This window comes from Anastrepha obliqua, chromosome 2 (assembly GCF_027943255.1).
Source record: "Anastrepha obliqua isolate idAnaObli1 chromosome 2, idAnaObli1_1.0, whole genome shotgun sequence".
Classification (NCBI taxonomy): domain Eukaryota; kingdom Metazoa; phylum Arthropoda; class Insecta; order Diptera; family Tephritidae; genus Anastrepha; species Anastrepha obliqua.
Window position 1 is genome coordinate 45,847,839 of NC_072893.1, and position 288,358 is coordinate 46,136,196.

The 288,358-nt window shown below is 36.8% G+C and overlaps 8 protein-coding genes across 13 annotated transcripts; 4 read left to right on the forward strand and 4 right to left on the reverse strand.

Annotated features, from left to right (window-relative positions):
* The first annotated feature begins 28,208 nt into the window (after nucleotides 1-28,208).
* Nucleotides 28,209-54,921, forward strand: LOC129239674 (uncharacterized). The gene is made up of 3 exons (XM_054875369.1): nucleotides 28,209-28,433; nucleotides 54,052-54,181; nucleotides 54,267-54,921. Exons 1-3 carry the CDS (start codon nucleotides 28,340-28,342, stop codon nucleotides 54,613-54,615), a joined length of 573 nt encoding a protein of 190 aa, XP_054731344.1. The 5' UTR covers nucleotides 28,209-28,339; the 3' UTR covers nucleotides 54,616-54,921.
* Nucleotides 54,922-54,966: 45 nt separating this feature from the next.
* On the reverse strand, nucleotides 54,967-101,995 carry LOC129239672 (CAD protein). Its single transcript, XM_054875367.1, has 8 exons — nucleotides 101,879-101,995; nucleotides 92,968-93,969; nucleotides 89,910-92,905; nucleotides 89,735-89,839; nucleotides 64,468-64,607; nucleotides 60,148-62,017; nucleotides 59,694-60,077; nucleotides 54,967-55,375 (listed from the first exon to the last, which is right to left on the reverse strand). The coding sequence occupies exons 2-8, from the start codon at nucleotides 93,947-93,949 to the stop codon at nucleotides 55,175-55,177; spliced, it is 6,678 nt and encodes a 2,225-aa protein (XP_054731342.1). The 5' UTR covers nucleotides 93,950-93,969; nucleotides 101,879-101,995; the 3' UTR covers nucleotides 54,967-55,174.
* On the forward strand, nucleotides 72,936-86,324 carry LOC129239673 (uncharacterized). Its single transcript, XM_054875368.1, has 4 exons — nucleotides 72,936-73,339; nucleotides 75,838-75,969; nucleotides 80,255-82,040; nucleotides 85,227-86,324. Exons 1-4 carry the CDS (start codon nucleotides 72,936-72,938, stop codon nucleotides 86,322-86,324), a joined length of 3,420 nt encoding a protein of 1,139 aa, XP_054731343.1.
* Nucleotides 101,996-108,181: 6,186 nt separating the features above from the next.
* On the reverse strand, nucleotides 108,182-213,591 carry LOC129237406 (uncharacterized). Of its 5 annotated transcripts, none has more exons than XM_054872132.1 (11): nucleotides 213,427-213,591; nucleotides 134,945-135,785; nucleotides 134,686-134,805; nucleotides 130,977-131,057; nucleotides 123,951-124,059; nucleotides 123,738-123,861; nucleotides 117,238-117,373; nucleotides 115,749-115,805; nucleotides 110,165-110,429; nucleotides 108,858-109,318; nucleotides 108,182-108,787 (listed from the first exon to the last, which is right to left on the reverse strand). In XM_054872132.1, exons 2-11 carry the CDS (start codon nucleotides 135,558-135,560, stop codon nucleotides 108,669-108,671), a joined length of 2,088 nt encoding a protein of 695 aa, XP_054728107.1. In that variant the 5' UTR covers nucleotides 135,561-135,785; nucleotides 213,427-213,591; the 3' UTR covers nucleotides 108,182-108,668. The 5 variants fall into 5 exon arrangements, with proteins under 5 accessions (XP_054728107.1, XP_054728108.1, XP_054728110.1 ...); XM_054872133.1 differs by lacking the exon at nucleotides 213,427-213,591 and adding an exon at nucleotides 177,913-177,981; XM_054872135.1 differs by lacking the exon at nucleotides 130,977-131,057 and having other exon boundaries at nucleotides 108,186-108,787.
* Nucleotides 163,561-164,139, reverse strand: LOC129238112 (protein GVQW3-like). Its single transcript, XM_054873152.1, has one exon. It carries the CDS (start codon nucleotides 164,137-164,139, stop codon nucleotides 163,561-163,563), a length of 579 nt encoding a protein of 192 aa, XP_054729127.1.
* A 32,192-nt stretch (nucleotides 213,592-245,783) lies between the features above and the next one.
* LOC129237931 (serine protease snake) lies at nucleotides 245,784-256,914 on the forward strand. The gene is made up of 8 exons (XM_054872926.1): nucleotides 245,784-246,007; nucleotides 248,503-248,778; nucleotides 255,524-255,603; nucleotides 255,710-255,825; nucleotides 255,887-256,039; nucleotides 256,108-256,190; nucleotides 256,275-256,435; nucleotides 256,499-256,914. The coding sequence occupies exons 1-8, from the start codon at nucleotides 245,953-245,955 to the stop codon at nucleotides 256,694-256,696; spliced, it is 1,122 nt and encodes a 373-aa protein (XP_054728901.1). The 5' UTR covers nucleotides 245,784-245,952; the 3' UTR covers nucleotides 256,697-256,914.
* Nucleotides 256,915-267,058: 10,144 nt separating this feature from the next.
* On the reverse strand, nucleotides 267,059-275,918 carry LOC129239608 (non-canonical poly(A) RNA polymerase protein Trf4-1). Of its 2 annotated transcripts, none has more exons than XM_054875230.1 (6): nucleotides 275,305-275,918; nucleotides 272,489-273,493; nucleotides 271,278-271,958; nucleotides 270,893-271,197; nucleotides 269,560-270,373; nucleotides 267,059-268,656 (listed from the first exon to the last, which is right to left on the reverse strand). In XM_054875230.1, the coding sequence occupies exons 2-6, from the start codon at nucleotides 273,240-273,242 to the stop codon at nucleotides 268,577-268,579; spliced, it is 2,634 nt and encodes an 877-aa protein (XP_054731205.1). In that variant the 5' UTR covers nucleotides 273,243-273,493; nucleotides 275,305-275,918; the 3' UTR covers nucleotides 267,059-268,576. The 2 variants fall into 2 exon arrangements, with proteins under 2 accessions (XP_054731205.1, XP_054731203.1); XM_054875228.1 differs by having other exon boundaries at nucleotides 269,560-270,385.
* Nucleotides 275,919-284,604: 8,686 nt separating this feature from the next.
* LOC129238892 (serine-rich adhesin for platelets) lies at nucleotides 284,605-287,567 on the forward strand. Its single transcript, XM_054874118.1, has 2 exons — nucleotides 284,605-284,715; nucleotides 284,776-287,567. The coding sequence occupies exons 1-2, from the start codon at nucleotides 284,693-284,695 to the stop codon at nucleotides 287,450-287,452; spliced, it is 2,700 nt and encodes an 899-aa protein (XP_054730093.1). The 5' UTR covers nucleotides 284,605-284,692; the 3' UTR covers nucleotides 287,453-287,567.
* Nucleotides 287,568-288,358: the final 791 nt, after the last annotated feature.

Sequence of the window (288,358 nt, forward strand, 5' to 3'; positions counted from 1 at the left end):
TTTTTGAGGAGTTGAAAAATTAAAAAAAAAATTAATTCGAGCGAACTATGCAAATACTTATAAAAAGTGAACCGTTCAGATTCACGAGGTTGTAACTTCGAATAATTAAAAAAAAAGTGTATGCAAATCGGTCAAATAGTTTTTGATAAATAATGATCACCGCGACGGTAATTTTCAAAAAACACGACTTCGAGATAATCGAGAGATCTTTATGATTTTTTGAATTTTAATTTTTAAGATGATGTACTTTTAGAATATGCCATAAAAAATTTCGATTTTTTAGTCCAACACAAGGTATATAACCCCAAAACCGAATATTAAAAGCCCCATACACGAACTGCAGCCGAATCATCAAACCGCATGACGATCATTCAGAAGGGCATAGGTCGAATCTCCGGGAATGAAACAGCAAAATGATAGAAAACATTTTTTTTTAATAGCGGCCGCTTCTCAGCAGGTAATGGCAAAGCTTCAAATGTATTGCTGCTATAAAAAAAACTCCTCACAAAAAAATCACTTTCCGTGCAGAGGCGGCATAAAACTGTAGCTCCCTCCATTTGTGGAAAAGATGCATACCATAAATAGGTGAAGGGGCTAAGCTAAATGGTCAATTAGAGGTATCGGATTTTAAATTGAAATATAAAAATGAATATTAAAATTTATTGGGCAAACTTTATTATACCTGTATAGAACCATTCATGACATTTATTTTTTAAATATAATCCTTTTCAAATGTTGACCGCAACTGCGCCGTAATTCGACCATTTGTTAACATCAATTTTGAATGATTCGCTGGCGGACTTCGGTAGGTATCTCGTGAATAACTTTAGTGACGTCGACTTCCAATGACTCAATCGAAGCTGGTTTATCCACAACTCATTTAGACTTTACATACCCCCACAAATAAAAGTTCAAAGGCGGTATAACACACGATCTTGGTGGCCAATTCACTGATCCGAGACGCGAGATAAATTGCTCACCGAAACGACGACGGAGTAATTCAATTGTTTCACGGGCTGTATGGCAAGTAGCGCTGTCTTGTTGGAATCAAATGTTGTGGGGATCATGGGCCTCAATTTTCGGCATCAAAAAGTCGTTTATCATGCCGCGATAACGTTCGCCATACACTGGCATTGGCGCCAGTCTTGTCTCTAAAGAAATATGGGCTGATGATTCCTCCAACTCATAGAATGCACCAAATGGTTGTTTTTGATGAATATAAAGGCTGTTACTGAGTGGCTTCGGGCTCCTCTTCAGCCCCAATAAGGCAATTTTGCTCATTGACGTAGCCATTGAGACAAAAATGAGCTCATCGCTGAGCTCTCATCGTTGGCCTGAGCGCGCGATGAACTCATTTCACAGAGCGTCGATTTTCGCAATACAATTTGCGATTTGTAAACGTAGGCGTGAAATGTCAATGAATACTGAAAAAATATGTATTTAGTCTGACAGTAGTCATCCGTGATCTGTCACAAAACCCCTTTATACATAATATTAAGAAAAATAATCATAAGAAAAATGGTTTGTTTTTAGTCATTAAGAAACGAACATTAAGAAAAATAATCATAAGAAAAATGGTTTGTTTTCAGTCAATAAGAAACGTCTCACGGCTCTCAATTAACGTAAAGTACATAACTTAGGAATCTAAAACCTTCAGGTCTCTATACTATCTAAGTATAGTGAAAGTTAGGTTAACTACCTTCTCTTGAAATAGATTTACGTCAGGGGTTTTTTCAATTGACTTTTGCAGGTGGATTTTACGAATAATCTGCAAAGCGCGCAGAGTCTTATTTCATTTATCTCCTCGAATCGTGGGCCGACAAAACATTGAACACAACTGCTTTAGCGTACTAAAAGAGGTGATATTTAAAAACAATTATAAATTATACAACTAATCGCAAACGCTTCAAGGGTTCAGATAACACCGCCTCTCATTTTCAACAAATACTAATGACATTCCATAGTTACCAAGGTCTACAGGCGTACGTACATAAGTATGTTGTGCTTCATTGGACGACGTTTGGTACCCTTCTAAGTGGACTATTTTAGAAATGACGTTAATCATTGTTTTTATTTGTTAGTTTCATTTATCAATACGTGCGTACATAGAGAAAGCACATATGTCTATATGTATGAGTGTATGTATGTATGCAAGTGTGCATGCGCTTGAGCAACATACTTAAGCACGAAAAGAATTCTAATCATAATTGAGACTAAATAATTGATTGGCTCTCAGGCGCATACGCGTCGAAGAAAAGTGAATAAATTTGTATTAGTGTGCTGATGTGCGCTTATGACTTTAAAGAAGTGCCACTTGAATTATTTATCTCTAGTTAATGGAGCGGCTGACTCATTACTACTTGATAAGTGGTGTAAAATATGAAGAGATGAAAATTCATCATACATGCGTATACACATATGGTCATTAAAAAAAGTACTCCCCACTTTCATACGGAAAATGAAATTTCATGAATTAATTTACCAATTTTAAATAACAATTCATCTTAAGGAGGTATTCTGGTCTATACGCCTTAATTTTAGGTATTTAAAAAAAAAAATTATTAGCTAAATTTTGAGACCTCGTACAACTCTTTCCGTTGAAATGAACTTTTTTGGTATAGGTTATTAGAATGAATTTAATGAATTTTGATTACATTTTTAGCCATATTAAATGAGCCATCTTGAATTTCGTTTTTGGCCACTCTGTATTGAAAAGTAGATAAAAAGAGCTAAATTTTAAGCCCTATTAGAACTCTCTAGGTCAAAAACATTTTTGGACAGATAGGGGTCTCCCGTTGAGAAAGAATGCCCCATATATAAGTATAAAAAAAATTAATAAAAAAAAAAACAAATCGTGGAATTACAGGCCGGCGGAGTGGAGGATACATAAACAACGGTGCTCCATGGTTGACATGATTCCAACCCTTGCAGTGATCTAAAACAAACTAATTTAAAAAATTCTTCATTGGTTAGGATTCCGCTATCGGATTACGCCAAGTCAAAGAAAAAAAAAATTCACAAAATGGCGTTAACTTGAAAAAAATGTTACCCTCTTTTTTTTACCTTTTTAAATTTTTTAAAAATACTTCAAACTTAAATTTTTCAAAATCCGTGGCAGGTGCGATAGACAGATGTATAGCATAACAAAAACTTCTTATCAAACTTCAAAGCGTTCGGGCAAGTAGAACTTGAGATATCATGACGACCATCTCAAAAAGTAGTTTTGAGAAAATCGCGTTTGAAGTTTAAGCAGCAATTTCAATAGAATAACTTAGATCTACTACTCTTAGATTTACTACTCACTCTGGATTAATCGGCGATATAATATAAAAAAGGGTTTTGTAGGATACAAAAGATTTTCTGGAAAGTGCGAGTCCTCAAGTCGCCCGGTAACATCTGCCGTTCATTGTGCGATTTGCTCCACTCGGCCGGCTTAGACGCTACGCCACAAAATCCGCTGTATCTCCGAAAATAATTTGAATTTTGAAAAATCCGTTGAAGGGCATATTTTTGAAGGACTAAACTTTGAAAATATGCAAAAAAAAATCGATTTTTTCAAATTTCTAGACCAGAATACCCACTTAAACTAGTGACAATGGGAACAAAAAGGAAATATTCATGTTCAGATATGGATACGATAATCACGAAAAAACACTTAGTGATTTGATAAAAATTCTGTTTAAATTATTGAAATTTAAGCAATAACCACTGTGCCCACTATGATTTTAATGACTTTTTGTATTCGATTTGGCATACAATTGACAAGTTCCACTACGACAGGTTTCTGTGAGAGTCGAATACTATAGTTCTTTGATTTTGTGCCATAAAACTTGCTTATTTTTGAATGTTTCCTTCAAGATTCGCTTCTTCAAATCTCCATAAAGATTTTCAAAGGGCCTTAGGTCGGCTAACTAGTTTGGCCAATCCATAACTTTAACATTATTTTGTAAAACTCATTCACGTACTAACACTAAGGAGTGTGTTGGGTCAATATATATGTTGTATATGTAAGTTTCAATGTTCCTAATAGATTAATTCACTCTTATAATTGAAGTTTTATCTCTCACTCATTTTATATTGAAGTTTTCAGATCAAATTATCTCAATTTCGCCTCTCTTGCAAGAGGACTTTAAGAGTTTAATCGGCTTTCTAGAAGTTTTTATCTTGATTTTACGAAGCTAAGGTCTATGTTCCAGTCGCTTATTGCGTCTTATTATTCATCAAATTAAGTATATATTTAATTTAGTTATTGTTTAGTAAAACCATTAACTTAAATAAATAAAAATAAATACAGTTACTCTAAAAGAAACACACGTCGATAATTTGAGAATAACCAACCGTCCCTTATTGGGTCATTATGGAATAGAACTGAGAGCGAAAAGGGGAAATAGAAATGAACGGTGGCAATGTGAGAAAGTTCGTACCAACTGTTCATGCAGAAAAAGTCAACGTAAATGGGTATTTGTGACGAATAAAAATACTTTCCGAAACAAAATGTAAAACGTTGAATACATAAAACTCATTAATGGATTACTCCAATAAATATAAGATTTTGAAGAAAATAACTGTGTAGCAAGAGGGAGGATTTTTTCACCAGCAGTTTGAAATTAATTTGATCGAGCTATTTATATTCATATAGTATTTGATTTTATCACACGCATTCAACCCAAATATGTATTAGGTGCGCAACTAAGTTATCGCTGTTTTTTTTTCATGAAAATACATCTTTATTCTGAAAAAAATGGCTACAAGTGAATCATTGAAAGTATTGCCCATCGCTGGCTGGGAAAAAGTAGCCATCTTTCTGATAGATCTCGTATACCGTCGCGGTAAAACTGTACATATTTTGAGGCTATACACGGATCGAGCCATTTTTTGATGTCTTCATATGAATGGAACTGCTGGTCAGCTAGATCATGTGCCATCGATCGGAACAGGATTTCCCATTTCAGTGTTACAAGATAGGTTTTAATGGGTTTGGCAACGTGAGGCCGAGCGTTGCCAGGTTGAAGAATCGCTTTTTCATGCCTCTCCGCGTATTCTGACCGCTTCTCGCGTAGTGCTCAGCTCAATCGCATCAATTGAAATCGATACCGATCCCCAGTGATGGTTTCGCTTGGTTTTAACAGTTCATAATAAATAACACCAACTTAGTCCCACCAAATACATAGCATAATCTTCGCAGTGTGAATATTCGGCCAAGGCGACGACGTAGAAGCATGACGGGATAGTCCCCATGACTTTCTTTTCTTTGGATTGCTGTAATGATTCCATTTTTCATCACCCGTCATGGTGCGATGAAGAAAACCCTTCCTTTTTTGCCGCCGGAGCAGTTGTTCACAGGCGAAAAAATGACGTTCAACATCCCTTGGTTTTAACTCATAAGGAACCCAGGTCCCCTGTTTCTGAATCATTCCCAAAGCATGCAATCGCTTGGAAATGGATTAGCGGGTAACTCCTAATACTGAAGGAAGCTCTTCTTGCGTTTGACACGGATCCTCGTTGAGCAATGCCTCCAATTCAGCGTCTTTGAAGGTTTTTGGCCTTCCTTCACGCGGACGTTCGTCAACATTAAAATCATCGTCTTTGAAGCGATGGAACCAATCTCGGTACGTTGTTTCACTTAAAGCAGCATCTCCATAAACTTTTTGTAGCTCTCGATGCGCTTCAGCCATCGTTTCTTTCGAATAAAAGAGAGAAATCAACACTTCCCGGAAATGACGATTATTCGGCACAAAATCAGACATGTTCACCAATCAAAAGTATATGATACCAAAACAAAATCACTAATGTGTCGAAGCAGTTTGTTTACCATATGTCTAAGCTTGTTTATGACGTTTAGGTTATGTTAGAATCGACTAGCACACACTGCTGGCGGCATCTATTGACAAACAGCGGGAACTTAGTTGCGCACCTAGTAGCTTTAAAATTTTCCGAGCTTTGAGTGGTTGATTAGCAAAATTATCATAATTAACTGATTGTATGTAATGCCCAAAAACTATTTGATTGTTTCAATAATTAAAATTTCATATTTATCTTGAAACAATTAAAATATTGTGCCACTGTATTTAAGTATTCCATAAGATAATCATTTTTATAATATTTGTATTAAAAGCCGGGCAAAATATTCTTTGTTGGCATTAGAAGTAAATTCTTCTTCTTCTTAATTGGCGCAACAATCGCTTACGCGATTTTGGCCAAGTTTAACAAAGCGCCCTGTCGTTTCTTTCTCGCGCTAACCGGCGCCAGTTGGACAAGTAGAAGTAAAATAATATTAAAAAAAAGACAATAAATGAATATAAAACGTAATATAATTACAAATTTCGCAATTTTTTTCCTTTAAAATTAATAAAAATCTTAATTTTTCTTTTTTATAGCAGATTTTCCCTGTGAAATGACAAAGAAATCGCATTCGGGAAATAAGGGTCTAATGGTCAAATGCTGTACATTTAGTACAGAAACATCTTGACAGACAATGCAGAACTAGTTGGCGTTTACTTCCAGTCCCAAACCCCTGATCAAACCTTTAACAATTTGGCTCGGTTTCCCTTGCTCTTTCCCTGCCTGCAGTAATAACGTAAAGGTAGTAATGTAGACTAATAATTTGACCTTCAGAAATACTTAGCGACAGTCAGATAGAACCAGATTGCCAATGTTTCCGATATCATTAACCGTTTCTGACGTGACCGGTGACTCGGGCATAAATACGAGTAATCTAAATGTTTTTTTCGCGCATCTTGAAAACGCGTAACCACTCAAATAAACGTGCAAGCGATAAAAGTTCATTAATTCTTTCAATAAATTATATAAATAAGAAGTGGGGTTTTCCAAGTTTCGTGTGATATATATATTTACCACAAAAATTTAATAGGGCAACTAAATATTTTTATAATTAACATATTTTTTTTGGCGCATATCTTTAATACGAAGGAAGCCTACAGCTACATTGATTTAGGCAAGATGAATTCCATTCGAAAGAAAAGCTGCACTCAACGTGAATTCATACAAGGTGGTAGGATGTAGGAGAACAGCTAATTTTTCTTGACCTTAAGTGGTTTGAATGGGTTGGCGGCCGCCGTAGCCGAATAGGTGGGTGCGTGACTACCATTCGGAATTCACAGAGAGAACGTTGGTTCGAATCTCGGGGAAACATCAAAATTAAGAAAAACAGTTTTTAATAGCGGTCGCCCCTCGGCAGGCAATGGCAAACCTCCTAGTATATTTCTGTCATGTAAAAGCTCCTCATAAAATATATCTGCCATTTGGAGTCGGCTTAAAACTGTAGGTCCCTCCATTTGAGGAACAACATCAAGACGCACACACCACAAATAGGAGAAGGAGCTCGGCCAAACCCCCAAAAAGGGTGTACGCGCCAATTATATATATATTATATATGGGACGTTCCACGTCAACCGGTACACTAGCCGGTCCAAAATTCTATGGGACCGATTTTGAAGTCCAAGGTCTCAAAATGATCCTCTGAATGTGCACTATTGAAAGCCGTCTGGCCCATTGAGAAATTCAATATGGCGTCCAAATTATGGCATCTAAGCTGACTAAAAATTAGAGTTTATTTAAAATCTTGTGTGCTCCTAAGAAAACCAGGAGCAATGAAAAAAAAGTAATACTGATTCTTTATGTTCTTAGGGTCGCAAATTACGATTTCGGAAGCAGATTTCCAAAATTCAAAATGGCGGATCAAATATGGCGGCCGAAAATATTAATTTATTTCGATTTGTTTAAAATGTATTTCTAAGGGGTTTTTGGGGTCGCTGATTACGAATCTGAAGTCAGATGGGTTGAGTTGGGTGGTTTTGATTAAATCTCTTTTCCTATTGGTATTTATAATTATGTCGACTTGTAACTCGATTGTGATAAATTTAAAAATAAATCTCATGGTGATAGATGTGTGAATCCATTACAGGTTGATGGCCACGTTAGTAAAGGTCTGAGGAAAATTTCCAAAAAATTGTTTGAAAAATTTCCAGACTTACCAATCAATGCAAAAATATGCAAAACCTGTAGAGCTATGTGCTTTAAAGAAATTGATTCTAGGGCTGAAGATACAGAATTTTCTGAAGAACTGAAAGACTCAGATATAGAGGAAGAAGTGAGCCCGAACAAGAAAAAATGTTTGTCTAGAGAAGATGAATTAGAAGTAATGTTGACTGGACTTAAAGAAAAATTTTATAGTCTGCCAGAAAATGATCCTCCTCGGTTGTCTATTTGTCTAATTTTTAGTCAACTTAGACGTCATAATTTGGACGCCATATTGAATTTCTCTATGGGCCAGACGACTTTCAATAGTGCACATTCAGACGATCATTTTGAGACCTTGGACTTCAAAATCGGTCCCATAGAATTTTGGACCGGCTAGTGTACCGGTTGACGTGGAACGTCCCATATATATAAGTGGTTTGAATGTTAAAGTGATCTGGTTTTTGTTTGTTGCTTCGTTTGGTTGTTTACATCCGTTATTAACCCTTTTGCATTATTCGACGGAATAATCCGCGAACAAAAACTCTCTCTTATCACCAAGAACAGAATAATCTGTAATAAATTATTGTTTTGTTAAAGTGTGAGGAAAATAAATAACTTTGCTAATCTTATAACATTGTTTTTATTAGACCAGATAGTAAAAGTCTTGCCGTCGCAAAGTATTCTGGACGTATGATATTTTGAGTAAATCGCGCATTGCGAGCGGTGATGCAAAAGAGTTAATCTGAGTCATCAGCTCATCTTGGCAACAGGAACGACCATAAAGAAGCCGGAAGAGTTTTCATTTATGTTTTATTGTCGTACTAGCATGGAAGTCTTGCGAAGAGAGATATAATAGTTGGATTAGAAGAGCATGACATTTACTGTCGTGTCGCTATTTTCTACTCGGACCGTAAAAATGTATGCTGGGGTCATGCAAACTTCTTAACAGGCCGTACCAAAATCTTCAGCTGGGCTCCAAGGTGAGGCTCTTCACCTTCCGATAGAATACTCGTAATGTAGGCAAGGGAAGTCGGCAAATTGGATAAGTAACTTCGGGATAAGGATTGGCTCTGAAGATTGACATAGTTGGGCTTGAAAGGGAAGCCATAATACCAAGGTTTATATACTCGTTCTGGGTAAATAGAGAATTACGATTCTTGCTCCCCGAATAGTAGTTACGTAGCAAATTGTGAAACTTTCTTGCTAGTATAAATTCACCTTAGCTTCACCTCTTAATGATGCGGACAAAATTTCAATACCGCGGAGATTTCTTGAGAATCTTGCAGTAGCTTGGAAAGAAATGTGTAATTGGCTCGATTTTCAAATGAGGGGTAGCAAAAAATATACGTATATACTTTTTATACGAGTATTTATATATGGTGCATTGTGTGTTTTCTTCTGCATACAAATTCTGAGCATTCGTTACACGAGTATGAAGAGAATGCACAGGACTGCCTGCAAAAAAAAAAATTCTAAAATCAATACTATTTTTGAGCTACTTGAAACTATAAAATTGAATACTCGAAATTTTTCTAAAAATTCTGGTTAAAAAGTGTGAAATTTTGATGAAAATTTGTGGTATTTTTTTCAAACCTGCACAAAGTGTGGACACGAAAAATATTAGTCGGGCTAAAATTATTATAACATAAAATTTGTATAAGCTATCAAAAGAGTTTTTATTTTATTTTCTTTTTAATTAAGCGTACTTTGTTAATAAAAAAAACTCATATCAATTCTCTTTGTTGTAAACAAATGGCCCAATTTAGATTTGACTCCTCTCATTAGGTGATGGGCATCAGCCTTTGTTACGGTACCTGCTGCTCTCTGCCACTTCATTTTAAACTGCTACTCATTTTAAATTTCTTTTTGTTATATTTAGCAATTTTCTTTAAATATTTGCCCAATATCTTTCAATGGGTCGCAATTGTGAACAGTTTGGTGAGTTGTGATCCTTTTGAGCCATATTAACCCCGTGGTTTTCATACCAGTTCTTGGCCAGACGGCTTTAATTACACGATGATAAATCGGGCCGGAACAGAACTGAGCCTGTATGTTGTTTTATGAAGCGCAGCAAACGTTTTTGCAAACACTCTTTCATACAAATTTCTTGATTTATAGTGTCTGTGGTAATGCAACGTCTTGCTTTTCATACCACACTGGAAATGGAAACTCAGCGCCCTGAACCTACTTAAAGTTTACTTTGACGTATGTTTCATCGTCCATAACCTCCCTTCTTCTGGCGCGATAACCGCTTAAGCGATTTTGGCTGAGTTTAACAAAGCGCGCCAGTCGTTTCTTTCTCGGCGCTATTTAGACACACCAAATGAAGCCAAGTCCTTCTCCACCTGATCTTTCCAACGCAGAGAAGGCCTTCCTCTTCCTCTGCTACCACCAACTGGTACCGCATCGAATACTTTCAGAGCCGGAGCGTTTGTATCCATTCGGACGACATGACCCAGCCAACGTAGCCGGTGGATCTTTATTCGCTGTGCTATGTCTATGTCGTCGTAAAGCTCATACAGCTCATCGTTCCATCGCCTGCGACATCGCCGTTGCCAACGTGCAAAGGTCCAAAAATCTTACGCAGAATCTTTCTCTCAAACACTCCAAAATGAAGGAAAGGTTTTTCCTAATGGCGGTCGCCCCTCAACAGGCAATGGCAAACCTCCGAGTGTATTTCTGCAATGAAAAAGCTCCCCATAAAAAATATTTGCCGTTCGGAGTCGGCTTGAAATTGTAGGTCCCTCCATTTGTGGAACAACATCAAGACGCACGCTAGAAATATTAGCTCGGACAAAAACCCAAAAAGGGTGTACGCGGCCATTATATGTATATAGAGTATATATAATTTGTTGATATAATTATTGTTTTTTATTTAAATAAAAGCCTTCGGTAGAAGCACTACGAACTTATTCCCCAACCCAACCCCAATACACATACACAGCTTCTTCTCAAATTTTTTCCAAACCAAAAAAAAAAACAAAAAATTTTAAATGATGGAAAACACCTTGTTCCTCTACTAAATGTCAAATTGATTACAAATCTAAACGTTTATTGATTGTGTTCACTTTTGGAACTATCTGTGTTTACGTAATAGATATTTTGCAACTCGCCAGCTGCAACCGAACGCAGCTGACCGAACCGGCTTTTTATTATCCCTATATGCACTCGTATGATGACAATTAGCAGCGTCATTTATTTACATATACTACTTATACATACACATATATGCATATATGTATATTTATATGCTGCGATAATGCCATCAGCTTGATTGGCCGAGTTGTTTCAATTGATACGCAATCCAATGGGAAATCGCAATGCATTGCACAAATATGAGTATCAAGTGAATTGGCCATGTAAAATAATGCGGGACAAAAAAAAAATTAAAAAAACAGTTGAAGAGCTTGCGCGTGCGCACCTTATCAGAGCTACGCCATGCTTGTGATGTGTGGGCAACAGCGACGCGCTACGCGCAACAGCAAAGACACACTCGTCTGTGACGTTGGACCCGTTGGCTGGCGCGAATGAAAGTTTTACTACATAAATATTTATAATCATACGCGTACTTAAGTACTACACAGGCAGGGAATTCAGGCGCGCTTACAACAAACATCCACACACGAAATATAAAAATAAATTTTCTCATTCAGCAAGCGATGTCCCACTTCGTGTTTCGTTGGCGCGACTTCCCATTCGTCGTGCATGTGTGTGGGTAGTCTAGCTTAGTCGGTCGTTTGGCCAAAGCTGGCTGTGGAATATAAGCGCCGATTTTAGTGATAGCGGTAACAGTCAAAGATCACACACTTGATCGAATCAGATCAGATCAGATCGGTTGAGATCAGATCAGCAGTGAAGATTAGATTAGAAAGTAATGAGTGTGCGCAAGTAAAAAGTACATATTTAGGAATTTTGGGGAAAAAATAAATAAATTTCTAAATTAAAATACACACACACACAAATATCTAAACACAAACACACGAAAGTGCCCGGTGTGCATACAAGTCTCGTACGTAAAGTTCTCTGAAAAACTGGTTAATGAGTAATTGAATAAAACGTAAGACCCGTCCGTCGCATTGCACCAATTTTCGATTTGATTGTGCATGAGTTCGAAGTTAATTAAGTTTTTAAAGTGGCGCGCAAAATTAGTCGATCGCAGTTATTCGATGATAACAGTTGTGTTTTTGTTTACTCACTCAAAAGCTTAAGACGTTCCGCAGCCAATAAATATAAATTACAGTTTAACTGAAATAGAGAGTGCATTATTGATGGCGGTGCAGGCGATACAAATTTAAGTGTTTAATGATTAAAAAGGCAAGTTAATTTGTAAAAAAAATACAAAATTTTCAAATACAAAGTTGCATCAAAAAACTTAAATGTGAAATATAAAAAAAAGAGAAACAAATTATAAAGTAAAGATACAAAAATAGTTTGAGCTGCAATAAAGTGCAAATTTCTTATATTTTCTTATATAAAAGATACATTTTTGTGTAGCGTAGATATATTTTTGTGCATTTCTTTTTTTTTTTTTTTTTGAAACTTTTTTCAAAAATCAAATGTGTTAAAAAGGAAACATTGTGCCGAAGGTCCAGTGAATGGGTTATTTGAAAATAATTTATTTAGAACATGCAATAAGTGAAAATAAAGCTAAGTATGCGATTTGCAATGAAATTAAAACTTAAAATAAGTTTGTTTTATTTTTGGCGCCTAAGTAAAAAAATTAATACTCAGCACAGAAATTCGTAAACTAAAAATTACTTTTAAATAATAAACGGATTAATAATTATAATATAATATATCATATATAACACGGCCGCCGTAGGCGAATGGGTTGGTGCGGAGTATGCAGCTTCGAGTGTCCGTGCATGAAACTCCCAATGATAGAAAGAGTTTTTTTCTAAAAGCGGTCGTCCCTCGGCGGGTAAAGGCAAACCTTCGAAGTCGTCTCCGAACGGCAGATATTTTTTATGAGGAACTTTTTCATGGCAGAAATACGAGTACACTCGGAGGTTTTCCATTGTCTGCCGAGGAGTGACCGCTATTAGAAAAACTTTTTCTTCATTTTGATGCTTCATCTTTGCTGTTATAATATAATAATTACCAACAAAAAATGAAAAAAAAAATTGTTCGGTATAACGCTCGTTTATTGGAACATATTATAATACCGTCTGGTACAGGCAAAAATCTACTTCTATTTTTAGTTAGGTGGTAATAGTGAGTTGTAAACTTTTTTTTAACTATTATTTCAATGGCGGTATGAAAATCCACAAAATGCCAGGATATTCCAATTTTTTTTTTGCATCATAAAGCTGTACCCGTCGGTTCCGTTATCCCTGATTTTCATTAAAATTATTTAAAATGAAGAAGTCAATATATTTATTTCAAAATTGTCATACAGTTTATTTATACATTAAAATAATATAAATCTTTTTTTTTATCATTTAAAATGGCGGATGTACACTCAATTCTTCCAAGAAGGTCGCAGAGGAGCTTCTCAATCGGCGAGCATTGTAGCATTGGTGTCAGTGACCTGAATACAAAAAACCAAAATTTTTTTTGTTTATTAATGTAATAATTTCTATATGAATTAAAAAGAAATGGAAAGCAAAATTCGCGGAATAAAATGCTTAAAAAAAATAAGTTTTGGGGCGAATTTACCTACTATCATATTTTTGCTTCGAAAAAATTATTATTTTTTTTTAATTTTCGAATTATACATTCATATAGAAAGTAATATCATAAAAAAGTTGTGTACAAAATTTCAGGGAGATCGGTCAATAACTTTTCGAGTTATCGTGTACGCCAATTCGATAAATATAGTTTTGAGAAAAGGGCGTCTAAAGTTTGAATACAACGTAACCATACCTCTCCTAGCGCTCGAACGCAATGAATAGAGCCGTCGCGGTTTGCGATGTATAATAAAAGAAATACTCAAATTTACGTTCTAAAAATTCTTTGGCATATTCTTAAAGGATTATATTAACATTTTATGAAAACAAATTTTTTTTTTTCGAAATTTCACAGGTATCTGTGCCCTTAAGCAAAACTCTGTCTCTATTTTTATTTAGGTGTTAATAGTGAGTTGTAAACTTTTTTTTTTAACTATTATTTAATTGGCGGTATAAAAATCCACAAAATGCCAGGATTTTCCACTTTTTTATTTTTTCATCATACAACTGTACCCGTCGGCCCCGTCATTACGGCAGCTTTTTCTTATACTTAAATATATTAAAAACGTCGGTCGGCACGTACGCCTTACCCGACTGTTGCTTTGCGACTGCGAATTGCAAACTTCTACCCTCCGTTAGACACCTTTTTTAAAACCTTCGGCCGGGCAACCGGGTCTGGCCCTTTTTCGTCCTGTTCGAGGTTCCTTTTCAAAAGGTTATATCCATAAACCGATAGAAAATTAAGTTTTGGGAAGCTATCTGGGAGCTCAAGTCGTTAGCTATAATAGAAATATGTATGCTAATTCTCGAATATGGAAATTATTTGATTATTCTTAAAGCCGCAGCCTTCCACAATAAAAGTCAGTATCTAAATACTAACGCTTTTCTTATACTGCCTCCTCACTTTCTCAAATATGCATTCATCCATAATTTTCCTTCACTGAGACCTGAATCCTTAGGACAAATAAACAAAATATTTTCAAATTAACACAACAATTTCTACTGCATTAAATAATTAATTAAATTAAAAAATTAAATATTTTATAATTCTATATATTATGTCGAGATTGGTGCTTACTTACAAACTCTCTTATGCGAAACACTTAAATCTGAAGCTTACTGACTCTCAAAGCGCTAACAATGCAACTTAACTTCAATTTATAATATCAATAATCCTCGAACCTGCTTTTCAAATAAACTAAAAATTTATGATGTCGAGCACACATGTCGAGCATGTTTTATAGAGTGCAAGTTCGGGGTGTCGACGATTCGATTCAGTTCAAAGACTTCTATGTTTCTTTATTACAAAAAATAATATATTTGCTGCCAAATACTCCGAATTATATTATATAATTCACATCGAAACATATTTCCTTCCGCAATATCTCCATACACTCCGAGCACATGCATATGCACTTTGCCTTGCGGTTTTTTATTCTGCCCAGTCACAGGCGTCCGCACGTCCTTGCAGAGGAGACTATACTCCTTGGCACTGATTGTGTAAAAAAAGTGGAAGGATATCTCACAAATGCTAATTATGGAGTCTCTTACTGCTCTTACTTCTGAGTTCTTGTCTGTATTCATAGCTTCGTTTTTAGACAATCTTTCGACTTTTCTGGTGTCTCCTGTTAAATCAGAATCAGACGTTTTGTATGCTAACATAGCACTTAAATTTATTAAATATTTCAGTGATGACTGTTTTTTGCCTACATTATTAACTTAAGTTTTCGTGCAAGTGGAAGTCTTTTTAACCCAAATGCGAGATCTTTTAGGATTTTACTTCCTACCGCCTGTAGAGTTTGTAACTTTTCTCATAGCTATTTGCCCAATTTGTAAAAATTTTCGTTTAGAGCATGAAATTCTAATATTATAAATACCTTAAATGGCTCTGACTAAAGAGCTTTGTATAAATATTTATCCTGCTATCTCAAATATGGGGAAATGATTTTAAATGAATTTGCTTAAGTACTCTTTTGAGTTTAAATAATATTTTGTGCATACTGAAGTTTTAGTTATTTTTGTATTTTATAATAAAACTTTTGAGCCTGAATCCCTTGAATTAAAAGTGAACAAAAATGCGCCGTCATTAATTATTTTATATCATTCCTCTACATTCTACCAATTATAAGTACTCGTTGTACCTATATATTTAATCCTGCCATAAGTTCTGTTACAAGTTAAGTCAGGTGGCGCAAAAGTAACCCTGCGATGTTTTTTTGTCTGTAATTTAAAAAAAAAAATGAAAAACTTTGATTCTTGTGGATTATTTTTATTTGGTCTTTTAATTTTTTTTACATCAAGTCGAGAATATGATGTCATGTAAATGGCCGCCGCCACAGTTGATTGTCATTTGAGCCCTTTTTATGGCATTTTCCATCACTCCGGCCAAAACTTCCGGCGATAGGTCCTCACATTCTTGACGGATATTGTCTTTAAGAGCTGCAAGAGTCTGAGGCTTGTTGACATAAAGCCGCGACTTCAAAAAGCCCCACAAAAAGAAGTCTGGAGCGGTCAAATCAGGCGATCTTGCTGGCCAGTGCAAATCGCCAAAACGGGAGATTAGGCGCCCGGGAAATGCATCCTTCAGCATATCGGTTGTGGCACGTGCAGTGTATGCCGTTGCACCGTCCTGTTGGAACCACATCTTTTCCAATCCCAATTCATTAAGTTGCGGCAAAAAGAACTCGGTGATCATTGCTCTGTAGCGCTCACCATTCACAGTAACCGTTCGGCCCGCGACGTCTTCGAAGAAAAAAGGTCCGATGCCTCCTCCAACACACCATACAGTGACTTTGAGCGGGTGTAATGGCTCTTCGTGGGTTACTCGCGGATTTTCAGTGCCCCAGAAGCGTAAATTTTGCTTATTTACGTACCCGCTAAGATGGAAATGGGCCTCATCACTCATGATTATTTTTGATGAAAAATCATCTTCCTCTTGGTGGTGATTAAGGATGGCTTGAGCGTATGTTAGACGCGATTGGCGGTCAGCAGCTAACAGCTGATGCACCGTCTGGACTTTGTACGGAAACATCTTCAAATCTTGTACCAAAATTCGCTGTAAAGACCGTTGACTGATACCCATTTGCGTGGCACGTCGTCTGGTCGATGTCGACGGCGCTTCCATGACATCCTCGGCTACAACAGCAATATTCTCTGCAGAACGGCTGCTCCGGGGTCTGCCACGCTTGGCAACATCTCGTGTTGTGCCAGTCTCTTCGAGGCGAGCGGCTAAACGTCGCAGTGTTTCACCAGTAGGCGTTGGGCGGCGAGGAAATCTGCGACGAAATTCACGTTGTGCGAAAGTCACCGACCGATTATTGGTCAAATAAATAGTCAGCAAATGGTCACCATTTGCTTTTACACAAACCTTCAAACGATTAGGCCATTCGGCTATTGCAGCACGCAGGGTTTCCATGGATATTGACGTCGCCACTCGAACCAAAGATTGTTTGAGACTCTCCAAATTTCTGTGAGGTCTTTTACAGGCCATGTTCTCCAACTCTGACCACAAATTGTAGTCTAATGGAATCAGATCTTGACGGTCAATCTTCTTAACCCCTTTCTTGCAGAATTAAGAGATGTAACGCCTCTACAAGACACTTCTCACCCAACCATTACAGAGGCTGGATGGTGGCCACACTGAACCATTGGAAAAACATTTTTTGCGTTTTTAGAAGTTTTAGCATAGATTTTGTCGTTTTGCTTATTAAAAATTTTTTCAACAGTAAACATTTTCTCATCTATGAAAAGAAAATTTTTTTAATGGCCGTTGACCACGTACCACGGAAGTAGCTGCTTGCATCAGTCGGGCCTAATTTTCTTCAAGCGCGTTGTCCAAAGATGACCAGTTGAGCGACGGAAGACTTTCATGTGGAGATCATCTCTAATTGGTCTTGACATGGATTTGGTCAACACATTCATTTCCCTGTAGATGATTTCCTGCTTTCTAAGGAGATTTCTGCGAACTCTTTATCGAACGACTTTTATGGCTGCACTGGTTCCAACCACGCCAGGAGGGGCATTTCTTTTTTTGTCTCTCACTTCAGATGTTTGGGAAAAACGATTGATCGTGCGGTAAACAAATATTCTCGAAATATTAAATTTTTTCAACAATTCATATATTTCACTTGCACTTTTTTCCCAGTTATGTAATGCAATCATTGCAATGCGATTTTCCATAGCTCCCCACTCCATTGTTGATAAGCGAAATTTGCCATGAAACTGAGTATAATTTATGAGTAGACAACGCATACGAACAAAAGCAAAAATACGGAACTTTTTTCTGCAAATTTATTCTCGCCGTATGGGTTGTCAAATTTGTTACAGAATTAATGGCAGGACTAAGTATATAATCATCTTTTTAAATTAAAGAACTTAAGAACTCTTATAGAATTGACGCTTACACCCTTATTGGGTGCTTGATCGCTTTCCTTCTCCAATTTGCGGTGTGCGTCTTAATGTTTTTCAGGGTCACAAAATCGAAATTTTTTTTCTTCACTCATCTTATAGTAAATCATTTCAAGAATGTTGTGTCAAAATTTTAAGTGGATCGGAGCAGAACTCTCAAAGTTATAGCCTTTGTAGGCACTCTACCTCGAATGCGGAGCATCGATAGTTTTTCAGAGTCATTTTTTCAAACGCGTTTTTCCCGAAACGACTTCTTAAAAGTCGGTGCCAATCACAACTCCGAAACTATTCAACCGATTCTTTTCAAATTTGGCACACGTTTTCTAAATCAAAAATACCTCCCCCCCCACTGTTTTTTTTTATTTTTTTTTTTTTAAGGTTGTTTTTCACTTACAAATATGGCGAAATTTTTCGCCAAAAATGCTCGTTTTACGTTTTTTGAAATTGAAATTTTTTGAAAAATTCGACGTTTTTAGTTTCAGATGATTCTACGACGAATGCCGATTGGCACCGCAGAGCACCTCTCGAAAAACATATCTCCAAAAAAACTCTTCCATGGGCTTATTTGTCAATATTTTATTATTAATATTTTTTAAAAACTTATTGAAAAGATGTACAATAACATGCAACTGATTTTATTAAAGTATCTTAAGCCATATTTCTGTAAAAAATTAAAAAAAAGTGTTTTTTTTTAGCGCTAAACCCGACCACCCCTTAATGCTAGTCCCTTTGACTGGCACTACTATCGTTAAATGCCTTACATCAGATTCAATTTAGCCTAGATTTTCCCTACATACGTCAGGCTAAGAATTCGTTGAAAGCCAAATTCTTTCAATAAATTTTCCGCCTTGCGGACAAATTTTACTTGTAGAATATTTGCAACAGGAGCATTTGTTATTTTATGCGGATCTATTTGATCTCGATGAAAGAAGTACAGTCTTTTCTTTGCCAAGGCACAAGATATGCTCTATGGTTTGACCATCCTTCAGGCAGAGTCTACAATCTGCCTTATTCCTAATGTGAACTTTTGAGAGATGGTAATTTAAGCAATAGTGACCTGATGTCTACTTTCTGCATGTTACGCAATTCCCTATTGTTGGTAAAAGGACCTATAAGTCTTTTGGCTGGACGAAGTTCATGTGTGTCTTCCCAGTAGTAATTATTTAGGTATTCTCCCATATACAGGGTGGTTGATGAATTTTGCTACATTAAGAAACTCAAATAACTTTTTTTTTAGTGTATGGAATTCATTTATTTTTTTTCAAGTTGAAGGTCATTAAATTTTATTAAATGTAGCTTAACTAGTTTTAAAAATAATTGAATTTAAATGCCCCCCATGCTCGTTGACACAGGTGCGGCATCTTAGTAAAAAGTTGTTCATTGCTGCTTTGAGAGTTGCGACAGGAATAGCCGCAATTGTTGCCCGAATGGATTGTTTTAGTTCATCCAAATTTGTTGGCTTTGTTTTATAAACTTCTTGTTTACATAAGCCCCACAAGAAAAAGTCAGGTGCAGTAAGGTCAGGCGACCTGGGGGGCCAACGAAATTCGGAGTTTCTTGAAATCAGTTTATTGGGAAATTTTCGTCGCAACTCTGTCATAACAGTCTGGGCTATGTGAGACGTTGCCCCATCTTGTTGAAACCACACAGAGTTGAAAGGAATTCTCTTTCGGCGTAGTTCTGGATAGAAAAATTCTTTCAGCATTTTCAAATAACGGTCTCCAGTAACCGTAACGGTGTGACCATTTTCTTCAAAAAAATAAGGCCCGACAATACAGCGTGAAGAAACCGCACACCACACTGTCACGCGAAGAGGATGCAATTCCGTTTCGTGGAGTATCTATGGGTTAGAAGTACTCCATATTCAGCAATTTTGTTTGTTCACATTGCCGTTTAAATCGAAATGGGCCTCATCAGACATGAAAAGGCAGTTTAACATGTTTTGGTCTTCTTCCACCATTTGCAGGATCTTCTGGCAAAATTCCAAGCGAATCGGCAAGTCTGCTGCATTCAGTTTGTTAACCATTTGAATTTTGTAGGGAAATAAGTCTAAATCTTTATGCATTATTGTTTGCAAAGACTGTCGGCTGACACCAAGTTGAGCAGATAAGCTTCTTGTTGAAACCCTTGGATTGCTTTGTATAGCTGCAGCTACAGCAGCGATCGTTTCCTCCGTCCAAACTGGTGGGTTTCGATGATAAGGCCTTCTTGCGACTGTTCCTTGCTCAGCAAAATTATTCACCAGTCTCATTATGGTCCATCTGCTCGGGGGATCGCCGCCAAACATCCGCCTGTACTCTCTCTGTACCAAAACTACGGACTCCAGTGCGTGATAGCGGCGGACTATCCAAATTCTTGTTTACGTGTCCCAGTTATCCATTTTAATAAATTTTAAAGATCAATCTGCAAATTAAAACAAAAATGGAAGAGATATGTAACTTAAAAAGAAAAGAAAGTTATTCAATTTTTTTTTTGGTAGCGGCTTTCATCAGCCACCCTGTTACTGACACTGCTTAGTTTTCAGTGAATTTGACAGAATAAGTTGTTGAGCTGGCGTCATTTAACAAGTTTCTTTACTATACTTTTACTTTCTTTGCTGTTTTTTACTTTCCGTATTTAATGTTCCAAACGAAATCATATCTGCCTCTCCTCTTCGATATTTAAATTATCCTAACCTAACCATTCATTTGAGTTTACAAAACTGCGCTATTTCCAAATTTTCAATCTTCAATCTGCATTTTCTATCATTTTTGGAACACCCTTTTGCAGTATATATGTATAGGTATTTGTAATATTTCAAGGTATCTCAGTCTACTGAAATCCGAGTAAGTTAGGTTAAGTTACGATAGTTCGCACTCCCCAGTGAGGACTCGTGGGAACTCTAATTACCAATCTGGTGAAACCACTTCGCCACTTCGATAAACGATAAAATACTGTGGCTGGCTGCCGATTCGAAGTCTGGTAGACATCCAAAGAAGTAAGAGTTTAGACATCCATTTGTTGTCTCAAGACTACCATAGCAGTGGTACATTTTGAAACGATTCCGGCTCGCCTATAGCTCCCCACAAATGTCGCAATGTCCCAATTGTTATTAGCAGAATTAATTTTGACGCGGCCTTTGGCGAATATCTAAACATGTTGCTCAACAGCTGTACAAATAATTTGATTAACCTGGCCATAATAACAAAGCCATAATAGTGCAAAATTGGAGCATTTTGCCAAATTTTAAAATCACCGCAAAATTGCTAGCATAAAATTAACGCTAGCAAGCGAAGACTTTACGTAACGTATATGCATACGAGTATTAAGGATTTCGTTTTCAACTCGCAAAACTGCTATGTAGTTGTATGTATGTATGCATCCATGTATTCCTACGTACATACCTACGTCTAGGCATGCACGTTAAATCATTCTAGAGATAACAAAGATTTATTAAAAAATGTGAGCGGCTGACTAAATTGTCGGAACGTTTAAGAATTTATTGCTTTGACACTAATTGCCCATTTCAGATTGCCAATTAAACTGATATTTGTATACTCGTAATATTCTTATTAAATTGTAATATAAACATTCAGTTTTCCGCAGTTATGCCATAGAGCAAAAATTATCTCATTCCAAATAAAAAATAACGGGTGAGAGCATTTCACCGAAAGCACCGTGCGCCAGTAAAAGTTATGCAGGATCAGTCTCATATGCACGTGAAATAATATACATATTTTATGTAGTAATGCTGCATACTCAGTTTTTAGTTTTTCCAAGAAAATAATTTTTTAAAGGACTTTAAAGTTTCAGAGAACTAAATTTTCAAAAAATTGTTTAAAATACTTACATCAACTATATCATTTTAATATGGATATCAAGCGAAAGGGGATCAGGTACTAAAAAAAAGTTTCTGCTTTTCGCCTAGACAAATATAGATCTTTTATACAAATGGGTTATAACGGAAGGGTTATAATAGCACTAAACTGGGGAGGGTGTAAAGGACTGCATGTATTGGCATCACCGGAGCATATATATTAGAATTTGCCTAGCGCTGTCCTGAATGTCGTTTTGCACTTACTTTCCATGGACTTTTCCATCGCTGCACAAAGTACAATCAGATTAAAGGAGGTTGGCCCCTGGAGGCGATCTCCTTTTTTGGCAGTTAACACTTCATTTAGATCTCTCTATCCGCCATGCTAGTAGCTCTGTCTTCACTGAGGCATTACCGAAGGGGTCGGGAGTTGGAGCTGGGGTTTCCTCTAAATCAGTCAATTTATCTATTTTCTTAAAATTGCCGAATACTGCTAGAGTTTTTTGGGCAAAAGTCTTTACGATCCGGCAGGCATGCAAAATGCGTAGGGAACGTGGGAGCGAGAGAGATATTAAAATTTGTTCCGATAGATAAGCCACGATCAAGGCTCTGACAATGCCATCGTGGAAATGTAAACTGGTTAACTCCTGTCAGGTGGAGATTAAATCTCTTGGGTGTGCAGGTAGCATTTCTCTGATCTGGGTTCTAGAAGATAGGAACATAGAGAGAAATAAAACTGCTGATGAGCTTGCCAGAAAGAGGACTGAATTGGTCTCGGAGACCTCCTAGCCGGTCATCGGCATCCCCTTGACTGTTGCTAAATGGGAATTTTACAACTTACTTCTCAGGAAAGCGCAGAAAAGATGGAACTCCATTTCTTGATGTGATATTTCGAAAATCCTTTGGCTCCAGTACAATATACGAAAAATCGCTAATTACCGATCATTGGACCACACGAGGAAAAGAGGGGGCAGCTTACCATTTAAACCCCATTGCGGAAGCTGTGGAGACCTTTCAGAGAAGGAGACTGTTGAGCACTTTCTCTGTAAAAGCCCGAGTTCGGGAGCTAGCCGATTAAGGTCACTGGGTGTTCTTTTCTTCGACAGCCTGGGGCGGTGCTCCAACCTAAATGCCATCAATCTTCTCCACTACATCAATAGCTCTGGCTGGCTGTAGATATCTGCCTGTTGGAGGTTTCAAAGAACTATCAAAACGGCGCTTTAGTGCTATTTGGGGAGTGCCAGAGTGGTACTTAAACTATTCCATCTACCTACCTACTTATATTACAAGGTGGCACAAAATAATCACTCTATCGAAGATTTATAATTTTTGCAAATGACTGCGTACGTCAATTATATTTGACACATGCGAATTAGAGAGTTGCCATATACAAACAGACAAACAATGGACGGCGTAAAGTTCGAAATAAAGATTTCCATCATTTCAAAATAATAACACTTTTATGTCCTCAAGAACGAAATTGTATTGTACAACGATAAAGAAGTAAGATTAATTCGCGTGAGTATCGCCGTTGCATTCAATCAAACTGTTGAGATGGAAACAGTGGAGGTTCTTTTACAAAAACTTCTCTTTCAATGAAATAAAGACGTGCAGCTCAGTTCTTTTCAAAGCCACACATAAATGCAAAAACCGTTATCTTGCTTTTCAACATCTTATACCATTTATTCAAGACAAGAGCCTAACAAAAGTGGCCACACAATAATCATTTTATTGAAAGAATAAATTAATTAACTATACAAAACCGTATGTGAATGGAATTTCACGCCATGCAGCTGTATTCATGTCTGGCCACTTGAACCCTATCTTGGTTTTATCATGAAGAAAATCAATACGGCGCACTGCATTAATCAATTCATTGTCGAAATCTCCTTTGCGTATAATAATAGCAGCTTTTAAATGGTTTTATTCCTTCCATCTTCGCAATTGTGAAGTTTTCGCAAGAAAAGGGAAGAATCTACAGTCAGCAGATCTTTACGATCAGCCGCAAGGAGGGAATTTTTACAACCATTTTTCATTTCACATGGAATAACTAATTAAGTGACAGACCGCCGTTCTGTTCCATTCTACCCCATTATTTCTTTTAAAATCTGCGAGTAAGTAAATCTCAAAAAAGCAACAATCCTCCAGTCCGTTCACCTAAGTAAGTTCACCAGACTCATCTAGGAAATTTTTGCATATACAATACCAATTGGAACTAATTAGAATCAGTTCGGTACCAACTGCACTGCGTTAAATAACTATAGCACACGGACTTATTGGAAATTTTAGACAACTTATTTTTTTGTGGTAGGTTTTATGACTTAATTTTAATATTTTTTTTATGATAAATTTTGTCGATTTATTTGCTTTCCATTTATTTAATTTTTTATGAAAATACAGTCCACTCTTCTACAAAAACCACATAAATACAAGTGGAAAACTTTGTAAAACTAAAAAAAATTCAAGAAATTTTCATCCAAATTGTGGTAAAATTAAGGGCAAGTTTATTTCGAATAAATCAGTAATTATCGAAGCAAACTGATTTTTGTTAATATTTTTTTTGAGTTCTTAAAAAGTAACCACTCCATGGAAGACCCTGTACATAATCACAAGAAGGCGCTGCGTACCTCGTGCCGCTGCCTAAACTCACCTAGCTGATTTCACCCATATAGAAACCGATTAGATTCCTAATTTGAACCAATTAGCCTTTGAAATAAGCTTAGAGAGTGTAATTAGCGGAATGAGCCAGAACTGTAGGGAAAAAAATCAGAAGATGTGGTCAATTGATATTTAATGATGATAGATACCGAGTTTGCTCGTTAGGTATGATGGAAAAAAAATTTTTGAGGTTAACTTTGGATCCTACGTCATTCGTTTTGTTTTTCCCTAAGATAAAGCTAAATTTTGTGAAACACAAAATGAATGACGTCGGCATATCTGTTAAATTCGCTCAGAGCCGAATAACAGTCTGCTAGGTAGTTCACCTCTAAAAATCTTTTCACCATGATTGATATTGACCATTAGCCAGCTCTTATCAAATTTGAAAGAATCAGCTGACTGGCTGACGTCAAAACTAAGATTGTTTTAGTGATATACGAAAAAAATCAACACGGTGTCACTTCGTTGCCGTCTGAACAACGACGAATGTGTGAATATAGTACATGTGAAATGATCGTGCGAAATTCGGCTACCGAATCTCCTAAGCGACGTGGCAGCTGAACTTTCCCTTACAATTTTCATTTTCACCATAATTATTGCCCAAACCTTGTAAATCTATCATCCTTTAGCCGAAGTTACTCTAATAATTGTGTAGTTGGCCAAACCAGGCAATTTATCATCCTTGTGAGGGTACTAAGTAAGCAGTAGCATATAGAAATTTTCAGTGGTGTAATCTCATTTTTAGACCAGTTGCTATTCAGCAAGCAGTCTTTGGCCTCTAGTTTCTAGGCTAAAGAAAATTTTCTATTGCGTCAGCGAACTTTTAGCAAGTCACAAAAAGACAAGACAAAAATATGGAAATGGAAAAATCACAAAAATATGCGATGTAAAGTTTTCTTGAATACAATGTTTAAAATCTATTTATATTCTAGAAATGCTTGGTCAATTTATTAGGTGTGAATGACCAATTTGTGCTGGAAGAAAATACTTCAAAGAGTTTTTTTTTTTATTTCCGAAATCATTGTGCTGGAAATCGAGGAATTCAGAAATCGAGATCGTGTGATAATTACACTCGAAAATTTAGAATTCTGTTTGAACTTCGGGTTAGTTAAATACTCACACACAGAAAGACTCACGCCTCTAAATAACTCAGCCATTTAAGTTTCTTTCAGTCCATACCTCCTTTTAAATGTTAGTTTCTCTGCAATGAGCCAATTCAGCGTTTCGAGAACTATTAGCTATATTTCCAAGTTAATAGTCGAGTATAAGCATAGCGAAACTAAATAGCTTTCAATCGCTTCTGAACAGTGCAACATCAGTAAATGGGAGTAGGTTGTACAGTAGAGCGCCGATTATCCGAAACAATTGGTGCAGAGGGTGTTCGGATAATCGATTTTTCGGATAAACGGACATTTGCGAAATTCCAGTTCTGTGTTGAGGGTAGGGTAATAAAACATGTCATTGGATTAGGAATACATATTATGTATATAATGCTTTTTAATGATACACTAGAGTACAGTACATATTATGAATAGTCACATTTAAGTAGGGATTGCACACACGGTACATAAATACATATGTCTAAACATTTTTTAATAGTACAAAACTAATCTAAAAAAAAAGTCGAGCATATTTGTTTGCTTAAGTTTTGAGACTTGTTTTTTTGCCGCCAAATCTCTTAGCCGTTTTAAAGACTGCACAGAATCGCATGTGTTCATCATGTTCCAAATATAACATGCTATCGATGAAGACACGGAAAATGCCAAAATCATGACGTTCCCTTGCGTCGCTCTCTGAGTCATTTCTATTAAACGTTTCTATTTCATTTGTACATACGTTTTTTATTCTTTATATCCGAAAAAGGTTAACCGACGTTTCGGATGACCGACTTTCGGATAATCGACGCTCTACTGTATATGCATATATGCAATGCAAAAATACATTCATCAGCCAAAATATCTGCCTTTTTCATATCAAATTTGGCGTTAAAGAGTAATAGGCGCTATTGACTACATCCATATTACTATAATTGCTCCAGCATCTTCAGCAGGAGTTGCGTCTCAAGAGTACATTAACCGCAAGGGATACTATTTATAAGTATAGTATTAATCGATGGCGGACTTTTTGACTTTTTACATTTTTTTGTAATAATCGTTTCACATAAAAAATTTACAAAACATAAATTTTTCAGTAATCATATTCCTTATTTTTTTAATTATTATAAGGAGTTAATTATTCAAATTTTTTACAATCCTTGTACAGCTCTAATTGTAGCGTACGCCAACTCTATCAGCTGACTGTCTTTATTGGTATTCACGACCAAATTTGGTGAATTCTTTGAGACTGCAAGTTGCTGATTACCCGAATCGGCTTATATACATTTATGTGTATAATTGGCGCGTATACCCTTTTTGGGGGTTTGACCGAGCTCCTCCTCCTATTTGTGGCGTGCGTCTTGATGTTGTTCCACAAATGAGTTTCAAGCTGACTCCGAACGGCGCTTTTTCATGACAGAAATGCACTCGGAGGGACGACCGCTATTAGAAAAAAAAAATTCTTAATTTTGGTGTTTCATCGAGATTCGAATCTACGTTCTCTCTGAATTCCGAATTGTAGTCACGCACCAACCCAATCGGCTACGGCGGCCATGTTCGCCTCCCGAGTCGGCTTAAGTCACAAAAATAGTCTCTAACTTAAGATCTCAATTTTAGTTACTTGATATATATGCATTTTCCCTTAACTCCTAGTGGAGTATAGGGCGTCAACTACTCCAGAATGCTGTCGGATACGGTTCTGCGCTACGACCTCCAATTCGCTCCTTGATGAGCCGAGAGTTGCCATTTCGGATTCGATTGATCATCACCAGGTCACGCCCTACTTGTTGAAACGGGTTCCGTCGCAACGCATATTTGGCCACGTTGTCGTCGTCGTTTCGAAGTGTGTGACTAATCCATTGACACTTCCTTCTTCGCACTTCACAGGCAAGCTCGACCTGACTGTTAAGCCTAAGCAACTTGTAGTTGACTTGAGTCAATTTGAGGCTGGCATAAATTACTGGGTACCTTATTTAATATGACCAAGAAAAGCGCTAAATTGAAAATATTTAGCTCAAATGGAACATTCAGTAGCACAAACCAATTTTTATCCCATCTAATATTCAGATCCTTAAAAAATTCTAGCTTATTTATATAAATAAGTATTTGTATAATAAATAAGTAATTTCATCAGACATTTATTTAAGATTCTGCAATAGTTTATAAAACTAATAAAAATATTTTCCTTAAAAAAGCAACCATACTCGTATATATAAATCATCATATTAATCACGTGAAAAAACATATTCACAGCAGCGGAACATTGGCATAAAAAAGTAATCGCTTGACACCTGTGTAAATAATTTCCATCATTCTAGTCCAAATTGCCGTCATTAGTTTTGTATAACTGTCAACAATTTTAGCATTCTAAATTAAATTGTTCAAAATAATACTAAAGCAAAAAAAAAATGTTTTATACTTTCAACAAACAAAGGTTTTCAATTGAGTAGCTTTTACTCAAACCCACAAAAAAAAATCATAAAATGCAAATGCGGCAACAATTTTCATTTTACATTTCATTTTCACTTTGCCTCTTTGTTTCCTCACAGCCAAATGACGCTAATTAAACATAAAATTGAACTGAATATCATTTTTTATTGCAGATCATTAACCTACGCTTCACAAAAAAATTATAATTTTTGCTTGTTGGAAAAGTGTGTGGTTTGCAGGGTAGCTAAAACTCTAAAAGCTTTACAAATAGTGTTGGTTCCCCACAATTTCGAAATTCGAAAACTTGTATGACGCACCAGCTGGAGACGTCCCTTAATAACGAGCAAATGGATCCGTATATGAAGTCAACACACACAAAGCGCTTTGTGGTGGAAGATTCAAGTGAGTAAAATTTTGAAAACTTTTGCCGCTCTTATTCTAAAACTAATATAGGGATTTCAATATAAATGTAGACTTCATGTGATCTTAAAGGTTTATAATAAGTGAAATGAAATATTATATTTTTACCGAGATGAATTTCATTAGCGGGGAACGTTTGGAAATAATTGAAATGCCATATTGCAATGTTAAGGCGATGGCCTTAACTTTAAGGTTCAGTTTGTCAGTGCAAATTTAACTTGGGCTTCAATAATCGGTGAATGTATAACTCGTTACTGAAATATTCACGCTTCGGGCTACGGTATACGTGAACTTACTTCATTTCGCATGCTTCGCGATTATGACATCCGTTCACGAAATTGAATTTAAGTGAATGCAAAAGTAAACAAATTTGAAAATTTATACAAATAAAATTGATTGTATACACAGGCGAATCTATTAAAAATGGTATTGGTAAAACAGCTGATTTGTTTTTTTTTTTTATTTCGCCGGGTCCATGTGGCTGTCAGCTCAGAATAAAACAAGGCGAATTCACTTTTTGTTTTCTTCTTTGCCAGTACTTTGCTTTGACAATAAAATGTACAAAAGATTGTTGTTGGTCTATTGCCACCACTTTTAATGAATGCGCCTTGGTTGTGTATAATAAATGGAGAAAATTTTAAGTTAGCTGAAATTATTTTAAATAAAAGAAAGTTTTAAATAAATTTTGCTTTTATAAGAGCTCCTCCAAAAACGCTTCTCATAAAAATATCTGCCGGAAGCGGCCAAAAACTGTAGGCCCCTCTATTTGTGCAGCAACAACAAATCGCGCGCCACAAATTGGAGGAGTAACTCGGCAAAAACATCCTAAAATGGTGTAAGCGCCAATTATAATAAATTGAACCCGAAGTAAAAGCAGTGTCAGAAAAACCGACATTATTTCACATACCTCTGCTATTTTAGCAAACGAAAACGTTTTAAAAATATGTAATGAATGGTTTATCCAAGGCGAATCTATTAAAGGTGATATCGGTAAATCAGCTGATTTGTTTTTTTATTTCGCCGTGTATATGTGGCTGTAAGCCCAGAATGAAAGAAGACAAATTCATTCTCTTTCTTCTATTTTGCCAATACTTTTTGTTTAGTTGTTGGTCTAGTACCACCAGCTTTACTGAATGCGACTTGAGCTTAACAATAAATTTTCTAAAATAAATTATAAAATGTTTACGCGATTGAGATTTCTCTGCTGCTTCCCTATTATTTTATATATCCTTTGCTATCACTTGCACTTAAATAGAAAAACAAAGTCGGGAAATGTGAGGTTTTGCTTGATTCAAGTAATTTTTTAAATTATTTAATTTAAATTATCAAAATGCCACATTTATTGTGAAACAAAAATCAAATCTAAAACACAGTAGAATTCAAATCTAATTGAGAATTGAAAAGACTTTACGATCCGTTTGCTTTCGTATGTCATCATCCCATTCACACAATTTTTTTTTGTACGATTGCTGATACGTTCACCGATGTGACGAGGTAGGTGAAATGGTTGAAGTACCAGATTGGCACTCTCCAATTGGCACTAAATCGCCTTTTTTAACCACTATGAAACCTCTAACGGGCAGATAACTACTGCTAACTAGAGCTGTTGTTGTAACGGAGAGGGTTGATCTGATTTAGGTTGGCGCACTGCCCCAGGTTGTCGAAGAAAGGAGCATCCAGTGACCTTAATCGTCTGGCTGCCAACTATTCAGCAGAGTAACACTATCACTGAAGGACTCAACTTTAGCCGTTTAAATCAGTTGGGAAAATCATTTCATCAGACAACCTATAACTCAAGTCCTCATATACGTTTTTGAATGTTTCTGTGGCACCGGTCTAAGTACCGAAAATATAGCAAACACAAACAAAAACAAAGCCCGTCGCGAAATGTCTAGGAATACTTTACATGCACACACATATATACCTTACATACTTGTATTAAATCATTTTAGAGATAACAAAGATTTATAAAGATTTGTGAGCGGCTGAGTCGGAATTGTCGGAACGTTTAAGAATTTATTACTTTGACACTAATTGACCATTTTAAATTGCCAATTAAACTGATATTTGTATACTCGTAATATTCTTATTAAATTATAATAAAAACATACATTTTTCCGTTCAAAATTTGGTATATGTCATTTCAAAAATGAAAAAATATGACAACCTTAAAATTAGCCAAAATACATAAGTCCATCAAATAAATAAGAACCCCCGTGTCTGCATTTTGACGAATTTTATATGAAGCTCTTAAAGGCATCCTCGCAAGCTCAAATTCTCTCAAGTAGTGAGGCCATTTGAACGGCTCCGATTCGGTTTTGCAATACTAAGTCACTATTTAAAAGTCTTATTTTTAACTTTAGCTTCCTTATAACTTTAGCTTCTGTCAAAATTAAAAAAAATATGTCACCAAAATTTGCCAACTATGTATTGAGAAGAATAAGGCCTTATTTTCTATGCGGGACAAAAGCAATTGATGATGCTAATTGACGATATCGCCATACGACGCCATTAGTCGTCATATTTTAGAGTTTTTATTTGTGCCATTTATACCTTCTCTTGACTTTAAAGTAAATAATTGAAAAAATCTTCCGACGTTCTGGAATATTTTTACAATTTCGAGTGATGTAGTGGTTCATGAACCAACTGGTTTCTGAAAATTAGCTAAACGACAAATTTTTTGTTCTCTGCAGATGACTTAAAACATTTTTCTTTCATAAAAGATCTTCATAAAAAGATCATAAATTTCAATCCGATATTGATGATTTGCATCTCTGGTGTACTAAGAATCAGCTTTCTTTGAATATTGAAATGAAAGAAATGCTTCAAAATCTCTTGCGAAAAAGTTCATAAGTTTGTTGACTCGGTACAGAATATCTCACACTTTGTTAGAAACTGTTGATGAAATAAAAGATCTTGGCGCTATTTTTTTCATCGAATTTCACATTTAAAAGTCATATAGGCCATATCGTTAGGAAGTCTTTTCCTATATTAGCCTTTGCTAGGCGGAACTGCGCGTAGTTCTTTGATCCATATACACTTAAATTGCTTTACATTTCTTTCGTATGTTCCAATTTGGAATATGCTACGTGCGTTTGGAGACTATGCCACAGTGATTCTGTTAAGCAGATTCGGAAGGTCTTTCTTAAATTTGCTTTGTGATATCTGAAGTTTGGCGAGCCTACGCTTTCTTATAATTCTCACTTGCTTCTAATAAGCCTTTAGAACTTAGCAGCTGGAAGAACTGCACTCTCACTGCCCTGCATATTTAATGGATCTTTGCATTGTTCTTTTTTATTAGATCGTGTCAATTTCAATATATTTCCCAAAAAAGGCTACGAGTACTACTCCCTTTTTATGTTGCTAATTGGAAAGTTGAGTATGCACGCAATGCCCCAATTGCACTTGCGTGTGCACTTAGTGATTGAAATAAGATCTCGAGTTCTAAATTAATTGATTTTTCTGTAGCGAAATATGAATTTACTAAAACTTTGAACTCTTTACTTTAAAACCCTTTTGTTGCTAAGTTTTTATGATTATTTATTTTTGGTGCTTTTAGTAATAAACTTTTTATTTGCCTATAGTCTTTAAGAAACTTGTATTTTTATAGACTGGATTTATATATGAATAAACTGAATAAACTATAGTTTAGTTTAGTGGCTATTCGTTTAGTTTAGGCTACTCGTGATAATACATCTGTCCTGCCTCCCTTTCAACTATATTTTACAATCACTTTGACAAGCCTTTTCCAATATTTTAGGAAAGTCTCAATTTGTGCTGAGTTTCATAGTACCACCCATCAATGTGACGGAAGCACCAGTATGGGAATTCCATTCTAGATTTTGCCTTGCGATTATGCTAGGAAGTGCGATATGAACCACAAAGCTACTTACTTAGCAACTGCCGCTAGCTAAATATTTACTTTGACGACACTTTATTAATAGTTAATTAGTGCAGGCACAAGCAGATATTCTAATTTCAATGAGTAGAATGCATATACATATCTGCTAACACATGACTAACATTGAAAAAGGCTTAGAATAGCTATCGGAAATATGCACATGAGCCAACATATACGCGTATATATAAATTACATCCCTGTAGGTAAAAATACTAGTTATGAACTAGAATATCCAGTCAGGCAGCGGCATTTTTAACACGGCGATCTTCTACGAAATGACCTCTTCCTACTAACATACCTCTTCTATGCGGATGCATGGCTTTGTGTAGAAGAAGGTTGAACTTACTCGGAATCGCTTTTCCGGACAGCTTCGCGGATGTTGCATATATAAAATTGGCTGGACTAACTGGATTTTTGTAATGTCCAAAGGATGGCTTAAAGAGGACCAAGTGGAGTAAGGATGAGTTAGTTCCAGTGCTATCACAAGGGGCTTCTATTTGGCCTGGGTCCGTTGTAAGACAACCACTTTACCTAACCTAAGCGAAAGAAATTATAGTTAATATGTTACAAAATAACCAATTTTAGGGAATTTAAAGTATAAAAGATAAGATAAGATAGCGGTCGCCCCTCGGCAGGCAATGGCAAACCTCCGAGTGTATTTCTGCAGTGAAAAAGCTCCTCATAAAAATATTTGCCGTTCGGTGTCGGCTTGAAACTGTAGGTCCCTCTATTTGTGGAACAGCATCAAGACGCACACCAAAAATAGGAGGAGGAGCTCGGCGAAACACCCATTATTTTAGTCAATAACGAACTGCCACGATTTATTCCATTAAGTAACAGTACCTGAACTACTTGAACTTGGCTTTTCCTGCAGGGCTACTACAACACATAAATACACACATATACACATGCGATTATCAATTCTCTGATTATTCCAACAGTTCACGTGAAAATCTCACAATGCATGTCGGAAATTGTTCCACGACTTGCTATTCGCGACCTTAAAATAAATATAATAAATATATGAACTGGTGTAAAAGCTTAGAAACTCACCTACATTACATACTAATGCAACGCACTTGAAACGCAACATGCAAAAAATATCGCATGAAAGTGTAACGGATAATTCCCGTTTGCAGGAAGTAAACGGAGATGAAAGGCGGCGAAATAGGTATAGAACACACGCAACTTGTAGGTTATGCTTAAAATAGATGATACGAATTTATTTGTGCTAACTGTGTTTGCGCAAACTTCGTGCGTTTTTCTATGGGCATCAAAGCGCTGCAAGTAATTTATTGTAGATATGATTTATAAATATTTGATTTTTTGCAAAACTCAGTACAATTTAGTAATTTGTGCAAGCTAGTTTGCACAGACCACTACGAGTTTGTGCAAACTAATTACTTTAAGGAGTCTCAGAATGCATTTTTGAATGAAATATGACGCCGGTTTTTTGTGCGCAATCAAATATGCTCAAGTTTGTTGATCATTAACTAAGCACACATCTACATACATACACATATTTACAAACATTCATGCATGCATAATGCACACCAATGTTAAGTAGACTGGTTTTATTATTTTATTACAACTCCATCTGCATATAATTTCCATTTTTGCAATTGCATCCATGACATTCTATTATCGCATCAATTTACTCACTTAACTTGTTGATGTTCATCTTCAGTCGCTTGAATCAAATGCCACGCTGTCTACACCATACACACACACACAATACATTTACCGACCATCCCAGCCAATGCGGAAAAGTGGTAAAACGTGTTAAACACGCATGCCTTTACTAGTGTTTTTGCGTTTGCATAATTGCGGGATTATAAAGAAGGTGTGAACGAGCAACTAATTTACACACACACATGGGAAATTATACCGCAGTAGTTAATTTTTTGTTGGTGTTGTTTTTTTATGTGTTTTCGAACGCAAAAATAATTGATACCTGCAAATGTAGGCATGCATGTTAAGAGGTTATAAGATTAAATGTTTTTAATAGTTGTTGTAAAAGTTCGTAAAGTATCGATGAATTGTGAAATCTGATTTGGTCTGTGGACTACTTTGGGAATTCTTTCGTTAATGCATCTGTCACGTGCTTGCTTTTGGCTTTGTTTTTCTCTTGATGAGGAAATTAATTTAGCTACCAACCATGGGTCAATTTCGGTTTTTCTTCAACAAAAAATAATTCAATTTTTTATTTAATTTTTATGTGTATGCATACCTTGGTAAGGGCACAGCTTCTTATATTGTAAGAATTTGCTACTGGGACGGTAGCCTAAGAATCACGAGTAAACGCCTCCTATACACTTTTACGTGGGTCGTTTGAAAAGTATGTGCCAAATCAGAGAGATGAAACTACAGGCCATGTTTAGTTAGTAGCATCTCTTGGAAGAACACTCACCAAGTTTCAGCCAAATTAATGGCGCGTTTCATATCGCCGTCTATTCTGCAGACTTGGATCCCTTAGATGAGTCGGACTACTATTTGAGCCCGAATTTGAACTGATAGAAGGCGGTAAAACTAGTTTATTCAAACGAAACGAGTGGCTATTTATCAGACTTAAAGAAATCCTATTATTTGGAAGGGATCAACAAATTAGAACAGCGTTGGTCGAAGTACACAAGCCTAAAGGGAGACTATGTCGAAAAATACAAAATGTTTATATTTATATATATAATTGGCGCGTACACCCTTTCTGGGTGTTTGGCCGAGCTCCTCCTCCTATTTGTGGCCTGCGTCCTGATGTTGTTCCACAAAATGGCTTACCCCAAACAGTTAAGTAGCTTTTATTTTTGCGCGAACCTTTCAAACAGACCTCGTATCACTTTGAGCTTTAAAGTGAGTTCTAGTAAAACGTAATCCATGCTGAACTCGATGGACTATGAACATAATTTGCACCCTATGAATGCCACAATCGGACACCAAATCGAGTAGTCACTCCTTCGAGTTTTGAGACCCACCTAACTTTGATTCAATTACGTTATCGATATTATAGACAGTTGAATTCATACTTAGAGAGAATAGATTCTGATATGTGAAGAAGCTCTGCACGATACTGGCAATCTCTGCACATGAGTCTCTTAAGCCAACATTGCTAACACCTCTTTCCCTTTGGACCGACACCGTCGACTTGTCATTGGATCCCCTCGAAGCCAAAGTTAGTATAACACTAAGCTATTAAGGGCTTTATAAAGACTTTAAATAAAAATATATATGGACATATATATCGGGTAAAACTGAGATCTGGACAAGAGCGGAGAGATACTCAAACCAAACCGTTGCTACATTGCGTGTAACGAATCTCTCTTGGCATATCATCTCGGAATCTCTTAAGTAGAGAAGAGAGTAGCAAACTCAAAGATCATGTAAAAGAGGGGAAATAAATTTTTACGCGATGGATCCGCTAGAAAAGAAAGTAGGCTTTATCGTTTTTTCAAAAGAATTAGAACTAGAATTATCTGTCCGACTTCCGGACTACTGCGGCGTCTACCGGGCATAAGTCTTAGCCATAAAGGAGGTAACTGTATACCTTAACACACACGCCGTAACAAAAACTACGATAAATATTTTCTCGGACGGCCAGACTGCCATCAAATCAATGGGGGTTGCTTAGGAATGCCTGGTAGCTCTAAATGATATTAGCACCATTTTCAAGGTCCGGAGAATTGCTCAACCTCCCAAGAGAGGACATCTGGAAGGTCGTGGCTTGTGTCACCGGTCATTTGCTGTTAGGTAGGAACTCTTCTAGGCTAGCAGTATTTTCTCATGAATACTGCAGAAATTGTAGAGACGAGGAAGAAACAGTTCTTTGTAATTGCCCAGCCTTAGTTAGGACTAGAGTAAGGTTATTACGAAAATACTCATTTGGCTCTCTTACGGAGTTATCCGGTGTTGGAATAAAACCTATCCTACGCTTCATAAGAGCGTCTAATCGATTCCATGATGAATAAATAAGTAGTGGTACTACAACGGATCAAAATGGTCTAAGTGATTTGGCTATTCTAAAGCGACTGCCACAAAAAACTAGTCTAACCTAAGCCTTGGTTGAGGTGCTCTGGCGTGTGAAATATACGAGCTTACTTCTTTTAGTTGACCGAAAACTGGGTGTCGGGTCAAGTACACTCGACTACTGAACTCTTTACTTTCCAGTCGAAGACATGTACAAATGAAATGAAATTAATTTGAGATTGCCAATTATTTACGACTATGCAAGAAAGTTCCTCATAAAAAACTATCTGTCATTCGAAGTCGACTTGAAGGTCCCTCCATTTGTGGAACAATGTCAAAACGCACGCCACATATAGGACCAGGAGTTCGGCCAAACACCCAAAACGGGTGTAAGCGTCAATTAGATATATATGTGTATATATGCAAGAGAAGAACCGTTCAATTCGCTGATGACTTCATGAAAATGGAACATGAAAAATTAATGAATAAGAAATAAAAAATTTTCGCATAGTATTCGTCCCGCTTTGATGGCTTGCTAATGCCTGTTCGAAAGTTGAATTTAATTATAAAAACCATAAAAATGTTAATTTTCAACAAATTTATAAAACAAACATTTTATAATACGAGCATTTAATTCATTTAATTATAAATTCACATAAAATCAATTAATAAAAGTTATTTGCTGCTTAATGAAATGATAATGAAAATACTCGGTGGTCCATTCAGCGTTTCGAATCTAATTTAATTCGACTATAAATAAAAGATGAATGAATATTTTTGAATGAAGTTTTTAATGGGAAAGCATAAACCTTGGAATTAAGCATCGGACACAATTTCATTCAAATGACTTCAATGGCTCGCAATATATTTCCGCGAGATTCGGCACTTATTTCAGGAATCACAACTTAGTTTGATGTTTAAACTCTCGTACGAGTAACAACCCTCGATGGTGGGTGGCGTAACATTTGCCCCACACAAAATAGTTTAATGTAGTCAAATCACTTCGTCTATGAGGTCAATTGAGATCACCTTTTCAGCTCGTTATGCGATTTCAATATTTTTCTACCTTTTCCAAGCGGAAGAGCGTTGCATTTTGCGTGCGTCTAACTATAAATTAAATCTCTGATACAAGACGTAAGTTATTTTAGCTGTTAAAGTTAAGAAAATCAGCAATTCAAGTTGCTAACGCTAGATGGATCACCCTGTATCTAATGCTTCTTTATGGTAAACAGTTGGGGAAATTGGCAAACGAGTTAAAGCGGCTGTTAGTTCAACATTAAAGGATTGAAAAAAGATACATACATACATATGTATGCATGTGTGTATGAATGTATGTATGTGTGAGCAATCTACACAATTTGAGACCGATTAAAATAATTTAAGGTAGAGCAGCTAAAAATGAATGGAAGCGGCATTTAAGTTTTGATAATAAACGAGAACGGATTCTGTATTTGTGCGGCGCATGTGGCCAACTCGTTAATTAAAATTTTATTTATAAGTTGGAAAGAAATTTACATTCACACCAACGCGCGCAATTTTAACCAGCCCGCAAAGGCAGGCTCTGATTGCGAACTACTTTCGGCGCGTTTTGTATTACGAGTTAGTTTTCTTGTAAGCCTTATAAGCGACTGGTGAGCTTTGCGCGAATATTTATTTTAGTTTTTTTTTTTGGAACTAGCAGAAAAGCAACCAATTTTGGTATAGTTTTTGCCGCTTTTTTCAAACGGGTCAACCCAATTCTCATCGAAACACGTGAAGTGTGTAATTAAAATAACAAATAACACTGCGCAGCAACCAAAATGACAACTGCCTTTACAAATTATCTTAATTCTAAAACTAATTTTAAAGGCTCAGCCCGCGTGCTTCCAACGTGACCGGAATTTTGCTGATTCCCATCGAAAACGCCATTCGCTGATCTAGAATTTCTTCAACAACTTTTTGGTTGCGCATATGGAATGTTACCATCGCCGTTTTGTTGAATTCTGTGAAGCTTATATGTAAAACTAAATTGGAAATAAATTAACGGCGTACTTTTGTTTCTTATCGCACACTGGTTTGGTCTGAGAAGGTCCCTACTAAAAATTTCCGTGGAATAATATTGCGGCGCATCTTAACCGTTCATCGGCCCCGAAAATTTAATATTTTTTTAAATTTAAGAATTAGCGTTCAAATTAGCCACACGGGTAAGAAATTTTGAGTTAAAATTTTACACAAAAATATGCTCCGTTAAATTTTATTAAACACTCTTCAATACAATATTATTAGTAAATTCAGTTTTAAACGAGTTTTCCCAAATAATTTTGATCAACTTGAGACCAAAAGAGGAATGCATCATAAAAAAAGTTGTAGTGTTAAAGTACCCGTAAATGGTCCAATATTCTAAAGCTCTTCTTCCTTCATAATTGCTATATCGCATTCTACGTTTTCCTTTCCAATTTTATCGCAGTTAAGTTAAAAATTTGAATTAAGAAATTTGAAGCTTCGTGCTTAAACTTTAATACACTCGAGTAGTCAAAGGAATTCGAAGGCACTACTATTTCAATCACGTGCAACAGGCTGAGAGATGTGTTAACAGACCAAATTTCGGTGCGATTAATACATTAGTCAGTAGTCGCTGGCAGCCAAATCTGGCGAATGAGGTGGATGTTTTTCCACTGTTTTGCCATCATCAACACGTTCTTGTTTTTGGTCAACAGTGAGCAAACGCAGCACCCACTGTGAATAGAACCTTCTCATAGTCAAATACTCATGCAATATAAAGCCGAGCATTCCAAGCGTTATGGCTTTCAGCTGCAAGATTTGTCCTCGCTCGGAATGTTTGCTATGAAGTTCCAGCTCAACACATTTCTCATTTTGGTAGGACTTCGTCATAAACTCACGTTTACGACGTCTGCCGTAAGATGGGTTTTAAGTATTGAAAACGTCGAAAAGATCATCAGCCCCAGCAGGGTTTGAATAATGCATTTTGGTACAGTTTTTTTAACAGTACTTTAGATGGGATGAATTATAATTCAGAATCCGATACATTCCATATAACCGCAAATTGACTTTATTTTTATGATTGGCGCGGACACCCTTTTTGGGTGTTTGGCCGAGCTCCTGCTCCTTTTTGTGGCGTGCGTCTTGATGCTGTTGAGGTACGTACAGTCTCAAGCCGACTCCGAACGGTAACTATTTTTTATGAGGAGATTTTTCATGACAGAAATACACTCGGAGGTTTGCCATTGCCTGCCGACCGCTATTAGAAAAAACTTTTTCTTAATTTTTGTGTTTCACCGAGATGCGAACCTCAAATTGACTACTCTGAAGCAAATTTAACTGCTTTGGAACTAAATTTTCATAATACTGCAGTTGTGAATAAAAAATGTCTTCCACCAGGAGGTCAATTCTCGTTGTGTGTAAACGTGAAGTAAAAAAAAGCACCTGAAGTGCCTTTTAGTTCCCCAACAAATATTTTAAGTAGTGATATTTTGAGCATTGCAAAAATACAATTTTTTCAAATAGTGGAAGATTCAATAATAAAATTTATTCATATTCATTTATTTTTGTTTTCACTCGTTTTTATCGAAAACATTTATTCATAAGCTACATTTCTTTAAAACTATTGTTTAAAGGTAATTAAAGGTAATTCTATTGTACCAAAATATTTAAGCTTAAAATAAAATACTTCAAATAAGCTCTTTTTCTTTGGTAAGAGATATTAATAATAAATATTAATTACACAATATTTGCTGCATTTTTCGTGTAAAATTGTTTTGTCCTTAATTTTTGAAGTTAATATATTAGTTGGCACCCGCTTAATAAACTACCAACAACATGCGCCCATACTCACAAACAACTTTCCTCACGTTAAAGTTACAACACAACCTGAAAAACTGTTCGGAAAAACTAGGCTTTCATAGCGATTTTGTAACCATAAAAACCTGAAAAACTGCTTTTGAAAATATCATAGTAGCGATGGCAGTTTTTCAACTACATATTATATAACTATATACATATATACATATAATTGGCGCGTATATCCTTTTTGGGTGTTTGGTCGAGCTCCTCCTCCTATTTGTGGTGTGCGTCTTGATGTTGTTCCACAAATGGAGGGCCGCCAACTAATTACAGAAAAATAATTTTAATTCAATTTTCGTAATGAACAAAAAGCTAGAAAAAAGTGAATTAAAAAATTAAAAAAAGCAGTTTAATTTAACAACTTAAAACTCAAATCGGAAACATAAGGAGATCAAGAATTCGACTTGTTATAGACCTGATATTGACTTTTATAAAAGTAGAGTGTATTCTATGATATAAGAATAAGCATATAAATCCTAGTTTTTTGCTGGTTAAAAAAACATCTCAAATTTTCTTCAAATTCTTAAATTTTTTAAACAAACTTTTTAGAAACTTTCCGGGTATATAAAGTTTTTTTACTCGCACATACCTCCCTCTCCATGTTTTCACACACAAATTGTCAGTGAAAAGAAAAGACATTTTTCATGTGAAAATATTTTTATGTTTTTTTTTTTCATTTTTACAAGGAACGCGAGTCGTAAGTGTAAAACTTTTCAATTCACGTTTACACAGAGCGAGAATTGACCTCCTGCTTATGTTTTTCCTGCAAGGCATGCTCGTATATGGTATGTGCGAAAATCAAATGCGTCATTATTCCCTTGGACTATTGAAACATTCTAAAGCGTTGGTTTTTCAACTATTCAATGCATAGCAGAATTTTCGTTTTTCATCAACCACGTTTTCTATAATAAAATGACGCAGCTTCGAAAGCACACGAAGTTCATTGAATTTATAATAGCAATTGTCACACATAATAAATACATGTACGAGTATGTATGCACATAGGTATGGAGGTAACTCTCACGAGTAGAAGTCACTTAGAGCAATGCAAGCATTGTTGTCTTTCTCGTTGACATCTTACGTACATACATTCGTGCTTGCATATATTATGAACATTTGTTGAAGTGCTTGCATGGAAGTAAGTGCGCATATATGTATATATACATAGCTACTTACATATGCATGCATGTATGTATTTGCATAACTATTGGTTTGATGCGAACATATGTATGTATGCACCCATTGGGGTGTCGAAAGTAAACAGCCATATGCCCGTCCCATTGTCAGTGTCATTGCCAGCTGCGTTCATTCACTATTCGTTGGGTTTGTAAATAGGAGACGGTATGTATGTATGTGCATATTTTGCCATTCACGATACGAGTACGTAAGTGCGGCATTACAATCACTTGAACTTCAAAAATAACTAGAAAGATGCATTTCAAAGCATTGGCAGTGATGAAGTTAAGAAATAATAACTGGTTTCGTTATGGATATACATACATATATACATACGTACATAGGTATAATGGGCATGCGTTCATAATTTTATTCAAAATGCATTGGAATTTTCAAATGAACCACTTAGCGCAAAAAACTGAACAAATTAATTTTCATATTTCAACAGAAAAATGTGCATGGAATGCATAGAATAAGAAAGGAATTTTAATTAGAGCAGGAGCTGGACATACTACAGTCTCGTTTGATATTACAAGGGTGGGGCTTTGACTGGTTTCTTTTTAATGATATGGTAGAATAAACACCATTTATTTTTTCCGTAATTTTTGTTTTAATATTAGAAAGAGTGGGCGTAAAATTGTAAGAGTTTTCACGGGACTTATATTAAAAAAATAACAGAGTAAAGTGTAAAGAAAAATTACTGTCCAACTACAAATTGCCTTCACAGAAAGAAGTGTATACTTTTACACAAGCGCTGAGTTATGACTTAATGCATTTTAATATAAAAAAAACTACTCTCAATGTAAAAATTGAAAGTTATTATTTTTCAATTAAATGCATCAATTGAAAGTTGGAGTGCGATAATGTAAGGCAAAATGTGTATATGTAAGTATGCATTTAATTCTTTAATTCTTTTCAGTGTCCACAATCAGTAAACGCACGCGCGAAAGGGCCCATTTTCTGCTCATTACGCTTGTACGTCGCATTTTTTATACCTGCAAATGTACATGTGCAAGGTGGCGCAAAATTAATCAGCCTATCAGAAGATTTCTATTTTTTGCAAGTGGCGAAGTACGTTAATCATATTTGGCACCTGCGAACTAGACAATGGCAGTATGCCAACCAACAAGCAATGAAGCGCGTAACGATAAAAATACAAATTTTCATAACTCAAAATCATTTTTTTTTTATTTAGTGAAAAAGTTATTCAAAAACCAAATTGGATGATTCATTTAATATATTTGATACAAAGATTTAAATTTTCCCAACTACGACAAAGGCTTTCAAATCCTATATGACAATTGTTCTTTTTTTTTTGTTTTATTTCATTGGTTGTTTTTTTTTAACCTTTTTCATTTTGGTCCCGTGAAAACACTTACTATTTTTTATTATAAAGTCATTCCCCCGTCACACAAAAAAGAAGTTAGTTTCGCTGTATACTGTGTGACGGATGCAGGAATTGTTGAAGTTTTATATTGAATTTCCCATGTGAAATCGGTATCTGCTAGTTCGCGCAACATCGACCGTCTGCAAGTATTTTTTGGCCGGCTGCGACCTCTGCTCCCTTGCGGGTTCCAGTCTAGTGGCATTCTCATGATGCTATCTGGAGCTATTCTACGTGTCACCTATCGATCACCACTTACTGCGTTTGATTTACCATAGGATGGGTTCCTCACTTGTTGATCCTTACAGCGCGACATTGCTGATGGTGTTCGGCCAGAATATTCTACAGATGATGCGGAGGCATTTGTTGACGAAAGGTTGTAGCCTCTATGAGATGGTGTTACAGATCAACCATGTTTCACTTCCGTCCAACAATACTGACTTGACGCATGCGCTGAATATTTGCAGGTTAGAGTGCTTGGAGATTTGCGAACTCGCAATTCGAGTTTGCCCCATTGTTAAAATAAAATATGATATTTGGAAATTTAAAAACTGCACACCGGCTTTCTTGCTTTGGTATCTTACATTTTTGCAGTGTGTAATTTCGCAATCCCGGGCTTGAAAGACCAAATGATAGACCAAATCTTTTTTAATAGCGGTCGCCCCTCGGCAGGCAGTGGCAAACCTCTCAAAAAAAGGTTCTCATTAGGCGGACACCTAAGCGACTGAAAAGTTTGTCCGCTTGTGAGAAAAGTTAAAAGAAAGGTAATAATATGTTATGGGAGGGATGTCTGCACAAGCGAGTTGTACGTTCGGAGAAAAAATACTGTAAATGCGTAACTAGTTTTTTCTTTTTATTAGTTTATAAAATTCAATTGGAATTGTATGGAAGGTGGTCAACAAAAAAATAATAATAATAATCACAATTTTTAATCTGGTAGCTAACGGGTGGGCCATATAGCGTTTGCTTTTTGAACCACCTATTTTTTTGAGAATGGTAACACAAATAACATGTCAAATTCATAATTCATAATTTACTTAAAGGTTTGACATTTACGAAATGGGACGCTATACGCTTGAACAAAATTGGGAAATATCGAAAACCGATTTCCAAAGTGGTGAGTCTCCTTCTTCTTCCGCGGTTACAGTAAATGGCGAGCGTTACCGTGACATGCTTAACGAGTTTTTGTTTCCAAAAATTGAAGAGGATGACATGAACGACATTTAGTTTCAACAAGACGGTGCAACTTGACACACTGCCAAAGTTACACTCGAACTTTTGGATACCGTTTTTGAATTCCGATATTAATTGGCCACCTCGGCGCTGTGATTTAAGCCCGTTGGACTATTTTTTGTGGGGAACCGTTAAGGACAAATGCTATGCGAACCATCCAGAGACGATTGATGCTTTAAAACACGAAATCGAAGTTGCCATTCATGAAATTGGAGCCCAAACAATCGAAAATGTACTTAAAAATTGTGTTGATCCAATGGTCTACTGTAAAGCCAGTCGTGGCAGTCATTTAAACGATATTATTTTTCATTCATAAATGACAATGTTCAATCTTCAAAATAAAAAAAAAGTTTAAAAAAATATTGATTTGATTTTTTTTATAGCCGATTCAAAAAGCAAATTTTACATGGCCCACCTTATATATTTCAATGGAGTTGGGCACCAGCAAAAGTCAAACGGCTTGTTTGTTTTCAATTTCTGAATTAATTCCAACCTTAAAAGCAACTGAGACTAGTATTTATGCATAATTGAACTGAAAAGTCTGGTTCGTCTAATGTTGAGTTGGATGTTGACATGGTATTATCGGGCTCAGAGCTCCGTTAGCCAACACTTGGACTTAACTTTCAGTTTAGAGGTTGATACTCATGGTAATGTGACTGCACCAGCCATATTTTCCATTGTCCATCTTCACACAGTTTTGTTTTGTTTAACTCTTTGCTTTGTCTATATCTTCGCTTTGACCAGTTTCCATATGTTTTACATTTCTATTTCAAAAATCTATTTTTTAATATTTTTCAAAATAAGTGAAAAAATCATACGGCAACATAATTCGCTCACGGATCTCAATTTACGTGGAATACATAACTTACGAATCTAAAACCTATGGCTCTCTATGTTTTCTAAGTTAAGTGGAGTTTAGTTTAACCAGAGACATCTGGTTATGCTGGTATGGTAGGTTGGCCTAAGTTACGCCTAATGCTGAAAACAGTGACCGACCTACGTAGTTCCCTTACCGCAGCCCCTAACGAGCACAAAACTGAGCAATACTCATCCCGTAGAGAACAACTGCGTTCTTTTAGTTACATATTTACATAATACATCGGTTCTCACACATCCACGTTATCAGTTACAATTTTTCATTGTTTAATAAACCAAAGCCAAAAACCAACAAATGCAAATAGTTTATTTTTCTGTAATTAAAATTCTGTTGAATAATTTTATGTTTTTAAGTTATTTTAATAAAAATTATAATTTTTCTAAGTTTATTTTGTAAATGATTTCTAATTGTACTGCTTGGCAACACTGTGTGGTGAGAGAGCAATCAGCTGACAGGGTTCTACGGGAATTTTCAAAAACCGTGAAATAAAATCTACGATACTACTATACGGAAGGAAGTAATTTTTCATTTACATGGGGTTCTCATTAGTTTGATCGTAACAACTGACAGGAGACGTTTACGTCGGTGACTGTTTCCAGCATAAGCCTTGGTTAAAGGGTTATATACAATTAGAAGGTCGAAAAAAAGCGAATTTTCCAGAATTTTTTCCGAGAAAATTTTTAAATTTATTGATCTACAAATTTGTACACACAGGTATTATGTTATCTTTTAACTGTGTTTTAAGACTTAGTATTAGTAAAAGTAGTAGTAGTAAAAATATTTATTAGGAAAGGAGCTACAGCTGATCTCCCTCTGAGCTCTGTCAAAAAAGACGTTTTCCGGTGGATCCTCTAAAATTAAAAAACCAAACAGATTTCGTTAAAGTAATGTTAAATCTAGTAATTAAACGAAGGAATAAGCAAAATAAATTTCTTTTTCACAAAATGACGGTTTCTCAAAAAATAAATCGATTTCTAACTAAAATTTCGGTCTTAAATTGTTTATAAAAAAAAATATTCATCGGTGAGAAAAAATCTTCGATTAATTACTAAAAAATATATTTAAGAAGCTCGTGTTAAAATTTGAGACTAATCGGTTAGCCGTTTTCGAGTAATGTTGGTCACCGACTTTGAAAACACCATTTTGAGAAAATCGCATTTAAAGTTTGAGAAGGTACTTTCAAGCACTCTGAAACGCCTTTTCAAAATTGCGTGTAACTTCAAAAATATTCACCGAAACGATATTAATATTTTTGTGTGTATTCTTAAATAGCTGTACATTGAAAGAATATAAAAAAATAAAGAAATACCGATTTTTGAAAATTCTAACTGTATATAACCCCTTAACAGAGCTCTTACACTATTCCCAATAGTATGAATATTTTTCGTTGAGCGCCACGAACGTTCACGAGGTTGGCTTATTTTGTCAGTTAAATTGCCAATTTTGCGAGGTTTATTCACACATTTGCGAATACAAGGGATGGTCGAGCGAAATTTCTCCTTATTCTTAAAAATACGCACTATTGTGGGAGTGCATCAGCTTTCTTGGAAGTATATTTTCAACATTTCAAAACGTATTTCACGGATAATATGATTCATTTTGCGTCGCAAAAATTATTGACAACAGCTTACAATTATTTTTGATTATAATTTTGAGTGTTTGTTTTTTTAATTTTCAACAGACTTAATCTACTTACGTAGAGTTTATTTTTAACTTGTTTATTACTAGTTTTGTAAAAACCCCTTATCGCGTGCTGTTTATTCGAGACTAATTGACTTCTAAAATTCAATTGAATTCTCCGCTTATCTGGCTATGACAAAAACAGCAGCTAGCGCTATATCTTATCACTCAACGGTGGAGTGAATACAGGAAAAATCCACGATTTTGAAAGATTATATCACTTACCGAATTGTTTTGGTAAAATGACTAAAGCTGATGTCGACATAAATCAGCCACGAAACGCTGAAACTCAATGAATGAATGAATGAAAGTGAAACGTCAATATAGCGAACATCATTCGAAGGAAAGAGTATTTAATGTAAGGAGTGTTGCCATGCACCTAGATATATTTATATAGATATATTATTTATTTCAGTCTACAGAGAAATGTCTTACAATTGAGCCCTTTTCTTTGAAAGTGGGGTAAGTCCATTTTGACAAAAAAATAGTTAATGATAAAAATTAATACAATTTACTATCATTTTTTATTTATAAACTGCAAAAAAATCTGTTAAAATTTTCATTGTTTTTTTATCACTAACTAATTTTTTGTCAAAATGCACTTACACCACTTTCAAAGAAAACGGCTCACTGTTTGACTTTTTGTTCACTTTGAAAGCGGTGTAAGTCCTTCTGAAGACATTAAAAGTATACATTTTTGTTATTCACACTTAAAAAATGATTGCATTATAAATTGAAATCAATTTAATATTTAAAAAACATAAAAGCAGTGCTTTAACATATTCCAATATTTTTCAAACCATTCAAATGCAAACCCTTAAATATCTCCATATAATATAAAATGGACTTACCCCACTTTCAAAAAAAAAACGGCACAATTAATGAAATTTTACAACACAGAAAGATTAAGTTTAAATTTCTTAATATTGAGAAAATATTGAGTATTTAAATTCTATTTTGGTCCAAAAGCTTCTAAATAAAAATCCTTTGAAAAATCCGAATAAAAATAAAAACTACTTAATTATTTTGGGTGAAGCTATTTTATTTTTGTTTTCATAATCCCTTTTTAGGGCTATACATTTCGTTGAACGCTGTTTTAGCTGGTTGGTCTCTTCCGAATGTTAGGTGTTGTCTAAGTCTGAAAAAAGCCACTTGTTTCTGTAGTCACTTCCTCCTTTGAATAAATTATTTTTTTTTCGCCAGCCATTTCTTCAAATTGGGGAACAAATACTAGTCGAAGGCATCCAAGCGAACCAAGTCTAGATAATAAGGGGGATGCGAAACGAGTTGAAACCGTATTTCCATTAATTCTGCGATCACAACTGCTGAGGCGTGCACTGGTGCATTGCCGTGAAGGAAAGGGAAAATCACTCGACTTCCTCCATTCAAACGAATGCCAATCACAAAGAAATACAACGATCTGGCTGAAACTTGTGTTCTTCATAGAGATACTACTAACTAAACATAGCCTCGATACGCGCCAGTAGTGCCATCTCTCTGACTTTGCACGGACATAGGTACATATTCTTATACCGAAAGCGTTGGTTGGTTGAAGTAATGATTCTCAAAGAATCCAATTAGCGCTTCGCTAAAGCGTACCAAACACAAAAATTCGGTGCTGTCCGCTTACCCTATGATCTGAAAGTACCGGGAATGCTTAAATAAAACAAAACAGAGTTAAATTTCAGGCAAATTTGTTTTATCTCCTACAAAATATGGCCCGTCTGAAGCAAAACACATGTGCCAACGTTTAATCCAGTCACCCCTGGTAGGCTGACGAAGGGATGGCCTTCAGCTCCTTCGTCGCATTCTCTTTGATCTCCTCTATCAACTGCAATCTTCTTCCACGAAGTGGTAACTTCAACTTGGGAAACAAAAAGAAGTCGCACAGGGCCATATCAGGTGGATACGGTACTTGCACGATGGTATTTACTTGGTGTTTGGTCAAATGATTCAGTACAATTTGGGATCGGTGCGATGGCGTGTTATCAGCATGCAAAATCCAAGAATTGTTTGCCCCCATTTCCGACCGGCCAGGCAGACACTAATGATCCGATGGTGCTAAAAAGTGGCAGATGTGTGTCTTACAGTCCAACCAACATAAAAAAAAAATATGGACCAGTTCCCACGTGCGCGGTTCGTTTAAATTAAACATTCCCGGTACTTTTTGATCATAGGGTACAAGAAATGCTCGCTTATGAAAGGTATTCACGATAAAAGCTTTTACGGTAATTGTAATTACGGCATGAAGAGTAATAAAATAAACAAATCATTGGTGTAAGACATTTTTTTGAAATTTCTTCAGATCTCGATATATTGTATAAAGGTCACAAAAGGCCATGAGGTCGAAGTGCAAACCTCCAATAAATCTTTATCAAAAATTTTTGTTGCTGTTTTTGACGATGTAGGAATATTATTTAGTATTTGTCCATCACATTCTTTGTATCGAGGTTTCACTGTAATTGTACTCTTTACTCATGCGATTAAAATCTCTCATGCCACACGAATTTTCAGGCTGATAATTGGTATTTATTGCTTTTCAAAAAGTTCACAATATAAAAAAAGTGTTTACATTGGGCTGACAGTTTTTGTTCGCTTATCAAAAGAAACTTTAAAGTGAATGGGGAGATCTACTTTTCATGAAAAAAATTTTATTTTTTCCGTAAACTTATAAACACGTGTACACTCGAACACTACCTCCGAACCCTCTATGACAACGATGAAGCGAGCATTTTTGAGTTGAACATCTTTATTTTTGAAAAAAAAAAATTATTTTCATCATAGTTCCATAATAAAAGGTTTTGTTTAAAGTTTGACAACTGATTTCGCGTACTACTTAACCCATTGTTGCAATTTGGAAGGGGAAGGGAAAAAGGGGCATAAGTTTACCACTTTCAGGAAAAGGTAGTAAAAATTTGAAAAAAAGGTCGATGTAAACCATAGAATAATTTTATGTTTATGTTTGTGAACACATCACTAATTTTTTATAAAAATTTAGTTCATAGTAATCTTTTAATGAATTGGAAGATCTCAGTACTGTGAAAATCAAGGATCTTTTAAAATTTTACAAAAGTGCGCACTGGTATTAGGAGAGATAAGGACAAGCTCCCCACGCGACATCACAATGGGCTATAAGCCTGTGTGTGGCTCACAGTGGACAACAGCTTCAACCTAACGTACGCTAACCTTAGTTCATAGTACAGGATGGGTCAAATAAAACCTACTAATGACTAAAGACTACTGCCTAGCAGTATGCGTAGTTGCTCCATCTTGTTGAAACCACAAATTAGGATACTGCTCCGCCATTGGCCGCAAAAAGTTTTCAATCAATGTTCTGTAAGAAGCTCCTGAAATCGATTCCGGCGTTTCATCCTCATTTTCGAAGAAATATGGACCGATAACTCTAGTGGCTCCGCACCAAACAGTACATTTAGATGGGTGCAACTGATGTTGGTGTGTTGCCCTTGGATTTTCAGAGCCCCACAATCTACCGTTCTGCTTGTTGACATAACCATTTAAATGGTATTGCGCTGGAATTAAAATGTTGCCTATATTTACGCTGCGTTAAAACAATTAATCGTTGACAAGAATAGAAAAACTTGATAATTTTAACACGTTGTGTTGTACTGTAGGGTTCCATAATAAATTTCTAACAATTCAATTACGAGTATAACCTACAAAAAGAGAAAAATAAATATGTCAAAAAATAAAAAAGTTATTTGTGTTTAACATTAGTAGGTCTTATTTGGCCCACCCTCTACAACAAAAACAATGAAATGCAAAGTTTCAAACTTTGTATACAATTGTTCGAAAATTTTCAAAATGACTTCAAAACTTTAAACTATTTAACCAATTTTTTTGAATTTTTCTGGTTATGCAGTTTTATAGCCCATTGAATTTTAGTGTAACAATTTTTGTTTTTTTTTTTATCGCTTAGGTATTACGCCTCGTTTCTTCAAAGTGCAGGCTCGTTTTTGTTTTTGGTTTTTATACAGAAAAAAAAACGCTTTCCCCACAGTTGTTTCTACGTTAACGGAACGATGAGGATTTATAACCAGTTAAGAAATTTCAAAAAATATATGGGAAATGTTTCATGCTGCTACAGCAACAATCACAACCACGTAAACAGTACTCGTATATCTCCTATGTCAGAAAAAAATTGTTCTATAATATTTGATTTATCTACCGTCAGCTTAGTAGCGGAAGTATTACGCACTCGCATACCGTTGCTCTACCGTTGCTATCTAAGCGATTAAGAACATGATTTATGTCACCGCTCTCTGAATCGGCACGCCAACATGGGGGTTGTACCCTACTCGATATATGCATAAATAATGATAGTAGTAATTAATTTAGAAAAAATACTACCATTTCTCTTTCTGAAAGGACAAGACGAAATTGAATTACTTTTACACTGCACAGCAGTTTCTACCAGCTTTGCAGGTCAGCAATCAAGTCGACTTTCAGAATAATTAATTACTTTACGGAAAGGAAATAGGCCGGCGGAGGCACCAGCTGCTTACGCGTATTAAAAACAAATTAGAAAATGTGTTAATTGTCACTAAAAATAGTAAATGTTTCACTTTCACTTTCAAACGCATATCCGTCATGCATTACACACACACACATATATATATATATATGTACAAACGCACATTTCCAAGCATTTGTCATCATGAAATGCATTTGATAGTAGATAGTTAACATAGGTTCATGGCTTGGCTGACCCGAAAAAGTTGCTTTGCTTCCGAATACGAATGCAGCTGCCGCAGCAGGAAATTTTTTTGTTGCAGAATGCAAAGTGATTTTATGCAAATTTTTAACCTCAAATTAGACACTTAAACGCCTCAAGTTATTAAATTGCACATCAATTTTTTATTGGCTCTTTGCCATTCTAGTTCCGATCAGTAACCTGATGTAATTTATATTGAATATGTCATAAAGCGACCCCATCAATGAATTAATGCATCATTTAGCTTCACATTTAATTCAAGACAAGCTAAACACGCCCTCATTCTAGGGTGTGTAGGTAAATTACCGAGCACTACTTTACATATGCATGTATGTACTCGTATAACTATGTAAATATTATACTCATTTTACATTATTCCCTTGCGATTTCCAGCCGCCCTATTAATTTACAACTAATCGACATTTGTCTCTCTCAGTGCCCATTAAACTCAATAGCACTCACATTTGCATTACCTGTTCGGCTCGTGGCTTTGCTAATTGACATGCACACACGCACATAGATAGATATGCATGTTAATCTAATGTGACCAAAGTTTTTTGACCTCTTCAGGTGTAGGCGTGCGTACAACTATAAAATGAATGAATGAAGCCTTCACGTCGAAACAAAATTTTGTATGCAAATATGTCACCAGCCATCCGATATGCTTTTATTTCCTTTATATTTAATTTATAACTCTTTGATTTCTAATTTAACAGAAATATAATATTATTTCATATTGTTTACCATTTGTTTTGGTTATTTGTATGTCCGTACATGGTTCGCTCGCAAAATTTTTTTTTAAACCTGTTATTGATTAAAACTAGTGTAAGGTTTGTTCTGCATTCTATAGCTAGAAAATGCGTTGTAGTATTTTCGGTTTATTATAGCCAAAATTAGTATCAAATTCATTTCCGTTGGTTGAGTCACTGTGCGCAGTTATAAGTACGAAGTAGTGAAGAGATTTGCCTATTTAAGAACCAAAACCAACACCATCAACTAAGAAGATCATTTAAAAAGTTCTTGACGTGATGTGAAGTCAGAGAGGTGGCCCTACTGTGCTTAGTTGGTAGCATTTCTTGGAAGAACACGCACCAAGTTTCAGCCAGATCGGTGTATTTCTTTGTGATTGACATTCGTTTGAATGGAGGAAGTCGAGTGATTTTCCCTTTCCTTCACGGCAATGCACCAGTTCACGCCTCAGTAGATGTGATCGCAGAATTAATGGAAATGGGGTTTCAACTCGGACTACTATTTATTCCAATTTGAAGCAAAAGCTGGCAGCAAAAAGTTTTTTTATAACATTCGCCAGTAATGCCACACAGGAAGAAGATTAGGTTAGGTTGACCTGGCTGGCTGAAAGCCATCACATACACTTATTGGTTCTTAGTGATTCCACATTTAGTTTGACGCTTACGTTTCCCTGTAGTAGGCGTCTTGTAAAAAGCCTGCGTCTTTTGCGAATCTAAGTAAGCTCTGAAGCTCTAACCTCGAGAGACATTCTAACCTCTCATTTTGTAGAGCTCCTAAACATTTCATTCGGGCTCTAGTTAGTGCAGCGCAAGAACATAGAAGGTATTCAAGAGTTTCTCTCTCTCCCTTCTAGTTCATTGCAAAATCTGCAGCTATCATTGTTCGCAATTCCCATCTTGTATGCGTGTGCCGCTAACAAATTGTGACCTGTTAGTATACCTACGATAGTTTTGCTTTCTTTTCTAGACAGAGCTAGTACGAATCGGATGGATTTATCTGCACTCTGTGTACACATGTTTTTCGCGGTTTTACAAGTGGTTAGATTATTCCACCTCCAGTCTATCCGTGTTTTCATGTCCGCAGCGATGCGTTTGTATACCGTATTTAAAGGTTTCGGTATGTCGTTTTCTTGTGTGAATTGTCTGTAAACAGCGCTTTCGGCAATCTCATCTACAATTTCGTTTCCTGCCCTTATGTCCGGATACTCAATAGATGTGTAACCGTCTGTCTGCCGCTAGTCTCTCTATATCTTCCCGGTCCTACAAACGTTTTTATATGAAATTTCATATTAGTTTATTGCCTTCATTGCGGCTTGACTTTCAACGTATATATTTATGTTGGACTTGCTCGATGCCTTGCTAGTACTTTTTCTGCAGCCTTTCCTACCGCAAAGATTTCTGCTTGAAAAATATTACAATGGTCAGGGAGCTTAATTAGCCGCCTGATGTCTAGCTCTGCGTAATTAATACCTGCACCTACTCCGTCCCTCCCGAAGAAACATTTAATGGGTATTTTTTAAACAAAAATAGGGAATTTTCAGTTTCCACCACCATTAAGCTTAGTATTTAGTGCGCGGTTGCCTAGTATTTAATTTAAATTATTACATTTGAATTGAATTTATTTTAAAACAAACAATTTAAATATTTAAATCACGACATTTTCCGATTAACGCAAAAACGAACTGTTTTCGTCAGTTATTTTTGGTGATTTACTTCATCAACCAAGGAAATGGCAATACTGTCAAGTATTGAAACGAGCTCTCATACGCTCTCTCAAATGAAAGAGTTTCGCATCTAATTATTTATGAACTGAACAACGATTGATTGGACGAGTGTGTGAATGCGTGTGAAACGAGCGCGCAGAATTCTGCTGCCGAGTCCCCGATGATGTGGCTGCTGAAGTTACTCGCACAATTGTATTTCTCACCATACCTGCGCTCCTCATTGCTTTGAGATACTTATGAGATTATACAAATTATTTTCTTCAGTTTATATTTTAAATTATATCAAAAATATTTTATAATAATTCAAAGCTAAAACTAAATTCACTTTCATATTCTTGTAATTTTAGTAACCAAAGTGACTTCCGATGGCGAGCCACATGAGATGATGACAATGATTGCCGGCCTCTCGGGCCTTTTTGCTGCCATGATAATTCTAGCTGTGCTAATATCCCTACTCAGTTGCAAGAGCGACAAGAAGTAAGAGCAATCAATACAAATGAAAATTTTCCCCTTAAACAAAAGTGTAACTGCTATTTTTGTACTATCTCTCTCCTCCTCATAGGGCGAAACATTGCAAAAATTGCCCGCGCACAAACAATTGTAAAGACAATTTTGCACGCAACTCTAGTTTGAATGAGAGCACCACACGCTCATCCATATCGACTACCTATACACGAGCTACAAGCCTCGAAGAAGGCAATTCAGTACCAGCAACGCCAATTTACAATCCAACCGTTTCGGTAATTTCTTCGGGCAATCTTTCGGGTAACCTGAACTCAGCTTTCATGAATAGCGAACTAAATTTGGCCAACACTTTGTCGAAACCAAAGAAGAAGAAAACACACTGGAGTGATGAGGTGGATGCGCAACTGCGTATGAAGGAAACCACTGTGGATATTGAGCGATTTTGAGGAAATCAATTAAGAAAGCATGAGGGATTTCAGCTATACGAATTTATGCGCATGCGCGGATTGATACAATATTTCGGCTGGGCTGCATGTTTGTTTCGCTGTTGTAATTGACAAAGCGAGGACGCGCTTGCTAAATGTGAAGACTGATTGGGGGAGGTTGTAGCAAAAGCCTCTTTCGTTTGTTTTGTTCTTACGAAAAGTTTATAGTAATTTTCAAAAAATTACGAGCATAAATATATAGAGCACACAATTACCTGATATATATAAATTTACTTTAGAATTTAGTGTTAAGCCCATTCAAGGTGTATATATAAATGCATTTTAGCTTAGAAAATATTTGCAAAAAATTGAAGAATTTGCAAAAATTATTTTAATCACAAACACTATTTTTGTTTTTTTTGTTCTTTTTTTTTGTTTTATTTCAACAAGTTGTAAGTTTATTAAAAAATAACTATACTTTTAGTTTATATAAGAATACACGAATCATAAAAAATATTGTAAAATCACATAAATAAATGTCTTTTTCTTTTGTAAATTGGAATAATATGGCTGCAGCTATTTAGTTTCTCGAACCAATCACCATGGCTAGCAGCGCCATGCGCACATACATACCGTACTCCGCTTGACGGAAGTAGGCAGCACGCGGATCCGAGTCGAACTCTTTGCTGATTTCAAAGACACGTGGCAATGGATGCATGACAATTGTGCGACGACTCGCGAGCGTCATTAGCTTCGGGGTGACAACAAAGTGGCCGCATGCCTAGAAGGAAATGCAAATATATTTAATTAAGTATGGAAAGCTATAATATTTAGTATGCCATATCTATTTGTAGATGTATAGGCAGATAATTTAGATTGAAATATCTCAATTTTGGGGTGAATAAAAAAAAAATGGAAAGGTGGACATACACTTTTTGACGTGATAACGTCTTATAATTCGATGTAGCCGGCTGCACGCACCAAAAAATGCGTCGTTAGCTTGCTTGAACTGCAAGCAAGAGCGCGGAACGAACGACAAAGAGGCACAATCGGCCCCGCGTTCGGCAACGTTCGACATCTGGCTCTCTCCTACTTAAGTGAGCATATATATGTATGTATATGCGCAAATGTATATAAACTCACATATTTGTATTAGGCAGAAGGCATATGCTTCCTGTGTGCATGGTAATGAACCATTTCTCTGTTGAGAATAGGACGATGATAGGAAAAGTAGGAAATGAAAGGGAGTGTTTCGAGTATAAAGTGTCTTGAAAAAGTAAAATCGATGATGATGCCTCTTAGTGTTGTTGACTTATTAACGTTTGATTCACAATCGAAATTGAACATATCTTTCATGAATTTGATAAATATTTCGTAATTTTTCACGTTTGTGTAAATGTAACTTGATCAATTGCATTTCGATTCCATTTACCTCCTTCTCTATATCCACACAAAATATCTATCAAACAAATTTAATTTTAAAAATGAAATTTGAAAAATTCAAACCTTCCATCAGTATTTTCTTATGACGTTGTCACGTTAAACTATCGTCAGTAAACCGACATTATATCCTGATGCAATACGTCGACAGTAGCATCTGCTTGTTACCACCCACTGTTTAGGTCATTTGACGAGAGAGCCACCCCTGTCATAACAGTACTCCCCCGGCCACCATGTCTCTGTCCATACCATAGAAAAGGTAAGTTTGTATGTCCGGTGTCGTCAGTTTGCCTTCATCCAAATAAATCAATCGAGAAAATGGTCCTACGGCACAACCGTAAGTTAATGCATCGCAAGAAAAGTGTAGACTATTAGACTACAGTACTTCAGCAGTTCTAGTGCCCCTGCTTTCGCTTTTTCGCCTTCTCTCCATTTGTCTCAAATCATTGAGTGCGAACGCTGACAATTTTTTTAATACAATCTCCTACCTCTTTAGATTGTGGAACAACATCGTCCTGTGTTATTGGTTCTGCTATTTTGTTTTCCAAAAACTCTCGTCCTTTACTCCATCTTTGGCAGTAAAAGATTATATGCTCCGCATTTTCAGTTGCCTTGGCTCAAAATGAACATATAACTCCATCATCATGGCCATACTTGTGGGGATATTCTCTGAAACAACCATGTCCTGTCAGAAACTGCATCAAATAAAAGTCGACCTTACCATCCATACACTTGAATGTCTGGATATGTAAATATTATAGCATCTGGCATACTAGGTTGTTCAATAAGTTTTGCGGTTCGATAAGAGAAACACAATTTTATGGTTTGAAATGCACTTTATCACTCAGTATAGTCTCCCTGAGCATCAATACACCTGTCTCAACGGGATTCCAATTTATGAATTCCATCCCTGAAGTGCGAATCTGGAAGGGCTTCAAAATACAGCTGTTATGTCCTTATCATTTGATGTAAAACCCTTTCCACGCATGAATTTTTTAAGCCTCGCAGCAGATGGAAGTCGTTAGGGGCCAAATCTAGTGAATGCGGTGGATGCTCCCACAATTCGCACTTTAATTCATGGATTTTAGCCATTGTCAAAATGCTCTTGTGGAACGGGTTCATTGTCCTGATGAAAAATAATTTTTTTTCTTTTGCAAACTCGGTCTTTTTCTCCGATTTTTCTCCTTCAGCTGGTCTGATTCTAAAAAACGAATGCTAACACCAGGTTCACACCACACTTTAGCCCCAAACGAGGTTTCAGACAGGGTGAATCGCTGTCGTGTGACTTCTTTAATCGCTCAGGCACAATTTTTTATAAGAGCGTACAATTGTTGGTGTATGCTGATGATGTTGACATCTTCATTCTTAACAACCACGCGGTTATTTCTGCCTTTTCCAGACTGGTGGTGAACGAAGACAAAACAGAGTACCTCCTGTTATCAAACAAACAATCGGCGCACTCGCGTATCGTCACTCATGTCACTATTGACACTTATGATTTTGAAGTAGTAAGGGACCTTTTTTTATTTAGGAACCAGCAACGTAGAATATATCTTGCCGATAAGTACTACTTTGGACTAAGTGGGCAATCTGGGAGTAAAGTCCTCTCTCTAAAAACTAATACTCTACAAGACTCTCATCATTCCCGTCCTAACGTATGGCGCAGAAGCGTGGACGATGACAACTTCCGATGAAGCGACGCTTGGAGGGTTTGAGAGAAAGATTCTGCGTAAGATTTTTGGACCTTTGCACGTTAGCAACGGCGAATATCACGGGCGATGGAACGATGAGCTGTCTGAGATGTATGAGCTTTACAACGCAATAGACATAGCGCAGCGAATAAAGATCCACAGGCTACGCTGGCTAGGTCATGTCGTCCGAATGGGTACAAACGCTCCGACTCTCCGTGTTCGATGCGGTACCAGCCGGTAGTAGCAGAGGAAGAGGAAGACCTCCTCTGCGTTGGAAAGATCAGGTGGAGAAGGACTTGGCTTCACTTTGTGTGTCCAACTGGGGTTGATATGAAAATGAATGTTGCGGAAGCTAATTTTTAAGGGTGATTTGCTATTCGACATATATGTATATACATAGTCGACTGATTTGTTGGGAGACTACAGTTCGTAAAGACACTGGTTTGAAACCTCGGGCATAAAACAGCAATTGATAGAAATTTTTTTCCAATAGCGGCCCCCTCTCGGCTGAGAGTGGCAAACCTCCGAAGTCTATTTTTGCCATGAAAAGCTCCTCATAAAAAACCATCTGCCGTTCGAAGACGACCTTAAATTGTAGGGCCCTCCATTTGGTAAAAAGGAGTAAGAGGCAATTATATACATACGAGGGTCATTTGAAACGTTTGTGAAAAAATAAAAACTATTTAATTGTTTTTGGGTAAACCCTTTCTTATTTTTCGACATTGTCTCCTTTTATGCTTATACATTTCGTCCAACGCTGTGCTAGTTCGTTGGTCCCTTCGGAAATAGGACTTGCCCAAGTCTGAAAAATAGCCACTCGTTTCTGCAATCTCCTCCTCGTTTGAGTAAAATCTTTTCCCCGCCAGCCACTTTTTCAAATCAGAAAGCCCCTTTGAGGCAAGATAACGATGTGTCCTGTTTCGCGATCTGTTAAATCTTTCTGCTTTCCTATTTTATTAGAATTAAGAAGTTTTAGACCAAACACAACGAATGCCTAGAAAAACTATCCATTTTCACAGCTTTAATGCTTTAATTGAAGTGAACCAATGAATCAATCCCAATATTACAACTGCTGAAATTTTACTGCTGCGAATTACCGTTAGATCTAATAATATTATATTTTGATGATTCTGCGGCAAAGTACAATCTTTACTTGAATTATCAGAAAACCTTGGATTACTAGATCAAATACATCTGCTTTAATAGCCGTTTTTATTTCATAAAAATTATTTCTTCTAATCAAGTGAACCAGACTGTATCTGTTTGGTAAAGTTTGGCAAATCATTATGAATCGTTTAACGTTTAAAAATAAAATAAAAAATCGGTTCGCGAAGTACAGCATAACGTCCATTTTACGTACGATTTACACGTTGGCGGCGTCAATGAGGAAGGAGCTGCCGTTACGGTGAATGGCGGGCGATATCGGGCCATGCTGACTGATATTTTGTTTCCAAAAATTAATCAGCTAAACATCGACGAAAACACCAATCGGTTTATTGCAATGTTCAAGCCACCATTGACGGCAAACGTCCAGATGTATTCGATAAAGCAGTCTTAAATTGGACTGATCGAATGGATCATGTAACGCGATTAAATAAATCCTTAAATTATTAAATTAAATTTTCCTAAAAATGTTTTTAGGCTACTTCTTATTGTTGGCGGGCCTGCAAATAAACCAATTCTTAGAAGAATTGATGGCAATGCCCAATGTTCGTTTGGGCTAAATATGGCTCTGTCCAAGAAAACTGAAAGAGTATCGGAATATTTTAGTGAATAAAATATTCGAGAGAAAAATGTATATGTATTATACATGGAAGTTTTCTTATGAGTAGTTTTTTTTTTTGTTAGCAATTTGAAGTGCAATAGATCGTACTTTATTCCACTTTCTGCATTCAACGAATTCAAACCTATACCGATCACTTTCTTCAGAATCAAACAGTGTTAACGATACACATCCCCCTCTCTTACCTTATTGTACTCCTCTTCGCTGGCGAAACGTTCCTTCTGTATGCGTGTCATATAGAGCACATCTGTGGTCGGCAAAGCATCCTCCATAGAGCTCATTGTCTTCTGTAGTACACTTTTTGAAGCTAAGTAGCGTACGATCTGCTCTGGCATTCCGAGACCCGGAGGACTGACATATTGCAATGTTACATTGTAGAGTGTTAGAAGACGTGCCAATGAGTGCACTGTCCGTCCATGCTTCAGATCGCCCACCATTGTAATAGTGAGACCATTTACGGTACCGATCTCCTCGCGTATAGTGAAGATATCTAGTAGCGCCTGAGATGGGTGCTCACCCACACCATCACCAGCATTTAGTATGGGTTTGCGTGAATGATTCGCCGCGCGCTGTGGGACAACAAAGGCAGGAGAAATTAAATGTGTACACTTTTTTCAAGAGCTATTTTACTTAACCTACCGTAACTGCACCCGGTTCGGGATGGCGCAGTACAACTACATCGGAATAGCTTGCCATTACTGCGATGCTGTCCTCCAAAGTTTCACCCTTTTTCACCGATGAACTCGTCTGATCCATGTAGATAACGCGTCCGCCCAATCGTTGCATGGCCGCAGCAAAACTACAACTGGTTCTTGTGCTCACTTCATAGAAAATGGATGCCATGATCTTGCCACGCAAGATGTCATCCAAAGGTCGGTCTTTAGCTACACGGCTTTTCAACAGCTGCGCCAAGTTGAAGATTTCATTTAGATGCTCCTTAGTGAACATATCAACGGAGAGTATGTGTTTGCCAAGTAAGCTGTGCACCACGGGACTGACTGGCGCAGTGGTGAGGTTGCTTTTAGGCAGTAGTTCACGCAACGTTGCATTATTGGCGGAGTCACAGCGTATGCGAGGCAATGGCGAGATGGGTCGCAGCAAACCGGGGTCGCCTGCAAAGTGTACCTTCGAAGGTGGTTCTGCCAAAAGCTTGGCGAACGCCTCGTTGGCCTGTGAGTCGGACAGAAAGTCGACACTGCGGTCTTGCGACTTGTCGAGACCATCAGTGGATGCGTGGATATCAAGCGATTCTACCGATTGTAGGAGGAGTGATTTGCGCGCATATTGGCCGCGCACATTTTGCCCGAAACCAGGTTGAACAAGCACCTCACCATCAACAAAAGCAACTTCACCACGCAACACAACACGATGCACTTTACCCTTCACTTTCATGCCATCAAATGGCGTCCATCGCGCCTTGGAGTGCATTTCTTCTTGGTTTATAGTCCATTCCTCATCCAAGTCCACCTCAATATAAGTGTTGGGCTGCTCGGGCAGACTGAAGATACGTTTTGGATTACGGTAGAATTTATTCTGTATGTCTTCCAGCGTCAGCAGTCCGTCGTCAACAGCTTTGAGCAACAATGGTAGTATGGTTTCCAAGCCGGGAAATCCTGGAGGGGGTTTCTCGGAGTTTTTCTCCTCCCACGTATGTGGCGCATGATCAGTAGCAAACACATCAATATAATTCATGTTGTCCCACAAAGCTTGCTGATCTTCGGGTGTGCACAACACTGGTCGCACCTCTGCACGCCCTTCGCCAATGGCTGGTACATCGTCGGTGGAGAGGAACAAGTGGTGCGGGCAAACTTCGCAAGTCACGCGAATGCCTTTTTCTTTTGCAGCGCGTATCAACATAATTTCCTCTTTGCGTGCGATGTGACAAATGTGTATGGGACGATCGAGTAGATGTGCCATTAGAATAACCGCACCCATAGTTTGCCTTTCAGCATGACACACAATCGGTGCACGCTTCGGCCAATTTTGCATGTGCTTCTCCCACACTGTCATATCGGTCATTTTCAGCGTGCTAAAAGTGTCGTTAAGATACATCTTCAGGCCGCAAGCCTGGGATGCTAACTCGCCAACGCTCTGCCAATTTGTGTCGGATGCGCCCACATAGAGCGCATAATCACAACGAGCGCCTGCCTTTGCCAAATCTTGGAAGAGCTGAAAGCTAGAACGATCGACGATCGAAGGATTCGTGTTGGGCATAGCGCAAATGAGTGTCACACCACCAGCCAATGCAGCTGCTGTACCGGTTGCAAAGTCTTCCTTATGTGTGGCACCTGGTTCGCGTAGATGCACATGCACGTCGATGAAGCCCGGCAGTTTGACAATGCGGCGTGAGGTCATACAATCGGTGTGAGTTTTCATGGCTGGACGACGACCTGTGATACGCATCGATTCGACTAAAAGTTTGGTGCATTTTACATCCGTCACCAATGGAATGGAGAAGTCGACAGCGAGACGGCGTGTGCGATAGCCGTGAGTCATGAAGGAAGACACTCTGTAAGAAAATATAAGCAGAGAAGAAGAAAAGTGCAAAGTGAACTCAATAAACAGTTAAATTACAAGAAATAGGTTAATTAAAATGGAATATATTGAATTAAGAGTAAATAAAAGGCGTACGATATACGGAATATATACCATACGATATATCAGGTAAGTCCATAAGTTCGTGCGTTTTTTAAAGGTGATTTTAAATTTAATAAAAAAGATGTTTAAAGTATTTATTAATCAATAATATATTTTCCTTCATTATTTACAATGTCTTCCCAACGTTTAGGCAAATTTTTAATTCCCTGCTCAACAAATTGTTTGTCCTTAGAGCCAAAATATGCTTCGATATCCCTTTCTATAGCTTCTTTTGAGGAGTAGTTCTTGTTACTCATATGGGATTGAAGTCCACGGAAAAGGTAATAATCAAAAGGTGCAATATCCGGAGAGTATGTTGGATGCTGCATTAGCTTCCATCCGAGCTCGTTCAGCTTGCCTAATGTTTGCCTTGCGGTATGAGGTATTGCGTTGTCGTGGTGAAACAAAACTTTGCGTCTGTTCACTAAAGACGGTCGGTTTTTGTTAAGTGCCTCATTCAGGTTTGATAGCTGATGGGAATGATAATCAGCAGTTAGCGTCTGGTTTGGTTCCAGAAGTTCATAATAAACAATACCGGCCATATCCCACCAAATAGACAGGATAATCTTCTTGGGGTGAAGTCCATCTCTAGGGGTCGGTTCTGGTGTTTCATCTTTATCTAACCATTGGCGTTTGCGAACAAGATTATTGTAAATGTCCCATTTTTTATCACCAGTAAAGATACGGTTCAAAAAACTTTCATTGTCAAGCCGTTCCAGCAGCTGAGAACACACATTCACTCTCTGCTGAAGGTTGACGACGGAAAGTCTATGCGGAACCCATTTTCCCAGCTTTCAAACCATTCCCAACTGAACCAGGTGCTTGTGAACTGTTCCATGTGATGAATTTAACCTCTGAGCTATCATATCGACTGTCAAATTTGGCTCAGCTTCCACGAGTTCGAGCAAGGCGTCGGAGTTAAAGACTTCAGGGCGACCAACGTCGGGGCATCCTCCACGTCGCAGTTACCGGTTCGGAATTTTGAAAACCACTTTTGCGCAGTCCTTACACTCACGGTATCCTATCCGTGAACAGTGTTTATTTCTGCAGCAGCAGTTGTTTCATTATAAAAAAGTACAAAATACGCGTTCGAAGATTCCATTTTATATTTTAACAACACGTGCTTCTATCCGCGATTAAAATCACTTGATGCACAATATGTTTTAAAGAAAAATATAAATAGTTCCGTTATATTCCGCGAATAATTTTTTGTATGCAAAAATCGTACAAAAGTGAAATTATGGGTAAAATACGCACGAACTTATGGACTGACCTGATACATACACGATACTCATAGACCGTTTTTAGGTCACTAAAAGCTACATCTAAGACCAAAACTAACTCCAAAGATAAAAGATCTGCGTTGGCAAGATTAGAAAGCTCTTCTGGCTGCGGGTGAATCGAAGGGGTTCGAGGGAGCTTATGTGGCTATCAAAAAGGCAACTCTCAATAGTAGAAACTCTCGTCACAAAGAGCACAAAAAGTAAAAAAGTTAACGAATGGAAAATTTGCCATCACTTGCAAAAATCGCTAGAAGAAGACATTTCAGCTGAATTTGTTTCGTAATTAATATATACTCATATTGAGTATATGATCTATTCTATTCTTGATGAATATATGATCTATAGTATTTCTTGACGTATAATTTTTGCTACCTAAAAATTTTCTCTGCACAAAATGGGCATCTTTCTCGCATCGAACTGTCGTTTTTTTTTCTCTCTACTTTTGAAAGATGCGTGATTTTTTGGCGTTTACAAACGGCTACTTGCAAAAATTAGGGAGATTAGTAGAAACAAGAATATTCCGTCCACTGGGGAGAAAACCTGGGTTGAATTTGCCAAAGCATAGCTTGACTTTTTTATTTTTTTATATTTTTTTAGCTTGACTGAAAGACTCATTTATTCTCTAGCGAATTCTAATATTTGCGAAAAATTCAGATAGATTAGGAAATTTTTATGTAATCGAATACGACCATTCGTCTTAAAATTGTGCCGGAAGCATTTTGTTTACTTGTTAAGAACTTATTAATTAGAAAATTGAAACAAACTCCTTTGAAACCTTTTACAAAACAAAAAAAAAAAAAAAATTATACAAATAATTGGTGCATACGCTTCTCCTAGAAAATGGAAGTACCTACAGTTTTAAGCCGACTCCGAACAGCAAATGGTTTTTATGAGGAGCTTTTTCATGGCAGAAATACATTCGGAGGTTTGCCATTGACTGCCGAGGAGCGACGGCTATTAGAAAAAACTTTTTCCACCATTTAATAAAAAAATACATTCCTAAAATATGTCACTGTGTATCCATAGCATAATTTCTTACCTTCTGGCGCCTCCACCATGCATAGGCAGATTTATGACCATATCGAATTGTTTATTAGCTAAGAACTCAGCTAAGTGACGCAGCTCACCATTGGGATCTTCGGGTGATTTCTTATCGAAAGTCCATTGCACGGATTCCACCTGTCAAAGATAAGAGTTTCTATAGTATAATTGTACTATAATTCTTTGACAAATATACAGGTATATCTAGATATATAGGCATATGATTACAACGGAATGATGCGGCGAGGTGAAGTCAAGGATGATATGTTACTAGGTTTACTATTTAGCTATAATGAAAAAGAAAATTGTGCGAGGAACTTTGATACGACGTCACTTGGGGATTCGGTAGCAGAATTCTGCACTGTCATTTCACATGCATTCACACACTCGTCAGTCGTTGTCCATGTGGCAACGAAGTGTCATTGGTTGAAATTCTTCGTATATCACCAACACAATCTCAGTTTTTCTGCAAACACTCTTCAAGTGACGTGAAGCTAAAGTGAGCTGATAGGCTGATTCTGTCAAATTCGTTCAGAGCCAAATAACGGTCTGTAAAATAGCGCACCTTTAAAATCTTTTCACCATAAGGTGAGGTGAGATGAGTTGCGTCGAGGTGAATTTAGGTAAACTGTGAAGTTGTGAGGTTTTTGATCTACCAAACAAACTAAAACTAAAAAAATACTCGTTCATTTAATGAAAAATATAAATCTCAAAAAAAAACAAAGATTATTTCTGATCGAAACAAATAAAACTCTGAAAATAGAGATTATTTTTATTTAAAAAGATTATTATCTCAGAAAAAAATTATTATGTCAGAGCGAAAAAAATAAAACTTGAAAAATTAGTTTTATATTTGACCAAAACAAGTAAGGAAGGCAAAATTCGGTACGATCCAAGCTTTATATACCCGCAAATATTACCCGCGTACACCCTTTTTGGGTTTTTGGCCGAGCTCCTCCTCCTATTTGTGGTGTGCGTCTTGATGTTGTTCTACAAATGGAGGGACCTACAGTTTCAAGCCGACTCCGAACGGCAGAGATTTTTATGAGGAGGTTTTTCATGGCAGAAATACACTCGTAGGTTTGTCTGCCGAGGGCGACCGCCATTAAAAAAATGTTTTTCTTCATTTTGGTGTTTCACCGTGATTCGAGCCTACGTTCTCTCTGAATTCCGAATGGTAGTCACGAACCAACTCATTCGTCTACAGCGGCCGCCGCGTATATTTTAGTAAAATTTAATTTTGGCCGGCTGTAAATTTTGGAACCCAAGAAACTCTCAGAAAAAGAGTGTTCTAACAACAGAGGTAGGGACGGAAATTTAGACTTAACGTATAAAAGGTGGGTCCGATCTCAATAATACTTTTCTCAATCATCTCAATAAATTTCGAAATAAGGTGAGGAGCAATATGTGCACCAAGTTTGGGCTGCTTTTATTATTTAAGTCGTTATCGAAATATCTGCATTTAGCAAAATTGAGGCGAGGCACCGCCCGTTTTTTTTTAATTTTACTTGCGTCGTATTTCTTTTCTTTGGTTCTTCATGTTGAAATTTTAGTAGTGTTTCATCACTTGTTGTTGCTTTGTTTTTTTGATAAGTGGCGAATCGAAGACGCTTAATATCAAATCGTTTAGTGCATTACTGGTATGGATAAACTTCTTCAAAAAGTCAACTGCCACTCTGGGCGGCATACAATTTACAATTTCTCCATTTGTATTATAAACTCGGCAAATGCTTATTTCAATGTGCGATACACAGTGCTGCTTATCAGTATTGAATAAATATTATATCAACATGAATTAAATTCCAGTATCAATGTATGTATGTACATATGTACAGTAAGCGCTGTCCTTGGTATATAAATGGAATGGCATTGACCTAAACTGAAGAGTAAAGAACAGTACAACCTTTATTTGGACAAAAGATTTATACCTATAGGCGTTCAGCGCTACGTACAAGTAAATATATGAGGACATATATGTATAATCGTCTGTAAGTAAGAAATATTTATATTCATTTTACAGCAGCTGAACGCCTTTATGCGTGACGACTCTTTGGTGAGTACCCGATACTATGCTTTGGTGAACATGAAACACCAAATGATATAGAAAGTTATTTCCTTTCACCCTTTGGTAAGCAGTGACACGCCCCAGAGTACATTTCTGCCATGGAAAAGTTTCTCTGCAAAAAACGTCTGTCACTCGGAAGCGGCACGAAACTGGAGGTCTCTCCATTTAAAGGACAACGACAATACACACTCCATAAATTGGTGCAGATTCGGGACCAAACACATAATAAAGTGCATATCGCGCAAATTATATATACATATTTGTATTGTACAGGGTGGCGCAAAATTAATAATCCAGTCTTTTTTTTAATAATTTTTTCCTAAACAAATAGAAAAATGATTTTGAGTGATGTACACCCTTATGTGGACTTCGAGCACTCCGTTGCTTTTCTGTTTGTATAATGCAGCTGTTTACATCGTTCACAAGTGTCAAATAGGATTGCCATACACCAGATTGACATACGCCATTTGCAAAAATAAGAACAGCTTCCACTTCTTCTTCTTCTTAATTGGCGCGATAACCGCTTACGCGATTTTGGCCGAGTTAAACAAAGCGCGCCTGTCGCTTCTTTCTCGTGATAACCGGCGCCAATTGAACACACCAAGTGAAGCCAAGTCCTTCTCCACCTGGTCTTTCCAACGCAGAGGAGGCCTTCCTCCACCACCAGCTGGTACCGCATCGAATACTCTCAAAGCCGGAGCGTTTGTATCTATTCGGACGACATGACCCAGCCAACGTAGCCGCTGGATCTTTATTCGCTGTGCTATGTCTATGTCGTCGTAAAGCTCATACAGCTCATCCTTCCATCGCCTGCGATATTCGCCGTTGCCAACGTGCAAAGATCCAAAAATCTTACGCAGAATCTTTCTCTCATACACTTCAAACGTCGCTTCATCGGATGTTGTCATCGTCCACGCTTCTGCGCCATACGTTAGGACGGGCATGATGACAGTCTTGTAGAGTGTTAGTTTTGTTCGTCGAGAGAGGACTTTACTACTCAGTTGCCTACTTAGTCCAAAGTAGCACTTGTTTGCAAGAGAGATTCTACGTTGGATTTCAAGGCTTGCATTGTTATCGGTGTTAATGCTGGTTCCCAAATACACGAAGTCTTTTACAACCTCGAAATTATAACTGTGAACAGGGACGTGGGTGCCGATACGCGAGTGCGCCGACTGTTTGTTTGAAGACAGGAGGTATTTCGTTTTGTCCTCGTTCACCTCCAGACCCATTCGCTTTGCCTCTTTATCCAGTTTGGAGAAGGCAGAACTAACAGCGCGGTTGTTAAGGCCGATGATGTCAATATCATCGGCATACGCCAGCAATTGTACGCTCTTATAAAAAATTGTGCCTGAGCGATTAAGTTCTGCGGCTGGTACGATGCTCTCCAACATCAGGTTAAAGAAGTCTCACGACAGCGAGTCACCTGTCAGAAACCTCGTTTGGTATCAAACGGCTCGGAGAGGTCCTTCCCAATTCTGACGGCGCTGCTGGTATTGAGCAACGTCATCTTCCATAGCCGTATTAGTTTTGTGGGGATACCAAATTCAGACATCGCGACATACAGATAACTCCTTTTCGTACTGTCGAATGCAGCTTTGAAATCGGCGAAAAGACAGTGTGTGTCGATTCTCCTTTCATGGGTCTTTTCCAAGATTTGGCGTATTGCTTCCACTACGGTGAGTAATTTTGCGCCATGCATATGTTTAATTATGAAAATTCTGTGAGTGCCAGTATTGAAGCACAGACAGGGCTATGCGCTGTAGACGCTGCAAGCTTGCGTGGAGAATAGAGCCATAGCCTGGGGTTTGAACGGACATCTAGAAACCTGTACTACGCGGATGATATATGCCTGATGGCGCACAAACACTTGCACATATCTTCAAAGTTGTAAGCGGTCAGCGCTTTTGCAGCTCAAATTAATATTACCAAAATAAAATTTATGTGCTTTAACACCAATGAAACGTAAGCTATTCTAATGCCGCCACTCCCTTACAAGTAGTAAAGTAAATGAATTATGTTATCTCGGCAGCATTATTAGAAAAAATGGCGAATCAGCAGTAGACTCTCGCAATGGCATATCGAAAGGACATTCTGCCTGTGGTACGCTGGATAAAGTCTGGAGATCGGCGCGCATATCCAGCCGTACAAAGTTACGGATTTTCAAAACCAACGTAAAATCGGTGGTCCTATATGCTTGTGAGACGGGGAACCTGAACACATGCGTTAATAGAGGGTTAAAGAGAAAAGAGTTCCCACACGTTTAAAAACGAAAAACAAATAACAAGGAAATTGAACAACCTCAAGTTAAGTGAAATGACAACAAATTTTATCAATTACATAGAGAAGCAAATCAAATCACAAGCAAATAAGTGAACATGTGCAAGAACGGCAATTAAGTTAACTCTTCCAGATACAGTATTGGTCGAAACTAAAGAACCCTCTTTTGACTTTTTTAACCTAAGGAGTTCAGCGCTTCATAAACAGAAAATTAAAATCAAGAAAATATTTTAAGCAGAAAATAATTTTTGGATTCAGTAACTTAATGGCAAATCCTTTCTTCTGAACGACACTTATTAACATTTTTCCGCGATATTACTTCCCCAATAGTGTTGGCGGCTTTAAATGGATCGTCTTTGGTTTCGTAATTTTCCCAGTGAATCTTCATGTTAACCTCCGCGCACATGTACTCAATGGTATTGAGCGCAGGGGATTGGCACTTCTATCTTATTCCTGTAAATTTCTTCTATTTCATTACTCAGGTTTACCACAGTTTAGAGACGCATTTTGGATTGTGATTATGCTCAAATCTGCTTGAACTTTTAATATTGTTTATCAACGTACAAGAAATGATCAATAGTTACCTTCACCCTATCAATTAATATTAATTCTGTGGTAACAGAGACGACCGCACATCATTATGCCGCCTCATCCTCTGCAGTTGTTTTGCAATACTTAGAGTTTAATGATTCTTCCTGTGGCCTGACCACCTATTTCATCTGCATTTTTCCGCTAGTACTAGCATTCGCTAGAGAATAAATGAGTCTTTCGGTTAAGCTTTGCTTTGGCAAACTCAACACAGGTTTTTTCGAGTTTGAACTGAATAATGTGGTTTCTATTGGTGTCTACTAATCGTTCTTTTTCTAATTTCGAAACCTAAATCTCAACGTGCCCTGCCAACCAAATGAATATCAAAGTTCTATCTGTTCGAATTTTCACATTCAAACTAGCAAAGGAATGCTGTGACGCCATTCAGCTTCTAGCAAGAGGTATCTATAGGGTGGGTCATGTAAAATTTGCTTTTTGAATCGGCTATAAAAAAAACTAATCAATATTTTTTCAAACCTTTTTTTTATTTTGAAGATTCGTTCAAATGACTGCCACGACTGGCTTTACAGCAGGCCATTCGATCAACCCAATTTTTAAGCACATTTTCGATTGTTTGGGCTCCAATTTCATGAATGGCAATTTCGATTTCGTGTTTTAAAGCATCAATCGTCTCTGGATGGTTCGCATATCATTTGTCCTTAACGGCTCCCCACAAAAAATAGTCCAACTGGCTCCGAGGCGGCCAATTGATATCGGAATTTCGGCTGATTATTCGGTTTTCAAAAACGGTAGCCAAAAGTTCGAGTGTAACTTTGGCAGCGTGACAAGTTGCACCGTCCTGTTGAAACCAAATGTCGTCCATGTCATCCTCTTAAATTTTTGGAAGCAACTCGTTGAGCATGTCACGGTAACGCTCGCCATTTACTGTAACCGCGGCTCCTTATTCATTTTCGAAAAAAAGCGTATAGCGTCCCATTTCGTAAATGTCAAACCTTTGACATGTCATTTGTGTTACCATTCTCAAAAACATAGGTGGTTCAAAAAGCAAACGCTATATGGCCCACCCTGTAGCTACGGGTTTCCAGGAAATGAGATTGCTAATGAACTGACAAGAGGATGGCATTTTGTGGTCTCGAAAATACTAAATATGTGGGTTTACTTAGAACTGGGATGTGCCTCCAAGAGGAAGGCGTTACACTGGTTGGGTAGAACCGACTTCAGACGGCTCAAAGGTTGCCGCCTTGATCATAGCCGACTGTAGTATGATCTGGAATGTCTACTGTGTTTGGAGGGTCATGAGGCAATACATTTCATGTGAATAGATCTCGATTTATTTTCTTCAAGATATAGCTGATCCTTTAATTATTAGGATTGAGGCTACTAAATAGCTTTTTGCCTTTATTATAGAGCCAGAATTTACCTCGCGTATGGAGGGTTAAAGATGATTGTTTAAGTTTAAAGTTTATCAATATTATAAGGTATTTTACAAGGGGGAAATTTCAAATAAAAAACAAAGTATCTCATCATAAATACAGGGTGCATACGGTAGTTGAGGACATACATATATGTGACCATGACTTCTCGAAACCTCTATTTTGCTCTTTTTCAGATAAGGCATGAAGGATTAAAACTGAACTCAAGAAATGAAGAGACATCCAGTTATCGTCGCTTTATGTGCAAATCACACCGATTTAGAAATGCCTATTTTTCTGAAGTGGGCCCATTCATTCGTTCAAAAAAGGTTTTGCGTGAATTGGAAGGACCAGGCGGCGATGCTGAATCTATTGGGAAACGCAAAAAAGACGAGAAACGTTCTGACACTATTCGATCTGCAGAATCTATTCAATAAGTGCAAGGGAACATTGGCGAGGACCCTTCATAATCAATGAGGATCTTTTCGAGGGAGTTTAATGTTTCTGAGTGTCTTATTCGTCGAGTTGTACGGGAAGATTTCCGGCATAAATCCTATGTTATGCGCAGAAGACAGAGCAAACACGGGAATAGCAAGATATTCGATCTAAACGTCTTCTAAACAACATTAAACACCCTAAAGCGTCTGATATGTTATGGTTTCTTCTGACGAAAAAAATGTGTATCAAGACCAACCGCAGAAATAATGGATGGTTATGTTCCAAGCCCCTGTTATGTTGTAGGGGTCGCGAGCAACAAAGGACATGACATGAAACCACACTTCTTTACTCAAAGATTCCGAGTGAGTTCTACTGCATAAATCGAGGTTCTAGAGACAGTAGTGAAACCCTGGATTGATAGTGTACGCCGAGACTGGCCATGCATCCTTCTGCAAGACTCTACTCCTTCACTCAAAATCATGGCGGCGCAAGACTGAATGGCTGAAAATTTCCATGACTGCAAAACACCGCATAACTCTTCAAACCTTAACGCCCTGATGGACTATGTCTGGGAACTACGAGTAAAATGTGAAAGCTGATGCAGCAAAAATACATATTCCAACCTTCACTATCGACACATTATTCCTCCGTTTCCGCGACAGTCGATTCTACGGTACCGAAACGACCCTGATTTATATCGGCCAAGGACTGTCACTCCAGCAGCATTCCCCGTATGTAAGTATGGGGAATGTTTATGCTGCTACAACAACAACAACACATTTTCCTCGAATGACATCCTTAAAACTATCAACCTTCATTCTTCCCACTTGAAAAAGGTTTAATGGTGTCAATTTAATCATCCATATACCCTTATAAACCCTGATTGTAAAAATCTCTATTCCAAACTTCTCTTTCCGAACAAAAAATCACAATTTTCAAACGTCTGAGACTCGGTCATACTAAACTAACACAGGAGCATCTTCTCCTTGGTTCTCCTTACCGGACTTGTCAGTTTTGTGGAGGGCATCTCTCAATCCAACACATTCTAGACCTCTGTCCAATACTAACCACCAAACTGACTACTACAGGTACATTTGGAACTGTGATACCTTCCACTCTATTAAATAATGTTACCTTTGACAATGTGATTAAATTATACAATTATATGTATGAAATGTATTAATATAACAGACCATATTTAAAATGTACAGTTAGAAATAAGTAATTTTTTAATCGTCATTAAGCAATGAAGGCTCTAGTAGCCAGTGTGCTAATTAAGTTAGGGTTATTGTTATAAAGCGGATATACCCCTATAAATAATAATAATAAAAGTTCGACTTCATACAAAAAATTCCCTACATAAAAAATATGTACTAAAGTGGGGCTTAAATTTTGGCCACTACTGTACGTCTACCCGCACGAATGCAACATGCCAGTGAAGTAAATAGATAGCAGGGAGATGCATTTATTTTCAAAGGGAGGCTAAAATAAACTTGAAACATATTTTGATCAAAGATTGCAGAAGTCGATATCTTGTCGATCAAATGCAATCTTTGCGAATTTTTTTACTTTAGTAGAAAATCGGCCGGCAGTGAGAGCGTACACAGATGTGCAACTACTAGAAATTATATATAGCATACAATTAATACGAAATTGTTTAAAGAAAAAATCGGTAAAAAACGTTTCATACTTCGCTTACATACACACAAAGAAAAAAGAAAAAAAATGGGTCGGTCCAGCTCTAAGTTGTTGGAAACCCCCAATAATCCCTTGCAAGAGCTTCAATTGGAGGAGCACAAGCGAGAACAACGTAAGCGCAAGCAGGAGAAACAACAAAAACAAATCGCTAAATTACAAAAGAAGCAAGCGAAAAAGATGAGATGTAAAGGAAAATCAAATAAAGGATCAAAGGACGCCGAAAAGCGGGCTTCAATTAAGGCGAAACGTACCAGTGGCGCGGCGCAGCGTACGAATAGCCTGAATTCGCAAAGCACCAGCTACGAAATAAATAAAGAAGAATTTAATCGACAAATTGAGCAGCAAATCCAAAATCATCTAGACAGTGATCTCTGTACATTCGTGATGAATCAAGTGTCGCTGACGCTGCAGTTTTTTGGAAACTATGAAGTGTAGGTAGCGAATGGAAGGTGCAAATGTCATACTTTGTACGACTGGTTAACAAAATAGTGGGGTTCGTCAGTTTGGCACTACGAAAGAGATAAATTCGAGTATTGCTTTTAGTGAGATTTTTTTAAGGTGCTACGTAGCATGAAAATAGATCTTTTGCTAAGACCATCGCGGCAAAAATAATTAATGGCTTTTGTGAGGCGGTTTTTCGTGTCATCGATTTAATGATGATAGTGCGTCGATGAGGAAAGTTATTCAAGAAAAAATCCTCGTACAGGCGTCCCTCGTATATCTCGGTTAGTTCGTACCTTGCTATATCGAAACCGTGTTATACGAAACCTTGAAATAATATAAATAAAGGCAATGTGAACCGTGTTATATCGAAACCAAATCTTAGGGTGTAAAATTTTATGATAGCAATTTTATGATGAAATACAAAAATTAAAAAATACATACAACAAAAAATATATTCAAAGACTAATAATAATAATTGCATAGGGGGTATTCCCCTTATTGAACGGAAAAAAGTTCAAATTTTAAATTCATATTTTTCAAAATCGTGTTATATTAATATCAATTCTTGTATCGCGTAATATCGAAACCGTGTTTTACAAGTACCGTGTTATACGAGGGACGCCTGTATACCATTTAAAACGGATTTTTTCTTTAATAAAAAGCACAAATAACCTATTTCAATATTTTAGAATTTTTTTATTCAAATAAAATACGTTTTTTCGACTCTGAATGAATGCTTTTTAGGCAAAACATGTGTCTTTGAGCCAAGCCAGCCTTCGATCAAATTCGAATTGCAATGATCGTCCATAAAATTTTTATTGTGTTGAATAGTTCAATATAAGATTATTTTCATTGTGACGGAATTATTGTAAAATTTTATAATTATCGGAGATATCATAAAGTCGGCCGCCGTAGCCGAAGGCTGCGTGACTACCATTCGATAGTGTCCGGTATCGAAGCCCATTGTGGACACGAAACAGCAAAATTATAAAAAGAAGTTTTTTTCATAAGAAACCATCTGCCGTTCGAAAGCGGCATAAAACAATAGATCGATTCATTTGTGGCAATCATCAAGGCGCACCCGACAAATAGAAGAAGGAGGTCGGCCAAACACTCAATAAGGGTGTAAGTACCAACCAGCTCTCTAACCTACAATGACGGGCATAGCCCGCATGCGACGGTCGGGCCAATCGTAAATATTACGGGCATAGCCCGCGTACGATGATCGGGTCAGAAGTGAATATTACGTATGCCATGGTGTGGCATAAAACTAGATGATTTAAAAAACTGCGCGAGCTTGTATACGATTTCCGCCCAACATCTTCGAATCCAAATCGTAGGTTAAAGGGCTAAATAGTCAACCCTACCCTACATTTTAGGCCCAAAAGCAAAAGCATTTTTGATTGCGGCAGGCTAATCACCTACCCTGTCAGAAATCAAATAGATTAACGAAACCAACGAAAGACAACGGTCGGTATCACTACAGGATACAACCCATGGGGTCAGCATATAGTATGACCACCATTGGAATCATTCAGAACCCAATGTGCCTGTCGTGCTTGGAGGAGGCGGATATCACTGAGCACTTTCTCTGTGAGTATCCTGCCTTTGCTAGAGCAAGGCTACGAGTTTTGGGTTCCGATGTCGTGAGAATGAGTAATATTCATTCTGTAAAACTGTAGGATATTTACAGATTTGCCAAAGAATCTGGAAAATTCTCACAGGACTATCTCTATCTCGGTCTCTATTCTTCCTATCTCTTTCTCTGATACTTTTTTCCTTCCCTCCTTGACTATCTACCCTCTTTCGAGAGCTTTAAATACAATGAGCTTTTTAGTCTGAGCGTTTTAGGAGCCACCAAGTCTCCTGGTGCTCCTTGGCTCGACCCTTTCAAATTTCAATTTCAACGCAAGACAAGTCTTGTCGAGCCCCTATGCTCCCGAGAGGAGTGAACAAGGAAAAAAAATGTAAAAAAATATAAAAAAAAATTGTTTATTCAATATCCCATAAAGCTATTTCGTTTAGTGTATAGCAGACTCATAAGCTGCATAAATGATTGCGTTACTCTCTAAATTTTAGTTGATAAAAATACACCTGCCTTAGCGCACCTAGCTAAGGAATTTACGGCTTACATTTTTTGTTGAATTTATTTATTTATTTTATTTATTATAAATTCCTCTCTCAAGTTAGCACTTCCTAATACTTAAACTATTTTTGAAAGCCCTTGAAATGTGAAGCACTCAACAAACCGGAAGCTCTCTTGAACTACTGCAACTTAATTAGCATTGATTATTAATTGCTTGAAATTATTGCAAAATTACCAACCCTTATCAACTGAAATGTTATCTATCATCAATGCGAATTATTTGTCTGATAAGTACTTATTGCACTTTTACTACATTTGTGTACATTTCCAGCTACATACTCGTACATATGGTATACCTATAACTAAAAATCTATGCGCGTGTATGTTTCTTTGTTTCAGTGAAATGTCAAACATTTCGGAGGAGTTGTTAGCCAAAGAGAATGAATTGAATCAAAATCTGGAGGAACATTCTATACTTTTACCTACGCCTCTAGATGCTGCCGTCGCAAAGTGGATACAACACAAGCCAATGTAAGTGAAAATAAGCAGAGTCCGTGGAGTGTTGCCATGCATTCCTGGGCGTTACTTTCAAATTGTTTAGAGCTGTAGTATCCGAAGGTTTGTCAAGAGAATCCCGTGTGCACTTAATAGGCTTCTGTCATTTAGTGTTAGATATTGATTACTAATCAGATGCAGACAAGTTCTTGGACGAAAAACATCGAAAACTTAAAGGACATCGACATTTGTGGCCAAATTTTAAACTATCGCCGCAAAGTGCAGAAAAAACTCCGACTAGTCCATTTGCGGAAAATATGACCTCTGACCTCTTTTCAATAAACAAAGATAATTGGGAAGAGTGTTGGCTTACCAAGGCCAAATCAGTTCAACTCATGAGTTGGTGCAAGCTTTCAGATACAAGAAGGGATTTTGGGTGTTTGGATTTTTTTTGAGTAAACTAAGATTTTGAAAAGTTTGTGGTGGTAAATTTGTACAAAGTAAATATTAGAGGCGTTTTGTTCAAAAGTAAAAAAAAAGGTACATACATCGATAGCGTCAGAAAGCTCTGAAACTTGTTCCTGTAGTTACCTACGAAAACCAGTTAGCCGTAAAATATAACTACATTAGTATTACAAAACCAGGTCAGAATCCAAGTTTTCCTAGATTTACCGCCGGATACTAAGGGAATTAAAAAAAACCCTGTAAGTACCACAATGGTTCACATTTCGCAAGAAATTCCAAAAAACCTGTACCAGGCCCGAGCATAAGAATAAAGGAATTGGATGTGACTCGCGAACTGCCCTATCTTTGGCGATTACTTTGAATTAAAGATCAAGCCGAGTTGAATCAGATTGCCAATATTTCGATAGAGGCCTACCACTTTTTAACGTGGAAGGGCGAATAAAGCATGAATCGTGCTCTCGGTTATTTTTAAGGCACTTAAGCCACTTTTTGAATTTTTTTGTTTAAAAATATCAGTTATATTGGGTATGGAAATAAGTTTCCGAGGTTTTGCTGCTGATACTATTTTTTGTGTTCGCTCTAGTAATATACTGGTGATTTGAAGGTATATATGTGAGGATTCCATTGCAATAGTTAACATTCGTTTGAAGCGTAAAGATCCTTTTTATCAGACGTCAAAAATGTCTACGTTCGTCCGAAAAAACAACATTTGCGGGAAGTCATTCATTATTACCTTTTAAAGAAAAGTGCAGCTGAAAAGTATCATATATTGATCAATATTAACGGTAATCACGCTCCATCAACTTGTAAATAGTGGTTTCGACGCTTCAAAAGTGGTAATTTCGACGGGAGTGATAAAGATCGCGAAGGGGCAATGAACAAATTCGAAGATACTCAACTACAACAATTATCGGATGAAGACACATGTCGAACCCTTGATAATATGTCTAAAGAGTTGGATATTGACAGAGTTGGATGTAAACGTTTGCAAGTGATGAAAATGGTCTAGAAAGCAGGTAACTGGGTGCCCCATCAATTGAAGGAGAGGGATATCGAGAGGCGTTTGGTGACGTGTGAGATGCTTCTTGAATAGCAGAAAATAAAAGGTTTTCTGCATCGCATCATCGCTGGCGATGAAAAATGGATCTTTATGATAACCCTAAGCATCGAAAATATTGAAGCCTGCCAGGTGAACCAAGTCCATCTACAACAAATAAAAGTATGCATGCTTCAAAGGTTATGTTACAACACATGCACATGCATCTGGTGGGATCAGAACGGTGTCATCTATTATGAACTCCTTAAACCATCTGAAACCATCACTGGCGATCGTTACCGACTGCAGCTAATGCATTTGAATCGAGCTCTCTAAGAAAAGCGGCCGGAGTGGGACGATAGAAGTGACCAACTGGTTTTGCTGCATGACAACTGACAACGCCAGACGACAAGCTGCTAAATCGGTCCACAAATATTTAGAGGGACTGAATTGGGGAATCTTGCCCTGCTCGTCGTATTCCCCAGACATTGCACCTTCGTATTACCATCTGTTTCGATCAAAGCAGTCAGCTCTTATTGGCGAGCGGGTCGCTTCTTACGAGAGCATCGCAAACTGGCTCAATGAATGGATCAAGTCAAAAGAACTCGAATTTTTCGTCAGAGGAATCCGTACGCCTCAAAGATGGAGTAAAGTTGTAGCTTCCACTGGCACATACTTCACATAATTTAATTGTTTAAATAATTCGCAACAAGGACGGAAACTTATTCCCATACCCAATACTTTCTTCTTCCGTTGAAAAAAAAAATTTAGCATTCGTTTTATGGAAGATATTTTATAACAACATCAGCAAAAAAATTATCAATTACAAGTACAAATACATAAAAATTCGAGCTGAACCCCATCGAAAATCTCTTAAGGTAAAAAGTAAAATTGTTTTTCTATTTAAGCCTGTTAAGGATAGTTTCAGATAATCGAACTCTATCCCAATATTGGTATTACCAATGCTGTAAAAAAAGCTTTAGCTTACTGAAGCACAACAAAATGATACGAAGATTGCCATTTGTATTTCTGGCATAACATTGGAAAAATAAGCATTGGTGGTTGAAAATGGTTTTATTATTTTTCAAAATGACCTCCTTGATGATCAACACACTTTTGCATTCGTTTGAACCACATCTTTTGTACCACTCGGTAATCACGCAAAATCTTATTGATGCTATTACAGGGTCCGGCACTAGAAGTGTAACCAATTTCAGACCGCTCGCGCAGCCCATGCACGGACATTAACTGTCTATTAGTTGGCTAAATGACAATTCAAAGTATTGGTTACAAGCGCGCGGAATCATTTTGCCGAGAGTAAGCGCGTAAAAAGAAAATCAGTAATGGATTTCAAACGTAAACGTGTGATTGCATTATATTGTATTTGGCTGGAAAATCGCAACCAGCGATTGTTCGTGACCTCGAGCACCTGAAAGAAAATAAAGTCTTGGTTTATCGCAGCATTACTAGTTACAATGATACTGGTAGCACCGCGAAAAGTCATGGAGGTGGTTATCAAAAGACTGCAACTTCACGTGAAATGGTTCAAAAAATGAAGAAGCGACTTGAGCGAAATCCCCGACGAAGTGCCAATCAAATGGCGAAAGAACTAAATTAAAGAAAATACCTGACCGTAGCATCCGCCGCATACTGAAAAATTATCCCAAAGTCAAGCCTTACAAGATCCAAACGGCGCATGATCTCACACCAAAGCAGCAGCAAGTCAGACTTGCCAGAGCGAAGGAGTTGCTTTGCTTGGCCGAAAGCGGTAAATTTCCGAACATTGTATTTTCTGACAAGAAAATGTTTCAAATTGAGCAATTCGTAAACTCCCAAAACGATAGGGTTTATTTTACCGACCGTTTATATGAAAATTTTAGTCACCGATTGGCCACCAGGAGGCCACACTCACGACAGGTAATGCTTTGGCCCGCTGTAGCTGCTGTAATCGCAGATGGGCGCTCTACAATCGATTTCATCGAGCCTGGCGTCAAGACAAATGTGAAATATTATCAGGAAAGTATTTTGGGGGTTGCTTTGAAGCTATGGGCAGACAAATATTTCGGTGGTAGAGCATTTCAACAGCATTTCAAAATAACGTTCCGAACTTCATAACGCCCACTTCGAGTGCTGGACCCTGTAATACTAATGCTCACTTCGCGCACAGTGTCCATATTATGAGACACATCAACTGATTTTGATGACTTTCCCGGAATTGGTTGACCATTAGACAATTCCTTGTACCAGTTCGTTACGGTGCTAAAGGATGCATGGTGCTTGCTGGTCGTATAATGGTTTTAATTTATCGCTAGGTTTTCATCTTATTAATTATTACGAACAATAATCGCACGAAAATGTTCACGGTTTAATTCCATTTTTTGCCGAGATGAACTGGTAAAGCCGCTTTAAGCAACACACATGGCTCAAACATTAGAACTTTTTGAGTGCGTTTATGGTAAAATATGACGAACTGAAACGAAAACTGACGGACGCGTGAGATGGCGCCTGACAACACTAGAAGTGCCCAGAAATATAAATAGTAACCCTCGTAAAAGAAAGTGAGCGTTACACCCTTCCGTAGGAAAGGGTGTAATTTTTGGAAAATAAAAGCCCATTCTACACATCGGATAGAACACTCCGCTTAACGAACGTTTTAGAAAGTTATACAGCTCTATAAATGGCACGAGCAACAGAAAAGAAAGCGTGGTCGAGTCACTCTGATATTAAGTTTGCTTAAACTTCGTTTTTTTCTTTCCTCTACTTAACTCTTGACGCCTTTTACCCTTTCACATAATTTTGTTTTTGTTCTCTCCCCCACAGTCACGGCCTCGAGAAACACAATCCTCAACCCCTTCAACCCTTGGCGATGTATGTGATTTTTGAAAATATTGACATAGCGCGTCCGAACGATGCGAATTACGATTCGATATCACCGCTTTGCAAAGTTGATTTAGATACAGATTTCTATAATACCACACCGTGCAATGAGGACCTTGTGGAAATGTTACGGGAAACGAAGTGGAAAGGTTACGTGCGTCTGAAATTACGTGAAGATCCACAGACACAACGTATGGCTGGCGCCGATGCTGAGGTCTATACGGACGTGAGTTCAGGGTACAGCACTACGAGTACTTATAGCCTGAAATCACCGAGTACGACGAGCAGCTACCGCGCAGAACCTGAATACGATTATGCATTTATAGCACACTTGAATACGCATCATCCCCTGTCCGAGTTGAAAATACAAAGTCTACGTGGCCACTATCAGTTGAATGCCAAAGTATTGCCCGATACGTGCGTGTCGACTTTGGCGCAGTTCGTTGAACCCTGCCACGAAGAGGACACCGATGATGAGGAAGATGACAGCGATACAGATCGAGAAAGCGATTCGAATGATTCCATTGATGAGGGCTACAATGGTGTGCAGCAGCGAGCAAATACGAAAAAACGCTACCGGGATTACGAGACTGTACAGGCCATACGTTTGTACAAATTGGAGCAGGAGCGCCGAAAGTTACTGCTACAGCAAGCATTTCTCAATTCCAAAGAGTTCATGCGTTATTTTGGTGAGTTAGTGCGTCAACAGCTTGCCGATCGCTTGCATATCTCACCGGAGGAGTTGGAGGAGGGCACATATCGTGGCTCATCTATCTACACTAAATACTATGAACTAATACCTGCCATTTACGTGGCGCATAACGCGCAACACTGGCCCGACTGTGCATTTCAATTTCGAATACGTGAGCGCCCTATCTCTACGAATCCACTCACTGGCCAGAAATTCCAATGGCCTACACGTTCAATGATCAGACGTATAGAAACTTTTGGATTTCATGTAATACCAGTCGGTTATGCGCCCAAACGGCAGCGTAATCCGTTTCGTGAGCTCGAATGGCGTATTGTTTTTCCAAAAGCCGAGCGCTATTTGGAGCAACATCTAACCAATACACAAGTCAAGGTCTTCATGATGACCAAAGCGTTGGTAAAAACATTTGTCGAACCACAAGAGAAACATAAGGCGCTCATGTTCACCATAGATCATCTGCGCATGCATCTCTTTTGGGAATGTGAACGCAATTTTACTGGTTGGCCAGAGGAATGCCTTGGGGAGGTGCTAATGCGTTTCATTGGCACTTTTATGCAGCGACTGCGTGAGAAATGTCTGAAAGATTTCTTCATTGAAGAGCGCAATCTTTTCGAGAGTATACCAGAATATTCACTAGTTACGCTATTTTCGATATTCTCAGACATTACTGCCAATCCGTTGATGCACCTCATGGTAGCCTTAAGAAATATAGAGTTTGCTGAAAATTTCTTTCCGAAGTTAAATTATAAAAAGGTTTTCGGAAATCTGTCCGAAAATAATATGTTGAAGTTAAAAATGCAGGCTAAAAACTCGCGTAGCCTATTGGGACTAGAGACAGTTGACGATGAACCGCTGCTGATGAAAGATGAGGATGCCCGAGGTTTGGTCGGCATGAAACAACATGTAAAGACGAGTGGTAAATTGAGGCGGAAAACACATCTGATGAGACATAACATTGAAATGAAGAAGAAGCAAGATTACGAGCGGCGGCGCTTATCTGAGGAGTCCATTGACGTTGAGGTAAGTGCAAAGAGGCATACTAATATTGTTTTAAAATTTGGCTTAGCTGAGTCGGATTAGACAACAGCGTGCGACGGATAGTAAAAGGAACTATTAACAATTCCAAAATTAAATTGTGGGCGTTCATTCTAAATAAGACGGGTTTTGCTTGCGCCCCGGTGCAGCGTTTTCTGGGAGAATAAACAAAAAATGTAGTATCAAGTTGATTTCATTTCAACAGGTTAAAAATATGTCATAACAAAACTGGACAGAAAAATTCGGCCCGAACCCGCACTGAAATTGAAATTTGAATAGATCGAACCAAGGAGCACCAAGAGATTTGATGGCTCCTAAAACACTCAAGCTAAAAGGCCCATTGTATTTAGAGCTCTGAAAAGGGGGTAGATAGTCAAGGAGGAAAGGAGAAAAGTATCAGAGAAATCTGTAAATATCCTTCAGTTTTAGAGAACGAATATTACTCATTATAACGCCATCGGAACCCAAAACTCGTAGCCAGTTCATGATTCCTGCGGAACTGATTCCGATTATTGGCTCTGGCCCTTGTGGGGGAACCGATAATCCACGGTGGGCCAATTCATCGGCAATTTCGTTTCCTTCAACACCGGAGTGTCCTGGAACGCATATAAGTACAAGCCTGTTCTGTCTTGCGACAGAATTAAGCATCTTCGTATATTCTTGAACAATCTTTGAGGTTTGCTTCGCGTTCTCCAGAGCCTTCAGCGCAGCCTGACTGTCACTAAAAACTCCAATCTGTTTTCCTCTCCATCTCCTCTCGATTATCCATTCGGCTACTTTCAGGATGGCGAAAATTTCCGTTTGGAGAACAGTTGCCATTTCCCCTATAGCATAGTGATACTTATTACTATCGTTTAAGTGCCATCCGGCTCCAGACCCTATTTCATTCTTGGACCCATCGGTAAGGAAAATATCCGTCGAACCTTCCGAATCCGCACACATTCTAGTAAACTTTAATTTGGGCTGACTGGAGTCAAACAAACACATAGAGAGTTAGAGCTTGTAACATCAGAGAGATCGACGAAAATTTAGTTTTAACGTATAAAAAGTGGGCGTGGTTATTGACCGATTTCACATAATATCAATATGCCTTGGACAAAGACTAAATTGTGTACCAATTTTCACTATAATAAATTAATTTTTACTCGAGTTATCATGCGCATGGCTAATATCGTCGGACGGAAGGACGGACAGACATGGCGTGCTCTCGAAGAAGCTGCTTTCATCTGTGGAGTCTAATTTTCTTCAAGCGCAAAAGATGATCAGTTGAGCGACGGAAGGTTTTCATGTGGAGATCATCTCCATTTAGTCATGACATGGATCTGGTCGATACATTCATTTACGTGGACATGATTTTCTGCTTTCTAAGACGGTTTCTACGAATTCTTTCTCGAATGGCTTTTATGGCTGCGCTGATTCGAACCCCACGACGACGACCACTTCTTTCTTTTTCTGTCTGTCAATTCGGACTTTTGGGAAAAACGATGATCGTACGGCAAACAAACATTCTCGAAATATTAAGTTTTCTCAGCAATTCGTAAATCTCAATTGCAATTTTACCACACTTTTGTAATGCAATCACTGCATTGCGATTTTCCTTAGCTCCCCACTCCATTAATAACAAGCGAAATTTACCACGAAACTGAATATAATTTATGAGTAGAACAAAAGCAAAAATAATGGGATTTTTTTCTGCGTATTTGTAAAATTTGTCACAGAATTTAAGGCGGACGAAAGTGCCTATTTGGTAACAGGTCATTCGCTTATGAACATCTGCAGGAAAGTGCAGTAAACTCTGGATATAATTGACACTTGGTGCTGTGCGAATGGGCTATCGGCAAATCCCACCAAGACTGGTCTTGTCCTCTTCACCAGACGGAGGAAGCTTGATGGACTCGTTCTGCCTAAGCTAAAAGGAGTCACATTCCAGCTATCCAAGGAAATGAAATATCTTGGAGTAATCCTCGATAGTAAGCTCCTCTGGAAATCACACGTTCATACAAAGACATCCAAAGCACTGACAACCTTCTAGCAGCGCAAGGGGGTTTTTGGAAAAACGTGGGGTCTTTCTCTTAGCAAGGTCCTATGGATCTACACGGCAATGATAAGACCTATTATCACCTATACATCAGTCGTGCTTGACGAGAGATACAGTGTGCTGCTGCTAGAGGCTCAACTGTGGTCAAACTCAGAAAATGAGCCCGGCAAACACTGTTTTCGCATTTTCACGGATGGCTCCAGGACCGAGCATGGCTCTGGGGTCTACGTGGATTCCAGCGGGACAAAACTGCACTTTGCTCTTGGAATGCATGCATCTTTTTTTCAAGCGGAGGTGTATGCTGTTCAAGAAGCAATGAACTTTGTTGTGGAAAACCGATGGAGCGGCAGATCTATATGTGTCTGCAGCGACAGCCAATCTGCGCTCATGGCCTTAGACAGTCCCCCAACCACATCAGGGTTAGTTGAACTATGTCGGTAGACATAATAGCCTAATGCTAACATGGGTGCCAGGACATGTGGGTATTGCGGGTAACGAGATCTCTGACTCTTTAGCCAGACGGGGTTCTGGGGTCAACTTTTTTGGCCAGGACCCCGCTTCTGAAACTCCCTTCTGCAGCCATCAAAGCCACGGTTAGCAAACGGGTTACTCTAACCCACAAGCGAGCTTAGCACGATAAGAGAGGCTGCAGATGGACTAAACCGATGTTACCTGTCATGTCCGACCGACTGTCGCAGTTGCTCCTGTCACTAAGGGGACTGCAGGAGGCTGATTGGACAGATGACGGGTCACTTTCTATGGGCAAAGCACATGGAAAAGGTGGGCATCTCAGACCGTGTACTTTGCCCATGTGGAGAGGAGGATGAGACGGCGGACCACTTTTTGTGCGTCTGCCCAACCTTCGCTCGAAACAGACTTTAGGTATTTAGCACTGATGTGTTAAGAAGCGACCACCTTGGCTCCTTGGCACCACAAGATCTACTCAGATTTCTTCGGAGGTCGAGTAGATTTAAAGAAAATTAAAAAGGAAATCCGAATGCAGTAAAATGTGATTTAATTGTGTCTGAGTACTGCACTTGCTAGTCTGTCCCGACAAAAAAAAAAGTATATGTATATTATTATATTAAGTATACAACTTGTGAAAATGTAAAATTTTTATTTTCTCTTCACAGTTCTTTTTCCACCGCAATCTGAAAACATCTCTGCCGAAGCAACTCAATCAAGGTGTTGAAAATTTAAGGCGCACCAACATACTCGAAATCATTATCGATCATCTAATAGCTATGACTGAAAAGGCGCTGGACTTCCGTGTATTATACTTGGCTAAAACGTTCTTGGCACAAGCAAGAAGACTTTGCAAATTCTACAACAACTACGGTTGTGACATGGGTGCAAAAGAATATCTCAGCACAATCGAAAGCATAGAAGAGGAGATCGGTGCTTTGCATATGAACGAAGATTTTACACACCTACCGCCGGCATTGCCCATTCGTACCAGCGTAGAGGCTGGCAAGAGTAAGATGACCAAAGAATTATTCGAGCACTTAGAGTGTGTGCGCAAAACAATCAGAGCGGATATTGAAACAAATCATTGTGAAAAAGAAAAACCAAGAACTGTTAATAAAATTAGAAGTAATAATAATTTAGTAGAGGCAGGCACAGATCAGATATATAATGATGGTCTGCAGTTTATGCGCAGTGTAACACCGCCTTTAGGGGCCACCAGATCTATTAAATTCACCGAACATGTTGTGGAGGTACAGGAAGGTGATACAAATCCTATACAAAAGCCAGAAGGTCAAAATTTAGTTGGCATTTTACGCTTCAATCCCGAAGTAATAGAAATTTCGGATGCTGTAAGTGTTGCCGAGCAAAACCAAATGAGTGAGTCATACGAGGAGTATGAGTCGGTCCAGCGTTATCATTTCCACGACAACACAAATACCAGGGATACGGAAAGTGATATTGTACGAGTAAACGAAAACTGCGATAGCGCGCAAGCGGATATTGCAAAGGCAGCAGAGAGTCAAGGCGCCGACGTTGCTGCAACGCCAGGCGAAGATGCAAAATTTGATGGATTTGGTACAAGGCCAGGCATGCTGCGAAACTTGCCACTCGGCAATTCGCAAGTGATAAAAATTCTTACATCATCAACAGAGAAACTATTTGCGACTATGTCATCGGAAGAAAGACGTTTGCAGATGAGGGAAATTATCAAACGGAAAACATTTCAACTAAAAGGCGCATTCAATCAGAGCTCGGAATCATGACATTCGGGGAAATTTTCAAATACATCAGTTTAATATAAAACACGTGTATGGATTGATTGAAGTTAGTTGCTACTAGTAATTATTCTAATAGGTGGGTAAATGTGCGACCGCCATAGCCAAGTGGGTTTGTGCGTGACTATATGGTAATTCACTTGATGCTGGATTCGACGTCACATCAATTGATAAAAGAGGTTTTTCCAAGAGCGGCCGAATCTCTGCAAATGATTCATTGCTGCCTTGAGCAACCATCTGCTGTTCGGAGACAATGTAAATAAAACTGTAGGCTACTCCATTTGTATGTTAACATTCCGAGAGGAACAGCTCAAATAGAAGAAGAAACTTGGTCAAACTGCTAAGAAAGTAATTTACAAATATCTTATTGATGTATAATAGGCACATATGTTTTCTTTTCGTCCCTTTTATGGCTAAACTATATTCCAAAGGTAGAAATATATAATTCGTAAGGTTTGTTGATGCTGAGGAGAAGAAAAGTAATCAGATTATAAATTAGTTTAGTATAGGGTGGGCCATGTAAAATTTGGGTTTTGAATCGGCTATAAAAAAAACTAATCAATATTTTTTCAAACTTTTTTTTTATTTTGAAGATTGAGCATTGTCATTTATGAATGAAAAATAATATCATTCACATGACTGCCATGACTGGCTTTACGGTAGGCCATTCGATCAATCCAATTTTTAAGCACATTTTCGAATGTTTGGGCTCCAATTTCATGAATGGCAACTTCGATTTCGTGTTTTAAAGCATCAATCGTCTCTGGATGGTTCGCATAGCATTTGTCCTCAACGGCTCCCCACAAAAAATAGTCCAGCGGGCTTAAATCACAGCTCCGAGGCGGCTAATTGATATCGGAATTTCGGCTGATTATTCGGTTTTCAAAAACGGTAGCCAAAAGTTCGAGTGTAACTTTGGCAGCGTGACAAGATGCACCGTCCTGTTGAAACCAAATGTCGTCCATGTCATCCTCTTCAATTTTTGGAAACAAAAGCTCATTGAGCATGTCACAGTAACGCTCGCCATTTACTGTAACCGCGGCTCCTCGCTCATTTTCGAAAAATATGGCCCGATGATGCCGCCAGACCAAAAACCGCACCAAACAGTGACTCGTTGTGGATGCATTTGCTTCTCTACAGTAACGTGTGGATTTTCTGAGCCCCTAATCCGACAATTTTGCTTATGGACGTAGCCACCGATGTGAAAATCCAAAAAGAAGAAGAAGACTCACCACTTTGGAAATAGGTTTTCAATATTTCCCAATTTTGTTCAAGCGTATAGCGTCCCATTTCGTAAATGTCAAACCTTTAAGTAAATTATGAACACATTTGACATGTCATTTGTGTTACCATTCTCAAAAAAATAGGTGGTTCAAAAAGCAATCGCTATAGGGCCCACCCTGTATAAAGCGAAAAAATCAATTGAAAAATAACGCCAATACAAATGCCAAAACAATAGGTCTGTTTTTTATTATTCTCGGGCAAATGAGCATAAGAACGAGATGCCTTCTCGATAGTCCCGATTTACACAAAGAGACATCTGGAAGAGAAACAGCGGAAACTCTCTTTTGATGTTTTATTCGCGGTCACACGGGCATACTTGTTTTCGGCAACATTCGTTGCTCTTGACGTTTACTTCTTTAAGTTTGACAATAGGAATAAGAGGCACAAAGCGTGTCGCCAGCACGGGAAACAAAAAACCTCTCTCTCTTCACCGTACGTCCTTTTCGCATGAACAAAATGTCCTGTCTCTGTGTAAATCGGGACATAGAGCGTAATTAGTACACAGGCAGCGGAACAAATAAAAAGAAACACTATTTATTTTTAATTCCTCTTCATCTCACACAAAGCTCATTTATGACTTAAATGCGCACCACCACGATTTTTAGCATTGAAACTTGCTCAACGATCGTAGAGGAGACTTTTGGCTGAGCAGCTAGACTAGACGATCCAGGGTAATGGGTGACTGCAGCAGTTCGCCTGAGCTAACAATTGCTGACGCTGGTGCAATTAATAGCATAACTTGGCGACCTATCGACCTATCTCTTGCATCAGACCATTTATCCATTATAGTTTCGATCGAAAAACCCGCCGATTTTATTTCAGTAAATTATCCGCTCCTATATTAATTTTAATAAAGCTGATGAGGTTAGCTTCGGGGGACACCTTCGCCACTGTTCCCATTATCACCAATGTGCGCGGATTCCGCAAGTTGAGCACTGCAGCATTGGCTTCATTCATTCCCGCAGCTCAGTTAAAAAACATTTGTCATATCAGCAGAAGCTGCCGAGCCGGACCAACAATGCCCAGCCGATCCCGGGGGTTGGATCAGGGATCTCAAGACCTGCATAAAATCTGAGCAAGTTCTGGTCCACTATAAGGTGCATGTCGAACCGGACGAAGCGTAATGACAAAGCGGCAATCATCTTTGTTAGTTGTATTTCGTCGGACCCGAAGCGATGAATTCGATTTTTTTGGCGATAATTTATATTACATCCCTGACAGATTCAGATGTTACCAGAAAATTTCACAAATTGCCAAACAACAGTGCACCACTTGCTTTCTCCAGCGATGAAGTCCAGGTGGCCATCAGCAAAGCTAAAGCTTTCAAAGGCATCCGACTGTACTAACATGCGGTTATTGTGAAATTTGGATCCGCCGTGAGTAGCCTTTGTCACGAGGGTCTTCTTATCATTAGCTTAGCTTCAAGTTAAGGAGCATAGTAGGTTGCTCAGCAAGCAGTTCGTGCTGGTTCGCTACCACACCAACTACCCTGCAAGCAGTTAGTAGACGCGGAGCCACCTTCCACGGCCGTCTTTGACTAAACTGACTAGATCCCGCACAATACACAACACTTGGAGCCGCCAGTTTACAGACAGGCATTAAACGTCATTCATCAGGAGTCTCTTACCCTTTTTTAAAGACCTTCCATCAGCATCCGACCACCACCCATCGCAGACGAAGGGCTTCAGCTGCCTCCTGACACCCGGCAAAATTGTATTTCGTATTGCAGTTAGTTAAGCTCCTACCAGAATCGATCCCAACGTATTCAACATATGTCCGGTATGTGAATATACTCCGAACTACACTAACAACTTATTCATGTGCCCCCTCAAACCCACTCCCATTGTACCCACCCCGTCGAAACAGCCTGCTTATTGGCCTTACTGTTAGATAAGATGGATGATGAGGGCAGGGGACCACACCATACAGGCAGGACTTGATGAACTGCTACAACAACAACAAAAACCCTACACGGTGTTTATTTGCTTAGTCGTCCAGGCCCATATATCTGAATACTACATCGTTGACGAACAAAGAGGTCTCAGCGCGTTCAATAACTACACTTATTCACCTAAGCGCTTAACTAAAAAAGTACATTTAGTATTTTTACTTACATCAACGCCATGTTCTGCATAGAAATCGCCAGTACCCATGGAAGCATACAGCTTGTAACCCATTTTCGCTAGATCCCTGATCGACGGCAATAGCTCCATTTTGTGCTGGAATTAAAACAAAATATATAACTGTTAAATTTGTTCTGAAAATTCATTTCTTCAAACTTTAACACACCTTAAAACTTCCTATCGAGAGTAGAATCGCTTTCCTCGGTATTTGGAAGCCCGTAGACATCATTGCTTTCAAGTAAGCTTCGTAGCGATTGTCGCCAAAGCAAGCCACCTCACCGGTGGATGCCATTTCCACGCCTAACTGCACATCTGCACCAGCCAAACGGGAGAAACTGAACTGTGGCACTTTTACACCGACTTTGCCCACACCATGTAAAACCTCCACTGGTGCCACAGGTATACCAACGATAGCACGCGTTGCCGTCGCCACAAAATCATGATCCAAAGTCTTTGATACGAAGGGGAAAGAGCGAGAGACGCGCACATTACACTCAATCACTTTGAGCTCGTTATTCTTCGCAATCAATTGCATATTGAAAGGACCAGTCACATCAAGCAGCGCTGCCAGATCGCGTGTTATGCGCTTAATAGTTTCAAGTGTCTCGCCATTCAAATCCTGTGGTGGTGTAACCAAGGTGGCATCACCCGAATGAACACCTGCGTTTTCTACATGCTCGGAAACAGCCATGCACAGTATTTCACCATCAGCCGCCACGGCATCCACATCGATTTCTTTTGCTTCTGTAAGGAATTTCGATATAACTACAGGGTGCTCCTTGCTAACTAATGATGCTGCATTTAAGTAGGTCTCCAAATCTTGATTGGAATAGGCTACATTCATTGCGGCGCCAGAGAGCACGTATGATGGGCGCACCAGGCAAGGGTAGCCGACTTCCTCGCAAAACTCTATGGCGCTTTTTAAGTTCGTCAATTCCTTCCAACGTGGCTGCAGTATACCCTTGCGGTCCAACATGCGTGAAAACTTGAAGCGGTTCTCAGCGCTATCGATGGATTCCGGTGATGTGCCGAGTACTTTAGCTTGTTGACGATGCAGATCTATTGCGATATTGTTTGGCAGTTGTCCACCCATGGAGAGTATGATACCTTCCGAATCTTCCATTTCGTACACGTCCATAACTACTTCAAATGAAATCTCTTCGAAGTATAGCCGATCGCACATATCATAATCGGTGGAAACCGTTTCGGGATTGTAATTTATCATAATTGTGGGTTTACCGAGATTGCGCAACTCACGTAAACAACCAACCGCACACCAGTCGAACTCCACCGATGACCCTATGCGGTATACGCCGGAGCCAACCACAATCGTAAAACCGCCGGGGAATTCCAAATCATGTGCGTTGGCATTGTAGGTCAGGTAGAGATAGTTTGTGGCGGCTGGCCATTCGCCGGCTACAGTATCTATTTGCTTGACAAATGGTTTGATTCCCAGCTCTTGCCGTTGCTTGCGTATCGCCAACTCTGTGCTTTTAATAGCTGCGGCGATTTGTTTGTCGGAAAATCCAATTTGCTTGGCCTGTAGAATTTGTGCCCCTGAAAGCGTATTTCCCGTTTCTTCCAAAGTGTTTTGAAACTCGATGATGTGCTTCATCTTATTGAGGAACCATCTATCGATTTTTGTGAGCTGGTGTAACTTTTCAACACCATAGTTGGCTTTCAGCGCAGCAGCCAACACAAACGGTCGTTTGTCAGTCGGTTCAGTCAGCTCCTCTTCACGCAATGGATGCTGATCAGGATCGAAACCGTTTACGCCGCCATCTACCATGCGCAAAGCTTTTTGAAAAGCCTCCTCAAAGTTGCGTCCAATAGCCATTACTTCGCCAACACTCTTCATCGAGCTACCGATATTCTTGCTGACGCGTACAAATTTCGCCAAATCCCACCTTGGTATCTTGACCACACAGTAATCGAGACTGGGCTCGAAACAGGCTGTAGTTACACCAGTTACAGAGTTCTTAATAGAAGGTAGTGAAACGCCCAGCCCCAATTTAGCGGCGACATATGCCAACGGATAACCCGTAGCTTTGCTGGCTAAGGCAGAGCTGCGCGATAAGCGTGCATTCACTTCGATGATGTAGTACTCCTCGGAGTGTGGGCTAAGTGCATATTGAATATTGCATTCACCGACAACACCAAAATGTCGTATTACTTTTAGAGCAGTGGTGCGTAGCATATTGTACTCTTTGTTGGAAAGTGTCTGCGACGGTGCCACCACAATACTCTCACCAGTGTGTATGCCCAGAGGATCAAGATTTTCCATATTACAAACAGTTATGCAATTATCGAAAGCGTCACGCACCACCTCATATTCCACCTCCTTCCAGCCCTTTAGCGATTTGTCAATAATCAATTGGCTAGAATGAGCCAATGCTTGCTGCGCGAGCGTCTCTAATTCACGTTCGTTGTCTGCAAAACCGGAGCCTAAACCACCCAACGAGAATGCTGCTCTTGCCATTACAGGATAACCCAATCTTTTGGCTGCCTCCAGGGCCTCCTGCACAGAGTACACAGCTTCGGAAGGTGCAACGCATTCGCCAATTTCAGCTACACGTTCCGCAAATATCTTTCGATCTTCAGTTTCGATAATCGATTGTATGGGTGTGCCCAGTATTTGAACGTTGTATTTCGCCCAGACGCCAGCGCGATCCAATTCTATACCGCAGTTGAGCGCGGTCTGGCCGCCGAACGTAAGCAGTACGCCACTAGGACGCTCCGCTTTAATTACCTGCTCAACATATTTCGGAGTCAGTGGCAAGAAGTAGCACTTGTCGGCAAGACCCTTTGTAGTTTGTACAGTGGCGATGTTGGGATTTATTAGGACAGTTTGGATTTTCTCCTCTTTCATTGCCTTGATCGCTTGAGCACCCGAGTAATCGAATTCGCCTGCTTGTCCGATAGACAAACCACCAGAACCCAAAATTAGTACTTTTCGCGGACGCTTCTCGGGTATACTATCCGGTTTGGGTATGTATGTGAGGCGGTCGATCAAATTTTCACGCAGACTCAGGTGCTGCGTAGCTTTATTTTGCACAACAGCATCGAGAAAGACATCGAAAAGTAATTCTAAATCTTCAGGACCGGCGGTATGCTCGGGATGGAATTGTACAGAGAAGTATGGTTTGCTTTTGTGGATAATACCTGAAAATAAGAGAAAAGTAAAAGAAAGGACGAAAAACTAGAAGTTTCGCGCTTTGACTCACCTTCGTTTGTATTGTCGTTGGCATTTGTAAAAAGTGGCTCCCACTCAGCAGGCAGTGAGTCGCTATCCACCGCGAAACCATGATTTTGTGAAGTCATAAAACACCGACCAGTGCCGTTGTGCACACATGGCAGATTATGTCCACGATTGCCATACTTCATCTTATATGTCTTGCAACCAATAGCGGTGGCGAGCAATTGATGACCCAAGCAAATACCAAAGATGGGTTTCTTTCCATTTTTTAGCACCTTTTGTATTTGCGTAACTGTATCCTTACATACAACCGGGTCACCAGGACCATTACTAATAAAGAGACCATCAAATTCCTGCTCATTCAGCGCATAGTTCCATGGTACTAAGTCGACACGTGCGCCACGTGACACAAAACATTTAATCTGATTCAACTTCAAACCACAATCGATCGCACAAATTCGTGGTGTGCCTGTAGCATTAAAGACTTGTGGCTTCTTAACCGAACACTCAGCTACCAAATTCCGTTTGTTTGGATCGTTGAAGGTTAGACTTCTTACATTAGTTGGGAGCTCGTACACAATACGGCCGAGTATGGAACCATTTTCTCGTATCTTTTTCGTGAGTGCGCGGGTGTCTATGCCACTAATACCCGGCACACCATGACCTTCCATCCAGCGCGAAAGCGTCTGTTGGGTACGCCAATGTGATGGCGATTCACACACTTCACCCACCACCAATGCAGCTACTGTAATGCCCTCGAACCATTCGAAATTTACCGGCAAACCATGCTCGTCGAGTTCCTTCTCATCTGGTACACCGTAGTTACCGATTAGCGGATAAGTGAGTACAAGAATTTGTGCGCGATATGAACGATCAGTCATCGATTCGGGATAACCGACCATACCGGTTTGGAAGACAACTTCTCCATCGACGGGAGCTTTGGCACCAAAAGCGTGGCCTGGCAAAACGGTTCCGTCTTGTAAGACCAAAAAGCAATTTGGTGATTTCATTCTAAATGATTAGTGACGCGCTGAAAATAGGCAAGTAAAAAGAGTTTTTAATGAACTTACAGAAAATGTCCTAAATGTCTTTAAAAAGGGCGTATTTGATCTGATTTCTAGCTGACCCGTATCGGTTGTTATTAATGTTTTGTTAGTGTTTTTTACTTCTGTTATTAATATTAGGTACCCATAACCCCGCCACCATGACCGAATATGTTCGTGCGTTACTACCATTCAGAAGTGCACAAAATTGACACCCGCTGTGCGCAAGAAACAGCAATTGATAGAAAAAGTGTTTCTATTGGCGCTTGCTCTTCGGCAAGCAACGGCAACCCTCCGAGTGTATTTCTGTTATGAAAAATCTCCTCTCCTCAAATTAAACCATCTGCCGTTCGGAGGTGGCGTAAATTCGTTGTCCCACCACTTTATGGAAAATATAAAGACGCTCACCACAAAGGAGCTCAGTTAAACACCCAAAATTGGTGTAAGCGCTAATTATAAATTTAATATACATACTAAGTTGTTCAATAAGTTTTGCGGGTATATATCCGGGTATATAATATTTATTATTTGTTTTCATCACCATTTTTTTACTTAGAAATGAGAATAAATGAGCACAATTATGTCATTCTCACAAATTGGGCAGCTCTCAGTACACATTGTTGCGCAAGATCTTGACCTACATACATCTTCCCAAGATGAAATTGACTCAGGAAATGAAGCCTCTTGATCATTTTAAGCGTCGTAAAATCTTCTGTATAAGTGTGAAGAAAATCCACTACTACTGTCTTGGGTTAGAATTGGATCAATTTATGGTAATATTAGTGATAAATGGTTTTAATACACTGGAGTCACATGCCGGACAGCTGGTTAAACAATGCTCTACTGAAGGCGATGCAACCTAATCTCGAGAAGTGTCTGGGTTGAACAGCCACCACGCTCGCTAAATTCTAGTAATGAATTATATGAAATATAATTATAAATAATTACATTGCAGGAGTAAGACAACCAGCAGGTATCATCCTGGCTTATTTCTATAAAAAATGTTTATTTTATAGTGTCAGTTTAGGAACACACTCGCTAGTGAAATATCTTGCATTAAGAACAATAAGTGTGGTAGAGTGGTAGAAAATTGGCTCAAAGAATCGATCGCTCGAAAAATGTCCGAGGTAACCATGAAGGGAATGAAGAATGTTGAATTCCGTGCGAAACCGTAGAGAGCTAATGTTGATTGCAGGGATGATAGATTAATAGGTTTGGCCTTCAGCCATATGTTAGGTTAGATTTTTGCGATTGTCCACTATGGGACACACTCAGGCTCATAGACCATCAGAGTGTATACTTTTCAAACATTTTAGAAGTTCCTTGATTCCGACAGAACTAAGATCGTCCAATTAAAGGATTGTCTACCTAAAATGGTGAGTCTACGTCTGGATAGAGCAGGACAGTGGCACAAAAGGTGCGGGATTGTGTCTTACTCTTCCTCATCTAGACAGCTTCTGCAGAAGTCATGTGCTTGCACACCTATCCTCTGGGCATGTCTGCCGATTAGTTCAGCCTGAAAGACACTACAGTAGTCGGGAAGCTAAAAACTGAAGAAGACCCAAAGATGTTCGGAATATATATGTGCACCCACCCTGTCTTCGAGCTTTGAACCATCTGTGTATATATGGATGGACTCGTCCTGTCTTACTTCGTCCCGTTCCTACTCCTCTCTCGAGGGTAGGAGGGTCGTTAACGTTGTAATGGCAAGTGTAGGCGGGACTGCATAGACCACCTGTCTGAGAAGCTCCCAAATGCCATTCAAGATTTTACCGTGGCCGTAGTCTGTGTTTGACCACTTACTCAAATTGCTCAGTTTTATTGTCGCACTGCGTGCAATGTATCTTGCTGCAGGTCTATCGGAAGAAAGTTTAATACCGCATATAATGCTTTCGATGGTGTGGATGACATTTCACCGGTTATAAGAACTGAGAGGAGTCTTTGCCTTCTCAAGGACATTCCACCATATTGTAATACCATAGTAGAAAATTGGTCTAACTACTGCTGTGCATAACCAGTGCATTAATCTGGATTTCAACCCGCTTTTTTTTGTCGTTGTTCAGACGGCAACGAAGCGTCATTGATTGATTTTTTTCGTATATCACCAACACAATCTCCGTTTTTACGTAAACACACCCCAACTGACGTCAGCAAATCAGCTGATTCTGTCATATTCGCTGAGAGCCAAATAACTGAATAGCACACCTCTAAAAATCTCTTCCCCATGGTTACTCAAAAGAAAATCCACACACAACTGTCTAGTTCACAAGTGCCAAACATGAGTGATATACGATGATATTTGCCAAAATCTTCCGGTGAAAATGTTTAATAAAAAATTGGACTATTTGTTTCAAATCTGCGGAGCTGTTAATTTAATTTTTTTTAAATAACAGAACTTGGGAATTAGAAAGAGTTTCTAATTAGTGGCACGATGCTGTATGAAAAATTACCTTAAATTATACAAGGTGGCGCAAAATTAATCACCCAATTTTGCTTTTGAATAACTTTTTGTCTAAATATATAATTATTTGGAGTGATGGCAATCTTTATTTCGACCTTTACGCGCTCCACTGTTTGTCTGTTTGTATACCGCATTTGCAAAAATTATAAAATAATTCATGAATTTATTTTGATTTTTTCTTTTGTGAGTAAAATATAAAAATTTAATATATAATAAATATTTCACTATCGCTTAAATCAAAATTGTTTGCCTAATTACCTAACTTTTTGGGAAAAACAATTGTTGAAGTGAAGACATAAATTGCTTAAAAAAAATAAATAAATAATTGCCGGATACACCTCTGTTAGGTGTTTGGCCGAGCTCTTCCTACTATTTGTGCCGTGAATCTCGATATTGTTCCACAAATAGAGGGACCTATAATTTTAAGCCGACTCCACCCAGCAAATGGTTTTTTTATGAGGAGCTTTTTCATGGCAGAAATGCCCTCGGAGGTTTGCCATTGCCTGCTGAAGAACAACCGCTATTAGAAAAAACCTTTTCTATTATTTGATGCTCATGTACGGAGATTCGCATCTACGCTTCCCAAATGGTAGTCACGCACCAACTCATTCGACTACAGCGGCCGCCAATAAATTGCCTCGCTTTGTTTACTATTGCCTCACTGGATTTTTGGTGTGGTTGTTTGGGATTCTTTACATGGAGTATCTGTAATATTTGCCCATTCCTACAATGCTGACCAATGCTCTGTTTTTGTATGAAAATAAAGAATTTCTGCTAATGTTTTTTATGCGATTTTCTGAGGAGCGCATATGCCGCATAAAAATGACATAAGTGTACAATTTCGGTAAAAAAGTCAATCGATGCTTTTTTTTTATTATCACACTTTTGTTTATAAAGGGTATAATGATTCATATATGTATGTATTTAATTTCATTTCATTGTTTACGTTTCTCTGAAAGCACGTGTCCATTCGTTCCATTAGCAAATTTCTCGCGCTCAAATGCCGAAAACTTTGAAGAGTACCAGAAAATAAACTTAACCTGAACGAATCTCATTTTCTCACTTTTAGTGAGCAAGAAGAGGCGGAGAGAAACAAGTTAAGACACGAAATCGCGCGACAACATAAAACCATCTGTTGGTAAGTATGTATGTACGTATAAAGTTAGCAATTGTGTTGTGGTCCACGCATTTTTAGCACTACGCTAACTAAAGTTGATTATACACGCATACCAATGCGTTTGTAAGAATGAATGTACGTGTGTTATAATGATTGTTGTTGTTAATTTTTTGTGCGAATAGATAAGACATTACCAAGGTATGAATATTTATGCTGCGACATTTCTATAACCAATTCAATGCGCGTAATTAATTTAATTCTATACATATGTACATACACATCTATTTTTTTAATTTGTATGCGCACATATCAATATTTTGAAAAAAAGGTTTCTTCATTTAAAAATTGTATTTTTGGTATGCAGAATAAATACCTAAAGCTCGACTGTTTTGCAATTCAACATTAAATTCAAAATATCGAATAATAAGTAGGTAGCTTAAAAAAAAATGTAAATGCCTGTCGAATTTTCTATTGATTCTTTAGGCATAAATCTTTGAAAAATGAACATGTACATGCATACATACGAATGTATTTTGCAACTGTATGCGACAAAAATTATATTTACACAAATAATGTTTGAATTGTTTACTATTGCAAATTATGAAAATAAATTAATCACCCTATCGGAAGATGTATAATTTTTGCCAATTGCGTCATACGTCACTCATATTTGACACTTATGAACTAGACAGTTACAGCATATAAACAGACAACCAATGGAGTGCGAAAGGTCAAAATAAAGATTTCCATTACTCAACCTAATATTTTTAATTTAGTAAAACAATTATTCAAAACCAAATTGATGATTTATTTTGTGCCACCTTGTAGCAATGCGTATTTATCTTGACAGCGTTGGTCTGAATCAAAGCTTCTAATTTACAATGACACAAACTACTCGCAAGGTGTTTGTTTGACTTTTGGGCAAATAACTACTTACTCAGCCAAATAAGAGGGGCTTTACTGGATATAATCGTTGGTTGGTTGGTTGATTCGTAGTTTAAAAACTTTTGTTAGCTTACAGTTTAATATTTGTATTAACTTTGCGGAAGAAGTAGTGGAGAAATTTCTAGTACATATACTTATAGAATATATTGAAAAAGTGAAAAAAGTCGGCAGGGAGGGCCGAAGAAACTGGCGTTCTTGGTATCAATGATCCTGGCAGAAATAACAACCAAGATGGTGATGCAAGGAACAACTTCAGACTCATTTGGCATTGTCACAGGTGTAAAACAAGGGGATACATTTTCCACCGTCATATTTCACCTAGTTTTAAATTTGGTTATTAGGAATATCCACACTGGAGCTGCCATTTTCACACAAAGTGATCAGATCTACCAACGCGCACTTGCTGACTGTAAGCTGGAGCTGATAACTAAAGCAACGCTTGTCGGCCTTGAGGTTAACGTGGATGAGACAAAATACCTCGGTAGATCTCTAAGCGTCACACGCTTTGGCACCAAGGTTGGTCGGTTGGTCTGCCCACATATTTTTCACAAAATGGAGAGTTTTAAATACCTGGGTGTTAGACGCCCTAATCGGCATGAATGATAGACTACGAGCTGCTAATAGAAGTTATTTTGCTCACCTGAAATTTCTCAAAAATAAATCACTATCGAGGTCGTGTAAGCTACGAATCTACTGGACGCAAATAAAACCAGGATCAAGATATGGCATCTAACCTAAAGAACTACCTTCTCGGCGTAAAATCCTAAGAAGGGATATTTGGACCAGTAAGGGAAGCTGATCCAATGATGAGCTCGAACAGCTTCCCTTACGGGTCCAAATATCGTTCTTAACAGATACAGCGAACAGGCTAAAATATTGTGCGCTCTGCTAAAATTCAGCGGCTGAGATGGTTCGGACACCTACTCCGGATTACGAAAAAGACATTCAACTACCTTATTGTAGGCAGTAAAGAGCGTGGAAGACCGTCAAGAAGATGGGCAGACGATGTTGTTGCAGATGTATGCCTTATAAATTATAGAAGTAGCGACGCAATGAACCGAGACGGATGGAGAGCGTTTTTGTAGGCTCGCCCCGAGCCGTAATTGCTATGATGATGATAAGGGTGATTAATTTTGCGCCAATGGGTATTTTTGGTATACATAGAGTTGTAGTTAATGTCTAACTAAAAAAAAAAGTGTCTAACCAAAAATATTTCCTTTTCTCCAAACGTATCATAAAATCTCCAATAGTTGAATTTCTAGTGAAATATTTTATTTTCACTCAATATTCGTTTATTCGTAAGTTGTACCGTGTTCAAAATACGTCTGAAAACTTAAATACATCAAACTTATCAGCAGATTTAAAAAATTTGATGCAGGTCTCTTAAGTTTACATTTTTCTGGGATTTGAGGCTATTTACTGGCAAAAACATTGGAAAAAGGCGTTTTTTTAATTAAAGACTCTCTAGTTTTAATAGTATCTTAATTGTATTTTTAACACGTTCGCGGACGTGAATGCTATAGCATTTATTTTTATAGTGATGCAAAATGACGTGAATGCTACAGCATTCAAATTTTAAAGCCAAGTTTTGTTCATTTAATTTCATGTATCTTTAAGTTTTTGTAATTAATATACATTTCAAAGTAATGGCCACTTGATTCATTAAGTTTTTTCATATAACAGTTAAAATAGGATGTTCTGACTACTCTTTTAATATATGTATAAGCAATTTTTGGATATTACAACTAGTTTCAAAAATAATTGCCTGTCTGTTTTTGCAGCTCCCTGAAATTTTTAGTGTCCGCGAACGCGTTAACCAACTTACAAATAACCTTGATCAAAATCTTTAGTAAAATTATACCGGTTTTTACTTATTTTTTTTTACTTATTTTTTTTTTAAGTTTTTTTTTTAAGTTTTTTTTTTAAGTTTTTTTGTTTATAATTTTTTTTTTGAAGCACCCTACAGATGTGAGTATACCGCATTGGAAATGTGGAACAAATATGATAAGGAATTAGAAAACAGAAAAGCAAACCCTTAATATAAACTTAGTAGGTCAGTTCAAAAGTAAGTGCGTTAAAACTTATCTTGGGATCAATACGTATAGATTAATACCCCCTTGACTTTTAGATCACTTTTTCCAGTTATTCCATAAAGTACATAATAAGCCTCTTGAATTGTCAAAGGAAAATTCACTGGTCCTCTACCAAGTCAATGTGCCGGCTTTTCTGCCGCAGTTTCTGTTTATAGTCAAGTACAGCGACCCAGTGGAAGACACTCCATATCATTCACCAAATCTGGCCACGTGAGATTTCTATCTTTTTTCCCATGGGGAAATCAGCTTTAAAATATCACAAATTGAGTAGCTTTGAGAAGCTAACTACTGATTCATATACCCACCGCCACTGAATTTTCGATAACATGCGTTTCTAGCCATTTATACGGGAAAAGTAATTAACCGAAACCAATTATGCGCGTATTTTGTAAACTTTGTTTTTTGATTGAGTTGCTGATTACAGCGTCAATCAATTCATTTTCATTTAAATGCGTTCCCAGACATAGTGACACCCAGTAAATCGTTAAACGGCTGTTTGAAATCTTTCATATTGTTCAGACGATGCACAGACGGTGTATGTATGTAAATGGATATGCGCGCGCAAACATATGCATCACACTTGCAAAAATGTGCACAGCAATTTAGCTACGAGGGAGACACTATATGTCGTACCAACACCATCAGCCGGTCGAAAGCATACTCACACTCAATTATCGCACAATACATTACTTGTTGTTTATATTCGGTTTTTTGATTTCGTTTTTTTTTAATAATTTTGTATGCGCAATTTACAAACGCAAATACGTACATACAACCGTACGTATGCACTTACATACAAATGTAAGTACTGGAAATTTGAAGTAAAATCTGTAACTTTTACAGGGAGAACCGGTTAGAGAACTTCGTACGTACTTATAACAAGAAAGCAAGGAGACACTTACTACATATATACAAATGTACATACGCATGTAAATATATGTATGTATATACATATATTTTTCTGGCTGCGTGGCTTTTTGATAGAAAGTGATTTGATGAGAACAAAAATATATACAATATTTAGTCTGGACGTCTTAGCATAAGTCCAATAGTTCACGTGAAAAATAATATTGGCAGAACTTGACTTTTAAAAATTTACATGTGCTACATGTGTTCCCTCGAACGATCGCGTGCACACACACACACGCACACCGATACGCACTTATGTGCAAATTTGCTAGTTATAGGCCATAATTTAAAATTTTCCTAATTAATATTACTTCTCTGATATAATTTATAATTGAGTATTTTTGGAAGCTTTGCTATCACTTTTCACTCACTTTGTAATGTAAAACTTTTTTTTTTTTTGAGATGTAAAACTTTCCACGTGGCTTCTGATGTCTCTATAGAACACAACCGTACTGGAGAAGGAAAAGATACCTTCACGATTGGTCGCTAGCACACGACTAAATTTCCGGAGCCCATATCAAAGCGGGTACAGAGTATTGAGTAGAGTTACCAAGTAAATGAAAAAAAATTTAGGGGAGATAACATTTAAAAATGTAGCTCGAGTTCTTAAGCAAATTAATCAAAGAGCATAGTATATGTATGTATAAGTATATAAATCCAATTTTTTTAATGGATCCCGGTGGCCTAGAACTCGAAAATTAAAGGTATTTTCAGAAATTTTTTTTTACACTAAAAACGATAATTAAATTTTTTAGGCTTTTTATAAAACTCTTGTGCATACAAAAATGAATTTTTTTTTTTATTTTAATAATTTTAGAAATGTCGCTGAAGTTGACCATCCTGGACGGACCTGGACGGTGTTGTCCATTTTGGCTCTCTTATTTATCTGAAACACAAAAACCAAAAAAATTATCAATCAGTATGACTGTAGCTACATATGTCCAGTACTAGAAGAATAAAAAAATGAATGAAAAATGAATTTGACACTCTAAAAATTGGGGTTTTTTCAGTTTTTTAATATAAAAAAAAAAAGAAATAATAATACGATTCTACGTCTAATCAGACGATTCAATTGAATAGGGGGTTTTTTTTAGATAATTTTGAGATAATTGAGTTTAAAGTTTTAAGATTGTATAATGCGATCATTGATGCCACCGCGTGACGAATGTGACTCGACCTGCGAAAACGTCTTTAGAATCGAAAATCCTGGAAATATCCTTCCTGCCTATACTTTCGAAATATCCAAAAAACAAAAATCAATTTTTTGAAATCACCGTAATCCATTAATATTTTTGTTTCAATTTTCCATAAAATAATATCTTCGACTCCAAATATACATATATCATACAATGGACTCCAGAGCACCAAGTGGGATATTTTTACAGATCGTCTAGCACTACCTAACCTGACCTTATAACTACAACTTATAGAAAATAACACAAAAGCATGAACTTTTTTTTTTTGATATAGAGCATTCGTTGTATAGTGAAAATGCGCAACACCTCAGCGAAAAAAATTTTGAAAAATCAGTATTTAAAGTTTAAATCAGCAAACTTACACTTTCTCATACTAAGATTTAATTAGTTACGAAACCGCAGTTCCAGAACATTTGTAAAACTTCTGACTTAAAAGTTTGAAACTTTGATGGAAATTTGCTGAATATTCTTTTACAATTTTTTTTTAAACCTTGCGATGTATGGTTTTTGTGATAGTAGGAACTACATTTGTATAGTGAAAACTTGTCAATATGCGGTGTACTACATCTTTTGACACTACTTTAGAAAGTAGAGCTAATAGTTCTCATATTTGATCATTTTGTCTAGTCGAGCTCTATAGGTATCAGTGAGGTAAAGTAATGAAAATAGAAATTTTAACATTTAAACACAGAAATTAAGTTTTCATATATCGCACAATGATTTTAGTACAATACATCAACCAAATGGCAACTCTATGCGCACATACAGCGTACGTAATTAACCTGGCTTGCAAGTTCCAGTATCATGACTTGTTTCTCTCGCAACAACAGCAGTAGAGAGCCATGATGGAGAGTCTTATAGCATTCTTGGCAGAGACCGGCATTTTTATGATAATAATATTGCAGGACTAGTATCTACAAACACTCTCTGCTTTTTACTGAGAGCTACTATTCTCGCCCAAGCGTTCTGGCCGTGGCTCTGAGTGTACATATGCAACTGTATTAAAAAAAGGCCATGAGAAGAAATCATCAAGTAGCATGAGCATGTCGGTATATATAAACTGTTTAGGCACAGTGATGTGCATCTGAGTTTAATCGATTTAAAAACAATAACCCAGCAACTTTTGTTTTTATTTTAAGTATGTCACAGTTGTACAAAAATATGCCCGAATATTTCAGCTAATCGTTAACATTTTTCATATTAACTTCTCAAAAGGCAGAAATATTCGAAATTCATCATAACTTGCATTAATTGGCATTAATTGTGGTAGACCAGGCAAAAATATGGAGTCTTCATCGTTGTCGAGTATAGCCTGGCATCTTCTTCATGCCTTGAACCAGCTTTTCTGCGTAGCTCGTCGACAAAGGGGACCAGATTTTGCAAACTTGACGCACGAGTTGCTTTAAGTCATGGACTTGCCTTCCAACAAGATGCGTTTTCATAGTTCTCTACACATTTTCAAAGGGGTTGGCGTTTGGGGACTGGGAAGGCTAGTCCAATACTGGGATACCGTTTTCTTGCTTTGTTGTTTCTCAAAGTGTTTTTCTGAGCGAAGTGGTTTTGATGATGTGGGACGGTAGGATATGTTTCCCTTCTACAGTCGACGTTCGATGGTGTTGATACTCACATCTATTCCCTTTTTAGCAAGAACTGATTGTGCTTGGCGTAGTCACAGAGAAGGGTCCCGCTTAAAAGCTTGGAAGATCACTTTTTATTACTTTTTTGTCGTCACTGTTTTCAAACCGCGATCGGAAAAGTCACCGATATTTTTGTACACCTTATACCGCTGATTCTACATCACAACCAGCTTTTTTGACTTTTTAATTACTTTTGCAGCTGCGGCGTAAGATAATTTCGGCCCTTTCGTAATGCGTGCATAAAAATACCGCCTCAAATTGCTTCGCGTACTTCTCACTCATATTTGTTTGATTGCGTTTACGGGAAGGATTCGAACGACACTAACCTGAGTTAGCACTGGCGTCGTAGCCCTTGAGTGGGACTATTATACAGCAAAAAACAGAACGAAATACGAGGTGTGTTATCGCAAATTTTGAGTTTTCGCAGGTTACGTATATTCGAATTTCGATTTTTTTGTGGCGATATGTTGGTACTCATATCTCTCACTCATGCCGACGAGTTCGGCCATTTTAAATGTTCAGTTAATTGTTGGCATCTGCTTTGTTTGCACGTGTTTCGGCTCGTCTTCGATTTTTCCTATTCAAAAAGATGGATCAAAGAACCTGTATAAAATGTTGTGTGAAAAACGAAATTAAGTGCGCGGATGCATTCCGAATGCTACTTTGGACCAAAGCAAAGTTTATCAGTGGTACAAAATGTTCTGAGAAGGCCGAGAAGATGTGAACGACGAAAAGCGTGCCGGACGGCCGGACGAGTACTTCAACAACAGGCGAAAAAATTGATGAAGTGAAGAAAATGGTAATGGCCAATCGTCGAATCACCGTTAGAGAAGTTGCTGAGGGCCTAGACAAAACGATTAGCTCGTGCCATTCAATTTTTTTCAATGATTTGGACATGAGACGGGTCGCTGCAAAATTCGTACCAAAACTACTCAATTTCAAGCGAAAGCAGCATCGCATGAACATTGCTAATGAGATGTTGGACTCTGTCCGCGACGACACAAATTTGCTCCAGAGTGTCATAACTGGTCGAATGTAAAAGTTTTGCTTACCGTTTTCTTCGACTGCCGGGGCATTGCTTGCCAGGATAAAACGGTCAATAAGGAATATTATAATAAGCAATCCGCCAGAAACGCCTGAATTTGTGGAAGAGTAAAAATTGACTCTTGCATCACGATTAAGCCCCTGCTCCTACATCGTTGCTTGTGCGCGACTTTTTGGCCAAAAACAACACACTAATGATGCCACAGCCTCCGTATTCACAGATCTGGCCCCCTGTGACTTTTGAAAATGAGGGGGGCCCATGAAAGGACAACGCTACGCAACCATTGACGAGATAAAGACGGCATCGAAGGAGGAGTTGAACAAGATAAAAAAATGATTTTTGGAAGTGCTTCGATGATTGGAACAAACGTTGGCACAAGTGCATAATATCTCATCGGGATTATTTTGAATGGGAAAAAATTAATGAATAAATAAATAATTTTTGAAAAAGCACAAAATTCGCAATACTTTTTGAGCACACCTCGTATGTGCGTATAATTTGTCATTAATTTTGTTTTAGATAGATTAGAGAATTAATCGTACGTAAGCGGTTCAATAAACTAAAAAACATTCTCTTTTGCGGTAAGTATGTGGGTACGCACTCGTTTTGGTGGCACTGTAAGTTAAAGCTCGCTGATAAAACTTTTTTATATTATAATAAAAGCTTCGATATTGTAAATAAAGCTTATTTAACGGTAAGAAGCTTTATTAAGTCGGTTCCCAGCATTGCTTTATGCACCTACTATTACTGTTATAACTTTAACCGTACACACACAGATACATTTGCAGAAATAGTTTTGATTATACTAAACTGGCGTATATATTGCCAATCAACGTTGATGTTTGTTTGAGGTTGTAGGGTCGCCATAACGTTCTGCTAACTTGGCCTGTTGTCTGGTCTCTCCATCTACGAGAGCGGTTCAATAGGTAGCCGCGTTTGATGCCAGAGGGCGTTCCTGAGGGAAGCTGGTGTTAGCATCGTGTGCTGCCATCTATCCAACGACGACAAAACAAATTTCAGACTGATTGAAGTTAGTTAGTTTGGATTTGGCAGCTATTCGAGTAGGACGTGTTTCGTAATTTTCGCTAAAATGGTACTGCGATAATTCACTTTTTGTTTTTTGGATGGGAAAAATGCGAGGAGATAAAAGCAAAGTTGAGTGCTGTCTATGGGCATGCTTCGCCATCTAAGACCACAGTTAGGTATTAGTTCAACGAATTTTAAAGCGGGCGAATATCCGTTTTTGATGAGGAGCGGTCAGGGCGCCCGGCAGACGCGGTTACCGAGGAAATCATTCAAAAAGTCCACGACACGATTCTCGCTGATCGACGAACGAAAGTGCGCGAAGTAACAGAGGCCATAGGTGTGTCGCCCGGAACGGCAATTAATATTTTACATGATAAGTTGACGATGAAAAAATTGTCGGCCCGATGGGTGACGCGTTCGCTCACAAGCAACAACAACAAGCGGATGCGACTGTTAACTTGGAAACAATATTTGGAGCAATTTAAGTGAGATCCGAAGGAATTTTTGCGTCGATTTGTCACCGTTGATGAAACCTGGACTCATCATTAACCACCAGAAACTACGCAACAATCAAAACAGTGGATTTCTCCCGGTGAATCTGCGCCAAAGAAGGCGAATGCAGTCACATTGGCCGGGAAGGTCTTGGCGACGATTGTTTGGGATGCGAACGGCATCATCCTCATGGATTTTTTAGAAAAAGTAAGAACGATTACTGGACTAGACTAAAGTGAGTTAGTGGACTGCTTTCACAAAAAATTGAAGGAGACACGGCCGCATTTGGTGAAAAAGAAGTTGCTGTTTTACCATGATAATGTACCACTAGTACATTCATCCGGAGTTGTCGCAGCCAAACTGTATGAATTGCGTTATGAATTGCTGCCGTACCCTTATTCTCTAACATGAAGAAATGGCTCGCGGTAAAAAATTTAGTTCAAACGAGAAAGTCATTGCGGAGACAGAGGCGTATTTTGGAGAGTTCGACAAATCTTATTGACCGTTATTAAAAAAAATGTTTCTTCATTTTGGTGTTTCATCGAGATTCGAACCTACGTTCTCTCTGAATTCCGAATGGTAATCACGCAACAACCCATTTGGCTACGGCGGCCGAAACCAGTAACAAATCTCCGTTGGCCGTTTTGCATGACATTTTTGTCAAACCTAATCATTTGGTTTCTGTAACAATTTGAATTCGGAGACAGCAGGTTGTTAGCCTAACATTCCTATTCTCGCGATAGGATTTCCACCATGTATTTATTAAGCTTGCGGGATCAGCTATTTGTTGGTAGCCGCTCGTTACTAGTCAGACGCTGGTTTCAGCCGCTTAATATAAGAAAAACGCTGCTTGGTTTATAGTTTTGAGCCGCGAGTGGTATTTTATTTCCCACCTGCCCTGCATATCTGCCGAGCTTCCCCCTATCCGCCACCCGGGGACGCGTCCGATGGGTGACTAGAAATTCCACATGGCCCTATGCTCCGCAACGGAGACGAAATAATGATGATGATATCCAAATCATACCATATTTGACACTTGTGAACTGGATAGCTGTAGTTTACAAATAGACAAGCCAAGGAGAGTGTAAAGCTCAAAATAAAGATTTCCATCACTCAAAATAATTTTTTCTTTAGGCTATTCAAAAACAAATTTGCGCCACCTCTTCAACCCCACTAACAGCAATCGCTCCACACTTTTCATATTCTGAGTCTCACTTTTGAAATTAGCAGAAAAAAGCTCTTTCGAGGGTTTTGAGTACTATGAGTAATTATTTATTGCAATACAAAAATTAACAATTCAATAGAATATAACAAAAATCATTACAAAAAACAAGGACACAATTTTATTACCATTTTTCATCATCTTATCAAAACTCCGATTATGAACATAAATTGCAATAAAGACATATGGAAAAATTACTTTCCACAAAAAAAGTTAAAATAAATAATAAGAAATGTGCTTCAGCAAAAGGCTTCTATTTTTTGGTTTGTAACTTTAGTAAATCTCAAAGAGTTATTTAGTATAAATCGGTATTCTTGCAGATATTTTTTATTGTGATTGTATGTAGGGATTAATATTTGTCGTATATATGTATTTATGTCTCATTGTCAGTATAAAGAAATCTAAATGCGTTCACTTTTCTTTTTTTCTTAACATTTACACAATTAGCTGTTATGCATAGCCGTGCATAGCTTTAAAATAATTTACTTTGCGCTATAGTAATAATATTTATGTAATAATAAAATATTTTTAAATGCTTGCTAATTAAACATTTGTGGGCGCATCCATGCCACAAATCACCGATTTCACCACAGCTGCGGCCGCCAGCGAAGCAAAATTCTGCCATTTTCGTGTCGACATGCCATCCTTGTAGTCGGAAATACCTGAAGTGGTGATGACAAGAAATATTAGTTTTAAATTTTTTTTCACTTTTTGAATGCAACTCGCACTAACCTTTCACCAATATGAAGCTCTCTCTGCAATTGCCGATAATGCTGTCCAGCACTGAACTCATTTCCACATCTGTGGCGAGCAAACCATATTTCTTTGCGAAATCCATGCGCGAATTATCGCTACGCACCAGATCACGGCCCGACCCAATGGGCCCAAGATGTAAGCGGGACCGTGGCACACCGTCGACGGTGTCGGTGGCGATCGGATGTGCCACCTCGATTACCTCATTGTTGCCGATATTCATGAAAAGCTTATCTGTGTTGGCGGCAGGGCGATTAAAGTCACTTTCTGTTTTCTGCATCAGCGATGACAATCCTTCGCGCAGATAAGTATCCCACGGACGCTTTACTTCCATGTTGGCCTGCAAGCCTTCAGCGATTTGCTGCAGGGAGTCATTGATCGGGAAATAGGTCTTCACATCTTCACCACTCTTGTAGACATAAACGTAGGGTTTCTCATTTCTGTGGCGATACGTTTGAAGAGAATATTAAAACCATTAGGAATACAAATAGAATAATTTATCTTTTTTTCGAATATACATATTTACATATAATAATTTTTGTGAATTGTAATTTTAATTTTAAGGGGCTTTTCTAGTCTAGAGGCCCGAACTTCGAGCATTTTTGACGGTGAATAAAAAAAAGCTATTGAAATTTTTACTATCCATTTTTTTATCATTTATTTATTTATATATTAAGAGCACACAAAATGAATTAAAAAAAAAAAAATTTTCATGGAATTATGCGTCCTTGAAATGGAAGGGGAAAACAAAAGGCAGTGCCCTCGTCGTCACGATTTCTGCCCTTGTGGTCATATGAAAAAAAGATGACAAATTCTTAATTAATATGAATGTCATTATCGTATGACGCAGAAAAAAAGGGGAAAACATTTTTTTTCATAAAATGGCGGCTACTCAAAAATTGAGGTCGATTTTTCCCTAATTTTTAAACTTACACATATTAAAAAATAGAAATTTCCAGTTTTTCGTGCGTCATCCTATAGAGATATTTAAAAAATATTCATGATAAATTTCAAGCAAATCGGTTGATTAGAACTTGAGATATCGTGCCGACCGTATCGAAAGAATTAGTTTCGAGAAAAACACGTTTAAAGTTCGCCGTCCGCTCAAACCAAAATAATTCGAATTTTGAAAAATCCTTTAAGGGAAATATTTTTGAATACTTAAACTATCGAATTTTGAAAAAAAAATTTTCGATTTTTTCAAATTTCTAGACTAGAATACCCCCTTAAGTTTAGAATTTTTTTTTTCACATTACAATATTCTGCCAATCTCGCCTCTTACTCACTTGCTCAATAGCGCACGCTGTTTATCCACATACGAAATGACCACATCACCTAGACGTACATGCTTTTTGAAATCCGTATAATGTGGCACACCACCGGCCACGCCCACTATGAATACGTAGTCGACCTTCTGGAATGTGCCAAGTAAACGTGTCGTTGTATTGCCTGTAGCGGTCATAGCTTCGCGGGTGCTGCCAACCGAAGGTAATTTCGTGCTGACGATGCGATGAGCGCCAATGTTGCCCAAGGTGTAGACATTCGATTCGCCTGATGATAAGAAAGTTTCAGTTTATTTAAAGGATCTAATTGTAGATGACCCGCGCACCGATATTCAGCATGGTGAGTGAATTAAGTGTGATTGAATGGGCAAATTTACAATAAAACAGTGAATCGGTGGATTGAAATGAGGAAAGTGAAATGTGAAAAACAAGAACAGTGAATGAATGACCTCACTCATTAAAACATTAAATGGACAGTGAATGTAGTTATGCTCACAACTTGGCTCTTTACTAGTAAATATTTACAAAAGAACGGAAAAAAGTCGATAGAAATTTAAAGCGTATTTTATAATTTATTTCTTGTATTTTCGCTAGCAGAATGACAGCTGACTGCTGACAGATGACAGCTGTGAAAATATGTTGTTAAAACTATGTGACCTTACATAAGATACGCTGACGGCACAATACGTAATCTCTCAATGCTTTCGAAGTATATATTTCAGCTTTGACTGTCAGGAGAAAATTTATAAGATTTTCGAAGAAATGAAGAGAATTGAAATTTATCCATTACTCTTCAAGCGCAGTTCGAGGCGAGGGAGGAGCAGTGGCCTCATTATTTACTTTTAAAGTTCGGGAGTACTCTGTAAAGTGGTAGCCCTTCCTCTTCAAGTGCAGTTCGAGACGAGGAAAGAACTGCAACTTTTAAAGTTCCGTAAAAGGGTATCCATCCATTCCTCTTCAAGCGCAGTTCGAGGCGAGGAAGGAGTTGTGGCTTTATTATGCAAGTTCGGGAGTACTCCGTAGAGTAGTAGCCACACCTCTTCAAATGCGATTCGGGACGAGAAAGAAACTGTGTCTTCAATATGCAACTTTTAAAGTTCGGCAGTACTACATAAAGTACTACGAAGTTCCTTGAATTAAGCTGTTGTGTGAGCTTGGTGTATTGTATTTAATAGAAAAATATATATTTATAATTTTATGCTTCATACGCGCACAAACTCATGCGGCAAAGACCGTCGAGGAAAATTCTAATCCTACGTAAATAAATAAATTACGATAAAACCATACGATAAAGCGGCGGTTGAGATGCAAGAGTTTCGCGCCATATGCCGTTGCAAACAGCGAGTTCTGCAAACGAAGAAGATGAGTAAAGGAATATACTTGCTAGAAATCATGTGTGGGGCCTATTGCTCCAACTTCTACAATATCCAGCGAAGACTTTGAAAGTCATCTGTAGTCTGCTGCGATAGACATCTTCATTAAAAATAATGCTTCCCAGTGTATCTTCAGGCTAATAAAACCTCCTACGAGTACTATGGTAAGAATGTACGATCCTCTTTGATAAAAACTTTCACACAAAAACGAATAAATTGAAAAAACCTATATATAAGAGAATCTTGAACTTGAACACGGAATGATCCAGAACTAATAGCCATACTTTGCTTCGTAGAGTCAGGCAAAAAAACGGATCTTGACTGAAAAACGTTAATTTCGAGACTGCTAAAGCACTGCCGAGAGCACAAAAGGAGTTGGCTCATAGTCATAAAGGCTTTTTATTTGGAGAACAGACATCAAAATATATTACTGAAGGTAACGAAATGGCCGAAGAGGTAACCCTTAACTGCTCGGCAATCGAAATTTCAGAGGTTATTAGTCCGGGAATTTTCAAGGGTCGCATATCAACATAGGCAAGGCTTAGTGAACTCTAAATGGTAGACACTGTATGAAATTTCTACAACGCTAAGCGCTCACTAACACCTATTCAATAACCTCTTGTAATGTTCTTTGTATCTGGTAACACTGCATGACGTTTGAAAAGTGATATTATGAAGATTCAAATTAAGCCACCGTATCATTTGATGAAAATTTATTTGCATTGAAAATTTGAAACATTTTTGCCACATTTGGCTTTCGTACTAAAATCAAAAAAAAAAATATTTCTTACTTTTTGCGGACATGGTACAGTTTTTGGAAAATCATTTGAAGTTTGGCTTGTGAAAAATTTAGCTCGAACCATTGAAAAGTAAAATTAAATCATTGAACAAATTGCTGACCAGCACAGAAATAATCACAACATTGCAGGTGAACTAAACTTTTAACACAGCTTTCAAATACTTCAAAAAAAGCTGGATACAAAGGGTGTCACTTGAACCACACAGGTCTACGCAATTATTACTATTTTATATTCGATTCAATAGCGTTAACGCAAAATTCAGAGATTTTTCAAGTCGCCGATTTTGAAAAACTAGCACCGTATGAATTGTAGTCAGCGACCCGAAGAACCCTCACTTTTATGAGCTTAGCTGAAAATAATTTCCAATTCGATCGTAATCGCTGGACCTTAAAGGGTTAAACTCATTTTATAAAAAGTTCTCTATTTTTTTTGTACCTGGTCATTATGGCATAAGAATCAAGTTTTAATTTGAGTATAGGTTGACTTCTCCAGTGCATCATATTTTTGAGGAAAGGACGGGTTTAAGGGTTTTTACCCTCGGTAGACCAACCCAGAGCAAAGGAAGGCTAGTCATGGCAGCCACAAGCTCAATTTTCCTGTACGGCAGCGAAGTATGGGACAATGCGCTAAACTCCAAAGCCTAGGCCAAAGCCATGGAGCCTGCGCAACGAACAGTGGCACTCAGAGCTGTCTCAGGCTACCACACTGTTTCTGGCGCTGCAGTCTTTATGAACAGCAGGAAGATAACCGTCGACCTCATGGCCCAGGAATGAATGGATGTTTGGGGCTCCAAGAATAAACACGTCATCCCTAGCGTCGTCGAATGGAGATGCCAAACCACGACGCGGTAACAAAGCCGATAGGACATTGAACCGAGTGGCAGATGGACAACAAAACTCATTCTATCAATAGGCAAATGGGTCGAAAGGAACTTCAAGGAAGTTAAATACTTCTTAACTCAGTTCCTCTTGATCTACGGATACTTCCGGATATACCTATACCGCATGGGCAAGGTAGGCGATCACAAGTGCCTATACGGCAAAACGCCGAGCGATGACGCCGAACACACGTATTTAGTTATGGCAGATGGCTCGCGGATGCGGTTCTGGGCCTTTCCAAAGTAATGCAGAAAGTAGTCCCGGAAAGGGTGTCTCCCCAGACGGGGAGAAGGGGTTGTTTTAGTGACCACGCCCATCGCCGCTGTAAAGTACGGTCGCTGTAAGTGCGACGGTAATGTGAACTCTAACTCACCCACGAAAAAAATGGGCCTTTACCCCCTAATGCCGTGATAGGCACTTTTTGAAACTCAGAACTGTGTTTAGCGCACAAAAATACAATACATTTGAAATCAGTCCCATATAAAAGAACAAAACAAAACCAAAACCTATATAGACCTAAGTTATTAGTGAAACATTTCCATCTGTGAACCTTAGCTGAAGTAAAACTTGAATAAAATGAAATTTTTAAAGCGAATAAAAATAGCAAAGCCGATATTGATGCAAAGTAGGATGGGCTGGAAAAGAGAATAAATAATACATTAAGAGCTGCTGGCTGATCAAATGATTTGCCTGATTTCTATTGCCAACGATTGATGAAATTTAAGTCGCAAGAGTAAAAGCGGGGCTACGTAGAAGCTTGAGTCTTCATCGTAAAAATGGCATCGCAGGCCACATAAAGCTGATGAGCACGCAGATATTTAAAGAGCTTGGCTGGGAAGTTTTAATGAAATTTTTGAAGCACAATTCAACATGTTTGAGTGAGATTATTCCTAATGTGTTTTAAATGTGATTGTGATTTATGGGATATACAGCAATACATATTTGCATACATACGAGTTGATAAGAGATTTTAATCAAAAACTCATTTATGTAGGCACACAAATTTTAATATTACTTTCGTATTAATTTTACACGCATGTATGTACACTGGTGCTCATATAATTAAGCCACTTTATATTTTCATCAATATTTGCAAAATTGTTCATGCTAAATTCTTTCGTTAAGTTTTTTCATAGAAATAGAGCTTACATCATAATAAAAACCTTGCAAATCAAACCTTCAAATTTTGTGAAAACTTCACACAAATTTAATAAATTTAAACAAATGTATGCACCTTTTAGGAATGCCAGTTCGTAGCGCAGTAAATTTTAGTGTAATAAAGTGTAAATTTGAAGCCGCTCAGAAAGTGACTTGATTTTTGATATTAAATATTAGTTTTTTGTATACAATGTTGACAATTTTCTTCCATAGCCGAGCATCCGTTCGGAAATCTGTTACATGGAAAACAAAAGCTCAATATCGTATTTAAAAAAAATTGTCAAAAATCAACGCGATGTTTAAACGACTTCAAATTTATCCGTTTGGAAATCTCTTATGTGGAAAAATGCTCAATATCATATTTAAAAAAAATTGTCAAAAATCAATGCTATGTTTAAATGACTTCAAATTTATCAGGTTGGAAATTTTTTATATGGAAAAAAGCTTAATATCGTATTTAAAAAAAAATGTCAAAAATCAACGCGATGTTTAACCCACTTCAAATTTATCCGTTTGGAATTTTTTATATGGAAAAATGCTCATGGAAAAATGCTGACAATATTAGTTTTTTGTATGCAATGTTGACAATTTTCTTACATAGCCGAGCATCCGTTCGGAAATCTGTTACATGGAAAACAAAAGCTCAGTATCGTATTTAAAAAAAATTGTTAAAAATCGACGCGATGTTTTAAACGACTTCAAATTTATCCGTTTGGAAATTTTTATATGAGAAAATGCTCAATATCGTATTTAAAAAAAATTGTCAAAAATCAACGCGATGTTTAAACGACTTCAAATTTATCCGTTTGGAAATCTCTTATATGGAAAAATGCTTAATACGAGTATCGTATTTAAAAAAAATTCTCAAAAATCAACGCGATGTTTAAACGACCTCAAATTTATTATACTACAATTAAATGGGCTACAAAACTGCGTACTCAGAAACTTTCTAGAAAGTCTGATTAAGAAATTTACAAATTCGATAAAACTTTTTTTTATTTAGTTTGTCAAATTTTTGTTGATTTCGGGCATAGTTTCAAACTTTGTTTTATAATGTTTTTCTTAAGCTATATATTTAAAAAATGTGAGAAAAAATATTGGGAATATTGAAAACTATGTGAGCACAAGTGCAGGTATATTTGTAGTATATAAGGTATATTCGTGGCGATAAACTCACAACACGCATCTATGTATGTATGTATATATGTATGCCTTTAGATTTAATGTACAAAAACAATGAATAAGAAATGTGTACGATATTGCAAACAAAGGTTTATACATATAGCCCGAACACCCAGACGTGGACAACAAAAGAACACAATAAACCACAACAAAGGAAATTGGCGGTTTAGTAAACACAATAGATTTTTTTTCTTACCGAATCTTCTTCTCTTTTTAGATTTTCTGAGTGTGTTTGTTAAATTGGGATCGGAGTCTGATAAAAAAAAATTTTTTTTTTTGTTTTTTATTTTTTTCGGGAGTCAATTTTTTTTTTTTTTTTTGACATTGCATGTGGGAATGGAGAAGTAGTGGACAGTGGACATATCGCCGATATATAGTCAGGTCAATTTAAGTAGGAAAAAAGAGAAAGAAAAATTTTGCAATTCGTTAGTATTTAAAACCATTTTCAGTAATTATTGATTGTTAATATTATTGAGTTTGAAAGAAAAACTAGAGATAAAGAGAGTAAATGCATTTTGGAGAAATAATTTAAGGTTCTGAAAGACTCATGGAATTTCAAAAATGCATCACCTACAAATATATATATATGTATATATATATATATATTATATAAGGTGGCGCAAAATTAATCACCCTAGATTTTAAAAGAAATTAACCCCATAGTACACATTTCTTTATAACACTGTACTGTACATCTTAAGCTGCCAAGCAATGGAACTCAAAAACTAAGAAATTAACTCAAAATCACTTTTTTCTTTTATTTAGTAAAAAAATGATTCAAAAACAAAATCGGATGATTAATTTTGCGCCACCTTGTATACATGTATTAGGGCGAATCAATTCGTTTTCGACACCGTTACTAGCGTATTCAGATTTCACTTATAGTTACATAACATTATTAGAGCAAAAGTCCATTAGAGCATAACTTTAAAGTCAATTTTGAACAGCCCAAATTTTAAAAGAACCCATCTTTGGTTAATGCGAAGTTAATAGGAAGATCAATAAAGTACTAAAGCACTATGAATGCTATTTTTTCATAAAAACTTGGGAATTTAGGATAGGATGGGATAAATGGCTGCATACGCGAGCACCCACTTGGACTTATAATTAAAATTCGTTCGTTCTGGTACCATACGGGGAAGGATAAAACAGAAGGAAGAAAATAATCAAACTGGTGGAAAAACGTAGAAGGCGCTTTAGATTAGAGAATGACGCCTAGCAGTGGCTAATTACGTTCGTATTAACCGCTTCAAGCTACTAATGAATTTCACCAGGCGTGTGATTTTAAACCCGCAATATCCGCAGGTGTAGCAAAAAAGTGAGAGCTCAGATGTCTAAATCTTTGCTCGACGAAAGCAGAGGAGCTGAGAAGCAGGTGCTTAGATGGTTCCACCTCGTCCTCCAGACAGCATCTGCAGAAAGGATTTGAAGCAATCCCAAGTCTCAACGCATGCACATCTAACGGACATTGTCCGGTAAGGATACCTTCCAAATTCGGTAGCTGCGTCTTTTTTAGCTTTGGAAATTTTGTGGTACGAAAAATTTATTTCAGATATAATTCTTTCATTTAATGGACTTCTCTTTTCTTATAATTTTATATAAAATCCGAATATGCCAGGAATGAAAACAAATTGACCCGCCCTAGTATGTGTGTAATATGCAGTTAGATATGCGTGACAACTCACCGACTGTAGTATAGCGCACAAATGTTTCCTTGTTTTCCAACATGGCATCCACTGCAAGTTTCTCACAATATTGCGCCGTTATAATGGCAATGGTGGGTTGTTTATTCGAAGCGATTGTGGGCATTTGTTTAACAACCTTTAATAAATAATTTATGAAATATAAAATTATGGAAAATATTATACACTTTGAGTAAAAGTATCCGGAATTTGTAGTATGAAAGGTGTAAGAGAGAATAGAATTAATCAAAAGTGTTTTTTTTAATAAGAATAAAAGTTAAACCTACCACTTGTAGACGGGCTTTGAACACTAGAACTTAATTTATAAATTTTAATTTCTTACTATTCAAAGTTTTCACCTAAAATCAAGCCGCTCGTTATCAAGCGGCTTACTGCTGACGTGCAGAAGCAGTAGAGCAAAGTAATGCCTTAGAGTGATGCAGTTATGTCAATGAAGTTCTCGTCCAACCAATTTTAGTTCTTTGCCTTCGGTGACAGCTACAACAATGAGACCTCCTCAATTTCTGAGGCCAGTAGCTGGTCCTCATACATAGTGGCTTAACGACTGTTGACAAACCAACATAGGCATACACCAGAGGACCATGGCTTTCGAAATATCAGACACAACCGTTGGATAGAAATCCATGTGCGCATTCATGGGGATTGCAACTTATGGTGTCTGACTCATCTTTGCTGACATCCAAAGCTTATTGAACAGGCCCACTCGGACGACTTTATCGAGTTGATTATGGCTTAGTTTACAATCTCTTTATTTGCTATTCGCAATCGAATATAAGCGATTATACAATTTAAAAGTAATAACATTTTTTTTTACAATTGTTTTTTTTTTGTTAATTTAAAATTTGAACTATATTTCAAAATAATTCACGGTCTCTAGGGGACTCACACGTTGTATACCGGTTCACTCCCTTACATTCCTCAACCAAGAAAACTGCTTACGCCCGATACCTCTTCTTCCATCAATCTTGCCCTGCAATATGAGTTGCAACATGAATATGCCCCAAATATGAAGTTTTTCGTCGTTTGATGCACTTGATTAGTTGTCTGTCGCCGTGAACTCTTCGCAGCACTTCTTCATTAAAAACGTGGTCGGTCCATGGTATCTTGAGCAATCTCCGGAGAAACCATCTTTCAAATGCTTCCAGTCTATTCATGGCGGAGAGTTGTATGGCCCATATTTCCATGCCATATAGCAAAACTGACCATATATAGTATTTTATGAAGCGGCATTTTTAGTTGAAGATTGACATTTTTGGACTTTGCCATATTTAAGAAATGCGGATCTTGCCATTTCAACGCGACAGCTTATTTCTATTGAGGCATCCCAGTTTTCGTTGAGTATCTAAGTTTATTTACTCTTTCTACAGGAGCATTGTTGATTGTTAAATAGGTGTTGTTGTATGTAAAGGGTGATTTTTTAGCTATTATCTTTTTAAACAGTTGGTTTATACAGCTGATGCACGTTTCGTGTTTTGTTTAACTGTCAAACACCTTCGGTTTGGTCTATAATTTAACCATGAATCGTCTTACAAACGAACAACGCTTGCAAATCATTGAATTTTATTATAAAAATGCGTGTTCTCTTAAGAAAGTTTATCGCGCGCTTCTTCCATTTTATGGTCACTTTAATTGACCCACTGAAGCGGCTATTCCAGCTATTGTGACTAAATTTAGAACCAAACTTACATTATTGGACATCAAACCTCCAACACTTTTACGTAGAGTGCGAACAGAAGAAAATATCGTAGCTGTATCGGCCAGTGTTAATGATGACCATCAATTATCGATTCGTCGCCGTTCGCAGCAATTGGGCCTATGTTACTCAACAACGTGGAAAATTTTGCGAAAGGATTTAGGCGTGAAGCCTTTCAAAATACAGCTGGTGCAAGAATTGAAGCCGAACGACCTACCGCAACGCAGAATTTTCGGTGAATGGGCTCTTGGAAAGTTGGCCGAAGATCCACTTTTTTATCGATAAATTGTGTTAAGCGACGAGGCTCATTTTTGGATCAATGGGTACGTAAATAAGCAGAATTGCCGATTTTGGAATGAAGATCAGTCAGAAGAATTGCAAGACCTACCAATGTATCCAGAAAGGGTCACAGTTTGGTGCGGTTTATGGGCTGGAGGTATCATTGGACCGTACTTCTTCAAAGATGCTGCGAATCGTAACGTAACTGTGAATGGTGAGCGCTACCGTGAAAAGATATCCAACTTTTTTTTGCCCAAAATGCAAGAGCTTGACTTGCATGCCATGTGGTTTCAGCAAGACGGTGCCAAATGCCACACAGCACGCGTAACAATGGACTTATTGAGAGGTGAGTTCGGTGAACATTTTATTTCACGTTCGGGACCTGTTAATTGGCCACCCAGATCGTGCGATATAATGTCTTTAGATTATTTTTTGTGGGGCTACGTTAAAGCTCATGTCTATTCAGATATTTTACGTGTGTTTTTTTGAAAAACTTACCTATAGCTCTTAAAAAATCACCCTTTATTTCTTATGCTAACAAGCATGTATGTATGATATTTAGTTTTGTTGATTTTCAGGCCGCATAGTTGACTGTGCATTGCAACTTTGTCGACCAGTTTTTGAAGGCCAGCCAAGCTGTCACATAGTAGAGTTCCATTGTCGGCGTACCTGATGGTATTTATAATGACGCCATTTACTTTAATACCATCATCAATGTTTTCGAATGCTTCCTGAAATATTCTTTCGGAGTAAATACTAAAGAGCAGTGGAGAGAGTATGCAGCCTTCTCGAACACCTTTCGAAATCGGTATGTCTTCAGTGCGGTCACCATCAACTACAATATGCGCTGTTTGGTGGTAATATAAATTTTCAATTGCTTGGATTTCCTTTTCATCGATATTCGGGGATCTTAAAATATTGAACAATTTGTCATGTTGCATAGTGTCAAATGCTTTTTCGTAGTTTACGCAACATACAACGACATATTTTAGTACATCACTACAATTTTCAACGAGCATCTGGACACAGAATAAAGCTTCTCTAGTACCCATTCTTCCACGAAACCCAAATTTCATTTCACCCATTTCTTCTTCGCATTTTTTGTAAATTCTGTTATGTAGAACTTTAAGAAATATTTTTAATGCGTGACTCATTAGACTTGTCAGTCTATATTCACTGCCGTACTAAGCATTGGGTTTTTTCGTAAGGGTAACAAACGTTGATTTCAGCCAATCTGCTGGGTATATATGCCTGATTGAAAAATTTAGCATGGAGTTGTAGATTTTCGTCGTTTATAAGTTTCAGAATTGCAGTTTGAATTAGATTAGGTCCTGTAGCTTCATTTGGTTTTATATTTTTAATTGCATTTTCGATTTAATTTTTGCTTATCGGAATACCGGAGAGCAATTGTGTAGGGTACTGTAGTTTGATCTGTTATTATCAGTGAAAATGGTTTTTTATATAATTTTCCCAAATAGCTTTTTCCTCATCTGTTTTCAAAACAATTTCGTTGTGTGAGTTTACAAGTACTGACCGGCTTCTTTTTCTACGTATCCCTATTTTTTCTTTCAATTTTTTTGTGCATATTGAAGTCATTGTGTAGTCTTTCGATTTCTTGGTTATTTAACCAATCGTGTTTTTCAGAGTGAATTCTGCGGCGTATATCATTTTGCAATCTTTTGTAAATTTCACTATTTTTATTCTTCCATTTGCGGCGTTCATCCATAAGCTGTAATATTTCATCTGTCATCCAATCATTCTTCGCTTGTTTCTTGCATGTACCTAAGTTGCTTTTCGTTTGAAGGGGCCCCAAATATTTGTTGCTATTGCTGAGTCGATATGTCATAGATTTATATTTATTTGCAACTCCACGTAAATTTTTATATTGGGTTTACAATAGGGTCGTTTACAATAGCACACGCAAAAGCAAGTCCATTGGCGTGCTACCGATTATCTACTTCATTTGCTTTTGCATTTTGCCGACTGGATTTCGTGTGAACTTTAAGCTTAATGCTGAATCAAATAAAGCTATTTCTCCTTGACCTCACCAACTCAAACTATTCGACAATCCTTTTTTTATAATTTTTTGGTAAAAAAAATTTTTTTACAATAAATTAAATTTTTTAAAATTAAATTTTATTAAACAATTTTTTTTTGACACTTCTTTTTATAAAATATTTGTAAATTAAAAAATAATAATTTAATAATTTAATTTAATAAAATTTTTTTTTAATATTTAATTTAATTAAACAAATTTCTCACCCTTTTCTATTACAATATTATATTAAACTGCTTATATTAAATCCACTAAATATTAAATTTAAAAAAAAAAATTATTTAATAAAAAAAATTTTAGTAAAATTATAAAAAATTATTGTATTTAATAAAATAAGTGTCAAAAATTTTTTTGTATATTATAATTATATTATATACTATTAAGCTGCGCTACTATTGAGAGCTAAGAAAGGAAGAGAGACGTATTATCCGACAGAAGAAACGAGAAGCCGAAATACGTGAGTGCGAGGAGCTTGAGATGCTGGGCAATAGAAACAACGCCCGAAAATTCTACCGAAAAGTTCGGCGGCTTACAGAAGGTTTCAAGACCGGGGCGTTTTCCTGTAAGAACAAAGACGGCGATCTGGTGACTGACATCCAGAGCATTCTTAAATTATGGAGGGAAAACTTCTCGAACCTATTAAATAGTGACTGCTGCGCATGTCACAAAGAATGTGAAGATCCCGATACCCCAATCGTTGACGACGGAATTGTCGTTCCGCTACCCGACCATGACGAGGTGTGACTAGCGATTACGCGTCTAAAGAACAACAAAGCCGCGGGAGCCGACGGACTGCCGGCTGAGCTATTCAGGTGCATGCATCAGCTTCTATGCAAAATATGGTCGGATGAAAGCATGCCTGCCGATTGGAATTTAAGAAGGACAATCCTGCAATCTGTGCCAATTACCGCGGGATTAGTCTTCTAAATATCGCCTATAAGGTTCTAGCGAGCGTATTGTGTGAAAGGCTGAAGCCCACCGTCAACCAACTGAATGGTCCTTATCAGTGTGGCTTTAGACCTGGAAAGTCTACCATCGACCAAATATTCACAATACGCCAAATCTTGGAAAAGACCCACGAAAGGAGAATCTACACACACCATCTTTTCGTCGACTTCAAAGCTGCGTTCGACAGTACAAAAAGGAGTTATCTTATCGCAAAATTAATACGGCAATGCAAGATGACGTTGCTCAACACCAGCAGCGCCATCAGAATTGGGAAGGACCTCTCCGAGCCGTTTGATACCAAACGAGGTTTGAGACAGGGTGACTCCTTTAACCTGATGTTGGAGAGCATCGTACGAGCCGCAGAACTTAATCGCTCAGGCACAATTTTTTATAAGAACGTACAATTATTGGCGTATGCCGATGATATTGGCTTCATCGGCCGCAACAAACGCGCTGTTAGTTCTGCCTTCTCCAAACTGGATAAAGAGGCAAAGCGAATGGGTCTGGTGGTGATCGAGGACAAAACGAAGTACCTCCTATCTTCATACAAACAGTCGGCGCACTCGCGTATCGGCACCCACGTCACTGTTCACAGATATAATTTCGATATTGTAAAAGACTTCGTGTATTTAGGAACCAGCATTAACACCGATAACAATGTCAGCCTTGAAATCCAATGCAGAATCTCTCTTGCCAATAAGTGCTACTTTGGACTAAGTGGCCAATCGGGGAGTAAAGTCTTCTCTCGACGAACAAAACTAACACTCTACAAGGCTCTCATCATGCCCGTCCTAACGTATGGCGCAGAAGCTTTGACGATGGCAACATCCGATGAAGCGACGCTTGGAGTGTTTGAGAGAAAGATTCTGCGTAAGATTTTTGGAACTTTGCACGTTGGCAACGGCGAATATCGCAGGCGATGGAACGATGAGCTTTACGACGACATAGACATAGCGCAGCGAATAAAGATTCAGCGGCTACGTTGGCTGGGTCATGTCGTCCGAATGAATACAAACGCTCTGGCTTTGAAAGTATTCGATGCGGTACCAGCTGGTGGTAGCAGAGGAAGATGGCGGCCTCCTCGGCGTTGGAAAGATCAGGTGGAGAAGGACGTGGCTTCACTTGGTGTGTCCAACTGGCGCGCTTTGTTGAACTCGACAAAAGTCGCGTAAGTGGTTATTGCGCCAATTAAGAAGAAGATTAAGCTGCGTATATTAGCGTATGTTTTCTATAATTTGTTTTAATCCAAAATCCGTTCAACAGAAGCTGTTCAATTTTAAAAGCTCACAGCCCTGCACATCTTGAAAATAGTTTCAAAATATTTTTGGATATAGAAATGTCTCATACAAAACTATTATTTCAAAACACTAAATGGTTTCTGCTTATTTTTTGGCCTTTGTTAAATTCATTTTTCTTTACATACTAGTATTTTATTTAACTATGCCGGATACTTTTTACACAGAATGTAGAAAAAATTATTCATAAGTCAGGCTTTCCTTCACTTACCTTAATTTCTTTGTCTTCATGATGTATTCTTGTGTATGAATTGTATTCCATCGACTTGATAAGTCCACGCTCCTTAAGTGACATGAATACCAATAGTACATCTTCCTCCTCCCAGCCATAATCTCTGCGAAAAATTAAAAAGAAAAAAAAATTGGAAAAAAATAAACACACAAATTGTCAACATTTCTATGTCAACCAAAATTTCATACATACTTAGATAAATCTTCTGGTGTGACCGGATTTGGATAGGCCTGTTCAATTAATTCGAGCACCTTTTCCGGCGTCAATGGTGGCGACTCAATTTGTGACTCCTCCAACGAAACTGCAAATTCGCACAGATATGTCAATGAGAGAAGGCAGAAAAAAGAGAAAAAATGCATTCAATTAAGTGAAATTGTGAATCGCATGCAAATGAGAAACAAAAAACAAAAAAGGAACAATGTATATGCCACAAATGTATGTAGGCGCATGCGACACCGTTGTTTTATTAATTTCATTAATGTTGATAATTTGCATTGAAAATGGGAGTAAAAGGGCCAGCGCAACGAGTCAATTGGACAAAAGGCAGCAGTGAGTCAGTGTAATGCCCTGCAATAAATACCTACACATGCACGTACAAATATACGCATATGTGTACATGTGTTAGTGTGTACAGTTGTTTAGCGCAGTTATGTGGTGGAAAACTCTGGAAAAAGTCAACACGCGGTTTGAAGGGTTAAAGTGCAGTGGCGTTGCAATAGCGAGCAGGTTATGGCGAGTTATAAGGCAGATAGAACATACATACATACATACATATATACATACATTTGTACACGCAAGTAGATATGCGAAAATTATTTATACTTATACTGATTCATTTTTTATACACACGTACATACATATATGCTATGTGTATAAGTAGATTTGTGTTTGTTTTAGTACTCGTTGAACAACAAGCAATTCCCAACGCCCAAAATCAATTGTTTTCAAAATATCAATATTCTGATTATAAATCCTAATAAATGCTGAAAAATAATGGCCTACACGGTTTTTCAAGTTTACATCTGAATTATTAGCGGTCACAGTTTCTTCTTCTTTAATTTGCGCGGTAACCGCTCACGTGATTTTGGCCGAGTTTAACAAAGAGCGCCAATCGTTTCTTTCTCGTGCTAACCGGCGCCAATTGGACACATCAAGTGAAGCCAAGTCCTTCTCCACCTGATCTTTTCAACGCAAAGGAGGCCTTCCTCCTCCTCTGCTACCACCAACTGGTATCGCATCGAATACTTTCAGAGCCGGAGCGTTTGTATCCATTCGGACGACATGGCCCAGCCAACGTAGCCGCTGGATCTTTATTCGCTACGCTATGTCTATGTTGTCATAAAGCTCATACAGCCCATTGTTCAATCGCCCGCGATATTCGCCGTTGCCAACGTGCAAAGGTCCAAAAAACTTCCGCAGAATTTTTCTCTCAAATACTCCAAGGGTCCCTTCATTGGATGTTGTTATCGTCCACGCTTCTGCGCCATACGTTAGGACGGGCATGATGAGAGCCTTGTGGGCTGTTAGTTTTGTTCGTCGAGAGAGGACTTTACTACTCAGTCAAAGTTTACCCATATCAAATATGTTGAACCATTTTATGCGGAATATTGTGAGGAAAATTCTTTTGGGGTAGACAGCTGTGGTACCAAAGTTAGGTTCGGTAGTACTGCCTGATCTGTGAAAAAATCTCCCATAGACCTCTAGTATCCATTGTGTTACCAGTGTTATGTATTAGGAGTGAAATATATTGGTTTATGCAAATCTTAATGTACGTCTTCGCGAGTTTAACAAGCCGTTCAGGCTTCATCCTTCAAGGATGAAAAATATGTTGATCCTTGGCACATTCGTTGAATCCTACAAAACGCAAGGCAGTAGCAAAGTAGGTCCTTCAAAGTACCCCTAACATTCGCTTCATTGCACATGTTGCACGCATCGCTCAGAACTAATACCATTTTGGCGTCGTGATGTGGGATCAAACAGCGTCCCGTCAGTACTCCAACTAATATTTTGCAGTCTTTTCTAGAGTGTGATAAAATAAAGTTTGTAGTTTTCGTATTCCAAGTTCTTAACAAAATTATGGCAGGTTTGTACGCGGTTGAGTGTCCGTACACCGACTGCATTTCGAGAGCTAGTTCCTCATTCAGTTACGTTTTCAGAAAGGAGAGTGATGGGCATACGTCTGACGTGCTCAATCTCGGCAAGTGTATACCTGCCTTCGCGAACTCAACAGCTTTCTCATTTCCCTCTATTCCTTTGTGTGCTGGTATCCAGTAAATAGTGCCATGCCCATTTCCGCAAAGTTCATCCATTTTGGATCTGCAGTGTTGCACGCATTCCGAGTTAATCCAAAGCGCCATAATTGCTTTGCAGTGAAAATGTTTGTCCAAGTATTAAGAGGAGTTAATTCTAGTGCCAATTCAGCTGCTTTTGTTGTGGCATAGATTTCAGCTTGAAATATACTACAGTAATTAAGGAGACTTTTGGAGATCAAACTGCGGACAGTCGGTCGTACGCCTTCCGCCATTTTTCGATCCATTTGTAAAGAAATTATATGGAATGTATGTGTATTCTAGACCTTTCTGCCATCCATTTTGTTCTATAATGACGTTAGGCTTTTTGCCAAATTTAACTCGTGGAATTACGTGGTCTGATCGTCCATTTGGACCCAGAATGTTGCTGTGACCAGAAAGCCTCTGTGAGAATTGTCTTGAGATTTTCAGTCTTTTAGCAGATCTTTTCGCTGAGTTTCTTACTACTAGATTGATTGGATGGCAGATGCTATGGTACAAAAATTAACCAGTTGTAGTGCATTCTACGGCAAAATGCATATGACCCAAAGCTCCAAACTTTGTACAAAATTCACAAAAATTGAACAAATCTAAAAGAATAGCCATCAAAATGTTGTACTTTTTAATCAGAATCTTTAAAAAAGCAAAAACCCTCCTTCACATATCAGTCCTTTTATGTATATTTCAGAAAAAAGATAAAATAACATAAGTAACACTAAGAAAGTATCACTCTGGAGTCTCTGAGTCCCCTTTGAGATGGTTTTTGTTGCTAAAGCCTCACCAACATTATGATACATTCTCTACATATGCCACGAGGAGCGGCAATAAAGTTCCAAAAGTTTGTCAACAAAACATAAAAACATATATTATTATAACATGACCAAAATTTTATAATCGACTTTCATAAGTTATGATCTTCTTTTAAGAGGTTATATAATATACCTTGTGTTGGACTAAAAAATCGAAACGTGTTTTATGGCATATTCTAAAAGTACATCATCTTAAAAATATAAATTCAAAAAGTCATAAAGATCGGAGCACTAGAACGAAAGTTACAGACCGTGGAAGCGCGCGACCTTATCCATAAATGAAGTGCACGCAACATTTTAGGTGCCATTATCTCGAAGTCGTGTTTTTTGAAAATTACCGACGCGGTCATCATTAATTATCAAAAACTATTTGACCGATTTGCATAAACTTTTTTTTTAATTATTCGAAGTTACAACCTCGTGAATTTGAACGGTTGACGTTTTATAAATATTTGCATAGTTCGCTGGAACTAATTTTTTTTTTAATTTTTCAACCCCTCAAAAATCGTTTTTTTTTCGGTGCAAAGCGGTTTCACTTAAAAACATTTTTCTACAATAATCATTTAATTTTTTTTTTTCAGTTGAGCTGCTCAGGCGCTGCTCACGGCAGCTTCTTCTAAAAAACGGCGTTTCGGGGGAGGGGCGATATCAACAATAAATAATAACATTATTCAAAATAAAAACTCCAAAATGTATTCTTCGAGAGTTACCCTTCAGTATGATATATGCCTCATTCGAATAAAAGTTCTAAACCTTATTTTAAAAAAATTATAACAATCGTCCATTTTTTCGGGCTCACAAGGTATATAACCCCTTAACTTTCCACAATGATTCCACCATTCCCTTAATTATTGGACATAGCCGTGGTAATCTTTTCGTGCTGCAATATCCTGCTGCTTTCGGTTAGTGCTTGGTGCGAATGGAAATTACCTGCCCAGAGCCGCCTCCAGGTAGTCCTTATGGACTTGTCAAACAGGAACATACTCAGGATGAATGATACAAAAAAACTTTCAATATTGCTTTCAGACCCTCGCTTTCGTTGGCCGATCCCCATACCTTTCTACCTACTGCTGATTATGTTGACATATCTTTACTGAGGTCATAATCAAATATTCATGTGACTAACTGACTCATCTAATATTTACCGTGGCTCTGAATGTGAGACAACTATCATCATTTTAGTGGATCGCTTTTCACTAATTTTAACGAAGTCCGTTACTTTCGCTATCGACTTCAGTCTTTGACCGAACATCGGAACTAAAAGAAGATCACCTATTTGCACACTTAGGCATGCAGTGCTGCTAGTTCGCTAGTTATACAAATATAAATAGCAAATGGAATTTCTTGTTCTGATACCGGTTTAATTTCTTTACACACTTTCTAACTAGCTTTGCATTTTCTTGCCCCCAAATGAATCGATTGCAATGAAATTTAAACAGTCATTCGCCAAAAACTAGACCTGTGAGCCGCATGGCATTTTGGCCTGGCGTATAGGAAGTATTTAGCAGCTAGACATCTGGTATTGCCTGCAGTGCTTCCCTGTGACGATATCATTAAGACCGATATTCAAAAAATTTACCTTTTCTTCTTCTTAATTGGCGCGATCTACCTCAATGCAAATCTCCCTCTCGTTACCTCAGGTATGCAAAAGACACCTAAGATGCATATTTAGCGGCGCAACGCAGTAGTTGGAGACTTATAAATAGTTTTTGCTTCATATAAAGGGTGATCAAATAGGAGGTACTTTTTCCAATAAGGTTCTTTTGACAGAACACGCGTGACTACTGTCAAACTAAATACATACTTTTTTCAGTATTCATTGACATTTCTTCATGGAAAGACTTACACTACAATAACGCTTACAAATCGTACAATTTTATTACGAAAATCGACGCTCTGTGAAATGAGTTCATCGCGCGTTGAGAAAATTATCGGCCCATATTTCTTCAAAGACGGGACTCGCGCCTTTTGACTCTTTGATGCCGGAAAGTGGAGCCCGCGATCTCCACAACATTTGATTCCAACAAGATGTCGCTACTTGCCATACAGCCCGTGAAACAATAGATTTATTGCGTCGTCGTTTTGGTGAGCAATTTAACGCTCGTCTCGGACCAGTGAATTGGCCACCAAGATCGTGTGATATCACACCTTTGAACTTTTATTTTGCGGCGGTATGTAAAGTCTAAATGCATTCTGGATAAACCAGCTTCGATTGAGACATTGAAAGGCCACATGACTAAAGGTATTCACGAGATATCGACGGAGGTCCTGCAGCGAATCATTCAGCGCAGTTGCGGCCAACATTTGAAGCGGATTGTCTTTAAAAAATAATTGTCATGAATGCTTCTACACAAAAATTATTTGAATTTCCGTTGATTTATTTCTATTTAAAATCCGATACCTCTTAACCAGTTAACTGTGGCGCTCCCATTTAAAAGTGCGCACAGTTTTGTGTCGCCAGAATTGAGCTATGACGAGTATAGTCGTCAATCACAGAGTAAGTTGCGCTGGTAAGATATTGGATGAAAAAGTTGGGTTAATTTTATAAAATTGGGGGCAAATGAACTAAAAATAAAAAAATAGTAATTTACAGAACTTCTGGACAACTTTATAATATTTACGCACTTGAAATTCTTACGTTGCACTGTACTTATTTGATAGGAACCGCCGACACTTGGTAAGATATGCACTGACACACACGCGTTAGCTTTCTAGTTTATACATCCACTTTTTGACTTTTGCCTTTGCCCCTTTTAGGTTAACATCTAAAAAACGTTATCAGCGCACATAAATAAATTCATTACGCGAACTGATGAACTTTTTCAACCAGTGCATACGGGGAAGCATGGCATCATCTCAAATTGTTTATATTTTCTATTTGTTTGTTTTATTCCGGCATAGCCTCAAAATATTCTAAACATCTTGAAATTTGAGAATATGTGTAGTTTTTCTCAAAAATTGTTATTTAAATAGCCAATGGTCACTAATTTATACGCATGACGAGTATACTCGTCAATACACAAAATTTTGCCACTTCTCCATGACGCGTATACTCGTCAATCACAGTTACCTGGTTAAGTAATCGCCCTTAACAATGAGTTATATTTTTTATACAAAAATAACGAATATTCAAGAAAAGGAAAAAAAAACAAAAATTGTCAAAACTGCTGAAATTTTAGTCACGGGGTGTAGTGGTTGCATGCTAATTTCAACTCCTAGGATGCCTAGAAGAAATACACAAAATCTGGAATAGTTTTTTTACACATTTATTTCAAAATTTACATTTTTAATTTTTTAATTTCATATTCAAACAGCAGAAGACACTTACTTTATAGGCTAGACACATACATAGATACCATTGTAACCCAAAAAGAGATGTTGGTGAATAGTAAAATAAAAATAATGAACCGAAGCAACAACAAACAAACACTCAATCTAAACAAGAATGACAACAAAACAACAAAACATGCGAACGTAAGCAAAAATCGGCTTAACAGAGAAAGGTCGTAAAAACGCAATAAAAACCAAAACAACCGAAAAACGTATTCAGATTTCCAAATAAAAAAAAACCAAAAATAGAAAGGAAGCCCATTAGAGTTATCAGCGACGAGAAGTCTTTTTTGCTTGCTTTATGTACACTTACACACATACAAAAATGACTATGGAATACCTAGAAATAAATGCAACCCAGTCAACGGAGTTCCACGATTATCGGATTAATATATAATAGAATAAATGGAGTTCCTTCGCCTCCATTATATACTTAACAAAATTTCACTTCTTTTCTAAGCCATTACTTTGGTTAAAGCTTCTTTTAATGTTGTTGCAGTTGTTATTATTTAGCAACACGCTTGCACTTCCACTCGCTTGTTAGATTGCAGCTTGGAGTATGAAGAATATTTTGCGGTTGTTAATATTATTATTTTTTCGGGTATGGTATTGGTGGACCAAAAGCACATACATATCAATTATTATATTTAGTTATATGCACATATATATAAAAATGTATGTATGTATGTATATGTATATATGCATTTGATTGCGCGCTAATTATTTGCGGCGTGTTAGTTGCTCATTGTACATATCCAGCCAAATGGCTTTCATTAAGTCATCGCCATCACCTGTTTTACGCTGCGCCTGTAGAGCCTCCTCGAATTTGCGATTACAATCACCATAACAATAAATAATGTAACCGTCGCGAGCTAAAAACAAATTCATTTCATTTCATTCCATTCGAAACATTTCGATGCAGACAGTTGGAAGTTGTTGTTGCGCGGGTGTTGAAGACGAAAGGCGTGATATATTTGAGTTGTGGGTGAAAAGAAACAGATATGTACATATGTATGTGTGCACACAGACATACATACATATGTATATGCGACGAAAACCCATCAAGTAGTGACGAATGCAGATGAAAAGAAGTAAAGAGTCGGAAATTTTAATATAGCAAATTGAGGTAGATAAGCTTAAGATAAGATGCGTGTGTGTGTGTGTGCAGTTTTGGTAACTCATTTCGTGAATGATTTGGGTGAATGGCAGGTAAATGACAAATTAAATTCTCACATTTTGTGCCAGGTTAGTGTCGGAGGTGGAACTATTTGTCGCACACGCAGGGGGAGTAGAAGTATACAGTGCGTTAAAAAACTGTGGCTCAGGGACTTATTGACAAGTTTTAAAATCTTTTTGTTTCTTATTTAATTTTAAAAAAAAATTTCCATGAAAATATATTTCATTCTCCTACAAAAACCATGTAAATTCAAGTTCAAATTTTGTGAAATTAAAAAAACAAAATAACAAATTTTCATCAATCGGATTTTTAGAAAAACTTTGAGTATGCAGTTTTATAGCCCATTGAATTTTGATACAACAAAGAGGAACTCATTGACAAGTTTTAAAAATTGTTTGTTTCTTATTTAATTAAAAAAAATGTTTACATGAAAATATACTTCATCCCCCTACAATAACCATGTAAATTCAAGTTCACATTTTGTGAAATTAAAAAATAACAAATTTTCATCAATCAGAATTTTTAGAAAAACTTCGAGTATGCTGTTTTATAGCCTATTGAATTTTGATACAACAAAGAGGAAATTATTTACAAGTTTTAAAAAAATTGTGTTTCCTATTTCATTTAAAAAAAAAATTTCATGAAAATATACTTCATTCTCCTACAAAAATCATATAAACGCAAGTTTCAAACATCATTAAAATTAAAAAAAAAAAAAAATCAATAAATTTTCATCATTCCGAATTTTTAGAAAAATTTCGAGTATGCAGTTGTATAACCCTTTAAATTTAAAGTTTTATGTGGCTGAAAAATTGCGTTGATTTTTTATATTTTTTTTTTCATTTTGTGGTTTCTTCCACATAAAAAAATTTAGAGCATTCGTTACATGGGGAAAGCTGCACTATGCATTAATAATTTCACACTTCAAAAATTTTGAGTATGCAGTTGTATAGCCCTTTAAATTTCAGTACAACAAAGTGCAAGCTTCAAGTGGCTCAAAAACTGCGTCAATTTTTGACAATTTTTTTTGCGTTTTGTGGTTTCTTCCATATAAAAAATGCTGAGAATTCGTTATGTGCAAAAAGTTAATATCATTAAAAATAAAAATAACCAAAAACCAGCATGAATTCAATCTGCTTTAAAATTGTGTACTCGAAACTTTTCTAAAAAATTTTAATTGATGAAAATTGGTTGAATTTTTTTTTTAATTTCCTCAAAGTTTGAAATTCGGATTTATATGATTTTTATACGATAATGAACTATATTTTCATAAAAAAAAACATATTAATTTTAATAAGAAAAAAACACCTCTCAATAACTCCTATTAGCTGTAGTTATTTAACGCAGTGTATATACACTAGTGGGTGAAAGTAGAATGCATCTAAGTCGACTGCGATTATAAACAAATACATAAATTAATAAAAATAAGTAAATAATTAAAAATTCGCATGGACTCGAGTTCTTATACCCAATGCAAGCATTTAATGTTTATATGATAAATGCAAGTTTTTAAAGATTATCCGAAAGCATATCAGCAGTGGCAGGCATCAGCCGCCTAAAGGTCTATTTACACACATCAGTGCGGTATCAGTTGAGTACCGGTGTCAGTCAATGATAGCAATTCACACATAACCTTCGTTTTTCATCCATTCAAAGACAATTTCCAATAGAATAACGTCTGTTCGTTAGTGAAATACGCAAAATTATCATTGCCGACGTAACGACAAGTAACGAATCCGGGCACCGAAGCAGCACTGGTGAAAAAATGTGACATGTCAGACCTAAAGCAACGATATTTTATTTTTCATTGACACTTATACTGAACTGGCACGGCACTGCTGTGTGTAAATAGACTTTGAGTCGACTTCTGGGTGAATTCAGTTTTATTATTATAAACAAAAAAAAATATATTTCACTGAATTATCTGTCACACATAGCAATGTTTTTAAAAAAATGTTTAATAGAAACATACTGACTTCTGAATTATACGCAGAAATGCAAGGTGACGCCAAGTCAATCATTCAATTTGGTTTTTGAATAACTTTTTTACTATTATAAATAAAAAGAATTATATATTTTGAGTGTTGAAAAATATTTAAATTATAAATTTGAAATTTTTTTTTACTAAATAAAAAAAATTTCATATTTTGCGTGATTAAAAACTGTATTTTGACCTTTACGCACTCCAGTGCTTATCTGGTTGTATACTGCCGCGATGGGCGTACGACGCCAATTGCAAAAATTACACAGGCCTGCGAAATTTAACTTTTTTCAGTTTCTAGAATGGCTGAACTTGTTTCTTGTAGTTTTTTATGCGCTGAAAACGAATCTGACCTTCAAAATGCTCCATCACGTCAGGATTTTTGGTAAATGAAGCCTAAAAGGTCAAAAAATGGCCATTTTAGCCATTTTTGATAATTTTTTTTGGGATAGAAAAAATTTTTTTTTTAATTTTTGACGAAAAGGTCGCATAGTCCAACTCTTTAGCTTTAAAACCCATTTTTTTAAATTATTGTACGATTTTAAAAAAAAAAGTTATGACATTTTGAAATTAACAGTTTCAGTTACGCCAATAGACGTTATACCCAACGTAAGGTGAGTTTAGGTGAGGGGTGGGATTTTGTGTGCGAGAAGCTCACAAACTAAGTTAAGACTCTTTTATTTTTGATAATGCAACCTAAGTGACGTTCTAAGCTCGAAATATGTACAAATATAAATCCCATTCTTCTGCTGTAGTTCAGCTGTTGGTTGTAGGAATGATAATTATATTATTATTAACTGTTGTTTGAATATCGCTTACGAAGAAAATATGAAATACTTTTGAAAATCATTTACAAATATATACATATAAAATGTAATATTGCATGTTCTTGAAAAAGAAAAATATGTCCAACAAATAAATTTTTGTCTAGTAAAAATTGGTTAGCCTGTCTCTGCTCAAATATTGATGATTTAAGTATATTTACGCAAAGTTTCTAACAGATATTATTATGAGGGGATTTAACAGTGCGACCTGAAAGATCTATTGTGCCCAGTTATAGTTACTACTGATTGGTGGTGACTAATAGTTCCTGTAAAAATATTATCTAAAAGTGGCAACGAATAGTCAGTCAGGCGGACAAATAAAAAAATTAACTTCACTCGTTGCCATGCTCCTTTTTGTTTATATTATATGTAATATTTACAATCGTGGTCAAATTTATAAGACCCACATATTAAAATGCCTGCCTATTCACTCTTGCATTGGGTACAAAAACTGCTCAGCTTTGCAGAGACAACAATGGCAATGCAATATTTCGTGCTCTGCCTCTCTCTTTACTTACGCGGTCGTGATGGTGGCTCTGCCGTTTCCTCCAGTATACGCAATTCGATTTCCAACGATTGTATCTCATCGTAGCCGCGCTGCAGTAGTTTCATGATTTTTTTAATGAAGCCAACGTAATCTGCAAAATTGTAAAAAACAAAAACCAAAAATTGGTACACTTCATTTCTACTCTAAATCAGTACACAAAGCACACTTGTCTCCCGCCCTCTCTCTTTCTCTCTCCACCTCACTCCTTCGCCACTTGCTCACTCACTCACCTCTTGGGAAATCCTTCGGACTGACCAGCTCCTTGAAGAAATCCTGTGCAATTTGTGCCTGCTTCTCGTCGTTGCGCAACCATTGTCGGAACCAGAAGCGCAGTGTACGCGATTCCTGTGAATGTTTGCCGCTATTGGCGCTCACCAGAAATACACGAAATTCCAGCGACAGTTGTGCCGGCACATTTTCACTCTTCTGTCCGCTCACAGTATCTTTATTTATTATAATGCCCGTGTGATCACCACCCGCCACATGGACGCGCTCATTTATCTCATCCACCAGCTTACGTTCGATCAGTATAACCGTACTGTTGGCTGTTTTACCTTTGGGCGTCATTACGACTTGCTCTTGATCAGTGCGCGGTGGCGTGTGACACGACCTACGGCCATTGACGTTCTGATTGTGGCGCAGTAAGCTATTCTGATTGTCTGTCAACGAGGATATGCTGCCACTGCGACTGCCACTAGCGCTCCCATTACCATTTCCGTTGCCATACGCGAAAATGCCGTTGCCATTTGCTGCATAGGTTTCGTATGATGTGGGATTGGTGGGGGATTTGTTTGGTTTGGGAGGTGGTGGCGGTGGTGCCATTTGTGGATGACTTCGAGCTGACATGATTGGCTGTTGTTGGCGGGTGTGTTTGTGTGTGTGTGCCCACCTTTATGTTTATATTGATATTCTGATTTTCCCCTTTGTTATTCTATTTATTTGCCTGTGAATACTCGTACCACTATATAGATACCAATTTCGATATTCCACTTGGATGTGCAACCTTGGCTGAATTTAATATATTCAAAACTTCGAAAATGCCTCAAACTTTTCGTATCCTATTGTTTTGACCTGAAAAAGAAAAAGAAATGACAGTGAGAATTTATGCGGTTGTATGCACATTGAGAAATATTTTTTGCAATCTCCCAGAAGTTTTTCCGGACTAAAAGTAATTTTCCACTTCCACGAAAAATTTTCACAAATTATACAACTAAAGGAATGTAAAGGCTGTAACAATAAATTGTCGCTGAATCCACTTAAAATTATTGAAACAGAGAGACGATTTCTCGAAATAGTATTCATTCTGAAGGATATCTCCGAAAGCTGATCTAAGCTTTAGTAGACTGAGAATACCCTAGAGTACAAATTTTATTTAGTGTAAATATTGTAAATAAATACACTAAGGTTCATGTTCCACACATCTCAACTGAATGCAGTGCTTCTATTTTTCTTTTTTTTTAATATAGGAGGAGCTGAGCAAAAGTTTTTCTTACACACTTTTGAGATTCGTTAACAACTACCAGAGCTATCTGTATTTTTTGTGAAGCTTGTAAAGAGATGAAAATATGAAAGTAATTTATAATATAAAAAAAAACATCTGTAAAAATTATTGTAGTAAGAAGGGAACTCACGAAAGGAATTTCTTTAAATTTTTCAATATTGATCTTTAATAAAAGAAAATCTAAATTATCCAAATGAATTCTGTAAATGGTTAATGTGAGAAAAGCCTTAAGACTAAGCGGTTGAAAAATGCTTTCCAATTTTGGTGGAACTTAGCCCACGCGTATTTTTATATCTTAGCAGCCGTAAGTGCATACGTTCGAGTCTCCGGGCTCAATTAGTCTTGCCGAGATGCCTATAGACTGCAGCAAAAATTTAATATGCCTTCTGTCTATGCTGTCAAATGCTTGTTTAAAATCCATAAATAGGCAGTATACGTCAATGGCATATTCGTAGAGCTTCGCGAAAGTTTGAGTTACTATACTACGTTGCTTGCAATTATTTAGTTGTAGTCTAAAGTCAACAAGAACATTGAGAAGAACGAGAACATGAACGGTGTTGACAGAGCATGAGCAACACAAGTAACGAGTTGAAGTAAAAAAAGAGGTTGTCTGTAAAGTCGATTTACTGACGATAGTTTAACGTGACAACGTCATAAGAAAATATTGATGGATTGGTTGCAATTTTCAAAACAAAATTTTAATTTTATTTGTTTGATAGATATTTTGTTTGAATATAGAGGAGGTGAATGGAATCGCAATGGAATAGGTCAAGTTACATTTACACAAACGTGAAAAATTACGAAATATTTATCAAATTCATGAAAGATATGTTCAATTTCGATTGTGCATCAGACGTTAATAAGTCAACAACACTAAGAGGCAACATCATCGATTAGCCTTTTTCAAGACACTTTACACTCGAAACACTCCCTTTCATTTCCTACTTTTCCTATCATCGTCCTATTCTCAACAGAGAAATGGTTCATTTCCATGCACACAGGAAGAAGGCATATGCAAATACAAATATGTGAATTTATATATGTACATATGCGCATATACATATAAAATATACGTTGCCGAACGCGGGGGCCGATTGTGCCTCTTCGTCGTTTGTTCCGCGCTTTCGCTTGCAGTTCAAGCAAGGTAACGACGCATGAGCAAGATAACGACACATTTTTTCGTGCGTGCAGCCGGCTAAATCGAATTGTAAGACGTTATCACGTCAAAATTTTTCCCTGTATGAACGCGATTTTACTAATACGGGGCTTCAATTAGGGCTTCCAAAGAAATGTAAGTTTTGGCAGTTGTTTCCCAGTGCTCTCTAACGCTTGGCGAATCGAAGATGCTAGCTGTTGCAAACTTATAATCACACTACAACTATTTTATATTATTAAAGTGTAGTTTATACCACGACAAAAACCATATAACGCAAACTTTGCACAAAATTTTGCTACATTCCATCGAAACGTTAAATTTTTTTATCAGAGTTTTTAGAATTTTTCTGTGAATGCAGCTTTATGGGCTAAATTTTAGTAAGATTTTTAACAATTCTTTTTTGTTGGTTAAGGTGTCGCGCCTTTTCTTCCCTACTCAAATTTATGTATAATACTCGTACAGTGTGGAAGAAAAAGGTTAGCAACGTCAACAAATACATACTTGTATACATATTAAGTAGCAGATCTACCCTTGTAAGTGAAGGAAATAGGTAGTTTTGAATGATTTTCCGAAGTGATCATTTCATCGAGATCACCTAAAAAGTGTAATAAGATGGTAGTTTTAATGCCCACCACCCAATTTCTTTTTACTTTTGGAGAGAAAAACTTTCTAAGAAGATTTCTCCAACTATTAATTCTAATTAATCAAATTTCAAAATAATTTGGAAACACAAGGTTTGTGCAACTATATGGAAAGATCAATAATTTTTATAAATGACGTCGTAAAACAATCATATTTGACATTTGTGAACTGAAGGGTGAACGATATGACTTCACACTGCTTGTATCTGTAGAACAGCTCATGACATCAACGTCAAAATTGTTCTAATGACAGTTCAATATATTGTTTATAAGCCATCAAAAGTATTTGCGTCTCAGTTTTGTTGAATTTTTCTTTTTTCTGTGATGGAATTCAAACGTAATAGTGTGATTGCGTTATATTTGGCTGTAAAATCACAACCAGCCATTGCTCGCGAGCTCAGTCACCTCAAAGTGAATAAAATGTTTGTGTATCGCACTATAAAATGTTACAATGATACTGGTAGTATTGCAAAACGGCTGTGGAGGTGAACCAAAAAAAAACCGCAACAACGCCAGAAATGGTTCGGAAAGTGAAAGCTCGACTTGAACGAAATCCACGTCGAAGGAGAAGAGAAATGGCCAAAGAACTGAAAATATCGCAAGACAACATTCGACGCATATTGAAAAATGAGATCAAGGTCAAGGCTTACAAGTTCCAAAAAGAACACGATCTTTCACTCCATCAAAAAAAAGTTCGGTGCGAAAGATCAAAGGAGGTGCTGCACTTGCACGAACGTGGCGAATTTCCTAACATTGTGTTTTCTGATGAAAAAAATTTCCCATTGAGCAGTTCATAAACACTCAAAACGATCGTGTTTACTTGACCGAACGCTCATACGAGAATTTGAGCCTACGTATGGCCACTCGAAGCAATTTCCCCATCGCAAGTAATGGTTTGGGCCGCAGTGACCGCTGATGGACGCTCTCCAATCGTTTTTATCGAGCCTGGTGTCCAAGTGAATGCGACTTATTATCGGGAATATGTTTTAGAAGCTGGTTTAGAGCCGTGGACACGCAAACATTTCGGTGGTAGACCATGGATGTTCTAACAGGACTCGGCACCGTCTCATAAAGCTCATGTGAACCAAGAATGGTTAAAAAATCATGTTCCACACTTCATTTCGTCCACACAATGGCTTTCGAATTTGCCACACGCAAATCCGATGGACTATTCCATCTGGTCCATTTTGGAGAGCAAGGTGAGGACTAAAAAATATGCCAGTATGGATGCGCTAAAAAAAGCGATAGTCAGGCAAAAGGTGGTCACATCGAGCTAAAGTGAATATATGTTAAAATTGTAATCATTTTTGAACAATTTTGTCTTTGAAATCAATAAAAACTAATTTCACTCAAAAAAGTTATGGTGTTTTGAATAGGTAACACTCCATATCGTTCACCCTGTAGAGAGACGCCGTAAACAAACAGACAAGCAATGGAGCGCCTAAAGGTCAAAATAAAGACTTCAATCACTCAAAATTATTTTTTATTTTGTTAAAAAGTTATTCAGAAACGAAATTGGATGACCTCTGTGGACATAGGATACTATTCGTTTTATGTTTTTGTTATTATTTATTTTATATTTTATTTCAAGTTTTGTGCTTTATTCATACAATTTTTTATAAAATTTCAATCAATTTTAATTTTCGTATTTTTTCATTTTCTATTAAAAACTCTTTAATTTAAGAACTTTTCTACATAAATATAGAACTTATCTACAAAATAAAGATTTCCATCACTTAAAATATTTTTAATTTTTTTTCTTTGATTTAGTAAAAAGGGTATTCAAAACTATCCTTGGATGATTAATTATGCGCCACTTTACTTATTTTTTCATGTAATCAAAATGATAAGGTATGACAACTAAAAAAACAATGAATATAAAAATGCTTTAATTATTTGAAATTTTCACAGTGTAACTGCTGAATGTAAATTTAGATATTTGCGAGTACATAATTGACACATTTACATATCTGCATATTTAACTATACGTACACACATACATAAGTTTTTAGGTATGTATTAATATATATTTCCCTTTCCCTGCACACATATTACAGTCCTTACATTTACATATGTATGTAAGTCCCTTAAAGACATTCGTGTTCGAAAAAAGGTGGAAAAGAAAACTAAGAGAAGAAGAATATTAAAAACTGAAAGGAAAAGTTGCTTTTACTTTTATTAATTTCTGTCATAAAATTGTATGTGAAACATATATTCGAGTTCGTGCACAAGCTATAAAATGTTGCCGTAGCCAGCTAGCGCAGCAGTTCGTCAATATGTTAAGAAGCGCGAAACTCACAATTTCCGTGTCTATTTCCAATATTTTGAGTTTTTTCGCAAAATACCAATTTTAGGTCTTACTTTGTCTATCCTTTTTGCACATACATTTGCAAAGGTAAGCTTACGTACATATATATTTAAGTAGAAGACACTCATATACTGGCATTAGCAGGTAAATTCATTTCTGCTTTACAGCGAAAACCACAACTACCCATTTGGAAATCGACACCTGCATCGACGCGTGCATGACATGAAAAAAAGTCGGTGACCTGCCATTGACTTTTTCAAGCAACTGTCAAACTGAGCAGTGCATGAGAATGTGTTCAAGATAAAAATTTAATAACGCAATTTTGAATCTAGAAAATAGATCAGGTGACTTTTAAAGCAGAAAGCCCAAACTTTCACAGTGTAGCGATGTAAAGAATGCCAGGTAGCAATGGCATTCGATTTCAGTAAGCAGACTTAGCAATTATACAGTCATTTTTAGTTTGCCTCATTCTTGAAAATATCTTTAAAGGCGTAATGAATATTTTTAATTATGAAATTTATATTTATGAAATTTAAAATTAAACTATGGGTATGATGCTCAAAGTTCTAAGTGTGCATAAAAGCTCATGATATCAAAAACCGTTTGGAATGCTCTTAGATCAATTAATACAAAATAAAAAAATCTCAAAACTACTTTTTAAATGTGTAAATGTGTATGTAAATGTCTCTATTTCATACATATATTGGAAATTTTCGACGAATCAGCATTTAGACCTAACACATGGGCTGAAAAGTCCCGGGCCTAACATAGATGGCACTTGTTATATTACATTCACCTCTTTTTCAGTTCCTACTAACCTTAAAAAGACAGCTGTTAAAATTTCATGATATTCTATTCATTAGTTCGGGAGTTATTGTGCTAAGAGTGACGCTACTTTTGTTATTTTCAAAACAATGGATCAACAAGAATTTTGTGTATTAATTTTTCACTGCTCTTGATGGCAAAAAATACCGTTCAAGCAAAGCAATGACCTGAAAAGTCTCATGTTGACTCCGCTCGATCACAAACAGCAATAAAATGATGGTTTGCTGACTTCAAACAATGGCAAACCTGCATGAATTGAACTTCGAATTGCTCCCACACTCACCGTATTCTCCAGATTTGATATCGCTGAAACTGAGGTCTATTTTGAGGCAAAAAATCGTTCTACAAAAGTGGTATTGAAATGTTAGAGTCGGGTTGGGATGTTTGCGTTGTTCTTGATGAAAATTACGTTGATGAATAAAGTTAATTTTGAAGAAAAAAATTTGCTTTCTTTGTTAGGCCCGCGACTTTTCAGCCCATATGTTATTTAGGGGAGAATGTTTGAATTTTTGTTAAGAAATCTCCGAAGTAAGCTTTGTGAGTCGCAATAATTTCAAGTCGTACTAAATTGTGTAAAATGTCGAAGTGAGTTCTAGTTCCGAACCAATGACAAAGAGGTACATCAGGCTCATACTTCGGGAGATATCGATGCATAAAATTCATCAGTTGCTTGTTGTATAAAAGAGTAGGCACTCCATCCAGTCATAGTAGTACTAAAAATGTAGTAGAAAGGGGGAAAATCGTAGCGTAGATTTTCCGGCAGGGTAAGTAAGCCGAAATTTGCCTATGCAGTTAAAGGTAAAGAACCGTCATTCAGCAAGCAAAACAGAGTATCAGAATGTGGAAAAGTGGGGTTTCGTTCCTTTTTTTGATAGCAGATACTGATATAAGTATTATTTACGACTTGTTTACAATTGAATCCACTTTGTAGCTATTCATTTCGCAACATTTGTTAACAAGCCAACTGCTTTGCTATAGTGTGTGTGTGTGTTCGTTTCACGGTAACCTGATGCCTAATTTCTTTCTAGGTCAAAGTAGAGCGTGTGCCACAATTGTAATAGTAATTATTTGCCATTTTACATATAATATATGTACATGCATGTAAATGTGTTTGCGTTATTCCACATGTAATCCTCAACATCGTAATTGACAAATGTAATTTTCGTCGCCGATATTGGCGAAGTGATAAAATTTCAATTAAGCGTCCATCCGCCCGTCCGTAATTACAAGGAGTTAGGTGCAGACGGCCTACCGCCCATTTCGACGCTCTAGATTTTATTACAATTTCACGGTACATTTACTTTGCAGCATTGCGCATTCATGCACGCACACATACACACGTATGATTTAAGCAGGTAGAAAAACTTCAATGTTTGATTGTTGGAATACTTCAGGGTCTGGTATTAAATTAAAATCCATGTAAAACACCCCACGGAACATACATATATCAGTGTTCATAGTAATAGGAGCGCAACGAATTAACAAATCTAAACTACTTTGTTTTTAATTTTTTCGACTATTTCATTAAACTTTTAAATTACTTTTTGGCAAAATGACAGACTTTCTTCGTTAATCAAGGCACTGATTTTGGGTCTTACGGCTGCAATCAATTCGATTGGCTCCATATCGACTCTACCGTTAAAATATTCTCACAAAAAATAACCCAGTAGCGTTAAATTGCATAATTCGGGCGGCAAATTAATAGCTGAAATCCGTGAAATTATGCGCTCGAGAAATTTGATTTGCAATAACTTCATTGTTTCGGTAGCTGTATGACATGTAGCAGTGATCTCTTGGAATCACATGCCAGTGATATCCATATCATCAATAATAGGCCAAAATTCAGTTGTTAAGATCTCTCGACCCCGACCGTAACTCCATTTCCAGCCCACTTTACTTAAAATTTATTTACCAAATTCTTCATCAAATTTATCGATCAAATTCTTCGTAGCGGTCTCAGAAAGACGATTCACGATAATGGCCGATAGTAGGAGTATAATGAAGTATTCGAAATTTAATTCTTACAGATTCACTATTTTCATAGTAGATTTTTATTTCGAGCGAAATTGAATTTATTGCACCAATTGTTAAAGGTTCTAATGGGTGCATGTCAAAAAATCGAATGTCAAAACTGTCATGATATTAGACTTTGCCCTTTTTGAAAAACAAAGTTATTGTTGGGAATCCTCTGTATGAATCTAAATCTAAGCAGACAAGTCAGATTTTTCCTTCCCAGGCAGCTCTCGATTTATATACAGTGTACTCTCTCTTAAGCGGACACTCAAGGGACTTAAAAATTTGTCCTCTTATGGGAGGTACCCGCTTATGAGAAAAGTGTTAAAAAAGTTAATAATACATCATAGGAGGATTAACGTGTTATGGTAAAGTTGTCCGCTCCAGAGGAAAAAATGTAAACAAATTCTTCAGGATTCGTGACATGTATATTACTAAAAAAAGTGTCCGCTTACGGGCGGTGTCCGCTTAAGAGAGGTGCCCGTTAGGAGAGAGTACACTCTAATTTGTTAGGGCACATGATGGAAAGAATAGCTAATTTGACAATGAGTTACGTCGTTTTAGCACCAGTATGGCCAGATTACGAGTTTCGTAACCTGATTTAGCATTTTTTTTTGTTATGTAGTCACGGAGTTTTAGGTCTTTCTTCATGACATCTTTCTAGCCTGTTCTAATTAAAAGTAATGTTTATAATTTCGTAAAATATACATTTTTTACAATTAGTTCAATAATTCACCCAGTTTTATTTAGCTTTAATTTTATTTTAACATCTGGTCGCATTGCCCGCGATTGCAGTTGTTGTTGGTGTTCTTCTGCTATCAGCAGTGAAATCTCTCTCTCGGTACTGCAGTGTTGCCTAGCTTTGGATATAAAAACGCGCAAAAATGCCCATTTAAAGAAAAATATTATAAAACACCAAATTTTTATTGAATTACTTAAAGAACTTTGTATGCGTGACAAATTGTCTTTAGAATGTGTGTTTTTTTTTAATAAATGTGTTATGCTTATGTACAACTTAATTTATAAGTTATTTTTGTCAAGCGAGACTCTTTTGTTAAGGGAACGACTTTTTTGCTATATTTGAGGTTATGTAACAAGATAAGGTATTCTTTTTGTAAAAATGCCGCTATGGTTTCTTCAGTATTTTCTAGTATTTTTTTGCTTATTTTTATCATGAATACACTTCTTGATGGCCTATCGCCGACTAAGGATTGAGGACCGGAAGAAACGATTACACCTCTATGGTCTTAATTCGCATTCAATAAATTCAAACGCTTTTTAAAACGTGTAAAAAGATTTTCAATGTTAAGAAGAGTTGAGAGAGGGACATTTAATATTCTTGCATAACTTTAAAAGGAGTAAAAAAATTAAATTTACACTTTCAAAATATCAAATTTTATAAGAACCAACAAATTTTTATTAACATTAAAATCTTCTCAGAGTGACCTTTTCAACATTCTTTTGTTCAGTAATAAGGTTTCTTTTTAACTTATATATTCGGTAGCCTTAAATTAAAAACAAAAAGAAACAAACATTTTTTGTATAAAAAAGCACTAAATTTATTGTGAAGAGCAAATAGTTGGCAACACTATACAGCTTGGTAAAAGTGACGTCACGCACTCTCTAATAGGCGCATTCTTGGTTAGGGTATACTCTGAAAAGGGTTCAAACTTTGATTTTCTGGGTAACAATAATTTCACTCAATTACGCTAAGATTTTAGCGCCATTGCATCTGGGTGCTACTAAAAACTTGTGGTAAAAGTTAAGAGACTGAGCCTGCAAGTTATAGAAACGCGGCAGAAAAGAACTTTGGCTGAGTTTATTGCCTCTTAGGAGGGTAGATACGAATGGGTACTTTGAAGGCGATTAAGTGAAATTGATTGTGTTCAGATTGCTTGCATGGAAAGAAAAATTTTAAGAACGATCTTTGGCCCAATAAGAATGGATGATGGTACCTATAGAATCCGATTGAACTCTGAACTGAACGATCTAACTCAGAATGAGACAGCTGTGCGTTTTGTTAAAGCGCAGCGCATAAGATGGCTGGGTCATGTGATCCGTATGCCTGTTGACTGTACCGTAAAGAAAGCCTTGACAGGAAAGCTAATGGGCGTGAAGACCAAAGGCAGACCGAGGAGCCGTTGGATAGACGCAGTGGAACACGATCTTAAGAAGCTGGGAATACGTAACTACGAAGCAACACCTCAAGATAGACGGCCTTGGAGGAGCATTTTGAAGGAAGCTTTGACGCACCCCACGTTGTAACGCTATGAAAGAAGAAGAAGTGACATTTTAATAGAATTCTTTGCCATTTCTTTAGATCACACCTCGAAGGTATGTACGAGTAAATACATACAAACATACATATATTCATAAAAAAAACATCCATCGAACAACACCTCGACTCATCTTTTGGATCCGCCTTTAAATGGCAAAACAATGTTGAAATATGTTATACCATTGTAAATACTGGAAAAACAAGAATAAATGAATGTTGCCAGTCGGATAGCCAGTCGACGTAGTAAAACAACGTGCAAAAGATCAAAATTGTGTTTGTTCAGCCGTGGTAAGCCGCTAGAGGGTTTCGTTCTCCCTTTCGTAAATGTGAATGTGTTTTTAAGTGTTTACTTGAGTGTTTGTTAAAAGCTTTTGAAATGCAGAAATGCTGACAACAAGTGGAGGGTGAATTTCGCACGCAATGTTGGCCAAGTAAGGTGGATAATTTTACACCCAGCTATCAACTATAAAGGGGTTTGAAGGCAGTTATGGCGCTTAGTTTTTTAATAAAAGAAGGGCAAAGAATAAATCAATTGGTATGTCCGGGGTGGAGCAATAATAATATTTGAAGCGTATATTAGGGTATTTCTTAAGGGGGGAAGCTGGTCTAGAATTTTGAAAAAATCGAAAAATTTTTTTTTTGTCTTAAAGGTGCTTTAGGGTCTTAGAAATTATATACCAAATGAGGGATGCCAGCAAAAATGTCTAAATGCCCAAATTTTTCATTCGACGGCAGTGCCTCGCAGGTATGCCCCGAACGCTACTTACAACTTTAAACGCGTTTTTCTCGAAATCACTTTTTTTAAACTGGCCGAAGACATAACTCGAACAAATCTTTACCGATTCTTACGAAATTTTGACAATACATTCGAAATACCTTTCTCCGGAGACGTACGTAGGATTTTTTATTTATATTACATAGTTTTTGTTTTAATCAACAATTTTATGTCGTTCTTTATAGTGAAAATTGTAACTTTTTGTTCAAACGTGCACCATTTCGCGAAAAAACAAAATATCGAAAAAATCCTACGTACGTCTCTTTCTGTTGTTATATAGAAACTAAAAAAATTTTATTTTTTGATCCAGGACAAAAATTAAGGAGTTTACGTCTTCGGCAATGGACCCACTAGAAAAAAAGGCGCCTTAGGAGAACTGCTGGACAGCGGCCATTTTGAAATTAATTCAGACGAAAAATTTTGTATTTGTACCATGAAAGCTATATTATTAAACCTATTTCACAGATTTTCGATTGATTCCTTTGTTGAGTCAAAATAAATTCATAAAATATGCCCATTTTTTGCGCTCTAGACCAGCTTCCCCCCTTAATGGCATATTTTTTCATAAAATTTCTGTGATTCTTTTTTTTTAATTTTTAAAGAGCTTTCATGAAGCTCGTATTCCGGTCTTTATAAAACATTTATATTTTCCGTGGTTCCTAGGTAGTACAAAGAGTCTAAATGGTCTTGCTCTGTTTTTTTTTTTTGTTCCTGGCAAGTAAATTACACATATGTTTACGTATATGCATATAAATATAAATACATTTATTTGTGAACGTTTCGCAACATTTGTAATATTTTTTTCCTCGCCACCTTTTTGTACACTTTACGCCACTTGAGAGGTAAATGACCCTTGAGAAACGACAGTCATAACATTAATTACACTCGGCGGCGAACAATTTCTCACCTACATACATAATACATATGAGTATATGTTTATGTACACCTGTGTTCACAATAATGGCAGCGCGACATTATTATGCGAGGTTTTTATTACTTATTTATTTTGCATTTAAGTTTTTTTATTTCTTTATAAATTTTTTTAATAGTTTATACTACAACAAAAGGCATATAACTTTTCGAGCTTTCTACAAAAATTAAAAATAAAATCAACATATTCTTAATAAAATTTCCTACTCAAAATTTCAAATGTGCAGTTTTATAGCATATTCAATTTTGGGCAAGTTTCAAGTGGTTCAAAAATTGCGTTGAGTTTTGACACTTTTTTTTCTGTGCTGGCGGTCTGGTACATTTTCTCCATATAAAAAATATTATATTTATTTCGAACAAATATTATAATATAAAACGTTTTTTTCTAATAGCGGTCGCCCCTCGGCAGGCAATGACAAACCTCAAAATGCATTTCTGCTATGAAAAACACTCGTCAAAAACCATTTGCCGTTCGGAGTCGGCTTAAAACTGTAGGTCCCTCCATTTGTGGAGCAACATCAAGACGATCACCACAAATAGGAGGAGGAGCTCAGCCAAACATCTAACACCTTATTTATTCTGTTTCGAGCATTCTTTATATAGAAGAAAATGCATAACACCGTCAACAACAAAGATTACCGGAAATCGAGGCGAATTTCGAGCCATTTTGAACTGGCACAGTATTTTTCCATAATTAAATATATTATATTTATATACATATTAGATTCTTATCTTCTTATATGGAACATATGGCAACCATTGAATGAAAATTTCATCCGCAACAGTTCGAATTTTCCTTTGCTAACTTCCATTGTTAACAGCCTGTGAATCAGAACTGAATGGGACCAACAAAAAATAGCAAAAGATTTTTTTAGTGAGAAATGTCACCTTGACAACGATCATAAACTTTAAAATGTTTGATCGATGTTTTACAAGATATCGATCACTACAGCCATCTACCGAGAAAATAATGGATTTCTTTTTCGCCAAATTAATATGAAAATTTTACGAGTTTTGCCAAATGTGGTAAAAAGGTTGAAGCTCAGAGTTATATTGTTTTTGGTGTAGGTTAGGCTGAAATGGTTACTTGAACGAAAATCAAACTGTGTTCTTTGTGATACCATTGTAAAGGAAAGAAGAAGGAAAGGAAACTAATAAGAGGAAAGAAAGGAGGATGGAAGGATGTGCATTTGTTGATGACGACCGAATGATGACTAGGTTACAGTAGTGTTAACTGCCTCGTACTGCTGACGAAGTTCATCAGGTAACTAATATCAAAGCCTACTATATCAGTAGGTATAGTAAAAAGATGAGAGCCATCTTACTTAAATCTTAGCCCTGTGAAAGCTGGGCAGCTAAGGAGAAGGTGCCGAAATGATTCAAGCTCATCCTCCATACAACTGACGCAAAAAGGACGCGAAGTGATGCCGAGTCTCACAGCAAGCATACCTTGAAGGCGATGTAAATTCCACAGTTGAAATTTTGTTAACCTCCAGAGATCCATCGGGCGTCTCCGATCCACACGTGACCACAATAATTTCGTGACCTTACAAGATTGAGCGCTCGTTGAGTTGACGCAAAGCCTATCCCTCCAGAAGCAGGCCGCAGGTAGTCAAAGGGATTGCAATCATCTAATTTCGCGTGGAAACTACCTCATAGGTCCCCTATCTAGCCAGCTGATCCGCCTCGTCGTTTTCTGCAATGCCTCTATACCCAGGTACCCAGATGAATGTTATATCAAAGAATTCGGATGCGATCGAAAGTGAAGTCAGGCATTGCCTAATCAATTTCGAGTGCACCATCATCGAGTCCAGGAGCCTGGTTTTTAGTGTAGCATGAACTACATTTTTATAAACGAATAAAGAAAATTAAGTAACTAGCCACAAATGCGCAATTTTTCGCGTTGCTATTGTTGGAAACACAAGTGTACTTATACATAATTGGATAAACTCATGTAAGGGTACCTAATAGCCCTGCCGTTAAAATAGAAGGTAGTGAAAAGTAATTGGTTTCAATACTACTGAAAATCGGAGCAAATGTTAACTAGTCTAGTCGCGCCTGAATTCTTACAGAATTAAGAATTAGCATTCATTTTCGTATTGATCCTGATACAGATGTTAGAAAAAGTCTGTGCTCACCCACCTCTATTGCTTTTTTTTTTTTGAGGGTTGGAAAATTTAAAGCTCTGAGTTATTCATTCAATTTTTTTTACAGTCTATTATTTAGTTTATTAAGAAATAACTCTTATACGAAATTCACCATCAGTAACTTAATTAAATTCAAAATTAAATCACATTGAGGGAAAAGATAATTTAAGCTAAACAAAGCCAGCGCTCATTTCAAGAATAATGAGAGGAAAGACTTAGCGATGGTTGGTTGGTGATGATCAAATATGAAATATCACACAAAAGATGTTTGCTTCACTTCTGGTTTGGGTTTTATAATAAGTCATTGAAATTTCGAAAATAAGACAAGCGTTCTATTTTTTTATTTCAAAAATTGAAATAACATTAACAAAAGTTTTTCAATAAGGATATTAAACGATTGGTATTTGACGTAGAAATGTTTTCAATAGAAGTGTCAACAAAGAATTAATAAGATGTAATATAATATTAACTGTTTATTTTAATATTTATTTTAAGAGCTAAAATGTAATATCGGAAAGTGGTTACTAAGCTAAACAAGTTTTAAAAGGTCTAAAGCCTGGTTTAAGATTTGAAACAGGATTGAAGTACATTTTTAACATAAAAAATAGAAGTTCCCTTATAATTCAAGTAAAAAGTGTTCGCTTATAATCTAGCTTCAAATTCTGAACGTAGTTGCCATATATTTCAAATCTAAATATATAAATACGCTACAAATTTAAGTAAAAAATATTAATTAATTTAGTGTTTTCTCAGCTTCATATTTGGAACAGTGTTTTTATAGAGCAGCCAGGGTTCCTGCACAATTTTTGGAATCTGAAAGGCGGAACCACTTAAAAATCGAAATAAAAAGTGTTCGCTTAACTTAAAATTTGGAACAGGATTGCAACACATTTTTTAATATAAAAATATAAAACCTACAAAAATGTAAGAAGAAAGTGCCCATTAATCTAGTGTTCGCTTAGCTTAAAAATTTGAACAGGGTTACCACACATTTTTAATATAAAAAAATAAAATAAAAATTAAAAAACAAACAGGGCTTATTAATTTAGTGTTTGTTTTACTTCAAATGTTGAACAGGGTTGCCACACATTTTTTGGTATTTAAAAATTGAAATTCTCTTAAAAAGTAAAAAAAAAAAATAGCAATTAATTTAGTGTTTTGTTGCTTTATATTTGGAACGGGGTTATCACACATTTTCTTTTCATATAAAAATAAAAGTTCTCTAATTTTGAATATTGGAACAGGGTTGCTACACATTTGTTTTTTATATAAAAATAGAAACTCTCTAAAAATTAAAAAAAAAAAGTGTTCATTGATTTAGTGTTCACTTAGCTTACTTAAAATTTTGAACAGGGTTGACACACATTCGCTTTTTATATTATAATAAAAATTCTCCAAAAATTTAAATGAAAGTGTTCATTAATTTAGTTCAAATTTGCAACGGGGTTGCCACATATTTTTAAGCGGACAGATACCTGTAAAAATTCAAATTTTTTCATAAAATATTAATATAATCCTTTAAGAATATGTCAAAGCATTTTTAGAACGTAAATTTAGGTATTTCTTATATTATAGATCGTCAACCGTGACGACTCTATTCTTTGCATTCAAGCGCTGGGAGAGGTATAGTTACGTTGTATTTAAACTTTAGACGCCTTTTTCTCAAAACTATATTTTTCGAATTGGCGTACACGATAACTCGAAAATCTATTGACCGATCTACCTGAAATTTTCCACACATCTTTTTTATGATATTACTTTTTTTGTGAATTTACAAGTTTTAGAAAATTTTTCCAAAAAATAATTTTTTCGAAGCAAAAATAGTAGGAGAATTCGCCCCAAAATTCATTTTTTTTTTTGAAGCATTTTATTCAGCAAATTTTTTTTTTCCATTTTTGTTTAATTCATATAGAAATTATGACATTAATAAACAAAAAAATTTTGGTTTTTTTTATTCAGGTCACTGACGCCAATGCTACAGTGCCCGCCGTTTGAGAATCCTCCGATGAAGAAGAGTCTCCTGGAAGAATTGAGTGTACATGCGCTATTTTAAATGATTAAAATAAAAAAAAATTATATTATTTTAATGTATAAATAAACTCTATGCCAATATTGAAAAAAATATATTGACTTCTTCATTTTAAATAATTTTAATGCAAATCAGGGAAAATATGGCCGTTTACAGGTATCTGTCCCCTTAAAACAAAACCATAAATGCCCTAGTAATTTAAGTAAATAGTGCTAATTTGCTGTTCGCTTAGCTAGCAAATAGAAATTCCCTAATAATTTCATTAAAAAATATTCATTAATTTAATATTTTCCTAGCATGAAATAATTAAAAAAAAGCATGCAAAAATTTTAATAAATTTCTAAGCAATGCATTACGAAAACAAATCAGCTGGAAAATTTTCTAGTCATTTCACAAAAGTTGAAACTTGCGCTCCAATCTGAGATGACTAACGGTAATTGGTTCGCTAGAGAAAAAAAATTATATTGTTTTTGCTGTAATTTAAGAGAAAAATTACACAATTTCTATGTCAACTTGCATCTTACATACGGGCACACATAAAATCAAATGCAACTGGCGAAAAGTTATTCATCAGCGCAGTAATTGGATTAGTCTGCTAGGCATGAAACCAATTCACTGACTTTATGACTTTACGACTCACGGTACGGAGTGCATGCATGGCACACAAGTATGGCTGAGAAAAGGAAAGGGTGGTTGTCACACAATCCTCACATCCACACACTCACATATTTGTATATGAATTTTATTTTTATTTATATTTGCATGAGTATTATTCCCCTTGGCATTTGATGAGCTCGAGCGAAAAACAAAGGTGCAGCTATGCATATAACGGTTCACTGCTGAATGGGGTTAAGCAAAGTGGTGGTGTGGTGGGGCATTGGATGCACAACTGTATAGTAGCACTCGAATTCCATAATTTAAATTGAAAATGGGTTGAAAAGATGCACGAACGGAAATTATGATACATGTGCACACATACATACATACAAACATATGAAGGAACTTGCTATTCAATGTTGGGAAAGTATTTGGAATGGGAATGTTGTTACTTGTGATACATATAAAGCTACAAAAATATTTACATTTGTACTTGTATGATGAGCAAATGGTAGTATGATAAAGTTGTTGATTTTTGTCTGCAGTTTTAATTTAAATTTAATATGTACGAATTTGTCATTTACTTTCACAGATAACGAAGATTGCGAATTGCTTATTGGATAGTATGAATGCATGCACACATACATATATGGATGTGTATGTGAATATTGTATAATATGATATTTGTAGTTATGGAGCAGAAATCAAGAAAAAGCAGGATTTACAGATTTAGTTATACACTGTGGCGCAAAATTACAATAATAATCCAATTGCGTTTTTGAATAACTCTTTCATTAATTGTAATAGAAAAAAATGATTTAAGTGATGGAAAAATTTATTTTGACATTTACGCGCTCTACTATTAAAATTATAAATTATAATTATAAAAATTACAAAAAATATTAAAAATATGATCACTTGGTAACCCTGCATTTGAAAATAAATTTGATGATTTTCAGAATTAACTGAGGCAATATTAAAAAACCGTCTAGAACAAAGTTTCAAGAGTTACAGATTATAGGGTCCGGCACTCGAAGTGTAACCAACTTCAGACCAGCACGGGCATCAGCTGTCTGTTAGTTGCCTAAATGACGGTCCAAAGTATTATTTACAAGCGCGCGGAAGCATTTTGCCGAGAGTAAACGCGAAATAAGAAACTCAGTAATGGATTTCAAATGTAAAAGTATGATTGCATTATATTGTATTTGGCTGGAAAATCGCAACCAGCGATTGTTCGTGACCTCGAGCACCTTAAAGAAAATTAAGCTTTTGTTTATCGCACCATAACTCCTTAAAATTATACTGATAGCATCGCGAAACATCATGGAGGAGGTCATCACGTGCAACGTCACGTGAAATGGTTCAAATTGTGAAGAAGCGACTTGAGCGAAATCCCCCACGAAGTTTCAATCAAATGGCGAAAGAACTAAACTAAAGAAAATATCTGACCATAGCATCCGTCGTATACTGAAAAATAATCTCAAAGTCAAGTCTTGCAAGATCCAAAAGGCGCATGATCTCACACCAAAGCAACAACAAGTGAGACTTAAGAAAGCGAAGGAGTTGCTTCGCTTGGCCGAAATCAGTCAATTTCCGAACATTGTGTTTTCTGACGAGAAATTTTTTCAAATTGAACAATACGTAAACTCCCAAAACGATAAGGTTTATTTGAACGGCCGTTCATACGAGAATTTGAGTCATTGATTGGCCACCAGGAGGCAGCACCCGCCCCAGGTTATGGTTTGGGCCGCTGTAACCGCATATGGGCGCTCCCCACTCGTTTTTATCGATCCTGGTGTCAAGGTAAATTCGAAATATTATCGGCAAAGTATTCTGGAGGTTGCTTTGAAGTCGTGGGCAGACAAACATTTCGGTGGCAGACCATGGACATTTCAACAGGACTCGGCACCGTCTCACAAAGCTCGAGTGAACCAAGAATGGGTAAAAAACAACGTTCCGAGGTAAATCCGATTGATTATTCTCTTTGGGCCATTCATAAGTCTCGAGGCACTGAAAAAAACTATTGTCCGCGATTGGGCCAAAATACCTGGATGTCACATTCGGGCACCGATTCGTTGCTGGACCGTCTCAAGGCCATGATCCAGGCAAAAAGTGGTCATATCGTGCAAAAGTAAACTGATTCTTAATTTTTTATTACAATACATTCACACATTTTTTAATTTGAACTGAATAAAAGTAATTTTCTAAACTAAATATATGGCCTTTTTAATTGGTTACACTTCGAGAGTCGAACCCTGTATAAGATTTCGACATACGTGGGAGTATTTCTGGCTATGATATAACAAATGGCAAACAAGAAAAAAATAGGCTTAGCTCGATAAATACGATTCGCGGCAGTCGACACCACCTTAGGGAGCTAATCTGATGAGGTTTGACTTTCGACATCATGGTCTTTTGTACCGTCTACTTATGACAGTAGCTCATGCAGAACCAGTTCTCTTATTAAACTCAAGATAGAGCTGGTTTGGATTGAGTGTAATTGCCTTTCCTTCGACTGCAGTTGACCAAAATCTTTCAACCTTTTCCGCATTATAGCGTCACATTCAAGGAGAAGGTGCATTGGAGACTCCTGGGATTGGTTGCAGCAACGCCAAACCCTTAGGGAGGGTTATGAGTTTTTAAATCTCTTTTGATTGTACCCTCACAGTAAGGTTCCGTCTGGTGTAGCCCAATAGTTTGCTGCCAGCTAACTTCCTTTAGTCTTAGCTCTTCACTCCTAAGCTTTTTCTTGATAATGTGCTTTAATGTAGCAAGGAAGGTCTCGGCTCCTATTGATAACGAGGTTGCAACCTCTCTCGCCAGCGCGTCCACTATTTTGCGTTCCTAGTAAATTCAGTTTCTCGATGCACCTAAGAACCCGTGAGGACTTAATCTAACAGGATGACAGAGCCTTGAGTGTCGCCAGACTGTCACACAGAATGGCAATTCGCTCATTCTGCAAATTTCTGTCCAATTTTATCTCTCCACATATACAGATGACATACATCTCCACTAATTATAAAAAAGAACACTTTAAGGAAATTTTCTAAAAAAAAAAAAACAATAAACAAAATTCATTAAAATGTATTGCAAATTATTATTTTCATCGTATGTTATAAGGATGAAGAAATCCATCAAAAAATCCATTAAAAAATTTTCGGTGTATAGTTGATTCTAAATGAGCTTTCAGCTTCTAGCTCCAAGGGAAACTTTATAATACCGTTAACTCGAAAACTGGAGCCATCTGGCACAATGAAGTATGCCATTGAGTGTGTAAGGCACCCGTTAAGTACGATTAATCGGGAAAACCTTTGCCTAAATTTTGAACTTTTACGGCCTAATTTGAACAAAAACTGAAAATAACGTGTTTCATTAAAAGAGCGATTTATAAAAGTTTAAAAATTTGTACACGTTGAGCCCATTGTAGGTGGATTTCCACTGTACAATAATAAATCTTATTAAAAGCCCCATTTCATTCGGCAATAACCTCATTTGCGATTAAAGAGGACCTAATGAGGTATGAAAGTTGATTCTTTTTCTTTCTTTTACGTCTGAAATGACCCAGTTTCGGATGAATGGCTTCTGAAATTGTCGATATTGCGTTTTCATTAAGCTAGCAAATGTATTTTAAAGCTTAACACTTAATTCGTTTCCGTAATCAAATTTTCTCAGCTGATTGCTTCATTTGAAGAGGAAGAGTCAACTATAACTTTCTTTATGGAACCATCCCAGGTGCGTTTTTTCGTTTGTTTTTGTTTTGTCAAAGAAAACTCCTCCTTTTTGTTGCTATATTGCAACTTACACGTAATTGCTTACTGAGTTCATTTTCACTGCTGTGCATCTGGTTGATAAAGGGTGATCCAAATATAAAATTACTTTTTAAAATAAATAAATAAATTATGAAGAACAACAATCAATATTTTTCGACCAACTGTTTTTTATTATTTTATTATTATTTTCGTACTAACACATATTTAGTACGCATTCTTAGCTCCAAAATCAAATACGAACATTTCAATTTATGACATTTTAGTATTTATGAAGCACATCAACCCTTTGAGGTTCGCTGTCATACAAGAGATGACACAATAAATTCAAATATTCATCACATCGTTAATAAATTTTCATAATCAGGTTTCAAAACTAAGAACAATGGATATGATATTGTTTATACATATATGAAAACAACTCGTAAAAATTTCAAAAATAGCCAAAACTATATATTACCATAACGAAAACAAGTACTTTTTTTTTAATTTTCGGTACTCAAAAAAAAATTACTAAAGAGCCAAAAATAGCCATTTTTTATACATTTTATCTAGAAATACTCAAAATTCTGACGTGATAGATATTTTTAAAAGCTCATATTCAGTGTGAACAATACCAGGGTAAATAACTGATGCAATAAGCGGATAGCTAAAACACTGAAGGCCTGAAGATTTAGTGGTAATGAAACCCTTACTTTAACTACAACTAAAAAATTAATGGTAGTGGTAGTGCAAAATGACTAACCCTGACAAATACACAAGACATAACCCCGGATGACAGATTCTCGCAGGCTGCTGAAACCAATGAATACAAGTTCATGACTCCAAATTCGATCTACAAAAAGTGGCAATGATGGCTTTATGACACTAACAGTTGATTAACATAGCCTTCGCAGCAACATTTCAAAAACAAAAAAAAAAAAAAAAAAAAAAAAAACAAAAAAAAAAAAAAAAAAACAAATCGGCCCTTGATTTCTGCACTTTCAAAACCGCTCCAAGCCATCACTCTCTACGAATGCATTTTTTCCATAATTTTCCTCTTTTAACGTCTTTGAATATATCGCGAAAAGTTATGGGAACCGCATTACAAAACTGTGTGGTAACACTGAGCATAAGCTAATAATTTAAAAAAAGAATGTCCGAGAGAGGATATTTATGAAAATTATAAAGATTTTTTTTTTTAATTTTTAGCAAAACTATGTAATTTTTTCTCCTATAATTTTATTTTATGTATGGTATAACATAATAAAATAAAGCAAAAATATATATATAAAAGGAAAAAAAATTAAAAATATTTCACTTCAAAAAATTCTACACCAAAATTTTCAACATTGAATAGATCTCAAAATTATTAATTTTTTTCAAAATTTGACAGTTTACTGCTTATTATGGTGGCACTAGATCAACCACAATATTTTGTTTGTTTGATTGTCACCGCAAAATATTGTCAAAGTATGACAAGAATGAATTCGCCTTGTTTCATTCGGTTCTGACAGCCACATGGACACGGCGAAAGTAAAACAAAAGAAATCAGCTGATTCACCGATACCACCTTTAATAGATTCGCCTTGACCGCAGCCTACAAATAATCCAATTCTAAGAAGCATTGACGACCATGTCCAAAATGCCTAGATCACTTGACATAGAGTCGCCCTATAGTGACAGGTAGTCATAATTTCTAGCAGGCGAGTAGCTTTCAGTGTCAAAAGAACCTACGGTCATAAAATAAACTTGCATTTGGCTCCCCCTGTACACCTCCAAAACACTTCTTTGAACTTTATTTGAATAGAATTGCCATTTTCCGAGTTTTTCTGTGCTTGGCATCTGTTTGTTTTATTGACTACTCGACCGTAAAGGAAATCGATAATTAAGTTGAAATTAAGTCGCAGCTAAATGCTTATGCATCAATAATTGTAGATGACAAAATAACTTTCTAGCCCAGTTGATTGTTGCTTTACTAGCGAATACTTGTTTATGTTTAAGTAAAAGTGGAGTCCGGGAGTTGAAGTGTAATGAAGTGAGTTGATGGGCTTTACCTCTGCGCTCGCTTTCCCCCTAAAGTCTCAAGTGCCTACTTTAATGCGCTAAGAGTAAGGGTGTCACAGATGAAGCTTCCATTTGTTTGTAACTAAAGTATGTACTTGTAGCCGTGAAATGTCACGGTCCACGAGTTGACTTTATGGCCCTACTCCTGCTGATAAAGAAATCAGTGATACATTACTTGGTACTTTCACTAACCAACAGGAAAGCGGAACAAAGATTACAGGTGAAATCAAAAACCTCACAAAACCTCTTCTGAACCTCAACAGATGGCACAATTCCTTAACAGCCGCGTTCCTTACTGGAAGTTGCTTGGTCGAATTTGAATGGGTTGGGTTCTTGGAATGTTTTCTGTCGAAAGGAGGGAGGAGAGAAGAAGAAACCATACAGCACCTCTGGTACAAGGTAATCAGCGGTCTAGAGGGCCATGTAATTCATTTAGAAGCTGCAAGATCTCCGGTACAAAGAGTTAGGGCAATGACGAAATACAAACTGAAATCTAAATGATTTTAAGCGAATTGATATAATTCGTAAGCCCCGCTAGGACATTGGAAAAAGCCCACTACGTAGATCACCTCAGAAACCAACGCCAAGCCCAGCCCAAACAGCATCACTAAAATCGATTTCCTATTAAGTAAAATAACAATCTTAATAAAGTAAAATAACAATCGTCTGTGAAAATATGGTATATGGAAGGTACATCCGAAAACTAGCATATAATTGCACTCTGCCAATTCACAAGAAGAGATCTAGGAGCTTTGGCCAAAGAGCGTAGAATGAACAATCCTAATATTTCGTGTAAAGGTCTAGAAAGAATGAGTTTGACTTAATTAATGTGGAGGTTTTTAAGAAGTATCGCGGCCGCCATAGCCGAAATGGATGTATGCGTCATACCGGGATGCCCGGACACGAAACTCGCTATGGGTAAAGAGCACCACAATGTTGTTCAGAGACGGCATAAAACTGTAGGTACCTGCATTTGTTGAAAAACACAGAGACGCACACCACAAATTTGAGAGAAACTCGACCAAACACCCAAAGACGTTGTAATGATGAAAACGATAGAGAGACGCAAAATTCCTCGGAGTATTGCTCTGTTTCCGGCATTGCAGTTCCTTTACTTGACTTCATACTCTGTATATCGTCTGCGATTATTAATAGCCGAAAAGCAGCTTTGAAAGTACTTTCCCATGACTAAAGCAAGTACTAAAAGTTCAAGACACTGGTTGAACATCATAGATAATCGTTTCAAGCTTTCGCCTTGTGAGGATCTACAGGTAAAAAGGAAACAGTTTGCGCATGAGACGGAGATGATAATATTAAATATTTGAGAGTATTGTGAGAAACTAAGCCTTAGAAAACCGATAAAGACCAATGAGTGTGACTTTAGACGTCGTAAATCTCGCATCGATCCAAAAAAGAGTCACCATAACTTGTCTCCATAGCGACTATTAAATAGCGATATGCATGAAGAAGTGGAATTGCGATTAATCCGCTTTGACCAAGCGTATTTTAGTAAAGCAACTCCACGACCATAAATAAATTTCTGAAGGATCGGATTTTAGTAGCCCACCACTGCCACTAGGCTGATGAAGGCTTTTATTTGGCTCCTGTTTCAACAAAAGTGGTTCGGATTTATATAGTTTAAGCATGAAAATGAAGGGATAAATCCCTGAGGAGGCATTGATATACCATCTAAATTAAGCATTTCTTAAAAGCAATCAAGCCGACACGAAGCTGTAAAGTTGTAGTGCTTATGTAATTTCATTTCACCCTTGAGAAGAAAAGATATTCGACTTAAAATTTGTGCGGCTGTACGCGTACAATACTTATATACTCGTGAGGTATATTCCATTGTCTCAATAATAGTAAGTCGTCATTACGAGTATCTAATGACTCATTCTAAAAGAGCTACTGAGCTGACTAAGCGTACGCTTATATATCTATAACTATATACAATATTATAATCAGTTTTACATATATGTAAGTTTGTTTACATTTCCGCCACACAAACCTTTACACACTGGCAATTATCAGGTCTAGAGCGTTCTGACGACTTTTTACTAATGTTTACGAGTATAAGGAAAAAGTCTATTTGTGTTTTTATAACGCCCCAACACGCTCGACTTGCTTCTAAGTCAAGTTGAATACGTAATACCTACTCATAAGTCGAGTTGAATTCGCAAATAGTTAAATTTACTCATAACTTTACTTACATTCATATACAGTGACTGGCACTGAAAGTCGCACAGAAATTAGGTGAATGCATTCTAAGCAGAAAATACGTAAGGCTCTCTGTGAAAAATTTCATAACTTTTAAGCCGTGAATGGTAGCGGCTTCAAACTTGCGCCATATTATGTCTATTGAATGGCCTATATAACTGTTATTTTTTTAAATGATATACAATTTTCCATATGTTTTTCTGTTTAGGACTTCGATTTATAAGTAAATTCGAAGGTTTGCCATAGCTTGACAAGGGGTAAAGCTTTTCCATCATTTCTATTTTAGACGATACTTTCATGAGCTCTGTTATGATCAATAGATCGTTGCCAATGAACAATATCAATAGACCGTCGGTGTATGGCATTAGACCATCTATGCCTTCAGCTTAGATAGAGCAATTTGCCTTGAGTCATACTGATTAATAATTTTTTTGGTTTTTGTGTTTCAGATAAATAGAACAGACAAAATGGACAACACCGTCCAGGTCCAATTTTTCGGGAGGTTCAACTTCAGCGCCATTTTTAAAATTATGAAAATAAAAAAAATGTTTTTTAACTTTTGTATTTAAAAGAAGTTAAATAAAAAGCCTAAAAAATGTAAATATCGTTTTTCATTTTCTTTTTATTGTAAAAAAAAGTTCCTGACAATACCCTAGATTTTCGAGCTCTAGACCACCGGAACCTCTTAACCAACCAACAATATAATTTAGAACAATTACTGCATAATTTATTTCAACATATGCCACTTAAGTGCAGTTAAATTGCATAACAATACAAGTAAAAGATACAAGTATATGAAACCAAGTATAAAGAAACGAGGTAATGGGAAGTACCTCACGAAGGTCAAGTTCAAAAACTTCGTTTGGTTGTCCGCACTTGGACATGCACAATTTTTTTTTGTTTTTGGTTCTCCAAAAGTTGACAGGTTGACTAAAACTAGTTGTATATTTAAACTCACTTAACACTTTCATGTCCGCATTATTTTGTAGTTCTAAGTGAAGATCTAACTATAAGGGAAACTAGAATTTTAAATGTGGAAGCTCTATGCGTTCAGGCTGAGATTTATGCTGTAACCAAAGCAGCTAGATTAGCGTTGGAATTTACTCCCCTCGACACTCGCACTCGCACAATTCATCGATAGTCAAAGCAATCGCAATGGCTATAATGACTAGCTTGGAATGCGTTCAACACTATAGATCCAAACCGGGTTAAACAGTCACAATTTACTGGGTACCAGGGCACAAGTGGCAGGGATTACGCAAGGAGCAAGCCGGCTTTCGCCCACATTGCGCGTGCGTTGACCATGTTAACACCTTGCGAGTAATCGCGGAGCAGTCACTAGAGTGGCGGACGCCTCTTGATTTATGCTTCATTGTCTTCGAGAAAGCTTTCGATACTCTTAAGCACGAAGCTATCGCGTCAAACACGAAAACGTGTTAAGTAACGGGGTCGAGGTGCAAACCGGTGTGAGGCAGGGTTGCGCACTACCTCCGCTGCTTTTCAATTTAGTTCTGGAATTAGTAATGCGACAAGCCTGTGCGACTAACAGAGGCATATCCTGGGGTATGTGTGGCCACTTGGAGGGTTTAGACTATGCTGACGACATATGTCTGCTGTCGCATAAATATTCGCACATATCAGCAAAACTTCATGCGGTGAGCGAGGCCGCAGCACAAACTGGACTAAAAATCAATATCGCGAAGACTAAAGTTATGCGCACCAACACCAGTGAATCGCAAGCTCTTCAGATTACCGGCACACCTCTGGAAGATGTAGATGAATTCTGCTACCTGGGGAGCATTATCTCCCAAACCGGCGGGTCAGCAGGTGACATACGTAACCGTATATCCAAGGGATGCGCTGCATTCGGCATGCTGGATAAGGTGTGGGGAGTGTCTTACATCTCCAGGCATACCAAACTCAAGATTTTCAATACCAACGTGAAATCCATAGTGTTGTGTGGGTGTGAAACTTGGAACATATCGGCATGTGTACTACAGCCGCTGCAAGCCTTTCTTAATCATTGCCTACGCAAGATTATGCGCATATATTGGCCCCAGGTTATTAGTAACGCTGATCTCTGGATCGTGACCAAGCAAACACCAGTCCACATAGAAATTCAACGCCGTAAGTGGAAATGGATCGGTCACATGTTGAGAAAGCCCCACGATGACATAACAAGAACAGCACTGGATTGGAAGCCTGGACGCTGTCTCACCCCACATCATGACGCCAAAGTAGGATTAGTTCTGAGCGATGCGTGTAACTTATGCGACGAAGAAAGAGGTACGTTAGAACTTCTGATTGCCAATGCTCTGCTCTAAGCACAACTCGTTACAATTGCCTTGAATGAATATACTTTTAATCTCTGAAGGATATTGGTGACAAAAGTTTAAACTGTTCATTAAAATTTGCCAAGGCAGGTATCACGAAAAGCCGTTCATAAGATTTGTTCTACAAAGTTGCTAAAAGAAAACAAATTGCAAGCAAAACCAGCTATAAAATGAATAAAAACAGCTGAACGTGGTTGCGGAACACAAAAAAAAATATCAGAAATAAATCCATTATTTTTATTTTTTATTTTGCGCAAATGGTTTATGGTCAATCTTTAGCTCCTGGGATTATTTCTGTGATTTTATCGACACTTTCTACGACGCGCCTGCCTGTGCTAGGTTCATCTTTAATATCAAAGTGACTGAACGGAGTCGACGAAACCAAAATTGCGCATAATTAAATGTTACAGTATTGGCAGCATAAACACCATTCACAATTTTCGCCTTTAAACTGTAAAAGGTACCGAATTTTTTCTTTGTTCACTTCAACGGTTCACACCTTGTAACTCACAACTAAATGGAACAAACAAACAACAGTAGGAGAATTTTTTTAGTGTGAAATGTCACCTTGTCAACGAGCATAAACTCAAAATTGTTTGACCGATACTTTACGAGATATCGATCACCACAGCCATCTACCGAGAAAATAATCGATTTATTTTTCCCCAAACTAGTATATATAATAATAACCAATTGGTTTGAAAGTCAATTTTGTACAGCTTCAATATTTCAGATATTAGGGAGTAGTCACGCTCTCTGTGTATTAAATTGTATTCAAATATAAAGGCATGGCGTTGACTATTCCCAAACCAGCGCTCGCCTCCTGAATTGTGAAAAAAGCAAATTGAAAAAATATATGCAATAGGCAAGACTAAACACGAAAGGGTTAACCCAGTGTTCATTTATATGCTTTACGTGTTTGTTTTACTTCATTTATTATTTTTGATTTTTTTGTGTATTCAAACTGACTAGAACACCTTATTCAGTTAACTAAGTGAATTATTGTTTTGTTTTCTTTTTATTAGTTTAGACCCATTATTAGTTTAGACCCATGCTTCGGATTCGAAAGTACATTTGCGGCCTTTAATTATATTAACCACGCCATATTATTTAAATAAAAACATTCACAAATACTAAAGCTATGCTAGTAAAAATAAAATAAAAACAACAAAAATTGCTAACAGTTAAAGGTTGCACTATTTGAAGAATTTAACAACGAGGTCTGTTAGAAAAGTATATTAACCGAATTTTTTTTTCTATTTCTAACACTTGACAAATTTGAACTACGCGCGCTTGCATAAGCAGACCTGTAACCTTCCTGCACATGTGTGAATTTTTTCCCGCCTGTCGCTAGCGTCAGTTGCCGTCAAGCAGTGTGAACGTAACATGGTATTTAGTGCTCTGGCCGGTTTTTGAATACGTCTTGGTGAAGTGGAATGCTTCCACTGCGACGACTGCATTTTGGTTTCCGGATCGTACCCGTACACCCAGGACTCATCACCAGTGATAATGGTGTTCATGAAGTCAGGATCACTGTTTATGGAGTCCATCATGCCCTGTGAGACTTCAACACGAAGTTCCTTTTGCTCCGCCGTCAGCAGCTTCGACACAAATTTAGCCGCCACTGTCTTCATGGCCAAATATTCGGTCACAATGGAGTGAGTCGAAAAAGTGCTGATATCTACCTCTTCTGCAATTTCTCGGATAGTCACACGATGATCCCGCATCACCACAGCGTTCACTATGGCAATGACATGCTCATTTCGGCATGTTGATGGCCGACCAGAGCGTGGCTCGCTCTCCGTCGATGTGCGACCGTTTTTAAACTGATTCAACCACTCCTTAATCTGTGTGATGCCCATAGTATCGTCACCGAAAGTCGTCCGAATCTTTCGAATGGTTTCCACATGGCATCGCCCAGTTTCTGGCAAAATTTGATGAGGTAACGCTGCTCCAATCGTTCCGTTATTTTGCTTGTATTCAAAAACCGCCGAGAGCACTAAATACCATGTTACGTTCACACTGCTTGACGGCACTGACGCTAGCGACAGGCGGGAAAAAATTCACACATGTTCAGGAACGTTACAAGCCTGCTCATGCAAGCGCGCGTAAATCAAATTTGTCAGGTGTTAGAAATAAAAAACAAAGTCGTATACTTTTGTAACAGACCTCGTATTGTTCACATAGGTGGAAAGAGAAAGGCCGAGCTAATTTTTATTTATATTCATCTTTGTTAATGTAAATTTAGTGTGTACGAGGTGTGTGTGTAAGAAAGAGGTGTTACTATACAACTTTTTTTTTAATTGGCGCGTGCACCCTTTTTGGGTAGTTGGCTGAGCTCCTCCTCCTATTTGTGGTGTGCGTCGGGATGTTGTTCCACAAATGGAGGGACCTACAGTTTCAAGCCGACTCCGAACGGCAGATATTTTTTATGAGGAGCTTTTTCATGGCAGGAATACACTCGGAGGTTTGCCATCCGAATGGTACTCACGCACCAACCCATTCGGCGACGGCGGCCTACACAACTAGTCTATGAAATATACCTTTACAATATATAGCCGTAGACACGTCTACTTTTGTCTCTCTACCTATTCTTAACAATGTAGATATGACAATAAAAACACTTCACTTAAAACATTGAGTTATACCCATACACGAATAAGGTAACTTTTACTCTTTGACTTCCGACTTGTTTACCCCACAGAGCAAGTTTTGGAGCCATCATTAAGGATTCTGCAGGCATATAACTCAACATGTGATCATCTTAGAAATGTTTTTGAAATTTTTCCACGTCTCATTCGGTCGATTATTTCCACCAAAAAAATCAGCAATTTTTGCGATAAGTTGTGCTTAAAGATCGGCCATTTTTATAATTAGTTTCATAATTTTAGCGCGTTGTTCTATTATGTAAAATGATACATCTGTCTACTTGACAACCTGACTAGTGTAGCATCTTCCAAGCTGAGATCTACGCTGTAGACAAAACAGCAAAAATGATAAGACTCAAGGGAGCTTTACCACTTTTGTTGATAATCAAGCAGCGATCAAAATACTGGCCTCAACGCGCATCAATTCCAGATGAGTTAAAGAATGCAGGTGGCCGCTCTCGTTTATTCAACAACACAACACCACACTTTATTGGGTTCTCGGCCACTCTGGAGTGGAGGGAAATGAAAGAGCGGATGAGTGTGCAAGGAAAGGATCTGAGCTTGACCTTCAGCGAGTGGTAGAGCACAAGAGCATTCCTCTAAACGAATTGTATACTGCAATTAACTTGAGCTTAATCGCGGAAGCCAAGAAGTGGTGGTCCCTGACTACTAACTGCAGGGTCTTCAAAGAGCTCTGGCCAAAACTGAATCTTAAAAAAAAAAATGTGTGCTTGAATTACACAGTTCAACTACCAGCGTTCTCACAGATGTTATAACGAGTCACTACGCTATTGACGCCCTAGCCGGAGGAATGGGTGTACCTCACAAAGACATCTGCAGGAGTTGTGGAGATGAAGTAGAAATGGAGTCAGTGCAACACCTCCTCTGAGGATGTTGTGCACTTCAAAGAAACTCTCCCAAATATCTTGGCGGTTATTTCTTTGAACACCTGGGAAATTTGCAAAGTGTCTCTCTAGAGGCACTAGCTGACTTCTTAAAAAGATCTGAGTAGTTTAAGCAACTTAGCTAGGGGAGGTAAATCAAATGCAGGTATCACAATGGGGCTTAGGGCCACTGAGTGTCTTGTCTTAGACAAGCAACCCGGCTAACCTAACCTAACCTACTTGACAAATGTCAAAGGTGACATAAAAAAGGCATCGTCCAGGAATTATTCGCTACTGACATCTGGACGCCACTTTTGAAAGACCCTTTACTAAATATATACAACTTTATCATCGCGCAACCAACAAGAAAAATCACCCCTTCTTAGGAACCCTATGACCGTTATTTGGCAGCAGTGTTATTTAATTCTGATTTATTACCCAGCCATCTACGAAAATGTGAACAAAATTTTTAATTATTTTTAATACACTGAATTTTTTGCATATTAATAAAATGTGATAAGAAATGCGCGGCAACCGTAGACGGCTCAAGCGTGCAGATGCTCGTATTTCTAAAATTGTATGAATGATACATATGTATGTTCAATTTATTTTATTTTAAATATTTCGGGATTTCGTTATCATAATTGGTGAATTTGTAGATATTTACTGTAGACAATGAATCTTAAAATTTTCAAGACTTAAAAAGATCGTAGTCCCGAAGTTTCGGGATTAACATCCCTAGTATATATGTGCATAAATTATAATGAGCGCTGCCTTACTATTAATATATTTAATATATAATATTTAATTCAAATTGACCATATACAAATTGCAAATTGCCTCTGCTACGCCTCTGTTATGCCTTAACGCTGTAATTTCAAGCTGATAATTTTATTTTTAAATTGCTTATTTTATTTTATTCATATTTTTTTAGCTTTTGTGTGTAAATATGTACAGACGTATGCATAACTGGCGTCTAGTGGCTTGAATTTAGCACAAGGTTATTAGCACTATAATGTTGCTATGTGTTGAAAAATCCAATCCGTTCCAGAAAATAAGTTGTTGTTCGGTTTTTAAGATTAAATGAATATTTATGCAGGAAAGCATGGATATTGGACACATACATGGACACTATGTTAAATAACTGTAGCACTAGGATTTATTGACATTTTTTTATTTTATTGAAACATTAAAAATGTATTTACATTTCATGCTTTTATTTATTCATGTAGTTAAAACTTTTGACAAATTATGAGAATTTATTTGTTTCTTATTTCATTTATATTCAATTAATATAATCCTAAATCACCAATTCGGTCTCAGGAAATCACACAGTACCATCGAACAAATCCATAGACTCATAAGCAGCACACACAAAGCATTTGAACAATGCACAGCGGCTTTTCTCGATATTTTGCAAGCCTTCGAGCGCGTTCAGCATTATAGCTCATTTTATAAAATAAAAGGCATTCTTTCAATTCATTCAATTCACTCTATAAAATAAAAGGCACTCATTCAACGTCACGTGAAATGGTTCAAAATGTGAAGAAGCGACTTGAGCGAAATCCCGATGAAAGAACTGAAAATATCTGACCGTAGGATCCACCTCAGAAGGCGAAGCATCCCAGCATAGCTGGTTGTGCGCTGGGTTTGGGACCCGCCACTTAAAAAGCCTGCTATCATTCCTGCTCTCGGAGAGCACTGCCCAACACACCGGCATGCGCGAGCAATGGAGCAACATTTCTCGTTCCCTACGTACCGCCGCCGAAGAAGAAATCGGATTCCGGCGAGCCCGAAAAAACAATTGGTACGACGAGGAATGTCATGCTGCCGCCGAAAGAAAAGATGCCGCCTATAGAGCCACGCTGCAATCGGGCGCAACGCGAGCCATGTGGGATCGCTACAGAGAGCTGAAAAAGGCCCACGAGTGGGCCAAAGTACCTGCAAGTCACATTCGGGCAGTTTGCAATGCGTTTCTGGACCCTCACAAAGCCATAGTCAAAGGAAAAGGTGGTCATATCGAGCAAACGAAAAATGGTTCTTAATTTTGTATTATTTTCACACATTTTTTGCTTTGAATTGAATGAAAGTAATTTTCGAAACTAAATTTATAGCCATTTTAATTGGTTACACTTCGAGTGCCGGACTCTCGTCACAAGCTCACGTCACAAAATACCTCTGCATGCATCTTGATAGCAAACTCACATGGAAAACCGATATTTTCACCAAAGGGAAGCTCTCAGAATAAAACTAGAAACCTAAATTGGTTACTAAATCGAAATTCTCATGTTTATCTCGAAAGTAAGCTCTCATTTTACTCTGCTAATCTTGAAACCGATATGAATGTAAGGCATTCAAATATGGGCTGCTAACTCCGACATGGAAATCCTTCAAAGAATCCAGTCGACAACCCTCAGAATGATATCAAACGCCCCTTATTATATCACAAATGCACAAATTCATCGTGATCTCAAAGTACCCACAATAATTGAAGAACAAGAAAATATGCCACGTCACACAACACACGACTCCAATCGCACTCAAATGCTCTTGTCTCAGAAATAATTGCAAATCCCATAACCTTCACCAGACTCGAGAGAAAGTCTGCAAAAGACCTCGTATGATAACAAATTATCCTAAATTATTATCTAAAATAAAATTTGTAAATGGTTGCACCGCTGGGTGTATTCCATAAATGTTTTTTTTTTTTTCTCTTAAATGAATTAAATAGCTTTAAGTAAAAATATCGGTTAATGTTTAAAAAACAGATCCCAACAAAGAAAAGGATTTAAAAAATAATAATTTTAATAATTTTTTCATGAAAATATAGGTTATTCTACTACAAGCACCACATAAATCCATAACTCCAAGTTTGTGCAAAATTTAAAAATTGCAAGATATTTTTATTAAAATTACACACTTTTTAATTCGAATTTTGAGAAAAATTTAGAGCAAGCAGTTGTATGGCGCATTGAATTTTATTAAAATAAAATGCAAGTTTGCAGTGGCTCAAAACTCGCATTGATTTTTATTAGTGCTCTTGTGCATTTCCTCGACTTTTTTATATGGAAATCCAAAGTCCAGAAATCAAATATCTTAAATCTTAATTTAAATTTAACTGCTGCAACTGTTCCGCTAAAACAAACAAATCAACCAAAAAGTCAACAACCACACCAACAATTGTGCATTGGTTTCCCCGACAACAGCAAATTTGCACCGCTAAGCCATTCGTCAACCATCAGCGTTAACCGCATCCGCAGAAAGTAACAACCCACTATGTACCACTAAATGTTGTAAATAGTGTCTATCACTTGGCAGAGGTTATTGCCACAAAATGCAGCACACAATAAGCCCAATCCAAAGTTTCACCTTTTGTTGCATAGATTTTTTCCATTTTATGCCTACAAACGCCGAATGAAAACCGCAACCAAAATTGACTTTGTATCAACGAGCAGCTCGGGCTGTTGGCTTCTAAGGCAGTCCAATGTACCCCTTTGTTCATGTGCTGGTATGTATGTATACCTGGAGTCAGTTTGTTGGCAGTTGAATTGCTTAGCCGTTGCAACAATTGTTTACGCCCGTTTGAGTTTGAAAACAAAAACAAAAAACACCTAGCAATCGAGATTCAGTCTAACAAGCTAGCTTGGGAGCGGAAGTGATGCTTTCCTGTTGCCTGCTGCCTGTTGGGTGAGAGTGGGCAGGAGGAAAAGGCAGCAGCAAAGCAGTTGGTACAAGCAACGGGATGAACTACTCAAGCTGCAAATGAATGCTTTGAGATGGAAGCGATTGGGGAAGTGCGATAACCTCGCTTCTACAGCGCAATTGAGTTGAATAAAGGTTTAATGCAGACTAAGTAGGCGTCGTGATAATCGCTTGTATGGGTGTACAGTAAGCGTAAAAAATATAGCACCTCAACAATTTGACAAGTTTTGGCTATTTAGTTTTTAGTTTTTAATTTTAATTATTATTTTTTTGTTCAAAATATATACATATATGTATGTATAATTGGCACGTACACACTTTTTTGATGTTTAGCCGAGCTTCTCTTCCTATTTGTGGTGTGCGCTTTGATGTTGCTCTACAAATGGAGAAACCTACAGTTTCAAGCCGACTCCGAGCGGTAGATATTTTTTACGAGGAGCTTTTCCTTGGCAGAAATACACTCGGAGGCTTGCCAATGCCTGCTGAAGGGCGACCGCTATTAGAAAAAACATTTTTCTTCATTTTGGTGTTTCACCGAGGCTGGAACCAGCGTACTCTCTCAATATAATATAGTTCATTATGTAATAAAGACCATATTAACCCCAGTTTCAGACCTTGTGCAAGTTTTATAAAAATTAAAATTTTAAAATGTTTAGTCCTATATTTTTTGTTCAAAATATAGCTCGTTTTATAACAAAAATAAGACCACATTAACCCCAGTTTCAGACCTTGTGCAAGATTTATAAAAATTAAATTTTATAATAAGGAATTGTTTTACAAATTTTTGGAAAAAACATTTTTTACAACCCCTTAAATTTTAGTATAATAAAGTGCAAGTTTGAAGCGGTTCAAAAATCCAATTGATTTTTGCAATTTCTTTTTGTTTTGACGGCGTTGCCTATTTTCACCAATTCAAATCAATTTTGTGGATTTCTTATACGATATGGAGTGAAAGGGCAATACTGTCAAGACGAAAAATATGAAAATATAAAAAAAACCACGAGATTTTCTAACAAATTCAAACTTGTACTGTATTATATTAAAATTTTAAAAACAGTAAAACTGTGTGCCAAATTCTTTTATTTAAATTCTGATTAAAAATTTCGAAATTTTGATGGAAATTCGGCGAGATTTTTATAAATCTTGCAATTTATCAAGTTCGAAATTTGCATTTATATAATAGAATAAACTATAACTTGGAAAAAAAATTTAAATTAAAAAGAAATAAAAAATAGTCAAAACTTGTCAAGCTGTTGAGGGGCTATATTTTTTTTGCGGAGTGTATGGATGTACGTGGCATTGAATTCTTTCAGAGGAAATTCAAATTATATGTGCATACGAATGTACATCTCATTCTTGATTCTAAAGACTTTTATATTTACAGTAAATAAACAAAAATATTTATTCAACTAAAACTAAACAAATACAGTTGAATTATAAATTTGCTCTAACTATATTAATTTGCTGTAAAATTTGCTGTACTTAGAGAAAAAGAAAAAATAGCCTTGAAGTTTTATTTATATAATTCTTTCAAAAATATCATATTAAAGTAAGTAAACAGAAATTAGGTGGGAAGTCACTTTGAAAACTAGTCAACTTTGGATTTCTCATAGATTGTATGGTATTTGCACGGCAATGGTGTCAGACCATACTCCTATCTCCCAAATAAACCAACATTTTGGAATCGCACAGACAGCAATCAATCTTAATACTTCTCTTATATAAAATTACACATCTGGAAACAGTCTGATAATCTTAATACGGGATATATTATATTGGTCTCAGACGACATATTCTAATAGTTTAAGGCAAAGGGTAATGTACGGGTATATATTATATATCATACAAGTATACACTTATTCTCTCTCAATGGTAGTCAGGCACTAACTAACCCATTCGTCTACGACGGCCGCCAACTATTATTACAGAACAGAAAATTAAAGGATGCTTAGATTAGGTTAAATTATAATGGACCTTCAGCATTAAGTGGATCCCTGTTCCCTCTTCTAGGAAGTGACGACCACCGTAACTTAAATTAGGTTAGGAGGGCTGCTCTTTAGTGAAGAGTTCACTCGGTGTCCTTAGGGGGTCATTCTGATTCATAGTAGAAGATTTATTTAGACCTTTCCATACTTTCATTTCATTTTTTTAATTTTCACTTTACTAGATCAAATCAGGCACTCCAACAAAACTGCTCCTGAACTGCTTAGGCCCTCAAAGAAATTGATTCCCAGGAATTTGTTGCACATACTTCGAAGTGAGTGACATTCGCAGAGGAAGTGATAAATGAATTATACCTCTTTCTCATACCTATATACATACAATAATTTTTATGCGGAGCTCCGAACCTGACGGAAATATGGCCAGTCTGGTGTGTATGATTTGTTTAGGGGTAGCCACAGTAAGCTCAGTGAGCGCGATATGTTACAGATATCTTAATTAGTCCACCTTTTGTTAGTAGTAGCTCGATACCTATGGGAATCCTAGCAATCCTAGGAGTGCTTATATGTCTCGACTCGGTTCCCCAAGTTCTGTTTCAAATTCTACGCTCCACGCTTAGTAGTCAGACACCACAACGTGCCGGGAACTAGTATATGTAGATTAACGAGAAGAGCTTGCGGGAACCTGGAGCACATACATACGTACATTTTTTTCTTTAAATGCTTCTTGCTAAGACCTTTTAGGTATAAAAGTCTTTAGGGCCTAGAGTTAATGGAAAACGATCGTTTGAAGATGCTATAAATTGCAATAAAAGATCGAGTCCCAATGGGATAACCTGTATTACAATTTGATTTCAGATTCAATAACAATTTTAATAATAAATGAGAAAGCTCCCTTTAATATGTGAGCGGATGCTGAACAGATTCACTATATCTAACCGTTCAATCCGAAAAGTTTGGCACGCTAACCACGTCAAAATTCTGTTTTTGCTGTGTGTCTCATTGATAATTCCTTTCGCTCAGGTCCACGGTTACATGTAGATTCCTGTATTAAGAGAAAATTCAAAGCACATCCTATACCTCAGAAGTATTTTGAAGAGATATTCCTGATGAGTTCGCGGATACCTAAAAACATAACAATTTGTGTGTCCTGATGGTCTCCGTACATACTGGTATAGCTAAAACACGGTTTATTTTTTTTTAATATTCATCATTTGTAGTATAAAGCAAAGCTAACAAGAAGTAAAGGGTAAAGAAGGGCAGCACAGCCTGCAAATCTATGTTCGGCAAAAAATAGGAACTCAGAGCACAGACCGTTCATTGGATGTACAACTTAGTGGTTCTGCCGATTTTAACGTGCGGATGCCTGGTTTGTTGGGAAGCTCTTTGCAAGGGCTATAATATATTAAACTTCCCTCCAACTAGGGAGGGTGCAAAGGACTGATTGCATTGGCATCACCGGATCGTGTCGCAGTGCTGCCGTTAATGTCGTTTTGCACTTACTTCGTATCGACTTTGGTGTTATTTTCACCGCTGCTCAAAGTGCAATCAGGTTAAAGAAGGTTGGCCTATGGAGGCAAGCCTTCAAGGAATAAGGTAGCATTTTTGAGCAGTTAACAAAGAATTTCTCTCAACTTCCGAAAGTTGAGTTTGCGGGTCGTACCAGAGCAATCTTTCCAAGTAGGCAGGATTGAAACGAGAGAAAAATCTGTACCGATGCTAGTACCTCTGTCTTCACTGACGGCTCCAAGATGGAATCGGGAGTTGAAGGTGGGGCTTCCCCAAAATCAGTCAATTTATATATTTGCTTCAAATTGCCGAATACTGCTCGTATTTTTTAAGCAGAAGTCTTTTGCGATCCTGCAGGCATGCAAAATGCGTAAGGAACGTGGGAGCGAGGGAGATATTAACATTTTTTTCCGATAGTCAAGCCGCAATCAATGCTCTGGCAATGCTAAGGTGCAGATATAAACTAGTCGACTCCTGTAAAGAGGAGATCAAATCTTTGGGTGTGTAGGTAACATTTCTCCAACCTGGGTTCCAGGACATAGAAATATGGAAGGAAATTGCTGACGTGCTTACCAGGAAGGGATCGACTGAATTAATCTCTCAGACGTCTCATACCCGGTCATTGGCATAAGCATGGGTGTTGGTAAAACTGAAGTTGCACAACTTATTTCTCATTTCTTCATGCCCTATTTCATATACCCTTTGGCCTCAGTACAATAGATGCACGACACAGAAATCCTGGTCACTCCACGCCATTCAATTGGATGATCGGCACACACGCAGAACAGCTAAGGCCACCATTTAATCCTCACCATCGGAGAAGCTGTGGGGACCTTTCAGATAGAACTTTCACAGTAAATGGCACGGTTTCGGCAGCTAGACGATTTAGGTCACTGGGTGCTCCTTTCTTAGACAATCTGGGGTAGTGCGCCAACCTAAATTTCATTAACCTTCTTCATTACATCCTGAGCTGTTGATGATTGGCTATAGATATCTATGGATGGAGGCCTCATAATGGTATCAAAATATTGCTTTAGTGCTACTCGGGTCATGCCAGACTGGTACTTTAACCATTCCATCTACCTACCCATCTCCAGCTAACAAAAATCCATATAAATCAAAATTCAAACTTTATACAAAAATTAGAAAAGTTTTACAAATTTTCATCAAAACTTCAAAGTTTTTAAAATAGATACATATATTAGTTTTGTAGCCCATTTGATTGTAGTATAATAAAATGCAAGTTTGAAGTTGCTTTATAGTGTTACCTACCTATTTTCTCTGTATAACAAACCCACGAAACTTTTTTAACGTGTAAAAAATACGCAACCTCGCCAGGACAAAAAAAATGATCACTAGTTAAGAGGAATTTGGAACGACCTGAAATTTGTTTTTGATTGCACTAAAACTGAATGTGCTGTAAAACTGCATACCCATTTTTTTATTAAGTAATTTTTTTTAATATTAATGCAAATTTGTCGAATTTTTATAAATCTTGTACAAATGTTTAATTTGGCTTAACATGGTCTTTTTTTATATATTTTGATAAAAAAAATAATTGCAATAGAAAACAAGTAAATAGTCACGCCTTTTCAAAATGTTGAGGAGCTAAATTTGTTTGCGGCCTGCATATCCCATAATAACCTTTATTAGTTCAAGTTGAACGTTCAAATGAGAAATTTTATAAATTTCTCTCCAGTATACATATTTCAATGCTAACAAATAACGAAATATGCCTCACAGTTCAAAAGTGCAAGCGAGTCAAGTACACAGAGATCTTACGTAGATTCTGTAGGTTGAATAGTTCATCATATTTTTAAAATAGAACTAAAATTGTTTAAAATATGCGAAACACCAAATTGATTTTGATTTGATTAAATTTCACTATAAATTTAACGAGCAACGAACAAAAGTCTTCTTCCACTTTGCAATAAAATTCAAACAACAACTACACAGCCAATAATAACAAGACATCATAATTGAAAGCGATAAAAAGTGAACTACTAGTGGCATACAAATTGTGCGCCACAACGAAGTCATCGAAATAGATATGCAATCATTTGTAAGTTATGGAATTGCGTCATGCATAGAAAGTAAACAACGCCATGGAAAAAAAGGTGAAGCCAATTGCAGCAAAAGTGGTCATGAAAATAAAATAATATGAAAAAAACCTGTGACCACCAGAGGCGGAGAAGCTGAATGCAAATTGCTTTGGTGGCATGCCACAGCACTGACCTACTATTACTATAACGCGCCAAGCCATTGTATTCTTTACTCAGACGTTCATACACAATAGCCACTAACTGTATAGTGGCGGTGGCGTCTGTCAAAGTGTTTAGCGTTTTGGCGGCTGTAAATCAAGCGTCAATGTCAATTGTTGAAATCTTAATGCCTTTTTATGCGCCCGTCTATATATGTATGTATGTGTGAGCGAATATCTGTGGAGCACGCGCTATTCAGGCATAAGTTTAATAATGAACGGAATGGATAAATTGTTACAGGTGTTCACAGAGGCTGAGGTTAAATTATGTTAGGTTAGGTCCCAAGGCTGCGCCAAAGAAAAATGAAGGGGTAGTTGAGAAAGAAATCATACATTGTGGTAGCGCATTAAGAAAACTCCAAGGAAAGCGAATTCTAACTAGTTAGCAGCGTCTTAAAGAGGAATTTCCGACAGCAGCTGGATTAACCTTGTGAAAAACCTTAAATAACCCGATATTTAAACAAAGCGTTTTGACTGATGCCCGAAATAAAATAATACAAAATATAAACTGTCAAATATCAGACGGTCAACAGCAAATAATCAACCGAAAATGGATGGATTTATGATGGTAAATTACTATAAAATATATAAGGTATAGCTCTCTCTTTCCTCTACGTTATATCTTGTTTCTCTCACGTGGAACGAAAATGTTCAAAACGTTGCATGGCCTTAAAATTTTACTCTCCATTCTCGCTCGTCCATCGACGCCTAAGAAGTTTTACTTCAATAATTATTTAGGCCTGATTTCCAGATCTTAAACAGCGGACTGGGGGCTTCTATGAGGAAGTTTCGATGGGGAGGGATATATATGGACTCAACCCTACATTACCTACTGACTAATGCACACTGTTAACCATTTAGTTAACTATTTTCGATTATTTCAGTAGGGTATATTTTCACAGGTGTCGAGAGTAGTTTGAGAAATTCATAGTAGAAGGCAAAATTATAAGGCTTAATGATGTGAGCTTATCATAGTTTCAAACTCAGGTTAAATAAGTTATTGTATGATGATTTTATTCTTTGAATTGAATATGAATAACAGAGCTTAAAATCCTGAAAATATGCACTCACACTATTCCATTTATATTTTGGAAGCTAGCACCAACTCCATACGTACTAATCCGTTTCGAATGTAGAATTTACCAAATTTGCCTAAATAGTGTTTTTACTAGCAACATTTACGCTTTAACACACCCACGAATGTAAATTGATTGTGAATACCTCTACTATACAAAGTGTGTTAAATCTTATTCGAATGAGCGGATACATAAAATCTAAATTTGGCCAGGAAAGTAAGTCAAAGTGGTGATTCGCAACCAGAGTTGGCATAGAAAGTGTTTGAGTTGCATTTATGTACAGCAGTAAAATTCCTTAATTGTTGAGCTTTTATTGCATGTGCACTGCGAATAGCAGAGGTGGAGCCACATACTGAGCCATACAAATTTTATTTGCGTATTACAAAATATGGATTTCCTGATATGTGAATCCATTTAGGTAAGCGAAGAATTATACAAGAAATTAGGTTTCGTTTTTTCAAAAGCGCTGATGTGAATACATGTAGCTTTCACGAGCACTTTGAACTCGCATATGCTCACAATTCCAACTTAAATAGCTTAAGTCATTATTTGCCGCCGTCTTCGTTCTGTTGCAAAATAACTTCATCGGTCTTTAGAAACTCTTGGTACAAGAAGAATACCTTAGACCCGACTGTCGTTCAGAGCAGTTTTAAGTAATACAGAGCATATCATTCTACTAAAAGCTGAGAGTAGCGAAAACATCGTCTCGTGGATGACCTCAACAGCAGCAAAGTCGCGAGAACTAGACGAATGCCAATTGAGTTGTGAAAATTGTGGAATTATTTAGCACGACTTCTCAAATCGTCCGTCGTGTCAGGAAACATTAATTTTGTGATATAAAGGTAATTTTGGACATTAGTATGAGATTCACGAATGCAATATTGTATGAATATTTGGGTGTAAAGAAGATTTGATCATATAATTTGACTGCCGCCCAAAAATGTCTCGTGCGAACTTGTGCAAAAATATGTTTTGAAAAAATAAGATCAAGGCGCATTAAATGCTATACATGCAGTCACAGAGCTATGCTTATGAGCTCGAGCCGAAATAACTGGGCTGTATGAATCTTCCAAGACAAGCCAAGCCCAAAAAAATATCTTCGCGGTAGCAACACTTCAAAGCAAATTATAGATTTTTTTTCCGCATAACTGGCTATGCGCAATGGAATGATTCCAAATCATGTGATTTAAATATTTTTGAAATTGTTGTCAATTCTTCTAAAAGCTGTTCTTTTTTTTGTATTTTGTAATGCTTGAAAACTTTGAAAAATTTTGTGATTTGAGATTTACTCAATGTTGAAAATTATGCTGTATTTTTTTTTTTAATTTTTTAGAACAAAATATAAACTACTTATTTATTGTTTATAATTTAAAAAAATAAATTAAATTATAAACAAAAAATTTAAAAACCTACAAAAAATTTAAAAACCTACAAAAAATAAAAAAATTAGAAACAAAGAACTGTAAAAAAAATTTAAAAAATTAAAAAATTTTTTAAACAAAAATTAAAAAACAAAATTCAAAATAAGTTAAAAAAAGTTATAAAAATATATATTTTCTTTTTAAAAATGCCAGGAAAAAATGTTTCCCTAAAAAATGTTTAACAAGAATACGTACCTTATTTCATTGTTATAATTCTTTTCAATATTGGCTTATTTGTTGGTTTGAGTACATAAGAAGTCAACTGAAAAAAATTTGAAAAAATTGTATAATGTTGAGATTTATTTAGTGTAGATAATTTTGGTGTAATTTTTTTTTATTTTAATAAAAAAAATTTTAATAAAAAAAAAATTAAAATTAAAAAAAAATTATATTTTCTGGTATTGTTTTTCAAAACTGTTTGCCCAAATATTTTTAACAAAAATATGTACTTTATTCCCATGCCAAGTAATTCAACTATTTCGGATATTCTTCTAAAAGTTATAATAAGAAGCAAACTGGAAAAAAAAGAAAATTTTAATTTTGAGACTTATTCAACAATTTTGTGTAAATGTGTTTTTTTAAATCATATTAAAGTAAAATATGCATTAAAAAAATAGAAAAAAAAAATAAAAAAACATATATTTTCTGGTGGTGTTTTTCAAAAATTATAAGAAAAATTTATTCTAAAATATTTTTAGCAAATTCTTCTAAGTATTGGCTTGTTTGCTGGTTTGATTATTTGATTATAATATGAAGTAAACTGAAAAAATTGAATGCTGAAAATTCTGGTGTAATTTTTTTTTACATTTTTTAGAAGAAAATAAAAATAAAATTGTTAATAAATTATTTCTAATAAATTAAATAATAATAAATAATTTTTTTAATTAAAAAAATGGCAAGTATTTTGGAAATTGTCCTCAATCCTTCTAAGAATTATCTTTTTTAGTTTGCGTACATTCAATGATGATAATTTTGGTATCAGTTTTTTAAAGTGAAATATCCGAGTTTTTTTACATTTTTATAAATTTTTCAAATTAAAATATACCTTTCCAAAAAACTTTATGGGGTGTTCTTTCCTAAAAATTTTTTTTCAATATATATTTTAACCTAAAAAAATTAAAAAAAATTCACATTGAAATATAGTTTTCCAAAAAAAATGTTAGGGTGTTTTTTCAAAAATGACCAAAGTAACATGTTTTGTGAAAAAAGTTTGCACAAAAAAATATAATCTTCCAAAAAAACTTTTGTTTAATATATTTTAACCTAAAAAATTGAAAAAAAGATTAAACCATTTTTACATTAAAATATACTTCCCAAAAAAAATTGTAGGGTGTTCTTAAAAAAATGACCAAAAAACATTTTTTTGCTCAAAGTTACCACAAAAAAATATAATTTTCCCAAAAAAATTTTGTTTAATATATTTTACCCTAAAAAATTAAAAAAAAGATTAAAAAATGTTAACATTAAAATATACTTTTCCAAAAAAAAATTGTAGGGTGTTCTTTCAAAAATGACCAAAAAAACATTTTTTGGCACAAAGTTTGCATAAAAAAATATAATTTTCCCAAAAAAAATTGTTTTTAATATATTTTAACCTAAAAAATAAAAAAAAAACATAAACAACTTTTACATTAAAATAAATTTTTCCAAAAAAAATTGTAGGGCGTTCTTTCAAAAGTGACCAAGCAAACATTTTTTGGCACAAAGTTTGCATAAAAAAATATAATTTTCCCAAAAAAATTTTTTTTAATATATTATAACCTAAAAAGTTAAAAAAAATATTTAAATATTTTTACATTAAAATATACTTTTCTAAAAAAAATTTTAGGGTGTTCTTTCAAAAATGACAGAACAACATTTTTTTGCCCAAAGTTTGCGCCTAAAAATCTAATTTTTCCAAAAAAAAAATGTTTTAATATGTTTTACCCTAGAAAAAAATTAAATGTGCGAAACATTGTTTAATCGAAAGCTCATCGAACTTGCGCATGGGGAAAATTCATGCTAAAAATACTTTTCTTGAACTACCACTTCTCCTATTACTATCTGCTTTAAATTCGATACTTTTTTTTGTGGTTTGGTAGTTTACTTTCAAGCAATCATATCTTCTGAAACCTTTGGAACTCCTTTTCGAAAAATATCTTATTTTCAGTTTTTATTAAATATTTTTATTAATGTTCAAAGTTAAGTGGAAAAAATGTTGGTAGCGTGGATGAAAATTTGAAAATTAGAATAGAGGCTTTAAAAAAAATATTTTATAAGAAAAACTATGCAGATAATCAAACGGATTTACTGCTTCCAACAACACCCATTCATGCAAATCGGATCAGAAAATTTTGAGTTCTATAACAAATCACCACCTTTTGTTAGGGTCTTATTTTCATTTTTGCCACCTTCATAATTTCTGTAAAAAAATGTCAGTATTTTTCAAGTACATTCCCGTCTGTTTTTGAAGGAATTTAACTCGAGAAATCACCGCTTTTGTTACATTTAATATGGAATGGCTGTACATGAAAAATTGTAACTTTGCATAAATTTTAAAATTATAAAATTTGTTTAACATTTTCCCAGTTTACTTCTTATTACACTCAAGAGTACAAATAAAGCAATTTTTAGACAATTGACGACAATATCCAAAACACTTGGACCAGTCAACATGGAATCGCTCAACTGTACCATTTGATTGCCAAAAATCTTTAGTTAAATTCGTAAACAAAATTCGAAGCTAGCTCTCATACATGCACTCAAACAACCAGGCCGCCAAAACATCGAATAGTTGTGCCATCCGCCATACAGCCCTGCCCTGTTTTTATTACCGCACAACAAAAATATTAATTATACTCGTATGGCCGAACGTTTTTCGAGAAGTTGTTGAAAGTTTCAATCCTTCTCATGTTTTACAGGTGCATCAATTGGATTGGAAAAACTGATGTGAACGCATGCAAATGTGTAAAAACATATGGTAAATACATTTGTTTTCTTATTGCTATACATCAAATATTTATGCATTTAAAACGACCCTCGTATTTCTCTGCAACCTTACTGTTTCTTTTTTTTCTAAATTTATTGGTATCTAAATAACTTGCAGTTGAGAAATAAAAATAAATTTTTGTAAATCTATCAGGAATTGATTTCCTGTAAATCCATAACTATTTTTCGCCATTAAAATATTTAGATTTCGAAATACGTACTAAACAAACAAATTCAGAATATTCCAAACAAAATTCGCAATGTGCAAATCAACTTTATAATTATTTGCGCAAATGCAAGTCGAAAACAAAAACACTCGAACTCTGCTAAACATTAACACATCCGCGAACTTTTAAACAGAAATGGGAATAAAACAAAATAAGACGATGTGTTTGCACATACAATGCAGTGCTCGCAGCATATACTCGTCTATGTATGTATGTATGTATGCAGCAAGAGATTATTTACGATATTACCAAAACGAAATGGAAAATTTTAAACCCATCGAAGGTAGTAAAACTGTCACTTGGAATGGCTCAAATTTGTTAAGAAAATGGATGTATTTTTGAAGCCGAGCGGTATTGCGTATACGCCCTGGGCGGATGGATTATATAGATATGTATGAATTATACAGCGCCGAATGAATTATAAAGGCAGACGCATTTACGAGCCTAGTACTTAGATGTTTTTTTAACAAAACGCTATATTTTTAATATACATATTTTTCCAAAACATTTGCTGCTCTTTTTATGTTTATACACAAATACAAATACATATGTTTAGGTACGTGCCTACATGCTTAAGTGTATGTATATATAGTAGTATGTTTTTTGGCTTCTGACACATTTTGGTCGACGCAAATTTCGTCACTGGTCGCAGACACATCTGTGGAGATGTTGAAATCATTGCTCATCAAAACAACACATCTGCGATTATGGCAGCGTAGAGCAGACATAAAAATTTAAGTAACAATTAGACAAAACAACAACTTTGGAATTTTATTTTATTTACACTTTTTTAACGCATGTGTTTGTATAAAAAACACTTGTAATCGTAGGCGGAATGCGTCTTTAGATGTATTTCAATATGACCGAGAAACATAAAAATTATCTGCTTTCAAGTTAACAGCTTTTTTTTGCTTATAACATAAAATTATACGGCGCACAAAGTGCAAAGTGCTGAACAGCTGGACAAAATGTGTAAGTGATGTTCCATTAAGATACACACTTTTTGCATATATAAGGTGGCTCAAAATTAACGAACCTATCAGAAGAAGTTATAATTTTTGCAAGTACCGCCGTACGTCAATCATATTTGACACTTGTGAACTACTATAGACAGTTGCAGTAAACAAACAGGTAATCAATGGAGCTCGGAAAGAGCGAAATAAAGGTTTCGATCACACAAACCATTTTTTTATAATTTTTTTATTTTAGTTATTTCTTTCATAAAAACGTTATTCAAAAACAAAATTGGGCGACCTCTTTTGACATAGGATAATGGAATCCATTTATATTTTTATATTTTATTTTTTTGTTACTTTAATTCAAGTTTTACCCTGTATTCATACAATTTTTATAAATTTTCAATCAATTTTAACTTCAATATTTTTTCATGTTATGTTTTACAAATTTCTATTAGAAACTTTTAACTTTATGAACTTATCTAATAAATACACTCTAGATCACAATAAAGATTTCCATTACTCAAAATCATTTATTATTTTTTTATTTAGTAAAAAAGATATCCAAAAGCTAAATTGAATGATGAATTTTCTGCCCCTTCTTCTTCTTAAATGGCGCAATAACCGCTTATGCGATTTTGGCCGAGTTTAACGAAGTGCGCCTGTTGTTTCTTTCTCGTATTAACCGGCGTCAGTTGGACTCACCAAGTGAAGCCAAGTCCTTCTCCACCTGATCTTTCCAACGCAGGGGAGGTCTTCCTCCTCCTCTGCTACCACCAGCTGGTACCGCATCGTTGTTCGTCGAGAGAGGACTTTACTACTCAATTGCCCACTTAGTTCAAAGTAGCACTTGTTGGCAAGAGTGATTCTACGTTGGATTTCAAGGCTGGCATTGCTATTGGTGTTAGTGCTGGTTCCTAAATAAAGGAAGTATTTTTCAACCTCGAAATTATAACTGTCAACAGTGACGTGGGTGCCGATACGAGAGTGCACCGATTGTTTATTTGATGACTGGAGGTAGTTCGTTTTGTCCTCGTTCACCACCAGACCCATTCGCTTTGCGTCTTTATTCAGTTTGGAAAAGCCAGAACTAACAGCGCGATTGTTAAGGCCAATGCCTTGATATCAAACGGCTCGGAGAGGTCCTTCCCAATTCTGATGGCGCCGCTGGTATTGAGCAACGTCTTCTTGCATAGCCGCATAAGTTTTGCGGGAATACCAAATTCTGACATCGCGGCATATAAGTAACTCCTTTTGAAATTGACGAAAAGATGGTGTGTGTCGATTCCCCTTTTATGTGTTTTTTCCTACACTTGGCGTATTGTGAATATCTGGTCGATTATGGACTTTCCAGGTCTAGAGCCACACTGATAAGGTCCAGACAGTTGGTTGATGGTGGGCTTCAGCCTTTCACACAATACAGAGGTTGGTTCCATATGTAGAAGTCCACGCAAGTGGGGAAAGGTACTCATCGCCATTCACTTTTGAGTGGCCAGAATTATTCTTCTACATATGGTTCAAGCAGCTCTCAATTTCTGGGATTAGCGCAAATATCCTATGAGTAGCTTTCGAACACCCGTTCGAAAGCGATTCAAGTGAGAAGGCGAATCATCCTAGGATAGCTGGTTCTGCGCTGAGTTTGGGACCCGCCACATAAAAATCCCCCAATGAAAACACGAACAAAGGCTCGGATGAGAACTTTCTGCCACCTTGCGTATATGTAATTGGCACGTACACCCTTTATTAGGTGTTTGACTGAGCTCCTTCTACTATTTGTGGTGTGCGTTTTGATTTTTTCCAAAAAACAAAAACTGAACAGAAAGTATAAAAATATATTCTAATGTCAGACGTTTAACTTCGAGAGGGTGGTAAGATGTTGCATTTTATTAGAGCATTCATGGTTGTTGTTATTATAACAGCATAAAGCATTTCTTATACACTTGTGAAGAATGCTGGTGAAATATTGGGAGTCCTCAGCCGGACTTAAATCCGGGTCGTTCCGCTAACGTACAACTGACGGGGAAATGATGCGCCTTCAAGGTGAACTCATTTACTGTTTTATTTATTGCAACTCTATGGCTCTGTGTGGTGGCGTTCTCTTACTTGCTTGCTGAGAAGAGCCTTCTTGCCTAGGCTACCCGAAAAGGAGCAAAAACAAAACATACAAAAAAAAAAAAAAAACAAGAACAAAACAAAAAAACCTGTGCTTGCATTAATGGCTGCGTGACATAGTATAAAGTTTTGCCTGTTTTAATTTATTTTTTATTTAACTTTTTTTATAGATTTATAGTTCATAATAAAATAGAACCGATATAACTCAAAGTTTCGAGCTTTGTACAAAATTAAAAAAAATGAATAAAATTTTCATCAAACATGCAAATGTTTTTGGGAAAATTTCTAGAATAATTCGGTGTCCCATTCAATTTTGATATGTAAAGTGCCAGTTGAAAGTCGCTCGAAATTCGTGTTGGTTTTTCATAAATTTTTTTGTTGTCAGTGTTATGCATTTTCTTCCATTTGTTATTGAATTTCACAAAAGAGTTTTACAATTACTGCTCGATATTAAAGAAAACCCCGATTTCTGGTTTCGTTTGGAACCTCAGCCAGAGAAATTGGTAATATTGATTGGTGCGCAATTGAAAACATTTCTGTTGATGGCGCTGCAGGTGCAGGTGCAGGTGCGCCGAGAAGGTGCAAATTGAATATGTTCAGGATGGACGACTGTGCAACGTGATGTCAGAAAAATATAAAGTAATATTATATTTTGGTGAAGAATTCCTTTAAGTATCGGAACAGTCTGAAAAATTGCAGTGGGAATACAATCTGCAGAAAACACTTTTAATACAAATTTTTTATTACATATTTTTTAGTTATCATATTTAGGTATAAAGGAAAAAAAATAAACAAAAAATTGGCGCTTACACTTCTGTTAGGTGTTTGGGCGAGCTCTTCCTCCTATTTGTGGTGTGCGGCTTCGTGTTGTTCCACTAAGGGAGGTGTAAATTAAAATTCTTAAATAAAATAAATATGATAGTTGGGTTTTAAGTCTAAGCAGTATTGTTATCTAAAATTATTAAACTTGAAATTATTGAAAATAATTGAATTTAATTAGTGCAATTTGGTTAACAATATTTTTAGTTAATTCGCCTTTCGTTCATATGAAGAGATTTGGTAGTTTATCCACACGTGGGCATGCAACGTACAGTTGGTCATTGGACAAATATGGATTTTCTAAATCCAGACCACAAACTGAAATTGTCTGCCCTTGTGATTTATTGATCGAAATTCCAAATGTCAAATAAATTGGTAATTGAAGCCATTTGACCAGAATAAGCGGCTCCAGTGGAACGATTTCTCTCTACACTTTCCGTTCAAAGTGGTTAATTTGATGACATTTCTGGTGATGCCTTTAGCGACCAAACGTATGCCGTTGCATAATCTGGGTGGTTGGACATTACGAAGTAAATTTATCAGCGAATAAATCGTAATTGTGTGGTGACATTTCTGCAATGAAGGGGACCCGGTAGTCTAGAAATTTGAAAAAATAACCAATATTATAGCTTCTACAGCCCATTAACTAGGTAGAGAGCGGTCCGCGCGCTCCTGTACCTCAAACTTTAAACTCATTTATCTCGAACGACTTTTTTCGGTCTGATGTTGTCAAAAAAAAATTCAACCGAATCCTCTGAAATTTTACTATGTTATTCACAACATCAGTGGCTTTCGCCCGTACAACAGTCATATTATTATTTTAATTATTTCGTATTTTTTTGATTAAAAACCTGCAAAAAAAAACGATTTTTAGAGTGTCAAATTCAAAACCGCGTCATTTTGTCAATTTTTTTTATTTTTTTATTTTCTTTTTTTTTTGTAGTACGGGACATAGCTACAGTCATACTGATTAATAATTTAGAAGAGCCAAAATGGACAACACCGTCCAGGTTCAATTTTTCGGGAGGGTCCACTTTAGCGCCATTTTTTAAATTATTAAAATTAAAAATTTTTTGTTTTTTTTTTATTTTTGTTTGTAAAAGAAGTTGAATAAAAAGCCTAAAAAATTTAAATGTCGTTTATCATTTTTTTATTGTAAAAAAAATTCCTGAAAATAACCTAAATTTTCGAGCTCCGGGACCCCTTAAACATTCAATTTACTGCTTCATTTTCATCCACGATAATGATGATTGATTTGAAAACCCTAAAATAGTGAGGATACGGCCAGTATATTTGAGATATTGAGAGTATTTTGAAGGCAACAGTGCCACTTATCGGATCTAAAAGTGTGCTAACTCTCAAGCGGAAACAAATAATACTCGATATGTTTAGATATATAAAATTCCCTCTTAATTTAATTTTAAAATCGTAACTCACCTCACCTGATACCGCTAAATTTGGAACATTGTATATGCAAATAGTGCGAAATTATATTCGCATTCGAAAAAGGAGCTAAAAATCTTATATGTGAAAGTGTGCACTCACAATAATAAAATTTATATTTAGAAATTATATCAAGCAATTCCACTGTGCGATGGTCAGATTGCTAATTTACGATCACAAACTGACGCAATGGTAAACAGGGACCAACCCATAGACGCACATAAATACGTACAACCCAGCCTGCTCACGATACTTTGTATTGGGTGAGTCACCCAATGCGCATCAGCAACAGGCAGGCAATCACGTAAAACCGGCAGGCTACTCTAAAGCATCGCGCACCTAGAAACGATTGTACACACACACACACATACGTAGGTATGTCTATTTTCATCAGTGCGACCACTTTGCTGCAGCAACTAATTAGTTGACGAAAATCAAATTAAAGGGCACAGAATGCTGCTTGCAAGAAACAGAAGAAGAAGAAGAAAAAAAATATGCACAACCAAAAGCAGCAACCGACAATCGGGGCATTGAGTGACTAAGCGAGCTGAGTGAAACATTGCTGACAATCAGGCCAACAGCATCAGACAGTTGGGCGTAATACACATACATACATACCCACGGTCGCACGCGTACCGCTTGAGAGTTGAAGAGCCAAGGCACTTAGACGCGAGAAGCATGCAGAGTTGGACAGCTTGTCGTCGGCACATCTTCAAGCGCTCCGTTAAAATCTATTTTCGAGTGGCGTATTTTTAATAAACTTAAGTATCTACGTTTTTGCCCATTTGCTTGCAGTTGACCTGCAATTGTAATGTGTTGAGCGAGAGGGCTCAAAAACAAAAACAAAGAAAGAAAGAAAGTTAACAAAAATTCAATTAAAACACAAAAATAAATAAAAAAGAATGCGGCGAAAAAATGCACAAATGCAGTATTCCCATTAGCGTTGCAATTAAGTCAGGCAACGCCCGCTGAACCTTTTAATCTAATGTAATTCCATCCAATGCACTTCACTAACTCTCAGGCAATTACGAAAATAGACTTTGTCGAGAACTGATTGCCCTCTACTGCTGTGGTTGGTAATTAAATTCATATAAAAATAAAAATAAATATAAAAATAAAGAATGACATGAACTGCAGTCAGTCAGTCACTCAGTCAGTCAGTCACGCACCCTTTACAATTTGCCGCTGCATGTTATGGGGCAATCGATTATACGAATTAGTGCAACAGCGAAAGAACGAAATAAAAAAATATATACAAATACTTATGCGCGCTTACTTTGAAAACGGTAATAAATATTGATGTGTTAGATTGCCGTTGTAAAGGGGTTTTTTTAAGGTGCTCAGACAAGGGTGGTTTTGGTGGTTTACTTGCTACATATGAAATGGCGACCAATCCGTCGCTGGTCATTAACCTAATTTCAAGGAAAAATTCACTTTCACATTGTCGTGCAATTATATAGTACATACATACTTACACTTATATGGCGCATGACATCACAAAATGAGTACCACCAAGGAAGAGTCTTCATTGTCCTTGCATATATAATTGGCTCAAACACCGGCTATTGAGTGTTTGGCCGTAGTGAGCGATATCTTGTAAAGTATTGATCAAAAAATCTAAAGTTTATGCTCGTTGTCAAGGTGACATTTCACACTAAAAACATCTTTGCTGTTCTTTGTTTGTTCAACTCAGTTGTAAGTTACGGGCTGTTAACAATTATATTTTGATACAATACTCATATAATATCATCTTATATTACTTTTTCAACGCTCTTTAGTGTTACTAAGTAAACCCCAAAAACTATAATATTTACCTCTAAAATAAATAATTAGTTTTACCTATGTTTACATAGGCAACTATTTACATTGTCTGTGCATTAAAATAAAAATGTACCACTGAAGAGCTACTGAAGGGCAACATCCCAAATGCTTGAATATCCAACGTGGACCTAAATTTATGACCAAACAAAACTTAATAGTCGTTGGAATGACTATCTACATATGCACGAGTACATAGTTAAATATGTAAATAGAAAAAAAATATATTTAAGTATTTCCACTCATGTAGCAATGCAAATAAACACGAGAGGTAAAAGTAAAACCATTGTATTGGGTGCGGGACATTGCATGTGGAAAAGCTCTTTAACCGACATATTAAACAATAAGCAAATAAGTAAGTACAACATATGAAGTGAGGTAACATATGCAACTGAATATGTATGTGAGAAAATATGTAAATATGTATGTGAACAAATATATATACTCTGCAGGGAAATTCACTGGCAACCTACTGGCGCTCCGTTGGTGTATTCGGAATTATGATTAGCTGGCGTTGTTTTGCTTTTGCGTATAAGCAACTGATAAATTTAAATTCATGAGTACGACGATGTCCTTGAAAGTGTAAACGAATCCTTTTATTCAAATTTTTTCAAATTAATGTTGAGAGCTGAGGCAACTGCGCTTATTTTTTGCAATTACTTAATTACGTCATACTATACATTTTTTTTACCATAATCCAATTCATTTATCTTCAAGAAATTAATATTCCTAGCCATGCAGGTATTATTGGTAACCAGCATTAGCACTGATAATAATGTAAACTTTGGAGTCCAACAGAGAATCTCTCTTGCCAACAAGTGCTACGTAGGACTAAGTGGACAATTGAGTAGTAAAGTCCTTTCTCCACGCACAAATAGCACAATTTATAAGTCTTTCTTGGATGAAGGCGACATCCGATGAGGCGGCCTTGGGAGAGTTTAAGAGAAGGATTCTGCGTAAGATTTTTGGACCTTTGCATGTTCGCGACAGCGAGTATCGTAGGTGATGGAGCAATGAGCTTTACGGCGGCATTGACATTGTGCAGCGAATAAAAACCAGCGGTCCCACTGGGTAAGTGGTTTTCTCCAAATGGATGCAAATGCTGCAGCTATAGAAGTATTCGATGCAGTACCAGCTGGTGGTATCTGAGGTTCCTCTTCCTCTGACACCACCAGCTGGTCTTCCTTCACTTACACCCTTTTTGGGTGTTTGGACGAGATCCTCCTCCTATTTGTACCGTGCATCTTGATTCTGTTCCACAAATGAAGGGCTCTACAGTTTTAAGCCGACTGCGAACGGCAGATATTTTTTATCAGGAGCTTTTTCATGGCAGAAATACACTCGGATGTTTGCCATTGCCTGTCCGCTGTTACAAAATAAACTGTTTCTATCGCTTTAGTGTTTCATGCACGGAGATTCGAACTTACGCACTGCTGAATGGTAGTCACTTACCAACTCATTCGGCGACGACGGCCGTAGAAGGAAATATTACTGAAGGTAAATTTTACCCCGCTTTTACAGATGTTACACATCCGCCCATACTTTTGGAGATGTCCTTTTAATCATTGAGTAATTCAGTGATATGAATATTCTACTGCTCCTATGTAGTATGATAATAGTGCGATTGAGCAATTAATCCAGCTCGGATCATCGAATAATATTTTATCAAGATATGAGAAGGAGGAAAGTGCTTCTTTGCAAATCTGGATGTTCTAAGGACCAGTAAATTTAAACGCTGAATTCTGCAGGTCTAGAGTCAGTTGAAAAATTCCCCCGGTTACACTTGCAGTCAAAAATATCCAATTATAAGTAGCGTTGACTGAATTCGCCGCGAAATCGGAAAGGTTGAATTATCATACAAATAAAGGTAAAAATATATAAATATTTTCAAGGCAGTCTTACAATGACCCTTCGCGCTGTTCGATTAGACCTGGTGTTCGGAACAGCCAACCTATCAAACTATAAACTATAACAACAATAAATGCATGCTTGACAGGTGCTTGGATCGATCTCTCTTCACATTTTGCTGCCACCTTCGACAGTAGATGGTTTTTATCGAGAATGATAGATTAAAAGATTGCATTGTACCGGAAATTCGCTCTTGAATGGCAATAGAAATAGAAAAAACAGTACAACAAATAAATTAGTATAAATAGTAAATTCACTGAGACCAGGATAGCGGTTCGCGGAAGTCGCCCCCTCTGTATTGTTTCCAACATAAGTTGTCATGAGAAGCTTTTTCATATGCTTTCACAGATGCATTCAGTGGTTTGACCTTGCCTGTCAAGAGGCCACCGCTCTCAGAAAGACACATTTGCTGTTTTTTTTAATGTTCATACTTGTGATGAGAATCGTACTCAGCTCCGACTATCGATATGTCACGCACGCAATCTAACTTAGCGAAAGAGGTTTGTATGCCACCAATATTCGATCTGAGGCAGGGCGAGTCCATCCATGTATACACACATGGCTCACTGCTCGAGGACGGGGTGGGCGGAGGTGTATATTCTGAACATCTGGGGACCTCCTTCAGTTTTCGGCTTCCTGACTACTGTAGTGTCTTTCAGGCTGAACTGATAGCAATAATAAAAGCCGTGACATTGGTACGGTGTGACACGATACCTGGAGATCATATCTACATACATTTTCACTGAAAGCCAGGCGGCGATAAAATTCCTTACAAAGCAGTCGGCAGCCTCCAAGGTAGCCTTGAAAGGTCGCTCATCTCTTAACGAGATGGCTGAGTCATTTCACCTAGAGGTAGCATGGGTTCCTGACCGTTGTGACATTGAGGGTAATTACAGAGCCGATGAACTAGAGAGACATGGCACACGTACTTTTGGCTGGCTCATCCCCAAAACTGTATAAAGTAAGTCCAAACCGGTCTTACCGTTTGTAAATAAGTAATTTGTTTGTAAATAAGTAATTTGTTGATAAGCTTGGTCGATGAAGATTGAGCGTTTGAAGCGTTTAAGAGATGCTGTACGTCGCAAACGGCCGGAAATGTGGGCAAATTGTGCTGGATTATTTGACCAAACACCAAGTAAAAACCATCGTGCCAGCACCGTATTCACTTGATATAGCCCCGTGCGACTTATTTTTGTTTCCCAAATTGAAGTTACCCTTCGATGGACGTTGGCACATGTGTGTTGACGGGTCATACCATATTTTGAAGGAGATAAAATAAATTTGATAATATAAAAAAACAGAGTTAAATTTCTGTTTTGTTTTATTTAAATATTCCCGGTACTTTCTGAGCATAGGTATTGTGATGGCTTCCTTTTGTTAAGCTTTATTCTACATTTGTTAGCCCATGCAAAAAAACAAAAAGTAGTGGCACTAGTTCAGGTTTTTCCTACAGGGTGCATAAATGTAAAATAAGATTGGAGAGGGTGGCTCAGTTGCAATTCTCTTAACTCAAATAGGGCGACAAGAATGTAACTGGCATCGTAACCATAAGAGGGCACACCTTCGCTGCATAAAGCGTTGGGTGAAAATAAAGAAATAAAAGCAAACTAGAAATTAAAAACAGAAATTATGCATTATTCAACTGGTTTCCTGGAATATTTTTTTATATATTGTACATATGCACTTATAGAATGTATTATTTAAATGCTTATTGCAAGAAAAGTGAATTGGTAACCCAGAAAAGCAAAATTCTGCCAAAGCGCCAATTGAGGTGGCCAGACGTAAGGAAGAGAAAGCAAGTGCGCTACTGTGTGAGCGTGCATACATACATAAACATGTAAGCGGTATTATGACACTTCCATTCATATACAAATGCATATGTACATACGTACTGTGGCATGCAAGGAATTGCAATTTCCCATTGTAGTCGCCAACAGCGCGTGCCACACAGCTGGATAAAAGAAATTGCTGTTCACCTATGCCATGCTATGTGCATAAATGGTTAAGTTTTGTTGTGTGCCTTTTTGTAAATATGTATTTACACACTATGCACATGTAAGTGTGCAGTTGATGGCAAGTACACCAAGGCAGTGGTTGTAATGCTTGAGTGATTGTGATGGCGTTGATGACCTCACGTCGCTATGTCCGACAGACGACGGACGTGAGGCACTAGTTTAGTGACGCTTGCTAGGCACCTAAGTGGATATGCGCACATAGAAATTTACACATACCCGGTATGTATTAAAACAAAAATGTATCAACACAGCAACGACATTTCAACATGCAACCAAAACCTGGTGAAAACCATTTGCTCCATCTGCGGCACTTGCAGCTTGTGCAGCCATAAATTGGGGCACAAGCAAATGTGGTCAATTGAAAGTAAATAAACAACAGTAAATGGGGTGTAAAGTTGGTAGCAAATTTTTCATATGCCACAAAGCTGTAGACCTTATGAATGAAATAAATGCGTGCGTATGTATGGGTGCATGTACAGTACTTAAACTGCGTGATATGCAGAAAATTTCCAAAAATAATGGGCATGCATTCATTTCACTCACATCTTTGTTGTTGTTGTCTAGTGGTAAAATATGACAAACGCCATGCAATATGATTGAAGTTTTGTTGTTTTCCGGAGTTCTTTTTTTTCAGTTATTTTTTTTTTTGTTTTTTGTTTTTTTATAACCACTTGGCTCATTGCCAATGAAAGCCACACGCGATATTAAAATAAATGCAATAACAAAAGCAGGAATCAACAAACAACAAACAACAAAAGAGACTCCATGGTCATATTTTGTTTGTTTTGGCTGCTTGTTGAGAACAAATTTCACACTTTCCACTAAACACCGCTAAAATTGGGTTAAAAGTTCAACAAAAGTCTGCGGCCTTGTTGGGGCGAGCGCGCAAAGTACAGTTGGGCGCCGATTGCTTGCAAATACTTGTACGTATATATATAAAGGGTAATCAATTTAGAGGTATTGGATTCTAAATTGCAATTAAATAACGAAAATTCAAATCGATTGGGCAATCTTCATTATTTTTGTGCAGAACCATTCAAAACATTTATTTTTTAAAGATAATTCCTTTCAAATGTAGGCTGCAACTGCGTCATAATTGGACCAACCGTAAACACCAATATTGAATGACCCGCTGCAGTATTTCGGTCGGTCGGTCTCGTGAATAACTTTAGTAACGTTGGCATCCAATGCCTCAATCGAAGCTGTTTTATCCACAACGCATTTAGATTTTACATACACCCACAAATAAAAGTCCAAAAGAGTGATATCACACGATCTGGTGGCCAGTCCACTGATCCGAGGCGAGAGATAAATATGCTCACCGAAACGACGATCCATTGTTTCATGGGCTTTATGACAGGTAGCGCCGTGTTGTTGGCATCAGAGCTTGTGGAGATCACGGTCCTCAATTTCCGGCACTAAAAAGTCGTTTATCATGGCGCGGTAGCGCTTACCATTCACTGTTATATTGGCACCAGCCTCATTTTTGAAGAAATATGGGCTAATGATTCCTCCATTGTGGTGGTATTGTTGTGAGCACAGGTGTATTTTCTCCAATAACTGTACACAAAATGCTTTAATTACACCGGGTTTGTTTTCGTAGTTTTAAGCTTATTTCTGCTGAAAGGTTTTTTCTGTTTTAAATTGTAAACAGTTACAAAAGAGGCGTGTCTGTAAATCAAAAAGTGTTAAAAAACCACAGAACTAATTTTCAAACAGTAACAAATCAAAAATTGTCCAATTGATTGGATTAATGTTTTTCTGTTATTAAACTTTGAAATGTTTATTGTCAGCTCACATTAATCAAGTTTATTACTTTTTCGAAAAATACTATACTTTTGCAAACAGGTAAAGAAAATTTTCTTATGTAAAGGGATGTATTTTGGAAGCCGAAGCGTAGAGCAACCTTAAACGACATGTTGTGGAGTGAAATTAAAGTTATGATCTTGAACCGTTGTCAGTTTCATGCAGTCCATCGAAGAATCGATCGGCTAAGTGCAAAGTTTCGTAACTCTCTCACAGCCATCTTGGCTATGTCAATAGTTAGGTCACCGCGGAGGTGTCATTTGTCTTTAATTTTTTTTTTTCTTTTGCTGTTGAGGGGTATAGTGAAAATCGCTATTATACTGTTTATCGCTGTTCAGAAAGGAGCGAGCCCCTTAAAGCGAATATCGTTTGAGCTTAAAAAAACTAAATTACCACAAAGTTCTTAGAAAATTAGTTCTATGCATTAATTATTTAGTGCACTATGCCCAACCCTATATTAAACTCTTCATTTACAGAATAGAACATAAAAAGAACATACATGGAAATGTTATAATGATCTGCACACAGCTGTGATCAAATTGAAAGACACATTTGTTTAAACATTTTATAATCATTAATTATTCTTTCAAATATATCGAGCCATAACCGCCGAAAAAATGTATCCCACAAACTCAAAATTTTACAGGGGAAGGTTTTCTTTAAATTAAATCCGTTTGAATAAAGCCATTATTTTAAAATTTATAATGTAAATATGTTTTTGTGCAATACATTTAATTTTAATAATTTTAAATATATATTTGCATCATAAGGGTTGTTTTTGTGGGATACATTTTTTTTGCTTTCCTTCTGGCAACATATTATTAAAAAAGTGTGTGGGTTACACAAAAATTTATTTTAAGGAAGTGACTTCCCGTTTTTTTTATTTAATTTTTTTACTTAGTCCTTAAAATTAAATTACATTTGATTAAAAAAAAAAATAAATGTATACATTTCTTAGTATATTCGATAAAACAAAAATAAAGTAATGTAATTCATATATTTAAAGTTTTCTGTTAACAAAGTAATGTTATTCATATTAAAATCTTGTAAACTTGAATAACGATAGATAAAAATATATAAAGAACGCTAAATACTATCTTCCTGGTCGGTTTCAGGTAGCAAATCTTTAACAGATCCATCCCATTTGAAATTTAAATACTCGTGTTGGAATTTTACGGGTAAAGATTTTCTATCGCATTGTAGAATGAATATTTTCTAGAATAGAACAAAGTAACACTTTTTCCATAGGGAGTATTTAAGACCTTCTGCAAGTCGAAACTTGTACATAAATAAGCCGGATTCTCTTTGCATAGCTTTTGGTCCTCCAAAAATATTTGCTTACATTTCTCTTTGTCCTTTAGATGAATTTGATACTCTTACATTTATCTTTTTTAGGTAAATGAAAGCCTAAATTGAAACTGTTTCTAAAAATATTACGGAATACTCTTAACGATAACTGACTATTTTCTTTATTAATAGCTTTCAAATGTTTGACATAATGCTGATATACAGTTTTCATGTTTCGAAATTCTTGAGGTAGATATAATTTTGTACTTTTATTCCTGCCATAATGTGAAGGAACCGCTGGTAATTGTTCTATAAAGGATTTTACTAGCGATATGCTTGCTTCCTCAGATTTGTTGTGTGCAGTTGGCTTTTTTATATTTTCAAGGCAAGTTTTATACGAACTTCTATTTTTTATTACGGATATTAAAATCGTTTGTGAAGTGTTCAACGTTTACAATAAAAATTGTTGACAAACTTTAAAACTGCTATTATTGATATTGATAAAATAATTAAAGCTGCACTTTTTTCTGTCACTTTTTCCATATCGCCTTTTAATATCGACTTGTTTAACACAAGAAGACAGCCAATCTTTCTGTCTAATTTTGTTGCCGATTCCCCAAAAATATTCATTTATTCTTACTCTTTCATCTTCAGAAATTTTATCATGACACGAATTTGGACATTTTTTCTTTAAGCACGGGTTGAGCAAAACACTCGTATTTTTTTCTTAACTTTTTACAGCCTTTTAGGTGTTCTCTTTTGCTTTCTGTAGCCCCTTTTCCCAACACACGTTTCCTTCTCGACTTCTTTTAAACTTTCCAAACCATTTAAATCAACGAAAGATTCATCTGAATCGCTATACGGTACCAGGGAGAGCTGTAAAAATATCCAATAATTGAAAACAAAAACATATTTTGCAAAAAAACAAATTCATACCTTCGACATATTGTTCTAAAGCTTTATCTTTAATCAAAGTTTAAAAAAATTGTGTTTTTTTTTATTTTTTTCCCCTTGTGTTGTCATTTATTTTAAAAGAGAATTTAATTGTATCCCACACAAGCGTTCAAAGAAAATGTAAACAAGTCACCATATGCATTACATTAAAATTGTTTTTGTTATAAAATCATAACGGTTTAATCTACAGCCATGAAATTTCGACAGATGATGTAAATGATGCTGAACTATCGATTTCGATAACAAAACAAAAATCGATTATGGTGTGGGATACATTATTTTGGCGGTAATGGCTCGATATTTCGTCACTTCTGATTTAATCTGCCTGTGATAAAATATATTTATGCCTAAATTTGTTTCTCAATACATTTTTTTTTCTTTGTTCACTCTTTTTAGGGCCTCCGACAAGACTCAGTCTTGCATTGGTTTCGTTAATCTATTTTGATTTCTGACAGGGTAGGTGATTAGCCTGCCGCTACCAGTCCTAAATAGTGGGAATGCCCACCTGTCGTTACTTATTAAGAACGCCTTCTTACTGCTTGAAGCGCCATCTGTGTTTCACATTTTTCAGCCAGAAGGATCGCACAGATGGTTAAGGACTTCGCTAAATTTGGTGTGTCTGCGCTATTACCGCGGTTGGCCGCTTCCTTTTTTTGGCGCCACTGATGTAACTGTAACTTTCTTAGAAACAGGGAAAGTAGGTAAATGTGGAAAAGTGCGAGGACCGTGTTTGACGTGGGATTTGAACTCAGAACCTCTGGGATGGCAGGCTAGTGCAAACACGCTAGACTACGGAGGCCGACTATTAAACTACATTTCAGATACGGACATCAGTTAAAGCTGCGATTCAGTTTAAGCTTCTTCTATGGGCCCAAAACTGTGCTATCGTAGTGAGCTTTTCAATTTTTTGAAAAGCCAGAAGTTTTACAGGCGAAGCAGGCGAATACGTGGTTATAGAATTATATGAGCCGATTTTCGGCCAAAATGTCACGAAGAATGAATGCAGTGTAAGAAGGCGCATTGTCGTGGTACGGGCAGTGAGAGCAGTATCGGCAAAAATTTGGCTTTTATGTGCGAGTAGCTTTACGCGAATTACATTTAATAATGTAACCCGAATGGGTTGGAGCGTGACTACCACTCGGAATTCGGAGATTACGTAGATTCGAATATTCGTGCATGAATATCAAATAGAAAAAGTTTTTTCTAATAGCGATCGCCCCTCGGTAGGCAACGGAAAACATCCGAGTGTATTTCTGCCATGAAAAAGCTCCTCATAAAAATATCAGCCGTGCGGAGTCGGCTTAAAGCTGAAAGTTCCTCCATTTGTGGAACAACATCAAGACGCTTCGATTTGATCACGGCAATTTGCCTTATGAAAGTGTATATTGGTTGAATGGTATATATATCGGAAGATAACTTTCAGTACGATATAGTAATTACAGGTTTATCTGTGCGTTGCGCAACAGAAAAATTACAAATAAGAAGGAAATATATCACATTTATGCCCAAGCCACTAAGATGCAATTTTTCATCTTTTTTCATTTTTCATCTTTTTTTTCATTTTTCACTTTTTTTATTTTTATTTTTTTTCATATTCAACTCACATTGCCGTACATGAATAATGATCCAGCTGTCATCATTGGTTTCTAATATTTTTATTCGTTTGATTTTTTGTGCTTTGTACATTTTCCCATTGAGGAAACCAAAAGTAAAACCACAACTCTGCCGGTAATGAACTTTCTAAGCAACAAAAAAAGGGAAAATTACGAAACTTGATAATTTCAAGGGCCACAATCATACTTGATTCGAATAGTGCGCATACATACATACATACATGTGTATATCAACGCACACATGTATGTACTATATATACAATTTTTCATAATTAATGCGTGCACACTTAGCCTTAGTATGCCCATAAAATTATTGAACTCTCGAGGCATTTTCTCGTCGTCTTCAACTGAGCATAAGTGACCTAAAAATGTATGAGCAAAAACAAAAAATTTTAATTATGTGAAAAATATGTAAAGTAATACGCACAGCAAATTGATAAACGAAATATGCGCGCTTGCAAATGAAATGTTTGTGCTCCCAATCATTAAAAGAAACAAAGCAATAAGATTTCCAAACGTTTTTATGTGACTAAAGAAATATAGTTCAATTTTTATTTGGATCTGTCAAAAAACGGCCTTGAGCCCCTAGTGAGTTAATTTAAAATTAGCTTCAGTTGCATGAGTTAACCTACGCTTTACAAAATTACGATTTCACAGCGATTAGTTAACCGCCAAATTGAAACAAAAGTAATCAGCTGATTTATGTTAAGATGCCCATTTTATTTTTGGTTATATACTCGACGCAGCCCTTTGGAAAAATCTGTAAGCAAAACGCATAATAATCCAAAACTACCAGTTTTTCAATTAATTTTTTATCTGAGTTCTATATCCCAAATTAATTTTTTTGTGTGTTTGGTTGCGAAAATTATAGCTTTTCAATTAACCGATACAGCGTCCGGCACTCGAAGTGTCACCAATTAAAAAGGCCATAAATTTAGTTCTGAAAATTAGTTTTATTCAATTCAAAGTAAAAAATATACGAAAATAATACAAAATTAAGAATCAATTTACTTTTGCTCGATGTGACCACCGTTTGCCTTGACTATGGCCTTGAGACGATCCAGAAACGAATCGCAAGATTTCCGAATGTGACTTGCAGGTATTTTGGCCCACTCGCGGGCAATGGCTTTTTTCAGTGCCTCGAGACTGGTGAATCTTTTAACTCAGACCTTGCTTTCCAAAATGGCAAGCATTTACCTTGACGCCAGGTTCGATGAAAACGATTGGACTAGAACGATTTCCCGTCAGATGTCAATGTTCGGAAATTTACCGCTTTTGGCCAATCGAAGTAACTCCTTCACTCTCTAAGTCTGACTTATTGCTGCTTTGGTGTGAGATCATGCGCCTTTTGGATCTTGTAATACTTGACTTTGAGATCATTTTTCAGTATGCTACGGTCAGATATTTTCAGTTCTTTCACCGTTTTCTTTGCACTTCGTCGGGGTTCTCGCTCAAGTCACTTCTTCACTTTTGGAACCATTTCACGTGACATTGCAGTCTTTTGATGACCACCTCCATGACGTTTCGCGATAAACAAAAACTTTATGTACTTTGAGGTGCTCGAGCGCACGAACAATCGCTGGTTGTGATTTACCAGCCAAATATAATGCAATCCCACTATTACGTTTTAAATCCATTACTGAGTTTCTTTTTTCTTTCTGAACTGTCATTTAGCCAACTAACAGACAGCAGATACCCGTACATCAGCTGCGCGAGCGGTCTGAAGTTTGCCGGACCCTGTAATGGAATACTTCTTAAGCAAAAGAAATGATTTTTTGAGGGATACAGTTTCTTTATTCGACTTCATGCTAAAACATATCATATGTACATATATTCAATTTTTTGTAAAATTCTCCTACATTGAAAATCGTCAGAAATTCTATGAAAATTGTTCAGAACAAAAGATAAACCACAAAAACGTTTCATTCAAAAAAGCCAATTCCCAAACCATTTTTTTACAACTGAGTACAATACTTAAGATATCTAACCAAAAAATTCTAAAAATTAATTCAAAATAATAACTTTTTTGTTTAAATAATTGGAGTATCTCTTCTTCGCCTATTAAAATGTATTTATTCCATAAACAACATTCGATTTTCTCTACATTACTAATATCCTGAAAATATAATTAATTCATTTTATTGAAAAGCGCGAAAATAATAATTTTATATTTAAATTTGTTTATTAATAGGAATAGGCATAGGCCCAGCTTCTTCACCTATTCTCCTATTCTATTTTTTGATAGCGGTCACCCCTTGGAAGGCCATGACAAACCTCCGGGTGTATTTCTGCTATGAAACAGCTTCAAGTTAAAAACCATCTACTGTTCGGAGTCGGCTTGAAACTGTAGGTCCCTCCATTTGTGAAACAACATCAAACATGCACACCACAAATAGGAGGAGGAGCTCGGCCAAACACCCAAAAAGGGTGTACGCGCCTATTATATATATATATATTTATTTATATTATTTTTAAATTATATTATTTTTATTTATTTATTTACAAACACCAAATTTCAACAAGCACAAACTTCAAAAGCTCTCTAATAAGGATTGAATTTAATTCGTCATTATTTCCTGTAATCCTGGGCGAACGTGTGACTCATTTATGAGGGCAAAGGAAGTAACCGAATCTATTATTTATTATTATTATTCATTTTTTAATCTTTTCAAATTTAATTAAAATAAGTTTCCAATTATTAGATTAGATTAGATTTGTGGGCGGTTGGACAAGTCCAAGCACTCAGTTAGAAGACCATTGTACTACACCCGGATAGATTTCAGTAGAAAGAATAGAGATAGGAAAGATAAAAATTGGGTGGTAGGACGGATAAATTAGTTTGAGGTCACTCTTCCACAAATCTCTTGGATTTATTGATGAATTTTAAGAGATCCGGAAGAGGAAGAGTATGAACTTTATCAATACTAAGTATATCGCAACCCAATATCCTACATCTGATTCTGGAAAAGCTGGACAGCTACGGAGAAAATGCTTTGCAGTGTCGTCATCCTCCAGACGGGATAGGCATATCGGGCAGCCATATGCTGACCACAGGCGTTATGCCTTGTGATTATACCCACCAGCACTCTCAGGTCCTTTCTACTGAGTTTTAGGAGAAAGGTCGCTATTTTCCTGTTTGGTTCTTTCACAAAGCACGAGTTCAACCAAGACCAACGTCCTCTATGGGTAGACCTCAACTCATAGTCGATGCGGAATTGACACCTAGAAAGGGTTGAGGTCCTTGTGGCTTACTTGCAGAGCCTTCATTTGCCAATTTATCAGCTAACCCGTTCCCTGTAATACCACAGTGTCCAGTTATCCAAATAAGAATAACTTTGTTGTGTTTTGCAACATTGTTCAGTCTTGTCTTACATTCACCGACCAACTTCGAAGAGCAGCGTGGGTTAGCAATTATTAAATAAAAGATTCATATATATACCTGTATTCTAAAATTTACGCACATATGTAAGCACATACAGGGTGGGCCATATAGCGTTAGCTTTTTGAACCACCTATAATATTTTTTTGAGAATGGTAACACAAATGACATGTCAAATGTGTTCATAATTTACTTAAAGGTTTGACATTTACGAAATGGGACGCTATACGCTTGAATAAAGTTGGGAAATATTGAAAACCTATTTCCAAAGTGGTGAGTCTTCTCCTTCTTCCGCGATTACAGTAAATGGCGAGCGTTACCATGCTCAACGAGTTTTTGTTTCCAAAAATTTAAGAGGATGACACGGACGACATTTGGTTTCAACAGGACGGTTACACTCGAACTTTTGGCTACCGTTTTTGAAAACCGAATAATCAGCCGAAATTCCGATATCAATTGGCCGCCTCGGAGCTGTGATTTAAGCCCGTTGGACTATTTTTTGTGGGGAGCCGTTAAGGACAAATGCTATGCGAACCATCCAGAGACGGTTGATGCTTTAAAACACGAAATCGAAGTAGCCATTCATGAAATTGAACCCAAACAATCGAAAATGTGCTTAAAAATTGGGTTGATCGAATATCGAAAATATTGATTAGTTTTTTTTATAGCCGATTCAAAAAGCAAATTTTACATGGCTCACCCTATATTAGGAATATCAATCACGGGACTCTTCTCTTTCGAAGAGCCTTAGATTTGAATTATTTCGACGGAAAACTTCAACAAAAGGCAAGTAGACGTGTTGGTTTATCTCCTGAGTTAAAGCACGGCTCCAGAGAAAACACGGGGAAGTGGATTCCTACCTTACCAAAATCCTTAGAGGTAATGGATATTTTGAAGTGTACCTTCAACTCTTCGAGCATGAAAAGACTTTATACGGCGTGAACTGCGAACTAGCAATCGACAAAGATGTGCTTTCCGTATGACTTCGATTCAGAAGGCTTAAGGAAAAACTAGAAGATAATCATTGCGTAGCGTCACGTCCGAGAATCGAGGGCCACAGATGCTAAAGCGCAAGAACGCATGGAACGAAGTATAGCACATGACTGCCAAAGTGATGCAGCAAATTCGGTACAGCGAGCAGGCAAAATATGAGTGTGGGCGTACAGATCCGACAGAGGTTGCTCCCCACTGATATGGTTTTATAATTGGGTGGTAACAAGTAGACGCTACGTTTGACAACCTTCCAGTGAAATACTTGACGGTAGTAACCGGGAATCGGTACTATGACGGAAGGAGGTATAGTTCAGGTTAAAAACCCACACGCATGAGGCAGGCCTTCTGGGAAAAATCAAACGAAGAAAATTGTGTATAAATGTATGTATGTGTGTATGCGTGTACATATGTTCCAATCTATTTATCTATTTCTTTATTAAATTCCTCCGTATTCGAATAATTCATGAATTCTATGGACATTTTACAAAAAAGTGAGAAAAAACACACAAACTTTTCTCGCCTACTTATATACATATATATGTATGTAAATATATTATATATATATGTACTCGTACATCCTCAAGTACATACGTCAAATTTGGCTTGATTTATTGAAGTGTTAAGAAAATAGCAAAATACAGAAAAATTCTAATTTCACTAGACCGCCATAGTCACCCGCCGTTCCATAAATAAACAAGGCACAATATAAAGTTTTTGAAATAATTTTTGAAATACAGTAGATTCTGTTTTTATGCGGTATATACGTTCCGCAAGAAACAGCATAAAAAAACAGCATAAAAAAGCTACCAGTTCTATAGTAAAACTATAGATACGTTTCAAAAGTGCTAAGAACCGCATAAATCTGAAATAATGTAATAAAATCGCATAAAAAAAGGTACTAGTCCCATATTATAACTATAGATATGTTCCATAGACCGCATGAATCGGAAATAATTAAATAAAATCGCATAAACAAAAAATTGTGTTTTTGAAAATTATATCTTTATTTAAGAAACGTCAGAGTCGAAAAATAAATTTACATCGTCAGAAATAGAATCAGACAATACCCGCATGTTGCGCATTCGTTTAGGATTTGGCGTAAAATCCCTTCCGTCACTTGAGCAAATGTACACGTCTGATCTAGATGGTGATGCAAGCGGTTCCATACTTGTAGGGTTAGCATTTTTGATGCAATCTGTGATGAGTTTTTGCTTAGCTGGTTTAGAATCTTGTTTATATGTACAATTCCCGATAGGTCGACATGCATTTTTTTATTTTTTTAAAAACCGCACTATTTCAAAACCGCATAAAAACAGAATCTACTGTATATACAAATGTGTCTGTAGATAAGCATTTGTGTATGCTTTTCCACAAAACATATCTGTACATAGCCACATTATTTTTGCGAACAATTGTGAAAGCTTGCAGCAATTCGTGAAAAGTAGTGGTAGAGATTATTTTTTCTTGCTAAATTAATTAAAGTTTGTTTGGAATTTTGTGGCGTATAGATATACATACATATGTACAATATAAAAACTGTTTATTGTTAAATTTCATGTTCGTATTTAAACAATACAATAATGGATTGAGGCATAAAAATGTGTATAAAAATACCCTCAAATTAAGTCACTCCATCTTTTTACAATATTTGCGATATTTTTTATGCACACTTTTTTTCCTTTTTTTATAAAAAATATATTACATTGCATAACATAAGCCTCATAAATCAATTTACAAACAAATTTAAAAAAATTCACAAAAATTTATATTAATAAATTAAAAAAAAATCATCTAATTTTTCAACTTTGTAATCAAAATTTTTAGAAAACTTCTAGGTACGCTTTTTTATAACCCATGCAATTTTAGTAAATTGAAAATATCACATTGTTCAAGAATCGCGTTGATTTTTGGCAATTTTGTTTTTTTTTTTTTTTTTGTATGTGTTCGGAAACCTTTTATATGATGATAAGTAAATACAAGGTTGATGAGTATAGAATTGCGGAAGAATTGCTCTCCATCTGGTTGAAAAGCTATTTTCGGAAATGGCACGAGCGTTGCTATTAATACTTCTGGCCTTGGGCACTTTTACTGTTGTTAGCAAGATGGCAAGAGTACGCCAGGCACACTTCAAGTAGCACTTACGTGCCGTTTTGATACTGTTGTTAGCAGTCATCTAACATTTCCATTGCAATATTTGACATAAATTCAGAAATATCAAATGATATTTGGCATAATTTCAGAAATGATACAAAGGTTCCAATTAATACTCCTGGCCTTGGACACTTTGACTGTTGTTAGCAGCCATCTGATATTTCCATTGCAATATTTGACATATTTTACCATAAACCTTTTCAGAACGTTTTGATTTGTGAGTCCTATAAGCGTTGCTTACAGTAGCTTTAGAAAATCATATGTTATGGGCGAAAATCTGAGCTCTTTAACACTCAGATGTCTACTCTTCTGCAACGCAATTTGATTTGCGTAGAGCTGTCATTCGTTTGAAACCGGATTCGATACATACGGTGCACATGAAACATCTAATGATTGCACAAGTTTTTTGTAATTGCGATCACCACCCACCAGGCAATATTTCTGCCATAAAAAATCTGCTAACAAAAATCATTTGTCACTCGGAAGCGGCATAAAATTGTTGCTTTTGTGGAATAACGTCAATACGCACACCAAATATTTCCGGTTAGGTTTCCGTTTGGTGGCTGCTAACTAACACAAGGTGCTTTCAAATATGACGCCTAGATGTTGTTTTAAAATAAAGCATGTAAAGGTTTAGATTCTTTCAGGTTTCACTATTTTTGTCCAAAATACGGGTCATCAATTATAAGTGAAAAAATGGCAACATTTAAATGAGGGGGCACGTCTACAGGCAAAATCCAGCAAACATTCGATTCATGAATACCCAATTGTTGAGGCCGACGAGGTATCGATGTTGAAGGTTTTAAGGCAACACTTTACGCTACTGCAGCAATATTCACAACAGAACAACAAGTTTTTGGTCTGCCAGTCCTTTCTCCAAACTCGACAAAACCAATTTCTTGAAATTTGTTTACCAACCTTTGAATTGCCAACTCATTCGGACGATTATATCCACTAAAAAATCATCAACTTCGCGATATGCTGTTCTTAAAGATCAACCATTTTAATAATGAATTTGAATAATTTCAACGCGTTGTTCTAACGTGTGAAATTGCATATCTGTCTACTTGAGAAATGTCAAAGATAACAAAAAAAGGTATCGTCTAGCAATTATTCACTGCTGACAACTAGGCGCCCCTTTTGAAATAGCCTTATATGGCTCTTTGACACGTTACTACTTTCAGGATGGCAAAAATTGCTGTTTGGAACACAGTTGCCATTTCCCCCATAGCATACTACATACTATCGCCCAGCATAGTTCTCAGGCTTAAAAATGTACAAAGGATATATAGACTGTAAGTAGGTTGAGTGCTGTTCTATGCAAGTGTTGTTTTGTGTAGTTATGACAAAAGGATTCATTCTGCTCTTTGGATAAAAATATTGCGCTTTCCTTCACTATTGGAATTTCACATGTGTGTGTGTGTGTGTGTGTGTGTGTGTGCATTGGTAGATGTACATTCATTATACCCACTATGTATGCAGTTACTTGCATGCCGAATACAATCTATTCGTATAATCATTGTCTGATAATTCTGTATTGTCTGCATCCAATCCATTCAAGGCTCAAATTGTGACAGTAATATAAATTAAGTTCACACAATGGAAATGTGCGCTTAAACATACAATAAACACACGAAAATCGTAAGCGGTAAAAGTTGACAAAGCAACATAAATAGAAAAAAATCAATTATTTGTGAAGCATTGCTGGTAAATCGCCACTGACACACTTTTTCATTCTATTTTTTGCGCTCCTACCGACAATAAAAGCCCATTATTGGCATTCAAAGCGTTTTGGCGAAATCAGTTTATGCACAGACATACTTTTACTTTTTATTTATTGTATTTTTTTAGCGAAATTGGGGTACTGTGCGTAAATATTTAATTTGCTTTCAGGTGATTCATAAACTTAGCCTTGCTATTTATTTAATTAAAACAATTTGCATTTAAAAGCTCGTATGAAAAGTTGTAATTAGCCTAATAAAAAAGAGGCACGAAATGTACTCTGGTGATGTCATTGTGGTAATCGCTCTTACACTTCCTGGGTTTTGAACATAAGAATCTCAGTGAGGCTTAATTGTGGTTGTGCTATGAAAAAATATACGATTACAAATCATTTTATATTAACGAAAATAGGCGTTGGACTTTTTCACACTTACATTTAGGACATAAACACATACCCGCCCTACCCACATATTAAAAAAGAGTCATGCACTTTGTAGGGAAGAAAAGGCGTAATACCTCAGAGAAATAAAATTGTCAAAAATCAACAGTATTTTGTAGTCACCTGAAACTTGCACTTTTTTACATTAAAAATACCATGAAAATTAAAAATTTGTCAAATTTTAAAAGTTTAAAGTTTTGACGGAATTTTGAAAAATTTTGAACAAAGTTTCAAACTGCGTAATATGGTTTTTGTGGTAATGGGAACTTTATTTTTACATAATTTGATGATTTTGCAACGGGTTGTATATGAGAAGAAATCGTATGGGTGCGAATTAATAATGGTTGGGGCAAGTATTATGTAGGTTGGGTTAGGTTAAATGGCTGCCCTATCTTAGGGCACACTTGGACAAATATTGAAAATTCGTCCGTTGTGATGCCATACATGTGAGAGGAGAAAGGAGAAGGGAAGGAAGAAGGAGCCTTGGGATTATAGACGATACTCGAATTATGATACAAATAGACGATGATGATCATGACCGTGGCTGATTTGCGTTCGTAGTTACCCGCAACAATCTACTGATGAATTTCACCAAATTTATGATGTTTAGACCCGCTATATCCGCAGGCTTAGCGAAAAAATCAGAGCCCAGTTGTCTAAATCTTTGCCAGACGAGAGCAGGGCAGCTGAGAAGAAGTTGTTGAGGTGGTTTCTCTTCGTCCTCCAGACAGCTTCTGCAGAACGGACTTGACGCAATCCCAAGTCTCACGGCATGAACACCCAACGGACAATGTCCGGTAAGGATACCCACCAAATTCGAGAGCAGGGGCTTTGTTAACCTTAGGAGTTCCCTCGAGCGTCCCCGATCTACCCGTGACCAGAAGGAGCTCGCGACCTTGCACGTTTGCGCACTAGCCCAGCGCTCGCTGAGTTGACTCGAGGCCCATCTTTCCACGAGCAGGCCACAGGTTCTTAAGGGAACCCCAATTCTCTCATTTCGCGACGAAACCATTTTCAAAATTCCCTGTCTAGCCAGCTCATCAGCCTAGCAGTTTCCCTCTATGCCGCTGTGACCGGGAGCCCAAATGAGCCTGATGTCGAAGTATTCGGATGCAATCGAAAGAGAAGCCAGACATTCCCCGACAATCTCGAAAGCACAAACAACGAGGCCGAGGCCCTAATTGCCGCTTGGCTACCGGAGTAAATATTTAATATAAATTTAAGTTGACCATGTTTGACATGCCTCGCCGCCTAATGTTGCACCCCGCCCACTCATCCCTTGAGAGAATACGAGTAGAAAACGATCCGCTCGGACCTAGCGTGGGTGTACAGTGGTTGGGGCAAGTATTACAAAAATAAAAACTTTTAAATGGCGGACATAATGTAGAGGACCCTGCGTGAGACAGTTTTTCAAGATTAGTTGGGCAAGATTAATATCAGAATTTTTTCAATCATAAGATATTCCAAAGGAGTCAAACAGCAGCAACTATGCGGCTAATCGGCATCACCCCCATTAATATTTTCTAACTTCGTTCAAGCAAAAAACGGATCATTTTGTAAATATCTGGTTATAAACTAAATTTCTGATACTCGAATTTATGATACAGAAATAAATAGAAGGTAGGCGAATCTATTCAAGGAGGTACAAAACAATAGCGCACCAAACTGTTGTATTTGGAAACCTAATATAGTATCGATATCAACTTCTATAGATTCACCTTGATAGTTCTATTAAATGGGATTCATTGTTGTTGCTAATCATTAAATAAATTATTAGCGTTTATGTTTTTCTCCCTTACAAACTTTTAAGGGTGAAGTTTGGAAAAGGTAAATAGAAATGTATGAAGTTAAGTGAAGAAAGACATAAAACACATTAGTAAAAAATAGAAAGAAAAATATAATAAATATGAGCTGTGAATTTCTGAGTTTCCAAAACTCGGTGCATTTGCGCAACAGATCGTGAATAAAGTTTGTTTTACTTTACCCATCATCTAATTTATAAAAAAACAACTCGAAGCTTGGAATAAAGGTCCGAACCTTTTGCGTCTGCTCACATCTTTATTTTAGCTGAGTTTAAGGGGGGAAGCAAACAGTGGGGAATTGAAAAAACGCTACTATCGAGTGCAACTAAGAGGCATAAACAACGGTAAAAATTGGATTGAAAAAGAATGAGAATTTGCATGTTGCGCATTATTCATGTGCAAGTGGAATTGAAATCTACGCCAACCCAACAGAACACAGCAATGATTTCATTCAAACAGACAATTTTTGCCGCACGGTTTTGAAAAAATTAATGGAAAAATTATCCATGATTCAAATTGAAGAAATTTCTGCATAGAGTGAAGAGAGTGATAGAAGAGCGAGAACTAACTGAATAATGATAAAGTTTAGTGTTTTTATGATCGGTCACAAGCTGATTGAATTTCTCTTTCCCTAAAACTAATCGACTTTGATTATACTAAATAGCAGTGATTTGATGCGCTCTCACTGGTCCTTCTGCGGTTATTTAGAACCTAACGAAGCCACTAAAGTTCGGCTGTATATGGGAGCTGGTGCAGCGATAAGTCTGGATCAAGGTAGAAAAGCTGCAAAATTGCTTCCAAAGCTTCCATGGTGATGTTAGTAGAATAAAGCGGATGCTTCTCTGCCTAGAAAGCATTAAATGTGTAAGGGCTATGCAAAAGTCAGTGTATTTGATTTTCGTCAATTTTCGCCCAAACGATTAAAGTGCATTCGGTTAAACTATAGCACTGTTGTGCGCAGCAGTGAAGCTCATGTTACGGGTTATTTTACATTATTGAAATTTTTTTAGGCAAATAAAAAAAATTTAAAATTTTAAAAATTTCGCTATTGAGATATTGGAAATAAAATGCCACCGGTTCCTTTTATATGTTCTTCTACATTTGTAGGATAAAGCAAATTTATTAAGAGTTTTTTTGTTTTGGAAAAAAATTTATTTTGCGATAGGACTCCTGTGAGTCTCGATGACTGGGCACAGTACTTCAGCAGTGAATCTCATTTTTCGGATTATTTTACATGATTGAAATTTTTGTAGGCAAATAAATTAAAACTTTTTGTCGATAAATAAATTTATTTTTTGATGTTGGCGAATTTGGTCTTTGTACACTTCTGCCTTTGCACCATCTTGAAATTGGCAGTTTATAGTCAGAAACAATAAAATTAACATTTAACAGCAAACAAAGTGAGCATTGAAAGTAAATTCATGGTAATTTTGTTGGATAACATAACATTTTTTTAAACTATCTCAGCAGATAGATCTACTTCTTCGGTTTTTGCAAGAGATGGCACATTCTATGCTCGTTAATTTGTTTGCTTTTTCTACTCCTTGGTATATAGTTGAGGAGTTGAAAATATAAAAAATTGTCTAAATTTCAGTCTGGATGCAACTTTGTTCCACGTTTAATTTGCTACTGGAGGGACTGTCGGCAACAATGATTGAACGGCAATTGTTTTTATAGTTTAACCTGAAATTATACTAACACTCAAGTTACGTCAGGTAATACTATTGATTTGCTTTGAAATTGCAAAATTATATAATTACACTAGGCAACCAGAGCAAATCGCTCAATTTACATCCAAGTCCAAGTAAGCAATACAGTTTTTTTAGAGGTAGGGATATTTTATGAATTTATTTTGACTCAACAAAGGAATCAATCGAAAATCTGTGAAATAGGTTTAATAATATAGCTTTCATGGTACAAATACAAAATTTTTCGTCTGAATTAATTTCAAAATGGCCGCTGTCCAGCAGTTCTCCTAAGGCGCCTTTTTTTCTAGTGGGTCCATTGCCGAAGACGTAAACTCCTTAATTTTTGTCCTGGATCAAAAAATAAAATTTTTTTAGTTTCTATATAACAACAGAAAGAGACGTACGTAGGATTTTTTCCATATTTTGTTTTTTCGCGAAATGGTGCACGTTTGAACAAAAAGTTACAATTTTCACTATAAAGAACGACATAAAATTGTTGATTAAAAAAAAAACTATGTAATATAAATAAAAAATCCTACGTACGTCTCCAGAGAAAGGTATTTCGAATGTATTGTCAAAATTTCGTAAGAATCGGTAAAGATTTGTTCGAGTTATGTCTTCGGCCAGTTTAAAAAAAGTGATTTCGAGAAAAACGCGTTTAAAGTTGTAAGTATTGTAAAATCATACCTGCGAGGCACTGCCGTCGAATGAAAAATTTGGGCATTTAGACATTTTTGCTGGCATCCCTCATTTGGTATATTATTTCTAAGACCCTAAAGCACCTTTTAAGACAAAAAAAAATTTTTCGATTTTTTCAAAATTCTAGACCAGCTTCCCCCCTTAACAAAGCTCGCCAGTCGTTTCTTTCTTGTGCTAACCGACGCTAGTTAGTGAAGCCAAGTCCTTCTCCACCTGATCTTTCTAACGCAGAGGAGGCTTTCCTCTTCCTCTACTACCACCACCTGGTACCGCGTCGAATACTTTCAGCGGCAGAGGGTTTGTATCCATTCGGACAATATGACCCAGCCAAGGTAGCCGTTGGAACTTTATTCGCTGCGCAATCTCTATGTCGTCGTAAAGCTCACACATCTCATCGTTCCATCTCCTGCGATATTCGCCGTTACCAACGTGCAAAGGTTCAAAAATTTTGCGCAGAATCTTTCTCAAATACACTCCAAGGAGGCGCCTCTTATTATTATCATAGTCCAAGCTTGTGTGTCATGATGAGAACCTTATAAAGTGTTAGCTTTGTTCGTCGATAGAGGACTTTACTAGTCAATTTCCCACTTTATCCAAAGTAGCCCTTGTTGGCAAGACAGATTCTCCGTTGGAATTCAAGATTATTATCGGTGTTAATGCTGGTTCCTAAATAAAAAAGGTCCTTACTACTTCAAATCATAAGTGTCAATAGTGACGTGGGTGCCGATACGCCAGTGTGCCGATTGTTTGTTTGATGAAAGGATGTGCTTCGTTTTGCCATTCATTCGTTCACCACCAGACCCATTCGCTTTACCTTTTTATCCAGTTTGGAGAAGGCAGAACTAACAGTGTTGTTGTTAAGGCCGATTATGTCAATATCATCGGCATACGCCAACAATTGTACGCTCTTATAGAAAATTGTGCCTGAAATTCTAGCAGGTTAAAGCAGCCACACGATAGCGAGTCACCCTGTTTGGAACCTCGTTTGATATCAAATGGCTCGGAGAGGTCCTTCCCAATTCTGATGGCGCTGCTGGTATTGAGCAACGTCATCTTGCATAGCCGTATTAGTTTTGCGGAGATACCAAATTCAGGCATCGCGGCAAATAGCCAACTCCTTTACGTGCTGTCGAATGCAGCTTTAAAATCGAGAAAAAGATAGTATGTTTCGATTCTCTTTCATGGGTATTTTTCAAGACTTCACATATTGTGAATATCTGGTCGATTTTTGAATTTCCAGGTCTAAAGCCACACTGATAAGGCCCAATGAATTGGTTGAGGTTGGGCTTTACTCTTTCATACAATACGCTCTACTATCGGCTCTCGCTGCTTTGTTGTTCTTTAAACGAGTTATCGCTATTCTCAACTCATCATGGTCGGGTAGCGGAACAACAGCGGATCTATCAAAAAGTGGAGTACAACAATGTCAAGCTAGGCAAAAGTTTTCGATTCTAAATCACCTAGTGAAAATTCATAGGGTCTGCTCGGAGATTAAACGATATGAAAGATAAAATGAAATAAGAGTATAGCCGAAAATGCTCCGATGCATTGTTCTATTATTAAAACGAGTAATACAGAAAGGTGGCAGATTGAAACTACCTTCTATTTTCGTATAATAGTTGAAAATCGTAATACTATTGTAGATCACAAAAATGCATCCCCTTCTTTGTAACTTTTGTTGGTTTTTCGATATAAAAAGTTGATAATAACAGAAAAATCTAGGGGTACATATATATGGGGCATTCTTCGCCAACCGGACACCCCCATCTGCCGAGAACAGTTTTTATAAAAAAAGAATTCACAGTAAAACTTTTTTTCTTCTGGAGAATTGGAAAATCTTTTAATAATCACTTCCTTTTTGTTTGAGATTTGGAAGGAATGGCTTTTTAGTATTTAAAAAGTGCCACATGACAAATTAAAGTACATGACATAAGCTTTTATTTCGGCATAGGGAAAAATTTTTTTTATAAAAACTGTTCTGGGCAGATGGGGGTGTCCGGTTAGCGAAGAATGCCCGATATGTAAATGTACACATGATGAAGAATTTAATTCCACATAAAACATTTTTTTTCAAGAACCCCTCTTCAACGTAATCTTCAATAATTTTTCATCTGTTTAGTTTTTTTTGAAGTGAAACTTCTTAGGCGCCGATGGACGAGCGAGAATCGAGAGTAAAATTTCCAGGCCATGCAACGTTTTGGGCATTTTCGTTCCGCGGGAGAGAAAACAGATGTAACATAGAGGGTAGAGGAAAAGGAGAGAGAGAGCTATACCTTATAAATATCTTAGGTACACTTTCGGCTATTTTTCAAGAGTTTTCCTTGTGGTTGCTAATTTCTAGTGAGAAATAACACTGCCTACTTTTTGGCGCTTGTTTCTTGGTGCAAACTTGTAGGAAATATATTTTTGGTGCCTACTTTTTGGGGCTGCGGTCCTGGAATCGCTGCGTTTCTGCGGGTGATAAACGCTCGGAGTAGTGCGCGTTGTTGCCACGGTTTGTGTCCGGTGTTTACCTACACCGGTCGACCCTTTTCCGTTTTTTGTAAATTTTGTCTATTTGTATTCTCTACAAATGTTGTGAATTTATTGAGATATACATATATTCTTTTCTTTCTCTCTCTCTCTCTCTCATTATCTCTCGGGTCACTCCGTATTTCTTTGTCTGCCTTGAAAGTTTCACTTCTGTTAGGCTACACGCACTTGTTTGCATCCAATTTTTTTTTTGTATTTAATTTCTTTTTGTATTTATTTTTTGTTTTATATTTAATTTTTTTTTTACCCTAAACAGTGCCCAACAAATAATTCAAACATTTTTTATAAATGTACCTTTTTTAGCTTAATAGATCATTATTTTTTTATCATTTATAGTTTGTTAGTTTTTCCTAAACAAATACTTGCAAATTGGGCTTACCTTTCTTTGTACTGACGACCTATTTCTGAAGCTGCTTTCTTAGTGTTGTTTATTAGTTTATCTTTCTGCACAATGTTTAGTATCTGCTATTCGATAACCGGTTTTGTCGTTTATGGTGGATTTACTTTTTTTGCACTTATGTTTTATTTATTTTTTGTTTTTTTTTGTTTTGTTTGTGTTTTGTTTTTTTTTGTTTTTGTTTTACACGAAAGCTGAAAGAAAATAATGAAAACAAGGTGTTGTCATAGTTTCTTTTTGTTTCTCTTTAAAGCCAAGTAATTTGAGTTATCGACGCAGTTAAGTGTTGCAGTTTTTACGATGTTTGTTTTTTTGTGAACTTAATGGCACGTTTACACGTAACTGCACTTTTATGAAAGGAAAATACAGCGTAATAAAAATTGAACAAACTTGCAAGCAGCTAAGCAGGTAAATTCGAATTTTCCAAACGTGCAAAGCACTAAGATTCAAATACCACGACAATTAGAAGGGGAAAGCTGTATGTATAAGCAGCTAATTGCTTTACAATACAAGAATTTTCAACAACGCCAGCAACGAGCGCATTTAACTTCGTTTGATTTCATTGTTATTTTTTCATTATCCATTGCAACCTAATAACAAATAAAATCACTTTACTGATAAATTCCATGAACACAAACACTTTGAAATCGTTCAATATCTTTCTATACCTTATCAGTCTCTCACACTTTCGAATCATATGAACAGGTGATAACGATAATGTTTACTGTTATCTACACACACCACAGAAACCAATGCCTCGACAATTTCCTAAATCGCATTGGAGATAAAATTCCGCAATTTCTAACAGAAAGGGTGGCGAGCTTTAACGAGTTCATGGAAGTTACACACGTTTTTTTTGTTTTTTTTTTTGCAATGAAGCGGAATGCGTCATAAAATGCTGGTGATTAAACTGGTCACAAATTATTCTTCAATACAGTAACTTCCCTTATAGGGCTAAGGCTAGGTTTGTGGCAGACAGTCGATAATAGCTTAGCATGACTGCATACATAAATGGCAAGCGATGTGTATATAACGGTGTTGATAACTGCAGTTTACTCGTAAATTGCTTGCATATTTTTGCATACCAAAGAATTTGGTATTGGCGACTATGCTAAAATTTCACTAGAAATAGTAAGTTATTGAGCAGGAATTAGCAGAGCGAATGTCAAATAATTTTCTAAAAATGTCTATCAGAAATATTTTCCACCCGCTGTTGTACGGCACGGACGCCATAGCACCTGTACTAATGTATGGCACACCAGCATTTAGAATGAAGATTTTTTGTTTGATATCAACTTGACGTACTTGAAGCAGGTTTTGTCTAAAGCCTGTATATGATTGATAACTTTCATTCAATGAAAAATTCTGCTCAGTTCGTTCTAACAAGAAAATAATATTTTTGGAAATAATCGAAAACCTCAGATCATATGACAAATCATCTGGCAATAGGTATTGTATTCTCAACTGAGCTCTAATGTTACAGCAAATTTTCATGATAAAAACCTTTTTGTTCTTCCAAAAGCTTATTAAATTCTCAGACCTATACATTTAAAGGTTAGTTTATGCATCCTTCAAAATTTGCACTCTGGTTTAAGGTAAAGCGAAGTTAATTAGCGCAATGTAAATAAAGAACAGCTGGTTTTGCTGGACTTCAAAATATTTGAAGAAAATGGCGGATATTTACACCAGGCTTGCCGTAGTTTTGGAACTAGAAAATTCACATATGTTTGTGTGAGAGATGAAAGTTGAGGCGGCGAAAAGAGTCAAAGGGTACCTAAAAGTTAAGAATAATCAGTTGGTTTAGCAAGGTTCAGTTTTTTGGTTAAATTAAAAAAATGGCTACGCGGTTCATCGAAACGAATGGAATCTAAATATAGGATTGTCTTCTTAAGAACTCCCGCTCCCGCCAGATATCACTTACTTAGGGTAACCAAAAAACAATTGGCACGAGATATACTACACAGACCGATAAAATAAGCTGCTGTATTACACAATATTCGGGATGAAAATTGGAGTTCAATAGTCTACATATAAAGAGAGTTTCAGAGACATATAAGAGTTTCAGAGACTATTCTAAAGGAAGCATGTCCCAAAAGTTGAAGGTTTGACGGCTTTTCATTAGGAGAAATTTCCTCTTCAGAAGGGTGAGCTGTAGCATACTATATAATCGAATACGGTATGAACTCCCGATTTCTCAACTAAAGGGTTTCCCAATAACAGGTGTTATCTATCGCTATCGAGAGATGATTAACAATTTTTTATAGCCGGCATTGGATGGTATTGATCTGGACAATGTTTATTTTCAACAAGACAGCGTTACGTGCCACACAAGCAATGAAATCATTGATCTTTTACCCGAAAAGTTTCCGGACCGTGTTATCTCTCGAAGAGGTGATCACAATTGGCCACCAAGATCTTGTGATTTAACACCTTGTTACTTTTTTCGTTGGAGCCACGTGAAAGAGAAGATCTACGCCAACAGCCCAGGGTCGATTCAAGACTTCACAGATGGAATTCGTGTGGCTACCAAGGACATAGGGCAACCACTTTACAATTCGGTTATGAAAAATTTTATAAAAAGGATATTGTCCTGTAAGTGTGGTCGTGGTGGTCATTTGCCTGATGTTATTTTCCACTATTAACGGCATACCTTCCTATTTATAATAAAATAAACATCCGATCATTTATATTAAAAAATAGCATTTTTCTTTGAATATCAAAATTACACCTCTTCTTGGAAAACCCTTTACTACGAAGAGGTGAAGAGCAATAACATTGCTAGGGAGCTGTGAAAACACCTCTTGGTAAGCAATGGAATGGCATGAAAAAGCTCCTCATAAAAAAACCATCTGCCATTCAGAGTCGACTTAAAACTGTAGGTCCCTCCATTTGTGCGAAAACATCAGGACGCACACCAAAAATAGGTGGAGAAGTTCGGCTAAACATCCATAAAGGGTGTAAGCGCCAATTACTATTTATATAAATATTTTCTTATTGGGTGCAAAATTAAAAGCTTTCGTTTAGTGGTTTTACTTTGCTTATTTATTTTAAAGAAATGGTTACCAATAGAACAGAGAGAAGTGTGCAAGGATGATGGACCGCAAGGTTTGACTAAATTGTGAGAGCAACTTCGGCTGCCAAGTCACATGCCGAATACTTACTGAATTCTGCCGGCTCATTTCACTCGTATTCGCACGCTCGCCCAATCAGTCGTTGTTCAAATGTAAATCAGATGTCATTGATTGATTTTTACTTATACCACCAACACAATCGCAGTTTTGTCGTAAACAAACCGCTGTCACATCCCCTATTGCATCAGCAAATCAGCTGATTCCATCAAAATTGCTGAGAACGGATAAGGCTCTATTCTGTCCACCGTGCGTTCTAGGCAAGCGAATATGTTTCAAGCCACAAAACTTCACGCATTACTCGATGAAGGTACATGTGAACCTCAAGAACTTGCAGATTAATGGCATTTACAGAACAAGTAATTCTGAAAAAATCGAAATTATTAAGAATTATTAAAAGGCAAAAATGGACACGAATTAATACCAAGAAACGGTCAAAAAAGTAAAGGAGTTTTGCACTAAATTGAAAGTTTCTGTACCAGGAAAGAACAAAAATTCTTTAAAAATTGTCCAGCAAAGTAATTGACGTCCACATCAAGAGGTAATACTCGTATACGATTCGCTAGAGAGGTTCACAATTACGTTCTGGATATTGTAGCAGGTTAAAGTCCTACTTATCCAGAATTGATCCCGACATACCAAATACCCCGCACGACACTAACAACCATTTCACATGCCCCACTTATCTAACACCCCTCTCCCTCTGGACCAAATCTGTCGAAACAGCATGTTTCCTGGGCCTACCTTTAGATGAGCTAGACGAAGACGACCAGTATACTCTACACTGACGGGGCTTGTATTACTGATACAACAACAACAACGTCCAGGTGTTCCTAGTTTCAAATGTTACTGTCTGTGATAGAAATTGAGGCTGTACAATAAATTATGTTCTTACATTTTTTAAACGCGATGAAACCATAACTAGAAATAGGTAGCCGCATTTCTTTGAAAGAAATCAATAGTGGCACACTTCAGAACTCAACTCAAAAGCTACTTTTTTGAAAATTAGCTGAGAACAAAAGTATCATACTAGTAAAAAATTAATTGCATATACTTTTGTTCAATAAATACCCAAAATATTTTCTTTTTAACCAACCTCTACCCTCTCTCCACGTACTTGCAAGCATTTTGAGAAAATTAAAAGATGCTTTCCATTTCAATTCAACCGGGCTATTCGGGTCATGTTCTTCGATTTCGATGTAACTGAAATATGTTGCTCTCTGGTCAAAATAATGAGACACGTATTTTTTTGTTCGCCCGAAAAATTTTTTTTCAAGAGTTATCGGCAATTTTGTTTTTCGGCTCAAACTCGATTTTTTTTAATTATGAATAAGTTCGTGCGGTTTTTTTTCGAAATTTGAATTTCGGATCATTCCCATGGCTTTTAAACGTTTGGAAATGGTTGATTGATCAACTCCCAAAGTTTTTGCAACCTCTTCTTGCGTTTGAGCCGGATCTTGATCGAGCAATTCCTCCAATTCGGTATCCATGAACTTTGGCGGCGCGGCCAAAATCACCACTTTTAAAGCGTGCAAACCACTTCTGGCACGTTCGCTCAGCTAGAGCATGCTCACCATAAACTTCCACCAAGATACGATGACTTTCGGCTGCTTTTTTCTTCATATTAAAGAATTCCCCGCAAAAACACATTATTTGGCACGAAATTCGACATTTTCAAGTGTGGTAAAAATATTGTTGTTTACGCTTCAAATAAAAAACTTATACTGACGTTTGTGCCTTACGACAGTAGCTCTCCAATGAATGTTTGGAAATGTGGATCGATGGAATAATAATCAAGTTACGCCATCTGTTGTAAAACCGCACGAACTTATCCATAGACCTATTATAATAAAAATTGAAATTTTTTCGAAATTCAATATTTCAAAAAGTGTATTTTTGTTTTTTTTATAACTTTTTCCAAATCAAGAGGACACCTCAAACTTCAATTAAGCTGAATGCCCAGTAGCTAAAATGAGTTGTTTTTGAGTAATGAATTTTTGAGTAAAAAACCTGTTTCGCACTTTTTGTTTTTTGCAAAATAAAAAATGTGCAACTACTTTTTTGCAATTGTTTCTGAACGAAGTCGCTCGTGTAAGTAATAACGATTATTTTGAACCCAGAATCATTCAAATCGGCTTTTTTTTGACTAAGTTATGAGTAATTAAAAAAAATTGAATTGAAATGGAAAGCATCAAAAGTTGTGAGCAGTTACTGTTTATACAAAACAGTCAATAAATAAGTTAAAAATTCTACAAAGTTCCAATCGAAGTGCCCCAGCGATTGAACTGAACGGAACAAATTTAAAATTATTGAACCGATCGGTAATCTTTGACTTAATCCATTTTTATGAGTTGTGCGGTATTTTTAGAAAATACACATGGAACAAAGTTTCCCAAGTGAAATGCCGCCACAAAAACTGAACTAACAACAAACACAAAAGTTATTGCCGACAGCGAACAAACGAGAGTGACACATTGAGTCACAAGCACCTTTGCCAATGCCAATGGCAATTGCCCACATTCGGTCTAATTGCTCTAACCACTTCAAAACAATTCGAGCTGTCGGCGAGTGTAGATAAATATTTAGCATTTAGTGGAGATCACTTTGTCATGAGTGAAGCCAGTGACGTCATTGCGGATTAAGTTACTGCGACTGACGAAGTTTTCGTCTGTGATACACATAAATTACACATACTAATACATACATATGTACGTTTGAATGTTTGTTTGTATGTGCATTGGCTTTTTTTGTGCTGTATTGCTTTCTTTCATTTCTAAATTGGTTTGTTATTCTTCATGTTTGAGAATTTTATTTAATTTAAAGCTTTTTTTGCATTCACTTCAATTATTTTTAAGCTAAATTCTGAAGCCGTAAATTCGAAAAACACAACAGCCACGGATAAACAAACCAAGCAAGTTGTATTCGTTGTTACTTTGCTGTTGTTTTTGGCACGATCACACAAGAACACCTGTGTTCAAAATAATAGAAGCGAACTATCAAATTTTAGCTATTTTTTTGTTTGAATTTAATTGTTTTTATTAAAAGTATAGTGAATTCTACAACTATACAACTCAAAACGTCAAACTTGGAACGAATAATACACGAAAATGTTTCCCTTTTTATTTATTGTAGATTCTGGGTACACAGTTTTATAGCCCACTAGTACTATAGTACAAGGTGGCGCAAAATTAATCACCCTATTGAAAGATTTCTACTTTTCACAAATGTCGTCGTACATCAATCATATTTGACACTTGTGAACTGTACATCGGCAGTACATATATGAGCAGACGAGCAATGGAGCTCGTAAGGGTGAAAATAAAGACTCCCATTACTCAAAATTTGAGTAATGTTAATTGGAAAGTTAACTTTTTGGTTTTTATTTAGCAAAAAATGTATGCAAAAACATAGACGGATTATTTAATTTGCGCCACCTAATATAGCAAGACGTAAGTTTCAAGTAGCTAAAAATTGTCGTTGCTTTTTTAAAAATTTGTTTTTTTTTGAGGCGCTGAGCATTTTGACCTACAAAAAGAAAATTCTCAACATCGTATGAAAAACACATTGTAAAAAATCAATTTATAAGCGATTTCTAACTTACACTTTGTGATACAAAAAGTGAATGGATCATAAGCTGCATATCTTGAAGTTTTCTAAGGATTGGAAATTCAAAAGTTGAAAATTGTGTTGTATTTTTTTAATTTTTGTAAGCTTTGTTCAAGGCTCGGAGTTTCGAGTTATATGGTTTTTGCTGTTGATATAAACAAACAATAAAATATAATAAAAAACAGTACATAAAAAAATATATACCAAAAAAAAAAATTTTTTTTTAATGTTATAAAATTTCTATATATTTTTCTATACAAAAGAAAAAATTAAAAGCAAAAAAATGGAAAGCAAAAAATTAATACAAAAATAAAAATATTAAATGCAAAACAATGAAAAGCAAAAAATTAATACAAAAAGAAAAATATTATTATATATAAAAAATAAAATTAAGTACACAAAAAATTAAATATAGGCAACAAAATTAAAAAAAAGCTAGACACAAAAACATTAAATCAAAAATGTAATCCTACACAAAAAAGTTAAATTAAAAACAAAGTAAAAATATAAAATACAAAAACATTTAGTACAAAAAATTTAAATTCAAAACAAATAGGTATATAAAAAAATTTTAATTTTGTGTTACATGTTTTTTGCTGTTGAATGCACTATAATTTTCTAAAAATAAAATTAAATACAAAAACAGTCAATGCAAAAAAAATTAAATACAAAAACCATAAAATACAGAAAAAAATAAATGCAAAAAATATTTGCATAAAAAAAATACAAAATACAAAAAAAAATTGATCCAAAAAAGTTATATCCAAAAACAAACTACAATGAAAATTAAATACAAAAAACATTAAATATATTTATATTTTCATGGCAAAAATACACTCGGAGGTTTGCCATTGCTTCCCGAGAAGCGATCGCTATTAGAAAAATGTTTTTCTTCATTTTGATGGTTCACCGAGATTCGAACCGCAAAATATTATCATAAATACAAAAACAAATAGAATATTCAAAAAAATTTAATAAAAAAAAAATTAAATACAAAAATATAAAATACAAAAAAAATGTAATAAAAAACACAAAATACAAAAATAAATTAAATACAAAAGAAAATATTAAATAAAAACAAAAATTGAATACTAAAGAAATATAAAAGTAAACAAAAAAAATAATAAACAATTTTCTTCATTTTGGTGTTTTACCGAGATTAGAACCGCAAATATTAAATACAAAAACAGAAAAATACACAGTTCAAAAAAACTTAATACAAAAAAACTTAAATACAAAAATATCAAATACAAAAAAATTTAGTACAAAAAAAGATTAAATACGAAAGAAAAACGTATACAAAAAATTAAGTCCAAAAAAAATTATATACAAAAAAATATTAAATACAAAACCAAAAAGTAAATACAAAAGAATAATATAAAATACAAAAAAATGTAATACAAAAACAAAAAATACAAATATAAAGTAAATACAAAAGAAAATATTAAATAAAAAAAATTTAATACTAAATAAATGTAAAATTAAATACAAACAAAAATATTAAAATATTTTCTTCATTTTTGGTGTTTTACCGAGATTGGAACCGCAAATATTAAATACAAAAACAGAAAACTACACAATTCAAAAAAAATTAATACAAAAAAACTTAAATACAAAAATATAAAATACAAAACAAAATTACTCCAAAAAAAATTAAATAGATTAAATACAAAAGAAAAAATGATGCAAAAAAATTAAGTCAAAAAAAAATAATATACAAAAAAATATTAAACACAAAACAAAATATACAAAAATAAGTTAAATACAAAAGAAAATATTAAATACAAAATTTAATATCAAATAAATATAAAATTAAATACAAAAAAAACAAAAAAAAAAATATTAAAACCTTACAAAAAAAATTAAATACAAAACAAAAAAATTAATTCAAAAAAGAAATTAAATAGAAAAAAAATTAAATGCAAAAGAAAAAATTAAATACACAAAAACTTAATTAAATACAAAAAAATAATTTAAACTTGATAATTCGTCACGCTCTTATTATTTAGCACACAACTGTATGTACTTATGCATGAACAACGATCGATTTCAAAAAGTTGTTGAAGGTAGTAGCAGAATATTGCAAAAGAGCGGCCTCCCTCTTCGCTTATGACTTCATTCGATCGTGCATCACGCAAATATTATTTTTTCTTTCTTTTGTCTTCAATATTTTTTTTTTCTTTTTTATTTTTTTTTTATTTTTTTTATTTTTTTTTTTTTTTTTGTTATTTGTATTTCGCTTAATGACATCATCAACACAACTGGTTGATGCTAAATGCGGGTGGTGGCAGTGATCGTGATCGCATTTTGAAATGGCATGGAATGGTGGGGTGTCCCTATAAGTATATAGAACTGTTGAGTTAGCTGCTATTTTTCGTTGTTGTTTTTTTGTTGCTGCGCGAATCACACTCATTTCCTAAGCATGTTTTTCTTACATACATTCACGTTTTTATCAGTGTTTTGTGGTTTCAAATGGCATTTTATTATATTCATTAGTATTATTTTGTGTTTGTGTTTTACGAATTTTATAACAGGAAACAGGCACACGCAAACTAAAGCGTGTTTGTGTATTTTTGAATTGCAAGTTCGGCGCAAATATTTTTTTTTTTTTTTTTGAATATAACCGCACACAAGTGACTACCAAAAATTTCACGAACGTACACAAGTGACTCGAATTTCATCAATACACTCAGGCTGTTGAGTTATATTTTTTAAGCATTTTTTCAGTTTGGTTGGAAGTTGATTTTTGCCATTCTCTGCTTTCGTTTAAATATTATAAATCTATATGTTGTTGCCTTTTTTTAATACTTTTTTATTTCTTGTAGTTTTTTTTATTACTTATTTGACAACAACATTCACAAACATGTTTTGTCAGTTTCTCATTTCTGCGTCAAAGTCGAGGTTATTGCACACAGCTGAGCTTAGAAGCGCGCGCGCGAAAAAGTAACAACACAAAAATACAGTCATCAGCCATCAACAACTTGCGCACCGGTTCACCTTCACTAACAAACAACTCATTGTTTTTTTTTTTATTATTATTTTTGCACAATTAACAACACTAGCGCCCGTTGGCTTTGCATACGCTCACCATGTACATATATATATATAAATATGTACGTACATAAATACATATGCATTTGTTTTCATACACTCCGCTAATAATTTTTCAATTTTACCAAAATATATTTTTTAACGCACCTTTATATTTTCGCTTTTTACCCTTTCAACTTTGCCTTTTGCTATTTATCCTCAAACTAGAATTCTACCTCTTCAATTCCAATTACTCAGGTATTTCACTCGACCGCATTCGTATTCAGTACACCCAACACGTTTGGCGTTTGAAAAACAACTGACAACATAACCAAATGCACACAATGCGGGTTTGCTCGCTAGCTAACTGGCTGGCTGGCTGCCGTGAGCGCTGGGAGCAATAGCAACAGAAGTAATGTAAGCGCTACAGTCACTCAGGGTTGCCGTCGCCGTCGTCGTCATACACCACTGGTGCTCACTTTGCCGGCATTTGGCTCAGGCAACGCAGCGTCAACGCATTCAGTCAATTGCGAAAAGGTGACTTCAGATACATTTTGACTCTGCTGGCAGCAGCGCACAGTGGTGTGAGTGTATTCAGAAATGTGCGAAAAGAAACGCGTGTTTTCATAAACTCAAAGTGGAGCTGAAGTATGTACATAGGTCACTGGTGTTTGTTCTACCGAAATCAAGATAACTTTCATTAAATCAAGGGTTAGGTGTGTTTTCGGAAGCAAAAAACAGTTGCTGTCATAAAATTCACTCAAAAGGTTTCGAAATGGAGTTCATCTGCTCCAATGTGTATCAGCAGGCAATCGCTGTGATCAACTCAATTTGTTTTCTCAAACCTAACATGAATTTTTTGTCAGGCAAAGCTCTTTTTCGGCCTTAACTCGACAATAACGCTGCATATGTTGGCTTCTAAGTCACAGGTTTAAACAGCTGACGCACGTTTCGTGTTTTGTTTCACTGTCAAACATCTTCAGTTTGGTCTATAATTTAACCATGAATCGTTTTACAAACGAACAACGCTTGCAAATCATTGAATTTTATTATAAAAATGGGTGTTCTGTTAAGAAAATTTAAGATCCATTTTTTATCGAAAAATTGTTTTCAGCGACGAAGCTCATTTTTGGATCAATGAGTACGTAAATAAGCAGAATTGTCGATTTTGCAATGAAGATCAGCCAGAAGAATTGCAAGAGCTACCAATGTATCCAGAAAAGGTCACAGTTTGGTGCGGTTTATGGGCTGGAGGTATCATTGGACCGTACTTCTTCAAAGATGCTGCGAATCGTAACGTAACTGTGAATGGTGAGCGCTACCGTGAAAAGATATCCAACTTTTTTTTGCCCAAAATGCAAGAGCTTGACTTGCATGCTATGTGGTTTCAGCAGGACGGTGCCACATGCCACACAGCACGCGTAACAATGGATTTGTTGAGAGGCGAGTTCGGTGAACATTTTATTTCACGTTCGGGACCTGTCAAATTCGGGCCACCCAGATCGTACGATTTTTTTTGTGGGGCTTTGTTAAAGCTCATGTCTATTCAGACAAACCTGCTTCAATTAACGCATTGGAAGACAACATTAAATCATTTATATGTGAGATACCGGCCGAAACATTGGAAAGAGTATGCCAAAATTAGACTAAGCGGATGGACGATTTGAAGCACAGTCGCGGTCAACATTTGCATGAAATAATCTTCAAACATTAAATTATATGGACTGTACTATCGATTTAAATAAAAATGTCATGCATTTTTCTGAATTTTACGTGTGTTGTTTTGAAAAACTTTCCTATAGCTCTTAAAAAATCACCCGATACATGATATATTTTATGGTATCCAAACAAGGGGTTTTCTAAAGTAAAAACATTTAAGAGAGTGCATTTTCTTGTGGCGCCATCTCTAGCTAACAGTATGCATTCAAAATGGAATGATCTTCGATGGCCTCAAGCGGAGCTATTTTAGCTAAGTTGATTTTGCTCGTGAAAGTCTACCATATATGTTTTTTGAGCCTGCTAGGTGGCGTTCTGGTTGAAGTATTTTTAAAGATTGGATTTGCAGTGTGTAATGAGCTGTAATTCCATATTTTTATCGAAAACTTTAGTATTTTTTGGCATAAACTTACATGCATATATGATTTTGACTTGCGAGTTTAATTTGCTCTAACTCGAGAAAATATCCATGCAATGATTTATTACGATTTTCGACGTAGATTATCGAGGCAGTAGTGCACTGATCAACTTACCTCGAATTTTAGCGTTGAATCACTACACTTAATGGTCCGAAAACGATTGTTTTGCCAAAAACTATCGATTGACAATGCAGGATTGTCATGTGATATATCGCGAAATAGAGGCATCCCTAGGTATTAGTGGGTCCAGCATGCATTCAATATCGCTTAAACATTTGGTCCTAAACAAGAATTATGCCCGAATTCTGTAAGCAGTCTCAAGTCACTAATTGAGACTTTTCGTGGTGAAATTTGATTTTGAGACTAGTTGCAATTCAGTAAGCAATCTCACATCATTAGTCTCAAAAAATAGTCACTAATTAGTGATCTACTTCTGAGCAGCTCACAAAACGAAAAATATGGAAGAGGAATTAATTATATTACAATATATATATTGCAAAAAAAGCGCGAAAAAGAAGCGAAGTAATATGTTTTGGGTAAAAATTTCTTAAGAACACGAATAATTGTGTATTTATTGACGTTTTAGAAACATGCGTAGACGGATTCTGGCAAGTTTACGCAGCACGGAAAACCCATTCCTTCTTCAAGAAGACGTTTTCAGGAGGTTTTTTAGATTCCCGAAATCCTTCTGCTGGGAACTTATTCAAGATCTCAAACCACTTGACAAGTTTGAGCGGAACTCCCAGCTCGTTCATTTCAACGGAATGTATATAGAGATGCAATTCAATATTTATCGATTATTAATTTTGTTTGTCTCAATTGAATTGTTGATAAACCGACTCAGGTAAAAGGTTTATAAAACAAAAATTAAAAACGTTATTTTGTATGAGCTTAGTAATATTCATATTCTTTATGTTTTTGATGAAGAATTTCGCTTGATAAATGAGTTTAAAAAATTCCATTACATATGGAATCGATATGTGAATTTTTGCTCAACTGTTTGACTATCTCTAGCCAATACGTGTTTAGCTGACTGTCTCTATTTATTTTCACCATGATATTTGGTGAAATTCTTGTGACTTTCCCTTACTGAATAGCAAAATCGTCTCAAGTCACAAAAAGAGTCACTAATTTATAATCTCAATTTTAGTGACTTGAGATGAGATTCGCTTACAGAACTCGGGCATTAATCTCGTTTATACCGTTTTTCGGAAAATCTGGTCATGTCGCAACTGCACGATTGGAGGCGCTTAAAAAAGGCAATTCTGAGTGGCATGAGTATGCAACCATTTGTTTGCCAGAAGTTTTCGAAGACGAATCGTCCTTGTGCGATATTTCACGTATCAGCTCACACAAGAATGATTTTAAGCTCTCAAAAGATCGAATTAATATTTTATTCGCCCTATAGCCATAATTTGGAACAAAATGTTCCCGAGCAACAAAAATAAAACGTGAAGCCAGCGTTTTTCAACGCCTCAAGAAGCTGCGTTTTGGAGGTATCCAATTCTGATTGGCAAAAGTGCTTTGGAAATTGATTCGAGCGGGGGCAGAAGTATTTGAAGAACGATAAATCCATTTTCACTGCATTTTACTGGGTTTTCATTATTGAGTGCAAAATATAAAAGACAGCCCTCGAATGTATACAAAATGGCTTCGCTTTAGCAGCACAACTGGCTGAATGTACGAAATTAAATTTTCTGTATTTTTTTTTTTTCAATTCCAGTCCACTGTGCCCTCACCTTTCATCATTTGATGTCGGCGGTATGAAGTTTGAGAGAATTTTCCAACGTTGCTTTGTATCTCGTTACAATGTGTTGGCGACATCAGTTTAGCTGCAACAAAAGCGCGTCTGTCTGCAATTAAATCTGTTGCTTTGTTTTAAGTTGCAAATCCCGGCATTCGCTTCAATTGCTATTTCTGCAGCTGTTAGCCCACACTCGGAGCTCATGGCATCACATTCAAAAGAAAAAAAGCTTATTCACACACATGCATACATACATTTTGATGCTATTGCAACGGTGTTGCTTGTGATGCCTGTGTTGTTGAACGTTTGAGTGTTTGAATGCTTCATAGAAGCTGGTGAATGATGCATTGCATCAGGTCGGCATCACTTGACTCACATTTGAATTGGATTTCCATTTGGATAAGTTTGTTGCATAAACAAAAAATTCAAATGGAAGGTGAAATATTGTAGTAGAAATCCACACATACACTTTACATGCATTAAAAGAAAAAAAGCTGCATTATTTAGTTTCACCGGGAACTGAGACGAGGAACATCATATGATGTTTGCTCTAAAGTTGTTGATGTGGCTTTGTGATATATTGACATGGCGCATTGTAATCGCAACTTCGAAAATAAAAATAAAAAATAACTAGCAAAATGGAAAATGTATGATAATTATAGTCTTGCACTTCTACTAATTGCAAGACACCTTCTTATCGTGGTACCGGTAGAGGAAATCAATTGTGGTAAAAGCGTCTCGCTATTACGGCTTTTAGCACAGATAATCTACCCAACTTGCATTGTCTATTGTTTCAGTGAAAATGCAACTTAAGTAACAAAGGTTCTTGCAACATTGCGCTCAGCACTTAAACGGGCATAAACAGACTAAGTAGGAACTAGTCCACTAGTAAGCGCTTAAACCGCAACAAATGCTTTCGATTGCTTCCGCCTTAGTGATGTTGTTGGCGAACTCGTTACCATCGGCCTTACAGTTGTCAGAATCGTGCACAGCAGTTGCAGTGGACGGGAAGTGCAGGAGGACCTAAGAAAGCACTGAAATAAATGTGTGATGCACTCAAATATTATGACTCATGGAAGAGTGGATGTTTATTTGACTGTCAGACGGTGTAATTAGAGTAGTGTGATCTCTATTAGACCAAACGCCGAAATGTAAGGACAATTTGTGCAAGAAAATCTGAGTCGGTAAAATCATTCTGTACAATCAGTTGTTTAGTTAGTTGTGTAAGCTGCTGGTATGAAGCACTTGACCACCAGTCCCAAGCAGTATAGGCCCAACTCATAGGAACTTCGGCTACGAAGTCTTAGAGGAAGTTTAATTCTGGAACTAAAGGAAACAGCGGCCCCTAAAACTCACTCAAATTTATTATTAGGCGAGTTTCATTAGGGCTGTGGGCGTTAGACGACTCGATATGCCTTGGGCATGGCAGAGGCGCTGCTGAACGCATTAATTTGATTCGCTAAAGAATTAGAAAAAGGTCAGTAGACATCTTTGTAAAATACAGTGGACATGATAGCAATCTGCAGATATTTTCCACTAGTTTGAAAACAGTGAAGAGAAGGCTGGTGCACAACTGCTACCAACCGTCTGCTACCAGTTTTAAGACAGTCACGAAGTAGGTGGTGCAGAGTTAGTTATTTTATGAGACTCTCTAAATTTTTACTGCAGGGACTTAAACACCTTTTTAAAAGCTTCACACTTACATGCTCTTTTGTGCCCTCTACTCTACACTCAACCTCAGCCAAACCCATTCTCTTACTAAACCTAAGATAGAGCTGGGTTGGGCTGAGCGTATGTGATTTCTTTCTGACCACATCCCTCCGATATATCTTATCATTCTTCGTGCATATCATCACAATCGAGAGGAAGGTGTGTAGGAGTTTCCGAGGATTGGTCGCACAAACGGCAAGAGTCAGTGGACCATATCTCGAATCTGTGCAAATCTGCAGTGACCTGTGAGAATGCCCGTAAGCAATCTGAGTTTGTCCTTAGGTAAGGCTATAAGTTACCTTAATATCTTTTAATTTTAGCTCCCAGTAAGGACTTCGCCTGGGGCTTTAGCTCTTCGCTTTTAGCTCTCACTTGGCGTTGTGTTGTGCAGAGCCAAGGAAGGGCTCGGGCCCTATTTATAATGACGCTGTAGCCTCTGCTACTTTCGTAATAGAAAAAGTGGTTTCTAATAGCGGTCGCCCCTCGGCAGGCAATGGCAAACCTCCGAGTGTATTTCTGCCGTGAAAAAGCTCCTCGTAAAAAAATATTTTGCCGTTCGGAGTTGGCTTAAAACTGTAGGTCCCTCCTTTTGTGAAACAATGGTCGGCCAAACTCCCAAGAGGGGTATAAGGGCCAATTATATACCTATATATACATAGTCCAGCGTATATGACTTCAAGTGCCTTCGACCCATCTCCACACCTGTGTAGGATACACTCTTGGAGGTCCCTTTCGAGAGCAGGTCAGGTCCAGCTTACTTTACGGTCCAGTTTGATTCGGATTTTGTTCTCAACTTTAATATCCTTAGCTATGTCGTTTCTGAGTAGCAGGACAAGTGGGGACTGCAGGCTCAACGCTTCCATGTTCTTGGATGAGATCATATTTCCTTTACCAAAGACTTCACCAGTTATATTAAACAGGTTTTTTTCGGGATGACACCTCTGAAGAGGAAACTTTCCCGAATACTGCTATACCGGCACAGCAATTGTACGACTTATAGCCTCAGAGTTACACCTACGTATTAACCACAGCTACTACTTCCCCCGCGAAACTGCCAAAAAGGTATTGCCTGACGTGGCTGGTTATCCCATAGGCTGCTAGTTATTACATCTACGAAGCTCCTCACGTCTTAAATAATTATTAATATACAGGGTGGCTGATGAAAGCCGCTACCAAAAAAAAAATGAATAACTTTTTTTCTTTTTAAGTTATCTGTTCCATTTTTATTTTAATTTGCAGATTGATCTTTAAAATTTATTAAAATGAATAACTGGGACACGCAAACAAGAATTTGGATAGTCCGCCGCTATCACGCACTGGAGTCCGTAGTTTTGGTACAGAGAGAGTACAGGCGGATGTTTGGCGGCGATCCCCCGAGCAGATGGACCATAATGAGACTGGTGAATAATTTTGCTGAGCAAGGAACAGTCGCAAGAAGGCCTTATCATCGAAACCCTCCAGTTCGGACGGAGGAAACGATCGCTGCTGTAGCTGCAGCTATACAAAGCAATCCAAGGGTTTCAACAAGAAGCTTATCTGCTCAACTTGGTGTCAGCCGACAGTCTTTGCAAACAATAATGCACAAAGATTTAGACTTATTTCCCTACAAAATTCAAATGGTTAACAAACTGAATACAGCAGACTTGCCGATTCGCTTGGAATTTTGCCAGAAGATCCTGCAAATGGTGGAAGAAGACCAAAATATGTTAAACTGCCTTTTCATGTCTGATGAGGCCCATTTCGATTTAAACGGCAATGTGAACAAACAAAATTGTCGAATATGGAGTACTTCTAACCCACAGATACTCCACGAGACGGAATTGTATCCTCTTCGCGTGACAGTGTGGTGTGCGGTTTCTTCACGCTGTATTGTCGGGCCTTATTTTTTTGAAGAAAATGGTCACACCGTTACGGTTACTGGAGACCGTTATTTCAAAATGCTGAAAGAATTTTTCTATCCAGAACTACGCCGAAAGAGAATTCCTTTCAACTCTGTGTGGTTTCAACAAGATGGGGCAACGTCTCACATAGCCCAGACTGTTATGACAGAGTTGCGACGAAAATTTCCCAATAAACTGATTTCAAGAAACTCTGAATTTCGTTGGCCCCCCAGGTCGCCTGACCTTACTGCACCTGACTTTTTCTTGTGGGGTTTATGTAAACAAGAAGTTTATAAAACAAAGCCAACAAATTTGGATGAACTAAAACAATCCATTCGGGCAACAATTGCGGCTATTCCTGTCGCAACTCTCAAAGCAGCAATGAACAACTTTTTACTAAGATGCCGCACTTGTGTCAACGAGCATGGGGGCATTTAAATTCAATTATTTTTAAAACTAGTTAAGCTATATTTAATAAAATTTAATGACCTTCAACTTGAAAAAAAAAAAAATAAATTAATTCCATACACTAAAAAAAAAGTTATTTGAGTTTCTTAATGTAGCAAAATTCATCAGCCACCCTGTATTTTACATACGCGCAGATCACTTCCAATTATCAGCTGATATCAGCATAAAATCTATAATATTTTCTGCGGGCCAGGAAAGGATAGCGATATGCGACCGCAGCACCATATGTTATCAGCAAGATTCTTGGTCAAAAACCACAGGATTTTCTTGCTAAAATTTTGCATACCACGACAGCCTTCGGACAAGGTTGCATCAGTCTGAATTTTCTAGTGAAGCTTGGCCTCCAGGATAAGATCAAAATACTTATATAAATACATACCAGGTGCCTATTGCAGTACATCTTACCACACGCCCTCTGACAGAAAGATTGTGTATATGTATGGATATCAGAAGACTCAGGTTTAACTTATAAATAAAAATAGCACACAATTTCTGCAATACAAATTTAGTGGTAATATTTTCCCTCCGACATAGTATATGAGCCCACAAGGATAGCCATAATTTAAGAATAATTTCTCATAACGAGCTCTCTAAAATTCCGCAATGAGGACATCACTTTCCCTCAAACTCAGTTTTCTAGCTTTCCAAGAATATATGAAGTGCTCTTTACGACATTAAAACTTTGAAGAATTAGCTTATTTCTTAGTTCAAGAATGTGTATGTACATATGTGTGCCCCTGATGCATATGCTTAGCTGTGTACTTTATGTATGCATGCATGTAAGTTATGCGCCCTAAGTTGAGATACGACAAGGGTTGATTTGCCCACAAGCTTGTAAAGTTACAAATGCCTTCACCGTCAACGAAAAAGTGGCGCGTAAATCCTTCGTATGTTTGCTCGCGCACATTGTAACATAAGGGACCACCCTCAGTGTTTCTTTTCCTTCGTTTTTTCGTTTATAATTAAATTTACATAAAAAATGTAGCATCTGTCCCTTTAGAGTTTTCCTTTTTGCTTTCAAAAACACAAAAAAATTATTAAATAAATCGTTAAACTTTAACTGCAAATTGAGCTCTACCGAGAATTGTACGAAGAAGAATCATTAAGTTCATGGAATTGTAAGGGCACTATTCGAGGCCCGGAAAGTAGGCGTAGTTTACTCGAAAACCTCTATATTCTACTTCAATACCTCCACGCTGACAAGTCGCAGGTGGCTAAATTTGAAGGAATCTGAAATTTATATCGGAAGGAAAATATTAGCACAGCATTTTTATGAAATAGAAACGATCTTTTTGTCAGAGGGCATGTGGCAAGGTGTACTGCAATAGGCACCTGGTATGTAAATTTGTAAGTATTTTGGTCTTATCCTGGAAACCAAGCTTAACTGGAAAAGTCACCTTGATGCAACTTTGACCAAAGCCACAAGCCGTTTAGCAGGAAAATCCTGGAGAATCCCGAGATGGATGTACACAATTATAATTAGACCAATGATAACATTTGGTGCGGTCGTGTGGGTATCGTGCGCGGGAGCGATACGCCCCTGCCAAAAAGCTACGATGAGAGCAGATGCTGAAGTTAACACCACTTCAAATAATTATTTAGCAATCAGCTAAGCGTATCCTGATTAATATGACTAGCGAAGGTTTTGATAAAGGAAAATTGATCTCATCCAAGAACATAAAATCGTTGAGCTTGCAGTTCTCACTTGAGCAGTTATCCAACAGGCAGTTACCTGCTTTGTTTTGACAGCACTGTTGCTGCCTTTTTAAACGAACCCTACCAAATGGAGCTACCAATGAAAAAGTTCACCAAAAGTGAAATAGTTAGCACTATTAAAAAACTAAAAGATCACAAGGCACCAGGATATGATCGCATCACGGCCGAAATTCTCAAAAAACTACCTCCTGAACCCTATAATTTCATTACCCATTTGTTTAATGCGTGCTTAACCAGAAACATTTTCCCAGCTCAATGGAAAGTAGCAGAAATTAAAATGGTTCTCAAAACAGGAAAACCAGGCGATGAAGTGAAATCCTATCGCCCTATCAGTCTTCTACCAATACTGTCAAAAGTTTTTGAAAAGATCTTCCTTAAACGTTTAATGGTTTTTATCGAACGCAAACAAATAATTCCGAAACATCAGTTTGGTTTCAGGAATGAGCATTCGACAATTGAGCAAGTTCATAGACTTGTCGAAAAAATACAAACAGCGCTCGACCGAAAACAAATCTGTTCAGCAGTTTTCCTGGACATATCACAAGCCTTCGACCGAGTGTGGCATCAAGGCCTACTCTTTAAAATAAAAAAGAAATTACCACTAAATGTCTATTTGCTCCTTAAATCATATCTAAACCAACGAATGTTCTACGTAAATTACGAAAATGAAATTTCCAATTTCCAACAAATTAAAGCTGGGGTCCCACAAGGCAGTATATTAGGTCCAATCCTCTACTTAATTTTTACACACGATCTGCCAACCACAAAAGGTGTACTAACTGGCACTTTTGCCGATGACACCGCTATTATGGCGATAGCAGTGGATCCCGTAGAAGCCTCTTATATGCTCCAAATAAGCATAAATAAAATCTCCAAATGGCTCCGGAGCTGGCGGTTGAAAGTAAACGAGCATAAATCCCAACACGTCACCTTTACCACAAAAAGAACCACCTGCCCTCAAATCAACTTAAACCGTATTCCAATTCCGCAATGTGATAGTGCTAAATACCTCGGCATTCATTTGGATAAACGGCTTACGTGGAAAACGCATATCTTTACAAAAAGGAAAGCTCTAGGTTTAATATTTCGTAATATGTACTGGCTGCTAAACCGCAAATCCACCCTATCAATGGACAACAAACTTATCCTCTACAAATCTGTGATAAAACCAGTCTGGACTTACGGAATCCAACTGTGGGGTACTGCGTCAAATTCAAACTTGGAAATCCTGCAGCGTTTCCAGTCCAAGACTCTACGCACCCTAGTCAACGCTCCGTGGTACGTGACAAATGCCCAAATTCATCGGGACCTAGACATCCCTTCAATAAAAGAGGAAATACAAAATGTAACCAGTAAATACCGAAATCGACTTCAATCGCACCCAAATGAACTGGCCTCTACCCTGATGTCACCATCATGCGTTTTTTAAGGTTGAAAAGAAAAACACCAATTCAGCTCATCCAAGAGCCATCTATAAAATATTGAATTTATTTAATAGAAAAAATATTTCACTGGAAATATTCCTTTAACACTAAAATCAAAGCCACTCTTAAATGTAACCAAATATTTGTAAAATGTCTTATAAGAATTGTAAGTATAGACAGAATACAAAATAAAGTTTAAAAAAAAAAAAAAAAAAAAAAAAAAAAAACCTGCTCTCGAAAGGAAACTTGAAGAGTGTACGTAAGCTAGCCGTAAACTAGGGAGCTACGCTCCAGGCGAAGTTCTTACTGGGAGGTATAATGAAAAGAAATTCAGGTAACTCATAACCCTTCCTAAGAACAAACTGAGAATGCGCACGGACATTCACATAGGTCACTGCAGATTTGGCACAGATTCGAGATATGGTCTACTTACTCTTGCCGTTTGTGCGACCAATCCTCGGAAACTCCTACAGACCTTCTTCTCGATTGTGATGCTATGCATGAAGAAGGTTAAGATATATCAGAGGGATGCGACCAGAAAGAAGGCACGTACCCCCAGCCCAACCCAGCTCTATCTTAGGTTTAGTAAGAGAAATAGGTTTGGCTGAAGTTGTGTGATGAGTAGAGAGCACAAAAAACCATGAGATCCAAATGCAAAAAAATCTTTTTATTAATTCACTCATTTAAGTGTTTACGAATTATCGTACGCCAATATGAAGCTTTTAAAATGTGTTTAAAACCCTGCAGTACGAATTTAGGGAGTCTCATAAAATACTAACTTTGCATCACCGACTTCATGAAAATCTGTGTTACTTTCTTCTTCTTGAATGGCGCGATAAGCTCTTACGCAATTTTGGCCGAGTTTTACGAAGCGCGCCCGTTGTTTCTTTCTCGTATTAACCGGCGCTAGTTGGACTCACCAAGTAAAGCCAATTCCTTCTCCACCTGATTTTTCCAACGCAGAGGAGGCCTTCTTCTTCCTCCGCTACCACCAACTGGTACCCCGTCGAATACTTTCAGAGCTGGAGCGTTTGTATCCATTCGGACGACATGACCCAGCCAACGTAACAGCTGGATCTTTATTCACTGCACTATGTCTATGTCGTCTTAAAGCTCGTACAGCTCCTCGTTCCATCGCCAGCGATACTTGCCATTGCTAACGTGCAAAGATCCAAAAATCTTCCGCAGAATCTTTCTCCCAGCAGCTTCAACAGCTAGAGGGTTAAAACAAATGCAAGTCTGTAAGCTGAAGGTTAGGTGGAGCAATAACGGTCATACGACTTGGAGAATACACGAATGAACTCCGCTTTATTATTATAATAAACAATAGGGGTATTCAAACCGAGCTCCTTAAAGTTACAATTCGGTATTCAGGAATGGTTTCCATGTATTTTGTTCTTTTAACATTTCTCGAATGCCGAATAATAATACGAATACGAATTCTCGAATACCGAATAGTAATACGTTGTTTCCACGGTGGCTAGTCTTGTAAAGCAACTCGGTATTGCATCAGCTGTTTTGTGTTGATTTTCATTTTATCAACGTATTTGTTCCCTGAAACTGCATCGAGATCTTTAAAATAATAAGTAAAAAAAAATGTTATACTTGTTGCCTTTTTTGTTCTAAATACATTAAATCAACTTATTTGTCACATTACCGATAAGGAGAAGAATTTCTCCATGTATTCACTTTACAACGCACTTTCCATTCACTAAAAATGTCCTTCCGTCACTCGGCTACCTTCAAATACGCGTGCATCCGCTCTTTGTTTATTTTCATATGTGTACCCGCCTTTGTAGCATCCAACACGCTTGCCGCTTGAAAAATAACTGAAAACAGAACCAAATAGATAATTCGTGGATTGGGTTGTTCGCTTGTTGGCCAGAAGCAACAGCAGCAGCAGCACTACTCCCAGAATTGCTTAAGCACCACAGCCGCTTACTGGCATCACTGCCATTACCCTCAAGCACACTGACTCTCTTTTTGCCGGCACACAATGCAACCACTGTTTTGCGGAGGATTTCCGTGTTGGCTAAGTCCTTTGCTAAAAAAATACGTTCAGGTACTCATTAGATCTGCCAGCGACAACGCACAGTGGCTTAGAGTATTAAAAAAAAGGAGACGCTGCTCTCTTTTAAGTTCGTTTTACGACATAGTCAACATAAAAGTCAAGTTCCAGAATAAGTTTAAGCGCTGCAATCACCTTCATTACCATCACAACGGCTTGTAACAATTGATGTGTCAATGCTTCCAGAGCGTTACGATAACATTAATTAGCCATATCAAATATTTTAAGAAAAACTAATTGCGTGAACGGACGAAAAAAGTTATACAAAATTTATTTATCGATCAACTTTTAGTAAAGTTCTCACTAAAATTTTCCAAATAATTTTTACATTTTTTTTGCATGAAAATATATAATATTTTGTTATATAATAAACGCCACATAAATCAAAATTTCAAACTCTATGTAAAATTTTGCAACTGTAATTAAATTTCAATAAAAATTTCTAAATTTTAATTCCGAACTTTTAAAAAAAGACGTCTTCGTCTTGCGAGAGCTCTAAATTTGCATAGAATGTGATCGAAGAAAAGGCAAATTTTTATAGTATTTCTGCAAATTCGAGATTCCTGAAATCATAACGTGTAGCATCCAATGAGAGTTTGTAAGCCCACATTTCACAATGTAGAAGTTTCTTTGATGATCTTCTAGAGTGAAAAATAAACTGTTAAATTCCTTTATGCGGGCTTTGGTGGGTCAATGGAATTTTGAAATATTGCCAAATTTCGCTACGCAATCTGCTTATTCGTTTCCATCATAACTTTCATGTAATGAAAGCCCAACAAAACGAAGTTTCTTTATTCCCAAGTGAAGCATTCCTCAACAAGTTTGGACGTTATTATGTGGACTGCAGTGCACATAAGGCAGCTGGACTGTCTGACAAGATGCAGACGTGCTTCCAAGATCCCCCTCTTCGAAGGCATTCTCTGCCATGGATTTCCTCTTAAAGACTTTGGAATAGCCGCCCATCGATTCCACATGGATATCGACATTTAAAGATTGACCCAAGGCACGTACCCCAGTCCTACCAACCGCAGGTTTCGGCCCATCTGTGTACCAGATTTTCGAGTGAAGTTGAATGATGATCTTAAATAGTTGGGCAACTTTTAGTAAATTTTTCACTAATTTGTTTTTGAATTAATTTGAACAATTTTTGTTTTTTGCATGAAAATATATTTCATTCTATAATAAACACTGCATAAATCGCAATTTCCAACTCTATGTAAAAAAGTTCTATCTTTTTATTCAGAATTTTAGAAAAATTCTGGACTTTCGTTTTATAGCCCACTCAATTTTCATATAATAAATAGTAGGTTTGAAGTAACACAAAAATTGCCTTGTTTTTTGACAATTTTTTTTTTTTTTTGGCTGAGGTGTGGAGTATTTTCTTCCATATAAAAGACTCCATGTGCCATAAAATACAAGTAGCGTTCAGATATTTGCAAATCTTGATAAAGAATTTTGAAAGATTTTCAAAATGGCACTGGCCTGACAAAAATCAAAAATGTTGGAGGTGTTCCAGAAAATTTTTGCCTTTTTTTCAAAATACTAATACATATATTAAACTACCACAATGGAGAAAAAAAAGCGGTGGCGCTTATCGTGGTACCATTACTTTGCTCTCAGCGAATTTGACAGCTAATTTTCGTGACGCCAACCAAGAATGATAGAGAAATAGATTGCGCCTTCCGAATTCGTTGTGTCGAAAGAGTCAATAAATAAACAAACAAAAGGAAGGGGAATTACTTATTTGTGAAGAAGAAGAGTAAGCGAGGGCAAAGGAAACAGCCAAACACCAGAAATTATACGCACACACACACACGTTCGTGCCACGGCGTCATCCGCATAAAATCGCAAAAAAACTGCATTTGGCGGCTTTATTTCATTCATTTGTGCTATCACAATTTGAATCTTACAAATCACAAACACGTAATATCTACTCCTTTTATTTGTTTTGATCGTTTATTTTATATCGGAAGGGGAGCTGACGTCAGACTTGCCAAAATTGCGAGAAATAACTGTTTTTTTAAGTTTATCTTAGGAGGTACTCAATTCTCCTTAACGTCAGCCTTCAGCAATTGGTGATCAATGTGACCAGATTACCTTTTTAATAACTTTATTTAATATTTTTTTGTTCGCTTTGTGTCTGTATTGAAAAAACTGAGTCCTAAAAATCGATCTTTGTATTTAAAACTTACTTTAAAACTAAAAACAGGCCGAAAATACTTATTTACTATATTTGAGGTTATATAACAACGACGTTTTTTCAATATTATCTGGATTTTTTTTTTTTACTACGAGTTCATCTCTATGGCTTTAATTCGTATTTAGTATATTAAAGAGCTTTTTTTAAATTTAGACCATGCTTTTAAATTTTAAGAAGAGTTGAGAGAAGGAGACGCTATATTCTTGCATAACTTCAAAAGGAGCAAAAAATTAGATTTGCGCTTTAAAAACATCAAATTTCATAAGAATCACCAAATTTTCACTAGCACAAAAATCTTTTCAGCAAAAGCAGGAGTGGCCTTTTCTAGCCTTTATTTAATTTAAAAATTTTTTAATTACAACCATGGCTTGCTTTACCAATCTCAAAAATGTTCGCATTTTGGGTATAAAAAACCGCGAAATTTATTGCGAAGCCCAAAGAGTTGGCAAGATTGCATTATACTGATGTGAAGTCACGCACTCTCTGATTGGCGCAATCCTATTTCAATCATTCTTGTTAAACGGCAAATATTAAGCTAAATTCACTGAATTTTTTATTAAACTCTGTCTGATGAACTCCGAACTATTTCATTTTAAACAAAAACATAAACCGACTACTACGATTTTCAAAAATTTCCCAAAAGTTTCAAAAAAAATCGAAGTACTACTCGTATTTTCCCAATTTTTTGTTTATGCTTAAATCTGATACTTTGGAATTGAACTCACAATCATCGCATTAACTTACACTTACGCTTTTGGGTATTTGGGCCTAGCTCCTCCTCCTATTTGTGGAGGGTGTACGTTCAGATATTTTTTATGAAGCGCTTTTTCATGGTGCAAATATACTCGGAGATTTGCCATTGTCTGACGAACAGCGACAGCTCTTAGCAAAAATCATTTATTTCATTTGGTGTTTCGTGTTCGAGGTTTTGAATCTGAACACTTCCGTTACGGCGGCCGCTTCATCGCCACATATAAAACCGAAAATTTATTTAATATTTTAGATGTAATTTTCCATAACAACTTTTTATGTCCATTTGGACAGTGAGGCACCCTAATATGCATGAATTTGTAACCACATACCTACGTACTTATTTACATGTGTGTGGATATTTATGTAAGCCGCAGTAAGTGATGGCTCATGTTGAACGGTTGAGTGTTTGGATGCTGCATATGCAAATGCCGTTGGCAGTTTCATCGCATCAGGTCGACGTCACTTGAATCAAATGCGATTTGCTTTTCCTTTTGTGCAGATTACTTTTTTTCAGAATACGAAAAAAACGGCAATAGAAGATGAAAGAGATGCATATCACGTGATGAGCATTGGGATGATGTTGATGTGATGATGACATTTCTGACTGTAGGTTGATGTGATATTTTATTAACCGCTTGATTTAATTTTTGATTGATTGGAGTAATAGTATGTAAAATCAGTGCATTTCACGTTAGAATTTATTTATTTCTAAAATATTAGTGACATATGTATGTAGTATTGAGACGACTTCAGATTATTAGAATTGCAAAACAATAAATTAATAAAAACAAAACAAAACTACATGAAATAGGGCAAACAAGTACATGACGTCTCTCAGACGCTAAATTGCTAATGCTAGATATTGCTTGAAAAACAAAAAGACGCAAATCTATGGGTTTGCTTTACTTTCATTTGAAAGAAAAGTACGGCTGTACCAAGAGAAAACCAAAGCTGAGCACTAGAAATGTTTGGGAAATCAGACGTTTAGAGCCCGGCACTCGAAGTGTAACCAAAAACCTCAAAAGACCATAAATTTAGTCTGGAAAATTATTTTTATTCAATTCAAAGTAAAAAATGTGTGAAAATAATACAAAATTAAGAATCAATTTACTTTTGCTCGATATGACCAACTTTTGCCTTGACTATGGGGTTAGATGGTCCAGAAACGAATCGCCAGCTACACGAATGTGGCTTGCAGGTATTTTGTCCCACTCGCCGACAATGGCTTTTTTCAGCACCTCGAGACTGGTGAATCTTTTAGTTCGGACCTTTCTTTCCAAAAAGGCCCAAAGAGAATAATCTATCGGAATCGCGTCTGGTGAATTTGAGATCCCTTGTGTTTGAAACGTTGTTTTTTAGCCATTCTTGATTCACTCGAGCTTTGTGAGACAGTGCCGAGTCCTGTTGAAACTTATATGGTCTGCCACGCGTTTCACGTGTGCCCATGCCTTCTTTAAATCCGAATTGTGTTTCTCCCATTGCTGATTCGCACTTCTTGTAAATTCTTTTACGAATAATTTTCAAAAAAATTTTTAATGAATGACTCATCAAGCTTATAAGTCTGTGATCGCAGCATTTCTTTGCACATTTCTTCTTTGGTAACATTGGTCTTATTCGTTCTGTAGACTTAACTTTTTCGTAATAATTAATTTAAGTTTCGTGAACTGTGTGCATATTTCTAGATATTTTTTAAAAAATGAATCATTAAAAGTTTACATATTATAAACATAAATTGTTAGTCCTCAACTAATAATAAAAATATAAGAAATTAAGTTGGCCTTATAATTTTTTCGTGTGGTGTATAAGCAAGCGTAGGGGTACGAATTAAAAGTGGTTAGGTTAGGTAGAAGAAAAAGGCGAAAATAAATGTTTCAATTCACACACATCTTACATGTATAAATCTAATTGTATGTAGCTTTTCTTTTTAAGAGTAGCTTCGTGTGTGGTAATTACGGTGTTTTACTCGCTTTTACAGAACTCCTAATTATCGTAGTAGCAGAAGACACGTCTCTGTGGTAGACAAAGACGCCTCACTTGAACAGCTTTTAAGCATCCAACAATTAAATTGCTTTCCAAGATAATTTATTCTACTTGCATTGTTCATTGTTTTAGTTAAAATGCAACTTTCCACTTGTTGCAAGCGAGCTATGCTGCAGATTATTGCAACATCTTCATTGCATATCTTTTGGAGTGATTTTAAAATGGAAAACATGAAGTTGCTTTCAAAGAAATATTCCGATATAAATCTTGTTATCATATGACCGTGTATGTGTACATCTGCACTATGGGAAATTTGCATATGTATTGTAGTAAATATGCGTAAAATGAAGTGATGTGCTAGCACATCGTATATTAGGGGTGTCTTTAAATATGAAATAATCTTACGGTCGAAAATGGAGTGCAGATGTAACCAATTCAAATATGGTCCGTTCTCAAGGTACTCAGCATAATGTTGTTTTGAACCACTGAAAACCCTCATCTCTGAAATTATGAAACTCTGAAACTTATATATACAAATGTTCGCAGCCAATAACCGGTCCAGCCAGCTATCGCGTTTAATGCTGGCGTTTGGTAGATGAAATGGTTGGAGTAACGTTTTAATACCATTATAACACCTCCAATGGGCAGATATCTTGAAGAAGATTAATGGGAATTAGGTTGGTGCACTGCCGCAGGCTGTTGAAGAAAGGAGCATCTAGTGAGCTTAATCGACTGGCTGCCAAGCCTGGACATTTACAGAGAAAATAGTTAACAGTCTCCTTCTCTGAAAGGTCCCCATAGCTTCTGCAATGGGCGTTAAATGGTAATCCTTGCTTTTCCGCGTGTGCGCCGATTGTCCAATGACTGGAAAACACAACTACGAGTATGGAAATTTAATCGCGTGGAGTCCCCAAGATTCTCTGACCCCTCCGTCTATGGTATTGGGACCAAAGGGTTTTCGAAATGCCACACGAAGAAATTGAGATCCATCTCTTCTGCGCTTTTCCGAGAAATAAGTTGTGCAATTGTCCTTTAACAACAGTCAGGGGGATGACCGGGTAGAAGATCTCTGAGACCAATTCAGTCTTCTTCCTGGCAAGCTCATCAGCAATTTTCTTTCTCTTCATGTTCCTATGTCCTGGAACCCAGATGGGAGAAATGATACCCGCACACCCAAGAAATTTGATCTCCTCCTTACAGGAGCTGACTAATTTGGATGTGCACCATGGCGTTGTCATTGCCTTGATCGCGACTTGACTGTCGGAAAAAATACGAGTATATACGACAAATGTGGCTTTCAATATCTTGGAAGTCAACTCATGGCAGATGGGGGATGCAAATGTGATGTTTTCACAAGGCTGTAGAAAGCAAGTCCATTTGCTAGTCTCGGAACAGAGTGGTTGTCCAAACAACTAAGGGTGCATACCAAACTTCCAATCTTTCATTCAAATGTTAAGTCTCTTTTTCTCTATGCTTGGAAAAAATGTTGCCTATCAGCAGAAACCACTCGAGCAAGAAATGAGAGATCGCAGGTGGAGGTGGCTCGAATATCAGCAAGCAAGCACTATACCAGAGTCCCCACCGATCAGTAAAACCGAGACAGACCTAGGGGCTCATAGCGTTGTTGCATCGAAAATGAAATAAAACCTGCGAACAAAAAACTGACGTGGCAGCAAGTAAAAGCAAATGCAAGGAACAGAACGGAATGGAAAAGTTGAAATGATAATGATGATATATTTGCCGAAGAATTCTCTTGAAATATATGCCTGTCGATTGGGCGGCTAGGTCATATGATTGGGATCTCTTGGATCACATTTTGGGGTACGTCAGTGCACAGATCGAAACCCCGAGTGCGAAATATCAAATACAAAAATGTTTTTTTTAATAGCGGTCGTTCCTCAACAGATAATGGCAAACCTCAGAGTATATTTCTGTCATGAAAAAACTCCTCATAAAAAACATCTGCCGTTCAGAGTGGGCATAATTGTGGCCCCTCAATTTGTGGACGCCCACTCTTCATCTAGATGCACACCATAAATAGGAGAAGTTCAACCAAATACCTAAAATGGGTATAAGCTCCAATATATATTTTTATAATCCAGCATTAGCTTTTTAATTGAATATGCAGACGATAAATATTTGCTTACGCTTAGCTTTACTGATATGAATGCAACAACAAAGCGGCTGGCGAAGATGGCATACCATACAGCCTGAACTAATGACAGCCGATCCGCAAATATCAGCGGAAATTCTTCATCCCCACATCACCGCCGTCTGGAGCAATGAAAAGTTGCCTCCGTTCTGCGACGTGAAGCTGCCCAAGAAAAGCGGCCTGCGTTACTGCGGCAACTGGCGAGGAATAACCCTACTTAACCCCATCTACGAAATTGTAGCCGTAATCACACAAAGCAGGCTCAAAGATATCGAACGCCCCTTAAGAGATGAGCGAAGCTGTGCTGACCAAGCCAACACACTTCGGATTATAGTAGAAAGATCAGTTGAGTGGTGCTCCCCGCTCTGCGTGCTGTTCGTAGACTTTAAGAAGGCGATCGACACTATCAAACGAGACGCAATACGGCTGACCCTGAGTAGAAAGGGAGTTCCCGCCAAAATAATCCGCCTCATCAAAGCCCAAACTCCGAACTGGCAGTGCTTCACAAAGGCGAACGCAGGCGTAAGGCAAGGTTGTCCCCTGTCGCCCCTTTCTTCGCCATCGTCCTTGATGACCTCATGAACCAACGGACCCTGCACAAAAAAGGCATCGTATGGAGTTTCACCAGATATCTTGAGGACCTGGACTTTGCCGATGACATCTGCCTCCTCTCTCACAACAAACTCTCTGACATGCAAGCGAAGGCGGACAAACTAGTCGCGCTGGCACGCACTGTCTGACTGAAGGTCAACATCGCCAAGAACAAAGCCATGAGAGTTAACCACAATAACGCAAGGCAGATATTGGTTGGCGGATGCCTGGTGGAATTCGTTGAAAGCTTCTGCTACAATCCTTCAGCAACAAATGCCTCCGCATCATCTGCAGAATATTCTGGCCAAACACCATCAGTAACGACGCTCTGTGGAGATTAACTAACGAGGAACCCATCCTTAGGCAAATAAAACGCAGAAAGTGGGGATGGCTAGGTCACACATTGAGAAAACCTCCAGATAGCCTCACGAGAATGTCACTGGACTGGAACCCGCAAGGCAGCAGAGGTCGCGGTCGACCAAAACACACTTGGAGAAGGTCGATGCTGCGCCAACTATCAGATGCCGACATCTCATGGGACGGTGCAAAAACAACAGCACAGAATCGTGTACGATGGAAGAGTTTTGTCGAGGCCATATGCTCCCGAGAGGACGGAAGAAGGGAAAAAAATGTTTCTTGTAGGAATAATGGGAAAATATTACATGTATATTTATACAAGTATAATAGGTCCACTGACACTTCTTATTTATTAAAACATCCGTTATTTAAAATGGGCGAGCATATGGAAATCATATTTTTAATCATTTTTCTAATTCACAAGTCTTGCTGATGTAAACCTTCCTAGGCGCTTGCGGAAAACGGATAATGGAAACTAAATTCTGAAAAAAAAAAAATGTAATAATAAAAATTTCGCTTAATGAAATTCCATACTTTGAAGCACACACATACATACATATATGCGCACGAGTGTGCGTTTATATATTTAAATATGCAAATGAATAGATGCATACGTAGATCCTAATTACAAGACTGGTGCATACATACATAGTTACATATGCACATCTCCATATTCCCAGCTAGCACAAACAAAAATCCAAAGCAAAGTTGCGGTAAAATTATGCACATCCGCCGCCTAGCACACAGCGCCTACACGTCTGCTAAAATACGAATGCAATTTTAAGTGCTGTCATAAATTTACATACATACATATGTATGGAGGAAATCCATGCATAGCTATGCACTCATGAAGTACTCGTATGTGAATAATCCTCCTCCGGTCAATGAATCAACGAGTGGCGGCTGACAATATTGTGTTGTTCTTGTTGTTGCCGTTTGCCTCAATGATCGCGTGCCACCTTATATTGTTTTGTACTGTTGACAGCGCCAATTTAATGCTGACCAACTTGAGTAAAAGATTGTAAACAACAGCGCGCCACCGGTAAAAGACCCACCGAATCACTGAGATTCTTTATAGACCACTATACCGTAAAACATATGCCAGAGAGGAGCAACAACATAACATAACAATCGACTTCCCGGCTAGCGAATGTAGCAGATGATGCGAGTGAGACTATTAAGGCTCTTGACATTGAAAACAAACAAACGCAACAAATCCAGTTTACCGCTGAATATTGGGCGGAGAACCACAAAACGATTACCATATAATAATCTTATATATAGCATATGTATGTATGTTTTACGTACTTGTATATGTATGTGTATAACAAGAAGATTAACGCCAAGTAAAAGGCCAACGACGAGGCAAAAGCCAATTTAGTTGCTATTTGGACGCGGATCAAGACACAACTAAGAACATTCGAAAAGCCGGTTAGACTGAGACTTCGCAAACGGAGAATAGTGAAATTCGCACATATACACACACATACTTACAAAGGCTTCGAGCTATATATATGCAATTTATTATTATTTAAATTAATAAAGACAGAAGACAACAGTAAAAGAATGTGGTGCATATTTTTTTCGATCGTATTCCTCGGCAGTTGCATTTGTCAGAATTGTGAGTTATAATGCAAATTTGAAGCGTCGCACATACAGTCGTGATCGGAAAAATAGCACAGTGGCATTTTGACAAGTTTTGAGAATTTTTTTTTATTTGGTTTTGCACAAAAATCAATAACTCCAAGACTCGCATTTTGTTTTTTTTTTAACAAATTTTTCAAAAAATAATCAAATTTTTTAGCTGGATTTTAAAAAAAGTCGTGGTATGCAGTTTGTAGGCCATTGAATTTAGGTAGGAGTGGAGTGCAAGTTTACAGTAGCTTAAAATTCACGTTGATTTTTGAGAATTTTCTTCTTTTTTTTTTTTGTTGACGGTGTTATCCATTTTCTTCTATTAACGAATGGTAATCATAATAGTTGTACGGGCTAGGCTAAGGCCTTTATGCACTGTCACCAGATTGACGTACAGGGTTTGATTGAAAAGTAAGGAGCCTTATTTTTTTTAAGCAGTTTTATTAAACCTTTTGGCTTATACAACTAATATTCTTCAAAATAGGACCCTTGAGCGTCAATACACCGCTGGTAGCGGTCCTTCCACTGCAGGAAACATTTTTTAAACTCATCCGCCGGAATCGCGTTCAATTCGGCTGTCACAATTTTTTGGATCGTCTCGATGGAGTCGAAACGCCTCCCCTTCAGTTTTCTTTTCAGGCGCGGGAACAGGAAGAAGTCCGGAGGGGACAGGTCTGGGCGGTAAGGGTAGGGAAGCACCGGAACCCCCATCTTGGTCAATGCAGAGGTGCAGAGGAAGGCGGTGTGCGTCCGCGCATTCTCGGTATGAAGGGTCCAATTGTTGACGAGGTCGGGCCGAACCCGGGCGACGTGGTTTTTCAGCCGAAGGAGCACTTCTTTGTAAAATGCCGCGTTTACAGTGTTTCCTGGAGGTACAAACTCCTTGTGGACGATGCTTCGAGAGTCGAAAAAGATGATCAGCATGGTTTTGACCTTGGATTTCGACATACGCCACTGCATTATCCTAACACAGTTTTAAAACAGCTTTCACGCGCGGACCGATGTTGACTACACCGCTGTTGCCAGCGAACCGGGACCGGAAGGGGAAGGTTCAACAATCATTCTCCCCCACCAGCCGATTCGGTTGATCGCTTGGAAGACGCTCCAAGCGGGAAGGCTCTTTACTTTTCAATTAAACCCTGTATTGTGTGTTTCTAAATACTTAATTATAAATATTAAGTATTGCGAGGAATCAAACCAGCTCCTTAACCCCTTCTAAGGAATGAGTATTCATCCTCTAGTAGGTATGAGCCCAAGACTTTGTGTGTCCTGTGGCCTAATGCTTCACAATTGGTGATTAAATGGTCCATGGACTTCTCTTCATTACAGCAGAACCTGCATAAACTAGTTCTAGATAGTCCTACTGCATTGAAATGTTTATTGCAGCCAAAATGACCTACTTTTTGTCTGCCTTCTCGTTTCCTTCGTGTCCCTCATGTCCTGGTAACCACATCAGGGACGCCTGATTTAAAGTCGTCAGTTTGATTTGTGTATTGGTGCACTCTATAAGAACTTTTAAATTAAACGTAAAGCTTTTTAAGGCTGAGCGGTAGTCCGAAATTATTTTAATGTTTACTTTTTCGAACCCTCTTTTGGATACGATCTCCATTATGACGAAAAGTTCCGCAAAATTGTAGTATCTACACAGTGTTAAATATTTGTGTGCTCTAGACCCTAATATTCCTGCTCCTACCCCCTGGAGCGTTTTGTATTCATCTGTAAACCAATTCTGATAGTCATCATGTAGCCATGTTGGGCTAGTGTTTCACTCTTCCCTAGACGGAAAGATAACCTTGTATCTCTTAGTAAAATTGAGTACGGATATGGTGTGGTCATTCGCCTGGGTCATGCATGCTGCATGTTCAACCTTGTTTAGGGTTTTGAGGTGTCCCGTAAGGTCTCCTAGTTAAAATTTTTCTTTCATACGAAAGGAGAGGTCTTACGTACAAGTTTCCTCTTGCATTGCCAAATGTAGGCAGGCCAGCAGTTGGGATAGTTCTCACAGCCCCTGTTGTGCTTAGGCATGCCATCCTTTGTAGTGTACATCGTTTTGATATAGCTGTAATTTTATTTGTTTTTTTTTAACGAATGCTCGGAACTTTTTTATGGAAGAAAGCACTCAACATCGTCAGTCAGAAAGAACTGGCAAAAATCAACTTGAAACTTGCAGCAAATATTCGAAATTTTTCTGGAAGTTCTGATTAAAACATTTCAAGTGTTGATGAACATTTTTTCAATTTTTAAAATTAGTATAATTTTGAGTTATATGGCTTTTTGTTGTAATAAAACCTATGTTTTTTTAAAAAAAAAATTTAATAGAAAACAAAAACATAAATGGTCATAAACATAAACTTGGCCAAGTGTCACTGTGCTATTATTTTGACCACGATTGTACATTCACACATACATACTCACTCTTACACACACACGCACATGTATGTGTTTAAATATTTTTACACTTTTATTGCAAATCGTCAACAGCTTTCGCTCAGGATGCTTTGCGTGGCATTGTCTTTCCCGTGGAAAGCAGCGATAACGCTTGCTTTGTGGATGCTACGAAAAGGGTGCGCGGCACTTGCAAAAATCTTGCCGAATGTGGTTCAGCATTGCGGCGTTGGAAGAATCAAAATATACGTCCACAAACTTGTTATTTCAATAAATTCGAGCATATTGTGTGCTGTGAAATCGAACGAAGTCCCATATTGGAGCCGATTTTATATATGAAGCCGATGCAAGTGAAAAGACGAAGTGAAATGGGTGAGTTTCGATGGACTTATTTCAACTTTATGTGGATCTTAACTAAAAAAATCAGTAGAAAAATAGAATTTTTTGAAGAAAGTAATTTGAAATAAATGGTGGGACCCTAATTTTTTAACACATGTTTCTTTGACACTGGCAACTAAATGCGTTCGAAAATGAAGTAGAAACTCAATAGCGCAAGTCCACCGGATCATACGAGTAAAACAATAAAAAATCCTTCACACACTCAGAAAAGTTGTAACAGAGAAAAGAAATTGAGGCATATTGTGTCGTATCCGAATACGTGGCATTTTTCTCCAGGCGGGTTGGGTTGGTGTGTGATTACCATTCGAGAGTGCATAGGCTCAAATATCCGCGCATGAAACCGCTAAATAGTAGAACAAGTTTTTATAATAGCGGTCACCCCTCGGCAGGCAATGAAAAACCTTGGAGTCGACTTAAGATTGTAGTTCCCTCTATTTGTAGTAGCTCTTGTTGGCAAGAGAGATTCTACGTTGAATTTCGAGGCTGACATTGTTATCGGTGTTAATGCTGGTTCCTAAATAAACTAAGCCCCTTACAACGCCCAAATCATAACAGTCAACAGTGACGTGGGTGCCGATATGCGAATACGTCGACTGTTTGTTTGAGAACAGAAGGCTCATTTTATCCTCATTCGCCACCAGACCTATCCCTTTTACTACTTCAGGATTTATTTAGAATATTAAAATAAAGATTGGAACACGCCACAAATTGACCCTTCTCCCTGCTCGCTATGTCTACTAAATTATCAACTACGAGTCAAACACTGGACAGCACCCATAAAATGAGTATCGATTGACACAACTTTGTTTTGGTGTGCGTCAGGATTTTCTTCTTAAAATGGATTTTTTTCTTAAAAAATTTTAAGTTTTCATGAATTTCCAAAGGCAGCTGCTAACAGGCATCGAACCAACCGCATAAACCTACCCTATAGTGGGCGAATTCAATTACCTAAAGGGTAAAACTACGAAGCTCTCATCATATTCATTCAACTACAGATATTCCCAGAAGCTTAAACGATCAACTCAAACGGCTCTCCGAAGGTTCGGAAGAAAACTTGATTGGGTTATAATTTGTCTATGAACCTTTGCGCCGGCAATGGAATAAAATAATCACAACGGCATACATACAAACAGCTTGAGTGATGCGTTCTAATATTACATTCAGGCTTAAAATGCCGGAAGTGGGGTCTACTGATTTTAGCCGAAAACAGGGTAAAAGCAGGTAAAACAGTCTGTAATTTAAAAACAAGGAAGAGCTGAAGCAGACGGTGTTTTGAATTTTGTCGTTTTTCTGCCAAATAATAACCAAAGTGACCATTTACGAAGCAGTAAACTATGTAAACAATCCATTCTCCTTATACTTTTGTAACCTTTAGTCTCAAGTGGGTCATTTCTACTAAGAGAAAATATTGACGCAAATACTTGATGCAGATCAAGTGAGATCAACAAAATAATTAAATTTATCTGCATTAATGCCAGTTTGGTTGCAATTTCAGAAGGCATTCCCATTTCTCCTATTTTGCATTTTAATTGCACTGATCCCTATCACAGCATGGAATAATTGTCTTGCTTAAATGCTCATAATTAGATTCAATTGGTCGTGTGCGGACGACGAGTGTTGCCCCATGAACTACATACGAGAATATTTCTAAACACACCAAGCATTCATCAACCAACATATATACATATAGGTGTATACATGCATATACATATACATATGTACAAACATATATTTCATATTATAAACTGCCAGTTAGTTTTAAGTGAAAAATGGTTTGCATATTCTAATTTTTAATTTTATATTATTTCTGTTAGTTTTGAAAGCATGGAAAAAGCTGCATTTCGCCTCGCCTTATTTTTACATTCGATTCTGGAATAAATCTGTTGTTATGTAGATATTAGCGCGCAATGTAAATAGATATATAGCAACAACTTCATAGCATTGCAAAATAACCTTTGACTGTAAACCGAGAACTTTAGACACCCGAATATCTTAATTCAAAGGGCAGTTAGAGGTTAAAGTGTTCTAAAAACATGTTAAATAGAAAAGTAAAAAGGTAAAAGCCATCGATTATTTCTTTGCAGAAAATCTTAACTCTCCAACTACTACCTGAATGGGTCTTTTTGTTCCTTTTTAAAAAAAGCTCTATGAAAGTTCATTTAAGGACAAAAAATTGAAATAGAAAATCAAGGAAATAAAATTCTATATTAGTATTTTTTTTTTGTTTTGTTGAGCATTTTAAGCCCTAGCTTTTACTTGAATGAATATTTTCGACCAATATTTTTTGAAGAAGTTCTATGAAACTTCCTTTTAAGGACAGTAATAGCGTTAAAGTCTTCCACAGAACTAGTAAAGGTCGGCGTATATGAAAAAAGGCTACGCAAAAAGGAGCGTAAAATGGCAATGTACGACTTTTATAGTAAAAAATGTTATAAACATGCGTCATGCACCATGACGTGTGAACTGAACTGAAAGAGAAGATTCGACATTCCTATTGACAACAGTAAGTTAACCGTAGCCACTATAGCCAATCGTACCGTGCTTGTTTCTCAAAGCAATATAAAGGGTGGTTAAATTTTAAGGGCCGGTGTTGATTTTGAATAAAATACAAGTTCTTTAAGAAATTATTGTCATTTCTCTTCATTATGATAATATTGGCATGGCTCAATTACGTATAGAACAAAATATTGGCTAAATAGCTGCCCCGGCCTCGGCGGCACACCTCCATCCGATGATGCAAATTTTCGATGACGCTGAGGCATAATTGAGGTTCTATGCCGTTAATGTGGCGAATTATCTCATCCTTTAGCTCTTGAATTGCTGCTGGCTTATCGACGTACACCTTTTCTTTCAAATATTGTAACTAAAAAGAAAGAAGTCCAACGGTGTCAAATCACACGAATTTGGCGGCCAATTGACAGCGCCGCTACGTGAGATTATTCGGCCATCAAATTTTTCGCGCAAAAGAGCCATTGTTTCGTTAGCTGTGTGACAAGTGGCACCGTCCTGTTGAAACCACATATCGTCCACATCCATATCTTCCAATTCGGGCCATAAAAAGTTCGTTATCATCTCACGATAGCGAACACTATTCACAGTAACTCCCTGGCCGGCCTCATTTTGGAAAAAATACGACCAAATGATGCCACCAACCCATAAACCGCACCAAATAGTCACTCTTTGTGGGCGCATTGGTTTTTCGGCAATCACTCTTGGATTATCATTCGGCCAAATGCGGCAGTTCTGCTTATTGACGAATCCACTGAGGTGAAAATGTTCCTCATCACTGAAGCCTGAATAAGTTTAACGCGTTGCTCGATTGTGTATCTTTCCATGGTTCAAATTGAGTTAGTCTAAAATTGAAAAATGTTAAATAAAATGCAAGAAAAACTTGACATTCAACATCGACCCTTGAAATTTAACTTTAGTAAAAAATTTTATAAACATGCGACATGCACCATGACGTGTGATCTAAACTGAAAGACAAGATTCGACTTTCTTATTGACAAAAGTAAGATGACTGTATGCTATTGTAGCGACGGAAAAACGCATATTTTCGTTTTTTTAGGTCTCACGACCAACTCACTTAGACCTTACAGGTCCGTTGTGATACCACTGTGCGACACGGGAACCTTGTTTATTTATCTTCATGAAACCATTTTGAGGCTCTTATGAAGCGCAGGATTGGTATAATGCCCACGCCAGACAGTTCTGTAAGAGAATTGAAAAAGTGTTTACCCAGACAACCTGCTCTGATTTTAGCTAAGGCTGGACATTTGCAAAGAAAATGCCCGACTGTTTCTTCCTCTCCCTCATCTCTACAACTTCTACAATATTCATGGGAGAAAACTCCTAGTCTCAAGGAATGCCTGCCAAATAGCCAATGCCCGGTGACACAAGCCACCACCTTCGAGATATCAACTCTGGAGAGGCTAATCAATTCCTTTGTCTTTTTCTTGTTTATTTGCGTCCATAGTAGCCTAACTGTGTATCTTCATTTCTCCTATTGGCCTCTTGGATAATTTTGTTTTTTATTATTAGTTTACTCGTGGTCATAGGTTGTAGAGCAGTACCTTTCCTAGTTAGTTCATCGGCTTTACAGTTTCCCTCAATATCTCTGTGCCCCGGAACCAAGTAAAACTGACCTTGAATACGGCGCTAATATCATTTAGGGCTGCCCGGCATTCTCGTGCAACCTGTGACCTTAGTATGGCCGCATTCATTGATTTAATGGCCACCTGGCTATCCGAGAATATATTTGTAGTCGTTTTTGTTACGTCATGCGTATTTAGATATGTAGCCACTTCTTTTATAGCTAGAAGCACTGCCTGATAGACGCTGCAGTTGTCTGGTAGTCGAACGGATATTTTCAGTCCTAATTCCTTCGAGAATACTCCATAATCAACCTTATCGTCTAGCTTGGAACCATCTGTATAAAAGTTTAATTCCCCCCTTCTCAATGATCTTGGTGTCTGCCACTCCCTTCTTGACGGTATACTCGTCTTGAAGAGCTTGTCGAAGGTGAGTCTAGGAGTAGAATAGTCTTTTCTTCTTTGTGAGTAGTCCTGGGGTAGTCCTTAAAGCCCCAGAGATGCATACTAAAGCGGTTCTTTGGACCTTACACATGATTTTAGGTAACTCGCCTCTTGAGCAGATGGTCAGCATACAAGTATTCTGTATATTAAGATTGGCCTAACTACCGAAGTAGCCGCCGTAGCCGAATGGGTTGGTGCGCGACTACCATTCGGAATTCACAGAGAGAGCGTCGGTTCGAATCTCGATGAAAACACCAAATTAAGAAAAACATTTTTCTAATAGCGGTCCCCCCTGGCAGCAATGGCACAGTTTATTTCTGCCAGGAAAAAGCTCCTCATAAAAATATCTGCCGTTCGGAGTCGGCTTGAAACTGTAGGTCCCTCCATTTGTGGAACAACATCAAGGCGCACGCCACAAATACGAGGAGGAGCTCGGCCAAACACCCAAAAAGGGTGTACGCGCCAATTATATATATGTATATATAACTACCGAAGTATAGAGCCAATGTGCAACGCGAGAGTTTAACCCCATTTAATACCGACCGCTCTTTTGCAAGTATATAATGCGCTCTCCTCAATATTAGGTTTCTACGTGAGTTCGTTTCGTTTTCGTTTTAGGTATCACAAATTCGGCGCCTAAACTTAAAATAGAAGTGTTTAGGCATTTTTAAAGTATTAGGCCAACTTTTCATAAAAAAATAAATCCTCCTCAGGTACAATTCCTCGAACAAAAATTACATTTAGCATTTTTCACCTAAGCCCTGTTTTTTTTAAAATTTTTCAGATAGGTCCTCTACATTTACGAGGGTGGTTTGAAATGTCCGTCTAAAAACAAAAACTACTTAATTGTTTGGGGTAAACCTTTTGTATTTTTCGGCATAGTCTCGCTTTAGGCTTATACACTACGACCAACGCTGTTCTAAAGGCTGATTTTTTTAGCTATTATCTTTTTAAACAGTTGGTTTAATCAGCTGATGCACGTTTCGTGTTTTGTTTCACTGTTAAACATCCTCAGTTTGGTCTATAATTTAACCATGAATCGTCTTACAAACGAAGAACGCTTGCAAATCATTGAATTTTATTATAAAAATGCGTGTTCTGTTAAGAAAATTTAAGATCCATTTTTTTATCGAAAAATTGTTTTCAGCGACGAAGCTCATTTTTGGATCAATGGGTACGTAAATAAGCAGAATTGTCGATTTTGCAATGAAGATCAGCCAGAAGAATTGTAAGAGCTACCAATGTATCCAGAAAAGGTCACAGTTTGGTGCGGTTTATGGGCTGGAGGTATCATTGATGCTGCGAATCGTAACGTAACTGTGAATGGTGAGCGCTACCGTGAAAAGATATCCAACTTTTTTTTGCCCAAAATGCAAGAGCTTGACTTGCATGCCATGTGGTTTCAGCAAGACGGTGCCACATGCCACATGCCACACAGCACGCGTAACAATGGACTTGTTGAGAGGCGAGTTCGGTGAACATTTTATTTCACGTTCAGGACCTGTCAATTGGCCACCCAGATCGTGCGATATAACGCCTTTAGATTATTTTTTGTGGGGCTATGTTAAAGCTCATGTCTATTCAGACAAGCCTGCTTCAATTAACGCATTAGAAGACAACATTAAAGCATTTATATGTGAGATACCGGCCGTTTTTTTGAAAAACTTTCCTATAGCTCCTAAAAATCACCCTTTAGTTTGTTGATCCCTTCCGAATAGTAGGATATATCCAAGTCTGAAAAATAGCCATTTGTTTTCGCAGTCATCTCCTCGGTTGAATAAAATCTTTTTAGCGCCAGCCATTTCATAAAATTATAAAGGAAATAGTGGTACTTGGATCCGAGGGCGCCCAGTCGGAAGAATTGGAGGGATGTGAAACGATCACGAGGGTTGTGAAACGATCGCGACAGATTTTCCGACCACTACTACTGAGGCGTGAGTGGGTACATTGTCGTGATGGAAAAGGAAAATCACGCGACTTCTTCGATTCAAACGAATGCCAAACTCAAAGAAGTGGACCGATCTGGCTGAAACTTGTTGTGTGCTCTTCCAAGAGATGCCACTAACTAAACATAATCTCGATACGCGCCAGTAGTGCCATCTCTCTGTCTTTGCACGAACTTTTCAAACGACCCTCGTATATGAGTATGTGTAGATAAACCTTTATTGAACTCCTCTTTTCAGAATGTGAATCCTATCAAGGCACTGTGCATTTAACTGTCGTGAATGGTGAAGCAGCAAAACGTAATGAATTCCCCTACATGGTAATTACACGCAGAATAAATTGCTAAAAATACTTATCTAATCCATACACATACAAAACACATACATGCAAACATACACAAATACATGTGCATACGAACGTTTCAGGCTGCTCTGGGTTGGCTATCGAATACCGATAAAAGCAGTTCCTTCTTTTACTGCGCCGGTGTGCTAATATCGCCGAAATACGTATTGACAGCGGCACATTGCACCGGATTAGGCGGGTAAGAACAAATGTGAAACATTTTTTTTTTTTACTGTAATCGAAGTCTTCGATTTTTGCAGTCAATCGCCTACGGTGGTACGCATCGGTGGCTCGAGTCTCAACGATCCCCAAACCCCAAATATACCAATAAAGAGAGTCATAGTGCATCCGGGTTTTCGCAGCGGCTCTTCATATAATGACATTGCATTGTTAGAACTGGTCCAAGAAGCAAGGTTATCCAGACGAGTACCTCTATGGTTTTGCCTTAAATGACAAATTAATTATGTCTTTTTATTCACAGAGAAACTCCTGCTTGCTTGTGGACCCAGTACGATGCTCCTCATAATAATGTGACAGCACTTGGCTACGGGCACACACAATTTGGTATCAATGAATTTTTCCACTTTACATTTAAATGTTTAGGATTTTTCTTTTCTGTATTTCTGTATTCTTTTTTGCGATTTCCAGCTGGCACCAACTCTAATGTCTTGCAAAAAGCTGTCTTATTTCTGGTACCCAACGATATATGCTTACGTTACTATATGCCAGATGAGAATATATTGCAGCAGGGCTTGGCCAATACGCAGATATGCGCTGGCGATCAGGAGAATCGTCGGGATACGTGTCAGGTATTACATGCGCTAGAATTTCAGATTTTCAGTTTCACAATTCAATACCAAATCTCTGTACAGGGCGACTCCGGTGGTCCGCTGATCATGAAAATCGATCGTGACGAAACGTATTCGTACGTCGTAGGCATAACATCGTTTGGCCAGGCTTGTGGCGGGGCTCCGCCAGGTATTTACTCACGCGTCTCCGCGTACATTGATTGGATAGAGGATATTGTGTGGCCAATAGCACAGCTGAGTGGTTTTGGGGTTAGCGGTTGAAGATTTAGCCGCAAAATTGAGTAGAGAGAGGCCTACCTTTACATATACATATAATTTCGTATTAAGTTCAGAGATTTTATCAACAATGTTTTAATTTTAGGTTATTTTGTTTTTGAAAGTACAATTAGAAAAAAGTATTATTTATGAAATGCTCTTATTACATGCGCGTTATAGCATAATCATAAAATATATGAGTATATACAGAGTTGCCATAAAAGTTCTAAAAATTTTAACTTCCAAAAAAAATAATTTTTTAAAAATAATAAATAAAATTTTCAAATTTTAAAGTTAAAACGAAAAAAGCGTTTTGAGATCCCAAAGAGTCTTAATTTAAATATACCTCTACAGAAACACATACAAAATTCAACATTGGATTTGCGGCTGAAAATAGTCTTTATTATGTTGACTTTAATTTAAATTTAACAATTGCACGTTGGAGTATTTTACATATCAACTAATACTGCCTTCATGATGTCACAAAATTGTTATCACAGTAAGTTTCTTAAGTCTAAGTCATGCTGGTACAGTGTGATGCGATACATGGAGATAATATATACACTGATATCTCACTGAAATCCAGGCGGCGGTAAAATTCCTTACAAAGCAGTCGACAACCTCCAAGGTAGCCATGAAATGACGCAGATCTCTTAACGAGATGGCTGAGTCATTTCACCTAATGATAACATGTATTCCTGGCCATTGTGATATTAAAGGGAACTGTAGAGCCGATGAACTAGCGAAAATCGGTACCAAATTGACAGATGAGTACATAGACAATGGTATAAGTATATCCTTACAAACATGTAAACTACTTACTACTCGAAGAAATTGTAAGTGTAGCGAATTAAAGATGGCGAAATGAAGCCACTTGCAAAATCGCCCGACAGCTGTGGCCGACTCTCAATGCTAAACCCACGGAACTTCTACTAAGAAGAGATAAGCACAGTCTTGGCACACTGATTTCAGTTATTACGGGGCACTGCCTAATCGCTAGGCACGCCCAGAGAATGGATATGCAGACACATGGTTTCTACAGAAGTTGTCTAGACGAGGAAGAGGAAGAGACGATTCCGCACCTTCTGTGCCACTGTCCGCCTCTATCCAGACGTAGACTCGCCATTTTGGGTAGACAATCCTTTAATGAATTGGAAGATATCGGTTCTGTCGGGACCAAGGATCTTACAAAATTTTTTAAAAGTACACATTGGCTTTAGAAGGGATAAGGGCAAGTTCCCCATGTGGTATCACAATGGGCCATGAGCCTGAAAGTGTCGGAGATGGATAAAAAGTTTCATCATGTTTGTTGGTATGGATGAATGATGGAGTAATAATGGTTGTAATCTATCCAATCAAGGGCCAGTTTAGTGTGTGTTTTTTGGTTAACTAGGCGATATATGGCGCTCTTGATGAAGAGCCTGGATGTGACTGTCGGGATGAAAGTGGTGTCTTTGGCCATTTTGTCTGCCTTGGTATTGCCGTCGATGCCGGTGTGGCTTGATACCTACATTATGGCGTGAAAGCAGGATTGGTTATCGGTACAAATTAGGTACTTTCCGGTATTGTAGTAGCGTGTTGGGCAGCATGCAAATTGCAGTAGCTTCAGCTGTAAAGATGGAGCAGAAGGGGCAAATTAGGCCGTATGAAATTGGTAAGTTATTTTCTTTGGCGAATATGGCGCATTTGTAGATAGACGATTGTGATTTTGGACGACGGTTACGAGAGGTAGCTGAGTAGAAAGCATTACGAAGCGTCTAATTGGTGCTGAGGATGAGCTTTGTGTAAAGTTTGCAGATACTGTCCTCCATGTTATCTTTCAAGAAATTGCTACTTTCAAAATGCTTTTTATGGGTGATGTAAAGAAATTATCTATTGTTATATTTCTGCCTCGACCCAAATATGGTTGGGCTAATGCCAATGTGACATCTTTCATCTTTCCCCAACTTACAGGGTTTGATTGAAAAGTAATGAGCCTTATTTTTTTAAGCAGTTTTATTAAACCTTTTGGCTTATACAACTAATATTCTTCAAAATAGGACCCTTGAGCGTCAATACACCGCTGGTAGCGGTCCTTCCACTGCAGGAAACATTTTTTAAACTCATCCGCCGGAATCGCGTTCAATTCGGCTGTCACAATTTTTTGGATCGTCTCGATGGAGTCGAAACGCCTCCCCTTCAGTTTTCTTTTCAGGCGCGGGTTTCCAGGTTTCATCTCCTGTGATACAATTGTCTAAAGTATTATTCTGTTCGTCACTTTCCAATACTTCACGACTCTTTTCCACACGCAATTGCTTTTGTTCATCAGTCAAAACCTTTGGAACCAATTTGGCACACACTTTGCGCATTTCAAGTTTTCCGGTCACGATTTCCCGCACATTGTAATAAGTTAAATTTAACTCTTCACTGATCTCAAGTAGACTAGCACGACGGTCAATGTACAAAAATTCACGAACGTGATTCACATCTTCGTCTGTTTGCGTCGTCGAAGGCCCTCCAGATCGCAGTTCGTCTTCGACGTCCTGCCGGCCTTTCTTGAACGACTGGTGCCACCGTTTTACCGGGGCACTGGACAGAGATTGGTCCCCATAAGCCTCCTTGAGTGGCCCAATGGTTTCGGTACTTGTTTTGTTTAGCTTTACGCAAAATTTGATCGAGTAACGTTGCTTCAACGATCGCTGCATTTTCGCCACTGCAAAATCCTAACACACTTTTAAAAGAGCTTTCACACGTGGAGCGATATTGACTGCACCGCTGTTGCCAGCGAACTGGAACCGGTTTCTAGTGGAAGGCCCAACGATCATTTTCCCCCACCAGCCGATTCGGTTGATCGCTTGGCAGACGCTCCGCGCGGGAAGACCCATTACTTTTCAATCAAACCCTGTATGTTAGGTGTTTGGCCCAGCTCCTCCTCCTATTTGTGGTGTCCGGTCCTGATGTTGTTCCACAAATGGAGGGACCTACAGTTTATGTCGCCTCCAAATGGCAGATAGTTTTTTATGAAGAACTATTTCATTGCAGATATATGAGTACACTCGAAGGTTGACGATTGCCTGCTGAGGGGCGACCGCTTCTAGAAAAAAAATGTTCTATTATTTCATGTTCGTGCACGAAGATTCGAACGTATGCACTACCCAATAGTAGTCACGCACCAGCCCATTCGGCTACGGCGCCATCCCAATTCTTTACCAACCCACAATCCGCCCAGAAGCCCCCAAATCCTTCAGCAAAAAAGAAATACATTTTTTTTAGTTTTTACGTATACCTAAAATAATTAGGCGATTTTTCAAAACTTTTATTGTTTTTTTTGTTACGCTTTACTTGGTAATTTTTTTTCTTTGAATATTTTCTAGCGTATTTTCCTTCATATTAATTTTACATTTTTATACAATATTTTTTTACGTTAAATAAAAATCTTTAATTTACACGAACTAATATTTATATTAATATGTAATGCTTTTTATGTATATGTATATATATATATATTTATATATAAGTAAAATTACAAATTTCACATTTTCTTCAACGATTTGTTTTATCTTTTTTTTATCTGCAAATATCATACTCGACTTTCGCTCTATTTAACTAGACTATGTATGTATTTACTTCTAGACTTGTCGTGTGTTTGCATGTGTGTGTGTGTGTGACTGAATGTACCATGTATTTATATGTTTTATGTGTTTGTGAAAGAGTTGGATATTTGAGGAGGATTTAGGGCACATATTTCAATTAATTTGTGTTTTATTTTTTTTTCCTTCTTATATTGCAGCATTATTAAATAGTTTTATTTTCTATACACTAGTTTCATCATACATACATACATACATACAATTATTGTTAATCGAGCGAGAGAAAAAAATATTACTCTTTTTATATGTATTTTTGTATTTGATTTGTTGTACGTACTAATAGTATCATTAATTTCGAAATATTCATGGTATTGGTAATTATCATGATGTGTATGTGTGTGTTGCCTAAACGTTTTCTTGATATTTTTTTCGCATTCTCTTTTTTTGTTTTTGTTTAGCAGTTGGCGAATGCTTAACGGTTGCCTGTACTCAGCCACACATACTAATCGTAAGTCACACTACTTTACGTTACGTTACGCTACGTTATGTCACAGTTATTACAGCTCACATGTATGTATGGATACTATGAGAGTATTTATTTTGCGCATTGATATTGTTGCTTTTGCTGTTGTTTCTAGTTAGTTAGTTACTGCTAACGCAGCACGCATCTCAATGGACCACTCACTTCCTTAATTTATCAAAATATTACTCAACGAGCAGTAAAAATAAAATTTTGCAATGCTAATGTAAGCCGTTGGTGAGTTTTTTGTTTTCAATTTGAGCCATGTTGTTATTGATTTCCCCCCTTGCATGTTTGCACATGAACGGGATCATGAGTGGATAGTTTAATACTTCTGATATTTACTGCATACGGTATTGACATTAAAAATATATATTTACTTCATTTTGAATCCATTTAAGCATTTACTATATTTTCATATGATTATAAAGGCGTACAGTATTTAAAAAAATTTTTTTTTAATTAATGTAAGTTACATATTTTTGTCACTTGTGAAATTGAAGTTGTTCAAAAATGTATTTGTAAAAATGTTAGCAAAACCCACTATATGTATAATAAAAATCAATAAAGTAAAATATTAAAAAAAAAATATGTACAAATACAGTACCCACTTGCCTATTTGGACGCTCGATTTTATGAACCTATCTATTAAAGTGAAGAAAAAAAATCAAATTTTTTTGTACTCGAGGTTGTGAAGAGTGAACAAGGCTAATATCTATTGGGTGAACGTCACCCTAATTTTAATTGCTTCTGTTGTATTTTCAAGTCTACTATCGTTTGCTTTTAAGCAATTTGTAGTTGTTTAGTAACCAGTAGTTGTGGTTAGTGCGTAAAGCAATGAGTGCAGGCAATTAGATGCACAATTCAGTATTTTCACGTTGCCTTTTCGAACACGTATCCACATACAAGTACAACAAGTGTGTAGAAGAAAGCGTACTGTGCTGAATTTAAGTAAAAGTAAAAAGAACAAATTATTCTTTGAAGAGAGAAAAACAAAAAACATCGAATGGGCAATGCAAACAAAACTTGACGCCAATAAAAAAAATACAACTAACACAATGTCTTTTAACGTTCAGTGAAAATTTCATATTCTTTTGAAATTTTTAAAGGCTTTATGTTTGCCCGCTATTACAATGAATTTTTAAATAAAAATGTTTTTTAGTACTAAGAAATAAACGTCTGTCTGAATTAGTTCGCATAAACGAGCGGGTACTGCATGAATTGTTAAAAAACAATTTTCAAAATTTGCATACGCAATGTTACTTCGTGATGCCGTACGACGCGGCGTATACTTAACTAGGCGGTTGTAATTGAGTGCTGGGCGGGCACACACACACTGCATACATACATACATATACAATGTACATACATAACATCACACAAACACACACATACTTTAGACCGCCAATTTCGGCGAAAGTGTTGCGAGATAACAACAAAGGAAAAATACCTGTGAATATCTACTGCAAGCGTCAGGCGATCGATTGCAAAAAGGAAATTATGGTAAAAATGACTTAAAAATAATAATTTCATGCATTCCTAAAACAAAACAAAAAAAATAATTAATTATTTGCTTCACGAAACCTTTGTAGCATTTGACTAAAGTGTTTGTTGTGTTTTTTTCTGCTACGCAAAATTAATATTATTATTAAAAATGCTAAAGAGAACTGTCAATGACAGCAGCGAACGTTGTGTTGCGATCGAGATTGATAATATTAAGTAACCATTTTTTAATAATAAAGTATATAGTATATGTACATTAATATATCGGCAGAATGGCGTAATAAGCTTGTAAAACGAGCACATAAAGTGTACGAGAGAGCCCGCTGCGTGGAGCGCCCAAAAGTCGAAAAAATACAAATGCGCACGTACTTGTAAAACTTCAGCTACTTTTAAAACTTCAGCTGTATTCATATTCTTATAACTTCAGCTACTTTTAAAACTTCAGCTATGTTCTCAGAAATATTTAGATAATACAATTTTGTATGTATTTGTTTTTTTTTTTCTGTTTAGAAATACAGTCGGCTTTACAATTTGGTTTTGGTTTTAGCTGCCATTAGCATGATAGGCTGAGCTATTCGTGAATATAAAGTATGCCCAAAAATATTTGGGGAATGTTTTATGATGTTATAACTAACGCCAAAAATATTTATTTTTTTCGGCATTGAAAGTAGAGTAGCTCTGCGTTCCCACGTTCATTTACCGAATGAAGAAGGATTTATATTTCACCACGATCCTTGACTTAGGCAATGAAAACAAACAAAAAAATATGCACAGCGATGTTTGATGATACAAAAGACTAAATATAGGCACTCCCATGGCAACCGGTTCTATTACCGGCATGACTCGGGTTTTCCCCCGACCAAACACTGCCTTAGTGGGGCGGCAAGTCCTGCCTAGTGCACCGTACCTCACTCACTAAATATAGTCGTTCTACCTTTTTTTTCGAAAGAAAGAAACTGAACAGCTGGTAGTAACATATGGACCAACTTCACTCAACCGATAATCCTCTATTTAAAATACTTTATGACTGGAGCGCGTCGAGAAACTGACCTCTAAACAAAAATTTAGGTAGTGCAACACTAATTTTTTGTGGCCTTTAGAAATTCGAGTCAAAATCGGGTAAAAATATCACGTAACACCCCCTCCCCCAGCCGGCATACTGAATTTAGTTTCAGAAAAATGTTGTGAGGCTAACGCATTATAAATAAAATCGACTTTAACCTGTCAAGCGATTAGTTTTTCTTAGACAGCTCGATTTACTTTGCTGAATTAATTTCAAGCGAAGACTGTCGATGCAAAACCGGTTTTCAGCCAAATATTGGATTCACCGTGCGCGTTGGGTGAACGATTATGATAACGATTATCAGGAAATTCAGTGTTTATGCTTACTTTATAATGTCAAAATAACAGGGAAATTTTCGTTTTTTGCTTAACTCTAAATTTCATAGCAAATGCAATTTCCTTTTTCGACATGACGCACATATACGACATAATCACTTAACAGGTTAAAATATAACTTCGGTTTCTATGACAATTGAGAAGCTGTGCATATGCCTGGCTAGATTTTACAATTCATAGCATATTTAATATGAATTAGAATTCAACGATTAAAAAAATAATGCGAGTTTTTTGCAACAAAAATCTCCGTCAATTGGAGGTTGGATGCGCTAATTATAAAAATTGAGTCTGCTCATTGTAATCATAGTTATATGTATTGCCTTTAAGAAATCATTAATTTTTAGAATTTGTGTCCAACAATCACTGTGCTGTCACGCGCAATCCGAGTCCAAAAAGCTTTCGTAACCTTTCTACCGTGTCTCAGTCACAACAGCAACACACATTTTTCAAAACAACAAAAAAAAATTATTAAATCTCTCACACTTATTTTCTTGCATAGCTTCGAGCTATAAATGTAGTTGTTTTTTTTCGCTTATCGTTCAGCTTTAGTTTTGACTAGCGGCATCGCTACGTGCGCCACTACTGCTTTGCCATAAAATTTGCGCTCATACGTATAACGAAAGACGGAATTTCACAGTTAAACTTAAATGCTAATTAAATTAATATAATAATATACCTGCCTGCATGACATGGAAACGAAAACGAAAAATCAAATGACTTCTTGGCTTGGCTAATTGCACATCGATCGTGTTTCTTTTGACGCCGCCGTATTTCTTGTTTTCAGTTCGTTTTAAAAGCGATTTGTAATTTTTAAGCAATGCGTTAACTCCAATAAATTTTCACTATTTTCGGATTTGCAACAAAAATGCTTTGTTTTTAATTTAGCTAATTATTTAATGTTTTTTAATTTAGCTAATTTCCACTACTTTTGTTTTCCATTTCCCGTCAAGCCAAGTGCATTTGCTCTCCGCTCGCTGTTCTTCACTTCCAATGCGTCTGCACTTTATAGAAAGCATTACAGAAACCAGTTAGTGACTTCAAAAGTCCTCTGCTTGCATTTTCATTGCGCTCTGGTTGTAACTCTTTGTTTTTGTTTTTTTTTAATACTATGTTTTTGTATACTATGTATGTATATGCTATATTTCTAGTAGTTTAGCGTAGTCTTAAATGTTTATCTAATAACAAATAGTCTTAACTGTCGTAAAACTACAGTTTTGGATAAGTCTTTAAAAAAAAATTATCGATAAATAGTATAGCACGAAAAAATATGTACGCAACTAATAGTGCGCGACCAAAAACAAAATAAATTTTACACATAATTATTTTTTCTGCTTACTTTTTTTGTTTCTTTTTTTGCTTCGCTTTGCTATTGTTTTATATTTAAGCACAGAACGACACTTTCACTAAAATAGTATTTGGCAGCTTAAAAACTTAATTCCATTTATAATTAAAACGTGATAAACGTAATAGTAATCTTTAATTATAACAGTAGTTTTAATCGTATATGTATATATAGCACATACACATATGTATGTATAAATGATGAAGCGAAATTTCTGAGGAGTACGGGTAGATAACCCTGCAATTGAAATTTAAATGTGTCTATAATCGTAGACGGGCGGGCTGAAATCGTTGCGCGCCACGAAAGCTAAGCTGCATATCAGCAGCTGTAAGTGTCATTTATACATACACATATACACATATACATATTTATATTTAGAATAAAATTGTATGTTTCAAAAAAAGAAAAAAAATATATATATATTACAAACAATTCTTGCACTTAATCAGCTAATGGCTTCCTTATAATAGGTAAAAATCTTTAATTAATAATATTTAGTGTGAAACTTATGAATTAACAATAGATGTATTTAAAAATTAACAGCGGTTATTATGTAATTAGGTAGTGTTTGCATCTGTTGTTTTGCTAATGCTGCTTGTTTTGAAATGCGTACATGCTTTAACCTACACACAAAAACAAAGAAAAAAAAAAAAAAAACTCATGCGCGCAATCTACTCCCCTCAAACTGCTACTGAAACTCAACGCTCCTGAGTGGGGAAACAAACGTTATGGGAAAATAACACTATTCACCAATATTCATAAAACATTAAGTATGTAGTATGTATGTATGTGCATAAGAAAACCCTTAAAAATCTACTAACATTATTCGGAACATTCAAACTGCGCTCAGACTTACGAAACGATTGAGATTTGAAAACTTGCGTTGAGTAATTTTCTGTTTTGTTGGCCATAAAAAGCAAAAATTATGCGAGCATTGGAGGCATGACAGTATTTGTTTCCCTTTTTTCGAACATCACAAAAAAATAATTACATTTTATTATATAAAAATAAAATGAGAAATTACTTGAAAGTTTATGGTTGTATATTTAAATTAAAATTGTTTCTTTGCCACTTCTTTTTTTTTTGCAACTGCACAATTAAAACACATAGACCAAAATCATATTTAAAGCAGTTACTTTGAAAAATTGTATCTTTTTTGCAATGCGAATTTGTATGACTTCAAACATTTTGGGTTCAAAAATTAATTTCCATGAAAAAATTTACTTCACTTCAAAATTTTTAACAACTAATTAGCAAAAATTTGTGTGGAAAATCGGCTGTAAAAAATTGGTTTTAAAAATGTTGCCAAAAATTTAATACAAATTTGTATAGAAAATCGACTTCAAAATATAACATTTTATAACAATTTAATATAAATATGCACAGAAAATGTGTAATTTTTTCATATGTAATGAAGAAAAATAAATTCGTTCATACCTAATCTGAAATTTCCTATTGTTTGGCGCAATTAATAAGAAAAAATGTACTATTTTTGTTGAAAATTCAGCGATTTACGAATAATAACCATTTTTAACTGCGCGATCAAAAGTAATTTCATTTTATCGTTTTCAATTGGTTCTTCACATTAGAATTTTGGCTCTAATTGAACTTTTTTTTTCTTTTATTGATCGAATTAATTCAGCAATCAGTGTAGCTTATAATTTCCCATTAAATAACTATTACTATTTTCCATTTTCTATGCTTCTGGGATGTCTACGATTATGCGTTACTTTTTTTAACTTTACAAAATTTATGTTTTTGTTATTTTTTATCAGTTGGAAAATATTCATACCCTCAAACACCAAGTAACGATGAAAAGTGAATTGCAAAAAAACACCTGAAATGCACTCCAACGCTCTCCTCCTCACATTCTTTCAGTTTCTACAATTTCTCTTTCTCCCTCAGTCGTACAACGTGCGCATAAGATATGACTTAGGTATTTTAAAATTTCGTAAATTTAAAATGTGTAACGAATACAACAACTTTTTATATTGCTTGGCTGATTAGTAAGAAACAGATTTTGAAAAGAAAAAAGAAAAAAAAAGAAAAAAAAGAAAAAAAAGAAAAAAATAAAAAAAAAACAAAAAAAAAATGCTTGCTACACTTTCACGGTACAACCTCTCCTGCTGTTCTTATAAATGTAATGTCTTCAGTTCATAAATTAAAATATCCTATTAGCTTGTCACACAATATACAACTCGCGGTTATCAATATAACCTTTTTAAACACACATCTAGCAAACGAGAAAAGTTGAAGTTGGTGTTGAAGCATTTCAAAATGGTGCTGCTGTTGTTGTTTTGTATGCCTTTACATGCGTGCGTCTGTGTATGCGTAAGAATGGCGTTGCAAACTTTACATTTTTTGTTCGTTTAATATCACATGAAACTGATGCTCTTCTATACCTCATCTGAATTGCTACACCGTAACACATACATAAAACATTTTTGTTTTTGGGGAGAAAAAGTTAACTTACATCCTATTATGAAAGCATATGACTGATTTACATGTATCTTTCTTTACATTTACATTCGTTTTCTAACTATATAGCAACTAATAGCTTTCATTCAACGCGATTAAATACTAATAACGGTATAGACTTTGATTTTTTACCTTCTTCTTCTGCTTCTTATTTGATTTGCTATCATAATCCATGTGTGCATTAGCTTTTCTGATCAAGCTTAAAGTTTCCATTTCGATACACTTATTTTTCAGCTATTTCTTCTTTTATCTTAAATCACTTACTCTCTTGTAATTCTCATCTTATCTTTTATCTGGTAAAAGTTTAACTTTAAAGGATATTGCTTTACTGCATTCGTCTTACTCTCTTTCTCTCTCTCTCTCTCTCTTTCTCTCACTCGCATTCTCACTCTATCTACCCTTGTAGTTAACTTCAACTTCTCTGCTTTGCTTAAGCAGGCTGCCTCTCACATATCCTTTTTCTAGCTGCTATACACTATGCGGCATTCTTGTAGCAACGTCCATCGTCATGCGAATTTCCGGTGCTATATATTTATTGTGGTTATGATAGTGTGGCAACACTACAACATACGATATCATACCATTGTCATTTCCCTCATATCAGTAACGTGATCATCGGTGTGTGTGTGTTGCACAACAAACGTTAGTATTGTTGTTGCTGTTGTATAATTTAACATTTTTGCTTACATGTTAAATTACGTTAAAATAGGCACAGGTTATGAACTATTTCTACTAATATCAGCCCAGTAATTATAGATAGAATAATGCAAGCACAAATCTGGGGGTTCCCCTACTCTCAATTGCGTCGCTGCAGTAATATGTAGGTATGTGTTATTACTACTACTATAACGTATTGGCCACTCGTCCCACAATATGGTCGTTGTAGGACTATTTAATTTCCTAGATTTCTAATGGTGTACTAAAATAAATGATGTGATTGTGTATGTAATAAACTGAGCGCGCGACAAACTCTTCGTTGTGCTTTTGAAATGCGTTGCGATACACTCACTCCCGGCAGTCGGTTGGGTGTTTTACCGGACTTTCCCATAGAATGAAGGACGACGATACTTTGCTATTTATTTGCTTGTGCTGGACCTACTGCTACCGGATTGGTGCTTCTTCCTTCTATCACTTCCTTCACGGTTGCGTTGTTGGCCTTTAGAGAAAAATGAACACTTTAAACTCAGCTGCATGATACACTTATTGTATATATATGGAAATATATAAAACATGAAAGACAAACAACAATTTTGAGGAGATGAAAGCACAAATCCATTTCAAAATTCATAAACTTATATTAAAATTAACCTCAATATTATCACGATATTTTAGGATGATAACAAAAAACAAGTAGCTTGCTTTGCTATCAAAAAATAAAGAAATGTATTAAAACGCCCAAACCATCCTTATTAACGTTTTTCATTGCAGTCCATCCTACCATCCTGCTCTGGATAAGTAAAGTTCGTTGAAGTATGCACTAACCCGCCTTCCTCGGAAATTTTTTCCCACTGCGAAAGACAACGCAATCCTACCAATAAAACCGAAGACCTCGTCTGAGTAATATTTGATGGTGATAACGAATTTTGATTTAATCTTTATTTAATAAACCCCTAAATTAATTAAAAACCATAGACGTTACTATTCACTGAAGAAAGCAGGCTACTTACTACTGGTACAACAACAACCGAGTACCCAACCGAGTATTACTACTCCAGAAGAAGTTCTCAAAAAGCACAAAACCTGCCATAATATTTACCAACCGTTTGCATATGTATTAAAAGTTTAGGATTGAGAATTACTAAAAATATTTTAGTTTTTAAAATAATTCTCATTCAACCAATCGAAACTTTTTGCAAAACTTACTTGAACGAACTGCTACTATTTGTAAATACCCGGTAGAATATCAGAGCAGAAATGTTATCAAATTATTGTAATTTTGTCAGTAATGATAAGCAAACGTTATGAAAAAATGCACCCCCTACCAAAATTCGATGCCAATGTTTTAATTAGCAGCTAAAATAAAACAGCAATTACCGCACCTCAAAGCCTTAAAACTCACCTGATTTTGTTGTTGCAGACGCTGATGCCGACTCCGAACTATCCGTTGACGATATCGATGCCACTGAAGACTCAGACGATATGGAAATTATGGAAATGGTCGATGAAGCAGAGGTGAGTGTCGTACGTTGCAATGGATTTGTCGCCGAGCGGGATAATGTTGGCGGTGGCGATGCAGCTCTTGAATTGTAGCGTTGCTGACGCATTGCTGGTTGTTGCATACGCTGTTGACGCAATTGTTGTTGTGAGGGTCGTTGTGTGTAGCGTGATCGATTATTGTTGTTATTCGTGCTATTATTGTTGGTGTTACCAACATAGGTGGAAGTCACACTCGTACTTGTCGCATTCGAGTACGACTCAGTAGAAGACGATTTGGATATTTGTTGTTGTTGTTGCTGCTGATATTGCTGTTGCATTGGAGGTGGCACATAGAATTGACGGCGATTTGACGCACCGGAAAATCTTTGCTGCGCTTGTTGTTGTTGTTGCTGTTGCTGCTGCTGCTGCTGAGAATGCAACTGTTGTTGGCGTGGCGGGGACAATTGTTTATGTTGCTGCGGTGGTGAAGGTTGTTTTTGTTGCCGAGGCGGCGATTGCTGTTTATGCGTTAGCTGCTGCTGCTGCTGTTGTTGTTGTTGCGGAGGCGGACATTGCGTGTGCATTTGTTGTTGTTGCTGCTGCTGCTGCTGCTGTGGGGCCAACTGGTGTTGAGGCGGCAATTGTGGCTGCTGCTGCTGGGAGTGTTGCGGGTGTTGTTGTGTCAGCTGCTGCAGGTGTATGCTCTGTTGTTGCTGTTGTTGTTGTTGTTGGAGGTGCTGCTGAGATATCTGTGCATATTGTGGTTGTTGATGATGTTGTTGTGGACTTTGTTGTTGCTGATTGATCTGGTGCAGCGGCAGAGGCAGCAGCGTTGGCGGTGGCTTAATTAATAATTTTTGACGAACACTTATTTGACTACTACCGCCACCACCATTACCACCAATATCGTGTGGACTAGCAACAGCAGCGATATGGCCGCTCACATTTACACCACCAGCACCACCAACACTGCCACTGTCTTGAACGTTGGTACTGGTGTTGATTAGAGAGTTGACAGCGATGTTTGTGGTTACACTGGCGACAGTGTGATTGCTAACCAATGACGCTTGTTGATACTGCTGCTGTTGCTGATGTAATTGCTGCTGCTGCTGTTGTTGTTGTAACTGCTGCTGCTGCACCAGACCAGCAACTATTCATCATGTATCCATACGAGACATTGTATGAATATTCGCGGAAGAGGTCATGGCGGTTGGCGCCGCAGACGTTGCCGGCGCTATAATAAGTGGATTGCTTACCGGTGGAGATGACGTTGAGTCTACATCACATTCTTTGCTATCTTCAGAGTCTTCGCCCGATGAGATGCTACTTCTTCGTAACCGTTGCGCCATCACGGCATGCTGCTGATGGTACAACTGTTGTTGTAGGGGATGCATGTGTTGATGCTGTAAGGGAGGTGTGATGACGCCAGGGGGTAGCATTGACGGAATGAACTTAAGGGCACTGCCATTGTTGGGCGTATGCGGGACCACAAGGTGCTCGAAATGCTCACGTATCCACTCACGGTAGTCGATTACATCGTCGGTTACACGTATTATTCGCCCTGCATGAGAAGAATAAAAAAATTATTTAAACAAGTAAATAGCGACTTAATGTAGTTTTCTTTAGTACAATGGAAGTTACCTAGGATAGTGCGTTCGGCACAATTACTACCGAATTCGTTAAGTGGACTCACAGCATTCGCTAATAGCATATACGCATACTCAAATGCTTGTTTCACCTGCAATGCACCATATGAACTACGCCCGATATCGTTACCAGGTGTAAGAGGATCCTCAATACACAGCAATGAAGGACGATGACCATCGATCATTTCACGTTGCAAATCCTCTTTAGGTATGTACCGGCCTCCGTTTTTGATCGAAATACCGATCTTTATGTAGTTGAACTTACGTCCGTAAAGTTCAAAAAATTCCAACAACAGCACACCTAAGTTGGCTTTCTCGTGGTCTATTTGGTGCGGATGCAATTGTAGGAAACTGATACACATTAATATCAACGAGTAGGAGGAAATGCCACCGGTAAAAACTTCATTGAGATCACGTTGTAGCAGGAATTGCTTCAGCACAAGTACTAGCTTCGCCATCAGTGGGAACTCCTGCTTATATTTTTTAATTAATTCCGCTGACTGTACCCCAGACTGCATATTAAACGAAATGTCAACCTTCACTTGCGTTTCGCGATCTGTGAGCTTGATGATGGGCACCGAAGCTTTGTCGAGCACACGCACCGAATGTGGCTCAGCAATACCGCGGGCAATCAGTTCTGTTTCGAGTGTGCGCAAAGGCGCCTTCTCCCATAGTCCTAGAGGTTGTAAAAAAATTGTCAAATATATACAAAGTGTAAGCTTAAGTTGATAAAAATATATTCTAATACGCATGCTTGCATTTTTTTATATTTTAACCCTCCGTTGGGCACCAGGGCCTGGTCAGACTTCTTCGACTTTGGGCGTGAATTTAACATATTTCTATTATAGCTAACGACTTGAATTTCCAGGTAGCTTCCTAAAATTTAATTTTCCATCAATTTATTAATTTTAAAAAGAATCCTCAAACAGGACGAAAAAAGGCCAGACCCGGGTGCCCCACCGAAGGTTTTAAAAGGGTGTCCGAAGGAGGGTTCAAGATGAATATTTTAATAACGAATTTGACTACGTGAATTTTGAGCCTTTTCTAATTTGCATTTTATTGGACTCAAATGTAATAGACCATAAAACTGAATATCTATTTTTTTTCTGATAAAAGGGCTTGAAAACAAGAGAAAAAAGTGAAAACACTTAAAAATATTCTATTCTTTTAATCACGGATGTATCTTATTCCCGTAACTTCTCTTACCTAAAACGACCAAATCAATATCCGATGTGGGTAGAAACAGACCCGTGCGGAAGGAGCCGAATATCTCTACAATCGCTTTTGGCCATATTGAGTGTACCACCGCTTCTATACGCTGCACTACCTCATTGCGTATTGCATGTTCGGTGGGCGTGGGCAATACATAATTATAAAACTGTTCGATTTCCTGATGTAAACCGATTACTCCGCGTCCATACTCAAAGCCCGGCACACGCCAAGGGCAACCTTTGTACTTGACAACTAATTTTCCCATATGTTTACTGAGGTTAAAAGTGCTCGCTTTATTGTCTACTATACGTCCAATTTTCCTACGAGACGGATTGTAATAGCTTGGACGATCATGTGATGGCATCTTCGTGCTGTTGTTATCGCCGCCTCCACCGCCTGGTGTGGTGGCCGGTGTGATACAGTCGTTGTTACTCGTCGAGTCAATGGAGTTGTTGCTGGATGTATTGCCACTATTTGTGCCGCTACTACCGTTGTTATTGTTATTATTATTGTTGTAAATGGAATTACGGAGACCCCCGTTGCCAACTTGCTGTAAAAGCAATTGTAAATCACGATCGCGTGCACACAAAGTTCCGTTTAGTTTGCCGTTGCCAACGCTTTGCAGTTGTTGTAATTGTTGTTCTAACAATTGGCTCATATCATGCGCATTGGTCTCCCAAATTTTACACCATGTGCGTAATGCTGGACCCTCCTGTTCCTCTTGAAACCAGCCGACAAAAGGATCCATTCAAAGCAGTCTTCTTCTCACAGAACGGGAATTGTATGCGCAATCCACCTGGAGTTTTGCGTCGTTCGTTACGAAACGATGCACTTTAAAAAAACTTGTTGGCTTTGCTTCAGATCGGTCCGCTCTTTAGATGCATGACAAACGGAATAGAAATTTTTGCCTGTAGACTCGTTGGCAGTGAGTTATTTTACACCGCAGACGCCCGCGTACGTACTCGTCCACAATATGTTATTTATCTGTTTTCACAAATACTGAAATAGAAAAAGGAAATTAATAACTGCATAGTAAACAACAAAAATATTTCCTGAATGTGAGCGTAAAACAAAAATAAAATACAATTTTGTACATTGTTCTAGTGCTAACCTAAGTCCAATAAGATCAGTTATTTGAAAAGACTAGGCAAACATGGGCATTCATACCTGATGAACGTTGTAGATGTTTAATAATGTGAACCGAAAGACGTAAAGCAAAAACGATTTGTAAAAACAGATCAATGTATAGTAATGAACATATTAAATCTATAAATTAAAACCTAATATGCAAAACATTTAAGTGGTTTTATTGAAAAATCCATCTGAAATGGAGAAAACTGGGCCTCGTTCTTAAGTATTTTTCAACGGCTGTAATGAAGTAGCTTCAAGGAACAGAAACACTTATACTTATAGATTTCTCGGTGGATATTTGACAAAACAAATTCAGACGAATTGATATGTTCAACCTGTGAGGCCCTAAATTGCTATTTCTAATGTAATTATTTGGCAACCACGGCTCCATTTTGTACTTTATTAAAAATACTAAATTGCTGTATGTAAAATCTGAATTTATTGACTTATAATTAAAGTGAAATAAAGCGATTTGTAAAAACACCATAGATACAACATCTATAAGAAAAAAAGTTTAAAAACGGCAATTATGATAAGGGTAAATCAATTAGCACTACATAAGAAAATATAAAACAACTACGAATCTAGACGAAGAAAATTCAAAGTATGTGATCGTAGGCAAACTCACGAGACTTGAAAAGTACTACACGGGAGCAGGTGGAAATGCGATCGCATGGTGAATTTAGCCACGAGAAATCGAAACAAAAAAGTTTTTCGACAAATATATGTATATTAGAGTAAAAACTCTGACATGGGAGGTGGTATAGCGTTGAGTAGCAAGCGTAAAGCGATAAAAAAAATCCGGGAACTTGTAACGAAATACGTTTGGAATTTGATTGCACAAATTAAACTTGAAGTTATCAGCAAACAATTAGAAAAAATTACGTTCACTTTGGTTACAAAAGAAGCTGTAATCACGGCAAACAAGTGGTGGTCATTAAGTGTACATAACCTCAAATAATTATTGTTGCGGTTTAACTGGTTGCGTTTGCATATTTTTCTACGAAAGTACGCAAATACGCAAACGATAAAACAGTTAGCTATGCACAATTGCGGAAAGTATTATTTATTTGTAAAAAATTGTTAATGGTTTTGCATATATTCTCCAGCTTATAATCCTCGTTTATATCACGATCAACAAAACATACAAGTTGTCGTTCTTGTAATTAGACACCATTTTTTGTTCGTTAATTACCGCTAGAACAGTTATTTAATGCATTTTCAATTGAAAACAACAATAAAACTTTTAAAAGATCAAACCACACCAAATGAGTTACTACAATTTAATAGATTATCTCTTCGCCCATTTTTAGCACTTTTCCTTTTGCAATTTCTTACGCATAATTGAAAAAGAGAAATGATAAAACTCAATGACAATCAAAACTCAACATGGCGACACCTAGCATCCACAGCACCGCACAGCAACGAACGACGTCGTACGTCTTCACATCGAGGACTTAAAATATAAAGCTTTATATGGCAATTAAGTATGAAAATTAGTTGTCGATTAATTCACCCATACAATTCACCATATAATCGCATTTCGCGATTTACACACTTCTAAGTTATTAAAATATACGTCTATATCTACAGATATGTCTTTCACACTTTTTTCGCATCATGATCTAATTGAAATAAATTTTGCAGACTTCTCTGCTGCTGTTTAGAACGACACTTACACTTTTTCTTTGCTAATTCGAGCCACTGATATATCGTAAAGGGTTTCGAGTTAATAATCCTCGACTTCTCCTGCCTTTCCTTGTTAATTGCACAAAAAAATTGTTTTATTCCAACTTTACTTAATTCAGCGCTGACAGCGTTAATTTAGAAAAAATATCTAAACTCGTTGCGACTGAATGCGCGCCCGTGTATATACACCGCCTATGTGTATGTACGCGAGCAGTGTTGCGTGTATGTGTGTATATATATTCGGCGCTATTGGAACACCGAGTGGAACGTGAAATGAGCGGGAGTGTTGAATTTTTCAGATACGAGGTGAAGTTGTTGTTTTTCACTAGTGCAAATTGCCAGCGGAGCGCCCTTTTCCAACTTTTTCCTTTTCACGATCTTCTCCACGGCAATTGCCACACACAATCAGATATCTCGAAGGCGTTCGAGAATTTATCAGTTTTCTCACTTCCCACCTATTTAACACACTTTTTCTTTATAAAACAATGTGTAGCCATTATTCCACTTCACGTTATAGATAACGGAAAAAAATTTTAGCACTTTTGTACTGTTTTATTCACCGTGAAAAAATCCGCAAGAAAGAATACTAGTTCACAAATTTACAACCACGCTTCGAATGATTTTTCCATCGTTCTACAATCCACAAAGCGGATTCATTAATGCCAGTGATGCCACCTATGTAAATTAATTGTTTTCAAATTGGAAAAATTGGTACAATTCCAATTCGAACTGTCAATCCATTATTTGTTGGTTCATCCATTGTTTGCCCTTGAATTAAACTGTGAACAATATGATCGAGCTTTTGGATTTTTAACCGTTTGTTAAGGCAAATTAAATACAAAGTGTAATAAAATGAGTAATTTCTTTGTAGCTGCAATTCAAAAATATAATGGAAAAAATAGAAAAGAAAAATTTTGCATGATCATAACAACAAACTAAAAGTGCGTTCACATGTACAGTGATTAGTAGTAAATCCACAAAGCTTAACCCACCCGTTCAGATATGGAATGTTATGGCGGATTCTTATAGAACTCGACAAAAGAAAACGAAATGAAGGAGTAAAATTTTTTGATATCTCGCTTAGTTTTCGAGATATTGAATAAAAAAAAGGCTGGAATTTAGAATAATGTATATTGGGCAATTTTTGCATTTGCAATGGTTTTAATATGGAAAGGAGTTCTACGCAAAAATACTGTGGATGGCGTAGCCGGAGTTGGACTGATGAGGGTTATTTTTTTAAAGCGCGGCCGAAGGCCGCCCACGCGAAAAGGAGCTCTACGCAAAAATACGGTGCATTGCGCAGCCGAAGTCGGGTTGATGAGGGTTATTTTTTTGAAGCGCGGCCGAAGGCCGCCTACGCGAAAAGGAGTTCTACGCAAAAATACGGTGGATTGCGTAGCCGGAGTCGGGTTGATGAGGGTTATTTTTTTAAAGCGCGGCCGAAGGCCGCCCACGCAAAAAGAAGTTCTACGCAAAAATACTGTGGATTGCGTAGCCGGAGTTGGACTGATGAGGGTTATTTTTTTGAAAGGCGGTCAAAGGCCGCCCATGCGATAAGGAGTTCTACGCAAAAATACTGTGTTAATTAATTTAATTTAATTTTAATTACTTTATTTTTTTTTGTGATACGCTTAATATCATTGTTTTTGTCCTCGGTTAATATCTCGAAAACTAAGCGAGATATCAAAAAATTTTACTCATTCATTTCGTTTTCTTTTGTCGAGTTCTATAAGAATCCGCCATTAAATTGCGGCGCCACGGAAACAGCAGTATTGCCATAATTAATTATCGATAACACAGGATTGTACAGAAAAAAGTATCTTGTTAATATAAAATTATTTTATAATCTCGGTTTTCGGGAGCGAAATTTTGCATGGCTAATTGTATGCCCTAATTTCTTTATTAATAAACCGATACTTAAAAAAAAAAGTATAGAGGGAGAGACCCGAAAGAGAATAAGAGTTAGAGAATGAATATATATCTAAATAAATTCACAAAATTTGCAGAAAATACAAATAGACCAAATTTACAAAAAACGGAGAAGGGTCGACCGGTGTGGGTAAACGCCAGACATAAACCGTGGCAACAACGCGCACTACTCCGAGCGTTTATCACCCGCACAAACGCAGCGATTCCAGGACCGCAGCAACGGCACAAATTACCGCAAGGCAATACCAATAAATCCGACGCCGGAATGGATAGCACTTTATAGTACGCACAAGCACTAGCCAGGAAACGGAAATAAGCGGCACCAAGGAAATAATAGGCACCAAAAAAAACAAAACGCCAAAAAATTGGGACCAAAAAACGCTCCAAGCAGTAGACACCAAGGAAATACAACGCCAAAAAGTAGACACCAAAACTATATTTCCTACAAGTTTGCACCAACAAACAAGCGCCAAAAAGTAGGCACTAGAAATTAGCAACCACAAGGAAAAACTCAGGAAAAATAGCCTAAAGTATACCTCTCTCCTTTTCCTCTACGTTATATCGTTTCATGGCCTTGAAATTTTACTCTCCATTCTCGCTCGTCCATCGACGCCTAAGAGGTTTCACTTCAAAAAAATTGAAATGAAAAAAGTGAAATTTCCGATACATCGAAATACTGAATACCAAATACGCTATTCCATCGATAGTATTGCATAACGTGATATTCATAAATATAAGAGCGGGTTCAATACCGATTCTAATAGTAATCCAAAATTTGTGTACTCGGTGGGCGAAGTGAATACGAAAATGCCCAACTTGAATGCATGGTACCTCAGAAGATAATTCACCATTTTTGAGGTGTTCTTTAACCTCCTCCATACAATAACTTTTTCCAAAACATCTTATTTTGCTTTAATTCTAAATTATCATTCTGGTTATTATATTTGTGTTCGGCAGCTAATTTCAATCATTTGTGATAAAAATTTGTGAAAACAACGGTTTGTTTATACATCGCTCTCTTTCTCTGTATAGCGTCATCCCACGGCAAGTAATGACTCTGTTGCCACGGCACATTCGTACTTCACTTTAGCAGCTCTCCTCCTTGTGTTTATTCTATGCTTTTGACGTGATAACGTCTTATAATTCGATTTAACAGGCTGCACGCACGAAAAAATGTGTCGTTACCTTGCTCATTACTGTTCATATGTAGTTACCTTGCTCTTACTGTTCATATGTAGTTACCTTGCTCATTGCCGTTACCAAAATGTGTCGTTACCTTGCTCATATGTAGTTACCTTGCTCATATTAGTGTTACCTTGCTCATATGTAGTTACCTTGCTCATATTAGTGTTACCTTGCTCATTGCATTGAATGAACTGCAAGCGAAAGCGCGGAAGGAACGACAAAGCAAACAAAGCAAACGAACGGCAACGTTCGACATCTTGCTCTCTCCTACTTAAGTGAGCGTATACATGTATGTATATGCGCATATGTACATATATAAATTCACGTATTTGTATTGGCATATGCCTTCTTATTGATTATTATTAATTTGATTTACTTGAAGAATTTAAAATAAAACCAAGTTTGTTAATAATACCTGTTGTTTTAATGTTATTATTATTATTTTTTTATTAATATATATCTGAAGGAAAAAATGTATGGTAATATTCACCATATCTATACTAATATTATAAAGAGGAAAACTTTGTTTGTTTGGTTGTAATGAATAGGCTCAAAAACTACTGGACCGATTTTAAAAATTCTTTCACCATTCGAAAGCTACATCACGAGTAACATGGATTATATTTTATTTTGGAAATAGGGCTCGAGATATAGGTCAAAACGTGGACCCGGGTAACCTTCGGATGTGTATGTACAATATGGGTATCAAATGAAAGCTGTTGATAAGTGCTTTAATACGGGGTAATTTTCATACCTATTGATGACTAGGGTCTGGAAATATATGCCAAAACGTGGACCCGCCGTGTCTTTGCACCGAATTAAACCAAACTTACACACATTGTTAAGTAGGTATTGAAGATGATTTCCGTATAGTTTGAATACCTATTGGTAGATAGGGTCTCGAGATATAGGTCAAAACGTTGACCCGGGTAACCTTCGGATGTGTATGTACAATATGGGTATCAAATGGAAGCTGTTGGTGAATGCTTTAGTTCAGAGTATTTCCATCCGCTCCGTGACTAGGGTCTCGAGATAGAGACCAAAACGTGGACCCTAGAATGTGTTTGTACAATATGGATATCAAATGGAAGCTGTTGATAAGTGCTTAAATACGGGGTAATTTTCATACCTATTGATGACTAGGGTCTCGAAATATATGCCAAAACGTGGACCCGGGTAACCTTCGGACGTGTATGTACAATATGGGTATCAAATGAAAGCTGTTGGTGAATGCTTTAGTACAGAGTATTTTTCATGCCGCTCCGTGACTGGGGTCTCGAGATATAGGTAAAAACGTGGACCCGGGTAACCTTTGGTTGTGTATGTACAATATGGGTATAAAATGAGAGCTGTTGATAAGTGCTTTAATACGGGGTAATTTGTTATGTTATGTAATGTTATGTTTTGTTATGTTATGTTATGTTATGTTATGTTATGTTATGTTATGTTATGTTGTGTTATGTTATGTTATGTTATGTTAGGTTATGTTATGTTATGTTATGTTATGTTATGTTATGTTATGTTATGTTATGTTATGTTATGTTATGTTATGTTATGTTATGTTATGTTATGTTATGTTATGTTATGTTATGTTATGTTATGTTATGTTATGTTATGTTATGTTATGTTATGTTATGTTATGTTATGTTATGTTATGTTATGTTATGTTATGTTATGTTATGTTATGTTATGTTATGTTATGTTATGTTATGTTATGTTATGTTATGTTATGTTATGTTATGTTATGTTATGTTATGTTATGTTATGTTATGTTATGTTATGTTATGTTATGTTATGTTATGTTATGTTATGTTATGTTATGTTATGTTATGTTATGTTATGTTATGTTATGTTGTGTTATGTTATGTTATGTTATGTAATGTTATGTTATGTTATGTTATGTTATGTTGTGTTGTGTTGTGTTGTGTTATGCTGTGTTATGTTATGTTATGTTATGTTATGTTATGTTATGTTATGTTAAAGTATATTATGTTATGTTAATGTTAACTCATTCTCTATATCCATACAAAATATCTATCAAACAAATAAAATTAAAATTTTCTTTTGAAAAATGCAACCATTCAATCAGTATTTTCTTATGACGTTATCACGTTAAACTATCGTCAGTAAACCGACTTTGCAGACAACCTCTTTTTATTATTACTCATATTATTCATCAGCTCGGTGACATACCTCCTAGAAAGTTTGATCCTAGAATAGTTATAAGTTACACGATGACTTTTCACGCAAAAAAAAGTCATCGTGTAAATGTACGAAGATTTTCCAAGACTTCTTTAAAAGAGAATGTGGAAAAAACCCATGGTGAAAAGTCATCATGTGCATTGGCTCTAACTTTCTTAATGGCTAAACTTTCAGAGACAATGATTTTAGAAGGGGGTGGAACAGTTCTTTGAAGACAATTTGATCTCTTCCACAATTCTTGAGGTATTCAGCAATCTCCTCACATATTCATTTAGTTCTCAATTTCTTTTTTGCTCCGATATTATAAAATATTTTGACGTGATAACGTCTTATAATTCGATTTAGCCGGCTGCACGCACGAAAAAATGTGTCGTTACCTTGCTCATTAGTGTTACATTGCTCATTTGTCGTTACCTTGCTCATTGCTGTTACCTTGCTCATTGCCGTTACCTTGAATGCACTGCAAGCGAAAGCGCGGAACGAACGACAAAGCAAACAAAGCAAACGAACGGCAACGTTCGACATCTTGCTCTCTCCTACTTAAGTGAGCGTATATATGTATGTATATGCGCATATGTACATATATAAATTCACGTATTTGTATTTGCATATGCCTTCTTATTGATTATTATTAATTTGATTCACTTGAAGAATTTAAAATAAAACCAAGTTTGTTAATAATACCTGTTGTTTTAATGTTATTATTATTTTTTGACGTGATAACGTCTAATAATTCTATGTAGCCGGCTGCACGCACCAAAAAATGCGTAGTTATCTTGCTCATGCGTCGTTACCTTGCTTGAACAGCATGTTATGATATGTTATGTTATGTTATGTTATGTTATGTTATGTTATGTTATGTTATGTTATGTAATGTTTTGTTATGTTATGTTATGTTATGTTATGTTATGTTATGTTATGTTATGTTATGTTATGTTATGTTATGTTATGTTATGTTATGTTATGTTATGTTATGTTATGTTATGTTATGTTATGTTAATATATGTTATGTTAAAGTATATTAATATATGTTATGTTAATGTTACCTCATTCTCTATATCCATACAAAATATCTATCAAACAAATAAAATTAAAATTTTCTTTTGAAAAATGCAGCAATTCAATCAGTATTTTCTTATGACGTTATCACGTTAAACTATCGTCAATAAACCGACTTTACAGACAACCTCTTTTTTTTTAAGTTATTATTCAGCGTTTGTTCACTATGCTTCATGGAGGTTTACTCTTTCATTTGTCCCGTTTTTGAAGTGAAAACTTCTTTAGAATCGTTGGGAGTGATTTGAGAAAAAGTGAAACGAAAAAAGCGACACTCTTGGCTACGAATATTACATATACACGTAGCGAAGAACTAAATAACTTTTCGGCCAGCGCCGACAGCATGGCGCGATAGCCGAGCGGCTAGCAATGTGAGCTTCCGATCCAAAATCCTTGGTTCGAATCACAAGAAAAAAATTTTTTTATACAGTTATTTTATTTTATTTTATGATATGTTTATGAGGAGCTTTTTTTCATGGCAGAAATACACTCGGTGTTTTGCCATTGCCTGCTGAGGGGTGAGCGCTATTAGAAAAATAGTTTTCCTTAATTTTGGTGTTTTCACCGAGATTCGAACTGACGTTCTCTCTGTGAATTCTGAATAGTAGTCACGCACCAACCCATTCGGCTACGGCGTTTGTTTAATTTTACTGATGCAAAAATGAGGAAAAATATATGAATAAAGTTTGCTTACTGTTTACACATTTTCCAAAGATGACGGAGAACCAAAAACAAAAGTCGATTTTCAAACAAATACGAGTGCATATGTGTAATTGTGTTAGAGTTTCGGTCACGCCCCAGCAAAACCTGCGTGCATATGTGTTTGTAACATTCAAAAAAATGTAATTGTGTTAGAGTTTCGGTCACGCAGGTTTTGCTGGGGACGCTCATAATAGCAACCGCGTGTGTATTTTTATATTCGTAAATATTTTCATTTTTAAATATTTACCGCAATTATGCCGAAAAATAATGCAGAAAAGTGTCGTGAATATGGACAGAAAAAAAAATCAATAAATAGCATCACGGAATTCATTCACGAAAATTTCATAAAGTATACACCAGAAGTATCGCGGATACTTAGAAAAGATTACGATAAAGTTCCAATGATTTTAAGTGGCGATTTTAACGTAAATTTTGCATTGGACACAGCGGTTCCTTTAATTGACGTTCTCAATACAACATTCAATTTAAAAATGTGTAACAATCGCACTGAATCGACAACACGATCAAAAACAACCATTGACGCGGTATTTCAAAGATATGTTGACAACATCGAAACCAAAGCATTTGTATCATATTTTAGCTATCATAAGCCACTCTTATCATTTGTTGAAATTGAAAACATTGAGGATGAATAATAATAAAATGAAGAACATAAAATATGAACTTTATAGCAATATTATAATGAACCTATAATTATCCCGCTCCTAATGCTGCTTTCGTCTTATTCTCTCTCAGTTTGTTTTACGGAAGGTTTCACTTCTATCGCGTCTAACCGTTAGACTGGTATTTTTTTTTTGTAATTCAAACTGGATCCAGTCGAAACTATCAAAGTAGTGGCATTAGACCAACAACAACGTTTTGTATAATACGTTACAATTCACGACAAAGGAAGATAGAGTAATGACAAGGCGAATTGAGTATCTATCCCCAATAGTGCCGTGTGTTAAATTGCTTGCGTTTTTATACGGAAGGCGCCGTGGCAAGAAAGTGTGTGTGTGTGCATATAATTTCTTGTGTTTGGTTGTTTCCATTGCTTTCCCCTACTTTTCTTCTTCAGAAACAAGTAATTCGTATTCCTTTTGCTTGTTGTTGTTGTAGCAGCATGAACATTCCCTATACTTACATAAGGTGAATGCTGCTGGAGTGACAGTGGATATAAATCCGGGTCGTTTCGGTAACGTTGAACCGACCGTCGTGGAAACGGCCTTTTGCTTGTCTATTTTGCCGCTCTTACGACACTGCGAATTCGGAAAGCGCAATCGCTATTCTATCATTTTTGGGGTAGTGTAAAATAGAAACGGCTATTCGAAATTTCATTTTATGCTGGCATCCTAATGTACAAGGCGAAATAAAAAACAAATCAGCCTTGACTTGAATGACGGTATACAGAAAACAGAAGGTGCGCCCTTCCGAAAACAGCTACTTTATTTTCGCGATTTCACCACCGATGACATAATCTTTTCAAGCAAACAAACAAAAGTTAGAGATATTACTTGTTTGTGAAAATTCAGTGAATGGTTTGGTCACATTGTAATATGGAGATTCCTGATTTTTAAATTAAATAAACAAATAATTAAGTGCCGCGAGTTAAATTATGAAACAAGAATTACAACAATACCACCATATGCGTTTTTTTTGGCGATGACGCCGTGACAAAGAAATGTGTGTGTGTTTATAATTTCTATTCTTTGGCAGTTTCCATTGCTTTCGCTTACTCATACAACCACATAAAGAGGAAAAAAGAAAGGGCATAAACAAATGGCACATTACACGGCGAATCTATTAGAGGTGGCGTTGGTAAATTAGCTGATTTGTGTTTTTTCTTTCGCTGTGTCCATGTAGCTGTCATCACAGAATAAAACGAGACGAATTAATTTTTTGTTTTCTACTTCGCCAATACCTCGCCCTGACAATCAAACGTACTAAACATTGTTGTTGGTCTAGTGCCACCACCTTCAATAAATGCGACTTGGAACATTAACTCGGACTTTGTTAAACGCTCCTATGTGAACGCTTGACAGTGGTTCATAAATACCAAACATTAAACTAAAGTTTATGGTGTAATGTTAACATCATATAAAATATTAAGCAAAGACTGAACGTGTCGTATTCTGTGTGAGCATCCCTATTGCAACTGTTTACGTGAAACTTTACTTTTAATTCGAATATTTGGCAACACCAAGAAAAGATCAGCTGTTCGTGTTAAATTAAGTTTAAAATTTCTACATGGAAATATTTTCCTTTTTTTACAATATTGTATATCAAGATTAGCAACAAGTGAAAATGGAAGACGCAGAACTTACGCGGTAATTACTTATTTTCTTAGTATAACGCACACTTAGTTAAATAATTGAAATGTTTCACAGGTTGGCCATAGCAGAAATTGTGCGTGAAATGGGAGAACTCAAGGAACCCCAAGTGCAAGAGAGAAAAATAAATCCGATCGCAAAGCCCAATAAGCGCTTCCTTGGACGCACATTGAACTCTGTGTTATCGCATAACAAGCGTGAAAATGATCGAACTCAGGAAAACTGTAGAAAGAAGTTGAAGGAACTCGACGAAAGGCGCAATGAAAGTAAACCAATGAGGTCCAGTAATCGCTCTGCCAGTCGTGAACTTGTATTGAGTACCTCCACAGAAGAGGATCGTACCAAATACTTAAAAAAAAGTAGGAAAAGAGATAAAAAATCAAAATCTAAAAAATATAAGAAACGGAAAAAAGTCAGAGATGAAAGTAAAAGACGTAAATCTAGTAGATATGATAGCAGCGACAGCTGCAGCAGTAGTAGTCGAAGTACAAGTCGTAGTAGAAGTCGCAGTAGATGTGGTAGAAGTCGTAAAACATACAAAGATCTGAAATCACGTGTGAACGTGAATGAAGAAGAAGGGGAACAGACGCATTGTGAGCCTGATATGGATGCTGCCCTACAATTAGAAGCAGCTTTAATGAATAATAGCTATAGACAACATCAAATACATCAACTTTTATATTATAGTGCCCTTATGGCGGGCAACGAAACTCTCGAAATTGATACTTTGCAGGAGGAATTGCAAATAAGTGACGCGGATATCTTGGAACCGCAAGTAGATATAAAATCTATTTCAAGCGCAGTCTCAAATTTAGAAGAAAGTGACTCTGAAGCTAGTGAAATTTTGCAAATAAGTTTATCCTCAGCTACGTCTACTAGTAGTAAAGCTCGAAGTAGTAAAAACTTGCGGAGAAAGAATGTGAAAGAAAAGGAGAGTAAAAAGAAGAGTGAATTAAGTGACAGTTCCAGTGGAGTTATCTGGGAACTGGATTCGGAAAGTTCAAAAGGTTGTACCTACTCAAAAGAAGGACATCTCAATGAGAAACAGGAATCGAATAATGAATGCATCTGTATAGGTTCGGAAACTGACACGGATACAGATAACGAAACTGATTCGGATAATACGACTAGCGACACAGAAAGCGGATCGGAAAATGCGACTAATGTACCTAACAATGTTTGTCATACTGCGACGGAAACTGTTACGCTATTGAGTTCTTCTGACAGTGAAGTTGAAATCGTGACTGATAGCAATGCCAATTCCTCTGCACAAGGAAGCACTGGCATAGACTCGGCAGCAATAGCGGCGTATTCAACAGCAAATTTATTAAACTCACTAGAAAATGTTACTGATACCGATAGTTTGCCTTCACTAGTAAAAGACACAACAGTTTTTGATGTGTCTTCCAAGTTGATTTTAACATCTCCACAGCAAACCACAACAAATCCTATAGGAGAACCGTCCATAGAAGGAGTAGCTGAAGAATCATCACATGTAACAGATCTGGGGACATCCTTTACAATTTCCACTGAGTGTATACTGTCAGATGCCCTAGCTTCAGCCACAGATGTAAATGTGTTTACTGCCGAGAGTAAATCAACAATAGAAGATGTCACAATATTATCGGCGGATATAGACAAATTCGCAACGGAATCTCAACCGCCTACAGAAAGAATGGGCTTAGAGCACGCGCAAAAGGAAGAAGCGATTGTGGAAGAATCAGAGTCTCTGGAAGACTCGGAATCTCAACCGACTGCAGGAAGAATATGCTTAGAGCATGCGCAAGAGGTAAACACTACGATTGTGGAAGAATTAGAGTCGCAGGAAGGCTCAGAATCTCAACCGACTGCAGGAAGAATATGCTTAGAGGGCGCGCAAAAGGAAGAAGCAATTGTGGAAGAATCAGAGTCTCTGGAAGACTCGGAATCTCAACAGACTACAGAAAAAATATGCTTAGAGGGCGCGCAAAAGGAAGAAGTAATTGTGGAAGAATCAGAGTCACTGGAAGACTCGGAATTTCAACCGCCTACGGAAAGAATATGCTTAGAGCATGCGCAAAAGGAAGAAGTAATTGTGGAAGAATTAGAGTCGCAGGAAGGCTCAGAATCTCAACAGCCTACAGAGAGAATATGGTTAGAGCAAGCGCAAGAGGTAAACACTACGATTGTGGAAGAATCAGAGTCTCTGGAAGACTCGGAAAATCAACAGACTACAGAAAAAATATGCTTAGAGCACGCCCAAGAGGTAAACACTACGATTTTGGAAGAATTAGAGTCTCGGGAGGAAATCACCGCATTCACAGTGACTAATGAGTCATCGAATAGTAATATAATTGCTACAGGCTCTACATCATCATTAGGAAATGTCACAATAGCCTCGGTAGATATAGGCAAATTAGCATTAGAATCTTTGACCACGACATACTCAGAAGAAACTAAGCCAACAAAAGGGACTACCCCTGATGCAGATCTATCAGTATCGGAATCGAACTGTGGCGAAGTTGTGATGGAATCAATGGGCGTATCAGTAGCCAAAACTCCCCTGAATTTATCAGTCTCACATAATTCAGATTCATCATTTAATTCTCCTTCGAAAACGTCAGCTTCACCACTTCCAACAGATTTAGAGTCAGATGCAATCCAAAATGAAAATAAACCCGGAATCGTTCCATCTGAGTTGTACGATAGACAAGTTTCCTCTTTAGATAATTTAGCGAATTCTGCGCCTTCCTGATTGACCATCATTAAGACACAATTCGTTCTACCTGAAGAATCAATGGCATTGCAGTGTATTATATTTATGAATGTATTTATGTATTTAGTAAAATGGTATATTTAAAAATTAATCGTTTGATTAAAATATTGTTACTTAAACAGTTTCAATAAAATTATTTGATTCAAGTAATTCCTAGGAAGAGTGGTGGAAAATCCGCTACAGAAGTACATACATATGTACATATGTGTGTATGTGGAAAATAGCAATTTGTTCTCGGGATTTCGAAGGAACAACACGTCTGAAAGTGCAGCAATTACACAAAAAGGAATTAGAAAATAATGAATCTAGAACAAAGAGGGTAGATGGATCAATATTAGAAAGTCTAAACATAGAAATGAGTGCCCCATAATAATAATAAAATATTTGGATTTACATATTCAATTAAAGCTAAAAGAACGCGTACGCTATATCTGTAAAACAAAACGGTACAATATGCTTTCTTAAGAGAATATGTATGTATATATAAAAATTGCCACGTCTCTAACAATTAGTATGAATGACGTTATAATAAAACCCCATTTTACGTGCATCAATGTATACATACATGTTGTGACGTGACCAAGTAGCTACCCTGCAAGAACAGTGCCAGCTATTTGACCGATCATATGACGGTCACTGCTGATAGAAATGTTCGACAACGCCCAGAGAAAAGTTTCTATCATATTGGCCCTTATTATGAGCAACATTCGATCTTCGACTATAGTCGAAAGTGCTGATCGAACGAATTTTCATTTGGTATTATGGTGCTCATTCGTTGAAGAATAGGACTATTGTGAATTTCGATCGCTCGACGCATTTACAGTAGATAATTTTTTCTCAGCTGATACAGCAAATCAAAATAAAAGAAAAACCGATTGTGTTGAA

What these genes read in the sequence shown, in the direction of transcription:
- LOC129239674 (XM_054875369.1), top strand. Translation starts at nt 28,340, where the DNA reads ATGACGCACCAGCTGGAGACGTCCCTTAATAACGAGCAAATGGATCCG. An exon ending in CTTTGTGGTGGAAGATTCAA is followed by an intron (nt 28,434 to 54,051) that starts GTGAGTAAAATT and finishes TTGTAATTTTAG; the next exon opens with TAACCAAAGTGACTTCCGAT. An exon ending in AGTTGCAAGAGCGACAAGAA is followed by an intron (nt 54,182 to 54,266) that starts GTAAGAGCAATC and finishes TCCTCCTCATAG; the next exon opens with GGCGAAACATTGCAAAAATT.
- LOC129239673 (XM_054875368.1), top strand. Translation starts at nt 72,936, where the DNA reads ATGGGTCGGTCCAGCTCTAAGTTGTTGGAAACCCCCAATAATCCCTTG. An exon ending in TTTTTTGGAAACTATGAAGT is followed by an intron (nt 73,340 to 75,837) that starts GTAGGTAGCGAA and finishes TCTTTGTTTCAG; the next exon opens with TGAAATGTCAAACATTTCGG. An exon ending in TGGATACAACACAAGCCAAT is followed by an intron (nt 75,970 to 80,254) that starts GTAAGTGAAAAT and finishes TCTCCCCCACAG; the next exon opens with TCACGGCCTCGAGAAACACA.
- LOC129239672 (XM_054875367.1), bottom strand. Translation starts at nt 93,949, where the DNA reads ATGAAATCACCAAATTGCTTTTTGGTCTTACAAGACGGAACCGTTTTG. An exon ending in CAACGACAATACAAACGAAG is followed by an intron (nt 92,906 to 92,967) that starts GTGAGTCAAAGC and finishes TCTTATTTTCAG; the next exon opens with GTATTATCCACAAAAGCAAA. An exon ending in GCGAAGAGGAGTACAATAAG is followed by an intron (nt 55,376 to 59,693) that starts GTAAGAGAGGGG and finishes ATTTCCTTCTAG; the next exon opens with GCATGCGGCCACTTTGTTGT.
- LOC129237406 (XM_054872132.1), bottom strand. Translation starts at nt 135,560, where the DNA reads ATGTCAGCTCGAAGTCATCCACAAATGGCACCACCGCCACCACCTCCC. An exon ending in TCCGAAGGATTTCCCAAGAG is followed by an intron (nt 134,806 to 134,944) that starts GTGAGTGAGTGA and finishes ACAATTTTGCAG; the next exon opens with ATTACGTTGGCTTCATTAAA. An exon ending in ACAGGCGCAGCGTAAAACAG is followed by an intron (nt 124,060 to 130,976) that starts GTGATGGCGATG and finishes GCGAATTTGCAG; the next exon opens with TTTCGTTGGAGGAGTCACAA.
- LOC129238112 (XM_054873152.1), bottom strand. Translation starts at nt 164,139, where the DNA reads ATGGGCATCACACAGATTAAGGAGTGGTTGAATCAGTTTAAAAACGGT.
- LOC129237931 (XM_054872926.1), top strand. Translation starts at nt 245,953, where the DNA reads ATGTGGTGCATATTTTTTTCGATCGTATTCCTCGGCAGTTGCATTTGT. An exon ending in CAGTTGCATTTGTCAGAATT is followed by an intron (nt 246,008 to 248,502) that starts GTGAGTTATAAT and finishes AATCGTCAACAG; the next exon opens with CTTTCGCTCAGGATGCTTTG. An exon ending in GTAATGAATTCCCCTACATG is followed by an intron (nt 255,604 to 255,709) that starts GTAATTACACGC and finishes CGAACGTTTCAG; the next exon opens with GCTGCTCTGGGTTGGCTATC.
- LOC129239608 (XM_054875228.1), bottom strand. Translation starts at nt 273,242, where the DNA reads ATGGATCCTTTTGTCGGCTGGTTTCAAGAGGAACAGGAGGGTCCAGCA. An exon ending in ACTCAACGTCATCTCCACCG is followed by an intron (nt 270,386 to 270,892) that starts GTAAGCAATCCA and finishes CAATATGCACAG; the next exon opens with ATATCTCAGCAGCACCTCCA. An exon ending in GTCTGCAACAACAAAATCAG is followed by an intron (nt 268,657 to 269,559) that starts GTGAGTTTTAAG and finishes TTTTCTCTAAAG; the next exon opens with GCCAACAACGCAACCGTGAA.
- LOC129238892 (XM_054874118.1), top strand. Translation starts at nt 284,693, where the DNA reads ATGGAAGACGCAGAACTTACGCG. An exon ending in GAAGACGCAGAACTTACGCG is followed by an intron (nt 284,716 to 284,775) that starts GTAATTACTTAT and finishes AATGTTTCACAG; the next exon opens with GTTGGCCATAGCAGAAATTG.